Source organism: Hemiscyllium ocellatum, chromosome 9 (assembly GCF_020745735.1).
Source record: "Hemiscyllium ocellatum isolate sHemOce1 chromosome 9, sHemOce1.pat.X.cur, whole genome shotgun sequence".
Classification (NCBI taxonomy): Eukaryota; Metazoa; Chordata; class Chondrichthyes; order Orectolobiformes; family Hemiscylliidae; genus Hemiscyllium; species Hemiscyllium ocellatum.
In genome coordinates this window covers 35,151,702-35,373,347 of record NC_083409.1, presented here as the reverse complement: position 1 = coordinate 35,373,347, position 221,646 = coordinate 35,151,702, and the positions used below count along the sequence as shown (strand labels likewise).

Here is a 221,646-nt window from a genome sequence, read left to right as displayed (position 1 = left end):
AACAGTGAAATCCTCTGCATCTCAGGCTGCTATGGGAGACGAGGCAGGAAATCACAGGGGCTCTGACATAAGGTTTTAGTTCCTCTCTGGACACAGGGAAGTGCCAGAAGTCTGGAGGATTGGTAATGTGGCTCCGCTTTTTAAGAGAGGTGGTAGAGATGAACCAGGAAATTACAAACAGGTGAGTAGGGAGACTAGTAGGGTAACAGTGGTAGGGAGACTATCGGAGAAAATTCTGAAGGAGCGATTTAATACCCACTTAGAAAGGTATTGGTTAATTAGGGATAGTTCCCATGGCTTTGTGAGAGGGAGGTAATGCCTAACAAATTTGTTAGAATATCTTTTTTTAAAATGTGGTTAAATGTGTGGAAGATGGATTCAGTTGGTGTAGTTTATATGGATTTTAGCCTAGTCTTTGACAAGGTTTTATATGGGAAACCGATTGAGAAGGTTGAAGCACATGGAATTGAAGGAAACTTGGTGAATGGATCAGAAACTGGCTTAGTAATAGGACACAAATGGTAGTGGCAGATGGCTGTTTGAGTGATTGAGGGCCAGCATTCAGTGCTGCGCCTCAAGGATCTGCACTGGGATCCTTACTGTTTGTTAAATACATAAATGATCTAGATGAAAATATGGCGGGAGAGGTGTTGAGCAAATTTGCACATGACACCAACATTGGTACAGTGGTTAATAGCGAAGAAGATGGTTGTAGGTTACATGAAGATATAGATTAGAGTGGTGCTGGAAAAGCACAGCAGGTCAGGCAATATCTGAGGAGCAGGAAAATCAATGTTTTGGACAAAAGCCCGTCATCAGGAATGAAGGCAGGAACCCTCTGGGGTGGAGAGATAAATGGGGGGGGGGGGGGCGGGGGGGGTGGGGCTGGGGAGAAGGTAGCAAAGAGTACAACAGGTGGGTGGGGGTGGAGATGATGGTGATAGGTCAGAGGGGAGGGTGGATAGGTGAAGTCATTCACCTGCACATCCACCAATGCCACTTATTGTATCCATTCTCCCGATGCGGTCTCCTTTACGCTGGGGAGACTGGACGCCTTCTCGCAGAGTGCTTTAGGGACACCCGCACCAATCCACCCCACCGCCCCATGGCACAACATTTCAACACCCCTCCCACTTTGACGAGGACATGCAGGTCCTGGGCCTCCTCCACCGCCACTCCCTCACCAACGCCTGGAGGAAGAATGCCTCATCTTCCGCCTCAGAACACTTCAACCCAGGGCATTGATGTGTACTTCACCACTTTCCTCATCCCCCCAACGTTACTCCAGTTCCAATCTCCCAGTTCAGCACCATCCTCATGACCTATCTTACCTGCCAATCTTCCTTCCCATCAATCCACTCCATCCTCCTATCACCTTCATCCCCACCCCATCCACCTATTGTATTCTTTGCTACCTTCTCCCCAGCCCCACCCCCCTCCCATTTATCTCTTCCACCCTGGAGGCTCCCTGCCCTCAATCCTGATGAAGGGCTTTTGCCCGAAATGTCGATTTTCTTGCTCCTTGGATGATACCTGACCTGCTGTGCATTTCCAGCACCACTCCAATCTAGTCTCTGATTTCCAGCATCTGCAGTCCTCACTTTTGCCTACAGGAAGGTATCGATGGGTTAGTCAGATGGGCAGACCAGTGGCAAATGGTATTTAATCCTGATAAGTGTGAAGGGATGCACTTCAGAAGGAGAAACAAGATGAGGGAGTATTTAACAAATGGCAGGACACTGGGTAGCTTAGAGGAACAGCGGGATCTTGGAGTAACTATTCACAGAATCCTGAAGTCTGCAGAGCATGTGAATAGGAGAGGTAAGGTGGCATACAGGAGACTTGCTTTCATCAGACATGGTATAGATTATAAGGAAGTAATGTTGGAGTGGTACAGAGCATTGATCAGGCTGTAGATGGAGTACTGTGTGCCATTCTGGTCACCGCACCACAGGAAGGATGTGATAGCACTAGAAAGGTTACAGAGGAGATTCACGAGGATGTTGCCTGGGATGGAGAAATTGAGCTATAAGAAGAGACTAGCTAGGCCTGGATTGTTTTCTTTAGAGCTGAGAAGACTAGGGGTGGGGGACATGATTGACGTGTACAGGAGTATGAGGGGTATGGACAGGGTGAATAGAGAGCAGCAGTTCCCCCTCGTTGAGGGGTCAATCACGAGAGGGTGTAGTTTTAGGGTAAGGGACAGTAGATTCAGAGGGGATTTAGGGGAAAAAAGCTTTTTCACTCAGCAATGATGGAAATCTCGACTGCATTGCCTGGGAAAGTGGTACATCTGGAAACCTGACAACCTTTGAAATGTATTTGGATGAGCACTTCAAGTATCTTAACATTCAAGAATATGGGACAAGTGCAGGAATTTGGGATTAGTGAAGGTTTAGTGGTAGTTATGTTGGTGCAAACTCAATGAGCCAAAGAGCCCTTTCTGCGCTGTATGAATTTATGAATCAAAGGGAATTTTGCGCTCAGGGAATACTTCGGAAATGTCAGCAGCTTGGTGTAAAATTCTGATTGTTTAGTTTTGCAAATTTGAACTTTTGCAATGACACTGCAGTCGCTATGAGTAGATAAGTATTTTAATTGAGAAGATATTTTGCAAACAGGATGTAAAATTATTGTTTATGGTTAAACATGAGCAGGTTATAACATCAAAATACATGGTAAACTCTTAGCTCTTCTGTGGGAAAAGTTCCATTTTAGAGAAGTCAAGGAGGCCTACAGTACTTGATGTGCCTGTGCCTGTACTGGGCGCCGTGTAAGCATTTTCCAAAGTAGTTAACAGCTTTGCCTCTACAGAGCATGATGCAATGGCAGCTTCCCCAGAATCATATCTGTTGTAGAGGGATCTTTAACTTATAATATTAACTTAGTAATACAGAACTTGAATATTTCTGTTAGAGATACACTATTGAAAGATTTTTTAATATGTTGTATTCATCAGGAACGAAGCAAGAATACCAAATGTCAAGGAAAGCACCAATTTTTTTCTCATGAGAAATGGGTACTGGTCGATTAGTAGGTCTGCTCTGATTGGTCATGGCATTGTAATGGAGAGTTCACCAGGAAACTATTGTGCACCTTGTTTTTGTTTGATTTGATACGAATTCCAGTAAAAACTAATTTAAGTTAAAAATCACACAACACTAGGTTATATGCTAACATGTTTATTTGGAAGCATTAGCTTTCAGAGAGCTGCTCCTTCATCAGGTGGTTGTGGGGTAAAGGAACAGTGCTCCGAAACCTAGTGCTTCCGAATAGACCTGTTGGACTATAACCTGGTGTTGTGTGAGTTTTAACTTTGTACGTTCCAATCCAACACCGGCATCTCCAAATCACAGCTAATTTAAGAGTGTCAGGTAGGTCCACAATATATTTCACGTACAATTACTAGAAGCAACTTATTTTCAGAGACAAATATCTCTCTTTGATAGATGATTTTCTAATTTTGCAACTGAGAATTCCACAGTTGCGCAAATCTCACAGAGAAAGAAAGATTGTCTTCACTTCTGTCACGTAAGTAATTGTAAATAACTAATTGTAAAACAGTGCCTCTTCCTCCCACCCTTCATCCTAGTTCTGAATTCATCCACAAAGGAAACATTCTTTCAAATTCCAATTGTTCAGAATCTTAGATACTTGATCCAGTCCCCCCTTCATTCTTCTAATCTGCATCAGAAACAAACACAGTCTGTCCAACTTCTCATAAGACAACTGTCTCAATCCAGGAATCAATCTGGTAAATCTTCTCTGAACTGTCTCCAAGACGTTTACACCTTCTAGTTATTATGTTCTGGATTGAACTTCCATAGAGTAGCAGCGAGGTTTAAAGAAACCATATGCTGATGTTTTTAATCTGAGTCAAGAGGTAGAATTTTCAGATTTTTGTGGCAACATACAGGAAGAGATCATCATTACAAATTTACATAGCAATATAAATACGTAGTCCAGAGTAATTGCAGTAATTGTTTGTGAAAACACAGGACTTATACACTTAATGGTCCTGGGGAGTGTTGCTGAACAAAGAGATCTTGGACTGTTGGTTCATATGACAATGTCTGTAGACTATAATCAGACAGTGAAAGATTTAGGTTCTGAGTTTGGTTAAACAAGAGGTTCAGCTGAGCATCACTCATATCAAGATAGCTTTTTGTGAAACAAGAGGTTCAATGGAGCATGACTCAGATTAGATAAGAACTTACAGTTAACAACGGGATGCTGGAGGCAAGGATAATGGGTTAACAAGGTGGAAAAGTATTCATTATGTAGAGCCATTTAACAAGATGAGGTAGCATTCAGTATGCAAGGTCAGTTAACAAAGTGAAAAGTATTCATTATGTGAAGCCAGTTATTCATTGTGTAACAGCAGATGGCTTATTCTTTATAATTGACACTCACTGATTGTAACAGCCACCCAATCAATATGTCTGTATGTTGCCTTATCTGGATGCTCCTCCCTGTAAAATAACTATATAGTTCATTGAGAAACTGCTCTGCCAGAGAAGACTGTGAACTCATGTCTCTGTGAACATAGGTGATCATTCTCTCTCCCTCCAGGGTCCGGAATAAAGATGAAGGAGGTAAAACTATATGGTGTCTGAGCGTTTTGCTTCGACTGGGGAGGTAGGTGTGTGTGTGTGTGTGTGCGTGTGGGGGGGGATTGTGGGGTGGAACCAGGACAGCAATACTGGTGTGGTCAGCAGGATCCAAATGAATAGTTACAAACGGACAGTGTCAGTGATCACCCGGAACATTAATTTCTTGAGAAGGACAGGCCCACAAGGTAAGATTTTAGACCTTGGTCCCTCTCGGTATTCCTGTGTGCCAGGATGGTCCCCTCGTTCAATCTCTCTCTATCCTACGGATTCCTCGAACAGTAATTAGTTCAGTCAAGAGACACAGTTTCACAAGCGCACTGGCAGGCAGAGGTTTGAGTCCTCTGCACTGGATTGGGGGGAGCGTGATGTATTTGAGGTTCAAGTCCTCTGCATGGTACTGGGTTTAAAGTCCCCTGGGGTGGGTTTGATTGAGGTTCAAGTCCTCTGTGCAATACTGGGGTTAGAGTTCCCTGGGGTGGGGGTGTGTGATTGAGGTTTGAGTCCTCTGCACGGTACTGAGGTTAGAGACCCCTGGTGCTTGGGATTTGAGGTTCGGGTCCTCTGCACGGAACTGGGGTTCAAGTCCTCTGTGTGGTACTGGGGTTCAAGTCCCCTGGGGTGGGAATGGTATGATTGAGGTTCAAGTCTTCTGTGTGATACTGAGGTTAGAGACCCCTGGGGTGGGTTTGGTTGAGGTTCGAGTCCCTTGGGATGGGTTTGGGTTGAGGTTCGAATCCTCTGCATGGTACTGGGTTTGAGTCTACTGGGTGGGTTGATTTGAGGTTCTCTGCACTGTGCTGAGTTACGAGCTTCCTATGTTTAGTTGAGTTTTGAGTTTTCTGCGTTTTATTCAGGTCTGAGATTTATGTGTTTAAGTGGAGTTCAAGTTCTCTGTGTTTAAGTAGGGTTCGAGTTCTTTGTGTTTAAGTGGGATTCAATCCCCGGTGAGGAGTAAAGTGAGAAAGTGGTTAAAGTCCCCTGGTGGCAAAATTTGAGACTCTGAGTCTTTGTTCTGGGGGAGGAGAGTGACTTGGATTGAAGTGCCATGTGGTCTGCTGTGAGGGTTTTTCTTTTTAAAAGAGTCATTTCATTGAGAGGATGCAAAAAAATGAGAAAAACTGAAATTAAGGTTGTACTAACACTTGGGTTGAAAAAGAAAGGTTTCAATGTAAATTGTGGCATGCTAAGAGTGTTTGATGTTTACAAAATTTGGTTTGTTAAAATACTGGTTCAGAAAATCCTTTTTAGGTAACTGTTTTGCCTTGTTTGAATTAGGATCTCAAACTCAATGTGTTTTGTGGGCTGTGTAGTGGGGAAGATTTTGTTTTTACACTGGAATTGTAATTATGTCCTTCTGAAAATTATCAAACTTGTAACCTTAAAACTAATTGATTTAGTGCCTTGAGTCCTTGATTTGTTTGGAATTCTACAATGCCTGTTTAAAAAAAAAACAGTTGGGTCTGTGGTCACGCTTTAGCCAGATGAGAGTATTGTATTATAATATCTTCACTGCTGTGTTTTTAAAGCAGAGTGTTCACAAAAAGAAGAGTGCATTTTTAGTTTGATATTTTATTAAAATTTTCTAGAGAATATTAGAATTTGAGGCTGAGCTGTTTAAATTCTGTTAATTATTGTTAAGGCTTGGCCTGCTTCAGATCGCAAATTCAAAGAATGTTGATCTCTACCAAAGTTGCCACTGTAATTGCAACTGTTTTATTTGGGGAGTTTCATTTGGAGAACACATTTTAAAATATTCATCATTTGTTTCCCATGAATATTTGAGATTTAAATCTGAATTGAAACTGCCTCTTCAATTGCTAAAGCAGAGAAAACATTTTGTTGTTTTCTTGCTGTTCTAGACTTTTGAAATACTTATCCTGACAACTTTCACATTAGCCAAGTATCAATTTGTTAAAGGAAGGTCATTTCTGAATAACCTAAATGAGGTACCCAAGGGTTTGAATTTAGGACCATTGATTGTTGTTTATCAGTGACTGAGTTGCTTAGGCAGTATAATTTAGAAATTTATGGAATGTATAAAAATTGATAATGTCATAAATAGTGAACAGATTAACAGACTTCAAGAGGACTGAGAATGTTGAAATAGGCAGACACAATTTAGTGTTGTTAAATGTGTGACCAATGGATGCAATCAGCTCCCCAGTCATGAACACAAACCTGAAGAAGCTAACAGTGAAGAAGAGGTCTGCTTTACCCAGTCTTTCGATCATTTAAGGGATATGAAGGTTCACTGATCAAGCTAACATCACAACAGCCAGTTGACTTTGTTACATTTAACAGCAGTGCAGGAGCAGATGCAGCAAAGAATGCTGCATTCACCTAGCCTGCTGCTGCAGCTGCTGCATTACATACTCAGATGCGCTGGTATCCTCCACCTGAAGCATTTCTGCAAGGATGGAAGACTCGTCGGTTTTGTGAAGCATTTAACTGCCCTTATCCAAGAATTCAGATTTCTCCAAAGAGTGATGCACAAGGACAGACTGAATTTTGTTTTCAGGTTGGACTTTACTGAAGGAGATTTTGGAGAACTGGCTCATTTCCACTCGACTTGGAGGAGATGGAGTGATCATTAAGAACTGTGGATTTAAGAACTTTACTGGTGAATTTGTTGTCCACATGGGCGAATTCTTCAAACTCTAAATACTGTAACAGACTAGTAATTTTTGTTGTAAAAATCATTGTCTACTGTGAGTCACTAACTTGCTTAAATATTGGCTGTCAGAGTCTTATGAAAGCTGGTAATGTCATTGGTTATCACAAAATGATAAAAGGAGGGAATGAGGATGTGTGTAGGATAATAAGCAGGCAGGGAAAGAGTTAAGTTCTAAGTTTCGTGAAACAAGAGGTTCAGCTGAGCATGACTCAAATCACATCGGAACTTACAGTTAACGATGGAGTGCTGGAAGCAAGGGTAATGGGTTGACAAGATGGAAAAGCATTCATTATGTTAAATGTAGAGCCATTTAACAAGATGAGGTAGCATTTAGTATGCAAGGTCAGTTAACAAAGTGAGAAGTATTCATTATGTGAAGCCAGTTATTCATTGTGTAACAGCAGATGGCTTCATCTTTATTATTGACACTTACTGACTGTAATGGTCACCCAATCAATATGTCTGTTACCATATCTGGATGTTCCTTCCTGTAAAATGACTACATACTTCATTGAGCAACTGCTCTTCCAGAGAAGACCATGAACTCATGTCTCTGTGCACATGGACGATTGTTCTTTCTTGGAATAAAGATTTTTTTTTTAGATTACTTACAGTGTGGAAACAGGCCCTTCGGCCCAACAAGTCCACACCGACCCGCCGAAGCGACAACCCACCCATACCCCTACATATACCCCTTACCTAACACTACGGGCAATTTAGCATGGCCAATTCACCTGACCCGCACATCTTTGGACTGTGGGAGGAAACCGGAGCACCCGGAGGAAACCCACGCAGACACGGGGAGAACGTGCAAACTCCACACAGTCAGTCGCCTGAGGCGGGAATCGAACCCAGGTCCCTGGTGCTGTGAGGCAGCAGTGCTAACCACTGTGCCACCGTGCCGCCCTAAAGATGAAGGAGGTAAAACTGGGAGGGTGGGGGGTGGGGGGGAAGCAAAAGGATAACTCATAGTTCCTTGAAGGGGTGTCTCAGGTAAATAAGATAGCGAAGAAGATGTTTCGTATTTAGGAGTTGGGAGGTCATGTAGCTGTTGTATAGGACATTGGTTAGGCCACATTTGGAATATTGTGTGTAATTCTGATCTCAGTCCTATAAGAGGGATGTTGTGAAACTCGAAAGGGTTCAGAAAAGATATACAAGGATATTGCCAGGGTTGAAGGATTTAAGCTATAGGGAGAGGCTGAATAGGCTGGGACTATTTTCCCTGGAGCATCGGAGGCTGAGAGGTGACCTTATAGAGGTTTATAAAATCATGAGGGGAATAGATATGGTAAATAGACAAGGTATTTTCCCTGGATTAGAGTCCAGAACTAGATGGCATATGTTTAGGGTGAATTACAATTAGAATCCCTACTGTGTGGAAACAGGCTCTGCAACCCAACAAGTCCACACCGATCCTTGGAAGAGTATCCCACTCAGACCATTCCCTTACATTTACCTATGACTCAACCATCGAACTTATACTTCCCTGAACACTGTGGGCAATTTAGCATGGCCAATCCACTAAACCATCTTTGGATTGTGGGAGGAAACCAGAGCACCTGGAGGAAACCCACACAGACACAGTAAAAATGTGCAAACTTCTCAGACAGTTGCCCAAGGCTGGATTCGAACCCATGTCCCTGGCGCTATGAAGCAGTAATGCTAACCACTGAGTCATCATGCCACCCTCACTGTGCTAGTGAGAGGACAGAAATTTAAAAGGCACCTAAGGAACAAGTTTTTTGGGCAGAGGGTGGTGCCATACATGGAATGAGCTGCCAGAGGAAGTGAAAGAGGTTGGTACAATTACAACATTTAAAAGGCATTTGGATAGGTATATGAACAGGAATGGTTTAGAGGGATATGGGCCAAGTGATGGCAAATGGAGCTAGATTAATTTAGGATATCTGATCAGCATGGATGAGTTGGACCAAATGGTCTAATTCCATGCTGTACATCTCTATGACTATAAATGCAATATTCAAGAGACGTTATCCTTCACGGTTTGTTTCACAGTTGCCTGTTTTTTCTGAGGTGTATATGTGATTTGCAGAGTCATGCTGCACTTCACTAGCTATTGTGTAAATTCACAGCATCACAGACATGTTGCCATCCAGAAGATGATCAATCAGCCCAATATATCTGCAATTCTTCACATGTTCCATGTCTGTTTCATGCATAAACCTCACTGATGAAGCTGTAGATTATAGGCTGCTTTTGCCACTTGTTGGTTAGCTCATCCTTTTGAGAGTGAGCCCAGAACTAAGAGACATTTGTATAATTAGAAATCACACTATTAGGACAGAAGGAAAATAGTGTGAAACACTCTTTGACTACAACCAAGAGTTGTGTGCACCTTGGAAATATAACCAGTTGTCTGAACAGAAATGGCAAAGGACTTCCATAGGGATCAGTCCTCGCACCAGCTCTCCAAAATGTAGTCTATTCACTTCCATTAACCCACAGCTCTCAATGTCCCAAACTTCCAGGCTGAAGTAGTTCAGGACAAATGCTCACAGAGGGTCTCAGGAAACCTACTTTAGAAAGTGGAGACTTTGACCAATCACTGCCAGGAAAGAACTCTGTGCCCAGTTTGTGGCTGACCACTCACCCAAAGCCCAACAACAAAGTACCTTTGTCACCATTCATAGGCCATGCATTAACCCACCAGGAACACTTCCCGGAAACAGGAACTGAGATCATGATGAGAACGAATCAAACGTGGTAGGTATTCTGGGAAAGAAATAATGATTATTTCTCGATGTTGACAGCTTGAATGGCTTCCTGTGTTGCAAGGACTGAATCTGTCGATGTTCATGGGGAAATATTGTCCTCAAAAAACATCACTGGCTGACAGCAAGTGATGCACTCTCATTGACACAGGACTGATGAAACTGCACACAATTGTCTGAAATCTCATTGTTCCTACTGAAACACACTTCACATCCCACGTGATGTCTACTCCACCTCTCAATGGAGTATGCCTCAGTAGAGTATCTTGCAGCTGATTGCAGGCATTACCAACTGCAACCAGATAACTGACCCTAACTGTTAAAATCCAAAGTTTAACCCTGCCATGGAAAATTTAGACAATACTCAACTCTGAAGATGGGCTAGGAGAAGTGTGCAATTATGGCTTCCAGGTCCCACCATCACTCATCCACTGAGCTTCAAGAGAGATCCATTCTTGGTGGCATCACAACCATTCACACACATAAAGAAGTTAAATCACACTCGTTTCCAAAGGAAAGGACCAATGCAGAACATAATTTTTGCTTAAGTTAAGAACCCTTACATCAACTGTGTGCATCCATTTATATTTGTGATTAAATGCTAGTGTGTTAAATTAGTTTTACATGTCGATTGTTCTGTTTTGCACAATTTTCGTAAAAACTGACACTTGTCTCCATGCACTGCATTGACCTTTCATTCCAGAAGTGTTGGTTTTGTACACCACACAGTGAAGGGAAATGTCAAAAGATAGCACCGATTACTGTACTCCAAAATAAATACACCACAGGACAAGTGGTTCATGTTCAGATAAAAGATTTTAAAGTCCAGGTGGGCTCATATGTATTGGAGGGTTTTATATCAATCCCAAATCCCTACAAGCTTTCTTGCTACAATTAAGGTCACATTTAGGGGCTGAATAATTGTTCAGCCTATTTGCATGTCACGTCTGGGTGATGGATGTATGTTTCAATTGCGATGTTAAGAAATACAAAGAACAATTTACAGCTCAGGAACAGGCCCTTCAGCCCTCCAAGCCTGAGCCCGTCCAAATATATTGTTTAAACCTGTCGCCCAATTCCTAAGCATCTGTATCCCTCTGCTCTCCACCAACTCATGCATCTGTCCAGATGCATCTTAAATGAATCTACTGTTCCTGCCTCTACTACCTCTGCTGGCAACGTGTTCCAGACATCCAGCACCCTCGGTGTAAAGTACTTGCCATGTGTATCCCCCTTAAAAATTTCACTTCTCACCTTGAAAGCGTGACCTTTCGTTATTGAATTCTTCACCCTGGGAAAAAGCTTATCTCGATCTATCCTGTCTATACCTTTCATGATTTTGTAGATTCAATCAGGTCCCCCCTCAATCTCCTTTTTTCGAATGAAAACAAACCTAACCTACTCAACCTCTCTTCATAGCTAGCACCTTCCATACTAGGCAACATCTGCGTAAATCTTCTTTGCACCCTCTCCAAAGCGTCCACATCTTTTTGGTACTGTGGTGACCAGAACTGTGCACAGTATTCTAATTGCAGCCGAACCAATGCATGTACAATTTTAGCATGACCTGCCAGTTCTTACACTCAGTACCCCGTCCAATGAAGGCAAGCATACCATGGCCTTCTTGACTACTCCATCCACCTGTGCAGCAACGTTCTAGGTACAAATTCTATCTCAACATTCATCATGTCCCTCTCCTCAGTGAACACTGATGCAAAGTAATCATTCAGAATCTCACCCATTCTCTCAGATTCATCACACAGCCTTCCTTCATTATCCTTTAGTGGACCAATCCTTTCTCTAGTTACCCACTTATTTCTTATATATGAATAAAAGGCTTTGGGGTTCTCCTTAATTCTGCTCGCTAAAGTTACTTCATGACCCCTTTTAGCCCGCTAGATTCCTTGTTTAAGACTGGTCCTACTCTTCTGATATTCCTCCCAGGCCCGTTCTGTTCTTAGCTGCCTGGACTTTATGTATGCTTCCCTTTTCCTCTTGGCTAGGTGTACTATTTCTCCTGTCATCCACGGTTCACAAATCTTGCCTTTCCTATCCTTTGCCTTCAATGGGGCATGTCTCCTGCACCATCTTTGAAAGTCTCTCACATATCAAATGTGGACTTCCCTTCAAATAGCTTTGTCCAATCCACATTTCCCAGCTCCTGTTTAATTTTGATATAATTGGCGTTGGCCCAATTTAGTACTCTTCCCTCAGGACTACTCTTGTCTTTGTCTACGAGTATTCTAAATCTTACAGAATTGTGGTCACTGTTTCCAAAGAAATCCCCCACCGCAACTTCTACCACCTGGCCTAGCTCATCCTCCAACACCAGTCCAAAATGGCCCCTTCCCTTGTCGGACTATTGACATACTGCTCTAGAAATCTCTCCTGGACACTTCTTCTTACAAATTCTACCCCATCCAGACCTCTGACAGTCTGTGTATCCCATTCAATGTTGGGAAAATTAAAATCTTCCATGACCACTACCCTAGTGCCTCTAAACTTTCCATAATCTGCTTACCTATTTATTCTTCTACCCCATGCCCACTGTTGGGAGGCCTGTCATACAGCCCCAACAATGTAACTGCACCCTTATCTCTCAGCTCCACCCATAATGCCTCACTACTCAAGCTCTCCAAAGTGACCTCCTTTAGCACAGCTGTAATATCATCCCTCACCAGCAATGCAAATCCATCTCCCCTTTTACTTCCCTCCCTGTCCTGTCTGAAGCATCTATATCCTGGAACATTTAGTTGCCAATCATGCCCTTCCTTCAACCAAGTCTTTGTGATTGCAATAACATCATACTCCCAGGCACCAATCTAAGCCCTAAGTTCATCTGCCTTACCCATTGTACTCTATGCATTAAAGTAGATGCACTTCAGGCCACCAGTTCTTTTGCGTTCATCAGCTCTCTGCCTATTCTTCCCCTTATTAATGCTATCTTCATGATTCTTACAGTCTCCAGTTTCCACCTCACTGTCTACTTGTCTTCTCTTTCGATTCCCTGCCCCCTTCCACATTCGTTTAAAACCTCCCCAAAAGACTCCCCCAAGGACATTAGTTCCAGTCTAGTTCAGATGTAGACTGTCCATTTTGTAATACTCCCACCTTCCTAAGAACCAGTCCCAATGTTCAACAAATCTGCACCCCTCCCTCCTACACCATCCCTCAAGCCACGTGTTCATCCTGCCTATTTTTTCATTTCTACGCTGGCTAGCATGTGACACTGGTAGTAATTCCAAGATCACTACCTGTGAGGTCCTCCTTTTTAACTTCTCTCCTAGCTCCCTGAATTCTGCTTTCATGACCTCATCTCGTTTTTTTAAAAACTTCTATTGTTGGTGCCTATACGCACCATGACAACTTGCTGTTCATCCTCCCCTTTTAGATTGCTCTGTAGCCGATCGGTGACATCCCTGACCCGAGAACCTGGGAGGCAACATACTATCCGGGAGTCCTGTTTTTGGCCACAGAATCATCTATCTCCTCCCTTACAATAGAGTCCCCTATGACTATGGACAAGACCACATGTTCATATTGTTCTGTGTTAAGATCAGTTGAGTGGCAGGAAGTGCCAAGTCATGTGTTTAGTCACTTCTTCCAAAAAAAAATTAGATTTCCTCTCTTATCTACCAAAATTAAAGATTAAACAGAAAACTGATGGTCTCAGTTACACTCACCATTTCAAAACTGGACTGAATAGAAATAGATTTTTTAAAAAAAAAGACAATATTCCTTTTGCAGTGTATTTTCCAGTATGATAATCATTTTATTCAGGTCAACAAAGTGTCAGATGTTCAGAACGGGGCTCAGTGCCCTGGACAATATTTATCTCACAATCAACTTCACCAAAACAATTATTACAATGACTGATCGTGGGATGTTGCTGTGCACAACCTGTCTGCTGTATTTCTTACACTTGGTCACTGGCTACATTTCAAAAGCACATCATTGGCTGTAAAGTGCTTTGGAACATTTTGAAGTTGTGAAAACATGATATAAATGCACTATTTCCTTTTCAGCTTGGAACAACATGCTATTTGCATCTGCTCCAGATGAAATTATGGAACAAAACATCAATCACGGGTATGAGTTAATTGCACATTCAATTAAGAACAATGAAAATATTCACAACTGATCATTTCAGCCATGACTTGTTCTCACTTAATGTCCTGTATGTGCAGCTTTGGAAATATGGGTGGACTGAGTGCCTGGTCAATTTTTCCATTCCCTGGTCTAGTGACACCGAGGCTAAATGTAGAGTTCCAGCTGAGCTCAACCAATACAACAGCAGATGGAAGCTGCTCTACGTGACTTGGTAGCAAACTGGGCAGCTCATTTACCAACTACGCTTGTGTGTTAATGAGGCAGAACTTTCTGTAGAACTATCATGACTGCATCTAGAGATGCTTCCAAAGGAAAAAAATGCTCAAGTGAGGCATCGAAACACATTCATCAATTAGTTGCTTCTGCCTTCAGGGCATTATAATGACATACATCAAAGGCATACTTAAATTGGAACTACTGAACTATTTAATTCATTGCAGAGTCCCAAACTGTGTGTGTGTGTGTGTGTGTGTGTGTGTGTGTGTAAAATTGTTCAGCAGGCTTCTTTATATCAGCAACAGGTGAAAAACAATGAAACTTTTAAAAGGATTTGCTTTAAATTTCACATTGCTGCAAATACAACGCAAAATATTAAATTTATCAAATAATGTAGATGCATTTAATTGGAAGCTGGATAAGCATGAGAAAAAGGAATAGAAGGATGTGATGATAGATGCAATGAAATAGAGTCATAGAGATGTACAGTCCTTCAGTCCAACTTGTCCATGCCAACTAGATATCTTAAATTAATCGAGTTCTATATGCTAGCACCTGGCCCATATCACTTTAAACCCTTCCTATTCATATACCCATTCAGATGCCTTTTAAATGCTCTCGTGTACCAGCCTCCACCACTTCCTGACAGCTCATTCCATAGACGCATCGCCCTCTGCCTGAAAAGTATCCCCTTAGGTCCCTTTTAAATCCTTCTCCTCTCACCCTGAACCTATGCCATCTAGTTCCGGGCTTCCCCGCCCCAGGGAAAAGACCTTGTCTATTTACTAAATCCATGCCACTCATGATTTTATAAAGCTCTATAAGGTCACCCCTCAGCCTCCGAAGCTCCAGGGAAATCAGCCCTATCTTATTCAGCCTCTCCCTATAGCTCAAACCCTCCAAACCTGGCAAAATCCTTGTAAATCTTTCCTGAACCTTTTCAAGTTTCACAACATCCTTCCTATAAGAGGAAAAATGGCTGGCACCGAAGAATTGGGGTGAGTGGCCTGTTCTGCTGTAAATTCTATCCACCAGGGCATTTTTCCTATCTTGCCATCATTGAAAACAGTCAGCATATCTTGGGAATTTAAGCAGTATGAGGATTCTGCCACCTGGTGGTCAGACATCATAGCAAACTATTAATCAGCAGTATAACATTATTGGATCCAGCAACAATTTAATTATTCATCATTATCATTTGTAGTACAGTAAAAGCTCTACCTTTGTACATCTGTCCATATTGTACAGTCATGATGTGGAGGAGCCAGTGTTAGACTGGGGTAGACAAAGTTAAAAATCATAACACCAGGTTATAGTCCAACTGATTTATTTGGAAGCACTAACTTTTGGAGCGCTACTGCTTCATCCTGATGAAGGAGCAACACTCAGAAAGCTAACGCTTTCAAATAACCTGTTGGATTATAACCTCATATTGTACAGATCATACACAGAGTATTAGCCACGTGCGATATTAACAGGAAGGTAACAAATCTGGAAATGCTTCGTAGTGGAACGGAGGTATAAAACTAAACAAACAAGATATAAAAAGTTGAACACTATTTTCATTGATGTTCATTACTTTTGGGAAAAATTCTACAAATGTTGGATCTTCTATTAACTTATGAGATATTTCCACCATTATTATAAACATTAGCTAAAAAATATTCTACCTTTAAAAATTGCTTCCAATATCTTAAGAATAAGGGAAGGCAAAACAACTCAAGTCATGAGCATGCCTTTTTTTAGAAAAAGTTCAAATTATGCAATTGTTATAACAACTAAATTTTAATAAAATAACTTGAAAGGAAAATAAATAAGGTTACTCTTATTGTCATGCTCGAGTGAGGATAATTACAGGAAAATAGAGCAGTGGTGGAGAAGTGATGCAGGAGGAAAGGCTTCTGATTCTCGGGATATTGAGTAATTTTTAGCAGAAAGAGCACTGCACATGTTGTAATGAGTCAGGAAATTATTGCCAACTGAGGGATTAACGAGTATTGGGCAGGAGTTGAAGAAAATTGCCTAGATAAGGAGGGTCTAAGAACAGAGGTGTGAGCAACAGTAAAATTTGTAAGAATGGCATGGACCAGATTGCATGCCAAAATCTTTAATGTGACAAATAAAATTGGCAAGCTCCAGGAACAGATTGCTACATAGCATTATGGGGATGTTGCATTAACAGAGCCATGGCTCAAGCAAGGCTCAAGCCTTAAAATTCCTGGTTAGCAAATATAAAAGAATGAATGAGAAGGAAAAGCACAAACCAGCCATGAGTTAAATCTTGAAAATGAAAGGTTTAGAGAGAAGTTGAAAAAAATCAATCATTCAGGAGGGGGGGGGGGGAGTCTGGAATGCACTATCTGGGAGGGTAGTAGAGGCAGGAAACTTCAGAACTTTAAAAAGTTATTTTAATAAGCACTTTAAATGTCACAACACTAAAGGCTGTGGATGACATTGAGTTAGTGTAGTTTTGGTGGTACAGAGGATGGACTGAAGGGTGATTCTGTGCAGTATTAAGGATGTTATAATGGTTCTAAATGGAAAAGATCAGTCTGACAGTTCTAAGACTGAATCTATTTGACTTGAACATTGAAACTTGTTTAAAAGAGTTCCAAACTGCGAGAAGCAAATAGTTGAGCAAATATACTGGAAAATTTAAAAGGCATGTAACAAAATTGAGTAGTGACATGAAAAGACATTAACTATCCTAGTATAGATTGGGGAGAAATGTCTTCGTTATGAAAGAAAAGGAATTTTAATATATGAAAGGGAGAATTTTCTCAATTAACATACCTCTAGTTCAAAAAGGAAGAAAGCAGTTTAAACTCTCTGCGAAATGAGGTTAAATGGAGCATATAACAGACAGCATTTAGCTACCAGTGACCAAAATAAAATTCAGATTAAAGTACTTGTGGAAAGAGATCAGAAAATATAAAATGTAAAATGCTTACCTGGGAAAGAAATGATTTTGATCATTTAAGAAAGATCCAATGTGCAGGGTAAAGACATAACTGAGCAATGATTGCATTCAGGGAGAGGTTATTTAAGTGCAAACTAGTTATATAACTTTAAGGGGAAGGTAAAACAAAGTAAGCTAATGCACCCTAATTGACAACGGAGATAGAGGTTAGAATAACTCAGTAAACACTGTCTGTACTGGTCTGTAAGCATTGTTACGGACAAGGGAGAGATGTGGGATGATTTCTCCATTTTCTGCATCTCACCTGTGCTGCGGAGATGGTTTTGCAGTGGCAATATGACTGGACTGGAATGCAGAAGTCCAGTTTAATGACATGGAGACATTGGTTCAAATCCAACAATGGCAGCTGGTGAAATTCAGATTTAATTAGTACAAACTTGGACTATAAAGCTAGTCTCAGTAATGGTGGTCACAAATAAAAGCCCATTTGGTTCACAAACATCCTTTAGGGAATGCTGTCCTGACTTGCTCTGGTCTAACTGCGACTCCAGATCCATAGTAATGTGATTGACTCAATTGCTCTATGAAATGCTGGAGTACGTTATTCAGTTCAAAGGCAATAAGGGATGGACAACAAATACTGTTTTCAATATTAATAGTTCTTGTCTACATGAACTTGTCTACATGAACTTGCTTTGCGCCTGTTACGTTGCCTCTCCAATTGAAGATCACAAAAGGTTCTCATTTTGTCCCACTGAAATCCATTTAAAGCTCTTCTTGTATAGTTTGCACCCAACTTATTTGAAATTTGTAATAATTTATTTAACATGAACTTTGTTGACACGTTTTACTGCCACATTCATTTATGTATATTAGATGGGTTCACGTGACATTAGTTGCTATTTTTCATTTGCAGAGCCCCCAAAATCTTCCACTTCAACTATATAAACATTGTTGACCTGTTTTCTTGCCACATTGATTTACACATATTAGACAAGTTCACATGATATTAGTTGCTATTTTGCATTTGCAGTGTCCCCACAATCTTCTACCTCAACTATATAAAGAGACAGTCTCACAGCTAAACAAAGACAAACTGATGTAAGGCCCCGTGAGGGCAAAGCATTGACCAGGCCCAAGATGAGGAGGATGACGACAAGGGGCTGAAGACAAGAGCAAGGACAAGGAGGAGAGTATTGGCAATGCTAAAGGTTAAGAATGCCTGTAGTGTGGAAGGCGGCCATTTGGCCCATTGACTTCACACCGACCCTTGAAGAATATCCCGCTCAGACCCAACGCCTTTGAATCTTGCATTTCCCATGACCAATCCACATAGCCTGCACATCTTTGGACTGTGGGAGGAAACTGGAGTGCCTGGAGGAAACCCACGCAGTCATCCGAGGCTGGAATCGAACCTGGGTCCCTGGCACTGTTAGGCAGCAGTGCTAACCATTGAGATTTCGTGATGCAAAGTGAGAGGGAAATGTGAAACAAGGTTAACAATAAAGAGCCAGGGAAATGTGATAGGGTAAAGTTAGGAGCAATGGAGGCAAGGTTACTCTGGCGAGGTTGCTGTTTGTAGTTTCTAGCTTATCCAGGTTTAGTGGACTCTGTCTTCATTTAAGATTGACTAAGCTGACTCCCATTTTCCATAGTGACACTGAGTGAGTGTGTGTGTGTGTTGGTGGATGTGCAATCTTAAGGTCAGGAAGCTCAAACAATACATTTCCTTCAGCCCATCTGAATTTAACAATCCTATTTAGAAAATATATATTCACTTAAAACTGAATTGATTTGCATTATTAAAAATAAATTGCCCCAAGCTTGAGAAAGGGTGGTAAAGATCTGAAACCACATCAGTTGCTACACTGTGCTTTTAACTGCTGTTCAAAGAAGCATAGCGTTTCAAAAGAAACAACATTTATTAAGTTCCCTTTTAAAACTGAACTGTAGTCCATGTGCAATTTTATATTCTCCCATAACATTGACAGTTTTAGTGATATTAGTCTCTGAAAATTAAATTAACTAATCAGTCAGCAAATTTACACAGCAAGGTAGGTCACACATCAAAAGATTTCCAAAGCTAGCAATGCCCTTATGTTAACAGGTCAACATTAATAAAACACAATACTAATATTCACTAAAACAAAGGCTTGTATTTATACTCTGCCTTTCATGACCTCAGGACACAAAGATTTGTTTTTGCACTGAACTTTTTATGACCCCATGTTCTCCTTAAAACGCTTTACAGCTGAAGAATAGCTTTTGAACACTTCTGCACAGCTTTCGAAGTCGAGTCACTCTTACAAAATTGGAAATTTGGCAGCCAGATTTGTAGAGTAAGGCCACACAAACACTGATAGTAACCAGGCAATCTGTTGTTTTAAGGATAAATATTGGCTCTTCTTTGAAATAGGTATTCACTTGGGTTTGGCTTAATGTCTCACCTCAGTAGTGGCATTTGCAACAGTGCTCTTTCTATATCGAATGCGAATGTCAGCCTGAATGTTGCACTCATAACCCTGGAGTAGGATTTGAATCAAGAATCTGTCGACTCAGAGGAAAGTGTTTTAGTTCTTTCATAGTGTGACATTTTACTTAAAGTGGGTCCAATTGGGAAAGAGTAGTCTTTGCTCATTGGTTGGTTGCACAGGCTTATTAATGGCAACAGTTCTTTCTGTCAGCTATTGGCACTCAGACATGTATGTGTCCTATGTACTGGAAAAAGGTTCATCACATCATCCAATATCAATAGAATCATTTGGAATCTGAACCTGCCTGATAGGGCAAAGCCAGTCAAAATTGCAGCTGTCCAATCTACATATCCAACGTCCTTCCAACTGTGTGAATTGAGCCTCCTATTAATATTTCATTGGCTATTAATATACTTCATTGCCTGAGAGTACGTGGAATGTGTAACTAGATATTGGAATAGTTAAGGGGTTTTGTGGTGCGGTGGTAGTGACTCTACCTCTGAGATAGGAGGCCTGGGCAGGAGTGTGTAATATCACCTCAACATGTTGATCATTATAAATAATAGAATGATTAGTGATGAAAAGTGCACGAAAAAGAATTAATGATTGACATGTTCTCAACTTTGTTCAATCCTCTTAGAACTTATTATTTGTGTTGCATAGCACAGTAAATAGTCACACTGTGCACTTGTTTGTAGGAACTGAGTGGGTCAGACATTGTACTGTGCACACTTGAAATGGAATGCAGATCTCCAGAAGGAATCTGACCAAAGTTGTGTACAACTGAAGCATCAGTTCAGTGGGATAATGGTAACTAAATGAATGAGGTATGAGAGATATCCACTAGTCCCCAAAATAAAGTAAATAAACAAATGCTGAAGAAGGGAATCTGAGCACATGAGACGATGCTTTAATTACTCGGTCAGTTTGAGAGACAACTGAAGAAAAAGAATCATCATGGTAGACTGCAAAAATCAATGTACTGCACCCTCATTTATTAGTCTGATCAGGAACACTGCTCTGCACTGCTGATTGTATGACCACTTATTCTGAGTTTGAACTGTTATTTCTCAATAAACTATTTGTAACTCAACACTCCTGATCAAATCTTGCACTTCTTTGTTAAGCATCATCTGTCACCCATCTACATATTCCACCAGTCTGTCTTGTCCTTTTCAAGTTCATCATTTTCTCACAGTTCACTGTCCTTTAAAAGTTTCCTATCACCTGCAAGTTTTGAACTTATGCCATACCCTCCAAGGTGAGTCACTGGTACCTACAGGCTGATTACCACACAAAACCAAGAGCTATTTAAAAACTCGGTACTTTTTGCAACACTTTTAATTCAGTAAATTTTTAAAAAAACTTGTCTGCGCAATCCAGATAGACACTGCATTGAACTGATTTGACGGCCGATGTTTTATCAGCTTTGCATACTGCTTTATCCACGCTGCAAGCAACTCTTGACTATATCTGACCTGGCTTAACCCAAAATCTAAGGAAATTCCAAAATCTGGCATGGCTTCAACCCCACCCATTCCATACCTGTATCAAACAAGGTAATGGTCCTAGCACCAATCCCTGGAAAACACCATTCTATAACTTTCCCCAGACAAAAGCTACCTGTATTGCACATACTGTTTCCTGTCAGTCAATTTAATTCATGCTGCTACTATCTCTTTTGTAACATGCACTTCAACTGTGTTGTTAAGACTACTATGAGACATGCATATCAAAAGTTGTTTGCAAGCCCACGTACATCAAGGGGATCAGTAAGCTCAGCTGATTAGATTAGATTCCCTACAGTGTGGAAACAGGCCCTTTGGCCCAACCAGTCCACACCAACCCTCTGAAGAGTAATCCACCCAAACCCACTTCCCTCTGACTAATGCACCTATCACGATGGGCAATTTAGAATGGCAATTCACCTGACCTGCACATCTTTGTGACTGTGGGAGGAAACTGGAGCACCTGGAGGAAACCCACGCAGACAAAGGAAGAATGTGCAAACTCCACACAGACAGTCGTCTGAGGCTGGAATCGAACCTGGGACCCTAGTGCTGTGAGGCACCAGTGCGAATCACTGAGCCACTGTGCCACCCCAATGCCAAAGGTGGTGACTGAATGACTGGTTAATGCCACAGAGTAGACAATGGAAGTTCAATTCCTGCTGATGTCACCATGAAGATGATCTGCCTTCCCAACCTCGTTCTTCACCTGAGGCATGGTGATCCTCAGGTTAAACCCACCGCAGGTATCCCTCTTTAATAAGAGAGCAGCTCTCTGGGTCTATGGTGACTTTACCTTATGCCACGTCTCACACATTAGCTTCAACAATCCTCTTTTGTTCCCTCATCTGAAAACTCTGTCAAATTGGTTTAAAAAGGAAGTTTGAGCATATGAGGTGATGCTTTAACCCCTTTGATAGCCTGAGAGTCAAAGAAAGAAAGAAAGACTCATCACGGCAGACTGCAACATGAAACTGTTCCACCCCCTTATTCATTTGGCCGATCAGGGACACTGCTGTCACTGTTCTGCACTGTCAACAATCTGGCTTGAACAATTATATGCTAATTCTCCTTAATGCAGTCACACTTGTCCGAGTCACTGATAATTTTGTCTGGGATGATTGTTTCGAAAAACATTCCCAGCACAGAGGTTAAACTGAATGACCACGGGTGGGGGATTTATCCTGATACATTATGAACGCCTTCAGGCTCCACCTTTGCATATAATGAGGATTGGAAGGTTATGTCACTTAATGGTAGATAGGGAGGCCAGAGATACAGGAAAGCTTAAGACCCTCCCTGTTGGCATGTATACAGGTACTACCAAAAGCTGCCATCAAGGGATTCTACCTCTGCATAGTGATGGACTGGCAGCTTTCTCGGTTTTCCTTCATTTAATGTTTTAAAGATGTTAGTGACAGCACGGCTCCATATATAATAATATACAACAGTATCCTATCTTCTATTGCCCCTTATTTTCCTCTCAAGCTGCAAAGTCTTCAAGCTTCGTGGGTCTCCCTGTTGGCCTTATTCATTTCAATAAAGGGGATCACCCCCATGTAAATCCCAAACAGGGACCATGGGAAACAGAAGCTCAGATTATTTCCAGTTGCCCTAGGAGGAAAATTTCAGTCCTGTCTCTCTATTATCATCTGGGTATAAACTTACTGTACATCCAAAAATTCTTGAATCTTTACAATTCAAACTCTTCAGGATTGTATCCATTATTCTGCCTCTCCTTACTCCTTCCACCACTTCATAATTCAATATTAGTAGGTAGTGTACTCAGAACCAGGAATAGCAATTGAGAGATAGATAGGTTAACATAACATACAAAACAATTGTATTCTGCTGTGTATAGGACTGAAGGGGTTCATGCGGCGGAGTACCGTTTTGTTATGTCTCACAGTCGATATGCCTTTAAGAGAAACGCTCATGAAATCATCACCCTAACATAGCATTAGCATTGTACGTGAAATGAGGAGAGAAAGATCACTTATTCCACCTGAACTGATCATATAAAGTATGGCATGCTACTGAAACACACTGTTCTTTGTAACTTCATTTTTTAATTTGACATCAGACACTTGTGTCTATGAATATGATATTTGTATATAATGTTTGTTAGATTCTTTAATATCACAACATCCACACAAACTTTCTCATATTATGGGAGATACCTGAAAGAACAGTGTTTATGTTAAGATATACGGTTCTGACGAAGGGTGTCTCGACCCAAAATGTTAATTCTGATTTCTCTTCACAGATACTGCCAGACCTGCTGAGCTTTTCCAGCAATTTCTGTTTTTGTTTCTGATTTTCAGCATCTGCAGTTCTTTTGATTTTTATTAGGCAAGATATCCTACTGGATGCAAAACTCACATTGTGCTTAGTACCCATGGACATGGCCATTTATAAAGAAGACTCCAATAGTGACAAATAGTTGGAAAAGTAATTGAAGACCAACTGGAGAACAGCTTTGGACATCAAAGAATTCAGACGATCATCAGCATCAATGTCTGTGAGTACAAATGGCCATTCAGATTTTTAGTTAGAGCATTTCCCAGTAAAAAGACAGATATAATTACTTTTCAGTTTTTTCAAGACGAACTAAATATCTCAGGTGGTCTTATTGCAAAATAACAAAGTTGTACTTAGAAGTATGTACAAAACTATACATTACTTACCTGTATTGAAGTAATGTGTACACTACGTCTCCCTCCCTATCTTTAAACTAGAAAGGAAGATGGATCCAATTCTTTTAATAAAATTAAATGGTGCTTAAAGCACTACTCCAAAGGGCTTCAGGCTGTCTTTTTCTGCATTAAGAAGGCTTACTTGTGTCCACACCTCAGTGGGATCCTCATTTTCTTTTTCCAAATTGGCGTGAAAATAAAAACCTCTGATGTCATCACTCCTTATTTGGTGTGAAAGTCACCTACAAACAGAAGCTGCTACTACTGCCTACAAATTTTCAAGGAGCAGTCTTAAATTGATCAGGGCCACTGGACTTATAAACCTAAGAATAAAGAACAGGAGTAGGCCATTCAGCACATCAAGTCAGGTTTGCCATTTAATAAGACAATGGATAACCGGATTGTAACCACTAATCTACATTCCCTGTTTACCCCGATAACATTTCACCCCCTTGCTTATCAAGAAGCTACCCATCTATGCCTTAAAAGATTCCAAGATTTTGATTCCACTGTCTTTTCAGGAAGAGAGCTCCAAAGACTAAGGACCTTCTGTGAGGAAACAAAAACTTTTGACATATCTGTTCTAAATAAGTGGTCTCTGATTTTTAAACAATAACACCTAATTCTAGATTCTCCCATAACAGGAAATGTCCTTTCCACATCTAACCTGTTATGACCCCTCAAGATCTTATATGTTTCAATAAAGTCACCTCATGCTCTTCCAAATATTAACAGATAAAAGCCTGGTGAGTCCAACCTTTGTTCATGACTCAATTTGCCCATTTTAGGGCTTAACTTAATAAACATTACCTGAACTTTTTCCAATAATTGTACATCCTTCCTTAAATAAGGAGACCAGGTAAAGTGTGCAGTACACCAAATGTGGTTCCATATGAAGTATACCTTCTTCTTTTGTATTCAATTCCCCTTGCAATAGATGATAATATTCTATTAGCTTTCCAGATTACTTGCTTTACCTGTGAAGTGGGAGATGGCATGGGGCAGGGTGACACTCGACACACGGACACACAAAATGGCCGCTAAGCCGTAAGTTGGCAACTTAACACACAAGATGGCCACTGGACCACAATATGGAGAGAGACAGCAGAACAAACACAGATACTGCCTGGTGCCACTAGAATGCCAGCACAATGTCCTCACAACCTAGTTGATCAGTTTGAGGCGGGTGGGGAAAAGAACACACGAGTTGCGGATACTGCCTGTTGAAGTGTCTCAGTCCAGCCAATACTTTGATAGAAATGCTAACAGTTTGATACAGACTCAATACAGTAATAATAGCCAGGGCTTCAGTAATCATCCCTTTCTACGTGGGTCAGTGAGTCCTGTTTGACTAGAATACATTTTTGCTGAGCATTATGAAATAACTGCTTAAATTTCTTCCACTGCTCATCCAGTGACATTTCTACTACCTTATTTTCCCCAATATATACTTCCGATAACCTTCTTCATAGCTCTAATTGTCCTTAAAAGATAATAGTTTTACACCCTAGTTGCTCTCCTTCAAACTCAATTTGAAACTCCATGTTGTGATTGCTACCTCTGCAACAATCCTGAACTATAAGGTCTCTTATTAATATTATTACACATTACTAATCAGCAGTCAACGTGGTTGTCTGATTCCAGACCTTCAAATTTCAGAATATCATAGCTTACTGCTGTGAAAAAAGAATGTGGTTTGTCTTCTGCCCCAGAAGCATACTGTTTGAACGAAATACAGCTTTATATTTATGAAGGAGCTCTGATAGAAAAGAGGCAAAAAAGTGGCAATCTGTGAAAAATTGACAATCCACAGAAAATCTGACCCAACGTATTTTGTTAGCCACAAAATACTTTCTTTTTACCTACCTAGACCAAAGCAGGCCTTATGGTTTCAAACAGCAAACCTTCATCATTACGAGCAGCAAACTATACTAAGAAGTGAACTAGCATATTCCTAGAACCCGTACATGAAACTTCTACGGATTTGGAGATGTCAATGTTGGACTGGGGTGTGTACAAATTTAAAAATCACACAACACCAGGTTATAGTCCAACAGGCTAAGATAAAAGGTAGGGAGGAGGAACTTGGGGGAGAGGCGTTGGAAATGCGATAGGTGGAAGGAGGTTAAGGTGAGGGTGATAGGCCGGAGTGGGGGTGGGGGCGGTGAGGTCAGGAAGAAGATTGCAGGTTAGGAAGGCGGTGCTGTGTTTGAGGGTTTGGACTGAGACAAGGTGGGGGGAGGGGAAATGAGGAAACTGGAAAAATCTGAGTTCATCCCTTGTGGTTGGAGGGTTCCTAGGCGGAAGATGAGGCGCTCTTCCTCCAGCCATCGTGTTGCTATGGTCTGGTAATGGAGGAATCCAAGGACCTGCATGTTCTTGGTGGAGTGGGAGGGAGAGTTAAAGTGTTGAGCCACGGGGTGGTTGGGTTGGTTGGTGCGGGTGTCCCAGAGGTGTTCCCTGAAACGTTCCGCAAGTAGACAGCCTGTCTCCCCAATATAGAGGAGGCCACATTGGGTGCAGTGGATGCAGTAAATGATGTGTGTGGAGGTGCAGGTGAATTTGTGGCAGATATGGAAGGATCCCTTGGGGCCTTGGAGGGAAGTAAGTGGGGAGGTGTGGGTGCAAGTTTTGCATTTCTTGCGGTTGCAGGGGAAGGTGCTGGGAGTGGAGGTTGGGTTGGTGGGGGGTGTGGACCTGACATGGGAGTCACGGAGGGAGTGGTATTTTCGGAACGCTGATAGGGAAGGGGAGGGAAATATATCCCTGGTGGTGGAGTCCGTTTGGAGGTGGCGGAAATTACGACGGACGATATGATGTTTATGGAGGTTGGTGGGGTGGTAGGTGAGGATCAGTGGGGTTCTGTCCTGGTGGTGATTGGAGGGGCGGGATCAAGGGCGGAGGAGCAGGAAGTGGAGGAGATGCGGTAGAGAGCATAATCGATCACGTCTGGGGGGCAATTGCGTTTTTGAAGAAGGAGGCCATCTGGGTTGTTCGGTATTGGAACTGGTCCTCCTGGGTGCCTCATAGTCCCACAACCCTGCACCGCCCGTTTCTACCTCCTGCCCAAAATCCACAAACCTGACTGTCCCAGCCGACCCATTGTCTCAGCCTGCTCCTGCTCCACCGAACTCATCTCTGCATACCTCGACATGGTCCTGTTCCCCTTAGTCGAAGAACTCCCTACCTACGTTCGGACACCAGCCACGCCCTCCACCTCCTCCATGATTTTTGCTTCCCCGGTCCCTAACACCTTATCTTCACCATGGACATCCAGTCCCTGTACACCTCCATCCCCCATCACGAAAGACTCAAAGCCCTCCGCTTCTTCCTTTCCCGTCGTACCAACCAGTATCCTTCCACTGACACCCTCCTTCAACTGACTGAACTGGTCCTCACTCTGAACAACTTCTCTTTCCAATCCTCCCACTTCCTCCAAACCAAAGTAGTAGCCATGGGCACCCGCATGGGCCCCAGCTATGCCTGCCTCTTCGTGAGATATGTGGAATAGTCCATCTTCCGCAGCTACACTGGCACCACCCCCCATCAATACATCGATGACTGTATTGGCGCTGCTTCGTGCTCACACGAGGAGGTTGAACAGTTCATCCATTTTAGCAACACCTTCCACCATGACCTCAAATTTACCTGAACCATCTCAGACTCCTCCCTCCCCTTCCTAGACCTCTCCATTTCTGTCTCAGGCGACCGAATCAACACGGACATTTATTATAAACCAACTGACTCCCACAGCTACCTAGACTACACTTCCTCCCACCCTGCCCACTGTAAAAACGCCATCCCATATTCCCAATTCCTTCGTCTCCGCCGCCGCATCTGCTCCCAGGAGGACCAGAACAACCCAGATGGCCTCCTTCTTCAAAGACCGCAATTTCCCCCAGATGTGATCGACGATGCTCTCCACCACATCTCCTCCACTTCCCGCTCTTCCGCCCTAGAGCCCCACCCCTCCAATCGCCAGCAGGACAGAACCCTACCAACCCACCAACCTCCATATACATCATATCATCCGTCGTCATTTCCGCCACCTCCAAACGGACTCCACCACCAGGGATATATTTCCCTCCCCTGCCTATCAGCGTTCCGAAAATACCACTCCCTCCGTGACTCCCTTGTCAGGTCCACACCCCCCACCAACCCAACCTCCACTCCCGGCACCTTCCCCTGCAACCGCAAGAAATGCAAAACTTGTGCCCACACCTCCCCCCTTACTTCCCTCTAAGGCCCCAAGGGATCCTTCCATGTCTGCCACAAATTCACCTGCATCTCCACACACATCATTTTCTGCATCTGCTGCACCCGATGTGGCCTCCTCTATATTGGGGAGATAGGCCGCCTATTTGCGGAACGTTTCAGGGAACACCTCTGGGACACCTGGACCAACCAACCCAACCACCCCGTGGCTCAACACTTCAACTCCCCCTCCCACTCCACCGAGGACATGCAGGTCCTTGGACTCCTCCATCGCCAGACCATAGCAACACGACGGCTGGAGGAAGAGCTCCTTGTCTTCCGCCTAGGAACCCTCCAACCACAAGGGATGAACTCAGACTTCTCCAGTTTCCTCATTTCCCCTCCCCCACCTTGTCTCAGTCCCAACCCTTGAACTCAGCACCACCTTCCTAACCTGCAATCATCTTCCTGACCTCTCCGCCCCCACCCCCACTCCGGCCTATCACCCTCACCTTGACCTCCTTCCACCTATCGCATTTCCAACGCCCCTCCCCCAAGTCCCTCCTCCCTACCTTTTATCTTAGCCTGCTGGACACACGTTCCTCATTCCTGAAGACGGGTTCATGCCCGAAACGTCGATTCCACTGCTCCTTGGATGCTGCCTGACCTGCTGCGCTTTTCCAGCAACACATTTTCAGCTCTGACCTCCAGCATCTGCAGTCTTCACTTTCTCCTAGTGTCCAACAGGATACAACCACCTGATGAAGGAGCAGCGCTCGGAAAGCTAGTGCTTCCAAATAAACCTGTTGGCCTGTAACCTGGCGTTGTGTGATTTCTGACTTTTGAAACTTCTAAGGCAGTCTTGCACAAAACCACGCAGTGCGCTGCTTGATTGTATTATTGCCCATCAAAATTACTTGCCGCGCCGCTGGCAACATCAGACGAATACTTAAATCGGTTGGGGGGGGGGGGGGACGTGGTTCGGGAAATATAACGTAAATACGTGCAGAAAGCGTGCGCCTCCTTTTCTTCCGTTAAACGCGCGTTGGGGAGCGAAGAAGGTTCACGTTTCGCCGCGGAACCTTCGCGCGGCGGCCGCTGGATTCCACCCGGAGCGTTGACGGCTCGAGGACCGGGTGGAAGTGCTGCTCCGAGGAAGAGGGGTGTGGGGGGGGGGTGGGGAAGAGGGTCACCAGCAGTCGGATCTCGCACGCCCGCTCCGACCTCACCTCGCCACTTCGTCCGTCGGCGGCGAGTCCCTGTCACAGCCCCGCGGGGAGGGGTGTCGTGGAGCACGGGCCTCCCCCACATGGCGGCGGTCTCAGGCCCGGCGAGCGACAGCGAGGACCAGGCTGAGGGCGCCGGGCGCGCGCTGGGGGCCGAGTTCGAGCGCGCGGTGGCGCGCGTGCAGACGCTCGCGCATGCGGCCGGCCGCGAGACGCTCCTCTACCTGTACAGCCGATTCAAACAGGTGAGGCGGGGTGGGGGGGCGCATGCGCACACCGACAACAACTGCTATCAGCAGCAACAACAACTTCACTTTCACTTTAAATTTCTTTTTCAAGATGTGGAGGTGCCAGTGGGGTGTACAATGTTAAAAATCACACGACACCAGGTTATAGTCCAACAGGTTTATTTGGAGGCACTGGCTTTCAGAGCGCTGCTCCTTCATCTCCACAGCCACAATTTAAGGATAAATACTGCAATTTATCTACACAAATAATTCATATTACTAGTTTAAATGTTATGAATAATTAAATGGATAAATGTTAATCAGACAAGTTAGTTCATTAGGTAAATACTGGTTAGCTGAATGATTGGTTGTTCATTAGACACGTTTTGTGGTAAATTGAATAAGTGCTAGAGTTATGGATAAATGCCATACCGAATTATACAGATGACTGTGTGAAGAAATAATGCTGTGGAATGCTATTGATAAACATTGGACAACTGGATCAGTGGTTACAGCTTATTATGTCAATTGGTGTGAGCCTTGACTTGGTGGTATTACTTTGACCACTAAGTTAGCTGATTATTGGTTTGAACCCAACTCCAGAGTTTGATTTGGAGGTGCTGGTGTTGGACTGGGGTGTACAAAGTTAAAAATTACACAACACCAGGTTATAGTCCAACAGGTTTATTTGGTCACAACCACCTGATGACGGAGCAGCACTCCGAAATCTAGTGCTTTCAAATAAACCTGTTGGACTATAACCCGGTGTTGTGTGATTTTTAACTTTGTCCACCCCAGTCCAACACCAACACCTCCACATCAGGATGATTATAAACAAACCACAGAAATATAATAGAAGAATTTAAGTTCCAGGTCTAGATGTAAACTCAGGATTGAGTATAAATGTCAATCCCATATTTGTTGATGAACATCAGTAGAAACTCATCTGTACTAATGTGATACTTGGTGAAAGATTTGGTTTAACACTACTCAGATGGTTTGTAGATTCACAAGTAGTTACTTTAAAGTGGTTGACTGAAAAGTGATGTGGAGGTTCCAGTGTTGGACTGGGGTGGACAAAGTTGTACCAAAAGCTTATACCTCCAAACAAACTGTTGGACGATAACCTGGTGTTGTGTGGTTTTTAATTTACTAAGAAGTTACAGTTTAAATACAGCACTTAATTGGGTTAGAAAGTCCAGATGTACTACTAGTGACAGATAAGAAGTTTGATTGTTTCGGAATTCAATGGTGGCCTGGTTTCTTTTGTAACTGGCAATAATTGCTTCCATTCTTTTATCTTTTATGCGTTTTTCTTAGAGACTGCTTGTTTGCACACTTTGACTTGATGGCCACCCATCCACAAAAATTAATCAGTCAGTTTCATCTTCCCACATGATTGTCTAGTTTCCGAAGAGCAAGTATCAAAGATAAGAGAATTGTGGCATTTTGTAATGTTGCTAAACCAGCAATCCAGAGGCCTGGACTAACAATAGGAAATTAGTTCAAATTCCTCCTCTTCCACTACTGGTGGAATTTAAATTCAATGAATTAATCAATCTGGATTAATGTCCACAAACCTACCAGTTTGTTGTAAAAACCTACCTGTTTCACTAATGTTCCTCAGAGAAGAAAATCTAATTCGTACCCTGCCTACATCTGACTCCTGACTTACAACAATTAGTTGTCACTTGACTGTTCTCTGAAATGGCCTAGTAAACCACCCAGTTTTATGAGGAATGATCAGCAATATGGGCTTTGTTATTGATGCTCTTACCTTGTAAGCAAATAAAATTAAGTCTCTTGACACTTCAATTCCAGCCCCTACCCAAGAGGCAACTCTTTTGCTTATCATTCTTTCCAAGTCATCTTGTAAGCCTTATGCATGATTTGTTCAGATATTGGCATATTACTTTATTAGCTCTGAAATGTCCTATACAAAGCCTTTATCGAGAATTAGGTCATAGAATCATTGAGATGTACAGCATGGAAATAGACCCTTCGGTCCAACTCGTCCACGCCGACCAGATATCACAACCCAGTCTAGTCCCACCTGCCAGCACCTGGCCCATATCCCTCCAAACCCTTCCTCTTCATATACCCATCCAAATGCCATTTAAATGTTGCAATTGTACTAGCCTCCACCACTTCCTCTGGCAGCTCATTCCATACACGTACTACCCTCTGAGTGAAAAAGTTGCCCCTTGGGTCTCTTTTATATCTTTCCCCTCTCACCCTAAACCTGATCTGGACTTAGCCACCCCAGGGAAGATATTTTGTACAGTATCCTATTCATGCCCTCAGCCTCTGAAGCTCCAGGGAAAATAGCCCCAGCCTATTACAATGGCCTCCTGCTGGTCCCTCTCCCCCTTGAGAACATTCTGCGCCCTCTCTGAGACTTCCTTGATGCTGACATCCGGTAAGCAACACACCATTCTGATTTTCCGCTGCTGGCCACAGAAACCTCTATCTGTACCTCACACTAGAGAATCCCCTAACACAGGGTTTAGATCAGAGTGGTGCTGGAAAAGCACAGCAGGTCAGGCAGCATCCGAGGAGCAGGAAAATTGACGTTTCGGGCAAAAGCCCTTCATCAGGAATAGATGCCTAGTCCCCTTACACAGTCGATCTCTTGGAACTCGATGTAGCCCTCATCGCATTGGAGCTCAATACCAGTCTCAATACCAGAAACTTGACTGTGCTATGTTCCCCTGAGAATCTATCACCCCCTACATTTTTCAAAACAGCATACTTATTTGAACTGGGGATAGCCACATAAGACTCCTGCACTACCTGCCTACGTCTCTTACCTTTCCTAGAATAAACCCATCTATGTGACTGTATCTGCGACTTTTCTCTCTTCCTATACCTGCCATTCATCACATCCCCTTGGCATTGTAAATTCCTCATTGCCTCTAACTGTCTGTCCATACGATCCATTCAATCTGATAAGATTCACAAACAATGGCATTTATTGCAGATATAATCCTCAGTAGCACATGAACTCTCCCTAAACTCCCACATCTAACAAGAAGAGCATATCATTCTACTGAAGGCCATTTTTGCTTCTTTCAATCCACAGACCCAGAAAATAGCTGTCTTATTCCTCTACAAAACACTGCTCCAAGTTAAATTAATACTTATGGCGTATATTTTTAAGTTTAATCAAGAGTCATATGAGCTATGCTGTCCTTTCTTTGTGTCAACTTTGGCTGCTAATAGCATCTTTCTTATTAAGGGAGAGCTTGAGAAAGAGTGCTGTTTTTAAAATCATTAATTTCTTCAGATCTCATAAAGTCATTAGAGACCTATTTCCATCATGGCTGTAAATCTGTATCTGGCTTAAAATTGTAGGTGTCAGCATCATTTCTTGAGAATTGTATGCAATACTGGGTATTAACCAATTTGATTCTCTCTGTATATTACAACACAGTGTGGAAGGTCAAAGTGATGGAAATAAATCTGTGACCATATGGAGAGTAGTACTGCAGGTGAAATAATAAATATAAACGTGATTATAATAATTTATGGTATTAAAGTTAGGGCTGAAATTACAATCACTGTAGAGACAGATAACCTTTTAGATATCAATTTTCTCACAACTAATGGGAAAAATCACCGCTACTTAATGTTTTTAGCTTTCTAATGTAAAAAGTACAAACTATGATCAGTAACAACTAAACGTTGATTAGTAGTTGCCCACTTTAGAATGGCAGAAAAGGTAGTTTCCATATTAGCTAGCTAATGTCACTCCCAGCTTTCCCTCTAACTTTCTTTCTGACTGCGTGGGTCTCCGAGTCTGTCTACAGCAATAACTTCTCCAACTGGAAGTCAATGCTGTGATTGGTGCTGAAGCTGATTGCTTTGCCTGGAACCTTGCATGCAATTTAAGATGGAATGTTGATCACTTGTAAACTTTACGCTACACTTGGATTTTTGAGGTGATCGATGAATTTTGCAGGACAATAAGAAGCCATTTCACCTTTTTAGCTGGTCCTTTGAAAGAGCTATTCAATTAGTCTCACTGTGGCAAACAGGCTGTTAAGTCTTTGCTGAGTTAGCTGATCTGTGTGATTACGTTTGGTTCTCTTGGCTTGAAGCAGTGAAAATTGGCTATTTGCTCACCTGAGCATAGTCCAATCACTCATGTTGGAAATATACATGTCCAGGCTCAGCTATGAGACTCTCTCTGCTCAATAGACTGCCAGCGGTTCACACCTGAGTAATAGCCTTGTACTGTCCCATCACCAAAATTGTGTGCAAGTAATGAAGCAGGAGGCTAAGAGAAAGTGGCTGAGTCCGAAAAGAACATGTGATTTTGCCTAGGAATGTCACCCTTGTGAAGACATGACAGTTCTAAGTTAGGCAATGTTATTGTTTTATATGCTTACTCACATTGGTGATAACCTGGGTTACTGTGTGATCATGTGATGTTGAATGCTATCACTCAGAAGAATGTGACAAAGGGGCTACAGTGAGGACATTATAGAACTGCTTTGTAATTTTGTTGATTTTTAATGTTCTCCCTTGAGTGGTATAAATTTTGTCGTCGGAAGAGTAGTCCTGCTCCCTGCCGTTGAATGATTTTAAGCTCCACAGTGATCAGACAATATTTGTGATACATTACATAAATTTATTACATTCAGAGAAAGACTAAAGTGATGAACCAATCATAAGGGCTCTGTTGACTCCGGGCTCTTCAAAGCCAAGGATTTAAAGATGTGCTTTCTAAACAATTAATTTGTTTTATTCATAGATGTAGTCTTCACCTCAAAGTAGGTTTGTGAAATCTACCATCAATTGATTTCAAAACCTGCTTTTGAGCCCAATTATTTGAAATCAGATGGAATTCTCTTCTATTTCTCACTGTGAATGGTCCAAATGGATTAAAACTTCAGTGAGGTTTGTGTTAATTGACTTGTTTTTGCTGCACCTAATGGTTGTTTCAGCTATTATTCCTATACTTTGTCTTTTTAGGCCAAATTTGGGAAATGCAATGTCCCAAAGCCAGGATTCTTTGACTTTGAAGGCAAACAGAAATGGTAAGTGGCTTAAAAAGAATGACATTTAAAATAAGTATTAAATATGATATATATATATTAGAGAGGGTAAGAAATATAGATGAGCTAAAATTAAAACAAGGTGACAAACACTCCAGAAGGAGAGAGGAACAGAGTTAACATTTTGAGTCGATTATGCCTCGTCTTATGTAAGAGCATTCTCTCATACTTGGTTTATCATTAGCCTTGAGTATTTAATCAATACATCCAATGTAGCACAAATATTCCTTTGTCCCTGTGGAGCTTACAATTATTCAACTGGAGGAATAAAAAATACATTTCCTTTTGCACAATTTATTCCTCTACCAGTTCTAAAGAGTCATCATCAACTTGGATCCGTAACTTGTTTCCCTCTCTGCAGATTCAAGTATTGTGGAGCTTTTCCAGCAATTTAGTTTTATTTCACATTTCCATAATCACAGTATTTAGCTTTTATTTATATAAAATGATGTGTTGGAATCCAGTCAGAGATTTGGATAAAACCATAAAAGCAAGGTTCTAGTGGAATGATAAGCCTCAAGGTTCAGAACTGCCTTTCATTCTAACTTGATTTAAGTTTTATTTTTAAGGCACATATTTTCTCTTATATGTGAAGATGTGAAAATGTTCATTTTCTTCCCTATTATTTGGAAGTTTATTATTGTGCTTAATCACTGCTGAACCATCAAACACTGGTCACTTGACTTGTAACTGTTCATTCATTGAAGGAGTGGGGTGAGGGTTGCCATCTGTAAATTTGCATCCTACCCTAAGTGACTGCACACCTTGGAAGGGGTGGGGGTCAAACTTTAGAGAGGAACAGAAGTTGTGCCACGCAGTACTTTTGATGAGGCAAGCCAAATTTGAACATTCCTTTAAATATCTTCAACTTAAATCGTTTCATGTTTACTCACAGGGAAGCATGGAAGGCAGTGGGTGATATGACTGCACAGCAGGCTATGCAAGAATATATTGCAGCTGTAAAGAAATTGGACCCAGAGTGGAACCCTCAGGTAGTGTTAATGAAAACATCTAAATTTCCAAGTTGTTTGATTGGATATGACCATATTTTTCATGATTTAATGCTTTTCTTCTTTCTCGATCATTTCTTCACTACTTTCTCACTTCTTCGATCCTGTGCAATATTTTGTCACTGTTTACTTGGATCTCTCACATTTTTTAACTTAAGCTTCTTTCTATAGATGAAAAATGTAAATGTCTGCTTGACAATGTGAAATGTTCATAGAATTGTCATTTATATTTAAAAAGTTAGGATTAAAAACAAAAATATGTACTGTAAATTAATTTTTGGGAACTTAATAGGTTTAAAGGAACTTGTTAAAGACTCTGCCTCAAAATTAGGGGTTTCATACCTGTATATTACACATGAGCATCCAGTATAGTATCCAGGTCAATGTCTCCTCCTGTAACCATTGTAAGCCATTCAGCCCTTGAATTCAACAGAAACACAAGAGTCCTCAAGGATACAAATATCATTGCAGGTTCCAGGTACCTGGTGCAGACTTCCAAGATGTAATATTGATGATCTAACATATTGATGGAATGAAACCTTTCTATTGGTGAATTCAGTTATGTTATAATATAGCCTTCTCCACTGACTAGTGTACATCTGTCACGCCCTGCAGCTGCGGGGATGTCAGCCAAGCTGGCAAAAGCTGCTGCGTAGGATTTAACAGTGATGTAGTTGTGAAAAAGTGTGTGATCTTCATCTTCGTCGCATCAAGGTCCGATGAAGTGGTGTGATCTGTCACAAATTGTATTGCTAATAACCTTGGTGTATTTCTGGCTCAGGGACTGACAGATCCCACCCAGTCTCCAATGGCTCCTTGAACCTCATTACAATCACGATAGCAAATTACTGTCTCCAATCCCCAGCATTTAGGTTCCAACTTGCAGCTGACGCCAGGTCTGATCACGACCCATTCCCATGACTAAACTTTGACAGACAGTCCCAGCTGATGACTGACTGACCAGACACCCTAACTGATCAGTATGCAGCTTGTTGACAAACATACCATGATATACCTGCAGAACTGATCGTGGCCCATTCCTGACTGTGTCCATCCCAACAGGGTGACTGACCCACACCAGAGCCCTTGGACTGAGATGGGATAATGCCCTTGACTAATTGTACTGGGAAGCCTTGACTGACAAGCTCCTTTGACTTGACTGAGGACTACTCTCCTTAGATTTTGAGACATGGCCATTTGGTTGAAGCATATGCAGTGTGTGTTCCATATAGGCTGATGTCACATGCTATAGGTGTGAGATATTTGCACTTCATTGTAAGGTAATGACATTTTCTCTTGGTGGTCATTATGAGACACTTATATGGTACAAACATTATTTGTCATTTATCCGTCCAAGCCTTAGATCTTACTGTCTTTGGAAATGAATTGCTTCACTGTCTGGGGAGACACAAATGACACTGAACCATGCACATTCATCATTGAATATTCTCCTTCTTGACATTGTGATGGAGCATCTTTTGCAATGATGTCCTAAGACTGAGATGATTGTTCTCCAACAACCGCAACTATCTTTGTTTTGGCTTGGTATGACTTCAGCCAGTGGAGAATGTTACCCCTAATTCACATTAAATCCAGTTGTTCCAGGGTTTCTTGATGACTTGATACCAGTCATTATGGGAGTTGATTTCATCTCACCTCTAGAGTTCAGAACTCTATCTGTTTTTGGACTTGGGATGTAATGAGATCAGGAGTTATGTGGTCCTGGTGCAACTCAAATTAAATAGAACATAGAACATATAGAAAAATACAGCGCAGTACAGGCCCTTCGGCCCTCGATGTTGCGCTGATCCAAGCCCACCTAACCTACACTAGCCCACTTTCCTCCATATGCCTATCCAATGCCCGTTTAAACGCCCATAAAGAGGGAGAGTCCACCACTGCTACTGGCAGGGCATTCCATGAACTCACGACTCGCTGAGTAAAGAATCTACCCCCAACATCTGTCCTATACCTACCATCCCTAAATTTAAAGCTATGCCCCCTCGTAATATCTGACTCCATACGTGGAAAAAGGTTCTCATGGTCAACCCTATCTAAACCCCTAATCATCTTGTACACCTCTATCAAGTCACCCCTAACCCTTCTTTCCTCCAATGAAAACAGCTCCAAGTGCCTAAGCCTTTCCTCATACGATCTTCCTACCATAACCAGGCAATATCCTGGTAAACCTCCTCTGCACCCATTCCAGTGCCTCCACATCCTTCCGATAGTATGGCGACCAAAACTGCACACAATACTTCAGATGCGGCCGCACCAGAGTCTTATACAACTGCAACATGACCTCAGGACTCCGGAACTCAATTCCTCTACCAATAAAAGCCAGTACACCATATGCCTTCTTCACAGCACTATTTACCTGGGTGGCAACTTTCAGAGATCTGTGTACATGGATACCAAGATCCCTCTGCTCATCCACACTACCAAGTATCCGACCATTAGCCCAGTACTCCATCTTCTTGTTACTCTTACCAAAGTGAATCACTTCACACTTAGCGACATTGAACGCCATTTGCCACCTATCTGCGCAGCTCTGCAGCTTATCTATATCCCGCTGTAACCTGCCACATCCTTCCTCACTGTCAACAACTCCACCGATTTTCGTATCATCCGCAAACTAGCTCACCCAACCTTCTAGCCCCTCCTCCAGGTCATTTATAAAAATGACAAACAGCAATGGTCCCAAAACAGATCCTTGCAGAATACCGCTGGTAACTGCACTCCAAGATGAACCTTTACCATCAACTACTACCCTCTGTCTTCTTCCAGCCAGCCAATCCCTAATCCAAACCTCCAACTCCCCCTCAATGCCATACCTCCGTATTTTTTGCAGTAGCCTACCATGGGGAACCTTATCAAACGCCTTACTAAAATCCATATACACCACATCAACCGCTTTACCCTCGTCCACCTCCTTAGTCACCTTCTCAAAGAATTCAGTAAGGTTTGTGAGGCACGACCGGCCCTTCACAAAACCATGCTGACTATCCTTGATCACATTATTCCTATCCAGATGTTCATAAATCCTATCCCTTACAATTCTCTCTAAGACTTTGTCCACAACAGAGGTAAGACTCACTGGCCTATAGTTACTAGGGTTATCCCTACTCCCCTTCTTGAACAAGGGAACCACGTTTGCTATCCTCCAGTCTTCCGGCACTATTCCTGTAGACAATAAAAATCAAGGCCAATGGCTCTGCAATCTCCTCCCTTGCTTCCCAGAGAATCCTCGGATAAATGCCATCAGGCCCAGGGGACTTAGCTACATTCACCCTTTCCAGAATTTCCAACACCTCTTCCCTACATATCTCAAAGCCATCCATTCTAATTAATTGTGACTCAATATTCACATCAGCAACAATGTCCTGTTCCTGAGTCACAAATGTCAGTGAGCAGGTTATTTTTGCCTAAGTGCTGCTTCATAGCACTGCTAATGACCCCTTCAATTAGCTATCATTATTGAATAAACTGGTAGACAGTATTTAGTGACTTCAACTGTTTCTTGACATCGCATAGAGTGAATTGAACTGGATAAAGACTAGCTCTGTGAGGCTGAGGCCTCAGGAAGATGTCAGGATTGAGCATCCACTCAACGCATGATTAAAGATGGAAATAAATGCTTCAGTACTGATTTGCTGAACATTGTGGGCCATTGTGTATGGGCATATTTGAGAAGACTTCTCTTGTTAATCATTTAATTATCTAGCAGCATTCATGACCGGAGTCTTCATTTGCTGGGATAATTGCAGCTTCAACAACAGTTAAGCAGCCTACTGAATTGGCATTCCAATCACTACTTAATTCCTTCACCATTGGCATAGTGTGGCAGCAGTATTTATCAACCATAGGTACACTGCAGCAACTTGCCAATATTTATGGAACATGTGACCTCTAATACACTGAAGAGTATGAGTGGAATGTAGGAAAATGCAAGCTGTGATGTTATTTCTGGACTATTCAGTTGATTGAATGAAGCAAGATGAGTCTAATAATCAATTGGGTGCTCAGTAACATTAGTTTCAAATTGTGCCATTTCTTTCTGCCTAAGTGTAATGATTTATCTATTTCATCTATCTGGCTGTCTATAAATAACATTGAAGCCTGTTGACTGATGGATAATTCACTCTCAGAATTAATTTGTAAACTGAGTTTAAGTTTTAAATGAATTTATTTTTATTTGAGCTGCCCTTTTCCATCTTCTGTAAGAGCTTGATTAGAAACTTTTTCGTTTGTGTGAATTTAGTATTCCTCCAGATTGTACAACACCAGGTTATAGTCCAACAGGTTTAATTGGAAGCACACTAACTTTCGGAGCGACGCTCCTTCATCAGGTGATTGTCAGGTGAAGGAGCGTCGCTCCAAAAGCTAGTGTGCTTCCAATTAAAGCTGTTGGACTATAACCTGGTGTTGTGTGATTTTTAACTTTGTACACCCCAGTCCAACACTGGCATCCAACATGGGCGGCACGGTGGCACAGTGGTTAGCACTGCTGCCTCATAGCGCCTGAGACCCGGGTTCAATTCCCGACTCAGGCGACTGTCTGTGTGGAGTTTGCACATTCTCCCCGTGTCAGCGTGGGTTTTCTCCGGGTACTCCGGTTTCCTCCCACAGTCCAAAGATGTGCGGGTCAGGTGAATTGGCCATGCTAAATTGCCCATAGTGTTAGGTAAGGGGTAAATGTAGGGGTATGGGTGGGTTTCGCTTCGGCGGGTCGGTGTGGACTTGTTGCGCCGAAGGGCCTGTTTCCACACTGTAAATCTAATCTCTAAATCATGTCTCCAGATTGTACATGTAGCTAACTGCATTTTGCTGTTCTGGGCACAAGGTGGCAGTGTTGGATTATAGTCATTGAATATGGGCGTTGCTTTCCAGCTAGTTTGCCTTTTACTTTTTTCAAAACCCCTTTTCTCTGTTGGTTATGTCTAATACACAAAGCTAAAGATAAGCATTGGAATTAATTTACCTTGAGTTACTTAAATTTTCTAACATATTCAAATACAATGTTTCAGATACAACATAATAAACTTGCATTTACTAAAGCAGTAGAAAGGATTGTTGGTAAATAACAGTTTAAAACTGCCAAATTGGATTGTTATTAACATTTGTGAACAAAAATATTTTACTGAATAACTTTAGGATCTTGACTGACAGCTACTTCAACTCCTTTCCAATTCTGCATGTTTGAGAATCATTGGAATTTAAAAAAATAGAATCCCCACAGTGTGGAAACAGGCCATTCAGCCCAACAAGTCCACACCGACACTGCGAAGAACATCCCACCTAGACCCATCCCCTACTTTATCCCTGCATTTCCCATGGCTAACGCACCTAACATACACATCCCTGAACACTAACATGGCCAATCGACCTAACATACACAACTTTGGACTGTTGGAGAACACCAGAGTACCCATTGAAAACCCACACAGACACGGGAAGAATGTACAGATTCCACTCCAGCTGTTGCGTGAGGGCTGGAATGGAACCTGGGTTCCTAGTGCTGTGATGCAGCAGTGCTAACCACTGTGCCACAGTATTGGCCTGAATCAATTTTACTGATAATTTCTTGCTGAGGGATTAAATGAATTCATGGCCATGAGCAATAAATGCAGCATGTTGTTAGAGAACTTGGGTATAACAGTGGATCCTCACTGTAGTGTCTGGGTATAAAACTAATCCAAACAAATGGATTGCCATGAATATTTTCTCTCACTTGCTCAAGCTCTCACTCTGTTTTCCCCTCTTTTTGGCACTTTTAATTTTCTATTCTTTATTAATTGAGTTGATGGCAATCTGAATCCATTTACTACTCGGAGCTGATTCTCTAGTGCTTATTTGGTAATATTACTGAGGCTACAGAGATGTCTGATGTTAGAGATAAAAAAGGATTCATTATGAGGCCTTGATACTGGCAGCTGGTATCCAAAACTCGGCATGTACTCTTCCAATTTGTTACCTTGATACGTTTCATAATATTCATATAAATGGCCTGGGGGGTGCGGGCGGGGGGGGGGGGCGGGGGGGGGGGGGGGGGGGGGGGTGTGGAGGAGGTGAGCAGCCACAGTAAATATTTAGCTCCATTGGCTACGTTTGTCATTTGCCCCATTAGCATTAACCTGCGGAAGTGGGCGGCACAGTGGTTAGCACTGCTGCCTCACAGCGCCAGAGACCCGAGTTCAATTCCTGCCTCAGTCTACTGACTGTGTAGAGTTTGCACATTCTCCCTGTGTCTGCGTGGGTTTCCTCCGGGTGCTCCGGTTTCCTCCCACTGTCCAAAAATGTGCAAGTTAGGTGAATTGGCCATGCTAAATTGCCCGTATTGTTAGGTGAAGGGGTAAAATGTAGGGAATGGATCTGGGTGGGTTGCACTTCGGCGGGTTGGTGTGGACTTGTTGGGCCAAAGGGCCTGTTTCCACACTGTAAGTAATCTAATCTAATCTAATGTAAAGTGCTGAGTGAAGCCCATTTATTGGATTGATGCAATACAACATGCATTATCCACCATCTATGCGGTCAGTGTTGAGTTTCCCTTTGTCCAAATTACTGAAACACACATCTTATGGGATGCCTATTCATTGATTGACGGGGTCCTAATTTCAGAATTTTGTTTTCCACAGTCAAGATGTAGCCATCCTCACTGTTGAGTCCTAAGATTAAACTTTTTTATAAAATCCTCTATTTTGGCATATTCTTGTTTGACAGGATACTTAAACAAGGACATGAAAACTATACATTGCGATGTCTGTTTCATGCTTTCTGATGATCTACATGTCACCCTAGATATCAGTTGTTACTAATGCTGACAACCATTGTAATTTGTGACTTTTGACTCCTTGTCTGATCCCGAATGACCTTGACAAGTTGGACACGTAAAAGAAGTGTTCTCTTGTGGGTCGTGGGGTGGGTCACTTTTACCATAAGGTGTCATCCTTTCAAGACACAGGTGAGGTGAAATTTTTCCACCCAGGGAGATGTGCAACTTTGAAATTCTCTCTCTAGAGGTGGTGGAAGCAGTGGCATTGATTATTTTTAAGACCGAGTTGGATAGATTTTTGTAAGACAAATCAGTGTTTACCTAGGATAAATGGGAATGTGGAACTCAACACAACAGATCAACTATGATCTTATTGAATGATAGAGCAGGCTCTAGGGCTTGAATGGCTTACTTATATTCTGTATGTTTATCTGCCTATGAAGAACCTTTGCAAAGACTTTTAATGTGAGAGAGACATGTCATCCCATCAGTTGGATTTCGATTCAAGTCCAGGAAACACTCTATTTATGACTGCATTTTTATATTGGAGCTTTTTCTTTTAAATCAGTTTTCATCCAGAAAAAATCTCAGTATTTCAGCCTTTGATCAGAGTTGAAAAACTAGGAATCACTTGTTGAGGGCAAAGTGGAATGCTGCAGAAAGGAAGATCAAAAATTGATGGATTTCAGAGTGGCTGCAGATGAGCTACAGAAGATGTGTAAGTAAGGCACAAGACAGAGTGTGTGGCATACCATATAGATTTCAGCAGATTTCCTGGTAGGAGTACTTACAAGCAGTAGCAGTTGGTTAGGTGATGGCCTAATGGTACTATTGCTCGACAATTAATCCAGTGAGCTGGTAATGTTCTGAGAACCCAGGTTCGATATCCTGCCACGTCAATTGGTGAAATTTGAATTCATTAACAATTGGGAATGTAAAGTCTCATGACGACCTGGAAACCATTGCCAGTTGTCGGAAAAAAAAACAACTGGTTCACTAAAGTCCCTTAGGGAAGAGACCTGCAATCCGTTGATGTCCTTTGGGAAGGAATCTACAGTCCTTACCTTGTCTGGCTTACATGCAATTCCAGGTCCACAGCAATATAATTGACTCTTCATTTCCATCTGGGCAATTAGGGATGGGCAATAAATGCTGGCCTGGCCAGCCACACCAGCATTCCTTGAATAAATAAAAAAACAGATATGCCATATTGACACCAAGAGTAATAGCTTGATTTTTCGGTGTTTGAATGGAAGCTCTTTTCTGTGATGTTTGCCAATTTCTGAAGATTTTGATTAATTAGTTTAATTATCAAGGAACAGGCAAAGTTATTTTGAATTCATGGGTTTTGTATCTGCTAAAGTTTACACAGTTATCAGGTATAATACGATCTCTGCTACTAAATTCTTGTTCTGGGAGTGGGTATACATCCAGAATAATAGATTTTTCAATTCATTGAAAGGAATGTATTTTTACTATGTTTTGACTTGTCAAAAACTAGATGAGGGAATCTAGATGTTGAAATTGAGAGCACCCTGATTCATGAAAGTGCACCTGTACTAAGTAGTATTGAATTCTTTGACTGTAGCAGGACATTTCAGATTTCCAGGGAATGACTTTAATCCTGATGTATTGACTTGAAAATTGTTCTCCCTGCAATTTACCTGGAAATTTATCCCATTCATTTTTTGGACAAAGGAGTTGTTCTGGGCTTATTAAACCACTTCCATTTGATAATTGCAGGTTTGTGAATCTTGTAAGGAAACAACACATAGTGGGCATAATGCCTTACATTCATACAAGATTGATACTTACCAATGCCATAATTGCACTAGTAATTGCAGCTATAAAGCTTTTTAATACAAGTGGAAGGTTTCAATTTTTAAATGTCCTTCCTAAGAAAAGAACTTTGGTTTCAGGCAGTCTATTGAATTCTGTCAGGCCAGGTCTATTTTTGACTGGGTAGGTCTGATCCTCTGTAACGATGGTTGATATCATTGATTGCTTGTTGTTAACAGGTGCATGAATCCTGACAAAAGACTAGATTTATGAGCAATTGATTACAAGATACAGTTACTTAATTCTCAGGTTTCCTGTAGGTATTAAATTCCAGCTTGCATAATGAGGACTGGATTTTCTAGTTTCAGAAGTATTGTGGATATCATTTTAATAGAGTCATAAACCTCATGGAGTCTTTCTTAATGTACTCTGCAAAGAAGATAGCTTTATAATAACGACCAGTGCATGATGCATACAATTTATGTTTCTCAAATATAAATCAATTTGTCAAACAAACAGGTTATTCATCTCCAGGAGTCCAGTGTCATCTACAAGAACAGATAAAAGGGCAAGGCTCTGTTGGTCCTTAGCAAAGTCATTGTAATGTAGAAGGTTTACATTGTGTAGTCTCTTTATCTAGGAATTACAGTAAAATGTCACACAACATATGTTACCTTTCTAGGGCCATAAAGTAGTTCTGCATTTACTATTGATAAATACTTTTGAGTCACTTCTTATGTTAGTATGGTTGAGAGCAGCTGATTGATTAAAAAGTTAATCAAGTGAAGGCCTTCGATCTTCTGACAATTTTGTGGTAAGAAATAGTTAAGTCAAAAGAAAAATGGGGATGGTGCATTGCTCCATTTGAGTGACCCTAGGTGTGAATTTGGTACTGAAATACCGCCTGTGTTACATGTATGCATTCTGGCATGCCTCTTAACACATACCATCTTTGTGAATGGATTAAAAGTTTTCTCAGTTGCTATTTAGAGAGGCTCCTATAAACTAACAGATAATTGAAAGGCCCCGAGCTTGTGGTTTATAGGTATAGTACAGTAATAATGTGATCATCAAAATGTAGAATTGAAGAAATGAAGAAAAGCTAATAGAGTTTGACTATTTCTGTAATTTAGTTGCTCTGTGCTTTGGATGGTAGAATTTATTAACTGCTACTGATCAGACAAGTGTCGCTTATGTACATACAGTGGAAGGAAATATGTGAAGCTGCTGTTCTGATTACCATAAGACTATAAGAAACGAGAACAGGAGTAGGCTATTCGGCCCTGAGAGCTTGCTCCACTATTCAATAGGATCATGACTGATATTCCTCACACCCACTTTTCTGTCCTTTCCTCAAACCCTCGATTCCTTCACTGATGAAGACTCTATCAACTTTAGCTGTAAATATACAAGGGGACATAGCCCATACACCTCTCTATGGCAAAGAATTCCAAAGACACTCAAACCTCTGAGTGAAGAAATTCCTTCTCATCTCAGTCTTACATTGGCATCTCTTCATTCTCAGACTATGTCCTCTAGTCCAAGACTCTTTCACATTCTCTTATTTACCCTGTTAAGCCCCTTAAGAATTCTACATGTTTCAATGTGATCACCTCATTCTTCTAAACTCTGGTGATAGAGTCTCAAACTGTTTAATCCATAGAATCTCAACAGTGTGGAAGCAGGCCATTTGGCCCAATAGGTCCACACTAACCCTCTGAACAGCATCCCACCCAGACAAGTGACTGAGGTGTCAGTGGGAAGAAGCACTTTGGGGCCAGCGACCATAATTCTGTTAGTTTTAAAATACTGATGAAAAAGGATAGACCAGATCTAAAAGTTAAAGTTCTAAGTAGGAGGAAGGCCGATTTTGACGGTATTAGGCAGGAACTTTCAAAAGTTGATGGAGCGGATGTTCACAGATAAAGGGGCAACTGGAAAATGGGAAGCCTTCAAAAATAAAATAACTAAAGTGCAGAGACGGTATTTTCCTTTAGGGTGGAAGGAAAGTCTGGTAGGTATAGAGATGCTGGATGACTAGGTTTGATCAAGAAAAAGAAGGAGGCATATGCCCAGTATAGACAGGACTGATCAAATGAATCCATAAAAGATTATAAAGGCAGTAGGAGTATACTTAAGAGGGAAATCAGGAGGGCAAAAAGGGGACATGAGATAACTTTGGCAAATAGAGTTAAGGAGAATCCAAAGGGAATTTATAAACACTATAAGGACAAAAGGGGAATGAAGGAGAGAATAGGGCCCCTCAAAGATCAACAAGGTAGCCTATATACTGCAAGAGATGGTGGAGATACAAAATGAGTATTTTGCATCAGTATTACTTTGGAAAAGGACATGGAAGATATAGACTGTAGAGAAATAGATGGTGATATCTTGAAAATGTCCGTGTTATAGAGGAGGAGGTCTGGATGTCTTAAAACACAGAAGGGGGAATAAATGCCCAGGACCTGATCAGGTGTACCCTAGGACTCTGGGAAGCTATGGAAGTGATTGTTGGGCCCCTTGTTGTGACCTTGGAATGCAGGTTCATAGTTCCTTGAACATGGTGTCGCAGGGAGATAGGGCAGTGAAGAAAGCATATGGTATGCTTTCCTTTATTGGTCAGATAGTCACCGGTGAGGTCCCAGAAGACTGGAGGTTGGCTAACACGGTGTCACTATTTAAGAAATGTGGTAAAGAAAAGTCAGGAACTACAGATAGGTGAATCTGAGCTTATTGTTGGAGGGAACCCTGATTTACATGTATTTGGAAAGACAAGGACTGATTGGAGCAGTCAACGTGGCTTTGTGCATGGGAAATCATGTTGCATTAACTTGATTGAGTTTTTGAGTAAGCAATGAAGAGGATTGATGAGGGCAGAGTGGTTGAAATGATTTATATGGATTTCAGTAAGGCTTTTGACAAGGTTCCTCGTGGTAGACTGATTAACAAGGTTAGATCACATGGAATACAGGGAGAACTAGCCATCTGGATACAGAACTGGCTCAAAGATAGAAGACAGGGAGTGGTGCTGGAGAGTTGCGTTTCAGATTGGAGGCCTGTGACCAGTGGTGTGCCACAAGGATTGGTGCTGGGTCCACTGTTTTTCGTCATTTTATATAAATGACTTGGATGTAAACATAGGAGGTATAGTCAGTATGTTTGAAGATGACACTAAAATTGGAGGTGGACTGGACAGTGAAGAAGTTTACCTCCGAGTACAAGAGGACCTTGATCAGATGGACCATTGGGCTGTGGAGTGGCAGATGGAGTTTAATTTAGATAAATATGAGGAGCTGCATTTTGGAAAGACAAAACAAGACAGAATGTACACATTTAATGATAAGGTCCAGGGGAGTTTTGCTGAGTAAAGAGACCTTGGAGTGCAGGTTCATAGTTCCTTGAAAGTGGAGAAGCAGGGAGACCGGGATAGTGAAAAAACATTTGGTATGCTTTCCTTTATTGGTCAGAGCATCAAGTATGGGAGTTGTGAGGTGATGTTGCAGCTGTACAGGACATTGATTCCGCCATTTTTGGAATATTGTATGCCATTCTGGTTTTGTTCCTATCGGAAGGATATTGTGAAACTTGAAAAGGTTATGAAAGGATTTACAAGGGTGTTGACAGGGTTGGAGGGTTTAAACTACAGGGAGAGACTGAACAGGCTGGGGCTGTTTTCCCTGGAATGTCGGAGGCTGAGGGGTGACCTTATAGAGGTTAATAGAATCATGAGGGGCATAGATAGGGTAAATAAACAAGGTCTTTTCCCTGGGTTGTGAAAGTCCAGAGCGAGAGGGCATAGGTTTAGGGTGAGGGGGAAAGATATAAAAGGGACCTAAAGGGCAACCTTTTCAAGCAGATGGTGGTATGTGTATGGAATGAGCTGCCAGAAGAAGTACTGGAGACTGGTACAATTACAATATTTAAAAGACATCTGAACGGGTATATTAATAGGAAGGTTTTAGCGGGATATGGGACAAGTTCTGGCAAATAGGACGAGATTAGGTTAGGATATCTGGTTGGCATGGCAAAAGTGAGGGCTGCATGATGCTGGAAACCAGAGTTTAGATCAGAGTGGTGCTGGGAAAGTACAGCAGGTCAGGCAGCATCCGAGGACCAGGAAAATTGACGTTTCGGGCAAAAGCCCTTCATCAGAAACCTGATCTATCTGGTTGGCATGGATGAGTTGGAATGAATGGTCTGTTTCCATGCTGTACGTCTCTATGACTGAGTAGCTTCCCAAATTGTTTAGCCTTTGCTCATTAGACAGTTGCTCCAAGCCAGGGATTATCCTCATGAACCTTCTTTTCCAGTTTCTGAATGGTGTGTTTCTAATGAATTTTTGTGTAGAAGAATGTGTCAGTTATTTTGAAAATAACCTTCTGCTAAGTTATGCTTGTTATCTTCAAATAATTTAAATACAATTGCGTCTATGGAATTAATGCTTTCTTTGTGTGGTGTAGCCTTATGTTTAATGGCAACTTGATAATTATTGACAATATTGATGATCTATTCTACTTTTGCTTCTGTTTATGTCTAAATATCCCAAATGTCAAAGTGTTGTTACCATGTGACACCATCTCCTAATAAATGAGTCAGAATGAAAATTTATCCCCTGAAAATCAAAAAGAAGACCTTGAGAAAATTTCAAGAGGAGCTGTCAGAAAAGAAAGAAATATTTTGACTACAGAAGCAATCATCCCAACCACCCACAAATGGAGCTGCATCAGGACATTATTTAAATGGACCGCAACACACTGCAGCACCCAGGAACTACGAGCAGTAGAACGAAAGTATCTATGTAGCATATTTGAAAAGAACAAGTACCCATTAAACACAGTCTGCCGATTCTTTAACACCAAACCCAAACAAACAGACACAATGTGCCTAGAAACTCAAGGCACATTACCATACATCAAAAAGATCTTTGAAAATGACTACCAGACTACTCCATCCCCTTGGCATCATAGTAGCCCACAAACCTACTGATACACTTAAACAACAGCTGATTAATCTAAAGTACCTGCACAAACAACCAGCAAAGTGAATGTCATTTACAAAATACCATGCAAGGAATGTAACAAACACCACATCGGACAGGCAGGCAGAAAACTGGCCACCAGGATACACAAACATCACTAGCCATCAAAAGACATGACCCACTAACTCAGTACGTTGACAGGCCAGTCAGGGGAGATGCCATTTTGGATTTGGTGCTCGGCAATGAGCCGGGACAGGAGTCAGATCTTGCGGTGGGAGAGCATTTTGGTGATAGTGACCACAACTACCTCACATTCTACATAGCTATGGAGAAGGAGAGAAGCAGGCATAATGGGAGGATATGTAATTGGGGAAAAGGAAACTATGATGCTATCAGACGTGAGTTGGGAAGCATGGACTAGGAGCAATTGTTCCATGGAAAGGGCAGTATAGAGTTCAATCTGGATAAATGTAAAGTGATGCATTTTGGAAGGTCGAACTTGAAAGTTAAGTACAGGATTAAAGACCGGATTCTTGATAGGAACAGTGGGATCTTGGTGTGCAGGTGCATAGATCCCTTAAAATTGCCACCCAAGTGGACAGGGTTGTTAAGAAAGTAGGTGTGTTTTGGCTTTCATTAACAGGGGGATTGAGTTTAAGAGCTGTGAAATCTTGTTGCAGCTCTATAAGACTTTGGTTAGACTGCACTTGGAATACTATGTCCAGTTCTGGTCGCCCTATTATAGGAAAGATGTGGATGCTTTGGAGAGGGTTCAGAGGAGGTTTACCAGGATGCTGCCTGGAATGGAGGGCTTATCTTATGAAGAGAGGTTAACTGAGTTCAGACCTTTTTTCATTGGAAAAAACAAGGAACCTAATTGAGGTGTACAAGATAATGAGAGGCATAGATAGAGTTGATAGCCAGAGACTTTTTCCCAGGGCAGAAATTGTTAACACGAGGGGTCATGGTTTTAAGCTGTTTGGCGGAAAGTATAGAGGAGGGTTCTCTACACAGAGAGTTGTGAGAGCATGGAATGCGTTGTCAGCAGCAGTTGTGGAAGCAGTTGTGGGGTTATTTAAGAGACTGCTGGAAATACATATGGTCACAGAAATTTAAGGGTTCATACAGTAGGTTTATCTTACATAAGGATCAATGGTCGGCACAACATTGTGGGCTGAAAGGCTTGTTCTGTGCTGTACTATTCTATGTTCTATGTTCTACTATTACTAGTATCCTTACATACAGATGAAAAGGACACCATTTTGACTGAACAGCACAACCATCCTAGGACAGGCTAAACAGAGACACACACGGGAATTCCTAGAGGCCTGGCATTCAAACCGGAACTCTTTCAATAAACACATTGATTTGGACCCCATTTACCAACTTCTGAGAAAAAGAACTGAGAATGCTGTCACCCACCTTCAGAGACCAAGACACATAAATAGAAAGCAGGACATAACACAGTGCTTCACCAGAGGCTCACTGACAATGTTACCTAGCATGGTGATGAAACGTCTGAAAACAAATTTACAACCTAAAGTTTTTGACCTCTGAAGGAACTACTCTGTCTTTTAGTTATCCGTTAAAAATCTCATGTATTCAAGTATTTTTTGCCTACTAAAACATTATTTCATGTAATACCACAAAGTTTTTGTGTTACTGTTATACTTATACTATGTGGGCGGCACGGTGGCACAGTGATTAACACTGCTGCCTCACAGCGCCAGAGACCTGGGTTCAATTCCTGCCTCAGGCGAATGTCTGTGTGGAGTTTGCACATTCTCCCTGTGTCTGCGTGGGTTTCCTCCGGGTGCTCCGGTTTCCTCCCACAGTCCAAAAATGTGTAGGTCAGGTGAATTGGCCATGCTAAATTGCCTGTAGTGTTAGGTGAAGGGGTAAATGTAGGAGAATGGGTCTGCGTGGGTTGTACTTCGGCAGGTTGGTGTGGACTTGTTGGGCCGAAGGGCCTGTTTCCACACTGTAATTAATCTCTATTGTTTAAATTAGCTCTGAATTTGGTCTTATGCCTTAATGCCCTTCAAGACTTTCCTACTGCAAACATATATGAACTGTTGTGTACAACACTACCTACTTGGGAGCACCTAAAATTATGCTTCTAGCCCATTACTGCAGGGTCGCCTGACTTGCTGTTGTGTTCACCTCTTTTATGATCAGATTGCCTCAAAGCTATATCCCGGACTTTGTTTGGTCATTGATAGGAACTGATTTAAAGTTAATAGCCCAGATTTCCCTGTGTTAATGCTGGGAAAACTGTTATCTTTCAGTGCCAATATTCTTGTGAAACTGACAGCACATTCTGCACACACATTGGTATTGTGTTACTGATTCTACTCTTAACCATGGCCCTTGCTGTTCAAGTTCTTCTGGAATCAAATCACTGAAGAGTCAGCAACATCTCTAGTTACATTTGTGGGCCTAACAGTCTCAGAAAAATTTGGACCTTACTAACAAAATGTAATTGGACTTTTAGTGGTACAATTCATAACTGTTACTGAAGAACCTCTGGCCCTGAGAAACTAATTTTATATTTACGTAACACCAATTTTTTTACATATTGATAATTCAATTTTTAAAAAATTTGTAATGTTTTAGTTTTCCCTCCCAAGAGCACGGTTTGTGTCCCTACACCTCAAAGGACTACAGCAGTTCAAAAAGGCTACTCACCACCATCTTCTCCAAGGCAGTTAGAAATAGACAGTCATTCCTGGCGTAACCAGTGTGGCCCAGTCCCACAAGCATATCATGATTTATGATTTTTATTCATAAGACGACTCTATTTTTCTGTCCCCAGAAACTGACTCCTCTTTTCATCCACGACTTTCACATGTATTTTACATAGTTCATGGTTGCAGTTCGTCATCCAGCTTAGTATCAACACAATTATGTGGTTTCATTACTTTAGAGTTATTTGGTAATTGTAGTAGTGGGATAATAGAATAAATATACAAGTAATTGGTGGATAAATGAAAGACAAAGGGCAAAATAAATATAACTTTTCAGTAATGGGCGGCACAGTGTTTAGCACTGCTGCCTCACAGAGCCAGAGACCCGGGTTCAATTCCCGCCTCAGGCGACTGACTGTGTGGAGTTTGCACATTCTCCCCGTGTCTGCGTGGGTTTCCTCCGGGTGCTCCGGTTTCCTCCCACATCACAAAGATGTGCAGGTTAGGTGAATTGGCCATGCTAAATTGCCCATAGTGTTAGGTGAAGGGGGAAATGTAGGGGAGTGGGTCTGGGTGGGTTGCGCTTTGGCGGGTCGGTGTGGACTTGTTGGGCCGAAGGGCCTGTTTCCACACTGTAAGTAATCTAATGTAATCTAGTCGTACTAGAGGTAGTGATACCTTTTTAAAGGGATTTATCTTGCTGTATTCCATTAGGTTAGGTATTTTTATGATTTCATGCTCTGTCAGAATTGCTGCAAAAGGATTTTCCTGTATTTGTGAACTGTCCCTAGATGCATCTCAGGGCTTGAAGGCAGGACCACCTGCACGTGGATTTGCCATGCCCTAATCCTCTCTTGTTTTTTCCCCCGAGGGAGGAAAAAAGCTATCTGTAATTATTGCTCACACAATTAACAGCCTCCTGATTTTTTTATGTTCTGGGTAATTGTGGTTGTCAAATACAATCAGCTTCTTCCCAAGTTTCCCATCCACAAGACAAAGAGATGCTGAAATTTAGAGGCACTACAACTACTGCCTGTCTCCATATCACCCCATTGGGTATGCAGCAGCCATTTCTCCATTGCTCACACCAGAGACCAAAAAGCATCTCATGAAAAGAAAGTGCTTGGTTTATTTAAATTTTACTGCAATTCACGCCCTTGTGCTGCTTCAGTCAGATTAGGTGCTATCGTACAGATCTAATTATAACTGAACTATTGCATGCTTGAAAGTTGGCAGTTAGTAAAATTGAAAAGCAAGAACCTAGGGTTTCTGTTTACACGGTGGGGTGGGGGGAGGGGTTGTAAAATAAAGCTTGGGATTCTGTATGTTTTTCTGTTGTTTTCTGCTATGTAGGGTGTTATTGGATTTAGTTAAAAATCACACAACACCAGGTTATGGTCCAACAGGTTTAACTGGAAGCACACTAGCTTTTGGACCCGCTTGCAATTAAACCTGTTGGACTATAACCTGGTGTTGTGTGATTTTTAACTTTGTACACCCCAGTCCAATACTGGCATCCCCAAATCATTATTGGATTTGTTAGAGAAAGATTGGAAGCTTTCAGGTAAGGGCTTTTATCCTGAAAGGAGCAGAAAATAAAAGTCTTCTGTTGACTGTTTTCTTATAACATTTCCGTTTGATATATGTAATAAAATTTGCAAAAGTTAGGTGGCACTCTTTATAGTAAACTGTTGCAGCCAAACTTTGGGGGAATGCAATGGCATATTTATAACATCACTGATGATAGTGATCAAATCTCCCAGGCTAACGTTCTAGGTAAACTACAGCTGGGGAGTTTAAAATTAATTAATTTTTGTGTGGTTGGTTCTTAACTGCTGTCTTAAATGACCTATGCAGTACAAGAACACCTGGGGATGGGTAACAAATACTGTTGTTGCCTGCAATATCCACATTCCATGAAAGTATGAAAAACAAACTCCACACCTACAAGAAAACACTACGCACTTTACATCAGAGGATTGTTTTTGTTGCTTCAGTCTAAATCTTTGCTTATACATCAGTGTCTTTTTGAAGGTGTATTGGAGTTTTGGTTGACTGATTGTAGGATAGAAGGAGACCAACCATTTGGCCCATTGTGACTGTGCAGACTCTCTGAAGGAATAATTTATCAAGTACAATTTCACAGATCTTCTCCATATCTCTGCCAATATTTCCTTTTCAGATTATGATTCATTTCCCTTCTGAAAAGCTTAATTGAATCTGCCTCCATTAGACCTCAGGCAGTGCATGCCAGATCCTAACTAGTAAATGCATGATTTTCTTTTCCCTTTTGTTGCTGCTGCATTGTTTGTCAATCACCTTAGGTCTGTTCCTTCTACCTCAGTTCCTTCCTATCTACTCTGTTCAGACCCTTCATGATTTTGAATATCTCTGTCAGATCCCCTATCAACCTTATCTTCTCTGAGGAGAGCACTCCCAACTTCTTCTGTACCCTCTGTCATGCTGTCATATTCCTCCTAATGTGGGGTAACCAGAACTAAATGCAATACTCCACCTGAGGCTGAACCAAGTATTTTATAAATGATCTGGAGAATTGCGAACCACAAATGGATAGGTCCCACACCTGCCCCTGGAATAATGCATATTGAGTCATTTTGTATTTTAACTTCTCAACACCTAGATAATGATGCAAATATGGCAGATCTTGCTTGATGTAAATAAAGGTTTAAATTGTAGCACTTATTGTCTTATAGTTTAAAGATTACTGGCTAGTATGTGGCATGTGATGTGCTAGCCATTCCAATTTACTAGGCTGAATAAAATGTGACGAACGTCACAACCAAAGGATTGATTTTTCTTTGTAAACTTCCATATGGCATTTCAAACTATTAGGAACAAAGCTGCCACTGTCAAGTTGAATGATGCGTTTCCTTGAAAATTTCTTCCTCTTTACCCAGCATTTTCAACCATTCCTTCTGCTTAATTGTCCCCCTGGTTACTTGTAGATAATTACTGAGATGAATACTTGTAGCAAAAAGCAGCTGTATCATTTGCAGAGGCGAGATAGGTGAGTAAAACTTTCTTGACAGAGTTGTTGACATGCACTGGAGGTAAGGTGCCATTGGTCAATAGGTTATTCAGCACTGTCTTTATCTGTCTACAATAATTTAGTTGCTGCCCAACTTTTAGGTGGTGAACTTAACTTTAGAACCTACTGTTTACAGCAAGAAGAATAACATCATTTTGGATGACAGCCATATGCTTGTTAAGAGATTGTAGGGCTAAATACCCATCTGAATAAATGCTATTTCAAAGCTCACAGCAGTGAGCAAAAATTGACTTCAGATTAAGATGATCCAGGACAACTTGACAACTGATATTCACATAGGCATCTCACGAACTTGGAGAGGGTACATTTTACCTGAATTGTGAGATTTGCCATCTACGTGTACCAGACATGGTTTCGCAAAAGACTGTCAAAAGGTAGAATGCAAGTGATTATGAAGGCAAATGGAATGTTGTCATTTAATGCAAAGGAAATGAAATACAGCAATAGCGAATATTTGCTATAACTTACAGGGCATTGACAAAGCCGTGCCTGGAATATTGTGTACAGTTTTGATCATCTTATTTAAGGGAGGATATAATTGTGTTAGAAATAGGCAATTCCTGGGATGAGGAGGATGTTTTATCAAAGTTGGACTGATTGGGCATATTTCCATTGTAGGTTATAAGAATGAGAGGTGATCTTATTAAAACAAACAAAGTCATGAGGGGACTTGACAAGGTGGATATTGAAAGATAATTTGTATTAGAATATGGGGACAAAATTTGAAATAGGGCTCTTTTAAGATGGAAAAAGGACAAGTTTTTTGAGATTTATTAGTGTCTGAAATTCTCTTTTCCAGAGAGAAATGGAAGCAAGGTCATGGAATATTTTTAAGACTGAGTAAGATAAGGGAGTGACAAGGTAGTAAAAGGATTTAGGGGTTTGACAAGAAACCATTGGAATAGCCATCAAATAGAGTGAATGAATTGCCTATTCCATCTTCTTCATGGTTTGTATTTATGGGGAGGCTGGTATTGTTTTCCTTGTAGAGAGAGGCAGGATGGTTTGGTAGAGGTATTCAGAATTGTGGAAGACCTTGACAAAGTGAATACTTGAGATGCTGACTGCACAGGTTGCAGGGGTCAGTGAATGGAGGATACAGATCTGAGGATGTTGGGGGAATCAGTAGTGAAAAAACCACACGTTGACTGTTCTGATCTGGTATGTACACCATGGAGAGGTGGTTGAGGTAGATAAGGGATTTGGATAAATATTTGAAGGAGGAATAAGTTATTAGAACTTTTGAGGATAGGTAGTAAAATGGAGCTAAATAGGTAACACTTTTAAAGTGTTGGCACAGGTGTCATGAACAAAATGCCACCCTGCTATCCTGTATCTTTCTGTGATCTTCCATGAGACTGTAGTGATTCCAAGTTTAACACATGTCAATATTATTTGGGAGAAAGTGAGGACTGCAGATGCTGAAGATCAGAGCTGAAAATGTGTTGCTGGAAAAGCGCAGCAGGTCAGGCAGCATCCAAGGAGCAGGAGAATCGATGTTTCGGGCATAAGCCCTTCTTCAGGAAGGCTTATGCCCGAAATGTCGATTCTCCTGCTCCTTGGATCTGCCTGACCTCCTGCGCTTTTCCAGCAATATTATTTAGGAACTTGGCTTCTAAAGTAGTGCAGATTGGTTTTTTGGTTTTTGGCTCTGTGTAGGAGCCTGCTTTTTACTTTCAGGGTTAGGAATCTTTTTTAAAAGTTAACATTGGGTCAAAGCAACCTTTCCAAGAAATCAGGATTGCATCCAGTATCATAGACTAATGAGTATATGAGCAGAAGCTCTGATCGATGAAGCACATGGCTCAATTACTGCTAATGGAGAGATAACATTAGATTTTGGAGGCATTGAGACCGGTTCTAGGGCAGGTGAGACTTGTACAAGTTGGACAGATAACATCTTAACAGAATTGGGTCTGATATCCTTGTAAGGAGATTTACGACTGCTGTGGTTTAAACTTGTTTGTCAGAGGTTGAAAACTTGAAGGAAGTTAAGCTGCTAACAGGAAGGTTGAAAAGATGTGAAGGAGATGAAAAGACACTACAAACAAAGTTGAGCATTGAAGATTTGTTGAATGTGGAATGATGTAAAAAAGACAAAGTCTTTATCTGAATGCATGTAGCATTTGCCACAAGATAGGTGATCTAAAGACACAAAAGGAGGTAAATGGTCATGGTATAAGTGCTATTTTAGAAGTATAATTGTATGGTGATCAGGACTGGGAACTAAATAGTCAAGGATATTCAACACTTAGGAACAAAAGACAAGAAGGAAAAGGACACGGAGTTATGCTGATAATGCAGAATAGGATCAGTAGATTAGTAAGAAAGGATCTCTGATCAGAAGGAAAATATTTGGAATCTTTTGGTGGATGTAAGAAATGGTCAGGGCATTGATTGGAGTTATATATCGGCCACCAAATAGCAGTGCCAGTATGGGACAGTAGATGCAAGAAATTATGGGTGACTTCAATCTGCATCTAAATTGCGTAAATCAATTCAGTACTAAAGCTATGGAGAATGAGTTTCTGAAGTGTTTTAGGGATGGTTTCCTAGTGCAGCATGTTGAACCAACTAGAGGACAGGCTCTTTTTGGATCTAATTTTATGTAATTAAATAATGAAAAATGGGTAATTCATAATCTTGTTGCAAAGGAACTCTTGGAGATGAGTGACTACAATGTGATAGAATTTTCCATTATGTTTGAAAGTAAGGTAGTTCAGCCTGAAGCAATGTATTTAATTTGATTATGGGAAATTATGAAAGCATGAGATACAAGATGACTGAGCTGGATTGGGAAAATAAATTAAAAGGCGTGACTATGCATCAGCAGTGGATAGTTTTTAAATAACTATTATGTGGCCCACAGCACATGTATTTTCTTTCAAGGTGCAAAAGCTCAAAAACTGTCAGTCAACTGTGGCTGACACAGGAAGTTAAGAATTGTATAAAGTTAAAAGTAAAGACTTTGTAAAGTAACCAGAAATAGTAATAAATCTGAGGATTGGAAAATGTTTAGAAAATGATAAATGAGAACCAAGAAACTGATAAGGAAAGGAATAGAATACAAATGCAATCCAGCAAAAAGCATAAAAATGAACAGTAAAAGCTTCTGAAGGTACATAAATGAAAATGTTTGGCTAAGATGAATGTAGGTTTGTTAAAAGCAGAGTCAGGAGAATTTATAATGAATAGAAAAATGGCAGAGAAACAAAAATTCTACTTTGTGTTGTTTTACTGAGGGAGATAGAAGGAATCTCATAGAGTTAGAGAGCCAAATGTATAGGGAGAATGAGGATTTGAAATGCATGATTGTTAATAAGAAAGTTATACTGGAGAAATTAATGGGATTAAAAGCTGAAAGTCCCTGCTGCCTGATTGTATAAATTCTTTTGAAGGAAGTGGCTTTTGAGCTAGCTGATGCATCGTTAATCATCTTCAAAACTTTCTGCAGATTGGAAGTTTCCATAAGTTACCTTGATATTTAAGAAAGGAGCAAGGGAAAAAACTGAGGAACTGCAAACCTATCATTCTTACATCAGTGTCGGGAAAATGCTGGAATCTAACCTTAGGACATAAGTGAACATGGATAGTCAACATGGACTTCTGATTAGACAAACTTGTTGGAAAAATTTGAGCATGTTGCCAACAAATATGTTAGCAGGCTTGAATGATGTGGTAAATTTGGATTTTCAGAAGGTTTTTGATAAGTTTGGTTAACAAAATTGAAGCATCTGGAATAAGGACTGGCTAACAGACTGCAAACAGTGTAGGAATAAATGGGTTATTCTTGCATTGGCAGACTGTGACTCATGGGTACCACAAGGATCAGTGCTTGGGCCTCAGCAATTCATAATATTTATCAGTGATTTGGATGTATGAATGAAATGTAATATTTCCAGTTTTGCAAGCGATGTGGGCTGTGCAGAAGATGCAAATATTTTCAGGAGGTTTAGGATTGGTTTAGTGACTAGAACATGGCCTATCTCTCCAAGACTTGATAACGAGTTTAAATATCTTGGGAGTCAATGTCCTTTTGACTTACTGAGCTCCAATTTGTCAAAAAAATCCTATCTTATTTAATCTATTTTATTTGAGACTTCAGCAATTGAAAACCTTCTATGGTTAAACCCGTGGAAGGGAGCTGAATTAAATTTTTGGCAACAAATTTGGAGGTGTTCGGGCCCGTAATAATCAGTGCAGCCATTAGCTAGATGATGTACATTGTGTTGTACAGGTGCCAAAATACAGATTAAACTTCTGTTTGTGTGGAATTTCATCAGCAGCTTGTAACACTGATTATCTTTCTTTTAATTTTGCCAAGTGTATTCCTTGAAGGCCTACAGCAGTGTATCCACACTTGGTTTAAAAAAAACAGGAGGGATTCCAATTTAAATAGGACCTGTTGACATTTGGGAATTTGCTAATTCACCGTGAAATAATTGAAATCAAGTCGTATCTGTTTCACACAACATTTCTGTTTACAAAGGCAAAGTGTTAGGCAAGATGTTAGCACTACCACCTAATAGAAGTGATGTGCCCTCCGGATATTTGGATATCTTAACTGTGTGCTCAGAGTACTGTTAGCACTCTGGGAATTGGTATTCTAAGATATATAAACACAAATAATGTTGGTGTATGTTCACCTGAGATATTTTGATGACCAGATACTTTGTTTCTCTTTTCCAAAATAAGGACCAAAATAAACTTTGTTCAGAACGTTTTGCATGAGCAAGCTGTTTTCCATTTCCAATAAACCAATAACATATAATTGTCAAATACATATAGTCCTATAACAACACACATTTCCTACCGAAAAATTGAATTACATAAAGCTGACACCAGAATGCAAATGACCAGCAAATTTGTTGGATTATTCAAAAAACCCTAACCCAAGCCCCAAGCAATAAATAAGGAGAGAAATGTTTTGCAGTTAGATTACTTACTTCAAGTCATAGAGGTGTACAGCATGGAAACAAACCCTTCGTTCCAACCCGTCCATGCCGACCAGATATCCTAACCCAATCTAGTCCCACCTAAAACAAAATCATTGTGGTCAACTGTCATCTTTCAAATTCAGAGTTGTGCTATTCAAATATGGTTTGGACCGGATTCTGATCCCATAAACAGCATGGTTATTTTTAAGAAAACAGAAGAAGGGACTAAGCAGTATCCATGAAGAGGGAGAAATAAATTCAGATTTGAGCAAAAAGCCCATGGCTTCAAAGTCTAAATGCTTCTCTTTGCATATTTCCTGACCTGCTGAGCATTTACTGTATCTTCTGATTTTGTAGACAAACAAACACTGCAAATCTAGTACATTTCCTTACAGTTGGCCCCTAGTTCGAGTAACATTTCACATTTGCAAATAACACGTGTAAGAATGAAAGATACATTAGGATAGGTGGACAACAAAACCTAGCCAAATCCCACCCCCTTACCAAATTCCATTCCTCAATATATAGTGAAAGATCCATCTAAATGACCCATGCACTGAATCTATTATCACATATATCTGCTTATATCACATTGCACAGGAATCAGCATTGTCCTATCCTTGGATACTTTAGTACATTTAAAAAGCCAATTCCTTCGCAGGTTTTGAGGATGAATATGCTCTTAAATAATGTGATTTCTTACTCCACTTGATTGGGATATTATGGAACTTCAGTTTGTTTTCTTCAAGCTTTACAGTGAAGATAGTGTAGTTTGATTTAAAAGGAAAATGGATAAAAATTAGGGTAACATTTTTAAAAATGTTATTGAAGGAAAGTGAATCAGTTGTTTTGCTTGAGCAGGGAGCTCACATCAACAGGCTAGCCCCTGAAGCTTTACCATTCATCAATTCAAATTGCTCCTTTTACTGTAACTCTCAGTGGTAGATTTAAAATACCTGAAATTAAACAAAACCCTTCCTAACAGCATTGGTATTTAGAAGGAGAAAAATCCATAAACCGATTATGCTGGTGGTCATTAATGACTGTGACCTTTTTGATAAATGACAGACAACTATATATACCTCATCAAGCCAATGTGATATCATAACAACTGCCTAAACACCAAGCCTTAGCCAGCCCTGTGTTGAGTGAGCCATCATGGAATTGTACCCTTAACTGCTTGGACTTGCAGCTTTTCTTTTAGTCAAAACATAGAATTGCCTATCTGCAAATGTTACACTAACAAATTGGAATTAGTCCTTGTCAGCGAAACCTTTGTGGTTATATTGAGTAGCTATGAGTCTTGGAAATTGAGCTGATACAGCAATAATGGTTTTATATTGAGTGAAGGTTTATGGTCATGTGAAGAACAGTCTTAATTGGCGTGCGAAAAACTTTTTAATGATTTTTGGCACTCTCCATATGTCTGCAGAGCCAATTCTTGTGAAACAATGTTGTGGCAAAAGAATAATGACATTACTATTATTACTTTAAATCTCACTTGGGACTTCACACTTCAGAAATTATGGACAGTGGATTTAGAATCTCCGTTTCACTTGTGCTAATATATTAACATATCACTTATAGGTTATTATTTATTGTCTATTTACCGATAGGTCTTTCTATACTCTTTGCGTTATAGAGTCATAGAGGTGTACAAAATGGAAACAGACCCCTTGGTCCAACTCATCTATGCCAACCAGATATCCTAACCTAATCTAGTTCCATTTGCCAGTACTTGGCCTTTATCGCTTTAAACCCTTCCTATTCATATACCCATCCAGGTGCCTTTCAAATATTGCAGTTGTACCAGCCTCCACCACCTTCTCTGGCAGCTCATTCCACACACGCACCATTCTCTGCATGAAAAAATTGCCCCTTAGGTCCCTTTTAAATTTTTCCCCTCTCACCCTAAACCTATGGCCTCTAGTTCTGGACCCCCCCTCCTGCAGGGAAAAGACCTTGTCTATTTACCCTATCCATGATCCTCATGATTTTATAAACCTCTATAAGGTCACCCCTCAGCCTCTGACACTCCAGGGAAAATATCCCCAGCCTATTCAGCCTTTCCCTGTAGCTTGTTAAATCACAGAATGCAAGTTAGCCCATTCAGCATGCATTTTTATTATGAAAACAAATTGAGATACATGACAAAGATTTTAATGTAACTTTAGATGACATTTTGTGCCAGAATGAACATAAATATTTCAATGCCATCTCTGATTTATTGACGTTTTCCTCATATGTTATTTGTTACACCATTCCTTGTTAATGTGAGACTTAATGATATGCTGAATTTAAAACAAGCTCCATCTCTGATTCATTTGTGTGTGCATCACAGGAGAAAACTTCATGTAACTGAGTAGTTCAAAATGGAATTTTTTTTTTAGTCAATATAGTAGATAGCTATTATCCTATTACTGTAGTGCAGGTACAAATGTGAAAATCTTAGAATATGTTGAGTTTTATTCCATGCCCTGTTATATGTTTCCTATCAAAGATACCAATTTTGTCATGTTACCAATGAGTTTGTGCAGTCAAATTATTTGGATTTATGCATAACTTTGACAGGGTCTAATAGGCTAAATAGGAAGCTCAGTGAAATAAAATTCTCTGTTTGCTTAAGGTTGAATGTATTGGACCAATTAAGGCCAAGGGATCCAGCTAATTCTTCACAGACTGGTGACTGAAGACTGTCATGTTCTGTGTGGCATAACTGGACAGGTAGTTCTCGTTTAAAGCGTCTTTCAGTAGCGCAATTTAGCTATAACATTGCTGTAAGAATTAGGGAACAATGTATTCGTGTACACTTGCCTCTGTTCGCAATAGTGCGATTCCAGTGGGGATTGTTTCGCACACTTCACTCTGCGCATGCACCAAAATCTCTGTGTTGTTCTGCACATGCACTGATTTCAGCACTGAATTCTCCGCGCCGTTCTGTGCATGCGCTGATGTCAGCTGCTGTTAGAACATGAGAGGTACAGTACTAAACATTGAGCAACTTCATCTCAAAAATTAAACTAAGGAATGTTTATTGCTCTGCTCTGAGGCAAGAATATTCTTGTATAATTCCTGTACAAGCCCTGTATAATTCCTGCAAGACTGCATTACTCTCATACGTACCATTTGCCTTTCTGATTTGTTTTTGTGCATATTACACAATCTACTCCTCGATTATGCTTGTCCAGTTTTGCAAAAAAAAAGGTAGTGACAACAGCAAGAAGCATCCTGGTGATAAAAGTGCTGGTAGTGAATGCAAAAGAAAGGCTATAACACTGGCAGAGAACATAGATGTTATAATGTGTTTTGAGCATAAGGAGAAAACATGTGATAGAATGAGGGAGCTGAAAATGTGTTGCTGGAAAAGCGCAGCAGGTCAGGCAGCATCCAAGGAACAGGAGAATCGACATTTCGGGCATAAGCCCTTCTTCAGGAATCCTGAAGAAGGGCTTATGCCCGAAAAGTCGATTCTCCTGTTCCTTGGATGCTGCCTGACCTGCTGTGCTTTTCCAGCAACACATTTTCAGCTCTGATCTCCAGCATCTGCAGTCCTCACTTTCTCCCCGATAGAATGAGGGAGTCTACTTTACGCATGAGCAGAGGTAATGCTGAAAATATTAAAGCAAGTTGTATTGCTGCAACAAGTCTGAGTACCAGCAAATGTGTGAAGTCACAGCTAAATAAACTTGAGGACATGGAGAGGCTTCTAAGTGTTTGGATAGAAAATCAGACAAAAAAGCGATCTGGGACAGCCTTTCTCACCATAAAAGAGAAAGCCTTATTCATTTTTGAAGAAAAATGCTCAAAATCCTGCAGATGTACCTGCCTTTAGTTCTAACAGTGGATGTTTTGCTGGTTTTACAAACCATTTTGCATACTATAACATTGTTAATTGGTGAATCTGCCTGTGCAGACGTGGAGCATGCACTGGTATTTCTTCCCATAGTCCAAGATATTAAAGGATGTGAACTGTCAGAGGAGCTCCATAAATCAATGAACATTGTGTTGCTCTTGCAAAGCAGGTTGGCTTTGAAGAAGTGGAAAGTGAGGATATTGAAGAGCTGCTTGAGTTTCACTTTGAAGACCTCTCTACAGCTGATCTACAACTGTCACTGAGCGGGAAGTGGTAGCTGGAGATGAAAAACATGAAGTCCAGGATGCAATACCACAAGAGCTTTCCACTTCTCTTTTGTCTTCTATCCTGAGGGAAATTGAGAGGCAGTTGCAGCTCTTAAAGGACAACGATTACAATGCAAAACACAGCAGGGTAGCAGTTCATTCAATAAGATATCACCTGGCACCCTATGAACATCATCTTCAAGACAAAAGAAAAAGAGCAAAGCAGCAAAAATTGGATTTTTTTTAAAGCAATCTCCAAGAAACAGTCAGAAGACAATCAGCCACAGACATTCACTTCTGCAACCACAACTGCACTTGGAGGTGGTGATGATGATGATGACTCTGTTCCTGCTTTAACAAATGTTAAATTTACTTTTGTTTCATTAATAAATATGATTTAAACCTTCATTCAGTCTGTGCTATACTTTGTGTTCGGCTTTTGGGTGATTTTTGAGTGACCATGAATGATTTTTTTTGCCAATCTGCCCCTCACCCCACTTTTCCCATAGGCTCCATTATTTCTATTAAGTAAGTTTTGCTGAAACGCAACTACGGTATTATAGGAGAACTACCCGTGCATGCTTGCATTTCAAAGAGTTTTAATGCCCAAAGTTTGAATTTACGTGTACATAAAAATAAAAGTAAGAACTGCCGTTGCTGGAGCTTTGAAACAGTAACAAAGTGCTGGAGAAACTCCAGCTCTGGTAGCATCTATGGAGAGAAAAATAGAGTTAACATTTTGAGTCTTGTGATCTTTTGTCTGACTGGTTAGCTATGAAATTATTTCTATTGTCAAGGTTTTTGAAGAATAAAAAGACTTGCCTTTTATGTCGCACCTTTCATAGCCTCTCGATGCTTTAAAGTGATTTAAATCAAGTAGTGCACTTTTGAAGTTTAATCACTGTTGTAACAACATATTTAAATAATGGCAAAGGAATCTTGGAACAATTCAGCCTCCTTCAATGATTATCAATTTTACTGTCCCCCTGCTGGATATTTTGACTTTCAATAATACAACAGATGTTTGTAGGTTTAATCATGATAGGAAAGCTGGTCATAGATCAGTGTGTTTGGTACCTGTCAACCTGTGTGAACACAGTATCCTACAGCTTGCAATGGTCGCCAATAATTCTATAGTTGCATAAAAATGACAGGATCATATCCGTGAAAGGTAGCTGTATATTTACATAACAATTGTAACCTGTCTGTCAGTGACAAGTGTGTGGGGGCAGTGTTGTGACAGACTGTCACGTAGAATTGCAGCAAAGAGGGAATTTCAGTCCTGATTTTATTGACAAATTGCTTCCAAAGGCATGATGTAATCACCTTTGATTTGTCTAAAATCGAATTGACCCTTTGGAATCCTATGATAGAATGTCTAGACCTGCCACTTGGTATTTCAAAGTTTTCTCGTTTAAGTCATCAGAAATATTGAGTTTAATGGAATATTGAGGGGGTTAGGGGTGAGTGTGCTGCACACAGGTCTAGATTAAACTGAATCGGCAATTTTGAAAAATGCGAATTACTGTTGACTCAATATAAACTTTAAGGAGCATGAAATAATGTTTTCATCCACAACCATTATGTGAAATTGCAAATCAAGTCACAGCATAATTAATGTACTATGTTATTTTAAGTTGCATGGAAAAGCATAAATGTAGAATGAATATAATTAGTTGTAGCAGAGACAAATCATCCAACAATCCTCTCTTTAAAACTGCTGAGTTTTCTTAATATATTCATTTGTGGGATGTGTGTTAGGCTTGCATTTATTAGATGTGCATTAGGCTTGCATTACCAAGAGGTGATGCCTTCTTGGAATTTTGCACTCCATGGGAGTAGGTGCAATTACAGTGCTGTTAGGAATGGCGATTTAAGAATTTGACCCAGCAATAGTGAAGGAACAGTGGTATTGGTAGGATGGTGTGTGGCTTAAAAGAACAGCACAGGAACAGGCCCTCAGGCCCATCAAGACTGTGTCAACACATGATTCCTTTCTAAACTGAAAACCTTTCATCTCTCTGCTTACTTAAGATTGAGGAAGCAAGAATCAGACAGTGTTCTAGAGGGTCACAAAGTAGCCAGGAAGGAACTGAAGAATGGACTTAGGAGAACTGTAAAGAGTATGAGAAATTCTTGGTGGGTAAGATTAAGGAAAGCCCCAAGGCATTCTGCACTTATGTGAGGAACAAGAGGATGGCCAAAGTGAAGATAGGGCCGATCAGGATTGTGGAAGGAACTTGTGCCTAGCATCAGAGGAGGTAGGGGAGCAATTTAATGAATATTTTACTTCAGTCTTCACAAGTAAGAGGAGGGACCTTGTCATTTGTAAGGACAGTGTGAAACAGGCTGATATGCTTGAACAGGTTCATGTTAAGAAGGAGGATGTGCTGGAAATTTTGAAAAACATGAGGATAGATAAGACCCGTGGGCCAGGTGGGATATACCCAAGGTTTCTACAGAAAGTGAGGGAAGAGATTGCTGCACCTTTGGCAATGACCTTTGCATCCTCGCTGTCCACTAGAGTAGTATCAGATGATTAGAAAGTGGCAAAGGTTATTCTCTTGTTCAAGAAAGAAAATAGCGATAACCCTGGAAATTACAGACCAGTCAATTTTGCATCGTTGATGGGCAACTTATTGGAGCGGATTCTGAGAGACAGGATTTATGATTATTTGGAAAGGCATAGCTTTATTAGAGATAATCAACATGGCTTTGTGAGGGCAGGTCATGCTTCACAAGCCTTACTGAATTCCTTGAGGCTGTGGCAAAACATATTGACGAAGGTAGAGCAATGGATGTGATGAACATGGATTTTAACAAGGTGTTTGATAAAGTTCCCCATGTTAGGCTCATTCAGAAAGTAAGGAAGCATGGGATACAGGGAAATTTGACTGTCTGGATACAGATTTGGCTGGCCCATAGCAGACGAAGGGTAGTAGTCAATGAAAAGTATTTAGTCTGGAGCTCGATAAGCAGTGGTGTTCCGCAGGATCTGTTCTGAGACTTCTACTCTTTGTAATTTTTATAAATAACTTGTATGAGGAAGTGAAGGGTGGATTAGTAGGTTTGCCGATGACACAAAAGTTGATAGAGTTGTGGATAGTGTGGAGGACTGTTGTAGATTGCAACGGGACATTGACAGGAAGTAGGGCTGAGCTGAGAAGTGGCAGCTGGAGTTCAACCTGGAAAATTGGGAAGTGATTCATTTTGGAAGGTCGAATTTGAATGCAGATTACAGGGTTAAAGGCAGGATTCTTGGCAGTGTAGAGGAACAGGGGAATCTTGGAATGTCTATAAATCCCTCAAAGTTACTACCCAAAATGATAGGGTTGTTAAGAAGGCATATGGCGTGTAGGCTTTCATTAGCAGGGGGAATTGAGTTTAAGAGCCATGCGATGATGCTGCCGTTCTATAAAGCCCTGGTTAGACTACACTTAGAATATTGTGTTCAGTTCGGGTTATTATAGGAAGGACGTGGAAGCTTTAGAGAGAGTGCAAAGGAGATTTACCAGGATGCTGTCTGGACTGGAGGGTATGTTTTATGAAGAACATTTGAGGGAGCTAGGATTTTTCTCACTGGAGTGAAGAAAAATGAGAGGTGGCTTGATGGAGGTGTACAAAATGATGAGAGACGTAGATGGAGTAGATCGCCAGAGACTTTTTCCCAGGGCAGAAATGGCTGTCATGAGAGGGCATAATTTTTAGATGTTTAGAGAAAGGTTTAGGGGAGCTGTCAGATATAGGTTTTTTACAGAGTGTGATGGGTGCATGGAATGCACTGCCAGCGATGGTAGTAGAGACAGAGACATTAGGGACATTTAAGCAACTCTTGGATAGGCACATGCATGATAGCAAAATGTAGGTTAGTTTGATCTTAGAGTAAGATAAAATGTGGGCACAACGCCAAGGGCCGAAGGGCCTGAACTGTGGTGTACTGTTCTATGTTTTGTGCTGTCCGTATCCCTTTATTCTCTGCCTATTCATATATCTGTCAAGATGCTCTTAAATATTGCTATTGTATCTGCCTTGACACCACCTCTGGCAGCACATTCTAGGCACTTGGATCCCTCTGTTAAAAAAAAGTGTCTCCCACTTCTCCTTTGAAATTTACCCCCTTTTACTTTTATACCTATGTTCCCAAGTAATTAACCTTTCTACCCCGTGAAAAACAGATTCTGACTATCCATGCCTTTCATTGTTTTGTAAACTTCTATCACATCACCCCTCATCCTTCATTCAAGTGAAAACAAGCCAAGTTTGTCCTATTTCTCCTCATAGCTAATACCTTCCAAACCAGGAATTTCCTGGCAAAATCTTTCTGTACCTTCTCCAAAGCCTCCACATTGTTCTGGTAGTGTGGCAACCAGAACTGTACATAATATTCAAACCGTGGCTTAACTACAGTTCTACACAACAGTAACATGACTTGCCAATTTTTATGCTCCAAGCTCTGACCGATGATGACATAAATGCTGTCATGACCATGTTTATGCATTTCTGTTGCTACTTTCAGGGAACTGTGGACCTGTGCACCTAGATCCCTCCATCTGTTGATAGTACTACAGCACATTTCCCTCTTGCATTAGCTCTTCTGAAATGCATCACCGTGTATTTGTCTTTAGTGGAGAACTTGTGGGTGATGATGTTTCCATTCATTTGCTGCCCTTGTCTTTCTAGGTGGTACTCATTGCAAGTTTGGCAGGTGCTATTAAAGGATCCTTGGGTATTTTTAGCCAGTACATACTGCTGCCACTGTGTACAGGTGGTGAAGGGAGTAAATGTTGAAGGTGTTAGACGGGATAACAGTCAAGCAGACTACTTAGTCCTGAACAGTATAGAGTATTGTTAGAACTGTACTCATCTAGACAAATGGAGAATATTCTATTTGATTCCTGACTTGTGTCTTGGAGATGGTAGACAGACACTGGGGAGACGGAAGTTGAGTTACTTGCTGCAGAATTTCTAGCCTTTGACCTGCTTTGGCAGGCACAGTATTTAGATGGCTAGTCCAGTTACTTCTGGTCAATGATAACCCCAGGATTTCTCTTGTGGAGGACTCAGCCGTGTAATGACATTCAATATCATTGAATGGTCATAGCCTGAAACTTGAATGCCCAAATGGTATTTTGACATGCTGGGTGTTGTCTAGATCTTGCTGCATCTGGACATGGACTGTTTCAGTATATGAAGTGCTGTGAATCATTTTGAACTTCTCATTATCAGCAGTGAACAGTCCCACATCTAACTTTGATGGTAGAAGGAAAGTCATTGAAGCAGCTGACTATGATTGAGTCCAGTGCTCTGGCATGAGCATGCACAGCTGCTCTAACATTCTGGTTCTGAAAGTTGCTGTCGCACATACGCCTCAAATACCTGCTCAGGTAAGAAAATTAGAGAATGTTGGTTGAATTTAGGACTGTACTCTGAGAAATTATGGGCTCTTGTCACACTCTACCTCTGCTAGAAAGCCTGGATTAAAGTCCCACCTGCTGGAGATATGTTTCGTAAAATAACTGAACAGGTTGATTACAGAATTTCTCAAGATAGATATTCTTAATGACATCCTCAAATTAAAACAATTGACCTCCAACAACCATCTCCTTTTGGGCTGGTGTGTCTTCATCCAGCAGAGAGTTTTTGTCCTGTTCCCAAAAGCTCCAATTTATCTAGGACTATTTTGTGCCACACCTTTGTCTACGTCAAACAAAGTTTCTTCTCCCTCATCTCTGGGGTTCAACTGTTTTGTTCAAGATTGTGATGAGGCCCTGGCAGAACCCAGCTGATTGTCACTTATTGCTAAGTGATGCCATGTGATAGCACTGTCAGTGACCCCTTGCATCACTATAATGATTGAGTGTTGACTTATAGAATGGTAATGGGCTGAGTTGGATTTGCTTGGTTTTCATAAGCAATGTATAGTTGGGTAATTTTCCATATTATTGTAGTTGTTGTGGAACACTTAGCGAGCTAGGGGCATAGCTAATTCTGAAGCACAAGTCTTCAACGTTTCTGGAAATGTTGTCAGGGCCTTTAGCCTTTGCAGCATTCAGTACGTTTAACTGTTTCTGACATCCTGTGAATCAAATTGGCTGAAGACTGACAACTTTGAAGCAGAGGACCTTCTTAGGAGGTCAAAATGGGTCATCCACTCATCACTTCTGGCTGACGATGATTGCAAATGCTTTACTTTTGTAATTTGCACTGAGGTGCTGGGTTCCATCATCACTGAAGAAGGGATATTTGTGGAATCATCTCCTGTTGATTGCTTAATTTTCCAATACCATTAATGGCTGTATGTCAGAGGCCTGCAGAGCTTAATTGTCATCTGTTGGTTGTGGATTGCTCACCTATGTCTGTTGCGTGTTACTTCCATTGTTTGGCATGCATGTAATCTTGTGCGTAGCTTCACCAGGTTGACACCTAATTTTTAGGTATATTTAGTGCTTTCCTGACATTCCTTCCTGTACCCTTCATTGAACTGGAGTTGATCCCCTGACTTGATGCTATGTTAGAATGGGGGATATGCCAGTTCATCAAGTAACATGTAGTTGAATACAATTCTGCTACAGATCATAAGACCATAAGACATAGGAGTGGAAGTAAGGCCATTCGGCCCATCGAGTCCACTCCGCCATTCAATCATGGCTAATAGGCATTTCAAGTCCACTTTCCCGCATTCTCCCCGTAGCCCTTAATTCCTCGTGACATCAAGAATCTATCAATCTCTGCCTTGAAGACATTTAGTGTCCCGGCCTCCACTGCATCTGCAGCAATGAATTCCACAGGCCCACCACTCTCTGGTTGAAGAAATGTCTCCGCATTTCTGCTCTGCATTGACCCCCTCTAATTCTAAGGCTGTGTCCACGGGCCCTAGTCTCCTCGCCTAACGGAAACAATTTCCTAGCGTCCACCCTTTCCAAGCCATGTATTATCTTGTACATTTCTATTAAATCACCCCTTAATCTTCTAAACTCCAATGAATACAATCCCAGGATCCTCAGCCATTCCTCGTGTGAATCTCCGCTGGACATGCTCCAGTGCCAGTATGTCCTTCCTGAGGTGTGGGGACCAAAACTGGACACAGTACTCCAAATAGGACCTAACCAGAGCTTTATAAAGTATCAGTAGCACAACGGTGCTTTTATACTCCAACCCTCTTGAGATAAGTGACAACATTGCATTCGCTTTCTTAATCACGGACTCAACCTGCATGTTTACCTTTAGAGAATCCTCGACTAGCACTCCCAGATCCTTTTGTACTTTGGCTTTACGAATTTTCTCACTGTTTAGAAAGTTGTCTATGCTTTTATTCATTTTTCCAAAGTGCAAGACCTCACATTTGCTCACATTGAATTCCGTCAGCCATTTCCTGGACCACTCTCCCAAACTGTCCAGATCCTTCTGCAGCCTCCCCACTTCCTCAGTACTACCTGCCTGTCCACCTAACTTCGTATCATCTGCAAACTTCGCTAGAATGCCCCCAGTCCCTTCAACCAGATCATTAATATATAATGCGAACAGCTGTGGCCCCAACACTGAACCCTGTGGGACACTGCTTGTCACTGGCTGCCATTCCGAAAAAGGAACTTTTATCCCAACTTTCTGCCTTCTGTCAGACAGCCAATCCTCAGTCCATCCCAGTAGCTCACCTCGAACACCATGGGCCCTCACCTTGTTCAGCAGCCTCCCGTGTGGCACCTTAATTTAGGCCTTTTGGAAGTCTAGATAGACCACTTCCACTGGGTTTCCCTCGTCTAACCTACTTGTCACCTCTTCAAAGAATTCCAACAGGCTTGTCAGGCATGACCTCCCCTTACTAAATCCATGTTGACTTGTTCTAATCAGACTCTGCTCTTCCAAGAGTTTAGAAACCTCATCCTTAGTGATGGATTCTAGAATTATACTAACAACCGAGGTTAGGCTAATTGGCCTATAATTTTCCATCTTTTGTCTTGATCCATTCTTGAACAAGGGGGTTGCAACAGCGATCTTCCAATCATCTGGGACTTTCCCTGACTCCAGTGACTCTTGAAAGATCTCAACCAATGCCTCCGCTATTTCCTCAGCCACCTCTCTCAGAACTCTAGGATGTATCCCATCGGGGCCAGGAGATTTATCAGTTTTAAGACCTTTTAGCTTTTCTAGCATTATCTCTTTTGTAATGGCAACCATATTCAACTCAGCCCCCTGACTCCCTTTAATTGTTGGGATATTATTCATGTCTTCCACTGTGAAAACTGATGCAAAGTACTTGTTAAGTTCTCCTGCTATTTCCTTATCTCCTATCACTAGGCTTCCAGCATCAGTTTGAAGTGGCCCAATGTCTACTTTTGCCTGTCGTTTGTTTCTTATGTATTGAAAGAAACTTTTACTATCATTTCTAATATTACTGGCTAGCCTACCTTCATATGTGATCCTCTCCTTTCTTATTACTCTCTTTGTTATCCTCTGTTTGTTTTTGTAGCTTTCCCAATCTTCTGATTTCCCACTGCTCTTGGCCACTTTATAGGATCTCTCTTTTTCTTTAATACATTTCCTGACTTCCTTTGTCAGCCATGGCTGTCTAATCTCTCCCTGGATAATCTTTCTTTTCTTGGGGATGAATCTCTGTACAGTGTCCTCAATTATACCCAAAAACTCCGGCCATTTTTGCTCTACTGTCTTCCCTGCTAGGCTCTGCTTCCAGTCTATTTTTGTCAGTTCCTCTCTCATGCCCTCATAATTACCTTTATTTAACTGTAACACTATTACATCCGATTTTGCCTTCTCTCTTTCAAACTGCAGACTGAACTCTACCATATTATGATCGCTGCTTCCTAAGGGTTCTCTTACTTTAGGATCTTTTATAAAGTCTGGCCCACAGAACCTATTTTTCAGTTACTAGATCTCATCAAAGTCCATTTAATACAGTGGTACTGCAACATAACATGATGCAATGTATTCTGCACACAAAACTAAGACCTTTGTCTCCACAGGACTATGCAGTAGCCACTCATACCAATAATGTCTTGTATATATTTGTGACAGGTTGTTTAGTGAGGATGAGCGAAGTGGGATTTCTCCGTCTTGTATGTTCATGTTGCAGATGTAGTCTAGCTATTGAGGGTTTTAACTCACTGAGTAGTGGTGATACTTGGTGAGGAACGTTGAGCTGCTTCATCCGGAGTGCATTCTGTATCCTTGCAACCCTCAGTACCTGCCCCAAACAGTATTCAGCATAAATCAATATTTTTCTATCAGCTGAGGTGCTGTTAAGGAAAATGGTAGGTGGAAATCAGAAGGAGGTTTTGTTGCCAATATTTGACCAAATTACAAAAGTTAAATCTTGCAAATGACCGATGACTGCCATTCATCGTCCTTTAAGTCAATTAAAAGATTTAGTTGTTCAAATGATTTCCTGGAAGACTTTTCAACAAAGTATGAAAATCAATGTAGTTTTGATGAACTCATTGTTCAGTCATTTTTATTTAAAATGTAGATTCATTTGTCATAAAATTGTTATCATGTACAAATAAATTGAAATTCCAGAACAAACAGAATTGTTGGACTTTTTTCTAATTAGACAATTCAGAATTGTTACATAATAATCAGTAGGCCTGAAAATAGAAGAAGCACCAGGATCCACATTGCCTCCTTCTCCCATCCTGTTCCATCTAATCTCTTCACTTCTCCCTCATGGCCCCATATACCTTCTCCCTAAATGCTTCTATGCAATTGGCCTCAGACACTTCTTTGTGATAGCAAATTCCATATTCTCTCTGCAGTTCTGAAGAAGGGTCACTGGATCTGAAACATTAACTCCACTTTCTCTCTACAGATGTTGCCAGACCTGCTGAGATTCTCCAGCAATTTCTGTTTTCGTTCCGCATTCTTATCATTTTGTGACTAAAGAATTTTCTCTTCTGTTCCTAATTCACTTTATTAATATTAGTCTTATATTTCTGACCCCTAGATTTGGATTTGCTTTCAGTCTTTCTCTAGTGATAGAAATTAATATTCAATCATGTTTTACCCTTGAGGAAGGAGCCTCAAGAAAATGCCAACACTTAGCAGCACTTTGTACTTGAAAGAAATTACTACCTACTCCACCACCAAAATTCAAGCAAAGTTTGAATAGTGACTTATAATATTGATTGATTGTAGCAGCCATTTTTCTCCCATTAAAGTCCCACGAGTGACAATTACCAAAATGGACAATCAGTTTGTTTTTGATTATTTTGACTAAGAAAAGAGTACAATTAAAATGGAGACTGCCATTTTCTTAATTTGGGAAACCATTTTAAAACTTAACAATCCATAAAACCCATGTGGCTCATGAAAATTTGCATGTACAATGAAACAAATCAAAATCATACCAGACCACTGCCCCTCTTCAGTTACTGAGCTGCCAGTTTTCTATGTGTTTTCTGGATCTTTGAAATAGTAGAATTTCTCTTTGACCTTTCTCTTTAGTCCGCACTTGGAGTATTGTGTTCAGTTTTGGTCACCTTGCTTTAGGAAAAATGTTATTCAAATACATGGATAGGAAATGATTAGAGGGATATAGGCCAAGTGCAGGGAAATGGGGCAGCATGGAAGGACATTTTGGCTGGCATGGACCAGTTTGGGCCAAAGGGCCTGTCTCCATGCTGTAGGACTCTATGACTATATGGTACAGTTTCGTTTATTCCTCAACCAAACTTTGAATAAGGGAACAACTAACTGACAAATAGAATTAGAAAACATTTAGAGCAACCTTGCATTTCCAGATTCCACTGGTGGTGGGCCCATACATTATTCAGTGGAAATTAATGTGCCCAACTGTCTTGGATCATACGATGTATCCAAGTGGTTCTTTTCAGATTTGGTTAAATCTAGTTAAGAGAAAACTCGACAACAGCAATTTGCTCAAATATGAACATTTGTTAGTAATAATAAAAGATGAAAAAGGAAGGAGAAAGGACTGTAACATGACCATCCATTAAGTAATAAAAAAAAAGAAAAAGGAAGGAAAAGAAAGCCATGTGCCTCACACTCTCCAGCAATATTGGGACTCCTCAATCCACAGCTGGTCTGGAGGCTTGTGTTTGGTTCTGGCAATGTTTGCAATCCCAGTCCAAGGTGAAGTCTGATGACTTGGAACAAAACTCTCTCTCATACAGTGTAACAAACAGTCAGTACAGAAAACAGTCCAGAAAAGCAACTTTGATTATGCCATCTGTAGCATGTACAGAAATGTTCAGAGTTCACTAAAGGTCATGCAACTGTCGAATATCATCAACAATGTAAGCCCTTCAGCCCATCCTATACACCAACATTTCAGAATGTTCTCAATAAAGCCCTCCAGTTGACTTAATTCTAAATTGCTTCTTAAAATCTGCTTCTTTGTAAGCTTCTGATCAGAATATTTTGACTTCTTGTCAGTCTGAATTCCTATTCATGCATCCATTTTGAGTGTTTCATTGCGGTACCCTGGGAATGATCTGTTCTTTTTGTACTCTGCATTTCTCAGTTGAAGAAAGTAAGGTCGACACATTTATTTGCCAGCTTTGTTTCATTGTATTTTTGAGCCTGGTGTTCAATGGGAGATGCATACAAATCATGCAGAGCTGTCAGCGTGTTCATTGTTTGATGTTGCTGACTTGTTGGACTGTACAACCGTGACCTCTGATGAAGCTTTGTAAACCTAGAAATGTCACTCCATCCTACAGAGCATGTGTCATAGTGTAGGACCAGAAAAAAAATGCAACTAATGTACAAAAGTTAACCATAGAGAATAATTCATTCCTGTTGTTCTTATTGAAAACATGGCCGTGCAAACTGATTCTGACAGGCGATTAGTAATTATCTATACAGCATTTTGTAAATTTTTTTATTGTTGTACGTCTGGATAGTCACTCGAGCTCTGCAGTCTGACTGCCTTTGTTTTAGAAGTGGGTTGGTTTATTTCACTATTTGATATTCTTTTAAAGTGTCTTTTTGTTTCTAACAAATCGAGTCATAGAGATATATAGAACGGAAATAGACCCATCAGTCCAACTCATCCATGCCAACCAGATATCCCAACCCAATCTAGAACTACCTGACAGCACCCGGCCCATATCCCTCTAAACCCTTCCTATTCATATATCCATCCAGATGCCTTTTAAATATTGCAATTGTACTAGCCTCCACCACTTCCTCTGGCAGCTCGTTCCACATTGGCAGCTTACTTTTTTGTTGTTTGTTTTTCATACTTTAGACTATCAGGACAGGCCCACAATAAAAAATACCAAATAGAAAAGATTATTTTAAGGCAATCTTGCATTTCCAACTTCTACTGGTTGTGATCCCATGCATTGTTCAGGGAGAATGAAAGTGCCACAAGTTCCAGAATTCCCTCAGTACACCCCTCCAGATGACTCCATTTCAATCTCTTCTTAAAATCTGCTTCTTTGTAAGCGTCTGATTACCTCTATTGCTTCCTTCCTTGACTTGCATTAAATATTGTTTATATGTCAGAATGCTTGAGAATGTTATTCCATTTCATCCCACTACATATTTGCAAATTATAGACGACCCATATTTGAATCTTTGAAAATGACTAAAAATGTTTTGGTCTCTGACTAAATATAAGCTTTCTTTAAAACAAACTTTTTAAATGTATTTCTGTGACACTAGAAATAATTTCTAGAACATAGTTCAACCCTGAAGCAAATGGGCAGTGTGATGTTCTCTGTTTTGGCAAAACAAATAAATGCAGGCTAAATTAGTTACAAAGTGATTTTTCCAAATGGTTCACCAAGATACTTACTGATCCTCTATTTATCTCTGTTTGCTTCCTTTGTTTTTCTTTTGACAGGTTTTTTTCCCTGTGTTTTTGATTGCTTAATGTTATAATCAGTTTGAATTTGTATCTAAATCATTTTTTTCCATTTCCTTGCCTTTTTTCTATTCTACTTCTTCTTTTCCCTCTATTGCTTTTGTCTGTTCCTCACATTTCCTCACCATATTGCAAACTATAGAGATTGAAGTTTTTCTTTTCAGTAGGTATCAGTTGTACTGCTGAATCTGGTATAAGGTAAAAACAAAGACTGCAGATGCTGAAAACCAGATTTTGGATTAGTGGTGCTGGAAGAGCACAGCAGTTCAGGCAGCATTCGAGGAGCAGTAAAATCGACATTTCGGGCAAAAACCCTTCATCAGGAATAATTTGGTATAAGTCAAGTGGTACTCTTCACTGAGAAGAAAAGCTCAGCAGTAACGTATGTGATGGAATCAGTGAGACGAGGGAGTTGAAACTGAGTCAGTAACAAAGGTGCAGCCTCAGACAGATAGCCAAAAGATTAATTTCAGGGAATAATTAAATGAACCTTTCACCTGAGAAATATTTGCATGCCCCTGTTAAGTATTTATTACACTGTGATCCTTATGTAAGACATTGTTGACTCACCAGAAAGGCTGCAATTTAGTAATTGTAGGTAGAGCAAAGGTCGAGGAAAAGAAATTTAGTTACAGTTCATTTGAAGCAGTTTTATTCTCATTGTAAATCTTAAATATTGTTTTAATTTTCACATACATTACTAACCAGCTTTCTATTTGTTACTTTGTTGTTGGTAAATGAAAACTGCATCCTTCTTATTGTCCTTTTGATAAAGGAATGAAGGATCAGTTGCATAAAATTCAACTAAAAATGAAATAGCAACAAAGATTTTCATACAATAATTTTAATGGCTTTGAGGGAATGGCTATTTCCTTGATGAGGATTAGATTGGAGAATCGCCAGCTTTTCCAAATGAGCTCCTATGTTTTCTTTGTGTATGTTAGTTTCATACAGCTTGAAGATTTTTGCAATTTGCCAAATAAAGAAGTTGATAAGTTTACAATAAATCCTTCATTGCTATTTCAAAAAGGCAAATAGTGCGGGCTTCACAAGAATGTTGGCTGAATGAAACTGGGAAATGTACAGTAAATGGAAATGTCAACTTTTCTGTAAAATTGCCTATAAGTTTAGTTATTGAGTGTGTACTAATTCATCTGATTATGTTTCAGGATTCAGTGAAGGAATCTGATCAGAAATTACGGTTTGGTGGGCCTGTAGTCAGCAGCCTTTATCAAGAGGAGATGATCAGGTAAGGTGGTTAAATAGTGTCACACTTGATCATATTCATACATTGTTTTGTGAGAAAGGATTGTAATTGACTTGTCCGTAGTTAGTTATATAAACTGGATAAATTAATAACAACAAAAACTTGTACTCATGTCGCACGTTTTAATGATTAAATATTCCCCAAGGCGCTTCACAGAAGTATAATAGTACTGCTGAATATTTAGTTTGACATACATTTATTTCACTAGATTATGTGATTGTATTCTGCAGATATTCTGAGTTGAATTTGTTTCTCATATTAACCAGCTCAATTCTTGAATGAGTTGTTTATTCCTTGAAATGTCTCTATTTTGTAATGATATAATAGTGTTCGGTACAGTCTGTGCTGCTGTTGTGCAGTGCTCCAAATTTAGGCTCATGCGTTTAATTAGTAAGCTACATTGTAGTAACTGCAAAATTCACGGTGGTGAATAATAAATCCTTAACAGAATATTCCCCACTATTCCTAGTTGTCATGAGGTAGGAAATGTGAGTGGGTCCATCAAAGATTACTTGGAGTCCATTTTGAAAGTAGTGCTGGCTTACTCAGTTTCATGAAAGTGTAAATGATTAAAGGCTGTTGTATTTCTTCCATTGCTCATTCTTCTGACCTTTGTGACCTGCTTTGCTGTGACATCATGTTTGATGTTGAGTTGGAGATAAAATCAATGATAGGAAGAAAAAACAAAATCAACTCAACATCACTTTGGTGTAATTCTAAAGCCCATGTAATTTGAAACTAGATAGACTTTTTAACTATGTTTCATTCCTTTTGGGCATCTATGCCTTGATAAGTGTGACTAATTTAGGTGATTAAAAGCAATGAGGTCATGCAACGTTTGTCCTTCAGCTATTGGCTGATACCCTCTGTGCACATTTTTCCATGAAACTTCCCTGATTGAGAGAAAATATTGAGAAATCAAAGCTAGTGAAACTTGATATCAAAATGAATAACTCCATTCTGAAATGAAACCAAAAACGTGCTAAACTAATTGTAAAGTTTAACAAAGAAAATGATGCATTTTCAGGGATTTCTTTGTGACGGTATCTTTGATATGATCTGGATGTAATATTTTCAGAATTAAATTTCTTGCTATCTTTTGCTCCTCAAAATGCTTGGATTGACTTTTCCACTAGGTATATGGAAATTTTGGCTAGAATGTTGTTTATTTGAAAAGTTTTGTACAAACTTCTAATACTTCCAACTCCACCACTACTGTGATGTGGATTGTCCCCAAGATATGACCGCTAACTTCCCCAAGTTCCTAAGTTTTCATGTTTATCTCCATGGTAAATACAGAGGAGAAATATTTATTGAGGACCTTGCCCATCTCTTGCGGTTCACCTTGGCCCTTGTGGGGTCCTATTCTCTCTCTAGTTATTCATTTTCCTTCAATATACTTAAAGAACCTCTTTGAATTCACCCTGATCTTCTCAGCCAAGGCAATCTCGTGCCCTCTTTTTGCCCTCCTGATTTCCTTCTTCAGAAACTTTTGTAACCCGTTTATACCTGCATGGGTTCCCTTGATCCCAGCTGCCTGTACCTGAGCTGTGCCTCCTCCTCCTTTTTTTCTGGTCAAAGCCTTAATATCTTTTGTCATCCAGATTCCCTTTTCCTGTCAACTTTGCTTTTTACCCTCACAGGAACTTATAGACATTAAACTATAGCTATCTCACTTTTAAAGGCCTCCCACCTGCCAGAGGTCCCTTTGCCTCCTAATAGACTACTCCAAACAACCCCTGCAAGTTCCTAGCTAATTCCATCAAAATTTGACTTACCCCAATTAAGAACTTGAACCCATGGATCAGTTTTGTCCCTCTCCATAATTATTTTAAAATTAATAGAACTATGGTCGCTGGTCCCAAAATGCTCTCCCACTGCACGGTGACCAGTGGTTAGTACTGCTGCCTCACATTGCTAGGGACCTGGGTTCAATTCCAGCCTTGTGTGAATGTCTTTGGGGAGTTTACCCATTTTCCCCATGTCTGTGTGGGTTTCCTCCAGGTACTCCGGTTTCCTCCCACAGTCCAAAGATGTGCAGGTCAGGTGAATTGGCATTGCGAAATTGCCCATAGTGTTAGGTGCATTAGTCAGAGGGAAATGAGTCTGGGTGGGTTCCTCTTTGGAGGGCCATTGTGGACTTGTTGGGCTGATGGGCCTGTTTCCAAACTGTAGGGAATCTAATGTAATCTAATTTAATCTGATCACCCGTCCTGCCCTATTTCCCAAGAGTAGGTCAAGTTTTGCCCCTTCCTGAGTAGGACCCTTTACATACTGCTTGAGGAACTTTTCTTGACCGCAGTTAACAAATAACACCCCATCTAAGCCCTTAACGCTACGGCAGTCCCAGTCTCTGTTGGGAAAATTAAAATCTCCTACTATGACAACTGTATTACTCCTGCAAGTCCCCCCAGTCTCTTTGCATATTTTTCCTTTAATTTCTATTGACTATTTGGGGGCCTATAGTACAACCCCAATAACATCACCATCCCCTTCTTATTTCTTAGCTCCACCCACAAAGCCTCGCTGGATGATCCTTCAGTTATTTCATCTCTGATTACTGCCATGATACTCACCTTAATCAAAAATGAAACTCCCCTCCCCTCTTTCCACCACCTGTGTCCCCTTGAAAGCACCTGTACCTTGGCATATTAAACTGCCAGTCTTGACCCTCCATTAGCCATGTTTCTGTAATGGCTGTAATATCCCAGTCCCATGTAGCTACACATGCCCTGAGTACATTGGTTTTACCTGTCAACCCTCTTGCATTGAAATAGATACAATTTAATCCAACAGGCATTCCTCGCTCCCTGTCATGTTCCAGCCTAACCTGTCTCTTGACTTTACTATTTCTGATTACTCCATCTCATTCCAGCCTCACACTTGCCTCCCTGCTGTTGAGGATCCCACCTCCTGCCAATCCAGTTTAAACCCTTGTAGTGCTGGCAAACCAGGCAGCCAAAAAATTGGTCCCCCTCCAGTTCAGATGCAACCTGTCCCTCTTGAACAGGTCACTTCTGTCCCAGAAAAGATCCCAATGATCTAAAAATCTGAATCCCTGCCCCCACACTAATTCTTTAGCCATGCATTCGTCTGCCATAACCTCTAGTTCGTACCCTCACTAGCACATGGCACTGGAAGTGATCCAGAGATTACCATCAACAAGGTCCAGTCATCTGAAGATCCTATATATTTTACTGTTTCTTTCAAGAACTGATCATGATTAGTTAAAAGTGGCTATTCTGCAGAAAGAAGTCATTTTCCCCTCTTTACCTGTTTGTGTGTGTTGTATGTGTCTGTGTGTTTTGGATTATTTAGAGAGGTAGACATTTTTATTTTCATGTTACAAATGAAGTGTTCTTTGCTTTCATTGAATAGGTTTTGATCTATAATCAATGAATAGTTTCGAATTTATTCGAGAAATCTGTTTATTTGATCTTTTCATTCCACGTCTAATACAGAAAAAGCATACGCTCGGCCATGTCTGGAACTGGGTAAAATAGATCTTTCCCAATTGACGAACCATCTGACTAGTTTATCTCCCCTCTTCTATGTTCCTACCCCCATCACTGAATTAACTGGTGTCAGCAACCAGTCACTATTCTGGAGGCTCTGTCTGAGTGTGGTCTTCGTTTCCTGTGTGGTCCAGGCAATGGAAATGCTGTGATCTTCAGCACTATAGGCATAACACTTCCTCCAAAGCTTTGTGGAGACTGCAGGAGGTAGCAGATACCATGTAAAAATGTCTCTGGCATAGATTTTCTTCAACTTCAACTAGCTACAATACACTTGGTACATTGTTTGACAGCACTGAGGTCCTGGATCCATTCTTTGTACACTGCTTCTTCATCCACAGATGCAGGCCCTGAGCTTTGTGACTCTGGTTCTGTCGGTGTCCTTCATTCCTTCTATTCCTGCTCATCCTTCTTTCATCTCAACCTTAGTGAAGCTAACATAGCTGCTGGATAAATTGCGCAGACTTCTAGAGTGGAAGTACTGATCTGTGAAAAAATCTCTGGAATGAGATTTTTATTTCCATTTGATACCTTGACATAGTTTTTTAATTCACCTATGGTGTGTGGGTGTCATTCCTGCACTCGCCATTGAACAAGGATTGATCCCCTGGCTTGAGTTGAGTGAGGGATAGGCCTGCTATGGGTTGCAGATTGTGCTCAAAATCAATTCAGTTGCTGTTCGTGGCCCACTGTGCTTATGGGTGCCCAGTCTTGAGTTGCTAGATATATTGAAGTCTGTCCCAGTTAGCACCATTAAGGTGCCACGCAACATGATGGAGAAGATTATCAATGTGAAGCGGGACTTTGTCTCTGCTAGGACTGTGTGGTGGTTAGTCTTACCGATATTGTCATGGACAGGTGCATCTGCAGCTGGCAGTTTGGTAAGGATGAGGTCAAGTGTGTTTTTCCCTCTTGTTAGCCCTGCTGCAGACCCAGTTTGGCAGTAATGTCCTTTAGGACCCCACCAGTTAATCAGGAATACTGCCGAGCCATTCTTGGCAGGGGACATTAAAATCCCCCACTCAGAATATGTTTTGTGCCCTTGCCACCCTTGGTGCTTCCTCCAGAATTATTCAGCTCGGAGGAGAACTGATTCATCAGTCACTGGAGGATTCTGCATGGTAATCAGCATGATGTTTCCTTGCCCATGTTTAACCTTAAGCCATGAGACTTCATAGGGCATGGAGTCAATACTGAAGACTCTTAGGGCAACTTCCTCCCATCTGTGTATCACCAAGCCGCCACCTTGGCTGAGTCTGTCTGGTAGGACAGGGCATATTCAGGGATGGTGGTATATAGGGCATAGTCCAACTCACGGAATCATACCTTACAGACAGTATCAGGCTATTGCTTGACTAGTGTATTCACCAGCTCTTCCAATTTTGGCATTAGCCCCCAGATGTTAGTAAGGAGGTCTTTCGGGGTCAACAGGGCTGTTTTACCATTATTGTTTCTGGTCCCTCAGTTGATTCCAGGTTATCTGTCTGACTTCAGTTAATTTACCCTTTCGGCCCTTATCATTCTACTTATGTTGAGTGAAACCACACATTACTGCCAACCCTCTGTGGTGAGACACATCCTCCCATTATTGGCCCTTTCATTATCTTCATTGGTATTCCTCCTGTATCCCCATTCCCATTCCTGTTCAGATCCCCATTTTCAGTCTTACTAATACAGCTTCCTTGCACTTGCTCATTTGTCCTAATGGCATCATTTTGTTACTCACCCTAAATTTGCAGGCCCTACCCTTCCTTGTTCCCCTTCCACCTCTCAAGGTGATTCCCTCTTTGCATCCCAGTCTGCTCTCTCCATTCCTCAAGATCATTCCAGTACCCCTGACAACCATTTGCTTTAAGTTCAACTCCCTATCACTCCTTTTCATCCAGCCTACCTTCCTGTCAAACTTTTCCACTGAATGCATTTTCAGCTGAGAGCCCTTTGTAAATGGAGACCCCTATTTAAGTTGTTTGCCTACCCTGGTCAGGTTTGCTGACATCAGTCAGTATGGCTGCCTCACTTGGGCAGGCAACTGGGCCCCGTCAACCGTCAGCACTTACAATAAGTGTTAAACTACAAGCAGGATTGTATATGACTGAGACTTCTCATAAAGTATTGACCTGGTGAGGCTTCACTCTTTCTGCTGTTTGCTTAGAGAAGTAGCTTGAGTATGAAGGAACCAAGTTAGTAAAGAGCCTTTTATCAGCTATAACTTTGAGAAACAGATCTACCCTATCAGGTATACACTTAATTTACATTTGAGCTTGTGAACGCACAGTCTTTCCTGGTTTTGCCCAACAGGTTTGCATCCTTGAATGTAATTCCACGGGGTTGACATTTTAATGAATATTCAAGGTGCACTGAAAACAAAAGATGTTCCTGACCATGGGAAAGCCAACTTGCCTGAAGCTTTCTGAGAACTGACAAGCAAACCTTTAACACGCAGTAGGAAAATTGGGTTTTAGGCTCCTGCCCAATTCAGCTTCTCTGCCTGGAAGACCTGGTCTTTTGTATTTCGGTTAATATGCATGTATTCATCTTTTGAGATGACTTTTACATGAGTATACATAGTAATAGCCAGTCTAATATCAATGGAACATCTTGCAAATAGTGACCATAATATAGATGAATTTAATGTTTAGCATAGTTAGAAACATGGGACTTGAATATCAAAGTAATTACAGAAACATGGCTCAGGGATGGACAGGAGAAAGTGAGGACTGCAGATGCTGGAGATCAGAGCTGCAAATGTGTTGCTGGAAAAGCGCAGCAGGTCAGGCAGCATCCAAGGAGCAGGAGAATCGACATTTCGAATCATTCCTGAAGAAGGGCTCGTGCCCAAAACATCAATTCTCCTGCTCCTTGTATACTGCCTGACCTGCTGCGTTTTTCAGCAACACATTTTCAGCTCAGGGATGGACAGGACTGGCAGCTTAATGTTCCAGGATACAAATGCTATAGGAAGGACAGAAAGGGAGGTAAGAAAGGAGGGGTCGTGGCATTTTTGGTAAGGGATAGCATTACAGCTGTACTGAGCGAAGATATTCCCAGAAATACATTCGGGGAAGTTATTTGGATGGAGCTGAGATTTATTGAGATTCTATTTTGGCCCCTTAATAGTTAGAGGGAAATTGAGAAACAAATTTGTAAGGAGATCACAGTTAACTGGAAGAATAATGGGGTGGTTATAGTAGGGGATTTTAACTTTCCAAACATAGACTGGGACTGGCATAGTGTTTAGGGTTTAGATGGAGAGGAATCTGTTAAGAATGTACAAGAAAATTTTCTGATTCAGTATGTGGACATACCTACTAGAGAAGGTGCAAACGTGACCCACTGTTGGGAAATAAGGCAGGGTAGGTGACTGAGGTGTCAGTGGCGGGGCACTTTGGGGCCAGCAACCATAATTCTGTTAGATTTAAAATAATACTGGAAAAGGATAGACCAGATCTAAAAGTTGAAGTTCTAAATTGGAGAAAGGCAAATCAGGTATTAGGTAAGAACTTTTGAAAGCTGACTGAGGGCAGATGTTCACAGGTAAAGGGAAGGCTGGAAAATGGGAAGCCTTCAGAAATGAGATAACGAGAATCCAGAGGAAGTATATTCCTGTCGGGGTGAAAGAAGTCTGGTAGGTATAGGGAATGCTGGATGACTAAAGAAATTGAGGGTTTGGTTAAGAAAAAGAAGGAAGCATATGTAAGGTATAGACAGGATAGATCGAGTGAATCCTGAGAATAGTATAAAGGAAGTAGGAGTATACTTAAGAGGGAAATCAGGAGGGCAAAAAGGGGACATGAGATAGCTTTGGCAAATAGAGTTAATGAGAATCCAAAGGGTTTTCACAAATACATTAAGGACAAAAGGGTAACTAGGGAGAGAATAGGGCCCCTCAAAGATCAGCAAGGTGACCTTTGTGTGGAGCCGCAGAAGATGGGCGAGATACTAAACAAGCATTTTGCATCAGTATTTACTGTGGAAAAGGACATGGAAGATATAGAATGTAGGGAAATAGATGGTGACATGTTGAAAAATGTCTTTATTACAGAAGAGGAAGTACAGGATGTCTTGAAGTGCATAAAAGTGGATAAATCCCCAGGACCTGATCAGGTGTACCCTAGAATTCTGTGGAAAGCTACGGCAGTGATTGCAGGGCCTCTTGCTGAGATATTTGTATCATCGATAGTCACAGGTGAGGTGCCGGAAGACTGGAGGTTGGCTAACATAGTGCCACTATTTAAGAAAGATGGTAATCACAAGCCAGGGAACTACCATAGACCAGTGAGCCTGATGTCGGTGGTGGTCAAGTTGTTGGAGGGAATCCTGAGGGACAGGATGTACATGTATTTGGAAAGGCAAGGACTGATTAGGGATAGTCAACATGGCTTTGTGCATGGAAAATCATGTCTCACAAACTTGATTGAGTTTTTTGAGGAAGTAGCAAACAGGATTGATGAGGACAGAGCGGTAGATGTGATCTATGTGGACTTCAATAAGGCGCTCGACAAGGTTCCCCATGGGAGACTGGTTAGCAAGGTTAGATCTCACGGAGTACAGGGAGAGCTAGCCATTTGGATACAGAACTGGCTCAAAGGTAGAAGACAGAGGATGGTGGTGGAGGCCTGTGACTAGTGGAGTGCCACAAATATTGGTGCTTTTCGACATTTATATAAATGATTGGATATGAGCATAAGAGGTATAGTTCGTAAGTTTGCAGATGACACCAAAATTGGAGGTGTAGTGGACAGCGAAGAAGGTTACCTCTGATTACAACAATGGGCCAGTGGGCTGACAAGTGGCAGATGGAGGTGCTGCATTTTGGGAAAGCAAATCTTAGCAGGACTTATACACTTAATGGTAAGGGCCGAGGGAGTATTGTAGAACAAAGAGACCTTGAAGTGCAGGTTCATAGCTCATTGAAAGTAGATAGTGAAGAAGGCCTTTAGTTTGCGTTCCTTTATTGGTCAGAGTATTGAATACATGAGTTGGGAGGTTATGTAGCGGCTGTACAGGACATTGGTTAGGCCACTGTTGGAATATTGCATGTAATCCTGGTCTCCTTTCTATCGGAAAGTTGTGAAACTTAAAAAGATTCAGAAAATATTTACGAGGATGTTGCCAAGGTTGGAGGATTTGAGCCGTAGGGAGAGGTTGAATAGGCTGGGGCTGTTTTCCCTGGAGCATCGGAGGCTGAGGGGTGACCTTATAGAGGTTTATAAAATCATGAAGGGCATAGATAGGGTAAATAGACAATGTCTTTTCCCCAGTGCAGGAATCTGGAACTAGAGGGCATAGGTTTGGGGTGAGAGGGGAAAGATATAAAAGACACCTAAGGGGCAACGTTTCCATGCAGAGGGTGGTATGTGTATGGAATGAGCTGCCAGTGGAAGTGGTGGAAGCTGGTACAATTGCAGCTTTTAGAAGGCATCTGGATGGTATATGAATAGGAAGGGTTTGGAGGGATATGGGCCAGGTGCTGGCAGGTGGGACTAGATTGGGTTGGGATATATGGTCGGTATGGACGAATTGGACCGAAGGGTTTGTTTCCGTGCTGTACATCTTCTATGAGTCTGAGTCATGAGCCATAATTTTAAATGTTCATAGTGTGCACTTCAGAGGGATGAGGAATTACTTGACCACAGTAAACTGGGGCATACTGTTAATGGGGAAACCTGTAGTCCACAACTGAAAGTATTTGGCGTAATACAAAACCGATACATTACCATTTAGAGGCAAAGGCTCCAGGTTGTTTTTGTAGTTCAGCAACTGTGGTCAACAAATGAGGTAAGAGACACTAACAGGCTAGGGAAAAGGTAACTTTGTTTTCTATCCTGTCAATGTCTCGTTTTTCATTTGTACACTTTTTTTCTGGGAGGGAAAGTAGAAATCTATTGGACTGGGAGAGCTGTGAATCAAAGATAGTGAAACAAAAAGATGTGTTGCAATGGATTGAACACAAACTTGAAATAGGTATTGAAGTTGATGTTTCGATTTGCTGATTGTATAAATGCTTACTGTATCAAAAGGGTCCCCTCAGTTCAGATAAGTATAACAAAGTTCATTTGACACCTTTAGAAACTACAGGGAGTTGTATCAGACCAAAGAGGTTGACGTAAGGTGCACCTTTATCTGAAGAGAGTTGGAATTGAAAAGAGATTATGATGGGCTTCAGTTGTACCGAAGGTAGCCCTGACTCCATGTGGAGTATGGTGTCTGGGTTTTGGGCACAAAACCAAAGGAAAAGGACATTGGTGACGTAAAGAATGCATCTCAGATTACCTGAAGGACTTCAAAAGTGAAGGCAGCTTGTGTTCCCGAGAGTTTGGAAAGCTGGAGGATGCTCTAATTTAATCTTTATAATGAGAAGAAGGTTTAATGGTGTAGGTACAGAGAAACTACTCTAACGTTTGTAGAAGAGTGTTGGACTTGAAATTGAGAAGTCAGAACTTGTGGTTATTTGCAGTGGTTAGGTTTGTGCATGCATTGACCACTGTTGAAGAGGGTCTCTGCCAAATTGATTAACTTGATAAAGAAGAGTGGAATCCTATTTGATTATAAGCTTTGGAAAAGAACACTTTGGCAAATCAACATTGCTGCTCTAAATCTGAAATTGTTTGCATCGATGACTTAACTGTTCGAAACGTGTGAAAAGAAAAGAAATGCTTATGTGTAATGATGAACCGCTGGACAGGACAAGTGTATGATTTCCTTAGAATTGTATGAAATGGCCTGTTTGGTAATGGAGAAAATCCTTCAACTAAATTTGAGAATTGGCAGCTGAAATAACTACAAGGTCTCAACTGGATGGCTAACAGTTGGAATGACAGAATAGTATAAGAATGACTTGCCAATAATACAGTATAAATGCTTGATTTATTTGGGATGTTGATTGTAGGTATTTTAAGAGACATTAAAGGCTATTTTAATTGGGTGAATGTCAATATTAAAGTAAACATCAGACTGTCAGCTACATTTTTTACGAGTTAGTTCTGTTATGGTCAAAAGTAATTTTTGCTGTCTGTTATTTTAAGTTTTTATAATCAAAAATTGTTTGAAATGCATAGCATATTTATAACATCTAAAAGGAAAAATGATAAGTTAATTTGGTGCAACACTTCAACAGAATTTGTTTTGATTTTAATTTAACTCATTCCCATTTGCTTATTTGTCACTTTTATTTGCTGAGAACAGCTACATTTGTGTAGTATCAAACAGTTAATTCCCCATCTCGGCTTAAGCTAGGGGTGCCATGTTCGTGATCTTCAGCGTCTGCAGTCCTCACTTTCTGCCATGATAATGAGCCAGTTTCCTGTATGTGGAATTTGCTATCAGTTTGTGTTATGTTGAGTAGTGACATTATAGATTTTAGTTCACAAATGAACTCATTTGGAGTTAGATTTGCATTTTTGAGAGATCGAACCATTAGTTTTATGACTTTCGTTGTTATGTTTATACAGTACTATGCATTGTCCTTCTAGGTTTACATTACTTTTGATTTGAAAGGCAGAAGTTTAGGTGAGTCCACAATGCCATAATCTTCACCAAACAAAGTGCTAAAAATCAATGTATTGTGATAGCTTGAGGGGTTGGCGTATGGAGGGGGTGTAAATTTGTAAGTTTGCTGCAAGTTAGGTTTTAAGCCTGAGTGAATGTATGTCCCTTTATGAAACTTAGTGCTGCCAAATCTGCTTCTCTGTACTTTCGGATCTCCCCAACCCCTCATGTGATAGCATGCTGAGTAAGATGATGGCTGGAATTGGAATTGTACAGCACAGAAAGAGGTCACTCAATCCATCAAAGCTATGCTGGATCTTTAACACTGTTATCCAGTTAGTCTACTTATGATGCTGTTTTCCCAAAGTCTGCAAGTATTTTAGTTTCATATATTTGTCCAATTTCTCTATCTAAACAACATGCAGCATGTTTCTTACTTTACTTTGTCTTGCTGCTTGGTGTCTCCAATCACAAAGTCTATCATCGGGGTTGTTTTTGAAGCTGTTGATCAGAGGTGCTCATTTCCTAGGTTGGTGTGTGCATTTAAAAATGAAAATGATCAGATATTAGTGTTTTTCTTTTACATTGCAATGTAGTTTTATTTTTAGTGGTTGAATTGTGTCGATTGTACACACAATTTTTCCTTGTGTGCTGTTTGTGAGCAGGAGAAAAGTAGCCTTTCAATTTTCTCACTTGAGTAGAATTAATTCTTACCCACCTGAAACTAACTGCATACAGATCAGCTCAGTAAACCCATAATTAAATGGACTTCTCATTGGGAAAATAAATTTTGAATGAATGAATGAATTTCCATTTCTTACCAGCAGAAATATGTAGACAGTTTAAAGAATTGTACTTCCTATCATTACAATTTTGTCCTGAGAAGAAATTAAAGGCTGTTTAAACTGAACATTCTTCAGAGAATGGCGTCAGTTGTTTCAGGTGAGGACATCTAAATTAAAGATTACGAATTTAAAGTATATTTTTAAAAAAGTTTATGTTTATTGAAGTGGAAATGTTAATGATGAATACTTGATCGAACAGTGCTGTGGAGCTCCCATTGTGCAATGCCATGGTGGTGGGGCACATGTTTGCACTTGTGATTCCCCACATGAAGAGATTCAATTTCTGCTGCACCATCTGGGAGACAAAGTAAGAAATAAAGAGTCACTGCAGACACTGGAGTGACATCTGTTGGGGAATTAGGTAGAGGAGTAAGTTAGCACACTTAATAATTGCATCATGGAATCTGACTTTTAATTCAGCCCATACCATTGGGAGTGAAGTAATCCATCATGTTTTTGGACATTATTAGTGTAATAGAGGGGAGGTAGGAATCTTAAAAAGCTGTCCAGAATTAGTGCAAATTGACATTTTTACTCAAAGGTAGTTAGGCATTTTAGGAAGGTAGGTTGAGTAGGACAGGGATGATGCTATCTGTGTTGTATCTTTAATCAGTTTTATTCTGGATCTGGAAGCTTGAAACTGACTCCATCCTAATGATCAAAATACAATGGGATGGTGGTCGAATTTTCCTCAAAATACATAGGAAAACTCAGTAATGGGGGTGAACAACTGCAGAAAACTCATCCTCCTAAGCAGAATTGATAAGGAGCTGCTCTTCCAATCATAGGCTGTTTCTCTCACATGTTTGCTGCTGATTGGTTCACCACTGAACGTATCATTAGCAAGTGCAAGAAAGGAACTGAAGAAGTGGCATCCCAGATTCGAAACATTAACTCTGTTTCTGGCTCCACAGTTGCTGCCAGGTCTGTTGAGTTTCTCCAGCTCTTCCCATTTTTATTTTTGAACCCCAGTATCTGTTGCATTTCACTTCTGGTATTGAGAAATGTAGACCTCGTTGACAATTAGCAACTGGTAAAGTTTAAAAACGGTTTTGAACACCCAACAATCAACAGACAGAACTGTATTAGAAGAATTGATGCTTTAAACAAGCCCAAAGGTCTTTATATATAAGATTTAAATAAAGCAAGCACTATTAAGCTAATTCCATAGTTCATATTTCTTATGCTATGAACTCAAATATAATTTTGACTTCTATTCCTAAGAATTCACTTCTGCTTAATGGCAGTCTGGAAGGTACATATACATCTTTAAGGACTAACCCAATAGGTATGCTACAATAATTCATTACAATTCTCCTCAATTCCTTTTTTGGGTTACCAGCAGATACACAGCCGCCTTTCTGCAGTTTTCCAAGTTGACTCTAACTGCTTTCTGCGACAAGGTTCCATGAGAACCACTGGAGGTTTCCTATCATAGATTCAAACTAGACAAAAATAGTAGCTATTTTTCCCCTCAGAAAATCCAAACTGAGCATGATGTGTCTGAAGGGAGTAAAGCAAGGCTGGGTGGCGTCTAATGCCAGGGGTCTTAGAGATAAGACAGATGAGTTAAAGATATGGATTGACAGACGGCATCGTGATGTTGTTGCCATCAGAGATGTGGTTGAGGGAGGGACAAGACTGGCAACTTTAACATTGAAGCATAAGATCTTTAGGTGGGACAGGACAAAGTGCAAATATTGAGGCACTGTTATGTTATTAGGGAGTCGGTTTCTGCTGTAAGGAGGGCTAATATTTTTGAAAGGTCATAAAATGAGGCTTTGTAGGTAAAATTTAGGAATAAAAAGAGAACAGCCACACTATTAGGAGTGTCTTACAGGTCTCCAACTGGTTAGCAGTCAAAGAATGTGGCACTGGAAAAGCACAGCAGGTCAGGCAGCGTCTGAGAAGTAGGAGAGATGACGTTTTGGAGCATAAGCTCTTTCATCAGGAATGTTGAGGGAGGAAGGGCACTGAGAGATAAATATGAGGATGGGGGTGTGGCTGAGGCGAAGGTAGCTGGATGTGATAAGTTGCTGAGGAGGTTGGAACTGATAGGTGGGAAGGAAGATGGACAAGTTAAGAGGGCGGTGCTGAGTTGGAGGGTTGGATCTGGATAAGATTGACATAGGAGAGATTTGGAAACTAGTAAAGGTGGTGTTGATGGCATTTGTTTGAAGGGTCCCAAGGCAGAACATGAGGCATTCTTTATGCAGTGGTCGGGTGGCTTGGATTTGGCAGTGGAGGAGGTCCAGGACTTGCATGTCCTTGGTGAAGTGGCAGGTATGTACTGAAAATGTGTTGCTGGAAAAGCGCAGCAGGTCAGGCAGCATCCAAGGAACAAGAGAATCGACGTTTCAGGCATAAGCCCTTCTTCAGGAATTATGTAGTCAATTCACTAAGATGTGTAGACGTATTAATAGAGTAATTACATTAGGGATTTCAACTACCCCTATATTAATAGGGATAATCATTTTATAAAGCGTTTAGAGGAGGTAGATTTCTTGAAATGTATAGAGGAGAGCTTTTTATGTCAATGTATAAGTAGTCCTACAAAGGATGATGCAATGCTGACCTAATTGTGGGGAATGAAACTGGGCAGGTGTTTGGGATGACAGTGAGGAAGTATTTCAGTGATAGCAACCACTAATGGCACGTTTTATGTTTATAAGGGAAAAGGAGAAAGATCTGGTTTATTGTTCATTGTGTAAATAGAAAATGCTGAAGAAACTGGACAGGTCTGCAGCATCAGTTGAGAGAGAAACAGGGTTAGCATTTCAAGTCCAACATCAATTTTCTTCAGAACTGAAAAAGGCTAGAAGATATTTTTTTAGAGCTGTAGACAAAAGGGGAGGAGGAGCAAAAGGACTGCTAATGGTGTTATAGGAAAGGAATATAGATGAAGAATTGGTATTAAATGCATTAATGGTCTGTTGATAGCAGAAAAAGGGTTAGCTTTGCTGAGAACAAATCCATACAACCTACTGATGAGGGTGTGGGATAGAAGGAAGATAGTGTGTAATCAGAAATTGAAATGGATGACAGTGTTCATGGTCAGTTGATAAAATGTTCCTAGAGTTTGGATATTTATAGATTTTTTTAAATTTTGGAAACCAACTCGCAGCTTTCTATCACCAACAGAGAACAAGTTGACATTATTAAACTGATAATAATTGTATCCTGTGAGCCAGGGACAGTTAAATGATTAGAAGATGGCCTCACCACCAAAACAAAGTTTTAAAGGTCCTGGTGTGATGATCAAAACAGTGAATATGAGAAATGATTTGTGGTGCTACAAGAATCCATATAGATGAGTTTACAGAATGATATTTTGTTTGGTTATTATTGCTTTATTGCAATTATTCTACTGGCATGAGTGACCAGTAACCATCTATCTCATGATGCAAAACCCCCACATGGTTATCCCAATGTTCCAATGAGTTTATTCAGTGAACGGCTGAGCTGTAAAATGCCCACATTTCAGATTTTTTTTGTAATCAACCTGCTTAGAGATGTTACTAGAGAATGTAAAACTATTTACAAGGACGATGTAAGAACTGAGTGGGTACAACAATTTGAAAAGACTTAATAGCCAGTGCCCTTTAAGAGAGTATTGTGAGGTGGTGTGGCAGATCACTTTAACTTCTGAAAGGGTTTGATGAGATGTAATTAATTAGTTGCTGTGAGTGACATGGATACCTTTTTAAAAAAAAGTGACCTAATTACATAAAAGAGAGAAGAATAGAATGATATGCTGATATGGTTGAATGACATGGGTAGGAGGAAAGTTTTCTAAAGCATAAATACTGGCTTTGATCAGTTGGGTCAAATGACTTACCTCAGTAAGCTGTGCTACACCAATTTACAGTGACACTTTCTACTTAGGTGACTGCTATCTGAACTACCTCTTGACAAAACATTTTTAAAAGAATAAATAAAGTAGGAACTGCTGATATGTATGTTTGCAGTTAAACATTCGCTACCTTTTTATTGTATAGGTTATGGGAGTGAAATATATATTCCTTACTATACCAAGATATAGGGAAAAGAACAAATTACTTGTACCCACAGCATTCAACTCTAATTTTGTACACTAATTTACTTAGAGCCCTGATAGAGCTGTTGGCGTGTGAAAAAGTGGCCAAAGTTTAAAACTCTTCAAGCATTTAATCTTCCCACCATGCCTTATGACTGCTAAATGTTGTGTAACTTAATGGAGCACCTTACTATTTTACTGGTGACACCTGCAAATGTGGGCTCTGGAATCAGTATGGGACTGTGTCTTGCTGATTAGTCACTCTGACAGACAGATGAACTGCTGGCAGATAATCCTGATTTATCATCAGGGTCAAGGGCTATTCATACATTATACAGAATGTCAAACACGGTTGTGCTCCCCTGCCCCTCCCACCCCTTTTCCAGGACTTGACATCTGGGCGCAAGAGGGAATAAGCTTAGTTACCAATTTATTCAACTTGCAAGAAGCATCTGGACACAAAATAATTAAAAATCTGTGAATCGGCTGTGGCTGATGCCTCAGAGACCCACTACCCCCCCTCCACTTTTATTATGAAAAATATCACAGTTGTGGCAATAGATAATAGTCGCACTTTGCAATTAAACAGTGGCGGTGACAGGGGAGAAGAGATGTACTGAGTTAATGAGCTTTCTTGCAGCTTGTGCACCGCACCCTCTGAAGTAGGGAAGTGATTAAAGTGCAAAGATAATTATAGATTAAGTGAAAATTTCTCCCGGTGGACATCTCAATATAAACAATAACTGTTGCAGGAATCCCACATGGACTTACTTTTGAACATGCTCCACTCATGTGTTATCTTTCAGCAGCATTGTATTGGTAGCAAGTTGAGTCTCTTGTTTACTCCAGTATTTCATTACCACAACGATAAACCTTTTTCCTACAATATTTTTCTAGTAATACAATGCTGCATGTATACAATTGTGGGAACTTATTCTAAACAGTTACAGCTTTCCAAAAGTCTGTGCAACCCTGCCACTTTACAGGATCAGAATTTGGATATTTTGACAATATAGCGTTTATGTATTATCATTGAAGCACAGCAAAATATAAGTACACTGTGGTACCAAATAGAGAAATGTATGCACACTGTAACTTAATTTGGAAAAAGGAATTTTACAGGAAATCAATTATGTGATATATTGTGAAGCATGTGACTTCAAGGTAGAACCCAAATAGGAAATAGAGCACTTTGAAAAGTTGCATTGCAGCAATCTACTAATTGTGAAGTCAAATTTCATCTTTCACACCACTGTATGGATTAGTTGTATTGAATACCAAAGCTTAAAGCAATATGTTCAATTTATTTAATTCTGTTGTAGGTAATACAGCAATAGGTTAATGGCAAACTTCCTCAATTCCTTGAAGACCTCTCTCTCCCTCTTCTTCGAACCAATCCATCTCCAACAATCCGTAGACCATCGGGCAACATTATAAAATAGGATTGGTTGAAGGCATCTGAAATTGAAATGTAAAATAGCACATTAAAATGTTACGGTGAAAGTAGCCCACTGTGTGAGATATGTAAACAGTATAACAGTACTTTAGTTTGAATGTTCAGGCCCTTACCATGATAAGTTTTTAAATTGAATTCAATGAATCTAGCAACTTCCTGCTAATACTAGGGGAAAAAAGTGACCAATAAAATTTCCAGATTGTTGGAGGTGGTTAAGACCAGAAGTCACACAATACCAGATAATAGTCCAACAGGTTTATTTGAAATCACAAGCTTTCGGAGTGCTGTTCCTTTGTCAGGTGAAGATTTCAGTGCACCAATTTCATATAAACTTGTTGGAAAAGATGCAGGAGCGGAAGATGCTCTGCTCTTTGATTATGGCTGATACATTTCTCAACAACGAAATTGTATCTTCTCACGGTAACGTTTCATCTTTTTACTAATCAAGAGCCAATCTATCTCTGTCTTAAACACACTTAATGACTTTGCCTCCACAACCTTCCACAGCAGTGAGTTCTACAGATTCACCACCCTCTGGCTGAAGAAATTTCTCCTCCTCCCAGTTCGAAAGAGTCATCCATTCACTCTGAGGCTGTGCCCTCTGGTCCGAATATCGCCTACACATGGAAACGTCTTGTCGATGTATACTAAATCCCACCCCCACCTCCACATCTTTCTAGACTCCATTGTGTATAGACCAAGAATCCACAAATGCTTCTCATATGGTAAGCCTTTCGTTCTCAAGATCATTCTTGTGAACATCCCTCTCCAAGGCTAAAACATCCTTCCTTAGATACGGTGCCCACAACTGCTGATAATATTCCAATGTGGTCTGACCAGAGCTTTATACAGTATCAGCAATACATCTTTGCTCTTTTATTCTAACCCTAATAATTGAATGTGCATGTTAACCTTAAAAGAGTTGTGGAGTAGGACTCCTAAATCCCTTAGTGCTTCAGATTTCTGAAGCATTTCTCCATTTAGAACATAGTGTACACTTCTACCCTTTCTACCATAATGCATAACCTCACACTTTCTCCATCTGTCACCTCATAGTCCACTCTCATACCCTGTCCAAGTCCTTCTGCAGCCTCCCCACTTCCTCACTTTACCTATCCCTCCACCTACGTTTGTGTTGCCTGCAAACTTAGCAACAATGCTCTCAGTCCCTTTGTTAACTCTCAGAAATGAAACCAAGCAGCCCATATTACGTGATTGATTTTTTGCTGGTCTTTTGCATGGTCTAACAAGTTAATTCATAAACCTTTTTTAGTTCCTATCCTCTTGGGGTCACTAGCTGCAGCAAATATCCCAGAAGCAAATATGAAAAACGTGTGACTGCTTCTGATCTTTGCCCTTTATACAGTGCACTTCGCGCCAGTGTATTTCATTAGGGTTATAATGAGTTCATGATTGTCTTGGTATTGCCTTGTGTCCCACCACTCTTGGCACATTTTGATGCCCAACTTGATGTGCCATGTACTAGCAGCACAATGGGTCATTGATTAGCACTGCTGCCACATCGTTCAAAGGATGTGGTTCCAGCCTGAGATGACTTTCTCCCACAATCCAAAGATGTACAGGCTAGGCGGGTTGGCTATAGGAAATGCAGATTCACAGGGAGAGGGTACAGCGATGCTCTTTGGAGGGTCGGTGTGAATTCGAGGAGCCATATAGCCTGTTTCCCCACTGTAGGGGTTCTATGATGTCTTAATTTAGACAACATCCAAGGCAACAATAAATGGATGAAAAAAACTTCAGGTTCTGCGTAACAACTGACAAAATTCACTTGTTCCTTGACAACCATCTTCCCATTTTTATGGTTAACTATTGTGCCAGGAAGTAAAACCTTTGACTGCAGAATAGGAGAAACAAGATGATGCACACCCTTGGAAGCTACAAAACATTTTGAAGAAGGGTCACTGGATTCAAAACAGTAACTCCGTTTCTTTTCTCCACAATTTCTGCCAGACCTGCTGATTTCCTAAGGCAATTTCTGTTTGTGTTTCAGACTTCCAGCCTCCTCAGTTCTTTAAAACATACAAAGAACTGTGGAGTAAAATAATAATGCTTGGAGAAGTTGGGTGCTTATAATTTCATTTAATTCAATTTTTGTGGAACATTTATGAAGCATAGAGATTGAAAATAAGATGAAAATTTTACTTTGAGTTTAATTTGGAGGAGAAAATAGGAGTTAAATGCCTTCATCGTCTAAACAACAAAGTGAGGAGGTGGTCATGTGTCACCTCAATATTTTTAGTATCCATTTTGCAATTTCTTTTGAGCTTTGTTGTAACTGGTATGAAAATATTTAATTTCATCTCTTACAGGGAAGAAGACAAAACCATATTTGATCATTGCAGAGAGAACAATATTGACCATATTTTGAAAGCCCTTGTATCCGAGAATGTGGACGTTAACTTGAAGGACGAAGAGGTATGTTTTCCAAGGATTGACTTTGATTCATTGCTGATTTCTACTCAAGATTGCGTACTTACTTTGCAAGAATATTTAAATTCTCAATGATTTGTTCATTTGATAGAACATTGTCTATAGATGTGCTGTGGAGCAGAAGGTTTTTTAATAAACATTTAGACATAATAAAATATATTTTCTCTGTTACTACAGGTTACAGATACAAATAGAAAGGGTGAAGTCTACTTCTGCACTGAAGCTATACATTATTCCCCGTGTCTGCGTGGGTTTCCTCCAGGTGCTCCGGTTTCCTCCCACAGTACAAAGATGTGCAGGTTAGGTGAATTGGCCATACTAAATTGCTCATAGTGTTCAGGGATGTGCAGATTAGGTGCATTAGTCATGGGAAATGTAGAGTGATAGGGTAGGGGAATGGGTCTGGTGAGATATTCTTCAAAGGGTTGGTGTGGACTTGTTGGTGCAAATGGCCTTTTTTCACACTGTAGGGATTCTATGATAATAATTATTTGTATGCCTGGAGAAGCAGTTACACTTTGATATTGAAGTTAACAATCCATTTGCAGCTTCAGCTAACATAGAGTCAAAGTTGTGATGCTGCCAGCAATAGTTCTCAGCACAGATATCGCATATATCGATAGTGGTCTGACATGGATGGCCACTGTACCAGTTTGAGTTGCTCCACCAACATTGACCTTTCTCTAGTATTTTTACCTGGAGGGAGTCGAAAAATGTGTTGCTGGAAAAGCGCAGCAGGTCAGGCAGCATCCAAGGAGCAGGAGAATCGACGTTTTCGGCATAAGCCCTTCTTCCTTATGCCCGAAACGTTGATTCACCTACTCCTTGGATGCTGCCTGACCTGCTGCGCTTTTCCAGCAACACTTTTTTCAGCTCTGATCTCCAGCATCTGCAGTCCTCACTTTCTCCTACCTGGAGGGAGTCACCCAGTGAAGCATTAAGGAAATACAGTCTTGGGTTGAAGATATTTTACTGAGTTCATTTGCTTCACGATTCAAACAAGATCTAAATTTGTTTTTGTTTTAAGTCTCTTCTGGTCAATTTCTTAATCAAGTAAATGCTTTTGAGTTGTAGTTAATGAAACAGTTGAAAGCAATGTTAAAATTATATTGCTGGTTTTGTTACTAAATAATGCCAATAGTTTTTTTTATGCTGATAGTATTGAGTATACCAGTGATAGAAAGCATGTGCATTTGAACTAGCAAAATCTAGCTTTCTTGCAGAGTACCAATCATGTTTTTAATATGAGGTTTTCAAATTTCATGTCTAATCTTTGAGTCAACTGAATCCATGCTCTGAAGAAAGCACTTTGAACTGCAATTCCTTTTCCATGAAAGATGTGGATATGTCAATATCTGTACTTCTTCAAGAGTTAAGTGGCAGCATCATCAAATACTCCCTTTTTACCAGAAATGTTGCTGAATCCAAAAAAATTTTTTGAGTGTGTGTTATACACAGCCTTCTCCACTTGACAACAATGCAGAGCACAGTACAACCGCCACAGCCAGTAACAGCAGGCTAAACTTTTGTCAGTATTGGTCAGTGCATTATAGTTATTATAAAACAATGGCTTAAGCTCATTATTTACTTTAAAAAGTATGCAAGTGTCCCTGATAATTTGACTGTGAAATTTAACCAGCAGAGAACATTTTGGGCTATTTTCTGGCTGGAGTTCAATGGACATGAGCAGTAGAGGGCAGCATCTGATTGCAACAAATCAATGCAAGCCATTACTACCAGTATGAACATCTTCTCCCTTGTTAAAAGAATGAATTTTGCCACACACTTGAATAGCTGAAGTCTTTACACATTCATGGATTGAGACACTCAGAATTCAGCAGGGTTCTTTTGAAACACAGATCAAATATCTATCTTTTCAACCATGACAACTCTTTTACTCTTTGCATGATGTAATTTCAGCAACTGCTTGAATTTGCATCATGCTGTGGTATTGAAATTCCTTGTTAACCTCAGACAAATATATAATCTCCAAAGAGCAATTAACTCTTCCTTATTGCAAACTGTTATTTATGCGTATACCATATTGGATTAACCTGAGTTTTGGTATGCAAAGGTCATTTGACTTTTGTTTAGGCAGGAAGATTTCCCAATCATGGGACAGCATATGAATGAGTGACAGGTGCATCTGGATACATCTGAGTAGAACTTCTAACTAGTTTCTAAAGCCATTATGCAAGATTAACAGACAAAATGAGCATTTAAAGACCACTTTGCAACACCTAGATTTGTCAGCTTTTAGGAGTAGAAATATCCAGACTGAACTAGTTGATGGGATTGTGAGGACTGGAGCTACCAGATTTTGTGGATGAAACAGGCTAGCTGTTCTGTGGCAAAAGTTATTGTGGTCCCACATGTGCTGAGTGAGATGACTGCTATATCTGAATTTTGATCTGACAGTCTGCCTCATTTTTCCTTTTGATTTGTATAATGTGATCACCTTATCCTTTTAAATCTAACCAGATCTATCAGCTTGTGCTTACTATAGATTTGGCTAAGTTCATCCTTTGCTGTACAGTTAAAATGTATCTGGTTGGTAATAGGCTTTATCACAACTTGGTTAAATTTGGTAGTTCATTTCAATTTTCTGTCCCTTTCTCTGAAAACTGATCCCTTGCCATATAACTTGATCCATGGACCTAGCCTACTTGGCTAAGTTCATTTTCTTCATAGTTGGAGTTTGCATGTAAGCACAGGTAGGAAACATAACTTTCTAAGATAATATATTGGCAAAATGAAAAGTGCAAACAACATTTACCATATATATTGATGGATTATGGATGTAATATTAAGTTGAATAGTGCATTGATGTCAGGGACTTCATCTCTAAAATTCAGCTCTATGTTAAGTTTGGAGTAAGGCTATAATGTATACTAGAACTGAATAATCAGGGCAGTATCTGAGTTGATCATTGGTGAATAAGTTTTGCTTGATGGCTATGTTAGCAACTCCATCCAGCTCTTTGCTGATGACTCTGAGTAATTTGGGAGCAATATTTTTTTTGACTTGGATTTACCCTGTATAGTATAATAGTGATTGCTGTCAAAAGTAATTGGTTGACTTTGATATGTTTTTGAGTATCTTGGGAGTGTGATGAATATAACTTCTTCTTTCAGATATCACCCAGATTAATTCAGTTGTATCTCTGACACATTGTATCTGACACTTGATCTCAGAATATCCTTTGGTTAAATTTGGAGCCATTTCCAGAGAACAATTGATTTAGTTTTGAGAATGACACCTCATACTCATTTTCTTTTCATTTCTTGCCTTATCAAGGCAGCACGGTGGCACAGTGGCTAGCACTGCCACCTCACAGCACCAAAGACCCAGGTTCAATTCCCGCCTCAGGCAACTGTCTGTGTGCAATTTGCATATTCTCCTTGTGTCTGCGTGGGTTTCCTCCAGGTGCTCCGGTTTTCTCCCACAGTCCAAAAATGTGCAGATTAGGTGAATTGGCCATGCTAAATTGCCCGTAGTGTTAGGTGAAGGGATAAATGTAGGGGAATGGGTCTGGGTGGGTTACTCTTTGGAGGCTCGGTGTGGACTTGTTGGGCTGAAGGGCCTGTTTTCACACTCCAAGTAATCTAATTTAATCTTATCTTCTATTATCTGCCATATAGTTGTCCCTATTTGCTTATCTGAGCTCACTAATATTCTTGATGCCATCAGTTAATTTGAGTTGTTTAGACTCATGGTCCCTTTTTAGTCTTGCCGAGGTCTGTTGGACTGTGTTGTTAGGTCATTTATTTGCTTGGTTTAGTGGCTGCTTCATACCACTTTGTGTTGTGGCTCCAACACTATAGAATAAGATGAATGGGTTAAATAAAGTATGTTTGTCAATATTCCACTTCACTTGTTGCTAATTGATCCTGAAGTTAAATACAGGATTGAGTCTGTTCTAAAGCGGAGTTCATCTTCATTTTTCAATGGACTTTTTCGTGGGATGTGGATGTTGTTGGCTAGGCCAACATTTATTGCCCATTCCTAATTTCTCTTGAAGACCGAGTGAGTTGCCTCCTTGAATGGTTGATTTCCTTAACGCTATGGGTGTACAGCCCACCAGCAAAGGAAATCAAGGATTTCAGTTTGAATGCAACCATAACAACAAAGATCTGGAATTAAGAGTCTAATGATGACCATGAATCCATTATCAATTGCCATCTGGTTCACTAATATCCTTTCGAGAAGGAATCTCGCATCCTTACCTGGTCTGGCCAGCATGTGACTGCAGACCCCAGGATGGTGTGTGGCTTTGAGGGAACTTGCAGCTGGTGGTATTTCCATGCATTGGCTGCCCTTGTTTTTTCCAGCTGGTAGATATCATGTGTTGAGACGGTCCTATCAAAGCTGCATAGGTGTGTTGCTGCACTGCACTTTGCAGCATGAATTTAAAGCGTAAACTCACCAACTAACTCTTCTCCCCTCTTTTGACTGGATTGTCAAGATGACTGCCTCTTATCTCTTCAGTATACTAGTGATTTATGTTAAAGTACAGGAAAACATTGCACAAAATTAAAAATGTTGGCATTGGCTATGCGTAGGTTTTTAAAAAACATGGGAAGTTGTATTTAAAGTTTCAAGATCCAATTTTCCATCAATATGTTCAGCAAGTTAGTTCACAATGCTGCATTATATTTTGGAATACTGTGCTATTGACCACACCAGTTTAAAAACACACATTCCTACCAGCTCTGAGAATGCTACCAGCTTTGCTGTCTAAGTTGTCTGTGAAATCCAAAGCAACATTAATAATTATAAGTGGGATGAATGTGGTATTAAGTGTTGAACACTGTGAGTATTGATCCTTGCAAAAGTCAACATTTTAAAAAACCTCAGATCAATGCTGACACTTTGGTTTTTGTTGTTTTGGGATTATGATTTTGTGCTGATGTGATAGTTGAGTGACTGTAAATAAACTTCCATTAATTCTTTATATCTCCCTTTAAATTTCTTCATGTAGGGAAGAGCTCTACTACATTGGGCATGTGATCGAGGTCATAAAGATCTGGTTGGCATGTTGCTTCAACAAAAAGCTGAAATCAACAGTCAGGTGAGTTGACGAGCCACCGGTTTTAGACTTCATTGAGTGTTATTTCTAATAGTTGGCCTTTATGATTTGTATGACAAATTTGGCTGATTCTTGTTTTCTAAAGTGTGAAATGAAAACAAATTACTTTCCCTATAATAACTTATTTTTATGTTTTAAGAGCAACAGCATTACGATGAGCATTAACGTCTCATTATTGTATGAACATACAATATTGTTCTGAAATTGGAAGCGGTTTAATAAAACAACAACTGCTGGGTTCATCAACATAAAGGATAGTGTAATATGTTTTCTCATAATACATTATAAGAATTTGTAACTGTTCCCTTTGCTCTTGGCACAGTAAGACATTGCTTTTAAAAATATTTTTGAATGGTTATTTAGCATGTTAGTAGATATGTGAAAGTAGATCATTTGATATGAGTAATGGTGAATTATTGGGTTTGCTTCCCTTCTAGGGTAAATATATCTAATTACTCCAACTGGGAAATTAACCCATTAAACACCCCTCTGGGCGCGAAACCTCCATTGTTTGTATTTCCATTCTCTCGAGATAAGAAATCGCATGAGTTTTTTAAAAAATGCTATGCTAGTAAAGTAGAAATATGTCACACCTCTGATGTTGGGGATCATGTTGAAGCCTTGAGATGAAATCACTCCTGTTGAAATCTGCTTACTTTAATGCTGAGGCCCAGATCTTATAATAGTGATCCCACTAGAGTGACATAACAGTTAACTTTCAAAGGAGGTGGACCAGGTGCCAGTTTATTTTCCTCCTAACGTGCATGAAACAAACCTTGTAAATCTACTGTTTTAAGATTTTTGTTGCTGAGGATTATTTAACATGTTGATAGGACAAGTTTGGAGGAGCTAATGAATAGGAAGTGCTTTCAGTTGTGCAAAAACCTTCTCACTCCACAAAATATCCAGGGTTGAAGTGATTTTTTTCATTCTCAAGCAGGACTGCCTTGTGGGATTAATTTTCCAATTTTGGAGACTTTTGATTTGATTTACTAAATGAGTTGCTAGATGAAATTTTGTTAAATTCTTTGTGCTTTGCGGACCCAGCTCTCTAGATGGAGTCAAGTTGCATTCCAGTGCTGGCTGGGGGGAGCTGTGAAGGGGGTATTAACCACAATTATCACACTTGCCAATTACTCTGATAATGTTGGACAATGTCTCTTTACTCCTTTTTTTGTCATTTTAAATCCTGTTCACAAATTGTAGTTTGCTGCAAATCCTGGCAACAGATTGGAGTATTCCAGATCACAAATGGGAACTGAATTCCTTTTCTTTACTTTCTTTGTAAATGAGAAAATCACTGAAAACAAGGTGCCAAGATTTAAATGATTCTTTGAGTAAGAATTTCAATTTATTTTTAGCCTCTTGAGGTTTTTTGTGTGTCATTTTCAGAAAACTGTTTGATTAAGGGAGACATTTTAATGAAATCCTGAACTAACCGAGTGTGATATTATGGTTTATGAAATTGCTTTATTTCTAATTTAGATCTTGCAGACCAAACTGAAAAGAAAATACTTCCTTTGGCAGGTGGTCTGTCTTGATTTGGTACCAACTCCAACTTAGTAACCATAGCCGAGCAGAAACTCTCATCATAGTTGCAAACTGACCTGCTTATAAACTATGCTGGTTACTGCATGATTTGGGGGAGTGGGTGTACTATTGGTGCTGGGGAGGGAGTAAAGGGCACTAAAGGCAGGTTTTACTTTGTGACATAACAGGAATAATAATGTTGCCACAATTGGAGAAAATTTGTCTTGAATTTAGCAATATTCATGGGACCGTTTTGTTATTATATGCTGGGTGCAATATGATGGTCAAAAATGAAAACAAAGCCCTGTTGAAACTTAGCCAGTCTGACCACATCTGTGGAGAGAGAAACAGAGATGACATCCTGAGTTTGAAATGACTTATTTTGGAACTGAAATATTCTTATTCCAGAGTTATAATATCTGCTGCACTTTGCTTTTATTATGACGGTACAAGAATCTGCTGATTGTCTGACTTAAGCCTTATACCTTGTAATATGTTACTGTGATAAATACAAAATAATTCCAACCAGTGGGTAAATATGTTTTTGACAGTTGCTAAGTTATCAATACTAATATGAGGGCTCAGGGAAACTGATTAGACAGAGATGACCTTTCCTAAGAATATAAAATCTCTGCTGTTTGTCGAACTACTTCGGTCAATGCTTCAGGGTTTGTTAGGTTTTTATCATTCTTAAATTTATTTCATAAATTTCTCTGCTACTAGAAATGTTCTTAGGTATCAGCAAATGCAACTTTTTGGAAAATAGCTTTATGTTGCGCATGTGCACGTATTAAGAAAATTGGAGAAGATTGTAAAGATCATTGTCAATGGACATTCTGTAAATTGTGAAGTATTGGAAATGAAACACTATGATTGGGTTTCAGAAGCTTATAGATTCTGCAGGAAAAGGGCAATAGAATTTGTACAGTTTTTAGGTCCTTAGATGGATTGAACTATGTGATGATAGAGTGATTCATGACACTGGGGATGTGAGTATGGGAAATTAGTGTGTACAATATCTTCTTTGGAAAACTGAGATGGGAAAGTTCAGAGGGAATGGAAGATCCATTAATCAACTTCCATTGCACTTAGTAACTACTATCCCCAATATTAAAGCTTGTATGATACGGTAATAAAAACAAGATCAAAAGAAGTAATGATAATATAGCTCGCTGCATTTCAGTTAGGAACATAATAGCAGTAGGGATAGGCCATTCAGCCCTTTGAGCCTATTCTGCCATTCTTGATTGTAGCTGATCGTCTACCTCAACAGCAGATTCCATAATATCGACAAATCCCTTGGTGCCATTAGTAACTAGAAGTCTCACAAGTTCCCTGGACCTGTGAGACAGCACAGGTGTCACTGAACTACTGAACCACTGTGCCACTCACACCATTATATTTTACCTAATCAGTGCTGTATAAAACGTGCATTATCTTTTGAAGTTTGGAATTTTTGTAATTTTTATTTCAAAATCAAAGCACATTATTTATCAGAATATGTGTGCAGTAAGAATTTCTGGTTTGTGTTATTAACCTATGTATTCCAGTGGTATAGGGATATGTAATGTTCACAAGTGAATATGGGAAGGGTTAAACACTGCAAAACAACATGATTTGTTAAATTATCTGTGTGATTTGCAGTGGCATTGTCTGATGTTCTTTATCTGCTACAGGTGTACAGAGGACAAAAAGTTCAGATGTGAAAGCAGCAGCTATTCAGAAACTTGAAACAGGATACCAGTAGTATATTGGCCTTTCTATACATCAGTGCACTCCCTTTGGAAAATGACCTGAGGCCAACAATTTTACCTTAGAGTGGGCTGGCTTCATGCAGCATTGGACCAATCTATATAATTCATTTAGATCTAAATAAACCCTGTCTTTTTTTTTCTCATCGCTCATGTTTTCTTTAAATTGTTGATGGTTTTCTTGCTTGTTTTATTCCGTGTGCATTTCTCAAATAAGATTGTAATAAAGAAGAGTATCATACGTAAACCTGTAAACTAAAACAGTTAATTACCTTGATCAGCTTTTCTGATTTTTTTTTGCCCCTTTGCATCTTTTTACATGATTTATGTTGATGGCCTCTTTAGAAGAAGTAGGATGAAGGAGCTACTGAATATCATAATGTGAAGGAACCTGTTACTATTCCTATTAGGAGTATGACCATTTGACCTAGGGGTGCCTTGTAATTTAATACTGTTTGTTAGTTTAACTTCCTGGCACTGCCATGTTCAATAACTCGGTTTTAATGATATCATCAGAAAATTCCTTAAGGCAAAAACACAAGTGACTGACTGTTTAATTTAATCAATGCTTTTTAATTGTTTTAATGACTGATGAAGGGTTTTTGCCTGAAATGTGGATTTTCCTACTCCTCGGATGCTACCTGACCTGCTGTGCTTTTCCAGCCACTCTAATCTAGACTCCAATGATATCAGGTCCACTTGGGCAGGAGTAATTTATTAAAAAAGCAAGTGAAAAAGGCGTTGGTAAGAGTAATGTACAGATCTTAAAACAATAGCCACTCTGTAGTAAAGGCTACAAATCAGCAAAAAATAGGAACCTGTAAAAATACAACATTAATTGTGGATGACTTTAATCTTCATGTTGATTAGAAAAGGTAGCTATGACAATAAATTCACAGCACGCATTAAGGATAGTTTCTGAGAGGAATACGTCATGGAACAAACCAGGGACCAGGCTGACTTGGATGTGATAATGGTTAATGAAGCATGCATATGACCTCGCGGTAAAAGGTACCCAAGAAGTAGTAATCATAATATGATAACATTTAATATTCATTGTTAGAGTGAAAAGCTTGAAAATAACTATGTTTAACTTAAATACAAGGAATTACAATGAAATGAGGATAGTGTTACCTAACATGAACTGGGAGGATAGGTTAGCAGAAATGACAGTAAGCAAGCAGTGGCAGACATTTAAGGAGGCAATCTATGTCTCATAGCAAAAATATATTCCAGTTAGAAGGAAAGGCTCTGAGGGATAAACCAAGCCTAGCAGAAGTAAAGGAGAGTATTAAATTGAAAGAAAAATCATAGAAGAAGGAAAATGTCAGTTATAGCCTTGAAGACTGGGAAAAATCCAGCATCTAGCAAAAGAAGACTAAAGGGACAGAGCACAAAGTGCACGGGCAAAATAATGAGGAATATAAAAACTGACAATAAGAGTCTCTTTAAAGATCTAAAAAGGAAGAGAGAGGTGAAAGTGAACATAAGCCCCTTCGAAAATGAATCTGGGAAGATAGTTCTCTGGGACAAGGAAATGGCAGATGAGTTAAACAAATATTTTGCAACAGTCTTTACGGTGGAAGGTAGTTCAAACTTCCCATTAATACTAAAGAATACAGGAACAAGTTAAATACCATAATCACTTTTAGAGAAGTAGTATTAGACAAACTAATGGGACTACAGTCATACAAGTCCCTGGCCATTTTTGCCTGCATCCGATCATTTTAAAAGATAGCTGCAGAGATAGTGGATGCATTGATCGTAATTTCCCAAAAATCTTTTGATCCTGGAGAAGTATGAGAAGATTTAAAAACTGCCAATGTGACAGAAGGAAGGTAGGCAAAAAGTGGATGACTGTAGTCCAATTAGCCTAACATCTACTGTGGAAAAGTATTGGAATCCATTATTACTGACATTATAGCAGACCATTTGCACAGTCGTAATCTAATTAAGCAGAGTCAGCATGGCTAATGTGGAAATCACGTCTGACTAATTTATTAGAGTTTTTCAAGGAAGTCCAAAGCAAAGTGGATAGTTGGGACAGGGGTGAGGAACCAGTAGATGTGCTGTACTGGGACTTCCAGAAGGCATTTGACAAGGTACCTCACACAAGGTTATGTCATGAATGGGGATCGAGGTTCTTTTTCAGGTTGGTAATCTGTGACTAGTGGGGTTCCACAAGGATTAGTGCCAGGATCACAATATACATTAATGATTTAAAGGAAGTGAATGTACTGTAGACAAATTTGCACACAACACAAAAATAGATGGAAAGGCTAGTTGCAAAAGAAATACAAATATTTTACAGAGAGATATTGATAGTAAGTAAGTGGACAAAAAGTTGGCAAATATATCTCTGCTGGGCAGCACAGTGGCTCAGTGGTTAGCACTGCTGCCTCACAGCACCAGGGTCCCGGGTTCGATTCCAGCCTCAGGTAACTGTCTGTCTGTGTGGAGTTTGCCCATCCTCCCTGTGTCTGCGTGGGTTTCCTCCGGAAGCCCCGGTTTCCTCCCACAGTCTAAAGATGTGCAGGTCAGGTGGATTGGCCGTGCTAAATTGCCCATAGTGTGTTAGATGCATTAGTCAGAGGGAAATGGGTCTGGGTGGGTTACTCTTCGGAGGGTCGGTGTGGACTTGTTGGGCCAAGAGGCCTGTTTCTAAACTGCAGGGAATCTAATGTAATCTAATCATATAATGTGAAAAAATGCAAAGTTGTTCATTTACAAGGGAGAACAGATTATTATTTATGTGGACAAAACTGCAAAAGACTGCCATACAAAGGGACGTGGTGGTACTTATTTCATGGGGGTTAGAGTACGAGTATAGGGAGATCTTACTGCAACTGTACAAGGTGCAGGTGAGACTACATCTAGAGTACTGTGAGCAGTTTTGGTCCCATTATTTAAGGAACATATCATTTCATAGGAAACAGTTCAGAGAAGGTTCATGAATTATGCAAGAGTTGGGATTCTGCTCACTGAATTTTGGAAGAATAGGAGGTGATCTCATTGAAGCACGTAGGATGCTTGAGGCTTGACAGGGCAAATGCTGAGAGGATGTTTCACCTCATGGGAGAGTCCAATACTACTGAGAATAGTCTCAGACCCAGATGAGGAGAAATTTCTTCTGTAGATGATTAAGAATCTTTGGAACTCCTTGCTACATAGAACTGTGGAGGTAGAGTTCTTGAGTATATTTAAGGCTAAAATAGATAAGTTATTGATTAATAGGATCACGGAATCAAAGGTTACAGGGAAACTGAGGAAAGTGGTCATGAGGAATGTCAAATCAGCCACGATCCTTTGGAGTTGCAGACCAGGCTCAAGGGCTGATTGGCTAGTCCTTTTTCTGTTTCCTATGGTCTTAAGGTCTTATTGTAGATAAGAGAATAGTGCCTTCTTTGAGAACCACGTGGCCTTTTTATTTTTTGATGTTCTCTTCAGTGTTATGGTGGGCATGCAACAATGCTAGTTTACTGCATCTCTGTGTAGAGGTTGACCTTGACCCAGCAAGTCCTAAATCTGTGAGTTAGTCTGGAAGATTATATAGTCCTGAATACTTCATTCAATGTGTTATAACTATTTTTTATGTCATTATATAGAACACGAGCGGATGGAATATCATGTGGCTTGTTTAATTTGAGGTCTCCTGTTCCTATGTAATGGAGTCTTGAAGGTTCAGTACTGCTAATAAAAAATAATTTAGAAATAATGCTTTACCATGAATCAGAACAAATTATGATGTTCTACTGGATAGCTGCTTTCATAATTTGTAGTACATATGGTAGGCTTGTTCAGAAAGTCGGGAGGAATGGGATACAGGGAAATTTAGCTGTCTGGATACAGAATTGGCTGGTCAACAGAAGACAGCGAGTGGTGGTGGAAGGAAAGCATTCTGCCTGGAAGTCAGTAGTCATGGTGTTCCACAGGGCTCTGTTCTTGGGCCCTACTCTTTGTAATTTTTATTAATGACTTGGATGAGGTGATTGAAGGGTGTGTTAGCAAGTTTGCAGACAACACAAAGGTTGGAGGTATCGTTGACCGTATAGAGGATTGTTGTAGGCTGCAGCATAACACTGACAGGATGCAGAGATGGGCTTAGAGGTGGCAGATGGAGTTCAACATGGATAAATACGAAGTGTTGCATTTTGGAAGGTCGAACTTGAAAGTTGAGTACAGGATTAAAGACAGGATCTTGGCAGTGTGGAGGAACAGTGGGATCTTGGTGTGTAGGTACATAGATCCCTTAAAATGGCCACCTAAGTGGACAGGGTTGTTAAGAAAGCATATGGTGTTTTGACTTTCATTAACAGGGGGATTGAGTTTAAGAGCCGTGAGATCTTGTTGCAGCTCTATAAAACTTTGGTTAGACCGCACTTGGAATACTCTGTCCAGTTCTGGTCTCCCCTATTATAGGAAAGATGTGGATGCTTTGGAGAGGGTTCAAGGAGATTTACCAGGATGCTGTCTGGAATGGAGGGCTTATCTTATGAAGAGAGGTTGACTGAGCTCGGACTTTTTTCATTGGAAAAAAGAAGGAAGAGAGGGGACCTAATTGAGGTGTACAAGATAATGAGAGGCACAGATAGAGTTGATAGCCAGAGACTTTTTCCCAGGGCAGAAATTGTTAACATGATTTGGGGAGGGGGCATTGTTTTAAGCTGTTTGGTGGAAAGTATAGAGGGGATGTCAGAGGCGGGTTCTTTACGCAGACAGTTGTGAGAGCATGGAATGCGTTGCCAGCAGCAGTTGTGGAAGCGAGGTGATTGGGGATATTTTAAGAGACTGCTGGACATGCATATGGTCACAGAAATTTGAGGGTTCATACATTAGGTTTACCTTACATGAGGATCAATGGTTGTCACATCATCATAGGCTGAAGGGCCTGTTCTGTGCTGTACTGTTCTATGTTCTATATGTAGCTGTGTGGGCATTATTGTAGCCTGTTGTCAACACATGAAGATATTTTTCTTCCCTTACTGTTGTGCCTGGAATTATTTAGGCTGTAGCTTACTGAGTAGTGTTATGACATGGGGTGAACACCCCCTGCTAATTTAAACCAGCAACATAGAAAAGAAGTACCCTGTGTTGTTATCTGCGAAAATTCAAGAGGCAAAGAACTGTCCCAAAAGTCACTATTAAAAGTAAAAAATTAACAACTTTTTAAAACGTCTAACAGAGAATAATTAACTGTCAACTATTTACAACTCCTTTCTCCAAACTATATTATTACCTTCCCCTCTACAATACTGGTCTGATAGAACGCCCGATTATGATTTATTGAAAAATTCAAATTTCAAAACCAGCCAGCTGTGAAATCTCCTCTTTATATCTTCCTGTAGATTTGCTCTCCAGGTCAGTCTCAATGTTTTTTTTTTCTGTGCAAATTCGCTTTCAAAGACAGGTACCTCTCAAAGAGTTCTTACTAGCAGCCTACACCTGTTGGTCTTTTGGCAGTTTTCCCCAACTGCTCATTTTGTTTTCCAGTTTTATACCACAAAACATTGGATTGTTTCATTGGTTTTAATATTGTCAAAATGCCAAATTCAAACTTGGTTGGAGTTTGGTATCTTGGGTCATAGTTTAAACTGATTGGCTGAATTTGAATTTGTTTTTTGTCTCTCAGCAACCCAGCCAGTTCCGACCAAGTGTTACATTGTTACCTTATTCCGGACTCTCTCTTACTCTCGAAGTCCTTGCTAGCTTTCAACTCTCTTAAAGGTACACTACCCCTTACCCCTTCACAACAGGTAGGGAACACAGACCATTTATTACAGTGATCAGCAATAGAAAACTGACAGGAGTACCAATAAACTTATTTGATTTCTATTAATGAAAGGAAATAGCATTTTGTGTTAATGCAAGATACAGGAAGTAAATTCTAGCAAGTAAGGTATAAAGTCTGGTAGAACATTTGCCTTTTTTAAAATTTCCATACGTATTGATGATTATTAATTGGGGATTCAATGAGGTCTGTGCCCAAACCGTAAAACACTTACAAACTAAGTTTGGTGATAGACACTCATAAAATCTTCCTGTGGCTGGAGTCATACCTGGCACAAAGGAGAATATGATTTTGATAGTCAGAAGTAAGCCATCACAGCTCTGGGATTGTTACTGTGCTCTCTGGTTAACGTCCTCAGCTTTTCTCAGCAGCTCCTTTTTAAGAACCTTTCCTTTCTTAAAAGATATGATATGGTGCTATTCACTGAAGATTGTGATATTTGACTCTATTTATGACGAGGCAGCCCATCACAGTCTGTAACAGGACTTGGACAAAATGCAGCCTTGTGTTAAGAGGCAGGTAACGATCACTTCCTAGGAGAAAGATATAGCTACCTTTTCCTAACTTTCAACAGTCCTTCCATTTGCAATGTCATCATTATTATCATCCTGAAGTTTAACTAGCATAACCATATCATCACAGACATGAAAGAGCAGAGCATAGATTAGATTTGCTGTAATATGGGACATCTTCTGATGTCTCAAAGTTTCTTTGCCATCTGAAAGACAGAGACTGTTAGAATATTCATAACTCATCTGTATAGACATCCATTATGAGTACAGTATTTATTTGCTCTTGGCAGCACTGTGCAACTCATCAAGCATACTTCAATCATAACTTTTGAGTTTTTCAGCTTCCACCACTGAGAAGGACAAGGCTATCCCAAACTGAAAACCAAAGAAACTGTGATGCTGGAAATCGGAAACAAAATTCAGAAATTATGGGAAAAATCTTAGTAGGTTTGGCAGAATTTATGGAGACAAAGTAGAGTTAACATTCTGAAAAAGGCTCACTGGACCTGAAACGTTAACTCTGCTTTCTATCCACAAATGCTGCCAGACCTGCTGAATTTTTCTAGCAATTTCTGATTTTGTGTCATCCCAAACTTTGCTGCCTGGCCCTAAATTGTACTAAATCCCTTATATTAACCACTCATTAGTTTCTGGCTAAATAACACCTCCCACTTTAAAATTCTTCTTTTTGATTTTGAATCCCTCTTTGGCTTCCTGTCATATTATTTGTGCATTTTTTTTTACAGCCTTTGAACTATCTACGGTCCTCTGTTTCTGGCCTGTTGAGTAATCCTGATTTAAATTTTCTATCGTTGGTAGCTCTGCCCTCAGCTGTCAAGGCTTTTGGTCATCTGCCTGAATATCTTACACTACTTGTGGCATTTTTACTATGTTAAATATGTTATAGAATTCCAACTTGCTACAGAAATACAAGTTTTTGCTATCTGACTCCCCTGGAATGCTCTATATTTATTAAAGCATCGTTGCATTAGAAATGTAAGAGGTCTTTGCAGAGCAAGTAGAAGTGAGCCATAAATTCAGTTTTGTTGGTATGATACAAATTTTGGGAAATAAAAGGTTATAAATTTGGGGGCAGTGCTTTTTCTAGCTAGCTTCCACAGAACTTGCTCATTGATATTCGGGATTAATTTAAAATACACATTAAAAAGCAATAGCACAAAGCTCACTCAACTTTACATTCTTGATCTCTGAATTTCTAATGTCGTGAATACCCTAGACATTATTGAAAAATTGTTTAATGTATCTTTATTTTTTTCCAGCTATGGTTATCTTGTATCTTGCATCTGCTGCTATTCAGCATAAAGCTCTATTAGGTGAATAAGTGCCTATTTAGGGATGCGATGATGACTTTAACTGCTTTAACAAATCGGCTTATTATTCTACCAATAATGTTGGCTATAAAGGAATGAATTATCCTGACATGCACTGTCATCATTTTCTCTCTCTGGGTTCTCCACTTTCCCCCTCGATATTAGGGATATGAAATAGATCTCTCAGCCTCAAGCTTCCAACCTGCACACAGCACAATATGCCAGAGCTGAACTGTTTGCATGTTAAGATGTTGCTGTTCTGTGATGATTGTATAATTTAGTTTAAACTGTACTGTTAACTGTGAGGCAGGATACTGAGTATCCAGAAGTAGTGTTTGAAACTTGTGCTGAATGCGTACCATGAGGACACCATATTTTAATTCTTTTGCCTCTATACATAAAATATGCTAGTGTCCTAATGGATATGTCGATCCTTGTTTAATATTATGAACATTATGTCTACTCCCAGGAGTGATTTTATGCAACTTAAGATTTATTAGAAATTGATATTGGCAGAAAAAAATCAAGTTTTCCAATTAAATACATGAATGTCTAATTTCTCAAGATACTTTCTATGTTTGTTGCCACCAAAGCTTTATTTATTATTAAAATAACATGATCCATGAGCTGCTCTTTCCATGACTCCTATGTTTGCTAATTATAATTGCTACAGTCAGAGAGAGCAGGGGAGTTAGTGAGGCAGTCTATTGGATTGAAATTCATAACTTAATTGAGGTCAGAGTCCAGAGCTCAGAGAACAAAAGTCTTAACTGGGACATGGCTGATCAATAGTAATAAATATCTGGCTTGGCTACAAGCAGTTTATTGTGAGGGATTAGCACTGTCTGTAGAGTTTGAGAAACAGAGGGATTGGGATCTAAACGAGCTGCCAGACGTTCATTAGCATGATTGGTGGGATCCTTGCTCCCTTTTAGTAGCTCTGCTGGGAGATGCACTAACAGCAAAATAAGAATGACTGGTATGAAGGCCACTTGCCTTGGTGTTTTTCCATTGGTGTATTCTATACTTTTATGAAAGTGACAATTGTTTTGTCTTTTACCAGCCTTTCCCAACTGTACCACATATCAATAGCCACCTCATCATTAATGCTATTAATATCTTATTGGACATGCTGTTCAGTTCAGAGCAAAGCCAAAATCTGAATGAAGTGCATGTGGATGATAAACTTCATTCTAGGGTTCTTAAGAGTGGCTAATTAATAAGTAGACATGCTGGTATTAATTTTGCAGAATGTTCTGCAATCAGGAATAGAAACAAGTCCATGCACATGCTGCTTTGTTTGCTATGTGCATCTGTAATTTGGCACTAATACACTTGTATCTTGCTAATATGTTCTCCAAATGGGGGCAATGCTTTACAAAAAACTTTGTCATGCAGACACTAGCAAGACATCCAACAAAGCAGTTGTAGATGGTGTTCAAGCAGCATTGTCACATGGCTAATTGAGTAAGCACTAGCTGCTGGTTTGGTAGATGCATTACAAGTCCTCCACCATCACAAATGCTGTCCAAGAGTTAGCACTGCATATGTATTGATCAGAATAATCAGAGATGCCACTACTTCAGTAGGACATCTCTAAGTCCACAGCATCCAGAACCGCCATGCAGTGCCCTTGAATGCACACTGTCATTGCAGCAACCAGCAACAACATAACAATGCAACAAAAGTGCATAATATGCAATTGAACAAATAGAGATAACATTTCTAATTGTTTCTTCTGTATAGTGATTGAATATCTGCACAACCTTTGTGCTTTCAAAAGTCATTAATCTCTCTTTCCATACGATTATGTCTAAAAGTAGCCCTGAAACAGGAAATTAGTGAATATAACCCCTCTATTTGGGATGGGAGGGAGACATAAAGCAGGAAACTCTCGACCAGTTAGTTGACCTTTATCATGGGTTATGTGTAGAATATGTCATTAAAAAGCTGTTCTGGCTGTGCACTTTAAAAAATAATGTTCAAGGTAATCACGAGGAGTCAGCTTTGTCAAAGAAGGATCATGTTTAACCAAATTGTTGGAAATGTTTTGAAGGAATAATGTCCTCTGGATAAAAGCGAGCCTGCATATGTACTGTACAGAAGGCTTATGATCAGGTGCCACACAAGAGGTTATTGAAGAACATAAAAACTTATAGTGTTGGAGGTAACATATTAGCATGAATATTTGTCTTTGGTAGGGTCAAAGGAGACCATGCTCAATGGTGCTATACACACCAGTGCCCCTCCCCCAAATTCCCTCCCCCCTACCTTTTATCTCAGCCCGCTTGGCACACCAGCCTCATTCCTGAAGAAGGGGTTATGCCCGAAACGTCAATTCTCCTGCTTCTCGGATGCTGCCTGGCCTGCTGTGTTTTTCCAGCACCACATTTTTCAACAGTCAAGGGGCTGTCCTGTTCTATTTCAGGAGGTTGGCTATGGCCAGTGCTGCAGGGCAAATGCAAGCAGTCTGAAGATTATTGGTGCATGATTTAGGGTACTATGTAGATGTCTCTCTCAGGGAAAAAGTGAAACAAAGGGAGGGACTGACTATGATGACAGTGAATGGAAAAGCAGTAAATGCATGAGCAAAAAAATGCACGATAAATTGACCCTAGTGCGTAAATAGGAAGTACAAAGGGCAGAGTGGGTTAGTCGTTTGGCTGGATGAGGTGCGTGAAAACTGCTGAGTGGACATAATGCAGGTATGAAATTTGTAGTCCTTAGGCCTTAGAGAAAAAGATATGGTGTGGAAGCATTCAATAATTAGTAGCCTGTCTATATAAATAAAGATTGTGACATTTACCCTTGGAGAACATGGGTCATTAATCTCCTTTTCTATATTGCTTTGCATTGTGTTTTATCCAGGCTGCTGCCTTGGTCCAGGTTGGTTGAGTTTGGTGGTGTGGCATCCTTTGCCAATCAGGTAAAAATGTAGCCCTTCTTCCCATCATAACATCCACCAGCACCCTCAGGTTCCTGGTAATGAAGCGGGGAGCACATATTCCTTTCTGAAATATATATCTTTAGCAATGACAGCCAAGCAACCAAAGTGTGAAGGGAAGTTCCTGGTACGCAGTGTGTGAACTGGTGTACGGCTGGGTTTTAAATGTGGTGCCAGTGTTGTGAATGTTGCATTGTCTTGGCAGTGGCAAGCCACTCTTGTAGCACAGTGGCGGGTACTGACGTTGCTGGTTACATAATTAAGGAGAGGAAATGCAGAAGATTGCATGTGAAAAGACAACATTGGCCACGACAGACTGGCCACTCTGTGAATCTCCCTTGTAAAACATTTTGCCAAAAAAGGAGAACATTTAGCCCTATAATTTCCGCAGCCCTTTCTGTTACTGTTACTTGAAGATGATGATGGTGAATCTTCACAATTTGGACACAGCTGAGGACTGTCAGGCCCATTTGCAAGCAGAACTGATGAGGATTTGCAGACGTGTGACTGTAGCACTCAGGTTGGCTGTACGCTACCATCTGTTTAAATCCTAAAAGACCAGAAAAAAATTCTTCATGAGGAACACAGAGTTCTGAAGGAATTTTTGACACAGATTAATGAGATGTATAGTATGACAGAGTTCATTGTCAAGCCCATTTGCAAGATCAGTCTTGGTTGTATCTGAAATTTAAGGTATAATTTTTAATTTAATGAAATTTGTCAGTTAATTCATGATAAACTTGTGTTGATTCCGAGGTTTAGAATGTAGACAGTTAGTTAAGATGGTACTTTGTGTTTGCTTTATTTGACACTTGCACAATAAAAAATTATTTTAACTGTGAACTCTTGTGACATTTTCTTCTGGTAAATAACTGGGATTTCAAATGCCTTCTTTTTTAAAACTTTGATGTTTGTATATTAAAGGTGCATTGACATTTTAAAATCACCTGATTGTAAGAGAATTTGCAAGATTGTTCATGTTAATTTTGTATGGAAACGTGTCCATCAAAAATTATCTTCAAAAGTCAAGTCATTCATCTATGAACTTCAGCACCTTTCTTGCTTTTCCATGTTTGATGTAAAATTTAAATTAGAGTATTGTTATAGCTAGAGATGGTATTGTGTGTTGACAGTCAGCGTGTTGTGACACAATCACAGATCTGCCCTGAGCTAAACAAATATTTCTTTATTAATTCAACTTGCTTGCATTGTTGGGCTCATTAATTGCTGCAAGCTATATTCCCCATAATATCGGCAGCAACACACTGTTGTGACAAAACTATTTATTAAATCAACCGAAAATAAAAAGCCATTTTCATGATAATTCATCAAACAGCTATTCCATAATTAAAATTTATATTGATTGAAAAAACATTAAAGACTGCACCATTGTAGTTAGTTATATTGAACAAATTTCCGGCTTGTTTTATTCCCCACAAAAAGGATCATTTGGATTCCTCATCCCATGGCCTATCGTTCCATTGCTAAGTGGTATAGGTGAGTCAAGATTAGCATTAAACTGAATATCTGAGACTGCTCCATTTCTCCTTCCCAGAATTATCACTTGTCATTTGATAGCACCTCACAGCTAACATGACAGAATTTTGATCCATCCCTTGAATCTTTCCTTTGTACAATGCTGTTACAGCTGCCAGGCTTTTTGATTGTCATACTACGAGAAATTGCCATTTATCTTGAATTCCCTGTTGGGGAATGGCCATACCATGGGTCACAGTTATATGACCTTTTTAAAAAGAAGTTATCTCTTTCTTGAGATCTAAATGTTGTAAATTGTAGTTTGAAATTGCTATAAATCATTCTACTCTTTTCCGACGTTATTTATTTTCGCTTTCTCATGGAACTTTGGAGAATAATGAAACAGAATGAGGGATATGCACCCATCCATTTTGAACATTTCCCTGATAACCTAAAAGGGAGCAACCCCAAGTACAGCAATATAATTCCTGTAGGACAAATTGAGGACTGCAGATGCTGGAGATCAGAGTCGACAGTGGGGTGCTGGAAACCCACAGCAGGTCAGGCAGCATCCGAGGAGCAGGAGAGTCGTCTTTTCGGGCAAGAGCCCTTCATCATGAATGAGGCTTGTGAGTCAAGGGGGTGGAAAGATAAATGAGAGGTGGTTGAGCTGGGGGGAAGGTAGCTGAAAGTGCGATAGGTAGACGGAGGTGGGGGCAATGGTGATAGGTCAGAGAGGAGGGTGGTGCGGATAAGTTGGGAAGGGAGATGGACAGGGGTTGAGGGCATTGCTAAGTTGGAATATTGGAACTGGGATAAGATGGGGGGAGGGGAAATGGGGAAACTGGTAAAATCCACATTGATGTCATGTAATTGGAGGGTTCCAAGGTAGAAGATTAGGCTTTCTTCCCCCAGGTGTCGAGTGGTTAGGGTGTGGCTATGGAGGAGGCCTAGGACCTGCATGTCCTTGGTGGAGTGGGAGGGGGAATTTAAGTGTTCAGCCACGGGGCAGTGGGGATTGTTGGTGCGGGTGTCCCGGAGATGTTCTCTGAAGTTCTCTGCAAGCAGGCGTCCTATCTCCCCGATGTAGAGAAGATTGCATTGGGAGCAACGGATACAGTAAAGTACACGTGGAAATGCAGGTAAAACTCTGATGGATATGGAAGGCTCCTTTGGGGCCTTGGATGGAGGTGAGGGGGGAGGGGAGGTATGGGCGCAGGTTTTACAATTCCTGCAGTGGGAGGGGAAGGTGCCAGGAGGGGAGCATGGGTTGTGGAAGGCATGGACCTGACAAGAGAGCAGCAGGGGGAATAGTATTTATGGAAAGTGGGTGGGGAAGGGAGGGAAACATATCTCTGGTGGTGATGTCCATTTGTTGGTGGCGGAAATGGTGGAGGTTAATGCGATGTATATGGAGGTTGGTGGTGTGGATGGTGAGGACCAGGAGGGTCTGTTGTTGCAGTTGGAGGGGCGGTGTTTGAAAGTGGAGGTATGGGAAGTGGATGAGATGCTCTGGAGGGCATCATCGATCACGTGGGAGGGGAAATTGCAGCCTTTGACGAAGGAGGCCATCTGATGTGTTCTGTGGTGGAATTGGTCCTCCTGGGAACAGATGCGGCCGAGGCAGAGGAACTGGGAATAAGGGATAACATTTTTACAGGAGGCAGGGAGGGAGGAGGTGTAGTCTGTGGGAGTTGGTGGATTTGTAGAAGATGTCTGTGTTGAGTTGGTCACCGTTGATGGAGATGGAGTGGTCTAGGAAGGGTAGGGAGGTGTCTGAGATGGTTCAGCTGAACTTAAAGTCTGGGTAGAATGTGTTAATGAAGTTGATGAACTGTTTAACCTCCTCGTGGGAGCACGAGGTGGCGCCGATGCAGTCATCAATGTAACGGAGGAAAAGGTGGGGAATGGTGTTGGTGCAACTGCAGAAGATGGACTGGTCAATGCAACCAATAAGGCATAGCTGGGACCCATGCAGGTGCCTGTCTAGAGAAAATGGGAGGATTCAAAGGAGAAATTATTGAGGGTGAGGACCAGTTCAGCCAAACGAACGAGTGTGTCAGTGGAGGAGTTCTAGTGGGGACGCTGGGAGAGGAAGAAATGGAGCGCTTGGAGGCCCTGGTCATGGTGGATGAAGATGTAGAGGGACTGATGCCCATGGTGCCACAAACCTTATCAGGTTCTTTGAGGATGTGACTAGAAAAGTTGATGAGGGTCAAGCTGTGGATGTGGTGTGTATGGACTTCAGCAAGGCATTTGATAAAGTTCCCCTTGGTAGGCTCATTCAGAAGGTCAGGAGGAATGGGATACAGGGGAACTTAGCTGTCTGGATACAGAATTGGCTGGCCAACAGAAGACAGTGAGTGATAGTAGAAGGAAAATATTCTGCCTGGATGTCAGTGGTGAGTGGTGTTCCACAGGGCTCTGTCCTTGGGCCTCTACTGTTTGTAATTTTTATTAACGACTTGGATGAGGGGATTGAAATATGGGTCAGCAAGTTTGTAGACGACACAAAGGTTGGAGGTGTCATTGACAGTATAGAGGACTGTTGTAGGCTGCAGCGGGACATTGACAGGATGCAGAGATGGGCTGAGAGGTGGCAGATCGAGTTCAACCTGGATAAATGCGAGGTGATGCATTTTGGAAGGTCGAATTTGAAAGCTGAGTACAGGATTAAGGATAGGATTCTTGGCAGTGTGGAGGAACAGAGAGATCTTGGTGTGTAAGTACATAGATCTCTTAAATGGCCACCCAAGTGGACAGGGTTGTTAAGAAAGCATCTGGTGTTTTGGCTTTCATTAACAGGGGGATTGAGTTTAAGAGTCATGAGATCTTGTTGCAGCTCTACAAAACTTTGGTTAGACCGCACTTGGAATACTGCGTCCAGTTCTGGTCACCCTATTATAGGAAAGATGTGGATGCTTTGGAGAGGGTTCAGAGGAGGTTTACCAGGATGCTGCTTGGACTGGAGGGCTTATCTTATGAAGAGAGGTTGACTGAGCTTGGACTCAAAAAGGAGGAGGAGAGGGGACCTAATTGAGGTATACAAGATAATGAGAGGCATAGATAGAGCCGATAGCCAGAGATTATTTCCCAGGACAGAAATTGTTAACATGAGGGATCATAGTTTTAAGCTGGTTGGAGGAAAGTATAGAGGGGATGTCAGAGGCGGGTTCTTTACACAGAGAGTTGTGAGAGCATGGAATGCATTGCCAGCAGCAATTGTGGAAGCAAGGTCATTGGGGACATTTAAGAGACTGCTGGACATGCATATGGTCACAGAAATTTGAGGGTGCATACATGAGGATCAATGGTCGGCACAACAATGTGGGCTGAAGGGCCTGTTCTGTGCTGTACTGTTCTGTGTTCTATCTATGAGGCATTGGGGGCCATGGAAATGAAAGTCTTGCAGGAGGTGGAGGGTGTGGGTGGTGTCCCGACTTCCTGGACCGGGGGGGATAGGACAGTGTCCAGGTATGTGGAGATGAGTTCGGTGGGGCAGGAGCAGGCCGGGATGATGGGTTGGCCAGGGCAGTCAGGCTTGTGAATCTTGAGTAGAAGGTAGAACCGGGCGGTGCGAGGTTCCAGAACTATGAGATTGGAAGCTGTAGGTGGGAGATTCCATGAGGTGAATGAGGTTTTTAAGGTCATGATAGTTTGGCGATGGGGGGTGGGGTCATGGTCAAGGGGGCAGTAGGAGGAGTTGTCTTCAAATTGGCGCCTGGCTTCAATGGTGTAGAGGTCAGTGCGCCAAACTATCACTGCACGCCCACGTTGTCCGCTAGTTTGTTAGTGAGATTGGGGTTGGAGCGGAGGGAGTGGAGGGCTGTGCGTTCCGAGGGTGAGAGATTGGCCAAGGAAATGCATGTCCTGGGCCTCCTCCATTGCCACATCCTAACCACCTGATACCTGAAGAAAGAACGCCTCATCTTCTGCCTTGCGACCCTCCAACCCCATGGCATCAATGTGGATTTCACCAGTTTCCCCATTTTCCCTTCCCCTGCAACTGATCCCAGTTCCAGCCTTCCAACTCAGCACCACCCTCATGACCTGTCCTACCTATCCGTCTTCCTTCTCACCTATCTGCTCCACCCTCTTCTCTGATCTATCACCATTACCCCCACTGCCGCCTACTTATCGCACTCAGCTTCCTTCCCTCCCAGCCCCACCCACCCCCCCCTCTTATTTATCTCTCCATCCCATCGGCTGACAAGTCTCATTCCTGATGAAGGGTTCTTGCCTGCAGCATTGATTGTCCTGCTCCTCGGATGCTGCCTGACCTCCTGTGTTCTCCAGTAACACACTCACTAATGTAATTCCAGTGTTCAAACTGATTATTTTGCTTCCCTCAGGAAAAGTGAACTGATAAATTTGACTGTCTCCAGGAATCGGACATTACTGCATTGCCTTGACCAAACCCAATTTGAGTTTCAAGTGGAATGATAAAAACCTAATTCAAATCCCATTTTTTGTGCAAGGAAAATAATTGTTGCATCAAGCTGGTTGAGGACCATTAATGAGAAACCACTTTAGCCACTGTGCACACTGGGAAGGAAACACCATTCAATCGGTTTAATAAAAGTGACAGGAGTTTGGACAAATTCATTGCACTAAGGATCGTGTTATCTTCCATTGGTTTCTGGATAGTTCCCCTACCCAGGTTTACTAAATAGCAGGTGAAAGTCAGCATCTGTGGAGGGAAAGTAGAGTTAATGTTTCATGTCCAGTGACCCTTCCCTATGAATGGTTATCCATTTTATTCTGCATGACTCATATATGGGATATGACTAACCAAACTACCAATCAAACTAATAATGCTTCTCTGAATGGGGACTCCTGGAAGCTCAGTCCTGTTGTCCTGGCTTGAATTAGGAAGCAACCTAATAGGTGGGGTTGGTTGTTTGGAATATTTGCATGCACTCCCATTGTCTTAAGTTCATGTAGTAGGTGAGAAGTATCAGTTCATAGACTAAACCATACAGCTCCACTACATGCTTCACCAACACAACGCTTTGCCATTCATTGATTGAATGTCTTGTGAGATAATCATGAATTAATATGAAGTGTGAAACAGGCAATCAACTCAAAAGAAGACTTTCAGACTATGTCATGCGCTGGTTTATTCTGCCACTCACCTGGAGTTGTGTTTGAAAGATCTATGTCTTTTAAGAAAGCAAAGGTTGAGCTAGCATACGAGCTAATTTAAACTTCATTGTAGGTAAAGGTTATACAACCAGCTCAGATAGATGGAATTTGGATGCAGATCAAGCATGACCTGTTTGGCAGAACATGCTTGAAGGACTAAGTGTCCCATTTCTGTCTCTACATTCACACATTTCTGAGCTTAATTAAAAGCTAATTACTGTTGCTGAAGTCAGAAAAGAAAATCCATAAGGAAAACAACTGAAGACCCTGTGAGAATCAGAAAATGCACGCAAAATCAGAAACAACGGTCTCAAATATAAGATCATCTCTATTGCAATAAGGAATTTGGGAAAAACTTACTCCCCAATAGTGGTTAGAATATGGTACTCAGTATAATATCAGACAGTTTAGGTGAATGATACCAAAGAAATTTACAGGGAATCCAGATAAAGACACAAATAATACAGCATGTGCTGATGGAGTTAAATGAAGTATAATGTAAGCAAACCCATATGAAGCACAAAAACTTAATGGAAGAGGTGCACAGAGTAGCCTGTTTCTATGATGTAAATTTTGTGTAAAAGATTGTATTTGATGGGAAGCTGTCAGCAAAGGTAACCAAATGTTAGGATTTATTCCAAGGGCTTTAAAATGGAAAGAAATTATTCTAACCTACTGTGTATCAATAAGAAGATCCATCTGAAACAAAAACTTCGAAAATTTACTGTTCAGACTCCTATTTTGTCAAACCCTTCAATCCATTTTGAGCATTATGCAATGTAAATGGTTTTGTGGTAAGATTTAGAGTATATGTTTTTATTGGAAAAAGTTAATGCAGGGCCTATGACTGATATTTAAAATACTACAATGCATCATAGAAGTAGACTGTTTCATTCAGACTGTGAGCACAAGAACAGTTGAAAATTTGATGTACTTCAAGGAAGATTGAAGATTAGAAGGGGAGGTTTGCCAATGGTACTGAATATGTGCAGCAATTGTTATAAAAAGCAGTTTGTGCAAAGCATTTAAAACTATAGAACAAGTAGAATTATACTGTAGATTTAACTTAGCAAAATATGTCCTCATCTTTCTCTGGAGCAAATGAAATAATACCATAAGACATAAAAGCAGAATTAAGCCATTCAGCCCATCAAATTTGCTTGGCCTTTCATTGAGATCATGGTTAATCTGATAATCATCAACAACACTTTCCTCTGTTTTCCCTCTGTAATGATGCCCTTACTGATGTAAAAGTCTGTCTGTCCTAGTCTTGGAACATAATTAATGACAGTGCTCTGTGGAAAAGAGTTGCACAAATTCACTAAATAAAAACCAAAAGGACCTGTGGATTCTGTAAATCAGACAAAAATAGAAATTGCTGGAAAAACTCGGCAGGTCTGGCAGCATCTGTGGAGAGAAATCAGAGTTAATGTTTCAGGTCGAGTGACTCTTCCAAAGAACTGAGGTCATTCGACCTGAAATGTTAACTCTGATTTCTCTCCACAGATGCTGCCAAACCTGCTGAACCTTTCCAGCAATTTATATTTTTGCCTCCACAGGTTGAATACTTTCTGAGAGGCAAAGTTCCTTTTCCCCTTCTCTGTCTTAATTACTAAGCAGATTGCTGAAAGTTTAGTCAAAGTTGTATATTTTCAGGAGTGTTTAAAGGAGGCTAGTAAAACAGCAAACCACGTTGAAAATTTTAAAGAGGATTTCCCAGAGTTTGTGGCCCAAGGGAACTGAATGCACAATCACTAATGGCATTATATGTAGGACCTGTTTTGGCAGAATTCAGGGAAAATATGTTGGTTGACCCAAAATGCAAGGCTATAAGGAGCATTAATAGTTTGAGATTATTGGCTGTTATGTTTCCAGAAGACAGATAATGTAACTTGCAGTAGAGTTAAATTATGACATTCAGGGTCTAGTTGACTATTCTGAATTTTGCTCAATTACATTTGGTATAAGGATTTTTAGTTTGACTAACTCAGTGGAGGCTGAAGGAAGACTGTATTCTAAGGCTCTGGGTAGAAACTTTGAAGCAACCAATTGATTTTCACCTACAGTTGAATAAAGATGGGCAGAGTTTTGGGATCCCTATTGGTTCTGAGCTTTACAATCTCTCTATGATTGAGCCACTTCCTGCTGCACATCATTATATGCCTCATTTCCTCCCCTATTTGGAAGCCTCAAGTCCAAGCTTTCATCTGCTCTGGGCTTTACAATGCTAGTACTTTTCTATTTCCTGATCAACTGTCTGTAAGCTTGGACTTCAACAAAAGACTATGACCATTATCCTTGCCTGCAGTGTGTGTGTCTCTCTCTCTCTCTATCTCCAATTCCCCATGTTTTGTTGGCCTATTGCCCCCAACATGACCATTTTGGAATTCTCTTCCTTGTCTTAGAATTTCAAGTGCATTCCATCTTTCTCTACCTTTAATGAGGTCATCAACCTGACACCTTCCTTTGTTTCTCTCTCCACAGATACTGCCTGAACTGACTATTTCCAGCATTTTTTTTTGTTTTTATTTCAGGTTTCTGGTATCTTCAGTATTATGTTTTTCAGTTAATATTCAAAAAATGTAGTCCTCTTTTCAGAATATATGCATCCAGTGTGAACACCACAAGGAAGTTTATCCCCTTAACTGATCGGATTGCAGAGTCATTAAGAACATTAAAAATCATTAAGTGGTTAGCACTGTGCTCCACAGGGCGACTGCTTGTGTGGAGTTTGCACATTCTGCCCATTTCTGCGTGGGCTTCCTCTGGATGCTCCAGTTTCTTCATGCAGTCCAAAGATGTGCAGATTATGTGAATTGCCCATAGTGTCCAGGGATGTGTAGGTTAAATGGATTGATGGTACAATATACCTCTGGAGCATGTGGTACTTGAACTCAGGCTTCCTGGTTCAGAGGTAGGGACAGTATGAGAATCGCAGGGTTACGGGGATAGGGTGGGGTGGTGGGTCTGGTTTGGATGCTGTTCAGAGGAATGTTGCAGACTCTAATGGCCTGTTTCCATGCTGTAGGGATTCTATGATGCTATGATCTGAATAAAGACATGTCACAGAATAGATTTCAATGTCAACTTGTGTGCACAAAACAAAATAAAGAGGAAATTCAAAATTGAATTGAGAGGGCAAATAATGTTTAAAATATTTATTTTTAATAACTCCACAGCAATAATTAAGACTTGAAGGAATGGAACACTACTTGCAACAGTTCACTTTCAGTGTCAGAGAGATTATTTGTCAAATAAAAAGCAGAATGCCAGGTAAACTAGTTTAACTTTTCTAACCCCTCACTCATACTCACTCTAAAATGGTTATCATTGCAAACACACCCAGATATTGACTAATACAAGTCAGGGACACTTGTGTGAAATTTGCATTCAACCACAGTATTGGGACTAATTTAACCCCAACTCAACTGAATTGCAATAATAGTTCAAGTAGATCAATTGTTTTGAAAAGTAAAAAACCATTTAAAGCCTGATCAATAGCAAAAATGGCATGATGGAATAATCTCCTAAGTATTGTCTGTATTGATCTCAACAGGAATGCTTTTATTCATGTTCCACATAGTGTCGATAAATTGAGGATTCTCTTGCAGAATTTTGCCATCAATCTTTTTACCTAAGATTTGTGAACATCTATGTTTGCAGGGTTTTGTTGAGTGGGAAGGCACAGGCTTGATCTTTCATTCAAAAATGTTATGATTTCAAACCAGCAGTAGAGCATTGAGCAGTGTGTCATTCACAAAGTCATGCCAGTCTATTTGTCCTTTTATTGATTTATGATTGTAAATTCTTGAATTGATATTCCCATGTGAGTCTAGCCATCTATTTTTTTTTGTCATTTTCTTCCTAACTGTGACACTTCAGTCTTAAGACTGTTCACTCGTCAGTTGTTTTGAGTCAGAGAAGAGCTGTAATGCCAGCTGTGTCAAAGATTTTGAGGTCAGTTGATGCTTAGTCTTTGAGAGCTCTGTGAGAGTGATACTTCTCGCTTATATATCAGTTCCAGATACATGAAAATGCAGGTTGGGCTCAATCTATTTAACACTGATATGCAATAAACAATGTTTTGTTATAGATTCTAATCGAACTTCTTCCTTTGAATATTATGTCAATAGAGAACTATGTCTTCTAGTTAATAAAACACACGTTGGTTCACTCTTGTACTCATTATGAATGGGACATTGCATGCTATGGAATGAGATTTGGCAGCTGTTCAACAGACAAGTCTCAAACTTAAGAAATGTTGGACTTCCTCGTCAGGTTGGAGAAATACAGCAACTTGCTTGTTAATTTTGCGAAGTACAGTATTGCACTGTCTGCAGACCCCCCCCCCCCCCCAAATAGAAATCTCACATTTCTACTTGAGAAGGACTATGGCCAGATGACATTTTTCATCGGTTTATAAAATATTTTCTCTTTCCGTCCCCATTCTATACCTTGCTCTGTGATAGGAATGTAAATAATGTCTTCTATTGGTTGTATCTTTGTATCAACAAGAGATGGCCTCTTTTTTTGGCATGGTGGTATTGTCCCTACCTCTGAACCAGGAAGCCTGAGTTCAAGTAGCACCTGTCCGGAGGTATATCATAACATCTCTGAAGAGGTTGGTTAAAACATAAGTTAATAACTGAGATTGCCATCTTTGTTTCTGTGCTTACTGTCTTGAGCTTGATATATTTAATAGTCCTGCTCGTAATGTTACTTTGTTTATTTGTCAGTGATAAATTTCCTGAAACATTAGCACTAAGAGGTACATTTTTTAAAAAATTCCATTATTTAACTGTGGCGCTTTCTGTTGATATAGAAAAAGCCTTTACTGTACAGATTGTTGTCTATATGAGGCACGTTAATGATATCCATAGCAGGATTTCAGCTATCTTCCTGCTGGTTTCTCACTGAAGGTAGAATGTCAAGAACAAAAGGAGAAAATTTATCTCTTTACCATACCCATAGAAAAAGCAATTTAGTGCACACAGTGCTAGTATAAAATACATTAAGATACCCTGCAATTTCTTTTCATGGTTGAAGCTTTACAGCTGCAACATATGAAAATCTCAGGCACACGACATTGAGTCTTCTGGACCTCTATGAAATATATGCGCCTGTTTCTGTGACATGGATTAGAATACATGTTTTATGTTAGGAGAAAGTGAGGACTGCAGATGCTGGAAACCAGAGTTGAAAATGTGATGCTGGAAAAACACAGCAGGCCAGGCAGCATCCGAGGAGCAGGAGAATCGACGTTTCGGGCATAAGCCCTTCTTCAGGAATGTTTTATGTTAGCCCTGACTAAAGGTTTCTGAATAAAGCATAATACTTTATGGGAATGCTTTTTGAATTTTCCAGCACATTTTCTCATCACCAACCAAACTATAAATCATACGATAGGGTAAGTGTCCAAATGTTCAGTTCAAAATGCTGCCACAGGTGACACAGAGACACCTGTTGTAAAGTGAAAGGTGAGTAAATGTACTCTGACTAGCCTTGACCAGTTTGCAGTCACCTTTTATTTTATCTCAGGTACATTACTTGGTAAGATAGACACAGAGAATGTGAGTCAGGGGTAGCTCCAACAGAAGTATCAAGGAAAAAAAAAACACTTATTGGACTCTACCCTTCTACTTTAATTAAACTCTGTCAAACCCTCGTCAATCTCTTCAGAAGACTGTTCAGTAAACAGTCTCAAATCTGCACTAGCTAACTTCTTTTAACACATGCTTCTGAGAATTAGCTACACCCTATCAACAGGTTCCTATCACAATATTTGAACTGTTTTGTCTGAAGAGACTGGTAATACTCATTCAATAAGACCAAGGACAGACTGTTCCTTGACCTTTTGAGGGATGGTTGATGTTTCCAAATCTGGGGTTGTCAATTTGTGCTTCCCCTCTCGTATGGGGCTGGTTCAGGTCTTTGAGTTGATTCACCGTGATGGTCTTCAGGGTCTGGCCAGTCTGATGATGCTCACCATGAAATGTAAAGTGCTGGGGATCCTGTACACCTCGGCTGCCAGTTGAAGATGCTGTCTGCATACATCATTGAAGAACGTGCAAAACGTTGAGCTTAGCTGGGACACCAGGTCGCCCCTTTTATCCCTCTCTTCAAACCCTTCACAAACATTCTTTTGGCCTGTGTCTAATACCAGTATCAGACAGGGGTAAGGAAGACCCAGTGGAGTGACTACTTTCCATACATGGAGGTCACAGAACTTCCACCTGTCAAGTCTGGCCTTATCACGCTGTCTACTCCTGGCTTCCTACTGAGCTGGGTGCCATCAAATTTGAATAGCATTCTTCTAACAAAGCCGGCTCGCTGGAGATGTTAGCAACAGTTTGTTCAGGAACAGTGTGGCCATTAGCACCTGTCTAGGCAGTTCCAGGCCTGGCTGGTTTGACAGGAAGTTGACTGTCCTTGGACTGGCTGCATGACCACAGAGACTGCAGCTGGTGGTGAGGATGCAAGACATACTTGACCTCATCATCACCAGCCTGCCTGCCGCAGATACATTTGTCTGTGACAGTATCAGTAAGAGTGATCACATCCGGGTGCTCCGGTTTCCTCCCACAGTCCAAAAATGTTCAGGTTAGGTGAATTGGCCATGCTAAATTGCCCGTAGTGTTAGGTGAAGGGGTAAATGTAGGGGAATGGGTCTGCGTGGGTTGCTCTTTGGAGGGTCAGTGTGGACTTGTTGGGCCGAAGGGCCTGTTTCCAAACTGAATCTAATCTAAACACAGTTTTTATTGAGATGAAGCCCCATTTTCACATTGAAGATTTCCTCCATTGTGCGGCGTGTTAAATAGAATTGATTTCAGACATGTAAAAACTGAACAACTATGAAATGTTGTGGGTCATCAGCAGCAGAATTGTACCTTAACGCAATCTGCAGCATCATGGTCTGGTTGCCCAGGTTCAATGTCGACTGCAGGAGAAGCACCAGGCACACCTAAACTTAAGATGAGGCCCACAAAACAGGACTATCTGTGTACCAGACAGCCATGAGCAGCATTTGCAGGGCAAGGTGATTCCACAATGAACAATCAGATTCACCAAATCCAGTTGTGAATGGTAGTGGACAATTAAGCAACTCACTGTGAAGGGGGGGGGGGGGGGCGAGTCTATAAATATCCCCCACCTTTAATTGGGGGGGAGAGGGTGCACGGTGCTGCACATAATTGTGAAAGGCAAGGCTGAAGCATTCGCAACAAGTTTCAGCCAGAAGTGCTGAAATCCATTTGTTGTTCCTCCAGAGATCCACAGCATGACAGATGCCAGTCTTCAGCTAATTCGATTCACTCTACAAGATACCAAGAAATGGTTGGAGGCACTGGATACCTCAAAGGCTAGTGGCCCTGACCCCATTCCAACAATGGTTCTGAAGATTTCTGCTCCAGGACTTAACACACCTCTAGCCAATCTGTTCCAGTCCAACTACAACACTAGCATCTTCTTAACATCGTGGAAGATTGTCCAAGTATGTCCTGAACACAATGAGCAGGACAAATTCAATCCTGCCTAATTGTTGCCCCTTCAGTGTACTCCCAACCATCAGCAAAGTGATGGAAAGTGTCATCAGTTATGGTATTGAGCAACACTTACTTAGCAATATCCTGCTTACTGGTGCTCATTTTGGATTCTGCTAGACCCTCCGAATCCTTGACCTCATTAGAGTTACAAACAGTGAAGAACTGCATATTCTGGGAATCTGAAACAGAAACAGTAATTGCTGCCATAGCTTAGCAGGTCTGGCAGTATCCGTGGGTGAAAGTAGAGTTAACGTTTCAAGTTTGATGGTTCTTTACCAGTTCCAAGACAATGCAGCCCACTTGATTGGTACAACTTGTGCAAAACATTCATTCCCCCCGCCACTGATGCTAAGTGTCAGCAATATGTACCATCTACAAGATGCATAGCAGCAATTCATCTAGGTTCCTTAGAAAGTACTTTTCAAACCCATAACCACTACCATTTTGAATGACAAGGAAGTCAATACATAGGAATGCTATCACCTACAAGTTCCTTTCCAAGGCACTCACCATTCAGACTTGAAAATTTGTCACCATTCCTTCAGTGTCACTGTGTCAAAATATTGGAACTCCCTCCCTAACTGTATTTTGAGTCCTATATCAAATGGACTGTAGTAATTCAAGAAAGAGGCTCACCACCACCTTCTCAAGGGCAACTGGGGATGGGGAATAAAGGCTGGCCCAGCAAGTTATGTCTGCATCCCATGAATTAGTTTTTAAAAACACGTGCAGCATGGTGTGGATGATAGTTGTATAAACAAGTGTGATCTCGGCCTTGATTCCCCAAATGTTTACTTGTGTATATGCAATGTCATGCTGCATTGAGGGGACTTGAGGTGAGGACAGGTTTGACCTTGTAAATTATACAGAACCCCCTGTTGAATACAATCCAGGTAAATGTCAATACTTTCTGTAGAAGAGAGGAAAAGGATGGGCAGAGAGGAAAAGACTCATGACTAATGTTAATTTTATTCAACGGAGGCAATAGACATGCAGCAGGAATACAACCACTAATGGGCCTTTTCAAAAAAAAATTTATGCTCATTTACAGCTTCCACCTGACCACAGATTACAGCATATGCCACAGAAGACATAATTCATGGGGGAAGTGAGCTAATGGCTTAGTGATTTTCACTAATGATTTAAGAGCTTACTGTAACTGGTAGCATTATTTGTTTATTGAAAAGGAAAAAAGATCTTGACATGAAAATCATTAATTATTTTACAACTTTTACCATGTATAGATAGAATTTAGCAAATAACAAAAGTTTTTCCTTCTAGAGGGAGCAGGGAGTTGGTGTTTACTTGTAAACTAGTAATCAGTAGTGTAGAAACATTTTTGTATGGTAGAAAAGCCATAAACTATGAGTGTTCACAAAGAATGTTTGTAGCAGCTTCAATCAGTCTAAAATACCGGATTGTACTAGGTGCGGCTATGCTATTTTACTATGTGACTTCCCATTGAAGGAGGATGTATTTTATCTGTAAAATAATCTCTGCCTTCTTGAAGTATTTTGATTACTTTTCTCAGAAAAAAATGTTGGAGACTCTGGTAGGGGACTTGGATGTGGTGAGAGGAAAGTTTATTTTAATAACATTTGTGCATTGTTTGTCATCACAAGTTTTCATAACAAGTGTTTGAGTAGTCAAAACACTTCTTGTAGAACTGTTTAATCCCTGTGCTGGATAAAGATGTTAGTAAGTAACAGATAAGCACACCAGTTGGGGGAGCTTTTTGATCTGGATGTTGTATTGCGTTGCACCACCTTTATAAAGGCTATGAGAGTTAGAAGGTCCAAAAGGAGCAGATAGCAGATACTTTTCCTTAAGGCAGAAAAGATGTGGCAAAGAGTGCAGTGTATTCTTCATTTTATGTGCTTATGTAAAGACATATTGCAACTTAAATTACTCTATCATTTTTCCTCTGTTCACTTACTGAAACAAAACAGGTTAACAAATCCTCGATTTTGTCTTACAATGGATTATCTCTGTGTGCCTTCAGAAAGATTGATTTATTACAGATGTAAAAGAGATGTATTTTGTTCAGATCACATTTGGGTACCACTGATGGGTGGGGTCTCAATATTGTATGAGCAGATGTAATAGTTTATGAGCCAAGTATAAAATGTTGACTACTAATAGGAGTGATTATTGTAACTGTACTGAAAAGATGTCAATGACAGATCTGAATTGGTAGGAGGTTCACAATATTCACAAGTGTATTGTCTACATATTGAAAGTATGCAAGGGTGGAAGAATGGCTACTAATTTGCAGCTGAATCAAAGAAGTTCTTTACACAGCTTAGTAAACTTCATCCTGCTCTGAAATGTAAACTCCTAATGGAGCAATCAAACAGGTTTTGTTTCTATGATGTGCTAATTGAGAACTTTCCAGTGGGATTCCTGCAACTATTGACTACAAGCCTGCGCTTAATGGTCAATAAAGGAGATGATGTAGTGGTAATATCACTGGGCTCGTGATCTGGGGCCAAGAATTTGATTGTCATGACACCAAATACATTAGTATGAATTTAAGTATACCTGACTTTGAAAACTAGGCAAATATCTGTTGCTTAACCCTAATTGTCCTTGAGAAGATGGTGCTAAATTTGCCTTTCTGAACCACAACAGTTCATGGGTTAGAGGCACAGTCATAGTACTGTTAGAGAGGGAGTTCAGGATTTTGATCTGGTGAAAATGAAGGAACAGTGATATAGTTCCAAGTCACAATGTCTAGAACAGGAATTTGCAGGTGGAGGTGGTGCCATGCATTTGTTGCATATAGAGTCATAGAGGTGTACATGGAAACAGACCCTTCGATCCAACCTATCCATGTCAACCAGATATCCCAACCCAATCTAGTCCCACCTGCCAGCACCCGGCCATATCCCTCCGAACCCTTTCTATTCATATACCCATCCAAATGCCTCTTAAATGTTGCAATTGTACCAGCCTCCACTACATCCTCTAGCAGGTCATTCCATACACGTACCACCCTCTGCCTGAAAAGGTTGCCCCTTAGGTCTCTTTTATATCTTTCCCCTCTCACCCTAAACCTATGCCCTCTAGTTCTGGAATCCCCAACCCCAGTGAAAAGACTTTGCCTATTTACCCTATCCATACCCCTCATAATTTTGTTAACCTCTATAAGGTCACCCCTCAGCCTCCGATCCTCCAGGGAAAACAGCCCCAGCCTGTTCAGCCTCTCCCTATAGCTCAAATCCTCCAACCCTGGCAATATTCTTGTAAATCTTTTCTGAACCCTTTCAAGTTTCACAACATCTTCCCGATAGGAAGGAGACCAGAATTGCATGTAATATTCCAACAGTGGCCTAACCAATGTCCTGTACAGCTGCAACATGACTTCCCAACTCCTGTACTCAATACTCTGACCAATAAAGAAAAGCATACCAAACGCTGCCTTCACTATCCTACCTACCTGCGACTCCACTTTCAAGGAGCTATGAATCTGCACTCCAAGGTCTCTTTGTTCAGCAACACTCTCTAGGACCTTACCATTAAATGTATAAGTCCTGTTAAGATTTGCTTTTCCAAAATGCAGCACTTTGCATTTATCTGAATTAAACTCCATCTGCCACTTCTCAGCCCATTGGCCTATCTGGTCCAGATCCTATTGTAATCTGAGGTAACCCTCTTTGCTGTCCACTACACCTCCAATTTTGGTGTCATCTGCAAACTTACTAACTGTATCTCTTATGCTCACATCCAAATCATTTATATAAATGATAAGAAGTAAAGGAACCAGCACCCATCCTTGTGGTCACAGGCCTCCAGTCTGAAAAACAACCCTCCACCACCACCCTCTGACTCTATCTTTGAGCCAGTTCTGTATCCAAATGGCTAGTTCCCCCTGTATTCCATAAGATCTAACCAGCTAATCAGTCTCCCATGGGGAATCTTGTCGAACGCCTTACTGAAGTCGATATAGATCACATCTACCGCTCTGCCCTCATCAATCCTCATTGTTACTTCTTCAAAAAACTCAGTCAAGTTTGTGAGACATGATTTCCCATGCACAAAGCCATGTTGGCTATCCCTAATCAGTCCTTGCCTTTCCAAATACATGTACATCCTGTCCCTCAGGATTCCCTCCAACAACTTGCCCACTACCGAGGTCAGGCTCACCGGTCTATAGTTCCCTGGTTTGTCTTTAGCGAACTCTTTAAACAGTGGCACCACATTTGCCAATGACATTTGAGTTTGTACTGGTCACAAGTTTGGAAAAAGCTGTCAACGAATCCTATTGGAGTGAGTACAGTGCTTCTTGTAGATAGGGTCATAGAGTCCTACAGCATGGAGACAAATTGATCCATGCTGACCAAATGTCCATCCATGCTAACCCCATTTCCCTACACTGAGCCCATATCCTTCTAAAACTTTTCTATCCATGCGTTTGTCCAAATGCCTTTTAAATGTTGTTAATGTACCCATCTCAACCATTTCCACTGGCAGCTCATTCCATATATGTACCACCCTCTGTGTTTAAAAAAAGGTGCTACTCAGGTTCCCTTTTATTCTTTCTCCTCTAACCATAAACTAATGTCCTCTAGTCCTTGATTTCCTAACTCTGGGAAAAAGATTGAGTGCATTCACCCTATCCATGCCTCTCATGATCTTATACACTTCCATAAGATTCCCCCCTCAGTCTCCTACACTCTAAAGGAAAAAGTCCTTGCTTGTCCAACCTGTCCCTACAACTCAGACCGTTGAGTCCTGGCAACATCCTTGTAAATTTTATCTGCACTCTTTACATTTTAATAATAATCTTCCTGTAGCAAGGTGACCAAAGCTGAACACGATACTTAAAGTGCAGCCTCACCAGTGTCCTGTACAACTGCAATATAACTTCCCAACATCAATACTCAGTGCCCTGACTGATGAAGGCCAGTGTACCAAAGGCTTTCTTCATTGCCTTGTGTACCAGTGACTCCACTTTCATTTAACCGTGCCCCTAAACTCCAAGATCCCTCTGATCCACTACACGCCTTAAGGCCCTACCATTTAACATGAAACTCCTACCTTGATTTGATTTTCCAAAATGCAACATCTTGATCTTATCTATATTAAACTCCATTTGCCATTTCTCAGCCCACTTCCCCAGCTGATCAAGATCCTGCTGCCATTTCTGAGAACTTCCTCACTGTCCACGATATCTCCTATTTTAGTGTCATCTGCAAACTTACTAATCATGCCTTGTACATTCTCATCGAAATCATTGATATAGATAACAAACAGTAATGGACCCAGCAGGGACCCCTAAGACACTCCACTAATCACAGGCCTCCAGTCTGACAAGCATGCTTCCAATATTACCCTCTGCTTCCTACCATCAAGCCAATTGTGTATCCAATTTGCCAGCTTCCCCATGATTCCATGCTATCTCACCTTCCACACCAGCCTGCCATGTGGAACGTTATCAAAGGCCTTACTGAAATTCATATAGACTGTGTCAACCTTCCTGGTCTCTTCATCAGAGAACTCTTAACAAATTTGTGAGGCATGATCACCCACGCAGAGATAGTACACACGTCTGGCATTTGTAGTGAAGAGAATGAAGTTTGAAGGTGGTAGATTGAATACCAGCCATGTGAGATGCTTTGTCCTGTATCGTGTTGTGCTTCTTGACTGCTGTTGGAACTGCATTCATCCAGGAAAGTAGAGAGTATTCCATTACATTCCTCACTTGTGCCTTATACACTGTCTCCCCAGCTCTTATCTACAATCGGTGAGTTCCTTGCAGCAGAATTCCCAGCCTGCTCTCTCAGAGCCACAGTATTTATATGATTGGTTGAGCCAGTTTCTGACCAGTGGTAACACCAGAATGTTGGCAGCAGGGGATTCAATGATGGGAATGCCATTTAACTTCAAGAGCAGTCATTGGATCCTCCTTTGTAGAATAAGTCATTGTCAGGCACTTTTGTGGCTCTTAATTACTTGGGCCTCCCTCTCTGACAGCACTATAGGTGTACCTACACCACATGAATTATTGTGGTTCAAATCAGCAGGTCAACACCATCTTTTCCAGAGCAATTCGAGGGGGGCAATAAGTGCTCACATTGCCAGCAATGGCTGCTTTCTGTGAATGAATAAAAAAAAATTAGGATTCCTGCAGTTCCTATGTGCTACCAGATCAACCTTTATTGGCAACCTGTTGAATGGGGTTTGAGCTGTTTAATTGCAAGTTTCAGTTAACAGGGGAGACAATGGCCAAGTGGTATTATCGCTGGTCCTCTATAACATTCTGGTGACCTGAGTTTGAATCCCGCCATGGCAGAAGGTGGAATTCGAACTCAATAAAAAATAGTCTAGAATTAAAAGACTACTGATGACCACAAATCCATTGTCAATTTGTCAGAAAAAAAAACATCTGGTTCACTAATGTTCTTTCAGGAAGGAAACTGCTATTCTTACCTGGTCTGGCCTACACACGACCACAGACCCACAGCAATGTGGTTGTCTCTTAACTGCCCTGGGCAATTAGGGATAACCAATAATGCTGGTCTAGCAAGTGATAACCTCATCCCATGAATGAATAGAAAGTAAAGCCATGCTGGCCAGACAGCTTGTTTGCACTATAGAGTGATGCCCACAGAGTGGGTTCAAATCTAACACCCGCTGAGGTTACAATGAAGGTCTCTCTTCCTCACCTTTTACTTTTGTCTGAGGCTTGGTCATCCTCAATTTAAACCAGTTGTCTCTGCCTGATGAGTGAGAAGCCATATGTCCAGCAGGATTATGGTGACTTTATCTTTACCTAGTTGCCTGCTCGCTATGCAGCTTCAGTGCTGACATAGCGCATGGTAGTGGCTATCCTGATTAAATTATCACTCGCTATATGTTACACAAATGAAACAGCCTTTGGCTGTGCTTGTGCACAGGTATCCCGTCTGCCTTAGAAGCACGAGGTGTCTCGTGCATTGAGCAAAATGTGAAGCTAGCCAACTTGGAATGCCATTGTGCAGTAAACTCACAAGTTGTACATTCCATTAGCATAATGCTTCCTCCTAGCCAGAAGGATCACACAAAAGAATTAAATGAGTTTCAGTATCATTATAATGCCAGGTATGTATCACAACAATTGTCAGACTGTATTAAAAGTTTCCTTATAACTATCCACAACATTTAACAGTCTGCATTTGGCCAATAACCGCCACCTCCCACAGATCAAGCTCTTTGTGGAATTGTGAGAGCCAGGGGTCTCTATAATATTCTTTGGCTTGGTCTTGGTATTTAATTAGTCTGGTGATGTAAGAAAAGTATAATTCTGTTAAGAAACTCTTACTGTGATTTACAAAGAAGTTGCCAGGATTGGAGGATTTGAGCTACAGGGTGAGTCTGAATAGGATGGGGCTTTTTTCCCTGGAGCGTTGGAGGCTGAGCAGTGACCTTCTAGAGGTTTATAAAATCATGAGGGCCGTGGATATGATAAATAGACAAAGTCTTTTCCCTGGAGTGGAATGCAGAACTAGAGGGCATAGGTTTACGGTGAGAGGGGAAGAATTTAAAAGGGACCTAAGGGACAATTTTTTCACACAGAGGATGGTGCCTCTATGGAGTGAGCTGCCAGAGGAAATGATGGAGGCTGGTACAATTACAACATTTATAAGGCATCTGGATGGATATATGAATAGGAAGAGTTTAGAGGGAGATGGGCCAAGTGCTGGCAAATGGGACTACATTAAGTTAGAATTTCTCGTCGGCATGGACGAGTTGGACCAAAAGGTTTGTTTCCGTGCTGTACATCTCTGTGACTCTATGACCAACAGGCAGCAGTTCTGACAGTGGTCAACCAACCTGTGCTTGTAAATTTCAGCTCAGTGTCTGATGTCAGCAGTGAATCCACTATTGAAAAACATTTATGAAATAATCCAGTCTGTGCCTCAAGTTATTCTTGAAACCAATTTAAAATGGTCAGTTGGACTTGCATGATTTACTTGCACATGTTGGAAGCTACACAAAGGACTCTTCACATTGCCGGCAAAAGGAATTTTTCCTTATGTTGCACTTTGTTCGTTGAAGAAAGAATTATGGAGACTTCTTAATCCTGATGCATTGTCTATGCCAAACCCCTGCACATTCAGAGTCTATCTGCCTTGTTTGAATTTAATTAGCTTTCTAAGAATGATTGTTAACATTACTTGCTGCATCTTCAGAACAACATATTCTTACTCATTACCATCTTCTTCACATGCTGTACAAATTGATGTTCCCTTTCTAAATTTGGATTTTTGCACGTTGTCCTGATATGTGGAACGTGAAGGCTTCAGCGTTATATTTCCTTTGTTTAAATTTTGTTCTAGCAAACAATTATCTCGTGAAACAATTCTCTTCAAAGGCTGCCTCAGGAGCACTTGAAGAAGTATGTCTGGAGAGTTGTGAAAATGGGGCAGGAGAGGACCGGTGCTCTCACCTTTCTGAATGAGCCAGTTGAGACCAGCCTAGTTACTGAAGTGTGCATTACTTTCTGAATTCAGATCTTCTGTTCAAGAATCAACATTTTAATTGAAAACTCTAGAAATGCATCAAAAAGTTGAGACTTTTAAGCTTATGAAGATGAAGAATAGAATATGTTTTCAGTTTTTGCATCCAATGCCAGATTCTTTCACAATCGTCATTGCAAATGAATATGTCCAGTCTGGACATTGCTACAGGGCTATGAATCTACTGAATTCAGTTACAGTATTTCTTATCCAATAACTTAAATTAAGCAAATTAAATGACATTAGAAAGTAGATGTGTATTACTAATTAAGACTGAATCCTCAAATAATCCGATCTGTCTATTTTTACAAGCAACTTTGGTGCCTTTGTTGTAACAAATTATGCCAAATTTTAAGCACTTTTGTACTATGAACTTGAAACCAAAACCCAGATCAGTTCAGAATTTTACTGCGGCTGATAAGAAGTTTTCACTTGAAAACAACAATGCTGAAGATCACAGTGGGTCAGATAGCATCCATGGAGAAAAAGCAAGCTCATGTTTCGAATCTAGATGACTCTTCATCAACAGTATTCACATGTTGGATTTGGAATCGATGTGGATCCAGACCCTAGCTGAATAGAAAGTGTAGTAAAAACAGTTATTTGATTTGAAGAGCGAAATTATTTTTTTTTGTACAGATGTATAATAGTAAATTATCTATGTGGTAACGTCCCCATGTTATTCTGGTTGAATTTATCCACAACAGTTTAACTAGATTAGATTAGACTTACAGAAGATAAAATCATTGACATAGTAAGAGGTTGCAATTCTTTACTGGCATGGCCAGCATTGCACCCTACTTGTAGAAATATGACAATGATTGATTTATTTATTTGAGATTCTTAATTAGGATGCTGACAACTCTGTTTATTCTCTTTACAATTGACTCTCTTCTCTGTTCTTTCTCCCTTCAATTTTTTGAAGTTGCATTTGAGTCTTGCTTTATGCTTTGCTCTTTGGTGCTTTAAACGAGTGTCTGGTTTGTAATTCTGCCAGGTGATTGTGAATTGTTTGTAATGAAAATTTAACATGTCCCAATGCTGGCACATAATTACCCCTATATGTAACTAGCTAATGGGACTGGGGAGTTTGGTTGAGTTCTATTTTGATTTTCTTTTCTAAATTGAAACTGTCAGTACTGTGCCTTCCCCCCGACAACTCCAACAGCACAGCAGAACCCTCTCAGTTTGTATAACACTTTGCTGCACTGTGCAATGGCATTTTCTGATTGTGAGTGGGAACCCCAATCATCTTTAAGGCAAAATTTACAATCACAATACAGTTGAAAATGTGTTGCTGGTTAAAGCACAGCAGGTTAGGCAGCATCCAAGGAATAGGAAATTCGACGTTTCGGGCATAAGCCCTTCATTCCTGATGAAGGGCTTATGCCCGAAATGTCGAATTTCCTATTCCTTGGATGCTGCCTAACCTGCTGTGCTTTCACCAGCAACACATTTTCAGCTGTGATCTCCAGCATCTGCAGACCTCATTTTTTACCCAATCACAATACAGTACCAGAGTTAATATGAATTTGATAGAGGCAACATAAATGATGTTGCTTTAGATTTATTTTAGTTCAGTGCTGTTGTCGTACAAACATAGTTCTTCACTTGCAGCATATGTTTTGTTAGGAGTGGATGTTACATCTATAAGATGTAGATTGTGTAAAATATCACACTTAAATTTTGCTGTTCAGAAGGCACCACCCCCAAAGGACACAGTTTCCTTCAGCGATTCACTTGATCCTTGGTTGTGAGATCTGCTTGTACAAGAACTGACCTTCCCAGTTGGTCAGATTTCGTATTTATCCAAATTACATTAATCTGCACTTATGTTGCAGAAGGGCCCTCGATAATTTTCTAATCCCTGCCAATCTGTCAGTCAACAGGACAATCATTTCCATTGTACTTCGTTACTCCCCTGCATAGTGTTCGACACGCCTTTGGGTTTCAGTTTAAGAATCCTATTGTACACACCAATAGCTCGTTAGTAGGATCAGCATGTTTAAGCCATTTCTTTTATAACAATAGCTGTCAGGTTATTTTAGAGTGATAGGCTAAATGAATGAGTGCTGAGTAAATGGAGTACTGGGTTAACTTGTTTTCTGGTTGACTGACAGGGCAAATGGCTATTTTGTTTCATGAATTCACAGGGTTTCTTTTTCCTCTTGTTGTAGGGAAATTATAACTACAGTTTGTCACTACTTAAGGTGCTGTATCTTTGTCACATCTGCTTTCGAATCTTGTGTGTTGTATTTCTCACTTCCGGTGAAATCTGAAGGACAATAAATACTCCTTCATCAGCAATGCTTTTAAGCTTAATGCCACTTTTTTTTTTGAAATAGAGGATGACCATTTCAAAAATCAAATTTGAACCGAGAACTCTGGTATTCTGGTTTTCTTTGTTCATTCTATGTTAATTCCTTTATGTTTTCTCAGAAAGCACTCGGAGTCCCTATATATAGAATCATAGTGTGGTTACAACACAGGGGAGCCATTTGACTCCCCATTGTATTCATTCAGTTCTCTGGAAGAACTGTCCAGCTAGTCTTGCTCCTCAGGTTTTACTCACAATCCTGCAATTGTTTCCCTTTTTAGTGCCTATCCAGTTGCCATTCGAAAGCCATGATTACACCTTCCTCCACCAGGCTCTTGGGAGTACAAGGTAAAAACAATGACTGCAGATGCTGGAAACCAGATTCTGGATTAGTGGTGGTGGAAGAGCACAGCAGTTCATGCAGCATCCGAGGAGCAGTAAAATCGATGTTGTATTCCTGATGAAGGGCTTTTGCCTGAAACGTCGATTTACTGCTCCTCAGATGCTGCCAGAACTGCTGTGCTCTTCCAGCACCACTAATCCAGAATCTTGGGTAGTACACTCTAGATTCTAATTCACTACATAGAAAAGATTTTCCTAATGTTCCCTCTGGTCACCTTAAATAGGTGTCTCCTTGTTCTCTATGTTTCTATCAGTGGGAATGTTTTCTTGCCAACTACTTTGTCTGATCCTCCCATGGCTTTGAGCACCTCTTCTGTCAACCTGCTCCAAGAGCAGAACTGACAGCACTGTAAAATAATGTGTAATACCCCACGAGCTGTTGATTATTTTCGAACTGTAAAAAGGCTGGTTATGCTGATGACTCAGTTGCAAACCGGGTAAGATAAGCCAGAAAGGTGCTAGGTTTCAAGTTAGCTTTTCTCAATTGAAGAGCCAGAATTGACTTTCATGCTTCTGGATTTCTGGGGTAGGGAAATCAGTCAGATTTCTGTCTATGATATTCCTGCTCGAAAAGTGAATGTGTTGCATAAGCAGCTGACCAAGCATGGCTGTGATGCCTTTCATAGCCAAATAGTTTGGCTAATCATTTAATTAAAGAATGCCGATTTGAGGAGGTGTGAATAATATCAAGTACCTGTGGACTTGCACATTGAGAGGAGAAGAGAGGAAGATCTTAGAAGGAAACCTTGTTTTCCTTCTGATCAAATCTTGATGCTTGATTGATCCAACAATTCAGCTCATGGTTAGTCCACATCCATTCCCAGAAAATATGTTTTAATGAATTTCTTTACTGATTGTAATGTGTGAAATTTCTCAGCACAGTCATTCCTCAACTGCATTAAATGAATATGTTAAATTTATTTTAATCTGTTTCTGTGGCTTTAAGAGGGCTGTATTGCTACAAATGAACCCATCTATTATAAATAAATGCTATTGTTCGTTGAACCAACATTAATCTCCTTTTAATCATATTTCTTAAAATTTGACTGGATAATTAATCACTGCAATCACTGATGGATTAATGTACTTACCAAATAATCAATAAGCACAAGCACAGCAAATTCATCAAAACTAAATGTAAAATATATCACAAGGATTATACAAATTGGTAAGGAAGCAACAATTTCTAAATTAGGTCTTTTTAAAAATGTTGTGATAATTCAAATTAATACACAATGATTGGCAGCAAACAAACTCAACTTCTTTAATATTTCTTTTATCCCATGGAAAAACCTGGATCTCGAATATTATAAGTTCAGTCAGAGTGTAGCCTACAAAAATTGTAGCTGAAAAGAAATACAGTGTAAATTATGGTTATTCATATATTCCACTAGCACTACATTTCAAAAAAAAATCCTCGTTATTCCCTGTAGTTTAATGAGATACATTTGGTGACATGGTAATAAGACACACTTTTTTTTATTTCAAAAATATACTTTATTCATAAAATACTTTGATGATCTATACAAGTGGACATGCTATACATATGTAAACATTCCATTTCTTTGCATACCGAAAGAGAGTAATCGTTCCTATTTACAGGTCTGTACAACTATATTTTTTTGCTGAGGCGTCAGCAGAGCCCAAATGACTGCGTGAGCCCCCTGTTCTTCTTTAGGCAGGCAGATGTTACATGGTGGTCTTTCCCCATCGCGCCCTGGCGGCAATTGCCCCAAGCTTCTGCGCGTCCCTCAACACGTAGTCCTTCACCTTAGAATGTGCCAGTCTGCAACACTCAGTCGGGGTCAACTCCTTCAGCTGGAAGATCAACAGATTTCGGACTGCCCAGAGATAGTCCTTCACCGAGTTGATGATCTTCCAGGCACAGTTGATGTTCGTCTCGGCGTGCGTCCTAGGGAACAGGCTGTAGAGCACGGAGTCCCGCGTCACGGCGCAGCTCAGGACGAACCTCGACAAACACCACTGCATTCCTCTCCAGCCTTCTTCTGCGTAGGCACATTCCAGAAGGAGGTGTGTGACAGTCTCTTTTCCCCCCCGCAGCCGCTTTGAGGGCAGCGTGCGGTGCGGCTGAGAGTCCGGGTGTGCATAAAGGATCTCACACATACCAGAAGATTTTTGGTTCAGTCCTCTTTGCTAAGTTTGATATCAGGTACCCAGTGTCCCTTCCTGCCTCAGACTCTGCTGTTACACACGCTGTGATTAAATATGAATATTCAGTTGTTGTCTCTCAGCTCACCTGAATGATACATATATTAGTGAGGGCTATATTGGACTCATGGATTACACACAAGTGACAAGTGAAACCTTCAAAAGAGCAAATGAACTACTGAGGGAAGGTGGAAACACCAGTTCATCCTTTACTAAAGGAAATCTTCCTTTTATGAAATTACCAATTGTATTGTAGCCATATTTGCTGATCATAGGCTGGAAAGCAAGCTTGCAAAGGATGTGAATAAGTTCAGTCATTGTGTTCCGTCTGCCACCTTTTCTCCAATTTGCAAAAATATGAGGTTATCTACTGTGGCAAGAAGAAAAGCAGTTTGTTATTTAACGAAATTTTGCTGTAACTATACAGTTGAGACCGAGGTACAATGTACAGTTTGGTTCATTTTTTTTCAAGGTAAGATGTATTTGCATTGGAAGCAGTTCACCAGAAGTTCACAGTTTGGAATGAAAGGTTTGTCTTATGAGAAAAAGTCAAGCAGATTGAGCCTATGCTCATTTGGAGGTCAAATAAATGAGAGTTGAACATCTCATTACAAGATTCTGAGGGGATTTAACTGGGCAGATGCCAAGAGGATGTATGGGGAAATCTAGAGTTCACTAACACAACCTAGGGGTCTCCTATTTAAGATAGAGGTAAGGAATCACTTCTTAGACTTTGATTAGTCTTTGGAATTCTCATCCACCGAGAGCAGTGGAGGCACGGCCACTGAATATCCTCATGGCTGATTCTGAATTTTCTCATGAAACAGTTAAGAGTTATGGGTGACAGGAAAGTGGAGTTAAGGCCATAATCAATCAGCCACAATCTTATTGAAAGATGACAGACTGGCTCGTTGGGCCAAATGGCCTACTCTTCTTACTCATGATCAGGCTAAGCAGTTGTCTTATATCCACACAATTAATGGGAATACTTTCAGAATGCAAATCATAATTCTCAGTCAATTCTTTGAAATGTTCCAATACTCTCACTGAAAATCACAAATGCATTTCCTGATGTTGGCAGAGCACAGTAGTGCAGGATTTTTTTTTACAGCAAACAATTGTCTATGTTTTAATGTTAACCTCTGCCCCATCATACCACAAGTATTATTGTTGTAAAGACATAAACCAATGCTGTTCTTTAGGTGGGGCATAACATAGTTTATTTTGCGCAGGTAAAATTGACCAATAAGATATATTCCAAGATATTGTGCACAATTACCATTTAAACTGAATATATTTTAGATTAAGTATACAGTTAAATTCTATCACAGTGTTGCTTATAAAATGTAACAGCAAATGGATATCGGGGAGAAAGGCTGCATATACAATTGTATCTTCAAGCGATCTATTAAAGATGTGAAAATGTTAAATTTACCTTGGAGCAATCATGTGACACCAGCAACATTTAATGTATAAAAGGAACCAGTACTTGGCAAGTGTACTTTTCATGTAAATCATATTTTACAAAATAGAAGGTTGTAAATCATTATTTGAATTTAGGTTGACAAATGTCAGTATAAAGGTTAAGAATTTTCAACAAAGAATTAATTATAATCCTATAGTAGGAAGGTTTGAACACTTTCAGAACAAGAATATTTATAGAATTTATAGGTTTTTTAAATCTGAAATTTCAAGTAAGGACAGTCTAATATCATCAGTTGTAACTATACCTCCATTGTGTATTTCTTTTGAAATAAAACTTTCCCAAATGCATTTACTAATCTGTTTACTGTATAATTATGTAATAATTCAGGTTAGTCTGTGAAAAATTCTCTGGTAGGCTCTTTGGGTGTTCATTATTAATTTACAAATTATGACAGGGTTGTACTAGATAGTGACAATTCAGGCGGTTTGATTGATTTTTATTCCACCACCCCCCCTTGAAAATATAAGCCTGAAACCTCTTAGCATGCTCACGTTAATTTTGTGCTTCTTTTGCCCCTGCAAAATCACTTAATGGATTTGGAGGTGTCTCTGGAGGATACAAGGAGGTAGGAATTTGAAACCTTTTCAGAGCTTGTTTTAGGCAGTCAGGCAAGCTTGGTTTATGGACTGTGTTAAATATGGATGATTGTTAAAATTGTTAATCTTATTAAATTTTTAAATAAAATGAATAAACTTTCATTTGAAATTTTTGCTGAGTTTACCTCCTTTGACTGAAGTTGGAGTGGAATAACTAGGGCATTTAATTAATGAATTTGGGGAGGCCCATGGGAGTATTCAGAAAATGATAACTTCAAAAGCAGCAAGGGAATATCAAGACTCCAGGGCAAAGTGTGCTGTGGGCAAAAATAAGCAGTGTGAGTTTAAGAAAGCTCATAGGGAATTAGGGACTAAGATGATGTCAGAGAAAATTAGAAAAAAGTTGAAGGCACTATATTTGTGCAATGCCTTTGCAGTAAATTAAATAAATTAATAGTGCAGAGAGAAATAAATAGGTTTGATTGAATATCTATTGTTTGCCTTTTCAAAGATAGAAGTAAAATGTAAGGGGAGGAAAAGTAGCTCTGATAATAAAAATGGAGTCAAGAAAAATATCTTAGTTCAAGAAATAACAGAGTTTGGGTGGAGCTCTGAAACAGTAAAGTGCACAAAGCATTGATGTGAGTTGGTTATAAGCCTCTGAACAGTAAATGTAGCACTGAGTATAAGTGATGAAATTAAAGCTGCACGTAGTGAGAATAATACAGGTATCATGGAGGATTGAAGTTTCATATAGACTGAGTGAACCAAATTTGCAGTAATAATGTGGGCGGCTAATTGATGGAATGTATGCAAGATCGTTTTCTAATTCAGTATATCAATGAACCAAATTGGAAACAGGCTATTTTGAATCCAGTATTGTGAAATGAGAAAGATTAATTGACCTTGTAATAAAGGGGTCTCTGGGGAAGAATAACCATTGTATGATAGAATTTTGTTTCGGGTTGAAAGTGATTTAGTTATATCTGATGATAGGGTCTGAAATCTAAACAAAGCAAACTGCAAAGATATGTGGGGTGACCGAGCTAAGTTAGATTCGCTAACAAGCAATGGCTGGCTTTTATAACATTAGTAATAATTCCTTAAAGACAAAAAGTGGTCCAAAAGGAGTTAAAGATTATTTTGGGTCAAAGGGCAAGATTTATAATGTTGCCAGAAAAGAGTAGTAATCCTGAGGATTGGGATGATTTTAGAATTTAACAAGAGAGGACCAAGAAACTAGTACAGGAAGAAAGAAAAAGACAATGGGCCATAATATTCCTTCCCAGATGGGTAGCTCAAGTTGGGAAATTTCTCAACTCTGTTTCCCCATCTCAGTAAAAGTGCCCTGAAAAATGTAACATGTTTCAGTGGACGAGTGCTGTGTAGAATCTGATTCACTAATCCAGAATGTTGAAAATCAGTGGAGAGAGCAAGTGTCAAGGCCGCTGATTAGAAGGTTTTCTGTGAACTCATCCCTTTTCTTTAGGGTGTCATCTAGTCTTCCATCATTCAGCCCTCTCAACTTTCATCCATCCCCATGACCCTCATGCCCTCAGAGCCAACTCATAGCAGCACCTCATCCACCTCAGACCCTCATACTTTACATGTCAAACCATTCTCCTCATCTATTTCTCCATATTTTCCAAGCCACCCACGCCAACTCATGCCTCACTTATGTCAGTATCTTCTCATATCTTCTGTCTGAACTCTTGCAGCTCCTCATACCATCTATGCCCTCCATAAACTCGTCCAGTGTCCACCATGAGCAGATCTCAGGAGCAACGTGGAGATGAAAACGCAACAAAACTTTTCAGCTATCTAATACAGCTCTCAATAAAACACACTTGTTAGTGAAAGATACCTCCTGCTCATTAAGCCATTCAGAACTTGGAAATAATTAATCCCTTGGAAAAACAAATTACTATATAAAGCACTCAAAGATAGCTACTCTTTGTATAAATACTGTTGGAAATGAGATGGGAATTCTGCTTTGTGGTCCAGCTTGCATTGTTCAAGATAAGACTCACAAAACTTGAGTCAAATGAAAGTAGCCAACTGAAAGTGCATTATGCCATTTCGAAGCTGCCACAACCCAAGCAAAACAAGTAAAGAGGAGGAACGGAGGGTGGTTATTCAACTTTGGGACCTCATTCCCACTGGCCACTAGTTTGACCAATACACAATCTAATACACACACACATTGGTTTTGGGACAACTAATATTGTTAACTACTTCAATTCTGTATTTCATTGAGTTTGAGATTTTCAGCGAGGCTGGTAGGTTTCAAGAGTTTATGTCAGGAATCAAGTCAGGTGGGTTTGTGAACCAAAAAGGCAGCCTCTCTGGAATCAGGAACCTTTTGATGCAATTTTATAAGGTGTTAACAACTTTACAGATCATAATTAGATGCTTTATGAAAATTTAAATATGTTTGTAATGCAGTGTTTGATGATGGGGCTTGGTTCTTAGGTAAGTGGCCATTAAATTGACTAGCACTGTGAAAGCATGCAGATACATATCTCCAAAATGCATGTTTGCATTAAACAGAATCAGATTTTAGTGTCAGTTTGACTCTGATTTAATCCATCTGTTGATCTATCATTTTTTTATCTACCATTTGAACCTTTGAATTAGCAAAGTGGATGACTGACTTATTTAATTAACAGTACAACATCAATATAGCCCTAAAGCAGTAGAATGGATCTGCTTCACTACCTCAGGTTTGATTATGTTCAGCACTGAGCTTTTCTGAACATAACTGCACATCGGAGTCTCATTATTAAGCTTTTCCTAAACGCCAAACCATATTGATGGATATTAATAGGTTAAGTGAGTGGGCAGACATCTAGCATGAATAATTTAAAAAGAAACGTGTCGCCTAAATTGCAGAGGGAAATGCAGAGGGATCTGGATGTCTCAGTGCATCAATATCAAATGGCTAGTGTACAGGTTCAGCAAGTAACTAGAAAAGCTAATAGAATCAAATTGTGAAGGGGATTGAACACAAAAGAGGGAGATTATGCTTCAACTATACATGACATTGGTGAGACCAATCTGGAGTATTATGTACAGTATTGGTGTCCTTATTTAAGGAAGTATCGAAATATATTTGCAGCAGTTCAGTGAAGGTTTACGAGGCTAATACTGGAATGGGCATTTTGTCTTCTGAGGTAAAAACAATGACTGCAGATGCTGGAAACCAGATTCTGGAATAGAGTGGTGCTGGAAAAGCACAGCAGTTCAGGCAGCATCCATGGAGCAGGAAAATCGACATTTCGGGCAAAAGCCCTTCATCAGGAATACCTGAAGGGCTTTTGCCTGAAACATCGATTTTCCTGCTCCTCAGATGCTGCCTGAACTGCTGTGCTTTTCCAGCACCACTCTATTCTGTTTTGTCTTCTGAAGCAAGGTTAGACAGACTCAGCTTGTATCCACTGGACCTTAAAAGAACAAGTGGTAATTTGATAGAAATATATATGTCCTCAGGGATCCTGATACCTTAAGAAAATGTATGTGGAAAGGATGTTTTCTTTTGTGAGAGTTTCTAGAACTGAAGTTCAGTTTAAAAATGAGGAATTGCCAATTTAAGACAGAGATGAGCACAATGTATTTTTCAGAGTGGCATGCATCTTCAAAACACTGATTTTCAAACGGCAGAGAAGGACAAGTCTTCCTATGCTTTTAAGGCAGAGGTAGATCAACTTGCAATAAGCAAGAACATGAAAGGTTATGTGGAGTAATCAGCCATGACCTTTGTCAGTGGTGGATATATTCCTGATGAAGGGCTTATGCTCGAAACGTCGAATTCTCTATTCCTGAGATGCTGCCTGGCCTGCTGTGCTTTGACCAGCAACACATTTGCAGCTGTGATCTCCAGCATCTGCAGACCTCATTTTTCACTCGAAGATTTTAACCTACTGCGAATCCTCTTACAAGGATGCCTTCCTTGAAGAAGCTCTCTTCCTCCCTCTACAAGGATTTCAGTGAGTCCCTCTCTCACTGCACCCCCCAGGTCATCTCCTCTGCACAGAAACTCTTCAGCCACGAAAAACTATTCCTGATGAAGGGCTTATGCTCGAAACGTCGAATTCTCTATTCCTGAGATGCTGCCTGGCCTGCTGTGCTTTGACCAACAACACATTTGCAGATATATCTGAGTGGCTGAGTGTCCAATTGCTGCTCCAGATCAATATGTTTGTAGCTAATGGCTTCGCCTCAGCAGGTACTGTTGATACAGCTGTCAAAGAATTTGCAAACTTTGCTTTCACAATTTTAAACTCATTAAGGGATGATGTTATTGCAGAGGGTTTGAATGGCTGTGTGTTTAACATTTATATGAACACTTAAGAGTTCTTAAACTTTTTGAAGATATTTTTAAGTGGCTGTTTGTTTACCATTACATTTTGAAGAGTATCTCATAGAGTTTGCGGTGTTTATAAAGGGCTTATGAATGGCTGAATTTCAGCTGTCTACAACGTATATTAATAAATCTAAGTAAGGGGACTGAGTGTGAGACATCCAAGTTTGCTGCTGTTAAAAGGTTAATGGGAAGGTAAATGGTAATGAGTAGTCTGACGTGCAGATGGATGTAGGCAGGTTGGGGAGAAGGGAAATGACCAAGAATACATCAGAATATAATGTGGCAAAGTCTGAAACATGTGCTTTGATAAGAAAAATAAGAGAAAAATGAAGGTAAGAGACGGGTAAGTTTTGCATTCAGAAGGACTTGGTAGATATTTTCAAATCAAACTGTTTGAATGTGTTATTACACACCAGGTGGGACTTGAACTCAGACTTCCTGGCTCAGATAGGGACATTACCACTTCACCACAGCTGCCAACCATGGCATCGTGCTTCAGTGTCTCCTTTAGTTCCCACCTCAGAACGTTTAGTCTTTCTTGGTTTCAGCAGAGATTTCTATTTTTACAGCCCTTTAGCCTCCATTAACTGTGTAATTCCTGAAGATTTCATCCTTGGTACTTTCTTCCTTCATTTTCTCTCCTTGTTCTACTATTGAAGCAACTTAGTCCACAGACTCCACTTCCGCTTCACATGGGTAGCAACTAGCCCCAATCCTCCCCCATGTCACTTGTTCTGTCCACATTCTCAGGGCTGCCGGCCTATTTTCCTGGCATTAGTTGGTTTTAGTGAGCCGTAGATTATTGTGCCTATCATGCATCATAAAGTTCCCTTTTATTAAGAGATGAGCTAATATCCACTGTGCTACTAAACTACTAAATGTGGAGAGACCTTGGCAAAGTTCTGGCTGCTCTAAACAGCCTTCACGGCAGGAAAGGTTTGTGGAAGAGGAATGTATTTGTTGTTCAAGATGGTATGAATCATGAATCCTTGGGGAAGCTACAAAACCATTCCCATCTCTGTTTACATGTTCATTTGAACAGTGACATTCTTAACTATAAGTCAAAAACAGCTCTGTTTCTGCAGAAAATAGATATTGAGTGAGTTTCAGAAGACATAATTTAACTGCTAACTTGGATGAGGTTTATAGCAGCTGATGATAGCTGTTTGGTATTCAGTTAGTCATTTGCAATACAGTTAGTCCTGTTTGTTCACTGAATTAAATTTGAGTTTACAAAGTGGGGGAAACGCAATAGTAGAAGGAAAATATGACCAGATTCTTCTGACTAAAATTTTTAAAAATAAAGAACAAGTGGTCATTTCTTGTTTGTATGGATTATTGCAATGCCAAAAAAAGGTTCCAAGTAAAACAAAAGTTCCAAGTGTTACCTCTGCCCAGGCTGAGTTCACCAATCCTTATTGCAGTGTCAGTAAGGATTGTTGTAATTGGTACAGTCTTCTCAGACTATAGTTCCTGCTCCTGATTGCCTTTCAGCCATTGTCTGGAAGGCAGTTGACGTGCCCTTCCATGTTATCCCACTCATCTCCCTGAAAGACCTCTCAGCAGTTTAAACTTGCATGAATTGAACAGCTACTTTGTCATGTTGCTGGATCCTTGATTCCTAATTCAAACCTTCAGATTTTTAACTGAAGAACAAAAGAGAAGAACAGCACAGGAACAGGCCCTTTGGCCCTCCAAGCCTGTGCCAATCAATATGCCCTGAATAAATTAAAAGACAAACCTTCTGCCCTTAGTCAGTCCATGTCTCTCTATTCCCTGTCTGTTCATGTAACCATCCAGATGCCTCTTAAATGTTGTCAACATGCCTACTTCCACCACCTCTTCTGGTAGTGCATTCCAGGCTCCTGCCACTGCATGAAAAACTTCCCTTGCAAATGTCTCTTAAACTTGTCCCCCTTACCTTGAACTTGTGCCCCCTTTATAATTGAAACTCCAACCCTGTAAAAAGCCTCTGACTATCCACCTTTTCCATGCCTCTCAAAACTTTGGAGATCTCTATCAGGTCTCCTCTCAGTCATCATCTTTCCAGTGAAAACAATCCTAATCTCTTTAACCTTTCCTTATAGCCAATGCCCTCAAGACCAGGTAACATCCTGGTGAACCTTCTCTACATTCTCTCCAAAGCTCCCATGTCTTTCTGGCAGTGTGGCGATCAAAACTATACACAATATCCAAATGCAGCCTAATAAGCGTTTTATATAACTGCAACATGGTTTGCCAATTCTTGTACTCCATGCCCTGATGAAGGCAGGCATATCATATGCCTTCTTAATCACCTTGGTCACCTGTGTTGCCACTTTTAAGGAACAATGAACCTGCATGTCCAGATCCGTCTCTATATTAATGTTCCTAAGGATTCTACCATTTATAGTATAATTCAACCTAAATTTGATCCTCCAAGATGCATCACCTCGCATTTGTCTGGATTAAAATTCATTTGCCAATTCTGTGCTCAAGTCACCAATCTATCTATCTATATTCTGTTGTATTCTTTCACAATTGTCACCCCTATCAGTGTCACTCTCACTTACATTAACACATCCTATAGAGACTTAAAAATAAAGCCCTGGGCTGGATTTCTACACTTCATACCATCAAACCAATATGAATATTTACTGTTATATTTGTAATTGAAGTATTGAATTTTAAGTTGGGCTGAATAAAGCAGTTGCCTTTTTTATTTTGTCTGCTTGTCCCTCAAGGAAATTGTCTGCAGTTGGTTTGTTATAACTTTGCTATTGCAGCAATGTGAAAAATGCAGTTTATCATTTGAGCACATTTAAGTTTAATTACTTTCTTATGCCAGTTAACAGGCTCTTGCTGAGTTTTTCTTGGCATTGCAAGCCATGACATGTCTCAGCATATATATTGCGGCTAATAGTATATGATAAATAGTGGACTACACTGTATAAAGTAGGTACTAGCTCAGTACTGAAAAGATTCATGTAGTCAAGTGATTAGGACCAAGGTGTTTAGTTATTTGATTATCGAGGTAGCCTTGAAATCTCTAGATGCTTGTTTAAGCAAACTAGTGAAAGCAATTGAAAGCACTGATAACATAGGCTCGAAAGGGTTACAGCTTGTGACCAATAAGTATGACCTATTGTCTTTAATTTGTTCTCTTGTGGTGGCATTAATAAATGTGTAAGGCATTAGCTCCTTTCAGGACCTTGCACTTTAGGATGTGTGTCTTTCTTTCTCAAGAGTCCCTTTAATGGAATTGGAGGTATCTCCAGGGCTCTCTGGGCCTCGGGATTGAAGGCCTTATTGGTTTGGTGTCCGCAGTGGTTCAAGGACAGGGTAGAAGTTAATGTGCATAGGCACGCTCCTGCTTGCTTCTTGATTGGCAAGGTTAACGTTAAGAGGTACAAAACAGGCTGGAGTTTCTTCTATGAGCTCCTCTGATTTGATTAGATCACTCTCCTCCCTGATCCTCTTAACACCGTCTGTGGCCCTGGGACAGTCAAGTAGTTTTCACACTAAATTTGAAAACATTGCGCAGACAATATCAGAGCCAGGGAAGGGGTTCAGACATTATTGAATTGTGGATGAAAACTGACCATGCAGGAGAAACACCTTGAAATTAAGAATGCACTCTTCAGCAGAAACTGTACACATCTCTGTGTGTGTGTTTGTGTGTGACTGTGACCTTGGTGGAGTCTGAAATGTATTAACTCCTTCAGTTATCCAGTAGCAGTGTTCAGGATGTGCACTTCCATTAAGTCCTTTTCTGTTTTTTAAAAATGAAGTGCCATTGCATAAGCCTCAACCCAGAAAGCCCATCAGTATTACTGAGCTATCACATATCACTGGTTATATTTTATCACAGATATTCTAATCAACTGTGAAGTCTATAGATCTCTACCTATCTACTTATCAAGTGATTTGTTGTTGCTGAGATCCCTTATTTTCTTCGCCACTAAGACTTCCTCTGCATAATTACAGTGCTCAGCAATAAATGGCAGTTATGTCAGAATTTTGCAGGAAGTTGCACTGTGTCAAATCACTTGCCCTAAATATACAGCCTTTTCCAGTAACACTTTGCTGAATAAAACCTGGGAGAATATGTTATGATGTAAAGGTATTATGTGATGCAAAACCACCACCACTTTTAACCTTTATTACCCTTCCACCTATATTACATCATCTTGTAATAATAAAAATTCAAAACTAACTATTACTTCTTAAAGTAAACTGTAAATTTATATTTCAGAGAGCTGGCAATTAATTTAAAATAGTCATTGAATTGAGTGCCTTTGCTTCTCTGTTGTCACTTACAGCAGCAGAATTAGTCCATTAACTTTACTACCATGTAACTCAGCTCTTTTGGCTCCCTTCTCTGTTTAACACTGTGGAAGTCATTCATTTGAACTAAGTTTTTGCTTTATTTCAAAGTAATTTATTACTGCCTCAGAAATTGGTTATGATATACCTACTTGGCTTTTGATAATTCAACCTCAGAGATGTTGACTATTGCTTCTGAGGTTATATTTCTTCAGAATTAGACAGCAACAATATACAATTGTTCTAATTGTAGGATTTTATGCCTAGCTACTGAAAACAATATTAGTTTATGACACCTGGCCAACAGCTGGATTGAAGGGGTTGGTTTGAGAAGTGTCTTAAAGGAGCAGAGCTGAGTAAGGACGGCTTTTCAGAGTTCAGGGTCTGGACAACAGAAGGAATGGCCACCACTATAAGAGTGAAGGAAATCGGGGATACTCATGAGTCCAGAATCGGAAGAGTTCTCAGAGGACTGAGGTCTCATGATATTCGGAATATGAAGGAATGAGGATGAAGCTGGAACTGTTTATAGAAAGTTTCAAGTTCAAACTGGAATTTAAAAAAAAACCTCTCCATTTAAATAAATCACTGATTGTAAAGAATGAAGATATAACAGTGTGTTCAGTGGTGTTACGATCTGTTTGAAATGGCTTTCATAAACTGCTTGAACTGCACTGCCACAGTTTACGATGTCACCTGAATTGCGCCAGTATTTTATCTCTGGTAATCCATTTAAGTATTGAGTTAGTTAATCTTCTTTGTCTGCACATATATTTCTGAAGCATGTTAGAACACATTAAAAACTTGTCCTCCCACAAATTAGTAGGCACATAAAGAGGAAACGAAGATGGTATTTTGTTAAGTTAGACAATCCTGTGTGCAGTTCTTCCTAGAAGGTGACTTTTTTAAATCATATTGAGGTATTGTTTGGAAAAGAGGATCAGCTATTATGGAGGATCAAAGAAGTGCTTGAAGAATCTGGCATTTGAATTGAAGGATGAACGATAACATCAGTTGCATTTGCAGATAGCAAAGCACTTGTAGGAAACACAAGAAGGATTACAAGAACTAGTCAGCAGACTAATTGCAGCAGACATAAATCTGGAATGAAAGTAAACATTGGCAAAATCAAATTGATGCAGGTCTTAAAATCACTGTGAAATATTCATATTTAGATTAGATTAGATTCCCTACACTGTGGAAACAGGCCCTTCAGCTCCACAAGTCCATACCGACCCTCCAAAGAGCAACCCACCCACACCTGTTCCCCTACAGTCACCCCTGACAAATTCATTTAACACTACGGGCGATTTAGCATGGCCAATTCACCTAACCTGCACATCTTTGTGACTGTGGGAGGAACCGGAGCACCCGGAGGAAAACCATGCAGACACAGGGAGAATGTGCAAACAAGGCAGGAATTGAACCCAGGTCCCTGGCGCTGTGAGGCAGCAGTGCTAACCACTGAGCCACCGTGCCACCCCATGTTCATGGGGAAAAGAGAACTGGAACTAGGAAATCAATGGTAAATACAGTTTTTGTAAGAAGAGGCAGTTACTAATGAGAGAGCTGAATTAACAAACTTGAGAAATGGCTTGCAGAGAGCTTAATTTGGATTGTTGCTTTGTGTTGATGTGTGACTCAGACTGCCAGCTTGCTAAATAAGTTTTAAATATGGGTTTGGAGGAGAATGGCAAGGATCTGCTGAACAAAAGAAATAACAAATGATGAAGGGGTATGGAGAATGAAAAACAGAAATTTCCTGAATGTAATTGGGCACAAACAGAAAGTCAGACACATTCTTTAAGAAGGTTCAGGTTTATAAGAGACAAACAGAAAAGTTACATGAGACAGGAGTGAGAAAGAGAATATCAACATTGGATGGTTTGATAATTGAAGAACGTGATTGGCATAAAATGGAGAGAATGTAAAGACTACCATCAGCCAAGGACTTTCCTTCGGGCAGACCATACATGATGACTGAAGGCAATCATGCAAACTACCTGCACAATTCAGTCAGGCAGGTTGATTAATAGAACAGCTAGTCCTACTTAACAGCTGACCACATTCGTCCTAATGATATTAAATTCACTTACCTTTCTATTTGGAATGCTCGCTTTCAGAATGGGGCTCACCAATTTTTCTTTCCCAAGAGTAGGTCAAGGGACAAGACTGTAATATTTGCACTGAAAGGTACCGCATTTATTTTCTGTTTTGGACCGTAATCTGAAATTGAAGTTGGGCTATTATATAACTGAAATACTAGGAGGATTTTACAATGTGGCACATACTTTTAACTGTGCAATGCAATGTCGATTTTTGAAGCTTGGAGAGATACTTTGAGACAGGGTACTGTCAGGTGTCTTTGAGTTGACCTGCAGTTTATTAGACAGCAGTAATTGCAAGAGAACCAAAGAAAGGATATACACGTATTTGGAAAGGCAAGGACTGATCAGGGATAGCCAACATGGCTTTGTACGTGGGAAATCATGTCTCACAAGAGGATTGATGAGGGCAGAGCAGTAGATGTGATCTATACGGACTTCAGTAATGAGTTCGATAAAGTTCCCCATGGGAGACTGATTAGCAAGTTTAGATCTCATGGAATACAGGGAGAACTAGCCATTTGGATACAGAACTGGCTCAAAGGTAGAAGACAGAGGGTGGTGGTGGAGGGTTGTTTTTCAAACTGGAGGCCTGTGACCAGTGGAGTGCCACAAGGATCGGTGCTGGATTCTCTACTTTTTGTCATTTACATAAATGATTTGGATGCGAGCATAAGAGGTACAATTAGTAAGTTTGCAGATGACACCAAAATTGGAGGTGTAGTGGACAACAAAGAGGGTTACCTCAGATTACAACAGGATCTTGACTAGATGGGCCAATGGGCTGAGAAGTGGCAGATGGAGTGTAATTCAGATAAATGCGAGATGCTGCATTTTGGGAAAGCAAATCTTAGCAGGGCATTATACACCTAATGATAAGGTCCTAGGGAGTGTTGCTGAACAAAGAGACCTTGGAGTGCAGGTTCACGGCTCCTTGAAAGTGGAGTCGCAGGTAGATAGGATAGTGAAGAAGGCGTTTGGTATGCTTTCTTTTATTGGTCAGAGCATTGAGTACAGGAGTTGGGAGGTCATGTTGCAGCTGTACAGTACATTGGTTTGGCCACTGTTGGAATATTGTATGCAATTCTGGTCTCCTTCCTATCAGAAAGATGTTGTGAAATTTGAAAGGGTTCAGAAAAGATTTACAAGGATGTTGCCAGGGTTGGAGGGTTTGAGCTATAGGGAGAGACTGAACAAGCAGGGGCTGTTTTCTCTGGAGCATCGGAGGCTGAGGGGTGACCTTATAGAGGTTTACAAAATTATGAGGGGTATGGATAGGGTAAATAGGCAAAGTCTTTTCCCTGGGGTCGGGGAGTCCAGAACTAGAGGGCATAGGTTTAGGGTGAGAGGGGAAAGTTATAAAAGAGACCTATGGTGAAACTTTTTCATGCAGATGGTCGTACATGTATGGAATGAACTGCCAGAGGAAGTGGTGAAGGCTGGTACAATTGCAACATTTAAGAGGCATTTGGATGGGTATTTGAATAGGAAGGGTTTGGAGGGATATGGGCCAGGTGCTGGCAGGTGGGACTAGATTGGGTTGGGATATCTGGTCGGCATGGACAGGTTGGACCGAAAGGTCTGTTCCCATGCTGTACATCTCTGACTCTATGACTCTATGACCTCCAGACCTAGTAAAGTTCTCCACATGTAGGTGAAAATACAGAAAAACTGCAAAAGTTTAAAAAGAAGAGTTCGAGCAAGAAGACCTAGGCCCATCTGATCAACTGTCGATAAAGAGTGACCATCGCTGTGCAGACGACAGTGTGAGTTGTTGCTGAAATCAAAAGGAAATGAGAATGATCACTTAACTCACCCCTTGTGATCTTGATTTCTGAACTTCAACATTTTGTCTTCCCTGCCCATATTTTTTCCTACCAATAATACTTGTATCAAACCACCTGTCCTAATCAATAATAAGTGTGAGAGCTTATGGGTTTTTAAGTGGATTTAGTCGAAGTTGCATAGTAGTAGATTAGAAGTTTTTTCATTTCTCTGCCATTTGTTAAAGTTAAGTGTGTTACAATAACTAGAGCTGTTTTCTGTTAATATTAAAATCTGGTGTAAAATACTTTTATCCTGAATAACAGTCAGTCAGGCTACTTGGTTATCTTTGTGATCCAGTTGGTATGTTACACGTGTTAAGATGGCATGTGGAGCAGTAGTGTATGATTATCTGTACATGTTTCCCAGTTGAATCTTGACAACACCATGTGATGTGACATTAACCCATTAAAAACAAGAAATAGTTTTGGAATTGAACGTCTTTTGTTGGTCTGTCTCAAGTGGAAGAGCTGTGAGGTGGGGTTACTGCAGTTGGTTCCTAGGTTCCTGCAGGTTGAGCTCACCAGTGTTTTCATTCCTGACTGTTGTTCACTGGGAAATAACTGTCAGGAGTGAATATTGACTGAGGATAAAACTAGTCTAATAGTTAGTACACACTCACTGCCTTAATTTGCATTAAAAGGATGGCGTCTTGGACGGGTATCCAGGAAATGCTGACACCTCATTCATCAACAGGAGTCATGACTTTGAGTAAAGAACTCCCGGTAGAAATATTAATTGCAAAAGCTCCAATGGAACAATTAGATGCAATAATGCTGGAAAGTATAAGTTTTATCTGGATGGAATCCTTATCTTATCCAAATTTACTATTAAGGAGAGAAAATAAGGAAGGTTTAGATGATCGAACGTACATATATAGACAAGCCAGTGGTGCTTGATTTCTGGAAAAGAAATAATTAAGAACACATAAAAATATAATATATAAGTACATAAGAAATAGCTGTAGGATTGGACCAGTTAGCCCCTCCATTTGCTTCAACATGCTATTAAGTTATTCTGCTTCTTTTCTACTTCTCTAACTTCTTCCTGTATTTCTTAATTCTGTAAGATACCAAATGTTTATCTCAGCCATAATGTATTCAATAATAGTGTCTACCATCCTCTGGAATAAAAAAAATTCCAATATTTGACGATCCTATGTGTGAAGAAATTTTCCTCATTTCAGATTTAAGTGATCAGCCTCTCATCCTAAGATTGTGCCCACGTGTTGAAGATTTCCAGACTGGGAGAAATAATCTCTAAGTGTGTACTCCTTCATAATCTTGTATGTTCTTCTAAACTCCAGATAATATAGTTTACTCAGTTTCTCATTAGAGGGCAACCCTCTCATCCTAGGAACCAATCTAGTTAACTTTGAATGCATCACTTCTGGCATGAGTATTCTTCTTCAGAAGTGAAGACCAAAATAGTGCACAATGCATCAGGTGTGTTCTCACATTATTATTGTAACAAGACTTCCTTATCCTTCTACCCCAACCCTCCCTTGCAATAAAGTCCAGCATGCTGGATGCCAAACTGCTTTCTGTACTTCACACTAATATGCAGGTTCTTTATACAATACACCTAAGTATCTCTGAAACTGAATATTTGAGATTTTTTTGCCTTTCAAAAGAATTGTGCTTCTCTATTATTACTATCCAAATGTAAACATCATGCTTTCCCCCATATTATTCTCCAAATTCCCCAGGTGTCATCATGATCCCCATTCGCTTTATCTCTTTGTGAAATAGCTCCACAGAAGCCAGTATCCAGTCACCAAGGCAACCCATATTTGCACATGAACAGCCCTTGACTATATTATTGCCTCTTCAGAGTCCAGAGTCCACAGCCTGGATATGATTGGTCATGCTAAATTGTCCACAGTGTCAGGGATGGATAGGCTCGGTGGATCAGCCACAGGAAATACAGGGTTACAGGGATAGAGTAGGGGATTGAGTTTCTGTGGAATGCTTTTCGGAGAGTTGATGTGGCCTGTTTCCACATTGTAGGGATGCTAAAAAGAAAATTCGATTGTGTTATGATCACTTTTTCCCAGAATATATTTGACAATAAAATTACAAATTAAACTAGCCATTTCACATAATAAGTCAAAAAATAGTCTGAATCATAGTTGGTTCCATAATGTAAAACATTCCATAAAGCGATCTTCCAGGTTAACATTGCCAATTTGATTTGGCCAGTCTGTATGAAGGTTCAAGTCTCCCCCATAAAAAGAATCTCTTTTGTTTCAAGCTCCAATTATTTATTGCTTAATGCTGTAAGGGGCCTATAAACCACCACCCCCCCCGCCGTGTTTTCCTGACTCTAATTATTCCTATTCTCTATCTGTACTGATTCTACTTCCTGATCTATTCCTGAGCCACAATCCTTTCTTACGACAGTCCTTACATCATCCTTCACTACCAGTGCTATTGCTTCCCATTTGCTTGTCTTTTCGAAATATTGTCGTAGCTTGGAATGATAATTTCCAAATTTTGGCATTGGTCACTTTGTCTCTGTAATGATGATTAGGTCTAAGCTATTTATCTCTATTTGCATTGCCATAGTATTGTACTGCTGACCTAGCTGTGTTGGCTGAATGGTCACTTTGCGAAGCAGTGTGATGCCGATTGCGTGGGTTCAATTGCCACACCAGCTGAGGTTACCATAAAGGACTATCCTTCTCAACCTCTTCCACTCACCTGAGGTATTGTGGCTCTCAAGTCAAATCACCACCATTCATCTTTTTCGAATGAGAGAGCAGCCTTATGCTCTGGTAAGACTATGGTGATTTGACTGCTGACCTTTAATGTGTAAAGCATTTGTAATAAAATGAAGTATGTTTGTTTTTTATTCTTTGCATGGACCTTACTTGCTGAAGTACTGTTACCATTAGATGCTATGTCCCATTCTCTTCACTTTTACCCATATTGCTTGACGGTGCAATTCCTCGACCTTTTTAAAGTTCAGAATCATCTACTTGCACCTCTTCCGATCCCACTTTTAGTTGAAATACCTGTTCAAGACCAGAGAAATAATTCCCTTGGACACTGATCCCATTCAAATTGGGTCCAATTCGATGGAACATCTCCCTCATTCACAACAAATTTTGCCAATGCCCCATGAATCACATCGTCTTCTTTTTGCACGTTTCTTTAAGCTATGCATTCAATTCTCTAATCTTCTTAAACCAATGCCAAATAGTGACTGGCTCAGTTCACAACCCTGAGATTATTGTCTTTAAGGTTGTGTACTTTAGTTTGGAGTCTAACTAGAACGTAGAACATTACAGAACAGTACAGGCCCTTCAGCCTTTGATGTTGCGCTGACCTGTGAAACCAATCTGATGCCCATTTAACCTATACTATTACATGCTCATCCATATGCCTATCCAATGATCATTTAAGTGCTCTTAATTTTGGCGAGTCTACTACTGTTACAGGCAGTGCATTCCACGCTCCTACTACTCTCTGAGTAAAGAAACTACCTCTGATATCTGTCCTATATCTATCACCCCTCAATTTAAAGCTATGTCCTCTCATGCTAGCCATCATCATCCAAGGAAAAGGTCTCTCACTGTCCAACCGGTCTAATCCTCTGATTATTTTACATGTCTCACTTAAGTCACCTCTCAACTTTTTTCTCTCTAATGAAGAGAGCCTTAAAACCCTCAGCCTTTCCTTGTAAGACCTTCCCTCCATACCAGGCAACATCCTAGTAAATGCTGTCTAGGCTTTTCCAAATCTTCCACATCCATCCTATAATGTGGTGACCAGAACTGTATGCAATACTCTAAATGCAACCCCACAAGAATTTTGTACAGCTGCAGTATGGTTCCAAAACTCAATCCCTCTGCCAATAAAAGCTAACACAACATATGCCTTCTTAACAACCGTATCAACCTGGGTGGCAACTTTGAGGTATCTATGTACCTGGACACACAGATCTGTCTGCTCATCTATACTACCAAGAATCTTACCATTAGCCCAGTACTCTGCATTCCTGTTACTCCTTCCAAAGTGAATCACCTCACTTTTCCACATTAAACTCCATTTGCCACTACTCAGCCCAACTCTGCAATTTATGTCTGTCCCTCTGTAATCTATAACATCCTTCATCACTATCCATAACTCTACCAACCTTAGTTTTATCTGCAAATTTTCGAACCCATCCTTCTCTGTCCTCATCCAGGTCATTTATAAAAATGACAAACAGCAGTGGACCCAAAACAGATCCTTGCGGTACTCCACTAGTGACTGAACTCCAGGATGAATATTTCCCATCAACCTCCACCCTCTGTCTTCTTTCAGTGAGCCAATTTCTGATCCAAAACAATAAATCACCCTCAATCCCATGCCTGTGTATTTTGTGCAATAGCCTACCATTGGGAACGTTATCAAAAGCCTTACTGAAATTAATTCTTTAAATTCTCTCAGCAGAGCATCATTCCTAGCTCTAGTTATATCATTGATGCATACATGAACCGTGACCAAGCGGATTAACACCCTCTGCAACTCAAATTCATGTCTAACTACAAAGAGATGTCTAAGTAGGCAAACAGCCATTCAGAACTCCTGATTACTGCTGCAGAGATCCGTTTATGTTGCCTTAACTACATTGTCTTGTATCTCTTCATGTTGCTTTGTACTCCCGTCATCTTCGTCACTGTATGATAATGCAATGGCCACTTTGCCTTGCACCGTGCAATACTGGTTCTCTTCTGCACAAGCAGCAAGAACTTCTATCAATATAAAACAAAAAAACTGTAGATGCTGGAGATCTGAAACAAAAACAGAAATTGCTGACAAAACTCAACAGGTCTAGCAGCATCTGTCAGAAGAAAACCGAGTTAATTTATTAGTCCGGTGACTCTTCCTCAAAACTGATAGCAGCTACAAAAAAAAAACTGGTATCTATGCTGAAGATGAGATTGAGGGTGGTGAGTTGGGGGAGCCACGCAAATAGGCAGAAATATAACCCAAAGAGAAAGATATGAATGGGATAGGTAAAAGATGGCACGTTAGGACAGAAAAGAAGCTGAATCAGTGATAATGAGAACCAACTTGTAGTTCCAACCTCCAGTCCAGGCTATTGATTAACTCTAAAGTACAGCTTAACCTCAATGGTGTGTCTGCTTTCTGGAATAACGTGTCTCACTAACTCTCCTCCTCCCATATCCCTTGTAGTTCATCCTCCATCTCAATAATTCTAAATTGTAGGCACTTAACACAGGTGCTGCAGTCTGAGATTGCACTCTGTATAAATGGTCACATGTTACAGCTACAGCACACCATTTGCGTTGTCATAACTTATTTATTTGATCATTTAATTAGTTGTTAATTTTAGATAAAAATGGAAAGCACTTAGCCACTACTGAAGGTTAAACAAAAAGGATTGTAAAAACAGCTCCTTCAGTTCAAAGTATGCAAGCACTGTGCTCTTGAAACCAGCTAACAAAGCAGAAACTAAAATAATTCTGCTTGTTATAATCCAAAAATTGGAGACACAAATGTAAGAGAATTACTAAATCTGATGAGGAGTTCAGGAGGAATATTATCTTGTAAGTTTGTAGATTGTGGAAATTGTTACCAATGGAGTAATTTAGGCAAATAGTGCGAAGATATAAATGAGAAGGGACCCAAATACTTGATTGAGAAAGAAATCGAAGGCTAGTTGAATAGAGTTAGATAAAACTGGATGACAGGGAGCTTGTGTGAATCCTAAACACCATCATAGGCTTTTTCTGCCAAATGGCCTGTGTCTGTGTTGCAGATTTGATGTAAAAAGAAATCTGAAATTCCCCAATTCTGTTGAACTTTGTTCTTTAATTAACAAATAGTACATTTGCCAACTAAACCATTGGGAAACACAGTCTGTTCAGTGTTAAATTTACCTTATTTTATTTTCTGTATAATGCTGAGAGCTGTACCATGGTATCAAAAACCGCTTTTCAGTCTGTTGTAAAAGGAAAGCTTGCCTTCAAAAAAAATCGTGCATTTTTATTTTAATTAAGCAGATCGAATTGGTTGAGCTATCTGTCAGCCATTCATCGCTTTATCTTTTGATCCATCTATCATCTAATTTATTAATCTGCCATCCATCCTTCCATTTTAAAAGATTGTAAAATTTATTATTTTACCAGTCTAAGGCCTCCTAATAAAATGTCCTCTATCTGGTTCCATTCTACATCCTGACAAGGATTTCTTTGAACAATCAAATAGTGGAGATTTGTTATAGAATTGTGGCTGGGCACAAGCTCAAGCCAGTTTTTTGTTAAATGGAAGATTACAGAAAAAGCATTACAGAAGGCATATGTTTCTAAAATATAATGATACACACTAAAAGGAACAGTGAACCACGAAACTTTTACAGAAATTCTTATGATTAATATTGCTGTTCTTGTTCCTACTAGTATAATTATTTAGTTGCAAGTGTGCTTTGACCATTCTTTGAATTGATAACAAGTGATTTGTCCTTTAAGGATTGAAAACATGAGCTTGTATTATGGTGTTTGGAAGAAATAAGTAAACCAATCAGTTTCAAATGAACTCCAAGGTGCACTGTAACATACAGTGCACAAGTTGCATATGCATATAGGTTTTTGTCACTTTACTGAAGCTGAAAGAATGTACAATGCTATGAAAGCAGAAAATGTCAGATATCTTCAAACTTAGTAACCTGGGAGACTGAAGTTAATGTCGCGTGCCACCATATGGAGAGGAGACACTGAAAATCATACGATGTTAAGAAGAAGCAACAGTAATAGTGAAATAATACTTGAAGCCATATGCAGCCATGGATGGTGGTGGTGGACAATTAACCAACTCAGGGAGGGGGAGTCTTAACAAATATTTCCATCTGCCATAACGTAAGACCCCAACCCATGAGTTCAACAGCATGCTTTGCAATCTTCGGCCAGAAGTGCCAAGGGGACAATCTGTCTTGGCGTCCTCCAGTGGTCACCAGCATCACCAAAGCCACACTTCAGAAAATGGATTCACTACTCAAGACACAAAGGAAATAGTTACAACACTGGCAACTATCAGACAATGTAGAAAGTTGCCCAGCTGTGTCCTGCACAGAAAAAAAACAGGGCAAATCTAACACGGTCAATCACCACCCCATCAGTAAAGTGATGTGGTGGAGGATGTCATCAACAGTGCTATCAAGCAGCACCTGCTCAGCAATAACCTGCTTAATGACACCCAGATTGGGTTTCCCAAGGGCCATTCAGCTCTTGATCTCATTAAAGCCGTGGTTCAAACGTGGACTAAAGTGGTGAATTCCAGAGGTGAGGTAAAGGTGACAGCCCTTGACATCAAGGCCACATTTGACTTAGTGTGGCATAAGGAGCCATAGCAAAATTGGAATCAAATGGGTGTCAGGGGGCAAACTCTCCATTGGTTGCAGTCATACCTGACATGTAGGAACATGGATGTAGTTGTTGAAAGTCAGTCATCTTAGATCCAGGAGTTCTGCAAGGTAATGTCCTTGGCCCAAGCATCTTCAGCTGCTTCATCAATGACCTTCTCTCCATCATAAGATCAGCAGTGGGATACTTGCTGATTATTGTACAATGTTTATCACCATTCACAACTCCACAGAAGCTGAGGTAGATGCATCTTAACATGGACAAGATCTGGACAATATCCAGGCTTGGGTTGACAAGTGGCAAGTAACATTCACGCTACACAAATGTCAGGCAATCTCCATCTCTAAAAGGAGACAATCTAACAACTGTCTCTTGACATTCAATGATGTAACCATTACTGAGTCCTCCATTATCAACATTCTTAGGGTTACCATTGACCAGAAACTCAGCTGGACTCACCTTACAAATACACTGGCTACAAGAGCAGTCAGAGGCTAGGAATACTGCAGCTAGTAATTCACCTCCTAACTGACCACCATCTACAAGACACAAATCAGGGGTATGATGGAATACTCACTACTTGCCTGGTTTGGGTGCAACTCCAACAACACTCAAGAAGCTTGACACCATCCTGGACAAAGCTTGATTGGCATGACATCCAAAAGCATCCACTCCCTCTGTCATTGATGCTCAATAGTAGTCTGTATTAGCTATTGTGTATCTAAGATCACAGAAATTCACCAAAGATCCTTTGACAGCATCTTCCAAACCCTCAACTACTTCCATGTAGAAGGACAGGGCAGCAGATTGTATAGATATGCTACAAGTTCCCCTCCAAGCAACCCACCATCCTGACTTTGAAATATATCGCCGTTCCTATACTGCTTGGTCAGAATCCTGGAATTCTTTCTCTAAGGGCATTGTGGGTCAACCTACAGCATGTGAACTGCAGTACTGAAAGAAAGAAGCTCACCACCCCATTCTCTGGGGCAACTAGGGATAGGCAATAAATGCTGGCCAGCTAGCGATGCCCACATCCCATGAGTGTTTTGCTTTAAAAAGCAAATGTTATATTGTTTCATACTGCAAAAAAGTATTAAATAATCAAGTCATTTCCTGCTGATTTTCGATGTCTTTCCAGGCCTGACCCAAGTACACATGACACTGATTTACAAGTAGATTGGCAAACATCATTCTACTTTAGCAACCATTACAACCCGCTAGACACCTTCAGTCTACCCGGGATAATACTATTAGAATGAAGTAAAAGGACAAGAGAGCTTCCTAAGTAGCAGGTTAAATAAGGATTAGAATTAGTACAGACTTGGTAGGCCCTGTGCTGCATTGAATTGTATTGTATTGCCTTTTTTTTAAGGTGAGGGGATTATCTAAAGCAGACTTGCTTCCACAAGGGTCACGTTGAATAAGTTTTCTGTTTAGAAACAAAACGGCCTATGACCAAGGTGATGACTTAGGTTAATATTCCAGCCAAGGAGCAGAAGAATATTTTGATTTGTTTAATCTTTTTTTTTCACCTTTCATCCCCCAGAACTTGATGACTCCAGATTGAGCTGAGTTAAAAAATAATCCAGCAGGTATCTGTATTTTTACCCAAGAGCCATTTTATCAGTGAGAACTCAAATTGTGACTGCTCACAGGTCACTCAACCCACAGATGACAGGGAAACAATCAGTGATTTTTTTACTACATTTCTAACTAGCCCAGGAATACTGTGGCCAATTGTAAAGTTCTGACACTTGCTCCAGCTGATGGTGGGTAAATCAACATTGAATCGTGAATGTTCCATGGCACCAGCATCCTGTGCAATGTTTTTAACATGAGAAGATGTTGATTTGGTGACCTGATAAGTAACTGTGTAACAAAAAATTGGTAAACAACTGAAGGAAAGAGTGAAGACTGCTTGCAATGAAAATGGACAGGCTTACATAATTTGAAACTGATTCTTCTTTCAAGACTTATAGTCTTGCGTTTTAAACTTTAATAAAATGTTGTTGTCCTTTCAACTCATTATTTGGAGCTATCTTAATGTTGATGTTAAAAATGTCTTCGTTTCAAGGGTTCGGTGTTTCCATTTCATTCTTCCAGTCGCTTTTGACACAGTCAGGTCAATTTCTCTTGACCCCTTTAACTGCAACTTCAGAAAAGTATTCTGTCTAGCACCAGCATGATTTTTCCTGATCCTACATCAGACATCCTCAGTGTCTGTCAAAAGCTAGAAGAAAGTGAGGACTGCAATTGCTAGAGATCAGAGTTGAAGAGTGTGGTGCTGGAAAAGTACAGCCAGTCCAACAGCATCCAATGAAGCAGAAGTGTCAATGTTTCGAGCATAATTATGCTCGAAACATCGACTCTTCTCCTCCTGGGATGCTACCTGACTGGCTGTGCTTTTCCAGCACCACACTCTTTGTCTCTCAAAAACTGTCTATCTGTTGTCAATGGGGACAGTTCTGTTTCATGGATTTACATACTTAGTGACAGATTGAGACAGCCAGAACTCATTTCAACCAGGAACTATGCAACAGGTTTCCTCTTTACTTTGAATGTGAAAGCAAGAAGTGGTATGACGCATCAGGTCCCCACATTAAGTTTTATACCAAAAAAAAAGTCTTAATCCTCTGCCCTCCTTCCATCAGTCATTTGGAAGGTCATTTAGATTAGTTAGTGATTAAATGTATTGCATCATTTAAGCTTTATTCAGCAGCAAAAGGGGTTTATACTTGAGATTCAACTTAATTTTGGTAACAGGTTTTGTGGTTTTACAATAAAGGAATTTAGGCCATTTATGAGACACAGTACAGATGATGTACATCTTCATTGTTAGCGTAACAGTATTGTAATGTATTCATAGGCTTCCGTTACTGTACATCTAATTGGCAGATTAGTTTCTGTCATATAAGAAATGCTTTGTGATTTATGATTCATACATCTTGAGACTTATTTACTCTTTGGGGTCTAGACTGCAATACTTCTGTCACATGTGAGAGTGTTTTTTGATGTCTGACAGTATTTTTATTGAGCCGCTCTTAAGCATCCTTTTATCCTTTCGTTTAAGCACTATTAAATGTTTACAAAGGAGCAGAGGCTTTAGATTACTCTGCTCCACAAAGTGTTTTATAATTGAGCGTCAACCTGTACATGTGGTTGGATCCTCTTTCACGAGAGGATGTGGAGGATAGAGCAATTAAAACTGTTGGTCTCAGTCTATGGGGCAAATATTAGATCTCTGCCTGTGGGGATCAGCATGGCACAAGCTTTGGATCATAATCTCTAGGGAGCAGTGTGGTTGAAGTACTGTTTTACAGTCTTTGGGCTCAGTGTGGGGCAAACACTGTCTCTTAGCTTTTGTTGAGCAGTCGGCTCTCAGTCTGTGTGGGGTAGTGTGGCAAAAAGCTGAGTCATAGTCTGTGGACAGAGCAAAGACTGGGTCATGATCTATGGGGAGCAGTGGATGTCTGTCTGTGGGGCATGTTGTCAGGTAAGCACTGTCTCAGGGTTGGAAGGAGTAGTGTGAGGAAGCACTGCCCCACAGTCTGAGGGAACAATATTGGGCCGAGCACACTCTCAGCCTGGGTGAAGCAATGTGGGGCGATTGCTGTCTAATAGTGTGTGCGTGAGAGCATTGTCTCACATTCTGTGCAAACCATGTAAGGCGAGAACATTATATGGTGAAAAAATGAGTAAATACAAATTATACTGTTCTTGTAAGCATACTTCACATTAGTAGTTTACTCTTAAAATATTGTTATCTTGATTTGCTTGGAATGGGTGAATAGCTGTATTTTGTAAATAATTTCTACTTTAAATTGATGCAATGCAAGGAGAACATTTAAGGTTAGAGTTCAGAGTTTTTGGTTTTGTACTGCTTAGATTTGCAGCAAAAGCAATATATTTTTGTCATTTTTATTACTTAGCGTATCACTTGGGGATTAAACAGTTTGTTTTATTTTGCAGTACCCAGAAGATTTTCTGTTATTTGAAAGGTTTTCTGTGGCTGCTGTAGTAATGGGATGACTATATGGGGCCACTAAATGTGGATAGAATCCAATTTCCCTGATTCCATCAAGCCTTGGACAGAGCATTAGCTCATGATCCAAAAAAAACAATCTGACCCCTTGCCTGATGAGTTGGTCAAAAGTAAAACAAAACTAAGCTATTTACTCTGTGCAGTAAAACAACTGTGCATGTCTTTGCATTGCTGGGTCATGAAAATCCAGCTCTGTTAGGGAGTTAAAAGCAGAGGATGCTATCGTACATTTTTATTAGAACCTAACAAGATCAGCAGAGGCTGTGTTGGAGTAGTCTATCGGCTCACAAGATTAGACGTAGGAAGGTTTTCAACATGTAAAATGAATCAAGAGGACAAGTGCTGGGCAAATGACATTACCGCATTATGGGATATGCCAACAGGTGATATATGTTCTGCAGTTGGAGCAGGGAGTGGGATATTGGTAAATATTGTTAAAATGGTCTAAGAGACATTTTGGCGTAGCCTGCGCTGCTTCATGACAAATGGAAGGAGAAAGGTTGCAGGCAACTTCCACATAGAAGATAACAAACAAGTTGAAGAGCATAGAGCAAGTGGCACAATGACTGTCTGAAACAGGATTGTGATAATCAATGAAGGTTGTATCCTCTGGAAAGGGTACATGATTGAAGGTCAAATTGAACTGGAGAACTGTCACCAGGAATTCAATGCGTCATAATCTGTGAAATTGTCATTGTGTCCAAATGTCAAATGATGTCCAGTTGTACAAATTTAAAAAATGCAAACTTCTAAAATTTGTGTTAACTTCTCAAGTGGTGGCTTTTGATCACCTAGCTAAGTGAGAGCAGTGCCCCTGTAGCTGGATTGTGGAGTAGACAATAACCGACCACAGTGAATGCTATGGAGATAGAGCAGAAGAGAGATTGCTCACAGTGACAATGTCATTTGCCACCAGGGTTAGCCAGCTGCCAAAAGGCATGAGAAAATGGTTTGAAATAATGATCCTTTTGATATCTGTGCACTTAGCCTATGCTTAACACTTCATTACAAAGAGGATCTGTATCAAACCATTATAGTGGGGACATTGAAGAAATGCTTTAAGGAATCTTTAGCATTGAGTCTAATAAGTCCCAATTAAACCGATTTTTGTTTAGTTTAATGAAAATTAATCAAAATCTTCGAAGTTTTCCCTGCTTACTTCCTACACTTGAATGTTTTTGTTTATTTATCCCTTCTTTTTGGAAGTGCTGACTCTTACTGGAGTATTTTTCCACAAGCATTGTCTGTCATTTGGTAATACATCAGATAGAGAGTGTTCACAGTTTAGTTAAATCACTGTCAACCTTAATCCTATCTGCAGACATTCATTTTCCATGAAAAGCTCTTGATATTGGTTTAAAAAAATCAGTTTCCTAGTTGTATTTTCATTTGTGCCAACTCAGGCACAGTGACCAGTTGTAAACCTAGTTTTCTTGGTCAAAAATAGATCGGTTAATTCTTGACCGACCAACGTACCTCCTAATTGTATGGCTTTGTGCTATTGCAAGCAGTGCATCTCTGAACCTTTGAGTTTCACATAATTTTTACTATTAATTCTGAGCCAATCCCACTAGCATCCCTAATAGAAATATCGACTTGCTTTTTCTTCAGTACAGATCTGAGCCATATTTGAGCTTCTGTATTTATCCGATACCTCACAAGTAATAACTGAAAATCTTAACCTGAAAACAAAAGCTGAATCAACAAGTTCCTCTTGGATTGCTCCTGTCAGTGGCAATATTTGCTATTAGAGATCCTTGTTGTTTTAAAGCAGCATTTTGCACCTATTGTCAGCCCCTCTTAGGCTTTTAATGTTTCATCTGCTTGAGAAGTTCAGATCTATATTAAGATTTCATTTTTGGCAAGATAAAATAAAATCAATTCTGTCAGGATCCCCTTGAAACAAATATACAAGAGATTTCAGATTGCAAACGTTTTTTTTTAGCACCTTATACTATTAGACGGTCGCTGTGGCTTAACCCTTTCCCAAGCAATGGCATTTAATGGTGTCTGTTCTCTACTCCAGTTGAAAGCTTGAGGTTTCCAGGAGGGAGTGGGTCAAATTTGCAGAACCTTTATGCTCAATCGATCTGTCGTTCCGTATTATTCATATTTGTCAGTTTTTAAGCATGGACTATGACTGACCTAGCCCTAAAAGTAATTGATATTGCTGGATAAGAGGTAGGGCAAATTATTTTGAAATCAATATCCATACTTTTTACACAAGCATTGATGTAGATTATAGGACCCTGTCCCCTGGGACTTGTGCCCATATCGACCTAAATTGGGGAAAGCAAGTTCCCAACGTTGTCCAGAAGTGATGTATGTTTCAAACATGTTTTCATTTGTTTGCATCACTTGCAATGGCTGGGAACTGTTTCAAAGATTGCTCCCAGATATTGGAATAAAAGTTCTGGTGTTCAAGGTCCTACATTTTTGTGTGTTCATTTTCTTTGTAATATATTGATTTCGGAAGCAACTTTCCAACTTCGGGGTTATTATCCATTTTTACATGTAGAAATATTTAAAAATTAAGAATTCTGCTTCAAATTACCAGACCTATTAAACAAGCAGCTTTTTAGACTCTTGGACATTAATAGTTTAATTTTCTTTTGCTTTCATGTGTGCATTCTTACAAGTTATATAATTTTGTGCATGTAGAAAATATTTTACTTTTATCTATACATTACAGAAATATAATTTGTGTAATGTCATTCTGCTGATCTTCCTACAAACACTAATTACTGCCATTGAGGGGAGCCAGTAGGTAGGTACAACACTTGAGATTTCACATAATAAAATTAATTATTGACAATGTGATACAAATAAGTAAGCTTCCACTTTAATTTCCTTGTGCTTTCTGTGTTTCTCTTGAACTCCCCATCCTTATATTTATCTCTGTTTCCTTTCTCCACCTCCTCCTACATCTCCACCCACCTACATTCCTCCCCCCATACTCTCCCTTACCGACCCACCCTCTTTCCTCCTCCAGCCTCTCCCCCCTCTCCCTCTCATTGTCTCCCTCTTTTTCACCCTTCCTCCTCTGTCTCTCCCCGTCCTCTTCCCTGTCACTCCCTCTCTTTTGCCCTCCTCCCTTCCTCCTCCTCTCTTCTCTCCATCCGTTGTAAGGAGATTGTTAAATTTAAGACAATAATGTTAGTTGCTTAAACGGTATTTTGTATATTTTTTAAGTTTTTGATTTTTTAAAAATCTACTAAAACAGGTTACTTAGACCAATAATCAAACTACAAAGTCTAAACTCTTGAATAGATCAAATTCTTTTTTTATATCATGTCTATTGACACCTTACTCGTATGCACTATGCACCACTTCAAAATTTACCCATGGAGGCAGGCATGCATTTTGGAGCAGGAGTTTGTTTCCAAACAAAAAAATGGCCATTCATCAAATAGGCATAATAAGTAACTACTGCAAGGGAGTGAATGCTGAGGGTTGGTGTGGCTATATGCAAGAGGTGTATGGCAGGGGAATTGGTTGAGCTGTGATAGGAAAGAGGATGGTGCTTTGATAGGGGCATGAGAATGGGTCTGTGATAGGGGTGGTGAGAGACGATCTGCCACTTGGAGGGGTGTGGTGAGAGGGTGTCTTCAATGAGGGGAGGGGCATGTGAGGGGAAAGCTCTCCCCATCACATTCCCTCTCCTCTATTCACCCATCACCACTTCCCTTCCCCCATTACTGCCCACTGCACCCCCATCACTGTGTTCTCTCATTCACTCCCCAACCCCCACACTCCCAAACATGATTTCTTCCCCCCCATCACTGTTTCCCCCCCCCCAGTTCATCTCTCCTCTCTCCCCTTCATTGTCTCCTCTCCACCCCAGTCACTCTCTCCTCTCTGCACCCCATCACTGCATCCTCTATCCTCACCTCACCCCCAATCACCATCTCCTCTTCCGTCACCACCATCTCCTTTTCTGCTCTCCCCCATCACCAGCCTCCTTCTGTCACCCTCTCTCTTCACCCTGTGCTCCCTCTTTCCCCTCATCCTCCCTCATAGCCCCGTTATTGAATTCTGATTCAGTTGAATACTTCTTTGTTGGCAAGATCATTGTGTGCGCGCAGTTCTGGAATTCTGCACTGTGTGCTTTTCTGGATTTGTGTGCAGTTGGTGTTAGGTGTCAGCAGACATTGCCTTTTTATATAAAGCTTTTGTATGGTTTATGGAAGATTAGGTATTTGGCATAGTTCAAATAAGTTTGACTGAAACAAAGCAAAAACAAATCCAAAATGAAAGCATTTTGGGGTGCATCTTGCACCAGAATAAGAGTTGCATCTGGAGCAAAAACTCTAACTCTTGAATGCTAAACTCATTTTTTAGCAAATATGTTCAGAGACATGACACATGCTGAATTTGACTTCAGTTCATGTTAAAATTATTTCAGTAGCACCATGCATTATTAAGCCTAGGTATTGGTCATTACTGATCTCTCTCTCTCTCTCTCTGTATATTGCCTCACACTATAACACATCCTGCCCAAGCTGACACAGTAAATGATTACAGAGTGTCCAACAGTAACAGCATTACAGTTCAGGCTTGTGTCCTGATAAGTGTGTGGTGCAGAAGAAAATCATCCAAAAATGATCACTGCTGGGAGCCTTGAGGATTTCCTTTTATAATATTTGTAATTTATAATATTTTATGACATCCAGCCTGAGACCAGCTAACTTAGCTCGAGAGAGAGAAATCTCCGAGCTATTCATCGAATCCTGATAGGAGGGACCGAAAAGAAAGGGACTTTTCTTCACATCTCCTCAATTGTGTTGTTTTTTTTTCTCACCACCTTTACTGCAGCAGCTGATCTGTGCTTGGTTATGCCCAGTTTTCATAGCCCTAAGTAATGTTAACATGGCCACGGTGAGAACAACATTAAATAATAGCAGCACAGCAAAAATCAGTTCTGATTTCAAGACTAGTTCACCACCTTGTATTTGGGTAAATGAGAATCTATGTTATAAGGCATCCCAACGTAAATGCCACTGACTATCTACAGGAATTTAGGATACCTTGTCAGCATGGACAAATTGGACCGAAGGGTCTGTTTCCGTGCTGTACATCTCTATGACTCTAATAATAAATATCTATCAAACTTCAGTCAGGGTGAGTAACACTTAATGTAAACTTGAACTTGGAAGTCGAGAAGAAAAGGATATAGAATCCCTACAGTGTGAAAACAGGCCCTTCTGCCCAATAAGTCCACACCGATCCTCCGAAGAGCAATCCACTCACATTCATTTCCCTACACTTACTCCAGACTAATACGTGCCTGAACACAATGGTCAATTTAGCATGGCCAATTCACCTGACCTGCACATCTTTGGATTGTGGGAGGAAACCAGAGCACCTGGAGGAAACCCATGCAGACACAGGGAGAATGTGCAAACCTCACACAGACAGTCGCCTGAGGCTGGAATTGAACCTGGGTCCCTGGCAGCGTGAGGCAACAGTGCTAACCACTGAGCTACTGTACCGCTGCACAAGAACAAATGGATGATTCCTGACTTTGGAATCTAAAGATCTCATAAAAGCATAGGAATTGCCATTTAAAAAGGATGAAGAACTGTCTGAAAAGTGAAAGCACTGCAGATGCTGTAAATCGGAAACAAAAACAGAAATTGTTGGAAAAGCTCAGCAGGTCTGGCAGCATCTGCTAAGGGAAATCAAAGTTAATGTTTCGGGTTCAGTGACCCGTTCTGAAGAAGGTTTACTGGACCTAAACCGTTAACTTTGATTTCTCTTTACAGATGCTGCCAGACCTGCAGAGCTTTCCCAACAACTTCTGTTTTCGTAAAATTGTCTAATTTGTCTTCTACCACTCTTCTAGTTGCATGATACAATGGTAATGGAGTTGGTGATGAATCATAGCAATCGATTACAATCAACTTGCCTATAACAGACTCAGACATTGGAAGAGGAAAGCATTTATTGGTGGAAAACATTCGAGAGGCATGAATCCAAAGTCGTCTGTTCCTCCCAAACACGTTCCACTTACACTGTGTAATGTCTCAGATTTATTGTATGACACATCCTAAAATAATATCTCCTGAAAGAAGTATGTAACAGGACATCCTGCCTGTAAAACAGGTGCAGTTTCCCAACACGTAACTTTGCATTTGTGCAAGCTACTAATACGATGGTGACCAAATATTGCCAATCAAGTGCTGTTTCAGCACCTCGGAGAGTTCACAGTGAGACTTTGTATCTAAGCAGCACCTCACTTAACAAAACCCAATGTGGTTTCCAGTAGTTTCTGAAAATACACATTTATTTGCGAGTGGGTGGGAGATGAAGGAGAGAATAATCACAATTTTTTTTGTATTAGTGAGCTTCATAATTTAAAAAAAAGTTTTAAGGAAGATCTGCTTAGATTGAGCAATCCAAGCACAACCTCCTGGGTTTGCAACGTGCCTGCCGCAGTTGTGCGAGCTGTATTCCCATGATGGTTCACAGAAGATTATCAGATTGGGGTGGCATGGTGGCTCAATTGTTAGCACTGCTGCCTCACAGCGCCAGGGAGCTGGGTTCGATTCCACCCTCGGGTGACTGTATGGAGTTTGCACATTCTCCTCGTGTCTGTGTGGGGATTCTCTTGGTGCTCCTGTTTCCTCCCACAATCCAAAGATGTGCAGGTTAGGGTGAATTGGCCATGCTAAATTGCCCATTTGTTCAGGGATATGTAGGTTAGGTACATTAGTCAGGGGTAAATGTAGAGGAATGGGTTTGGGTGGAATACTGTTTGGAGGGTCAGTGTGGACTGGTTGGGCTGAAGGGCCTGTTTTCACACTGTAGGGATTCAATAGGTATGTGCAACATCATTGATATTATTTCTCCAACCTACTTCCCATGAAATCTGCTTGGTATTTAACTTCAAAAACTTAACTTGGTCAATACAGTACCGTGCCTGCCTCACAGCACCAAGGACCTGGATTCAATTCCACCCTCAGGTGACTGTCTGTGTGGAGTTTGCTCATTCTCACCATGTCTGCATGGGTTTCCTCTGGGTGCTCCGGTTTCCTTCCACATTTCAAAGATGTGCAGGTTAGGTGGATTGGCCATGCTAAATTTCCCATAGTGTCCAGGGATGTGCAGGCTTGGTGGATTAACCATAGGAAAGGCAGGCTTACAGGGATAGGGTGGGTCTGGATGGATGCACTTTGAAAAGTCAGGATATAATCGATGGGCTGAATGGCCTGCTTCCGCACTTAATGATTCTATGAAAAGCTGTTAGGGTACCAGGCAGTGAACAGCCAAGGAGAATTATGAAGTGATGATACTGGATTGTTTGTGTTTATATGATTTTAATTAGACTGATTATTAAAACCTTGGTAGCAATCATTATTAATACATTATTGACCAGTGTGAGGGTAATGTTTCTGAGCTGCAGTGTTGGAGCACTGCCATGTAAATCTACAATGACATTTGTTTTATCATCTCCATTAAATCTTCTCTTGATGTTTTAATACAAACAATTTTTAGGCCCATTCCATTTGTCAGTATGTTTCACAAACAGTTGAAAATAATAGAGTTGAAAAGAGGTAGCACAGGCGCAATGTGTGGAATGGCCTCCTTCAATTCTACATCTAATCGACCTTTTGTTTTAACACACTGAAGGGATAAGCCTAATGTTCAAAAATCATGAAAAGAGACAGAGCTGATTAGTGGAATGATGGTAGTCCATGTATCAAATAATGGGGGCTAGGGTATGATTATAAAATATTGCAGTGCTAGGTTCACAGGATGTAATCTAATTGTGGGTTTTCATGTGGTTTGTATATAGATTAATGTACATTTACAAAAGTCTACCAAGTAAGAGAGCACCATGTATTTCTTTATGTAGTTGATGATTGATTGTCAGGATGTATTATTTGATGATGATCCCATGAATTGTTAAAAGGTGTGGTGCTGGAAAAGCACAGCCGGTCAGGCAGCATCCAAGGAGCAGGAGAGTCGACGTTTCGAGCATAAGTTCATCATCTAATCATCTAACCTCCTGCTCCTCGAGTGCTTCCTTACCTGCTGTGCTTTTCCAGTGCCACACGTTTTGCCTCTGATCTCCAACATCTGCAATCCTTGCAAAAGTAAAGATCTTAGGCCTCATAAACAATGTCTAAAGCCCAGAGTTAATACCTGGCAATTAGTCCTAGGTCATACTTTCTCTTGTTTTGTTCAGGCAAACCATAGTTTATGTTGTCTGTTCTGTTGGCAATAGAAATACAAATACATAGATCCATAAATATTTATGTCTTTAGGACTTTTTTACATTGCCTTGCATCCCTTCAGGTGTAGGCAATGTTGTATCAGCAAATAGAGCAGTCACTTCACACTTAATATACTGGACAAACAAAACAGATAACTAGGTTTTCTCTTTGCAGTGATGGTTGAGACGGCATGCTGTGAGAATCCCCCCCCCCAATTCATCTTCAAATGCATTCATTCTGATAATCAGAACAGGCAGAAGGAGAGACGATTCAGTGTCTTTGCCAAAAGACAGCATCTGTAACAGTGTGGCACTCCCTCAGTACTGCACTGGAATTTATGCAATAACTTCGGCAATAATTTGTTAATTACTGCTCAATGTAGAAAGATATCAGTACATCCTATAGTACCAACAGCTCCACCTATTGCTCAGTGAATTTACTCAGTTTTTTCATCACAGGTCCCACATGAAAATAGAAGTCCAAGAGAGCGGTTCAAAAAGAAAGCAGGATGCATTAGAATGTGTTGCACCAACAGAACAAACTTTGATTATATGGGGAAACCAGAGAGGATAAGCTTGGTCTCTTAGGGCATAAAAGATTATAGGGAGATTTCAATAATGAGTTTGCAAATATAAAGATTTAATAATACAAGTCGATAACAAGAAACTTATCCTCCTGTCATAAAAATTGATAACCAGAGGATGCAGATTTAAGATATTTGGCAAACGAACCAGAGGGAGATAAGTTTTTAAAGGTGGAGAGTTACGATAATCTGGAAATGCATTCTTGGGAACAGTTTCCAAAGTAATTTTCAGAAGGGAAGTAAGTAAATGCTTGAAAAGGAAATATTTCTGGAGTTGTGAGCAAGGATAGGGAAGTCGGACTCATTAAATACTATCTTCAAAGAGCTACAATTTCCTTCTGTGCTATACATTCTTTCTGCATGATATTATCGTGAAATTTACTAAGAATTTCATGCTATTCCTCCTGAAAATTAAAATTACACATATGGCTGCACAAGTAGCTCTAGCATTTCTCATGCTTGCTACCATCTGCCTCTCTACTTAAGCAAGAGAATGGTCAGATGGGGTTAAAGTCAATTGTTGGTAAAAGACAGCCAAGTGGTTAAGAGGGAAAGGCATGTTTTTAAAGAGGGGAGACAGAACAAAGTAAAAATTGAAAGCCTTGGAAAATGTGAAAGGAAAAAGGATAATTTAATTGCATGGCTTTCTCTGGCAGCACACGTGATAAACACATGGGTTGTTATTCAAATCCATGTGCTGGTTTGGCAGATGATCATGCTTTCACAGCCAGGATTTGTTCCACTATCAGCAAAATGGTTCCCTAGTAATATAACCTCCAAATTCACGTTACTGGAATCATGTGCTGCACTGTTTGTGGCAAAAAAAATTCTATCTTTATATTCTGCTTGTTATTAACTTCTTTACTTCTATCATGGTGTCTAAGGGCTTAAAAGGCTTACTAACTCACAAGACTAATTTTGGGCAAACTGAAATATTCCACAAAGTGAACTGGGATGGGTTAAGTGTAACCAGTTCCCAGTGAGTAGGGAGCTACTGCTTTACTCCTGAAAGAAATCTAAATCATAGGATAGAGAAAATATGCTGCTTTAGAGAAACAAAAATTGGATTGGCATTGTCAAACAGATATTTTGGATGTTGCCCTCGAGCAATTTTATAAGCAGCAATACCAGTCTGCAATCTTGAAAAAGGAGGACTGAGCAGTGACCAAATAGACTAATCCAATAAGAAATTCAGGAGAAAACCCCAGAGAGTGTTTAGAATCCGTAACTTGTTACCATATGGAGTAGTTGAGGTGAATAGTCTAGATGGGTTTTAGGGGAAGCTGGATAAACACAAGGGAGAAAGAAATGGAAGGACATGTTGATAGGATTAGATGGAGACTCGTGTGGAGCATAAACACTGACATGGACCAGCTGGGCCTATTTGTGTGTTGCACTTTCTCAGTGATGAGCCTTTAAGATGATTTTCCTGTGATAAAAGTTCCCTTGACATGTTTTTAAAACATTTTATCCTCTCAACCTTTCTTTTTTGAAATGCACAAAACAATGACACTTCAATGCAACAAGTTTCCTACCATGGTTTGAGCTAACAGAGACTTATAATATTCCATTTAGCTTTTGGGAATTAGATAGTTAATCCAATCGATAAACCAGCTTAAGGCCTGCCTCCCATCTGTGCTGCAATTAGATCAGCCACAAGATTGTTTAAAAGCACTGCACTATGTGTCAGGTGTAATTCCTAATTGCAGCTTCATTTATTGGGAGGGTTCTGGGAAAGATTCAGTTTTGCCTGCACACCCACACTGACTGTTGGCCTTCCTTCCAATAAAAACCCTAGTTCTATTTTCATATACCTTGTACTGAAAACTAATCAAGGCTCCATGTAATTAAACAGTTTTAAATTATGTGTTGTAATCTTTTTCAATAACAATAGCTCACTTAACCCTTGTCACTGTGCTTTAAATTTTGAATTAAGAAGCCAATGTTTCGGGTGTAACCCTTCCCGAAACGTTGACTTCTCCACCTCCTGATGCTGCCTGGCTTGCTGTGTTCTTCCAGCCTGCTACCTGCCTAATTTAAATTTCAGCATCTGTAGTTTTTTTTTGTCTAAATTTTGAATTAGACATATGATCGCACTCTTATTTGTTAACAATTTTGTAAACAGCAGAAGAGTTTCCTTGACATCCACTTCCTGTGAAATTGTTGATGTGTATTTGCATTTTTGTTGGAGCTCACGTAAACATAGGAAAATTGTCCCTGGTTGCTCTTTCTTGCCTGTAGGTGGTGCATGTTACAAAGAAAACCTATCTGAGATGACGCTGCTACAATAAATGAGGTCTCAACAATAGTGGTTGGACATCAATAGAAAACAGAAGGAGAAAATTCCAGTACTGCAGCAGCTTTATTTATAAAGTACTGTGTGAATAAAGTACTTTATCATTTTTAAAAGTGTGAAAGCGCTTCATAGAATCATTATTTTAGAATATTCGGCACATGAAATACCAAGGCAAATGACAAAGCATTTTAAGAAAGAGGTTTTAAATGAAGAAAGAGTGGCAGAGGGACAGGGAGATTTAGGTCTTACACTCCATGCTGTTGAAAGCATAGCAGCCAATGGTGGAATGATTAAAATCAGTGTTGTTGGCAAATTGAAGGAACACAAACCTTGGTTATGGAATTGAAAGTTACTACAAAAATATCGTAGGATAAAACCATGGAGGGAGTTGTAAACAAGGAAGAGAAATTTGAAATTGAGATGTTAGTGAATTGATACTTGATGTAAGTTACAATACAGGAAGCAGGAGTACAATGGAAGTCCTTTTTATCTGAAATTGTTAACTTCACTCCAGTCCCAGACCAGAAGGAACACTGGCTTGCCATTGGTTTGACTGATATCTTTTGATTTCGTCTGCTTGTTTCAGATCGTCTTATTAGAGATGATACTAGTATCAAAATCGAGATGATCCTGCTGCCAGAATAGTGTTGAAAGAAAAGACCAGGCATGGATGTTGTTCCATCATGTCGAGATACAGAACCTGGGAGAGGTCAGTCCCTGAATGGATAACATCAAGCACAGAAGCCCACAGCTCCTCTCTGTATTCACTAGGCGTTTCCCACAGCATCCTGCTGTTTGTTCTAAATAACGTTGTTGACATTTTAGTGAATGTGATACACAAGAATGACTTTGTGTCACTGTATCATTAAAAATGAACATTTGACTCCTTCTGGCAATCAAAATTCCCTAACCTGATTCTTGATCTGTGCGGAGATTGCTTATGTCAGTCATTTAGAGAAGGGGAAAAGGTCCATTTGGCTTCTGGGCGAGCAGAACTAAATAATATAATTAGACTTTTATCAACAGATTCATCTCCAAATGGGAGTGAAATTTTGAGATTCTTTTGTCCATATGGTTAAGTATCATACCAGGTGGTGTATTTCAATCTCACTTTTCTGATCAACTCTTCCTTTATCTGTTTCAACGAAAATCCTATTTACAAAAAAGGTGATTGGACTTCTAAAGTGTCCTGATAAATCTAGCTACAATTTGGCAGTGTATGGATCATATTTAATGTAGGGACTGGTTAGATTAAATGTAGATCAAAATTGAGAGTCCAGCCAAGCTCTAGGGAAACAATTAAAACCACTACACAGCTATCCCAATTGGCAGTATATGGGTAATCTTCCTCTTAGGGACTGTTACAAACCATGTGGGAAATGTGCGACAAAGGAAAGTTGAAGCCTCTACTGATTATTGGAGCAAAATAGAGGAAGCAATATTCCAAAAGTAAGAAAATACTTGCACTGAATTGTTTTCATATTATACTGTTTTTATTATAACCTTGCTCGGATTTGCATTGAGAGTTGATCATTAAACTGTAGTATTCCATTTGACAGCATCATTATCTCTCACTTTCGGTAAGCAGTATCTTCAAAACTTTACCACGTAATTTTAGAATCAGGGTTCTAAGGAATAGTTTATCTCTACCTTTTATTATGAAATTCCTGTTGCTCTCAAATGCTTGTTTATCTGGAGTCAGTCATACTCATTTAAGCTCACTGAAATCCCTTTCATGAAGAAATCTTGGATAAAAATTGCAGCATTGACTGCACTGATCATTAAAGTTACAGAAAAGAAAGAAAGACTTGCTGTTATACAGTGTGATTCATGACCATCATAGATTCTAAAGCACACTATAGCCACTGAAATGTAGCTGTCATATGGGAAAGGTGATATTCAATTTGTACATAGCAAAGTCTCACAGACAACAACATATTGAGTATCAAAAAGCTCAGAAAGATTCCGATCTGGTGAAACTTTAACACAGAACTACATTCAAGCTAAGTAGCAGATGCAGCACATGATAATATTCCCATCCTCAATGTTGGCGAGCCTGCCACCTTAGTGCAAAAGATGAGGCGGAAACATTTGCCACCAGTTGTAGTCAGAGTGCTAAGTGAACGATCCATCTCAGCTGCTTTCTGAGGTCCTCAACATCACAGATGCCAGGCATAGTCAATTCACTTCACACCATGTGATATGACGAAATGACACAGCAAAAGCTATGGGCTCTGACAACATCTTGACTACAGTGCTGAAGACTTATGCTCCAGAACTAGCTATGCTTCTAGCCAAGCTGTTCCTTTTACATCCTGAACACTGGACTCTAATTGAAAATATAGAAAATTGGATAGGTATGTCCTGACCACAAATAGCAGGACAAATCCAATCTGGTCATTTACTGCCATCAATCAAATCTCAATCATCAGCAAAGAAACGGATGGTGTCATTGCCGCTATTAAATGGCATGTGCTCGATATTTGCTCAGCAGAGTTCAGTTCCGGTACCTCCTCCCCCCCCCCACCACACACACACACACACACACACACACACACACACACACACACACACACACACACACACACACACACACACACACACACACACACAACAACTCAGTTGCAGACGGTCCTTGATATCAAGGCAGAGTGTGGAATCAAAAAGTCTTACAAAATTGAACTCATTGGGAATCAAGTGAAAACTCTTCAGTGGTTGGAGTCATTCCAGACACAAAAGAAACTTATTGTAGGTGTCCTGAGGCCAATAATTTCAGCGTCAGGACATCACTGGAAGAGTTCTTCTGGATATTGCCCAGAGCTCAAACTGCTACATGAGTGACTTTTCTTCAGTCTTTTGTTAGAAGTCAGAGGGGAGCAGTCTTGAAGGGCTGAGTGGCCTACTTATGTCTTACTTTCCTGACCAATGACATAATAATTAATGAGATACTGTCACTTGCCTGAATGAGTGCAACTTAAATGAAATTCAAGAAACCTAACATCATTTATGAAAAAGCAGCTTGCATGCTGGTCTCCTCATCCCCACCTTAAACATTCACTTGTCCAGCACCACTACGCAGTGGTAGTTAACAGTGTAAATATTCAACAAGATTCACTGCACCAGCTTATCAAGGATCTTTTGACACTGCCTTCTAACCACTGATCTCTACAGCCCTAGAAAGTCAAGGGCAGTAGATGCATTAAATTACTCTCATCTGCAAGTTTCCTTCCAAGTTACACATCATCCCGATGTGGTACTGCACCTCTGTTCTGTCATTGACACCAGGTTATTTTGACATTGCACTGTCTTCCTAACAGCACTTGGAGTGTAGTTGCATCATGTGGATGGCAGAGAAGGAAAAGATGGTTTATCCCCACTTCTGGAAGAACAATCAGCAATGGGTCACAAATGCTAATGATGCTCACATTTCATGAACGCCAAAGAAAACTTTCAAAAAAGATCTTGATAATCTGTTTCTGTGATGTTGGTTCGGGGAAAGAAATTGGCCATGTTTCTCCACTTCTAGACAGAGCAATATCATGGGATCTCTGCCCACTTGCGAGGTTAGATAGGGCTTCAGTTTAAAAGTCTCTTCTGACGGAACAGAATTCCATCTGTTCTACACCGGATTGTCAGCCTTGATTTTTGTGGTGTTGTCCTGGAGGGGAGCGCACAACTTTCTGGCTTTAGATGCTGCTCCTAACTAAGTGGCTGTCTTGGTTCTTGCTGGGGTACAATACCAAACTGAGTAAAGATCCCAGAGTTAATCTGTGTTCAGCCAGCTGATCTCATTTGAACAACAGAGAAGACGTTACAATGGCTGGAGCACCGTGGGATAAACAAGAAAATAAATCATCCCATGGTCGCTCTTATTGTTAAACATAACAACACTCCAGGGCAGCATAGTGGTGAGCACTGCAGTCTAACAGTGCCAAGGACCTGTGTTTGATTCCAGCCTTTGGTGACAGTCTATATAGAGTTTGCATGTTCTTTTTGTGTCTGCATGGGTTTCCTCCCACATGCTAAATTGCCCTGTAGTGTCCAGGTACGTGCAGGTTAGGTGGATTAATCATGGTAAATGCAGTGTCATGGCAGTATGGCGAGACGGTGTCTGGACAAGTTACAAAGGGTTGGTGTAGACTCGATGGGCCAAATGCTCTTGATCTGTGCTGTAAGAATTCTATGACACTGTAGTCCCACGCAACTACACATTACAGAAGGCAGGTGGTTTTTTATTGTTTAGGCCTGCACTTGAAAGTAGTCACTTGGAAGGTTAACTAATCTCTTGTGAAACATATTTCAACTCCAATCCCCTCCCCAAATCCAAGGTTTGAAGTGGCAATCAAGTGAGGACAGCAAAGAGGGGGAGAAGAAAGAAGAGCTTGCTGCCCCTGCCTTTTACTAAAAGAACATTCTAGAAATCAGAGTGGTGTCAGATGCAGTGTGACTCACTGTGTGTTTCTGTGATGTTGCGGTTTTGTTTTGGCAGCACTGCCTTTAATCAGTGTTACAGCTAGAAAGCCTTGGATGAGGGAACTGAAACACATTACATTACTTTTCAATTCACCTTCATTATGACATTTAACCGCAGAGCATCTTCAGGGAGCTGCTGTGGTAAGGTACTTGAAGCGTCATCATTAAAGAATTACACACTCTGCAACTTTCTCAGCAAACTTGAACTTCCATTATTTTTTATCTCTGATAGTAGCCCAATCCAATAATATCTCAGCCATGACCTCCGAGACTAATCCAATAAACAAGACCCAAATGAAAGTAACCCTTCACCATGCATTACAGAAGCATTGCAATAAAAGAAAAAAAGAAGCAGCAGTGAATGTATGATGAAGTTTTGTGACATATCCTTTTTATTAGTTGGAAATTTAAAATTGACATGACAGCTTTAAGTTTGTTTTGTATTGTGTATATTAAGATGGGCATATGGGGCTTTAGTTTTGTTCTTGGTTTTTGTACTTGGGAGCTTGTCAGTTTGGAAATTTGTTTAAATGCATTTATTTGAGACTTCTAAAAGAAAGCCCTTGAGGTGAATATTTTGTTGTTTTGGCAAACAAGAAGAAATAATGGGCTGTAAGGAGTGCTATGGCGCAGCAGGACAGAGACAGAAAAACAGCCATCCAGAAGGTCACAGAGTGTGCAGGCTTCTATCAGGAAGAATGGCAGCAAAGGTGCTATTACCTTAACTGTCTCCAAGGCAGTTAACCCGTCTCTTCTGTACTTTTTCAGTCATGTCTGATTGACGGTATAGCTCTCACACTCTGCATATGTAAAGTTGAGTACAAAACAGCACGGAAGAGCTGAATGTTTTGATAATCCACCTGTCTCTGTAGCATCCTGCAGCATGAGCCTTGGGGAATCACTGTATTCACAGAACAAAGAAAATGTGCAGCCCAGGAACAGGCCCTTCGGCCCTCCAAGCCTGTGCTGATCCAAATCCACTGTCTAAACCTCTCTCCCAATTCCTAAGAATCTGTATCCTTCTGCTCCCCACCTACTCATGCATCTGTCCAGACGCACCTTAAATGAATTTACCATGCCTGCCTCTACTACCTCTGCTGGCAACGCGTTCCAGGCACCTATCACACTCTGTGTAAAGTACTTTCCACCTGTATCCCCTTAAACTTTTCTCCTCTCACCTTGAACGCGTGACCTCTTGTTATTGAATCCTTCACCGTGGCAAATCCATCCTGTCTATACCCTTCATGGTTTTGTAGACCTCAATCAGGTCCCCCCTCAATCTCCTTTTTTCTAATGAAAGCAATCATAACCTACTCAACCCCTCTTCATAACTAGCACCTTCCAAACCAGGCAACATCCTCATAAACCTTCTCTGCACCCTCTCCAAAGTGTCCACATCCTTTTGGTAATGTGGCAACCAGGACTGTACACAGTATTCTAAATGCGGCCGAATCAAAGCCTTGTACGATTTTAACATGACCTGCCAGCTCTTATACTCAATACCCCGTCCGATGAAGGCAAGGATGCCATATGCCTTCTTGATGACTCTATCCACCTGTGCAGCCACCTTCAGGGTACATGGACCTGAACACCTAGATCTCTCTGCTCATCAACGCTTCTCAAGGCTCTTCCATTTATAGTGTAGTTCCCTCTAGAATTAGACCTTCCAAAACGCATCACCTTACATTTGCCCGGATTGAACTCCATCTGCCACTTCTCCACCCAACTCTCCATTCTATCTATATTCTCCTGTATGCTTTCTGCTACTCCACCAATCTTCTCGTCATCTGCAAACTTACTGATCAGACCACCAATGTCCTCTTCCAGATCATTTATGTATATCACAAACAACAGTGGCCCCAGCACTGATCCCTGTGGAACTCCACTGGTCACCTTTCTCCTTTTTCAGAAACTCCCTCCAACTATCCACCTAGCTCGAACAACCTGCACACCATGTGACCTCACTTTCTCCATTAGTTTACCATAGGGAACCTTGTCAAATGCCTTACTGAAGTCCATGTATATGACATCTACAGCCTTTCCTTCATCTATCAACTAGGTAACGTCCTCAAAGAGCTCTATTAAGTTGGGAAGTCACAATCTCCCCCACACAAAACCATGTTGTGTATCACTGATAAGCCCATTCTTTTCCAGCTTCTCCACCACTGATGTCAGGTTCACTAGGTTCCAGTTACCTGGAATATCCCCACTACCCTTTTTGTACAAAGGGACAACATTAGCAACTCTCCAGTCCTCCGGCACTTCACCTGCAAAGATATCTGTCAGGGCCCCAGCTATTTCCTCTCTCGCCGTCCTCAGCAATCTGGGATAGGTCCCATCGGGTCCTGGGGATTTAGATTACGTACGGTGTAGAAACAGGGCCTTCAGCCCAACAAGTCCACACCTCAAGTCTGAAGAGCAACCCACCCAGACCCATTCCCCTACATTTACCCCTTCACCTTTTAGCATGGCCAATTCACCTAACCTGCACATTTTTAGACTGTTGGAGGAAACCGGAGCACCTGGAGGAAACCCATGCAGACACGGGGAGAATGTGCAAACTCCACACAGACAGTTGCATGAGGTGGGAATTGAACCCGGGTCTCTGGCACTGTGAGGCAGCACTGTGCCATCATGCTGCCCATTTGTCCACGTTAATATCCTTTAGCCTACCCAATACTACCCTCCCTCCTTATGTGAACGTGATCCAGAGTTAACAAGCCTCTATCTCTAATTTCAACATTCATCATGTCCCTCTCAGTGAACGCTGATATAAAGTAATCATTGACAATCTCACCCATTTTCTCAGGTTCGACACACAACCTTCCTTCCTTATGCTTTAGTGGACAAACCTTTCTTTACTTACCCTCTTGCTTCTTCCTCCAACTCTGGCCTCTTGTGCATCATCCACTTCCTTTGTTCTATTATTGGAAACAGCACCATCAACCATTTAGGCCTTTGGCTTCAGAATGTACCTCCCAATTCTCCATTATGTGACTGTCCCTAACTTCTCCTTCAAGAGACTGCTTAGAATTTAGAACTTACTCTTTTAACAAGCCTTTGCAGAAGTCTTAATTCATGTTTTCCCCATTTAAAATGTATTAGAGTAGCACATCTTTGAATTAGTATAATTGATAAATAACAATATTGATTCTGTTTGCCTCCACTTTTTAAATTTATCTTGGTTTCTACACGTGCAGTCTGTATTTTAAAGATGCAACATTGGTCACTAACTTTGCTAGACTGTTCTGTACCTCCTACTAACCAATTCCCTCTTGCAACTTGCCAACTTGCTGCTTTCTTTCACAATTCTTCTCCTCATCACTTTTGCAACCTCCTACTCACTGCTTCCCCCTCGCAGTCCTCCTACTCACTGTTTACCTCTCATAGCCCTCCCACTCACTGCTTTCCCTCGCAGACCTCCCACTCACTGCTACCCCCTGCAGCCCTCCCACTCACTGCTTCCCCTCGAAGTCCTCCCACTTACTGCTTCCCCTCGCAGACTTCCCACTCACTGCTACCCCCTGCAGCCCTCCCACTCACTGCTTCCCCTCGCAGTCCTCCCAATCGCTGCTTCTCCCTCGCAGTCCTCCCACTCACTGCTTCCCCCTCGCAGTCCTCCCTCATTGCTTCCCCCCGCAGTCCTCCCACTCACTGCTTCCCCCTCGCAGTCCTCCCACTCACTGCTTCCCCTCACAGTCCTCCCACTCACTGCTTCCCCCTCGCAGTCCTCCCACTCGCTGCTTCCCCCTCGCAGTCCTCCCACTCGCTGCTTCTCCCTCGCTGTCCTCCCACTCACTGCTTCTCCCTCGCAGTCCTGCCTCATTGCTTTCCCCTCACAGTCCTCCCTCATTGCTTCCCCCCGCAGTCCTCCCACTCACTGCTTCTCCCTCGCAGTCCTCCCACTCAATGCTTCTCTCTCCAACCTGTATCACAGGTTCTTGATATATTCTTTATAGTTTGTAGAAACTTCTGAAATTGACATAATCACTTACAGCTTTAAGTTTGATTATTTGTATATTAAGAAGAGGATACTTTTTATTGTTTCATTTTTAACGTTTATACTTACGTGCAGGTCAATTTGGAAATTTGTTTACATATTTAATTGAGACGTTTACAAGAAACATCCCCTTCCCCACACCCACCGCGCCCCACCCCCAAGATGAATATTTCAGTGTTTTAGAAAACAAAGGTAGAACAGAGAAAAAATGGACTGTAAGGAGTCCTGTGACGCAACAAGACAGAGACAAAAATTTCCTTTTAGGAAAACAGGGCCATCCAGAAGGTCATGGAGTATGCTGACTTCTGTAAGAGAGAATGGTGTATGGAAGCAAAGGTGCTATTAGGTTAACAGTCTTCAAGGCAGTTTGCATTGAAAAGAAGTTCTGGCTGTCTTGAAAATCATTAGGAACAATGAAACTGGAGTAGGCCATTCAACCACTATTGAGTGAGATCATAGCTGATCTGAGGCTTAGCTCCATAGACTTGCCTTTGGCTCATATCCTTTGCTTAAAGCCTTTGGCTAACAGAAAAAAAGATTTAAAGTTCACAACCAATCCAGCATCCACTGCCATTTGTGGAAAAGTTCCAAACATCCACCACCTTTTGTGTGCAGTAGTGCTCTCTGACGTCTCTCCTGAATAGTCTGGCTTTAATTCTCAGACTATGTTCGCCAGTTGTAGAATCTCCAACCAGTGGAAATAGTTTATCTTTCCCTACCCTGTCTTTTCCTATTGATATTTAATCTGATCATTCCTTAACCTTCTAAATTCTATACAATCTCTCCTCCTAACGTAACCCCGAGTCTAAGGATCATTCTTTTAAACTTATGTTGTATTAAAAGAAAAACTCCAGAACCAAAGGTCTTTAAGGTGTCGCAAGAGGAAGGCATCATCCAAGGCATGGGTTTAAGGAACACATGTTAAGGAGTATGTGAACTGTGTTAACAATTTGTCCAAGAGTCTCCAGAACAGACGTAAACTAAAGAAGGTAGTATTGAGTGCAAGTCAATACAGCCATCCCCTCTGAACAAGGGAATTTAAAGTAAAACAGTGAGGTTTGAATTATTGTAAGAATGTTACTGAGGGTAAAAGAATTGAACTTTTATTTCCGATATTTGTAATTTTACCTTGTGTGTACTAATCTTTGATGTTCTTCATCAAAAGTACATTGGCAGCTTCTTATGAATACGTTCAGTGACTGACCACCTACATTTAAAAAAAACATTGCAACAAGGTAAAATGTGTGGTCTGTCAAACCAGGTTTCATTTTGGGAAATGATGTGCCCAGAATTGCCATCAACTGACATCATAACAAAATTGAGGTTCTTGGATTCAAATTCATTTGAATTTTATAAATTTTACATTTTAACAAATTGTTAACATTTTTAAACTTGTTGTGAAGTATGTTACATGGTTAGAGTTTCAAAATGGCTCTGACTATATTACATAGAGGTCTTTGGGAACAAAAATGTAACAGTTAAAATATTATTTTAAAATCTTTGACAACTGTTATACTAAGAGTGTCAGTGGATAGATTGAAAGTAGAAATAACATCTTGATCATGTATGTTGAGATGTTTAAATTAATTACTCAGCATTTAGTATTGAAAATTAATGCGTCCTTGCTGGGATTAGCACTGATAAGATACTGTTAGAAATTTTTTTTAAAAACTTTAATTGGAAGAAAAAGAGATGAGAATAGCAATGCTAAGGAGGAAAAAGGAGAAAAACATGGAAATTAAGGAGGCTTCATTTGGCAAGAGAAAAAGAATTAAAGAAAATCGAGATGAGGGAGAAAATGAAAGGAAAATTTTAATAATTTGAATTCCAAATAAATCAGATGCATCAACATTAGAGTAAAGGAAAAAGAAAGAGGTAATAGCTCAAAGGAGGATTCTGCTTCCATTAATTAAATGAGAAAGCTCCTTTTAATACCTAAATTTACAAAGGATGAAATTGGAAGATGTCTCACTGTATTTGAAAAAATTGCTGTGAAGTTGAACTCTTGTAAAAGATTTGAACAGCTTTGAATGTGTAAGCCAGTTTGTTAGAAAAACAATCTGCAGATTTTGAAGCTGTTAAAAGATTCTTATGAAACTGTCCCTGAAGCTTGTCAATTACAATTTAAGACTGTAAGAAACGCAATCAAACGTTTGTAGAATTTACAAGAGGAAAAGAAATGCTTAGGGATCAATGCCTTCGATCACTGTAATTAGAAAAAAAAATTTTAAATGTGAAGGAAATCATAATTATGGCAGTATTCTAAAATATTCTGGATAACCTGAAGACTTATTTAGATGAGTGTCAGATTTTATACATCTGACGAACAGCAGTTCTTATGGAAAGCTATTATATCTGACTGACTGTTACATGTGGGGAAATGGTCATATGGGAATCATAAGGAAATATGGATATGAAGCAATCAATGGATGTTAAATTAATAATGGAGAAAAGGTAAATAAAGAAAGTAACTTGCTTCTATTTTGATAAGATTGGACATATTAAATCTAATTGCTGCAAGTTAAATAGAGGATCTAGGAGTGATAGGAATGCTAAAAGAATTTGTTGTAGGCAGCAAGGTGTTTCTTCCACTACCTGTCTGTGAGGAAACATTGCAAGCAAGTTTCACTTGAACTTATCAAATCAACAAGGAACTCTGGTGTGAATTATGTAGGGATTCGAGAGAGGCAAGTGACCAATGAGGGGTTTGGGAGAGGGATGCGATCAACGAGGGGGTCAGGATAAGGTTGTGACCAGCCAGGGGATGGGAGGGAGTTGTGACCAGCCAGGGGATGGGAGGGAGTTGTGACCATCCAGGGGATGGGAGGGAGTTGTGACCATCCAGGGGATGGGAGAGGGTTGTGACCATCCAGGGGATGGGAGAGAGTGGTGACCATCCAGGGGATGGGAGAGGGTTGTGACCATCCAGGGGATGGGAGAGGGTTGTGACCATCAAGCGAAAGCAACCACTGAACAGGTAAGGTCAGGGAAGTGATTAGTGAGGGGATCAGGATGGAAAATGGGCAGATAGTAAATAGTATTTGGATTTCTGTGTCAGTTCAGTTCAAGGTCACGTAGACTTTTTAAATCCAGTTTAAGAATATACTACAGTCTTATTACATCTCTTCATATGGAAACATGATTTTTCATTTAGCAAACTTTCATTTTACATGCTGTTTTACAGGAACACATCAGGAACGTGAAACGAGGGATATCTGTGTATCATTTATCCATTTAGTTTGATAATGGTCAAGCAAAGTGCATTGGGACATGTTAAGACTAAGTTACTGTGTAAATGTAAATTGTTCGTGTTTTGTAAATATAAGCATCCTAACTCAGGATAACGGGTTAGTTTAGCTAGTTTTATTGATCATCAAGCTGATCGAGTTTAGTGTTGAGAACGAAACATTTATTACGCACGGATCTTAATGTCACCACTAAATATTCCAAAGCCAGGCTCAAACACAGTTGGATATGTAGTGAGATTTCCCTTCCACTGTCCCAAAATATTGTTAAGTTCAGCCTCAGGAACAGTATTCCTTACTGTTACATTTTTCAACCTGTGATTCATCTACATTTTCTATCAATGGGAGAAATGATCCCAGAAAATAGTATTCCCACTGTTCCCAGGATTTTCTCATGCAAATCTGTAGTAGTCAGGCTGAAAATGCAACTTGTGATAATTATAATGGTTGTCACAAATTGCTTACATGATCAATTTTTTCCTGCGCCATTAGGATCTGGGTTTGGATTGCTCTAAAAGTTCATGTATTCCCTTTATAGCCAACAGGGGAGATTTCTATTCTTAATTTGAAGCCACATCCCAGAAGTTAAAAGCCAATGGATTAATACTGGCCACCTGCCAGGCCTACTGAATATTAACTCTAGATTTAGCAAGCATCATAAAGTCATACCGTGTCTTCATTATTATTCCTATATGAACATTCATTACATGATCCGCATTTATCTGATGATGGAAATGGTCTATAATGATTATTTTCTCTTCTAATTGCAGGACAGTGAAGGACAGACAGCTTTGCATTATGGTAAGCTTGTCAGCTTGACTTTATAATTTACGCCCCATTGTAAATAAAAATCTTTTTACCAGATTTTGAAATAGGGTGTTGATCATTTCAACCACAGCTTCAATTGTCGACTATCTCCAAGTCATAACTTTGGGACACAGATGGTTACAATGACAAATAAACTGTGAGGTAAGGGTGACATCAGTACATCCAGGTCCTTCCTCAGCCCACTTTGTGTTACCTGCTGCAATCCTCTTATCTTTTCCTTTTGTTGTAAATGAAAAAAATGGATAGCCAACCTGAAAATGGTTCAAGTAGGTTTCTTTCCGTTTGTATGTAATAGCTGATGATTCTGCATTTTCTCCCATGTACCCACTAGAGAGAAAATATACCAGCTGTATTACATTACAATGATAAATGATATCAAACATAATTATACAGCAAACTTTTGTTTTAACCAGCATCTTATAAACTGGCACACTTGAGAAATTGACAAAAATTATGTCCCTCAAATACCATGAAGTTTACTATATTGTTCTATTTAATTATAATTTTTTTAAAAAAGTTTATTTACCTCAATGTAAATATGCATGTTTTTAAATTGAATGGCAACACAAAATATCAACAGTTGATTAAAGTTTGGTCAATTTCTCCTCAAATATTGCAAGCTACTGCAATGTCAGAGTAGACAGTTGAGGGTGTGAGTGAGAATGCCCTCTGCAAGTAACTTTTATTTATGGCAATTTTTCATCATTATTTAAGTAATTTATGCTCTAAATAAAGTATAACGGAGATGTGTATACCCCCTGCATTACTTCTCCATTACTTAGTGTATGTTTTTACATTGATTATGTGGACCACTTGATTATCTGGAATATTTGATCAATTGGCACATTCCTGGTCCCATAGTGCAAGTTATTAAAATATATACTTTCCTTTAAGTTTGATGCACCTCCACAGTGAATATGAGATTGCTTACATTGTGTTGTCTGGTTACATCTTCAAGGTAAATTTATATGCATAGCCCACTCATATTTGCAAATTATTTTCTGGCATTGGTGTGTGTGGGGGATGAGGAAGAGAAGATTGAATTATTATCTTCACCCACTTAATTAATTTGCTTACACCTCTTAAAATTTGTTTCCATGTAAGAGTACTATGATATAGCTTAGTTTCAAAATGATTTGAGCCCTAATCTTCTAGGGCTTATCTTCACTTTCCTCCAAGGGTTTAAATTTCCATAGATTCAAGATTTAATTTACCCACCAGGACTTGCCTGACACCTCCTCCACAACTCTTCCTTCAATGACAATGACTCTGTATGGTCCTGCTTCACACAAAATCAGGTTTTTGTGCTGAAACGGTATCAGAAACAGCTAGACTGTGTATTCATGGTGCCTTATTCCTGAATTCTGTCCTTCAATCGTCTAAAACCCAAAGGGAAATATTCTACATCAATACATCCTGAAATTCATAACCATTCTGAAATTCATCCAAAACATCCTTGCATTTGTTAGGCTTAGGTCCTGTTTATATCCATTTTTTAAAAAAAGTGAGCAGATGGATTGGATTGAAGGGGAGAATCTGAAATGCCATTGAGGTTGATTTTCAGTTGTATTGGAAGTAGGGAAGAGCTGAAAATGTGTTGCTGGAAAAGCGCAGCAGGTCAGGCAGCATCCAAGGAGCAGGAGAATCAATGTTTTGGGCATGAGCCCTTCTTCAGGAAGTGGAGTAGGGAAGCATAGTAGCACTAATTAATACTGTTGAGAGACGATGAAGAATTTCAAAACAATGCAGTCAGGATCTTGACAAGAAGAAATTAACTATAAGAACATGTACCAACAGGTGGTGATTCACTTCAACACCCCATCCTAAAAATATGGAAACTGAAATAAAGAAATCTCTAAACCAACAATAGAGAAGTTTTCAAGTAACTGTTTCCAGAATCAGTGGGTTGTACCAGTGTTCCAGGAAACTTTCATTCTCTTTGTTGTACTTGTGCTTATTATAGACTTTATGTTTTTTGGCTGCTTTCCTCAAAATTCAGATTGTAGTGAATTCACTGTCTCTTTAGATGCACATTTATTTTGACAATATTCAATTCTTTAACATTTATTTTGTTGAAAGTTCTGGGATTTTTCAAATCCATCCAATTTACCAAGTTGATTTGGTTTTCACTTCAAACAAATTGATGGCATTGATGGATTTTTCTTACTGCCCCTTTATATCTCAGAAAGTACCTATGATCTCAGACGTAAGCTGAATGTCACCCATACAAACGTTTAGTTTTCTCTTTCTGTTCCTCCCTCTGACAAACAGCTGCTTTGACTTTCTCTTTTACTAATTGAGAATTTAGAGAATATCTCAGTCGATTCCCTTGAACTCAGCACCGCCCTCCTAACCTGCAATCTTCTTCCCGACCTCTCCGCCCCCACCCCACTCCGGCCTATCACCCTCACCTTGACCTCCTTCCATCTATCACATCTCCATCGCCCCTCCCCCAAGTCCCTCCTCCCTACCTTTTATCTTAGCCTGCCTGGCACCCTCTCCTCATTCCTGATGAAGGGCTCTGGCCCGAAATGTCGAATTTCTTGTTCCTTGGATGCTGCCTGACCTGCTGTGCTTTAACCAGCAACACATTTTCAGCTCTAATTGAGAATTTTGCCCAACTTACTTGGGATAGTCATTTAACTAAAAATAACTTGTTTTAAAAAAAGGCTAGAACTATGGATAGTTGAATTTGAGGTTTTTTTTAAACTGCCAAAGCTTAAAAAATTGGACTGAATCATTGCACTGCCTGTTCCCCAGCACAAGAAAAGGCTAAGTGCCTGACACCATTCCTGCCCATTGATACAATTGTGATAGCGACAAGTGCTTGTCAATACTTTATTGTTTTTAAAGATTGCTGATTATAACATTGGAACCTTGGATGTGTTATGGATGTTTAAAATTTGCAAAGATCTACGAGAGAATGATACACTTTACAGATTTCCCAGAGTGAGGCTGCTGTACTCAACCACTTTGATGTTCGCAAATGGATGGAAGGCTTTGCATCAAATCTGTCTTCTATACATAGCAGATTTTGTTGTCAGACTAGTATGCTTCAGTGATCTTCTATCATGTACGTAAAGACATCTGTACAGGCTTATAGGACTAAAGTGTCAACTAGACATATTACTTTCCTTGTCAATATATAGTATTTTTGAGAATTTCCTTGTCCTGCTACTGATTTATACACAGTGCTTACACACCCCTAAGATGTAACTAACTGGCAGTCATGCAAACTTCTCTTATTCAAAGAGGAAACCAATTAATGTAAATGTAAGCTTAAGGCAGAGAAAGGTTTGAGTGAAAAATTTTGTACTTTATTTTGCATGGTGAACTCTATTGGGATATTACAGTCCTTTGAAGGTCCCCTCGGGATCTGACTCCCCTCCCTTTGCCTGAGTTACAGCTGAGTTTGACAACAGTCTTTAAAACTGACAGTTCGACTTATTACACATGACGTCAAACACATTGTATCGGCACACAATGCAGCTGAACTTGTTAATGGTTGAGATTAAGCAGAAGATAACAGTCAGGCTACTTACTGAGAGACATTCAGTGTGTTACTGAATGTAGGTTCAAGCATACACTTAATTATCTTCTATGAAAATAAAAATTTATTTCAAGGCCATGGATCATTTGTCTTTATATTTCACGTCTTTTTTTTTAGTTCTGTGATCATAAATATCAAAGTTAATGTTTACTACTTATTAATTTGTAGAATAATTATAGAGTTAAATTTATTTAGTGTTTTTCACAGATCTGGGACATCGCTTGAATGTTTTAAAGCCAGTTGAATACTTATAAAATGCTGTCATTTTTGAAACATGCCTACCAATCTGTGCACAGTACGATCCCACAACAGAGGCATACCCCCCCAATGATGGATCAGGATTACACAAATAGACAGAATCGGAGGAATATAGAGATCAGAAGGTTGCAGGGTTGCCAGAGGTTAGAGATGGGGAAGAGCAAAATGATTAGGCAATTTGAAATTAAGGATGTGAATTTTAAAATCAAGGCATTGGCATACTAAGAGTCAATGTGGGTGTCAGCGAACCCCAAGGCTATTTGATAAACATGGCTTGGTGTGAGTAAGGATATAGGCAGCAGTGTTCTTAATGAACTCATGTTTCTGCACATTGGAAGATGAGAGGCTAACAGGGGCACATAAGATTAGGCAACGCTAGAGATAACAAAGATATGGATGAGGGTGTCAGCAACAAATGAGCTGAGCCAGTCATGGAGTTGGTTAAGGTAATCAGGTTCAATGATGGTGTAAATTTTGGCTCAGTACCTTGTCTCATCCAATTATGAAACTCAGTCACTAATAGTATGGCTCAGCTTCAGACAGGAATTTGTTGCCTGGAATTTGTGCTTATGTTCATATTTTAGATTACCTCTTCCAACTTTGTAATGTACTTGTAACTTGTCATGCTGTAATTCTTTCCTCCACTAATTTACATATTCAGTGTCCATTATAAAAGGTGCACCGAGAAATGTATAATGAAGTGTAGATGGTAATATTTTGTGTGTCTATCATAATACATTTAGGTGCTGAAGGTCCTCGAATTCCAGGAGCAACAATTACTGTTTTATATACTGTTGCATTGTTTTGGAACTTTTGGAAAAAAAAGTCAAAATAACAGCAGTTTTAAAAGGGAGAAGAACAGACAAAGGAAGCACATGGTGAGGTCAGTGCAGGAGAGAGAGAGAAAGAAAGTACTGACACTACCTTTCCTGTTTGAATTCATATATCGCTGGACATCAGAGTGCATCTGGGAAAATTAACAAACAGTGAAATTCACAACTAACCTTGGAGGAACTGTTGAGCGAAGTTCACAGCACAGAATCAGATAAGTTAATGATTGTTTTAAGTGGACTACATAAAGTCTGCAGTAGTGAGTAGAGTGGGTTATTTCTTGATTATATGTTTTTTGGCGATATGTCTCTTGATTAAACTTAAAATATAAGCCATAGCTATTAATTTAACCTGTGGCAGTGTTTGTATAGGAATAAGACGGTGTTAATTTCTGAGTCTGTAGATTGTGAAGGAGAAAAAATGGCCTTTAGTAGAGTGATATGTACTTCTTGTCAGATGTGGGAGTTTAAAGAGAGTTTAAGGGTTACTGTGGATTATATCTGCCATAAATGCTGTTGGATACGAATCTTATCAGATCAGGTGGATCGGTTGGAGAGACAGTCAGAAACAATGAGGAATTTGCAACAGCAACAGTATGTGGTGGAAGGCTGTTAAAGGAAGGGGGAATGCCTCACATACAGTCACATGGATGGGTTAACTCTAGGAAAGATAAGAGAGGTAGACAGCTAATGCAGGAGTCTTTTGTGGCTATCCCCATTTCAAACAGGTGTGCTGTTTTGGAAAATGATGGGGTGATGGATTCTCAGGGGACCGTAGCATGAACAGCCAAGGTTTTGGTATTGAGACTGGCTGTAATGCAACAAGGCGTATGTCAGATTCCAAGAGATCAATTGTGTTAGGGGATTCTCTAGTCCGAGGTACAGACAGGTGTTTCTGTGGCCAGCAGAGAAAAAGCAGAATGGTGTGTTGCCCCCCTGATGCCAGGATCAAGGATGTCTCAGAGAGGGTGCAGAATGTTCTCACGGGGGAGAGGGGCCAGCAGGAGATCATTGTACACATTGGAACCACCGACATAGGAAGGGAGAAGGTTGAGATTCTGAAGGGAGTCCAGAGAGTTAGGCAGGAATTTTAAAAGGAGGCCCTTGAGAGTAGTAATATCTGGATTACTCCCAGTGCTACGAGCTAGTGAGGGCAGGAATAGGAGGATAGAGCAGATGAATGCATGGCTGAGGAGCTGATGTATGGGAGAAGGATGCACATTTTTGGATCATTAGAATCTCTTTTGGGGGAGAAGTGACCTGTACAAGAAGGACGGATTGCACCAAAATTGGAAGGGGACTAAATATACTGGCAGGGAAATTTACTGGAGCTGCTCAGGAGGATTTAAACTAGTAAGGGGGGGGGGGGTTTACCCAGGGAGATAGTGAGGAAAGAGATCAATCTGAGACTGGTGCAGTTGAAAACAGAAGTGAATCAAACAATCAGGGCAGGCAGGGACAAGGTAGGACTAATAAATTAAACTGCATTTAATTCAATGCAAGGAGCCTAACTGGGAAGGCAGATGAACTCAGGGCATGGTTAGGAACATGGGACTGGGATATCATAGCAATTCCAGAAACATGGCTCAGGGATGGGTAGGACTGGCAGCTTAATGTTCCAGGATACAAATGCTACAGGAAGGATTGAAAGGGAGGCAAGAGATGAGAGGGAGTAGCGTTCTTGATAAGGGATAGCATTACAGCTGTGCTGAGAGAGGACATTCCTGGAAATACATCCAGGGAGGTTATTTGGGTGGAACTGAGAAATAAGAAAGGGATGATCACCTTATTGGGATTATATTATAGACCTGCTAATAGTCAGAGGGAAATTGAGAAACAAACTTGTAAGGAGATCTCAGCTATCTGTAAGAATAATAGGGTGGCTATGATAGGGGATTTTAACTTTCCAAACATAAACTAGGACTACCATAGTGTTAAGGGTTTAGATGGAGAGGAATTTGTTAAGTGTGTACAAGAAAATTTTCTGATTCAGTTTGTGGATGTACCTACTAGAGAAGGTGCAAAACTTGACCTACTCTTGGGAAATAAGGGAGGGCAGGTGACTGAGGTGTCAGTGGGGGAGCATTTTGGGGCCAGCGACCATAATTCCATTAGATTTAAATTAATGATGGAAAATGATAGACCAGATCTAAAAGTTGAAGTTCTAAATTGGAGAAAGGCCAATTTTGACGGTATTAGGCAAAAACTTTCGAATGCTGATTAGAGGCAGATGCTTGCAGGTAAAGGGATGGCTGGAAAATGGGAAATCTTCAGAAATGAGATAACGAGAATCCAGAGAAAGTATATTCCTGTTAAGGTGAAAGGAAAGGCTGGTAGGTATAGGGAATGCTGGATGACTAAAGAAATTGAGGGTTTGATTAAGAAAAAAGAAGGAAGCATATGTAAGGTATAGACAGGATAGATCGAGTGAATCCTCAGAAGAGTATAAAGGCAGTAGGAGTATACTTGAGAGGGAAATCAGGAGGGCAAAAAGGGGACATGAAATAGCTTTGGCAAATAGAATTAAGGAGAATCCAAAGGGTTTTTACAAATACATTAAGGACAAAAGGGTAACTAGGGAGAGAATAGGGCCTTTGTGTTGAGCCACATAAAATGGGGGAGATACTAAATGAGTATTTTGCATCAGTATTTATTGTGGAAAAGGATATAGAAGATATAGACTGTAGGGAAATAGATGGTGACACCTTCCAAAATGTCTATATTACAGAGGAGGAAGTGCTGGATGTTTTGGAACACATAAAGGTGGATAAATCTCCAGGACCTGATCAGGTGTACCCTAGAACTCTGTGGGAAGCTAGAAAAGTGATTGCTGGGCCTCTTGCTGAGATATTTGTATCCATAGTCACAGGTGAGGTGCCAGAAGACTGGAGGTTGGCTGACGTGAAGGGTGTTTAAGAAGGGTGGTAAGGACAAGCCAGGGAACTACAGACCAGTGAGCCTGATGTCGGTAGTGGGCAAGTTGTTGGAGGAAATCCTGAGGGACAGGATGTACATGTATTTGGAAAGACGAGGACTGATTAGGGACAGTCAACATGGTTTTGTGTGTGAGAAATCATGTCTCACAAACTCGATTGAGTTTTTTGAAGAAGTAACAAAGAGGATTGATGAGGGCAGAGCGGTAGATGTGATCGATATGGACTTCAGTAAGGCGTTCGATATGATTCCCCATGGGAGACTGATTAGCCAGGTTAGATCTCACAGAATACAGGGAGAACTAGCCATTTGTATACAGAACTGGCACAAAGGTAGAGGACAGAGGGTGGTGGTGGAAGGTTGTTTTTCAAACTGGACGCCTATGACCAGTGGCGTGCCACAAAGATCGGTGCTGGGTCCTCTACTTTTTGTCATTTACATAAATGATTTGGATGCGAGCATAAGAGGTACAGTTAGTAAGTTTGCAGATGACACCACAATTGGAAGTGTAGTGGACAGTGAAGGGGGATGCCACAGATTACAACAGAATCTTGACCAGATGGGCCAATGGGCTGAGAGGTGGCAGATGGAGTTTAATTCAGATAAATGCGAGGTGCTGCATTTTGGGAAAGCAAATCTTAGCAGGACGTATACACTAGGGAGTGTTGCTGAACAAAAAGACCTTGGAGTGCAAGTTCATAGCTCCCTGAAAGTGGAGTCACAGGTAGATAGAATAGTGAAGAAGGCATTTGGTATGCTTTCCTTTGTTGGTCAGAGTATTGAGTACAGGAGTTGGGAGGTCATGTTGCAGCTGTACAGTACATTGTTTAGGCCACTGTTGGAATATTGCATGCAATTCTGGTCTCCTGCCTGTCAGAAAGATTTGTGAAACTTGAAAGGGCTCAGAAAAGATTTATAAGCATGTTGCCAGGGTTGGAGGATTTGAGCTATAGGGAGAGGTTGAGAGGGTTGGGGCTGTTTTCCCTGGAGTGTCGGAGGCTGAGGGGTGACCTTATAGAGGTTTACAAAATTATGAGGGGCATGGATAGGGTAAATAGGCAAAGTCTTTTCCCTGGGGTCGGGGAGTCCAGAAGTAGAGGGCATAGGTTTAGAGTGAGAGGGGAAAGATATAAAAGGGACCTAAGGGGCAACTTACTCACACGGATGATGGTAAATATATGGAATAAGCTGCCAAAGGAAGTGGTGGAGGCTGGTACAATTGCAACATTTAAAAGGCATCTGGATGGGTATATGAATAGGAAGGGTTTGGAGGGATATGGGCCAGGTGCTAGCAGGTGGGACTAGATTGGATTGGAATATCTGGTCGGCATGGACAGGTTGGACCAAAGCGTCTGTTTCCAAGCTGTACTCTAAGTGTAAGATATCAAATGAAATCCTTAAATGAGTGATATGTTATTTACTGTATAGATTCTACAATTATGCATGGTAAATATTGATTCTAAACAGTTATCTCTAAGAATTCACCATCAATCCCTACTAAAAGTCCAATATGCAGGAAATTGCTAACTCTCACTGGTGTAACACACTGAAACGGTTCTTCAGTTCCCTGAGTCATCATCACAAACCTTACAGATTTATGCAGGATTCTGCAACTTAACTGACTTTCAGACCTAGCTTGACAGAAAACACAGACCAGGTTTCTCTAGTTAACAAGAATTGCTATTTATTACAATTAAATAGACTCTCACCACAGGTAAACGATTATGAACCATTCATAAACATAACAGTTGAACGTAGAGTTAACAGAGTTTCAAACTAGCATTTACAGAAAAACAACAAACACAGACCAAATATTTAACTTCAGAAGTCATCATCCCAACACCCACAAACAGAGCTGCATCAGGACATTATTTCAACGAGCTACATCACACTGCAGCACTCAAGAACTACAAACAGCAGAAACAAAAATCTCTACAATGTTTTCAAGAAAAACGGATACTCAATAAACACAATCTACCGATTCCTCCGAAACTAACCCAAACGAGCAGACAGAACGCAACCAAAAACTATAGCCATATTACCTGACATCAAAGACATTTCAGAAATGACTTCCAGTCTACTCAGGCCCCTTGGCATCATGGTGGCCCACAAACCTACCAAAACACTTAAACAGCGACTAATTAACCTAAAGGATCCATTAGATACTACCAGCAAAATTAAGGTCATTTTCAAAATACCATGCAAGAACTGTGTAAAAAAAACACTACATTGGACAAGCAATGTACATGTAGAATATAGATTTTAATCTACATGATTCTAATCTACAATCTAATCTAATTCTACATGAATGCATGAACTAATGAACTCTGAGCTCAAAAACTGTATGAATTCATGTAAATCTCCCTTATCTCATTTTTTAGGTAAGAATCAATCTAAACATCATGGCATAGACAGAGAACACAGGGGGCCAACACCTTCAACATATTGTCTAGCTATCCACATTGTTAACAGCTAACCCGTGAATGCAACTTTTTTAAAAAAAGGTTTTGTGATTTACACATGAAAGAAGTGAAACTATCACTGTATTCTAACAGATGAAAGGCTTAACAGACAATCAATTTTTCAGTGTATGATTTCAGTTATATCACACTGTAAATGTTTGCTATAAATTCTGTGTGTTAGGATCGAGCCCGCCACTACCATCTGATGAAGGAGCGTCGCTCCGAAAGCTAGTGTGCTTCCAATTAAACCTGTTGGACTATAACCTGGTGTTGTGTGATTTTTAACTTTGGACAATGAGTTTGGTTATTTCAGTCAGATTACTTCCTTTCAAAATATGTAGCAGTCCTTGGTTTGAAAACAAGTGCTTTCATATTTTGGTCCACAATCAAAAATACAGAAAAATAAAGACTCAATCTTTATGCATTTTTAAAATGTTTGTGCATTTGTTGTTAGTACTGACAACCTTAAAATCATAAGGGATATGAGCAGTAGGTGTGGAGAGAAACTGTTCCAGAAGCGCCTAAGCGCCAGAAACTGTTCCAATTGGTGGAAGGATTGAGAGATGGATGACAATCATTTAAGGTGCATCGCAAGGGTAACAGCAGAGATAGGGGAAAAAAACATTTTTGCCAAGTCGTTAAAATCTTGAATGCGCAACCTGTGAATACTGAAGGCCGAATCAATCATAGCCTTGAAAGGGGAATTACAGCATTACCTGAAGTGAAAATACTTGAATAGTTATGACAGAAAGTTGGAGGAATGGAACAAAGTGAATTGCACTTACAGATTTTGCTTAAAACAGTGATTACAAGTGAACTCTTGTCACATTAGCAGGAGATGTAGCCATTAAGTGTTGTATGTGGTGGGGAGGTGAGAGACACTGTTGGGTGGGTGTGTGGCTGCTGACTTCAAGTCTGAAATATGGTAAAGGTGAATAGCAGCTTTATTCATGTGTTACATGCTGCTCCTGCCTCCTTTCTAAATTGAAATTCCTCTGAACAATCGGTGTTTTCTTGGAAAAATACAGACCTGTGCTTCAACTCTGGACTTGTAGAATTAATTCCTTTGGTAGCTTACAGCACATGTTGTTTACCATGTATTATACTTGATAAATTCTATAGCTCGTCAAACAAATTGTAATTCAGGGTTGTAATTCAGCTGAAGATGTTTCTTTAAATGCACAATGTTAATACTCAGATGGATATAAGGGGAAAGGGTGGATATGTGCAATTTTTGTATTGTGAACACTTGAACAATACTTGCCAATACAATGATGGATTTTGTCTCTCCAAACTTTGATTGTACCTAGAGAGGACACTTAAAGATATGCAGTAAGTGCTTAGCACTGCCAGCGCAAGGCAACTCTGCTTGATTCCAGCCTTCGGTAACTGTGTGGAGTTTTCACATTCTCCCCGTGTCTGCAAGTGTTTCCGCTGGGTGCTCTGGTTTCCTCTCTCAGTCCAAAGATGTACAGGTTAGATGGATTAGCCATGCTAAATTTACCCCTAGTGTCTAAGGATGTGCGGGCTAAATGGAGAAACCGTGGGAAGATGGAGTGTTGCGGAGCTGGGTTTGCATGGGATGCTTTTTGGAGGATTGATGCAGAGTCGGTAGGCCAAATGGCCTCTTTCCACACTGCAGCGATTCAATGAAGGTGAAATAGATCTGCCCCCAGATTGCTGTCTTTGTGAAAACAGTTTGAGGTAATAATTCAGTATACCAAATGATAAATCATATTGGTAAACTCAATAGTCTGGAGTCTTAGGTCCTTTATGTGACGTGAATAAACAACTTCTTTTTGCTTGATCGTACAGAATGTTACATCATGCCTCTGTTGTGCATAAAAGCTACAAAGAAAACTGTGATCTTCACAGTATGAGACAATAGGGGTATCACATTATAGGTTTAGCCCCCAAACCTTACAGATTCAACTGCTGTCTTTGACACTTCTTGAGCTGTCAGCCAAGAATAATGTTCTTGAATTTGGGCCAGAACCACCCGAACAATGTGTGATTTTCCCCCAGTGTTTACACTGGCGCTTCCCCTGAATCATAGAGTCATAGAAATGTACAGAACAGAAACAGACCCTTCGGTCCAACCCGTCCATGCCGACCAATCTAGTCCCACCTGCCAGCACCCAGCCCATATCCCTCCAATGGTGTTGAATGAGATGTTTTGACTACTGCCATTATTATTCTAAGGGTAAAAATGCCAATAGATCTGAAAATTCCAACCTGAGGAATATTTCCAAATTTACAACCCAATTCTGAACTGAGGTTTCAAGCTGAAGGTTTTGATGGTGAATGTGTAAATAGAGCAGGATGCATATTAAAGTTGCAACACTACCACACCATTCTTATTTAAGAAGCAGAATGTCAGTATTCAGTTCTATCTCACGTTGACCACTGGAACACATTAGACAATATGTAGTATTCTTGATCATTTTCCTGGTGTCCATAACTGGTGAGATTATGATACCAGCTGAGTGTAATTGTACTGAGTAATTCTTATAGTTGTGCAATCAGTAGCATCCACTTCATGATTTGTTCCCAGAATGTATTCGACTAGCAACTCTATATAAGCTTCACTTAAAGTTCTCTGTGAAAACTTTAAAAATGTGCATTGTACAGCAATATTCACAACTCAACATAATGTCATAAACAACAGTGAATTTTCTTCATCAACATTTTCCACAATGTACTCATAAAAGGAACCGATGGTAGTTTACATTTATGTTACTGGGTTACTACTGACAAATTATAGGAACTTATTACATCAGAGACATAAGAAGAAGTGTTGGCCATTTACACCTTTGAGTAGATTCACAGTGGCTACCAAAACTTTGCATCTCTAAAAATCCTTACCTAGCAAAGCATATGTCTGTCTCTGTTTTGAAATTTGAGTTTGAAAGTTGAGTTCCAGCATCAGTAGTATTCTGGGGAAGGGAGCTCCAGATTTACTCAACACTTTGTGTAAGAAAGTGTCTTGCATCACCTTTGCATAGCCTATCTCTAATCTTAATGTGATGTCCACTTGTTCATGATTCCCCATCAAAGCAAAGGGTTTCTCTTCATCAATCCAATCAATTTGTTTAATCATCTTAAACACCTCAATTAAATCACCCTATAATGTTCTCTACCCTTGGGAATATTAGTCCATTTTGCACAACTGGTCCTCATATTTTAACTCTTTCCCAGTTCTGGGTGTACAGTTTTATTGAGATGTGCAGCCACAACTGAAATTCAGCGATTTAGGCTTCCATTGAGCTAATGTTTTATTAGCTGATGGTGTTTACTGAATCAGTTAACAGATGACACTTGCATCATCTGCATAACATGCATTGTATTGATGGTTAAACGTCAATATTAAATAAGCTTTATTTTGTAAGAGTACTTATTAATATATGCAATAAGGTGATTTTTTTTAAGAGTTCCAGGATATGGCGGTCTCTGGGTTCAGAGCAAGTCTGCAGCATTTTTAATTCAAGGAAAATGACCTCTGATACAGTAGCATGCATTGTGTGCCTTCATAATAAACTTTATGCTTTGCTACTGTGGTTTTTTTTCCCCGAACTGCAACCCAGTCTGCACATTTTCACAGTAATCTCCAGACCTTGTGTGATAAATCGAGCAAATTAATAAATCGGCTTCTTTACATTATCTACTAAATCACTAAAATGATTTTGTGCTAAATTATTTTAATGGGCCAGTTCTCTAATCTGTGTGTCAGATTTTTGTTGCAGAGATGATGACCCTGAACCAGCAGACATAGTGAATGTTGTGTGTGTATGTGTGTGTTCAAACCAGCAGTATTCTATTGTATAGACAAGAGCCCTCCTGGGGTGGGTTTATTGCCCACAAGCAGTCCCTGAGGAAATCAAACTCTTCTTGAAGGAAGATTGGGGGTTGGGAGGGGTCACATGAGGGGGACGAGGCGGGTTCTGTGTCCTTGGAGCCCTTTGCTTCAGAGGCACCATCTGCCGCTTTATGCTGCCTCAGTCCCATTAGAAAAGACCTCGACAGCAAGGGACAGGAATCAGCATGGGGAGCCGAATGACTGGAATAATGCAAGTTGATGAAGTTTAGTAAGAGATGAGCATTCATTTTCCCTTCTCTCTCTGCAAGGCCAAAGTTCTGTCACTTGACAAATGGGGGTCCCGGAGCACCATAAATTTAGCTGTTTAACCTCCTGAGTCTTACACGAACATTACATGAGCATTTCCTGCATCCAGATTTCTAATATAACCAGGCTTGCATTTTCCATTTTTATATGCAGCTTGCAATGATAAAGTCTATATTTCATTTTGCATGACACCAGCTTTTACAATATTATTTAACCCTTCTGGTGCTGAATTATTTTTGTATCCTTCCTAAATATGCATATTTGTAGTAGGCATACTTTTCGAAACGCACACATTATATTTCTATACATATGGGCAATTGGCACGGTAGCGACTATGACACTGGGCTAACAATACCAGAGGTCACAAGTTCAAATTCAATTAATTTAGTAGTTTTGTGAGCTGGCATCAGAAAAAATTGCTAAAACCTGCCTGATTGTCATAAAAATGAAGCTGATTGGCTGAGGTTCCTGAAGGGGAGACAGTTTTCTGCAAGCCTATCTTCTGTGGTTAACTGTGACCACAGAACTAGCCGAGCAAACTAGATTTCCACTACAAAACAGGACTTGTCAGGTGATGTGTTTTAGAAGCAGTGCCTAATATGGTTTACAGTTCCATGTCTGTTGCTGCCCTGCACTATTATAATTCTAGGTGACCAAACTGTATATTTGACCTTAATCAATCAGACTATACATTTGTATGAGAGGGAACATATCTGTTGATCCTGTTGGTCACATGTGCATTTGCAAAGTGCAGTATAGCTTTCCTCTGCTTGACTCATGTGGTGCTGAGGTTACCCATAGCACCTATGTTCTACTGATGTCAATATCACTTCTGCACACAGCTATACATTGTTCTCCACATAATACACACCTGACTGTGTAGCGTTATTAACTGAAAAGGAGTGACTTAATCCCATATATGAAAGATAAATGTACCCGCAGCAATGTAATTTTCACCCTGACATAACTGGAACTGAAGGATCCAAACATATTGGCAGAATGTTAGCTTCAAATATCTCTATTATATTTTGTTGATTCTTCAAAAGTGCAGTTTATGTAACATTTCCTAGGTTGAAAGAGGACTGATTTTTATCATGAGATATCATCTTTTATCCAAAATACTGAGCAATGTGAAGAAGTTGAAATGAACGCAAGAATCTGATCGTTATACAGGGCCAGATTTTGTGTTGACTTATAAAAGCATTCCCTAGATTTTTAGTTGCTTATATATGTTTTGTAGACTTTTTCTACAACAACTTGCTCCTAGCCAACCATCCAGAAAGCACAGTGTCAAAATGCACAGGGAACCTGGGAATGCAAGTGCATTTCCTTAACCAATCAGATTGGCAAATTGTTAATTAACAGCACAGTCTGAACAAGAAATGCAAGTTGGAAAATTGCATTATTGTTATACCAGATAAAGAAAGTACAGCAATAAGAGAGAGAAATAACATTTGGAGGATTGAGACAGATAAAATAGAAATGAAAAAGAAAAAAAACATTTTTTGCAATCTCCAACAATAATTAAAATCTGAAGAAATGGAATGCCACAATTGTAAAAATTTAATTTAAAATATTTTGTTTATAATTATGACTTACCACACTCTTAAAAGGATACTTGAACTGAAATGGACAAACCCTAACTTTTTCTTCCAAGTTAGTCTGTATCTTTAGAATAAGTGGAGCAATTTTCACTATTCAATTTAAATGGTCAGCCAGACCCCAAGATGCCTTTTTTCAGAAAGCGTTTGGAGGAGTTCTTTGACAGCAGCTTTCAGATGTTGTGATTAGCTGTACTTTGCAGCTTATGCAAGTTTATACAAATCACAGTGCTGTTGTCTTCACTGTTAGTTTACGGCAAAATCAGACCATTATTTTTCACAAGCTTTAAGCAGTTGTTCCTCTCAAAATTGATGGGGTTCTCAATTAATTAAGACTGTACTTTCTATCTTGATTGGAATAAGTATAATAAAGGGAGGTTTGTCTTCACCTTGTGAGTAGAGCCATTTCGAAATTGTTGGAGGGAGATTTGGGGGCAAGTCATATGTGTGATCAGCCTAGGGTGTTATATCGCCATTGCGTTTTTTTATATGATGATAGTAAGTGGAAAGCTGCATTTTGTATTGCCTTATGACTGAGAACAGATCACATAGCCTTGCATATGAGCATCATAACATCTGCTATGTTCCAGTCTACTGAAGGTTTTTCTGCACATGGAATATGAATTGCAATGATGCTGAAGCTGCCATTTGCTAAAGTGTCACTGTAACCGCAAAATCAATGAGCTTTACTAATAATTTCACCTTCCTGGGATAGTAATGTTTCCAAAAATAAAAATACTTCATAGTGCTAGGTAACCAGGAATAAGATACAAGATGGCAATTCAAGCCAGGAATAAGATACAAGATGGTGATGTGCAGAAAAACAGGCTTTGTGAGTGTTCTGAGCAAAAAGATTTGCATTTATCTGCTGCCTAATCAATTCAGAAGTTTCTGAAAGTTGTTCAGATATTATAAATAACAGTGAAACAGAGTGACTATTCGTTTGATAGCAGATATTTAGAATGCTTAGCATCTTCCCAAACAATAATGAAAGTTAGCTTGCTTCAGTTATTTAAAAGTGTTGCTGTGAGATAGGAGATTTTTGGTTAATGAATATGTTATTTTAATCTCCAACTGAATAAATGGAATATATGCCTCATGCCACAGTGTTTCCTCATTTCTGCAGTACATTGTCAGTAGACATGATTTGGAGGTGCCAGTGTTGGACTGGGTTGTGCAAAGTCAAAAATCACACAACACCAGGTTATAATCCAACAGGTTTATTTGGAAGCACTAACTTTCGGAGTGTCGCTCCTTCACCTGATATTCTTATATTCTTAGTAACATTAAAGCTGAATCAGAGTCTGAATCAATTCTCCTGCTCCTCAGATGCTGCCTGATATGCTGTGCTTTTCCAACCAGGTTATAGCCCACTACCACCAACAACTCCATTAAGCCTCCTGATTTGACTCAACTACCCTGCATATCCAGCTGACTAATCTGGAGAGCTGACCTGTTCAACCCCTGACCACATGCTTACCTTCATTAACTCAATCCAACTACCCCTTCAATCTGACTACATCAGTCTAACCCAACTACCAATCGTTTGACTTGACCTGACCACATTCTGACCTAGCCACCCCACCTTCCATCCAAACCTAACTAACTCCATCACCAATCAGAGCCAAATACACCTCGGCCCACCTATCCCCACCCACCAAGTGAACTTACCTCATTCACTCATCCATCCATTTACTCTTTGTTTCACTCAAGACTAAACCTCTCGAGACAGAAAATAGCAACTCGTAATATAAAAAGGAAAATGGCCTCCCTTTCCCCAACTCTACTCCATTCCAGTAGAGTTTCCAAGGAGAGACTATGCTGCACATCTCTTCAAATGCTCAGCAATGTTGAGTTAGAAGAGTCTTCAAGTGCAGCATCTTGTACTCAGCATTTTATGTTCAGACTCTGATTCAGTTTAATGTTACTCAGAGTATAAGTTAAATATCCTGTAGTTAAGTGTTACCATCCAGTTAAGAACAATTAACCTTTAACGAAGAAATGAACACCTGAAAATGTACAGAGAGAGCTACAGCACCAGATCTCATGTTTTTAAACAAAAATAAACTGTCAAAAAGAACTGAGCAAAGTAAGCTCTATAAACTTACAAAATCTTTAAGTTCATTCACTTTTCCTGGGAGCAACATAGGAATGCAGCTATTTGCCAGGAGGCAAAATTTCATTCAGATCATTCGGTTAGTTTTTTTTGTAAAGTGACTCTCCAGTTTCTTCGTTTCCTGAAGAAGGGCTCATACCCAAAACGGCGGCGATTCTCCTGCTCCTTGGATGCTGCCTGACCTGCTGCGCTTTTCCAGCAACACATTTTCAGCTCAGATCTCCAGCATCTGCAGTCTTCACTTTCTCCTTCAGTTTCTTCCCAACTTCTTGACTCTACATTCCACTGCTGCCACACAAGCAACTCATGCTTCAAAAATTAAAACATGTCCTTTGTTACCAATAGCCCAATGTAAGGTTTAAAACTGCAACTAAGCTGATACTTTCAGAACTCCAACCACTACAAATTAACTGTCTTTTATTGACAGGATTATTATAAATTTCTTCCTTTAGCTTCCAGTCATTGTTTCCTCTTTCCAACTTTAAAGAAGCCATGGAAGAAAGGTCTAGTATCTACACTACTACAAGTGTAGGTCTAGCTTTATCCTTTGACTTCCAAGAAGCTACAAACTAATAAGATCTGAAGCTGGCCCAGTCTCTTAGCTACTTTTCCAAGCGTTAGCCTCTTTTTGTTTGTTGGCTATGCCCTAACAGCATTCAAAGTGATAACTTAAAACAAAGGATCTCACTGAGTTCCATTCATCTCCATGGGAATGTGTCACACCTACCTGTTTCCAGGTAAAAATATAAATGAACTACTTTTCAATTCCGAAGCTTTCCTTTATTGTATAAATAACTTATCTTTTACATGAGAACTACAAACATTATGCCTCCAATACTTGGTAAGAAAATCTATCTACTGTACAATATCTTTCTTCTCCAGCTCTTACCTTTTTTAAGTGAACATAACCGTAACCTTTCATGTATAATAAACCCCAAGCTTGTTTGAATTGCATTTATTTCAAGGTTCCTTTTACCAGTTTCTCAGTCAAATGTTCCTGTTTCTCTGAGGTTAACATTTTAACCTCGAACATAAAATTTATATTCCTCAACTCACGTTATATTCTAAAACATATAAATTATGATCTATATATGCTACACAAAAGTGCAATCTGTTGTTGTACTGACTCTGTTCTACTTTAGTTTTTACATCAACAGATCTGCGTTGTAGCATAATTGCACAGATTGATTGTTTGTTTTATCCACTCATGGGGCATGGGTGTCACTGGCTGGCCAGAATTTGTTGCCTGTCCCTCATTGGCTTTGAGAAGGTGTTGATGAGCTGCCTTCTTGAATTGCCACAGTCCACCTGCTGTAGGTAGATCTCCAATATCCTTTGGGGAGGGAATTCCAGGATTTTGATCCAGCGACAGCGAAGGAAAGGCAATATATTTCCAATTCAGGATGGTGCATTGCTTGGAGGGGAATGTACAGATGGCGGTATTCCCATGTATCTAAGATTTATGTTCCCCGACTCTTCATATATCTGGCAAAATGCCTTTTTAAACATTGCTATTGTATCTGCCTCTACCACCTTCTCTGTCAGTACATTCCACACATTTACATGTATTAAAAACGTGCCTCTTACATGTCTTTTAAAATTACTCCCTTATATTTTAAACCAATTGACATTTTCACCCTGGACAAAAGATTCAGACTATCCATTCTATCCATGCCTCTCATAATTTTGTAAATTCCTACCAGGTCACCCCTCGTCCTTTGTTCAAGTGAAAACAAACCAACTTTGTTCAATGTCTGACCTGAATTGTAGTGACGGTGTTTATGTGGCAATTCCAGTTGATCTGGTCAATGGTAACCCTCAGGAGATTGATAGTGACAGTAACACCATTGAATAACATCAAGAGGTGTGGTTAGATGATCTGTTATTGGAGATGGCCATTTGTTGGTAAATCGGTTTCCACTATATGGGGAATACGATCATACGAGGGGACCCATGCCAGTTCGATAGGGTGACTATGCAATTGCTCAATGATGGCCAAAAAAATTACATGACTATTTATTGTGGAAGTAAAGTCAAGTTACGTTTTATGGGAAGTGCTTCTTAAGGAAGGGCACATCCTAGTGTAGCCTTTTGAAAAAGTAAATTGAGGCCTTCCCCATAATTTTTTTTTGCATTGAATGACATCACATGAATTTGCTCTGCAACCTCACTAAGTCTGTGGTGAAACCAATTGAGTCGAAATTGAAAAAGAAAAACACAGGTTTAATTACTAGGTTTTTAAACCAGCAATCTAGATTGGGCCCATTTATCGAGGCATTGTAGAACATTTAAAGAACAAGTTGATATTGGTTCGTGTGCATGTAAAAAAAAGTAATACAGTTCCTGATGTGTGGGTCATAATATATATTTGAGCTCAACTTGCTTGGTAATAATCGGCTGCAAGTTATTTCTGCATAATTTTACATTGATTGATATCAAAATGATTGGTCATTATTAGGTACCTTGGATGATGGAGTGCACTGACAAACTGGTGTCTGGCCTAGCAATTTTTCCCAACACAAAAATTGCAAATTAACCCTCCCCCATACCTCTAAATGAAATTAAAATATTGTACAATACTGAGGAATTGTCTCAAAATCTATTCTAATAGAGAGTTCAAAAGGTGATTATAATTCTTTGTAGGTGTCACTGTCACTGATGAAGACAATCCATCTGAACAGTTTTTTTTAACCTCATGAAAGAATTTAAGGTGTGATGAAGAGAAAATAAATGTATGATTTCTTTAACTCTAGTCATGGTCGATAGAATGATAAAAAACACATCCCTGGCTTGAATTTGTCCAATTCTTCACATTCTCAGTGAGATGGTCACAAATGCTAACACCTCTGCACTATTCCCCCAAGAACAGACAAGCAACTTCTTGTAATAGGAGGATGCTGCACTACTTTCACTTTAGACATCTGTATCAGTTGCCAAGCTGGGCGATGAGGCTCCTTTAAATACTAGAACAGTGAATGATCATGTATATATTTACCAATGTTATAGTAATATATATATCAATTAAACAAACACCACCATGATGCCCTCAAAACAATTTTTTCTTCCTTTGCATACCACTGCATCCAGGCATAGGCCTGACATCTACAGCTGGGGTGAAGGGAGCCTACTAACCCTGAGAAAACCTTGGTGGGATCCCTTCATCCTGAAAGCCCTAAGCACTGGGGAACAGACAATAGGGTCACTGGCAGAGAGGAGGTGGAGTGGCAGGGCAACTCTGGAGTAGCTGAATTGAAACCCTGGAGTGCCTGTCTGTTGCTGCTGATCCCTTTGGGTATCTGCTTGCATCTCTCTGTCTCCCTAAGAAGGGACACCTGGAATGAGATTGAGATGCTTCACACCCACATACCTTGCCAGTAGTGCTGAACACTCATGGCTAGAGCAATGGCGTGTAGGCCCAAACTCATAAGTGGCAATGAATGAGTGTTCTGCTGGACTTGGGTCTCTGAGGTGTCCAAGTGTTTCAGTAGGATCAGCCAAGCCCTTTCATGATGGAGCCAATACAGTGGACAGAAGATGTCTGGACTCATCTATATTTCCTTCCAGTCTAGTGAGGGTCTTCTACTTCTCTGTCTAATGCTCGGCTCCTCTCTCTGCGGGTTGAGTATATCACTTATGATTCAACATAGCAAACAGTTTCTGTCTAGTCTCTGGCAGTCTGCAAAGTGTCAGAAATATTGGGTGTTTCTTACTCTACAGGCTATGACCATATGTCAATGACGTGCTTGCCAGACTGTTTTCCTGAATCTCCTATAAGGACTCACCGATGACTCTGCTGTGGCAGAGTAGAATTGAGTAATGGTCCTGAATGTGAGCTTGCATTGAGAAGATGATGACATCTTACCCATGTGGAGTGCAGGACATCATTCATCTGCTTCCTGCACTTGGTCCCACTGCTTGTTTAGTAACTGGCCTCCTGTGATACTTCAGCAAAGCCACCTGTTTGTGATGGAAGGGTTTCTCTCATCCTTCAGAAAGGAAGAAGACCATCTTTCTGCCTCAGACAGCCTGAAGCATTCAAAGCTCGAACCCACCTTATAAGTTTGAAAAGCTATCTCAAGGGTAGAGAAGGGATAGTGGAGGAGAATAGGTTGGAGAAATAACCACTGTGTGTTCTGAAACTTCTGGTTTAAATATCAACGACCGGAGTTTTCAGTTTCAGAGGAGCCTCCAGCCATCATTCTCACGTGATTCACCATTTCACATACCATAATGCAGTTTTGGCTTGACAGCGAACTGAGCTGTAAAGTGGATATTCGCTCCAGAAAACCACCCGTGGGCTATGCCAAACATGATGCCTTCTGAGAGGCTCATCACCATAGTTTAACCCCAGTATGAAAAACCATAGCTGCTTCTTTCAGCATTGATGTGAAGGTGTTGGTGTTGGACTGGGGTGGACAAAGTTAAAAATCACACAACACCAGCTTATAGTCCAACAGGTTTATTTGGAAGTACAAGCTTTGGGAACGTTCAGGTGACTAGCTGCCTGACAAAGGAGCAGCGCATCAAATAAACCTGTTGGACTATAACCTGGTGTTGTGTGATTTTTAACTCTTTCGGCATTGTCACTTCAGTTAATGTTCTTATGATTTTTGTAGATGAGAGAGATCCTCTTGTCACATAGGATCATTTCAGTTGCTAAAATAACTGATCACATTTTCCGCATGTTATCTTAGGCGTGTTAGCAGAGGTTTATCTAGATGTTAGAGTAGTGGAGGTTGTAAATTATTAGAGCTCAACTGGTACTGCTACTGTTCATAGATTGAAGAGTGTGGAAAAGACCTAAATTGTAACCGTTTCTGAGTACAATGTTATAATTAATAGATGAACAAGAAATTACTTTGTATAATATTGCCACCTTGGAGTCTATTAATTACTGACAGGTATCAATATTCTTGATAAGCTATGGATTGCAGAATTTTTAAAAAATTCTATTCAGCATTAACAAGTTATAATGAGCATAATTTTAATCAAGAGTGTTGCTACAGTCAGTAATATACCATGTACTTATGTAGAATACAAGAAATTTTCAGGAGTGTTATGGCAGCAAGTGTTTTGTGGACATGTTGAACATGATATAGAACACCATTACCTTCATCAGGCCTGAGTAAATTTAATTGAATCAAAATAAGGTAAAGAGCATATAAATCTGATTGTTTCAATTGAACCAAACTGAAATTTGATGTGACTCCCAATGGAGTAAATTCTTCTTTAAATAGAATTTCAACTATGATAAATGTATCTTTGTCCCAGGAGAGACATCCAAATTTCCTGCATTTAGAAATTAGAGACATAGCAGTGAATATTGATGACATCTAAAGAACTAATGGGAAAATGTTACTGAGCCCAGAAATCTCATGGATCTGAATTAATGTGTTCCATTAAAATAAAATAATGACTGAATTTTAAGACTTGCTAACAATGCAACTTCATCATATGACCAAAGATGTAAGTTATTCCCCCCCCCTGCTTTTCCCTCCCTTCTTCTGTCCCATTGTAAAGCTTGTTATGTTTCTAACACTGTAACTACCTGAGCTAAATGACATTGATGTTTTTGATTAAATTAAACTGCTCTATTGTGGTGTTTAGGGATGTAATTCAAGCAAGTATTTTTTTCTGAAACAACTTAAAATTTGCACATATGAGAAAAATGATGATTGATAGTCATAAAAATGTCTGTTATTGGAAAGCGTCAATGAAAGTGTATTCAGGAGAGTTCAGATCAAATCATAAGTAAGTAATTGATATCTGACGATATCCTAACTGGATTTTTAGTCTCTTTGTGCACTCTGAAAGATTCTACGCTGAGTAAAGCAGAATATTGTTGTTGCTTTTAGTTTTGGATCTTCCCCAATTACAGTTGTAAATTAAACAGGTCAAAAATCAGCTTGTGTTTATTTGCTACATGAACTCTAACACTTACTAGAATGTAACATAAAGTCAAAAAACTATCTGATGGAGTTGGAAATGATGATTAGCTCAGCTAGTTGTAAAGCACTATAAGCTAGAAATCATGGGTGCTATGTTCATACCAATAAATGGCCTCCGTGAGTGCCCAATCTCAGTCATGAGGGGATGCTAGCCAAAGACTTGATGACGAAAGATGGAAAAACCGTTACCAAATTTAGTGATATCTTTATCATGGCTGCTGTGGTGTTTGTACCTGTGCGAGTTCTGAACACAGATCCTCTATTCTGTTTGTTCTTTTTATTAAGAAGGGATGCGATAATTTCAAAAAAAGACAACAGAAAACAAATGTGGGCTCCTTTGCTTTAATCATGTAGTGTAGAGTTTGCTAATGTCACAGAAATGTTCACTGACACTTGCTGTTTTCCTACTTCTAGCATCTGCTTGTGAGTTTGCTGATATCGTGGAGTTGTTGTTGAATTCTGGTGCTGATCCCACCATCCAGGATGGGGAAGGATGCCTCCCTGAAGAGGTGACTGACTCCAAGGACATCTCACAGATGCTGCGACAGTATGCTGCATCCAAAGGCTAATCCCAGGCCTGATGCCTGACTCCAAATGGAAACCACAGAAACAAAGATGTACTGTAACATTTCATGGTGATTGCTTCATTATAACATGCAATAATTAAACAGTCATTCACAAATCAGTGTTTTCTACTTTGTTCCTGTGAAGAATTTTTTTTTGCCAAAATAATGTGCACTTAAAATTAAGATTAAAAGCAGTGGCCTTTAATGAACGACAACTTGGAGATAGAGCATTTTATGTTGTAGAAATGAGACACTTAATTCCAATCAGCACCTTGAAGTTCACAGTGTGAATAATAGAACAAGAACTAGGAGCAGGAGTAGGCCATCTGGCCCTTCAAGCTTGCTCTGCCATTCAATAGGTCATGACTGACCTTTTTGTGGACTCAGATCCACTTACCCGTGCTCTCACTGTATCCCTTAATCCCTTTATTGTTCAAAACAAATCCATCTTAGCTTTAAAAATGCTTACTGAAATAGCGTCAACCACTTCACTGGGCAAGGAATTCCATAGCTTTAAAGCCCTCTGGGTGAAGAAGTTCCTTCTCAACTCAGCCCTAAATCTGCTCCCTCTAATCTTGAGGCTATGCCCTCTTGTCCTAGCTTCACCTGCCAATGGAAACATCCTCCCTACTTCTATCTTATCTATTCCCTTCATAATTTTATATGTTGGTTTAAGATCCCACCCTCATTCTTCTGAATTCCAATTAATATAATCCCAGTCTACTCAGTCTCTCCTCATAAGCCAACGTATTCTGCACCCCCTCCAGTGCCAATACATCCTTTCTCAAGTAAGTAGACCAAAATTACACATACTACTCCAGGTGTGACCTCACTAGCACCCTGTACAGCTGCAATGTAACCTCCCTTCTTTTAAACTGAATCTTTTTAGCAATGAAGGACAAAATTCCATTTGCCTTCTTAATTACTTGTTGTACCTGCAGACCAACCCTCTATGATTCGTGCACAAGGACACCCAGATCCCTCTGCAAAGCAGCAGGCTGCACCTTTTTACCATTCAACTAATAATCCTTTTTCCTGTTACTCCCACTGTAAAAAGGATTTGGTATGGACGGCTATGCTACCTATACTGCTGCCTCACAGCGCCTGTAGACCTGGGTTCAATTCCCGACTTAGGCGACTGACTGTGTGGAGTTTGCACGTTCTCCCCGTGTCTGCGTGGGTTTCCTCCGGGTGCTCCGGTTTCCTCCCACAGTCCAAAGATGTGCGGGTCAGGTGAATTGGCCATGCTAAATTGCCCGTAGTGTTAGGTAAGGGGTAAATGTAGGGGTATGGGTGAGTTGCGCTTCGGCGGGTCGGTGTGGACTTGTTGGGCCGAAGGGCCTGTTTCCACACTGTAAATCTAAATCTAATCTAATCTATACAAAATGTGAAGCTATTATAAACATGCAATGATTTCCCATGCCTTTTGATGCCTATTTGTTTAATGAGATCCAAACAATATTAGTAAACCAGAAATGAAAATAAAGTGCTGGAGAAGTTCTGATCTGACAACAATTGTGGAGAGAGAAACCGTTTTGAATCCAGTTTGACTCTTCTTTGGAACTTCACTTCTGAAGAAGACTCATATTGGGCTTAAAATGTAGACTCTGTTCCAAATTCTGCCAGACCAGCTGAGTTTCTCCATCACTTTGTTTTTATTTCAGATCTCCAGCATCTGCAGTATTTTACTCTCACTTCAATTGTTTCACCTTTCTCCCTACTCAAACCAGGAACTTGCATGGTGTTTATCAGCTTTATTAACATTCTGCCCATCTTTACAAAGCAGTAATGCTTCTCCTCGGCAGATTTGGAGCCGTAAGCATACTTGTGTCAACTTAAGACAATTGCATTTTCAACCTGTTGTCTGCACCATTGGGGAACGGTCACTTGGAATTTAGTACCGGTATCGAGAAAAAAGCATAATTAAAGTATATTTTCTGCATCATCTGAGATTGTCTTATTACATTGCAAGGTTATCATTGATTGCTCCCTCTCTCTCACTTTCTTTGCCCCCCTTCCAGGAAAAACGGTGAAGATTTCATGACTACTGAGATATTACAAAACCAAATACAGAGCTGAAAGGTAAAAGCTGTTGGATTTAAGAATCCTTTCCTGCGGCTTGGAATCGAGCCAGCCACTTAGTTTCTGTGACAGGTGATCTATGTAATACTTGCAACAAAACAATGGTCAGTCGAATCTATTCCCAAATCTCAAAGTTAACAATAAAGTTGTTGATGATCTGCACAGATTAAGTTTTTGTGCAATTTTACCCAAAAGTGGTAACGTGGTAATCAATGCAATAACCTGATTGATCTAAGCAAATATTTCTTTTCAAATAGGGCTAGTTCAAGTGTTACTTGGCCTGCTTGATCAGTAGCCCATCCACCTCAAACCTTTGCTCCTTTCACTGCCAATGCACAGTGGTAATAGAGTGTACCTTATGCAATTCTCCTTTCAACAACTCATTTCAAACCCATGACCTCTACCACCTGAAAGAACAAAGGTAGCAGATGCATGGGAACATTACCACCTGCAGTATCCCTTTAAACCACACTCCATACTGATATTGAATCACCTTCAAAGTCACAGGTTAAAAATATTGAAACTCGTTTGCTAACAACAGTGTGGATGAATCTACATCAGCTGGGCCACAGAGGTCAAGAATACAGTTAGCCACCACTTCGCAAAGGGTAATTAGGGCCAAACATCACATTCTGGCCTTTCCTGCGAGGCACACATCCTATCAATGAATAAAACAAAATTTAGTGCAATGATCATGAGATTTACAGGAGGTAGAATTGACATTTTCCTCTTGTTCCTTCACAATTACAGTTAGCAGTTGGACAATCTCTACATCAGATAAGGATTAACACTTTGATCCTTATCTTCTCAATCTTAGTTTTTCTTAAAACCTGTTCCCAGCAGAAAGGATGCATCTTTTGGTCCATCAGGAGTAATGACTGTATAACTACTATCATGTCATCCTGGTATAGTTGTAGACACACAAACCGTGGCATCAGTTCAAATGCAATTGGATGCTATGATTGGATAGACGAGTTCGCTGGACATTGCATTGCCAACTACTACTGTCTTGCCCTGTTGACAAGGACATTTACCTAAAATAAATTAATCAACAATTCTCTCATTCCCTTTTATACGACGGAGCACTTTGGTT

At 40.2% G+C, this 221,646-nt stretch overlaps 1 protein-coding gene across 3 annotated transcripts; it reads left to right on the top strand.

Annotated features, from left to right (window-relative positions):
* Positions 1-29,179: 29,179 nt before the first annotated feature.
* On the top strand, positions 29,180-218,587 carry acbd6 (acyl-CoA binding domain containing 6). Of its 3 annotated transcripts, XM_060829670.1 has the most exons (9): positions 29,180-29,611; positions 34,571-34,635; positions 35,549-35,645; positions 78,019-78,098; positions 97,787-97,892; positions 102,889-102,978; positions 142,114-142,180; positions 194,026-194,056; positions 218,320-218,385. In XM_060829670.1, exons 1-8 carry the CDS (start codon positions 29,450-29,452, stop codon positions 194,031-194,033), a joined length of 675 nt encoding a protein of 224 aa, XP_060685653.1. In that variant the 5' UTR covers positions 29,180-29,449; the 3' UTR covers positions 194,034-194,056; positions 218,320-218,385. The 3 variants fall into 3 exon arrangements, with proteins under 3 accessions (XP_060685653.1, XP_060685651.1, XP_060685652.1); XM_060829668.1 differs by lacking the exon at positions 142,114-142,180 and having other exon boundaries at positions 218,320-218,587; XM_060829669.1 differs by lacking the exons at positions 142,114-142,180; positions 218,320-218,385 and adding an exon at positions 204,037-204,190.
* The last annotated feature ends 3,059 nt before the right edge of the window (positions 218,588-221,646 follow it).

What these genes read in the sequence shown, in the direction of transcription:
- acbd6 (XM_060829668.1), top strand. Translation starts at nt 29,450, where the DNA reads ATGGCGGCGGTCTCAGGCCCGGCGAGCGACAGCGAGGACCAGGCTGAG. An exon ending in TTTGAAGGCAAACAGAAATG is followed by an intron (nt 34,636 to 35,548) that starts GTAAGTGGCTTA and finishes GTTTACTCACAG; the next exon opens with GGAAGCATGGAAGGCAGTGG. An exon ending in TTAACTTGAAGGACGAAGAG is followed by an intron (nt 97,893 to 102,888) that starts GTATGTTTTCCA and finishes TTCTTCATGTAG; the next exon opens with GGAAGAGCTCTACTACATTG.